The 288358-nt window shown below is 37.7% G+C and overlaps 2 protein-coding genes across 4 annotated transcripts; one reads left to right on the forward strand and one right to left on the reverse strand.

The window, feature by feature from the left end:
• Positions 1-24907: 24907 nt before the first annotated feature.
• Positions 24908-206477, reverse strand: LOC150081224 (SAM and SH3 domain-containing protein 1-like). 3 transcript variants are annotated; one of them, XM_090379440.1, is made up of 19 exons: positions 205691-206477; positions 120824-120958; positions 119188-119244; positions 116370-116461; positions 105452-105507; positions 100573-100734; positions 100133-100239; positions 98564-98620; positions 65713-65791; positions 63652-64313; positions 40382-40459; positions 39449-39589; positions 36782-36863; positions 33253-33407; positions 32931-33146; positions 32609-32759; positions 31495-32402; positions 26157-26288; positions 24908-25917 (listed from the first exon to the last, which is right to left on the reverse strand). In XM_090379440.1, the coding sequence occupies exons 1-19, from the start codon at positions 206270-206272 to the stop codon at positions 25648-25650; spliced, it is 4122 nt and encodes a 1373-aa protein (XP_090235566.1). In that variant the 5' UTR covers positions 206273-206477; the 3' UTR covers positions 24908-25647. The 3 variants fall into 3 exon arrangements, with proteins under 3 accessions (XP_090235566.1, XP_090235568.1, XP_090235567.1); XM_090379442.1 differs by lacking the exon at positions 100573-100734; XM_090379441.1 differs by lacking the exon at positions 98564-98620.
• Positions 206478-244573: 38096 nt separating this feature from the next.
• Positions 244574-287260, forward strand: LOC150081225 (all trans-polyprenyl-diphosphate synthase PDSS2-like). The gene is made up of 5 exons (XM_090379436.1): positions 244574-244827; positions 254053-254386; positions 272216-272464; positions 276656-276823; positions 287108-287260. The coding sequence occupies exons 1-5, from the start codon at positions 244574-244576 to the stop codon at positions 287258-287260; spliced, it is 1158 nt and encodes a 385-aa protein (XP_090235562.1).
• The last annotated feature ends 1098 nt before the right edge of the window (positions 287261-288358 follow it).

The following is a 288358-nucleotide window of genomic DNA, read 5'->3' on the forward strand; positions in this document are numbered from 1 at the left end:
TGCTCACATTTTCTAACACACTCAAAAAAAAAAACTCAACTCTGTGTTTTTACTAACTCATTTCCACAAACTCCGACAAAATCTCAACTGTGTCTTTTGTCTCTCCCCGTTCACTCACTTTTTGTTCAACTCAATTTCTGTACCGCCTACATATGTCAAATCTGCCTAGTTTTCAGTTTATCCAATCTTACTCATTTTATCAACTTCCACTCTCTTCTTATTCGCTAATTTTTATCTTTCTCACGCTGATTCCTTGTTGCTCGATCTAACTTCTTATTTTAAGAAATTTGTAAAATTTCTCAGGCTGTCAGTACCTTTGAAGTCAGCCGCTTATAGTTATACTTTAGCACACTAATTTCCCACGATCTAAAAACTTTCCATCACCGACAGCCAGAGCCAGACTTCCATCTAATTTCCAGCATTGTTCCGTATTTTACTGTCCAGGTGTCTTCAGGTGTCACCGATTAAAGAAATGTCCCGACAACACATGGTCCACCGCGCTATTGTTTACCAGAGTTAACACCTTCTACTAATAACAGTTGCAACCAGTTTCCATTGTTTTGGATGCTCCTGTGCGCTGGGAACCGAAGCACACCCCTTCCTTGCCATTAGCCTTTGTCAAGCTTAACGCTGACCTTCATAAACGTTGTCTAATTTAATCCCTTGGCTGTAAGGTTCGCTCCCCCATATTGCCATATTATAAGTTTTACTTTAAAAAAATCTCACTCTTCCACAAAATATTATATTTGTAAGATTTTACATCTTACACTGTCTTATTGAAGTTTATTGTCAACCCCCATATTTTATATTGTTCCAGTACCTTTCTACAGATATAGTCAGCATCCTGCGCAATCAGTACCTGGTCATCTGCAAACAAAAGATTTGAAAGGTGAATGTTTTGATCTATACCTAATCCCATTAGTCTGCATCTTTGAGACAATGCCTCCAGAGTCACTTCCAGGTACAACTTGAATAAGGTGGGGGATAAGCAATATACCTGTAGCAAGCCGTTGATGTTTTGAATTTTCTTGCTACTTCTGACCCAACTTTAATGCAGCAAGTGTTATTTTTGTACATTTTTCTAATTATATTGTTATTTTTGTACATTTTTATAATTAAATTGATATTTTCTCCGTGGCATTCCACAGCACCTCTCTTTGGACACTGTCGCAAGCTTTTTCCAAGTCAATAAACACTAATCCTATATGCTGTCCAGTAGCTTGGCATTTTATTTATTGGTCATATATTTACCGTCAAGAATCTGCTTGACGGTAAATAAATGACCAATACAAGAACAGCCAGCTGTAAATCCAAACTGCTCCTCCTAAATCCTTATTTCTTTCTCTAGTTTAGTTTATGTTTACTTTTGTTTTCGTTTTATTTGTCCTCTCATTTTCTCTAAAAACAAAAATGCCGCCTAAATATTTAATTTTTCCAGACAGTTGATATTGCAGCAATAATATGAACAATATTCATATAAGTAATACATACAAAATATTATGAACAATATAAATAATATGATTTATATTGTTCCCTACTTTCAGATCATAAAAAAATCTTCAAATGTATTTCGAAAGAAAATAGTTTCCGATACTTATAGTACAGCTGGCACAAAAGTATCACTCCATCGAGTCTCCTCTCAATGTTAGAGGAGAGGAGACTCGATGACCCGCATAGAGATTTCCTTAATTATTTATTTATTTTTATTTGTACACTACTGGTGTATTTTTAAATTTTTACTATTTTTAATAATTTTTTTTGTTTGTATACTACTGGTGCAATTTCATTTAGACCATTATTAATTGATTGAGGTGTATAAGGCCTTGAATGGTTTGAGCAAGCTCAATGCTGAAGGGATTTTTCCTTTTGCTCAGATTACGCACCTGAAGGGACATAAATTTAAATTGAGGAAAGAGAGTTGTAGAATAGATGTGCGGAAGTTTGCCTTTAACCAGCCTTTAGGGTGGTTGATTGCCGGAACAAACTTCCATCGGTCGTTGTGGAAGTTGATAGTTTAAATAAATTAAAGGAAGAACTGGACAAACTTTTGCAGCGAATAGATGAGTGAAAAGGGAAGGTTTTTTATTTTATTTATTTATTTTTTTTGGCTGCTGTTGTATAAGCTTTCTTTCCTGTAGCATATGCCTCTACTAATGTTAATTCCATTTTGAAAATATCCATTTCTTTTAATGTAGTGTGTTATTTTTTAGCTAAAATATATACGGCATGATAATATATTGTTGTTTTTTTCTGTATCCATCGGAATATATCTTTAACTATTTACCAGTGTTTATCGTATAAACAAATATTCCAATTCATTTTCTGTTTATACTCCGGAGTGGCATGATGAGTTGGAGTGGTTACAAAATAGATACTATAAGAACTTTACCGTACCTTGCGATATCGTGGATCCAAAGAGGTGAAGTGTGAAAAATACTCTACTTTTACCTTGATCCTTATGGTCGACTGTGGCTCTGCATTTATTTCATAACGCTGGACAATCTTAGTCGGAACTAAGGAAGAAAGTTATGGAGAGGACCATTGTAACTAGGTCACTCTAAAGCTGTACATCTTGGATTCTTCATGAATGTGTCTTATATCTGAGTCTATTCCATAGCTTAAACAAACTTCTTCTACCAAGACTGGAAGTATTCTTTAACTTCAGCATGCGATAGTAAAAAATTAAACAGTTTTTAAAAGTTTACGCTACTGTATTGGCATTTAGCATAGTAGCGGCACATGATGCAAGAAAGCAAGGTATACAGCATTAGCAAAAAAAAAAAACCCTTCCCATTTCACCTATCCATCTTCCCCCCCCCAAAAAAAAAAATTTTGTCCAGTTCTTCTTGAATTTATTTAAGCTATCACCTTCCACAACGACAGATGGAAGTTTGTTCCAGCAATCAACTACCCGCTGGCTAAAGGCAAATTTCCGCACATCTATTCTGCAACTGTCTTTCCTCAATTTGAATTTATGCCCCTTCAAGTGCGTAATCCGAGCAAGAGGAAGGATCCCATCAGCATTGAGCTTGCTCGAACCATTCAGTGTATCGTATATCTGAATCTATTCCATAGCTTGAACAAGCTTCTTCTGCCAAGACTGGAAGTATTCTTCAACTGCAGCATGCGATAGTTAAAAAATAAACAACGTTTTTAAAGGTTATGCTACTGTAATCAATGATGAACTGAGAAAGGTGCAACATTTTCAGGGAATTTTATTTTTTCACTTCAATGTCATTCTTCGCCTTATTATTTATCAATTCTTACATTCTCTACATTCTCAAGTTTTGTATCAAGAACAAAGTTTTGACTACATTCATATTAGTGGTTTATTATTCAAAACTAAATATTTTTGGACATTAACTTGCTTTACGTTATTTGAATTGTGATTTGCGAATGAATGAAATTTGCGATTATGAATTATAATTTTGATTTAAAATACACATTTCACTTCATAATCTCTGTCTTCCTAATTTAGATTCTCATCGCAACCCTATCACAACTTGCCTTTAACATATTAACCAGTCTGCAATCCTTCCTCAAAATCTCGGATCAGTGCCATATCATCTGCAAATTTAAGACCCTTAATAACCTTTTCCACCATTTTCATCCCATACAATTTTCTTTCATCCATATTTAACCCCAGGAACTCACATCTGGTGAGTATGGACTTGGCACACCCAGGGTCCTGAACTGGATATCATCATTCTTCTATTTTTTGGTGATTCCATTCTACTTCTCTCTCTCTCTCTCTCTCTCTCTCTCTCAGGGTAATTCAGAAAAAATTTTTTGACTGGTGTAGCATAAGCCACAGACTTCCTTGCACCATGTAACTAATAGTAATAATAATAATAATAATAATAATAATAATAATAATAATAATAATATTTCCTTCATTAAATGCCTCTTTAACCATCTCTTTAGCATGCCAGGTGCGACTATTAAACAAAGAAACTAAACTGAAAAGCGTACTTCAGGGCACTCATTTTCAGTCTATGAGTCTACAAAAAAAAAAAAAATGACCGAAGTGTTAAAAGGGCTTACAGACGATAACTTCCAGAAGTGTTTCTGTAAGAGGTTTCAAAGAAATATTTTTATGCTTAGAAGAAACGTATGGAACAGTGTGTGCAAGCCCGAGGCAATTATTTTGGGGGAAATAACTTGTAAGATATGAAATATTTCATTATACAGTATTTATTTTATTGCAACAGTCTCTTTATATATTAAGTACCTTGTATATATGATATAAAGTCAGGTACAGAAAACACGCCTGTCTGGACATAATTTTTTGTGTAAATTTTCCAATCCTATTAGTTTTTTTTTTTTTTTTTTTTTTTTGTCTCCGATATAACATAGTAACCATTCTTCTGTCCTTCCAATCTACTCTTTCCAATATATTCAATAATTTAGCCCACTCTACCCGATCAAAAGCCTTCTCCAAGTCTCACATATACATCTTTGTTCACTTCCAGATGCCTTTCTGTTAGCATTCTCATCCCTCTACTGCGTCCCTTGTTCCTTTTATCCTTCCCGAGACCAAACTGCCCTCCCACGTTTTCGACAATCTTTCTTATCATCCTTTAATTTATTATTCTCAGCATTATCTTTGCTTCATGCATTACCAAACTTATAATTCTAAAATATTTATATTTCACTGCTTTTTTTTCACCAATCATAATTGCTCTTCTTTTCTATTGATATCATCACTATGGTCTTAAAAACTTCGGGCTCTTCCCGTTACTCTCATACCAACATAATTCCCCTAATTGCCTTTATTCCATTTCCCCTAATAACCTTATAAAATCTGTCTTTCTCCACTAAATTGTATTTTTACTAACCTTTTTTAATACTTCTAATTCCCTACAGAAATCTATCCCATCATCAAGCCTATTGTTAATCTCTCTATACGTCCTCCTACCACCTTGGATATTAGTATATTTCCATTTCCTTCCTTCTATCATTTCTTTAATCATAACCTCTGTCACCCATGGTTGTCTAGGTCTTAATCCCTGCCTATATTCTATTTTCTCTTCAATTAATTTCTTTATATTGTTTCTTAAATTTACTCATTTACCATTTATGCTTTGATTATCCATTTATTATTGCAAGGCAATTATTTTAAAGGGATGATCAAATGGATAATCAAAGCTTCTTATCATCTTCATATCGTTTGTAAGTAGTTGGAACACGAATGATAAGTCGTATAAATACTGACTACTGAGCATAAATAGATGAAGGTCAAAGCCAACCAATAAACTCTTTTTTTTTTTAATACAGCCAACCATTTCCACATTAGAAATTACTCATATATCATGTCTGGAAATTATATGCATTCTGTGGTCGTTTTCTTTGCTTGCTGTATGAAACAACTCAGTTCTCAGTTTCCATGAGCTGAAACCATGATCAAAGCCCACTAATATAGCGACAGTGTAAAAAAAAAAAAAAAAAAAAAAAAAGAAGAGAGAGAGAAACTGTGTGTGAGAATAATTCAACTCAGGCCTAGTGATTATTACCACTGTGCTACCCACGAAGTTCATGACAGACTACTGGAGAAGCTGATGGTTGTGTAAAACTCATAACAAGGTCAAAATAGTATGAAGGAAACACTTATGAGCGATGCTGGTTTATGTAATAAATTTATTATGAACTAAATTATCAAAATACAGATATATTTATATATCCCAACACTTACTAGAATTCTTTAAACCAATTGACAGTCTTGATACTTTTAAGCTTTTAAGAATTCTCTTTGGAAATCTAGTTTGCATTGCTAGAAAGGGAACAAAGAATAAAGTCGAACTACGGTTCACCCTTCATCTAGACCTTGGACTCACTTCGGATGAAGGTCTTAGTTTCCTCTACCATTTTAAAAACACTGTAACAAAAATGTGTAGCGATGGGGACTAGACAGCAGGAACTGACAGGGATACGCTTTTCATAGTGCCATATATCCAAAGGTTCCTCATACCAATTCCACTTTATGCTTCGCAAGCATAAAGTGTAATTTCACTTTATGCCCTGCAACTTATCAAAGAAATTTTATTGGAATGGATTACTGAAACAGAAATCATGGAGATGCCGTTTTACTATCACCAGAACCACACAAACCTCGTCCTTCACACAAATCTCAATACATCCCATGGAAGCACCAAATTCAGGTTGACTACCAAAAGAATTGACTCGCCTGATATATATAAGATAATTCGCCTGCCGACCCAAAGGCTAAGAAATAATGCTAATTCACTACTTCATTATTACCCAATTTATTTAAATCTATCAAGCCAGGAATACATGTTTCCTGTTAACACTCTCGTCACATACAACTTGTCTGGATTCAATTTTGAGGAGTATTGCGCAGGAAACGAACTCTAACTGAAAATTACACACTCATTGAAATATAGAGCTGCTGTTTCTCCCTCTAGGCATTTCCACCTCTGATTAACTGCCTACTCAAATGTCTGACTCGCTTAATTTGAAATGTTATTTATTGATTAACATTAACTAAACTATGTTGCGCTAATTTTCCCTTTTTATATATATTTTTAATTAACTACTTTGCAACATGACATTCAAAATAATCAACCAATGTATACTCTCCACCATGACTTATGAAGTGAAACTTGGGCACTCACCAAAAGAATGGAAGAAAAGCTGAAAACTATACAGCGAAGAATGGAACGAATTGTATTAGGAATCAGACTGTTGGATAACAAGAGAAACACATGAATGGCAGAAAAGCCAAGTAAAAGATATTCTTATCAAAACTAAAGAACTGAAATAGATTTGGGCAGGACACAGGTCGATGACAGATGGACTAAGAATATAACGGAATGTTACCCAAGAGGAGCTAAAAGAAAACCTGGAAGACAACAACCGAGATGGAAGGATAAAATTCATGGGTTCGCGGGTATTAAATGAATGGCTATTGCACAAAACAGAAGGAACCGAAAAGTTGCTGGACAGGTCTTCATCCTGCAGTGGATTGAAAATGGCTGATAATGATAATGAACATGCCAGTCACGAGCTGTGCAAATTTTGTGAACAATTTTATGAAATCTGTAAATAATTTTGTAATTATTTATTTATTTCTGTAATTTATTTGTATTTCGGTAATTCACAGAGCTCATTTTAGGGGAGAGGACTAGGAGAATTATAGTCCCATCATCCAATGCGGTAGGGAGACGGATCAAAATTTTCTTATATTACAGTTTACCTATATTCGGGCAATCTAGAGCTCTAGTGGGTAGCACAGTTGATAGAATTGCTGTTCTCTCCACACCGGACGAGAAAGACCTGAGTTCGGGTCTCGTCGATAACGTGAGGAATTTCTATGGGCCTTTTTCCCAATGTGGCTGAGTTGGTGTGAAAAAACTGTGCTACCGAGTGTAGCATAGTTTTTTCTACGGGAAATCCGAGTTTTTCTTCCAGCAAGAGAAAATCAACCACACAACACACAATTTACAGACAGTATACACGGTGCAATATGGCCTTAATAGCTGATGTTCCTAAAACAAAAAACGAGTAATCTAAGGCCACACACTGTGGCTCAAGATCTTGAAAAGTGTAAAACAAACAATTTGAGGAATATTTTCGTATATATTTATTTATTCATTCTCTTTTCCACCCCCTAATCTTTTGTTGCCCACTGACAGGCCAGTCCTTCAGTATGTTGCCAGATTGGATTTGATCTCTCAAATAATTATCGGTATATTGACTGCCTTAAGCAATGATAATGAAATTAAACTCTTCTGGCTGAAATAAAAAATAAGAGAAATCATATATATAAAAAATAGAGAAGTTATATAATAAAAAAAGGAATTAAATTAATTTATTAGGAAATATTTTGAATGTAATAAATTTAAAGGTAGTTGCCAGCACACGGAGCGCTACAGGCAACTCATTAAATATTACGTAACTGCTTGCCTTGATCGTCTGCTAATATTTCAGAACATGGTCGCGTTTGCCTTTCAACGCCTGAAGAAAGATCTGAAATCATGATTCTACCACAGTTTCTTAGTTTGCCCTTGGAATATTAATAGGGTATGTTGCAACCTTCCTCATTATCATTCGAGTCATGTAATATTTTTCAAGTCATCGAACTACTACAACCTGAATATTAATTGCGAATTATTTCAACGTAAATCAATTTTGCATGAACATTGAGAAGTCTTATTTTTTACTTTAAAAATTGAAAAGAAAATTATTTTACTGGAACTTTTGAAAATTAATATATTCAAAATTGTTAATTAACACATTCGTACGTAATTTATGGATGCATATCAGCTTGTAAGAGTAAATTCAACGCCCTCATAAAAATATTGATCCTCTCTCTTTCAACAAAAGTGGACGCTGCACATGTATAGCGGGGTAAGGGGCGGCAAAATTACATAATGGCACACACGTCCTGCAGCAGCAAATACAACGGAAATGTTCCATTGAAACTCATCCAGACGAGAACCCTGCTAGTGCAATGGCCCGAATTTAGTCATTTATGGCTTTACTTGAAGAATGAAGCATCAGATTAAATGAAACAAAAGTGCGAGAGCACATACAAAGTCCATGCTCTATCAAGTTCATAAAAAATAAAATGAAATGCATTAAGCGAAAACAGTGAATTGGTTGACCGCTTCTTTGGTCACTCAAAGCAGCTGTTAGTCGACAGAACCTCAAAAAAAAAAAGTAGTGACTCATTCACGTGACATGATATCTGTGAATTCCATCTTGAAAACCATTTACTGATGATGATGATATTTTTGTGTTGTGTGCAAAAATACATTGAATATTGCCATCGGATGATTTTTTGCTGTTTTCGTGACGCGTGGAGGGCAGCTGGTCTTGTTTATTTAATTATGGGAGAGAGAGAGAGATCACGTGGGTCTGCGGGTCGAGCGATTCGTTACGGCCGACTAATTTAGCTGGAAGTGGCTAATTTAGATGGGATCTATTACGAGAAAGCCACTACATTAGTCATTAAGCTTGCGTGTTATCCTCAGTTGGTTGGTGTTAATAATGGCAGAAACCTTTGCTATGTGAACAGTCTTAGTGATCTATAATATTTAATCTACACTACACAAATCTACACAAGAATAGTAACGCCAACCCCTCCCCGCCCCCGATGTACTATAACCACATGCGCTGATGCGCCGGTAAACCCTTTGTTCGTGGTCAGCTTTTTCCAGAAACAGCGGGTTTCCAATAAAATGAATGTTGCACGGAGTCCAAAGAGGTGTTAATTTGAGTCTTGGACAATATTTTTTAACACTGGTACTTTGATCCACCTTCAAGTGGTTGAGCACCTTAACTTTTGATGTCAATAGCACATTTACCGCAAAGGCCTTGTCCAGGGAATTCATTAACACTACTTCAACATCCCACTGGCTTAGATGATCGATGAACAAACCAAAAAAATAAATAATAATAATAATAAAATTGTAAAATTGTAAAAATATCAAATGCGTTGCCTATAAAATGTAAGAAAAAGGTATAATAGAAAATGTAAGAAAAAAAACTATAAAAAGTAAAATTGTGTGAATTTTGAGTGAATGAAAGTTATTATTAATTGCATGTTCTATCTTAGCCTCTTCATCGGACAGATTGATGGCCATGCAGGGCCTCATGGTTATCCAAGCTGACACCATGCTCTAGTTTTTCCTAGCCGGAATGGTGTGGAATACTGACACTGGCCATTAGGGTATTCCCAAGGCAGTGTGGGACAGAGCTGCAAAAAGCACGCTCACCATAGGGATCTCTTCCCCCTATCTTCTTTTATTCCAACCACTTGCGGTGGTTGAGTCTCTTTCACCCAATTCCCTTCTTCCCTCCCTGGGGGGCTCCTACGACCTTTCGCCTGGTGGCTCACCCGACCACTCACTTTCGCCTCCCACCCTCTGGGTCAGGATGTGTACTAGGGATCCCCTTACTGTCTCTCCCCCTTTCAAATCAGGCTGCTACCTCAACTACTGCCCCTTCTCTGTTCTCTACCCCTTTTATCCCACCCTCTTCCCATCTCCCCCATTATCTCCTCTCAAACCCGTTTCTGTCTGTCTCCCTCCCTTATTTCCTTTCCAATATATATATATATATATATATATATATTTATTTTATTTATTTTTTTCCCCCACTCTGGACTCTCCTTGGACGGCTAGGATACCATAGGTCCCCAGGCAAAGCGACCAGAAAAACAACACAATCCCTACTAATACCTCGCAAAATACACACTAACGTACATCCTGGCCTTATACAGAGTATTGTATTCAAAGTAAAAGCGCAGAGTTAGGGAAAACCACGGTACCGCCAGAGAGAAAAAAACAAACTATGTCACTATGCATATTAGCTTTCACAACCCTGAGTTAATACCCTGTTGAGCTCCAGCCCCCCCCCCTTCCCCTTCGGGGATGGTATCAAAAACCCATTTCATTTCCATATCTTTTCTCTCAGGCTCAGAATTCTCTCTGACCAACGAATTAGAAGAAACTTGCCTGTCTGCGCGTGTAGCACTGTGGTATCGTCACCGTCCTCCCCACACCATGTGGAAAAGGCACGAGTTTGAATCCGTCGATGACGCGAGGAACTTTAATGGGCTTTTTTCACTCTGCGGCTGAGTTAGTCGGTCTCAGGCACAGAGAGCAAAGTTTTTCGCCCAGAAACTGGGCGTTTTCGTTCACCAAAACAGGTAAATCGACCAGAGAACACACGCAATTTACAGACACAATACATATATGGATATATGAAATAACTTTCCGGGTGACCTTTTTTTTTTTTTTTTTTTTTTGTACGCTTTCCTGCAGTCGTTCCAGTCATGGAGAAGACCAGAGATCTTTCGAATTTTCAGAAAGTTGTTATTATTGGAGCGCATTTAAGCAGGAACCACAATTGAGAAAACAAATGAAGCCCCTCATTGTTGTGTGTCGAAGGCAACCATCTCCAAAGTATATAATGAGTGCATGATGAAAGGAGAATGCTGCTTAAAAGAAGAAATGCGACAGAAAGTCGGTAATCCAATAATGAGACCGCTGGAATTTAAAGCGAATTGTGCGTCAGAATAGAAGCCCATCTTGCAGTAAATGGCTGAAATATTCAATTTAGATGAGGAAATCAAATAAAGATTTCTAATTTTTTTGACGATCATCTATTTTGTTGGTTTGCCTTTTATGGATAAAAACGACGTTTCTTGGAGATAAAACCATGCACCCTATTCCATACTGATCGATTCAGCTACGGTGTGAACAAAGCCCATAAAATTTCCTCCGGTCTCGATGGAGCCAGGACTGAGACACAGCTTCTTTTCTGAAGAATTCTTCACCCCACTCTTAGAAGTCGTTCATCGTTACCCTCTTCATTGCCATTGATATTTTGAACAAGAATCTACTGCGCCGATCTGCAGATCTTTGAATCCAAAATGAAATGTAATTATTTGCCAGTTTTGATCCACTTTTATTTTAATTTATTATATTTTACTTTTTATTTTGTTTATTGCATGAAACTCCTTGTATTGAGATATTTGTAAAACTTGAATCAGTTGATATATACAGTACTGTATATCGATTTGACCAGTAGATGTGTTTAATCTCCTCTGCGTACATTCCAGTGTCTTCACAGCTAGCCTAGTAGTTTTAATTTTTTACCGCGTAGAAAGGATCTGAGATTGAATCTCGTCTCGACAGCAAGGACTTTGATGGATTTTTTTACTGTGGCCCTGTTAGTCGGTCTCAGATAAGGAGTGCGTGAAAACAGGCAGAATGACCATTGAATTCAGTATAGTGGCTCCTCGTTGTTTAATTACCTATATATAAATCCAAACCAAACAAATCCAAGGGCCCAATTCGATTATTGCACACGATGGAAGATAATTTTTTTTTTTAAATTATTGTCATTTATCTTCAAGCGAAGTATACTGTTTTTCCACCCTTCGTAAGTAGCTACTTTGTAATTTTAAACAGGATCTAAATAAAATCCAAAAAAAAAAAAAACATCTTTTCTCTCAGAAATTAGTACTTTGAAATAATCATTTCTTTTATGTGTTTGTTGCTCTCCTACTTTTGGACTGCAATGTGCTACAGGACCAAGGTGAGATGTGACCATGAAATTGTTGAATGTGAATTGGGTTTTTTTTTGTTTAATCCATATTTATTAATAAAGTTCCACAAATGCTTTGTGTTGATACTTACCCAAACCCAAATATCAGCATAAGATAGGAGTGAATTTTTTTTTGCTTTTATTGCTATCCTGCATAAATGAATAGAGAATATTTCGTAATCTAATATCGAGTAGATAAATCTATGTACAGTATGGCACTCAAACCTAAATGTTAAATATTAAAAATAAGTTTATTTTTTATTCTTATTTTCTTGCTTAGTTAAGAGCTTTAATTCTCTTTGGCTAAGCATTGTGTTGCACGTGATGTAATTATTATTTATTTATTTATTTTTTGTTTGTAAGTGAAATGCAAATTAGCCCACTGATCCAGCTAAAAACCCCAAAACCCCCTTACTCTACCGCGTTCCTCAATCCTCACTAGCGTATTTAGCGTGATGGCTAATCGAATCATAGTCATGAAAGACGCGTAAGGCTGTATTGTCCATGGTTCTGGTAGTGAGGTTAGGCAACGATATATGCAATGAAAGCATGCTCCAACAACACTATTCCTCCACCAGCCTGGTGAAGGAATATTGATGTTTACTGCAGTACACAGCAGGCTGGGTCCATTGCTTCCTGTGGAAGCAATGGACCCAGCCTGCTGTAATCTAGGAATATTACTTGCATCAACTAGTTAACATCTGTAAGATGTAAAATCTTACAAATATAATATTTTGTGGAGGAGTGAGATTTATTTAAAGTAAAACTTATAATATGGCAATATGGGGGAGCGAACCTTACAGCCAAGGGATTAAATTAGACAACGTTATGAAGGTCAGCGTTAAGCTTGACAAAGGCTAAGGGCAAGGAAGGGGTGTACTTCGGTTCCCAGCGCATAGGAGCATCCAAAACAATGGAAACTGGTTGCAACTGTTATTAGTAGAAGGTGTTATCTCTGGAAAACAATGGCGCGAAGGACCATGGTGCTGTCGGGACATTTCTTTAATCGGTTACACCTGGACAGTAAAATACGGAACAATGCTGGGAATTAGATGGAAGTCTGGCTCTGGCTGTCGGTGATGGCAAGTTTTTAGATCGTGGGAAATTAGTCTGCTACAGTATAACTATTAGCGGCTGACTTCAAAGGTACTGACAGCCTGAGAAATTTTACAAATTTCTTAAAATAAGAAGTTAGATCGAGCAACAAGGAATCAGCGTGAGAAAGATAAAAATTAGCGAATAAGAAGAGAGTGGAAGTTGATAAAATAAATAAGATTGGTTGAACAGAAAGCTAGGGCGGAATTTGACATATGTAGGCGGTACAGAATTTGAGTTGAACAAAAAAGTGAGTGAACGGGGAGAGAAAAAAGACACAGTTGAGATTTTGTCGGAGTTTGTGGAAATGGGTCAGTAAAAACACAGAGTTGATGTTTTTTGAGTGTGTTAGAAAATGTGAGGAGTCATACCCCAAGTTGAGATTCATGTGGGTGTTTATGTAAATGAGTTAGGGGGCACACTGTTGAGAATTTGGGAGTGTTTTGCGAAGATGAGTTAGGCACACAGTTGAGATTTTGTTAGTGTTTGGTGAAAATGGGTTAAAAAGAACACACAGTTGAGTTTATGTGGGTTTTATGAAAATGGGTTAGTAGGATTCTAAGTTGAGTTTTGTTGGTGATAGGGAAATGAAATAGTCAGCGGACACAGCAGTCGAGATTTTCGTCGAGATAAGTAAAATGAGTTAGCAACATGGACAGTTGAGGGTTTCGTCGTTGTAGAAAATATGTGTTAGTAACAGTTGAGTTTTTAGGCATGTTAGAAAGTGAAAGGAGAATAAGTCTGTCCGTCATTGGAAGGCAAGAGCAGTGGCCGTTTTTGCGAGTCTAACCGTCATGGAGGAAGGCAAAGGTAGTGACCCGCATGCTAACGAGCGCTGTGAAATATTTCTTATTTTAATAAGAAGTTTGTATAAGGTGGAGCAAAGAGAGGGGTAGCGCCCTGAGAAATTTTCTTCTTGAAAAAGTTCTTAATAGGTGGAGCGGAAAAACGAGGGTAGCACCCCATGAGTTTTTCCTTGTGATAAGTTTTAATAAAGTGGAGAGGAGTAGGAGTTAGTGTGAGATGCCCTATGAGTTTTCCTTGTGATAAGTCATTTATTTATTTATTTATTTATTTATTTAAGTTTTAATAAAGTGGAGAGGAGAAGGAGTTAGTGTGAGATGCCCTATGAGTTTTCCTTGTGATAGGTTTTAATAAGGTGGAGAAAGAACGCCAGTCCCAGTGCAGCAAAGAGTTCCAAAAAAAAAAAATCATCTGTAGCAAATTCAGGTGTAACTGATGAAAGAGATCCCCAGAAAGTACCCTGAGAGCCAGGAAAGCTTGGAACCGCCCCGGAAAGCAAAGGATAATAGTAAGTACTGTAAGTGAAACAGTATAGTGATTAATTAATGAAAAATGGATAGCACTAGAAGTAAATTGATTGATAAATTATCTCTTAAGTAAATTATATATATACTAACAGAGTTTAATTAATTCAAAAAGGTTATTGTAAAATGCAAGAGAAACGAAAGATAAGTAATAGATTAAATAGTTGTTCAAATGATTATAATATGTTAGAAGGATAATAAAGTTTATAGTGAGAATAATTGAATGTTCTAAGGATAGATAATTGAATATAGTGTTTGTATTGATGAAGAATTGTTGATCTAACTGAAAGACTAATAACAAATAGAGACTTTAGGAAAGTTAAGATTAGTCTTCAGTGTATTGTAACAGAATGGCGAGAACACAGATTATAATGATCAAACACAGATTATAATGATTATAATGATGAAAATAGCATATTGATGGTTAATATAAGAATAATATATGCAAGGTATCCTTGACTTAACCTTGTATGCATATTACATGTTTTTCATTCAATTGTATATTATGTTGTATATACATATGTAAATAAACTTTGTTGTTTGTTAATTTTTATGTGCCTTTGTCATTCATGAACCACAGTCTTTCCGAAGGGATTATATACTAATTTGTAGTCCCCCCCATCATCATCCTTGTTTTCGACCCCCCACACATCCATTCGCTATCTAGCTGAAGTCTCGTTTTTCATTTATTCCTGGCATATATGATCTCTGAAACAACCTTCCAAACTTTCCTCTCCATGTGTTTCCTGAAAATTACAATCTACAGAAGTTCAAGTCCATGTCAAGAAATTTCTTTTATGTAGTGTAAACTTGTCAAGACATGTTGAAATGAGTAGCCAACCCGAAGACGGTAAGGTATATTGCAATAATGTAGTAACAAACAAACTACATTACTGCCATATTCCTTACCGCCTTCAGATTATCTTCGGTTTGATACCATAACAAAAACCCACTGAATAAATATTATCTAATCTATATAATCGGCAAATTCTTAATAAGACAATGTGAAATCGTGATTTGAATTAGTCTTCAGATAGTGAACAATATTCGGGTAATTCCCCTTTATTTTCAATTAAAAAGATAAATAACTTTAAAATTTATCTGCTCTGTTGTCCAAATACAGTATTTCCTTCCCGAACGGTCGTTTGCCATCCCACCAGTGGAATGGTAATAACCATCTAAATAGTGGCGAGGGATTCGTGTTTCTTCTCCCACCTGGAACTGAAGTTTTTCATCCAGCAAATGTACAAATTAGTCAAACAATAAATGAACTTTTACAGACAAAATATACCCCTCATAGCCTTAATTATTCCAGCGAAAATTTTAAATTACTGTTATGGGAAGTGATATTTATTTATAGTGTGGCACTGAGGGAAGTCGCGTTTCCTTCACAAAATAAGAGTTAATGCCATTACGAAAAGACTTGTTTTTCCTACCTTTTCATAAATTAAATATAAATTCTGTTATATAAATTAAAATATAGTCTGCTTCATTTAGTAACCAAAATTTATAATTTACAGTATTTAACTTACAAGAAGTAACCAAAATTTCTTAACATGAAACCTGGAAACATTAGTGGGTACATGATATTTCTAGGTTCTGAAGTTAGGTTTCTCGAGTTATGTGTAATAATAGTTTGAAATCTTTTATTCAGTTCAATTGCTGCTGTTAATTAGCGCATGGATTATTAGTTTTTGTGAGGCGAGTTCCAATAATTGCATAAACATCTATTGTATTCAACATGCATGTCTCCACATGTACAACTCGATTGCAAATAAACGGATTTTTTATAAAATTTAAGATTAGGCTTCTTTTATTTTGAATATCGAGTTATTCAAAATTTCATCAAAATCAGACAGATATAAATCGAGAAATTTTTTAAAGTATTTTATTTATTTAAATCAATTTCAAATATGCACTTCTGGATATGATAGAAATCATCATCAGCCATTTTCAATCCACTGCAGGATGAAGGCCTCTCCAGCAACTTTCCAGTTCCTTCTGTTTTGAGCACTGGCCATCCATTTACTACCAACAAACTCATGAATTTCATCTATCCATCTTCGCCTTTGTCTTCCAGGTTTTCTTCTAGCTCCTCTTGGATACCATTCTGTTATTTTCTTAGTCCATCTGTCATGTCTTCGAGCTATGTGTCCTGCCCAAAACTATTTTAGTTCTTTAGTTTTGATAAGAATGTCCTTTACTTGAGTTTGCTGCCTAATCCATGTGTTTCTCTTCTTATCTAACAGTCTGATTCCCAATATAATTCGTTCCATTCTTCGCTGTGTAGTTCTCAGCTTCTCTTCCATTCTTTTGGTGAGTGCCCAAGTTTCACTTCCATAAGTCATGGTGGGAGTATACATTGGTTCATTATTTTACATTTCAGACAAACTGGGATATTACTGGGAGGTAAACATCAATACCATCGTATTTATAGAGAGTGGTGGTAAAGGCTAACCGATAGATCTTGACATAAAACATTTAACTCGAATTATAATTTGTAGTAAGGACCCTAAGAGTATTCCAAATAAGTCTGTATATTTTGAAAAGGATTAGAGCTGTTGCTCCAAATGTATAGCAACGTGTCTCTAGTGATTTGGTGGTGCTATGTAATCGGAATTGGGCATAAAGCATTCCCAACGACCCACGAAACATACTCTGAAAATTTGGTGTCGATCAGCTTTTCCTTCTCTAGTAATGCCAGGATATCCGAACTGCGGAGGCCATGGAATTAGAACGTGGCCTAGAACCTTTCCAACGTATTCCAACATATTGGGATACGTTGGAAATGCTGATTGTGTTGCCAATTCGGTTTTTCCTTTTCTGATAATGTCCAAATATCCTAACTGGACATACACTGAAAGTTAGATGAAAATCTTTTCTTATCGGGTAATGTCCAAACATCAGAAAACATACTCTCATTTAATGGATACCGTAAGCATGCAAAGAAACAAGAAAGAAGAAAAAAAAGAAGCTGATTCTTTAAATTTCGTTTTATTATTCAAGGCCAGCAAGAAAGAAAGAAAGAAAAGAAAATAAACGCATCCTTTGCAGATTCAAAGCATACCGGTATGTTGTTGTAATGTTTTAGGTGCATCAGCTTCTTGAACCATATCGCGCCATATATAATATGTCTGCGAATTGCGTTATTCTCTGATTTGCTATTTTCTGGAAAAAATCCGAGCTTCCGGGAGAAGAAACGATGCTTCCCTTGCCTGAGACCGACTAACTCAGCTACGTTTTGATAAAGGCCCATAAAAATTTCTCGCATCATTGACAAGATTCAAACTCGGATCATCCGCTCCTTGGTATAATCACCGGCTTTCCTGTTGTGGGGACGGTAACTATACTAACTGTGTTACCCATGAGGGAAAGGCATACGAAGCAACCATTGTGCACAATATGTAAATTATTCGTTTCATTCAAAGGAGTCGGTGTTTTGTTGTCTGGGACTATTTTGTCCTACTTTGATTAGGAATAATTATCTCCGGTTTCCCAAAAATTCCGGCATCAAATCTAATTTTAATTCACTTTAATTTAGAAAAAAAAATAAAAAAAAAAAAATATATATATATATATATATATATATATATATATATACACACAGGTGTTTGTACATATGTAATGTCTCTTTGGCCATAAAAGTACAAAGACAACAGATACAAAGTTGAGTTTATATCACTTATTGTGCAAATAAATACATGGAAACTTTATTGTTGAAGCCACCCTGTCACTGTTTCTTCTCAGCTCCTTATCACTCAAAGTGTCCAAATGGACAGTTTTTGAGTGATATATTCGGAATTAAAATCAGACGGAACCAAGAGCGAGCTACATTCAGGATGAGGCAAAATTCCCCAACCTAGATGTGCAATTTTCATCTGGGCAGTTTGTGGCCTGATATCAATTACCAAAACTGTGCTTTTTCTGTCCCAAAACACTGGTTTTTTGTGATGATTTGGCAATTCGAGAGTTTTTTTTTCTGAAATGGAGATAACGGTTGTGTCTGTTTAATAGGCTTACACATTTAGAATAAGGGCCAAAATGGAAGATCCAGGTCTCATCGTCTGTTATCAGGCCTTTAAAGAAATTTTGAAAGTTACTTCACTCCTTCAACGGACTCACCAAGGTATAACCCAGGTATAACCTAAGTCTCCTTCACGGCCTGCACGCAACTTTCATGTAATAAGACACGAATCCATCAGAGCCAAGTTCTCAAATCTTGGAATTATTGATGATCCCTTCTGCCAATGTGGAGAGTTGGAGTCACCTAATGTATAACTGCCCTTTTTATGAGGACTTTCGTGCACCCTGATTACCAGTATTAACTTCAATCCAAAACACCAGGAGCACTACTTGTTGGACAGCGACAGAGAGTACAAGGCCTCGCAATACTGCCAGCGCTTAACAAGAAGATCCGGCGCCTCCGTAGCCAGGTGGCGTGTGCTCCGTAATCAGGAAGCGTGTGTTACGCACTGCTGCAGGAGCAGCAGTAACACACGTTTCTTGATTATACCGGGGTTCGAGCCCGTGACCACCAAATACGGAGGATGCGGAAAGGTTAGGGAATGACCACCGCATATCCCCGGAGCAATATGGCCTTAGTTGCTAATGCTCCTAAAAAGCAAATAACAAACAAACAAAAAAAAACCAAAAATAACAAGAAGATAGATCCCTATCACTGGAACGACAAAAACACCTAACTTGTCTTGTCCAAATTCAAGCAGAACGGTCAACCTAACTACAATCAATATTTGGATGGACTTATGTCCCATGAATTACTTAACACCGTTTTGAACCTTCCTGATTTAGAGTCTTCACTAACTCTGATAATATGCAGCGCTGTTGACTCAGCAACTAAATGGACGGGACCCCTGAAACCGCTCCCAAGTCAGACTGCACTGAACATACCAGACGGGAACAGAATCCCAGGAGAGACCCCTACTAGTGACACAGTCCAGTTAAAACCACACACCTAACGACCTGACCTGAAAGCTCTGAACTCGAAGTGACCGGTATACATCGGACGGGACACACGATGTACAGTCCCAAGTGTGACCACAAGAACTGACATATCAGACTCATGAGACTATGGCAAAGACGACAGGATGGGACCTTCGTCCCAGGTGACACTCCACCAGCACAGCTCAGCTGCTGCCATTAGGCCTTCCTAGCCACGCTACCTTGCATGGTCCTTTGCCTCCACTCCCGGGCGGGAGGGGGAGATGACCACTGGTCTCCTCCCTCCCTCGCCACCCCTCTTTTCCCTCTGGTGGGGCATGGACCTGCGCCAGTGATTTGGGGCATGGACCTGCTCTATGGACGCTGTGTCGCTGTCTTTTCTCACCAGCCTTCAATCTTCTCCCCCCCCTCTAACTTACAACTAGTGTCCGGATCATCTCTAAATTGCTTGAGCCCTACACCCCAAAACTTAATAACATTTTTTTTTTGGTCCTTGCCACTGAAATCTCAGGAAATTAAGTGGCAAGACCTGCCAGAATAAATAACTATAACATTGGTGCACCTGGTCTGCCTCCATGGGGCAGAGTGTGGGCAACGTTGGGCCCAGCTGCTAAATGACCAGAGGAATAACGGTACACGACACTACACATATACAAAATCCATACACCTTTAAACTTCTGGCATTGACAGCGTTCTGTTTCACATCCACAATGTATACTACGCGAAGATGGGGGGAACCCCTGGTGACATTTGACTAAACACACACTACACTCCTGAAACTGGTCATGGCATATCTCCTTCCTGAACACCCTAATGCTTGCATCACTACATGCGATTATTGCATGGGCTTTTTGGAATCATTTCATCCAAAATGTTGTTTTCAATTCACACAGACTTTGGTCTTTTACTCCTTGGCAGGTCACAAATTCATGTCCCAAAACACTGTGGCCATAACTTTTTGTGATGATTTGGCAAACCCTTGAAACGTGCTTTCTTCAGTTTTTCATGAATCCAGACAGCTGAGTTTTATCCTGTCTTGAAGACGAATTCTATCATCGAACGTTGGTAGAAAGACATCAGTTTGACTGTTCATAACTTCGTATCTGTAACAGACAGAAACTTTCATTTTAGCATGTTTATGCCTTAACATGTATACTAGCAATTTATAAAGCTTCATGATGCAAAGTCAATTACAAAATATTTTGTTGCCAAGGGGCATTACTTATGGATCTACCCTTGTATTTATGTTCCCCAATTTCATATTGAAATGATTTTTCGTGTTTCTGAAGCGCAATATTAATTAAATTGACAGAATTAAACATTCTGTTTATATTCTGTCATGATCATACAGATAAGAATAGTTTACAATCATTGATTTGACAAGAATATTAACATCGAAGATTAGTGACCCTAATCTAGAAAAAAAAAAAGGTTCTGCAAGTGTCTGAACCACCATTGAAAAATTTTCAATTTAAAAAGAAACATTTAATACTAATGAAATGAATCTACTCTTTGCAACATTTGATCACGAAATGTTTTAAGAAATTAAATTTGCATAGAAGGCAAAGTGCATACGATAAGAATGATATAAACTATCCCAATTGCACAAAGTAAATATTGAAGATTGCAATTAATTTTTTTGAAGTCTCGAAAAGAGTGGAGTAAAAGCAAAACACTTACTAACCCTTTACGGTCGAACCGTTGAATGGACTTCTACAGTTATCGAAGATTAGATGAAATAACTACGCGAGTAGATGAAGCAGAAAACTGAGAGATATTTTCTATTGGTAAAGCAACATTGGCATTAAATTCGTCTTTCTTAACCTAACAGCAGTGGTCTAACCTCGTCATCAGAAGATAATCAATACCGTTAAGATGCACTACCGTAAACTCATGCTAGACTGCCTTGCTACAAAGGGTGACTGCATGCTGTTGGATAAGTTCCAACTATCTTTCTTTGTTAAATGCAATTAGGTGGCTAAATGCCACTTTTTGGAACCTGTAAAGCATAATAATTGTTAAATACATTCTACTAAGAGTCTTCAGAAACTTTAAAAAATATATAGCAACACAAATTACAAACCACGAACATGGCATCTCATTCAGTATTCGTAATTGCAGGGACAATTGTATTAGATTTGAACTCAAGCTCAGTTTTTGATTAGGATATGCACTACTCGCCAACATGAATTGGGACATTAAACGACAAAAAATCTTGTAGCAACATCTCTCTTAAAAAACATAATTGGGACATTTTTGTTTAATTCCCTATTCTTGTTGGCTGTTAGTGGACATGACCCTCTGTAACATTCTTTTATCGCATTTCTTGTGAAAGGATCTAGTTCCTTTTCTCGTCCCTTTCTTAGCTATCACTGATCGTGTATCCCTTTTATGCAATTGCACTTCTACTTTTAACAGGTACTGCTATGTACTTACCTGTCATGTACCTACCTGACTTCTGGAATAAACCATTACTTCCAATGAGCGTTTTCTTAGTCTTATGGGGGATTAAAATGTAATTTTAATGTGATAGTTTTTACCCTGGAAAGCCATGATCCGGAAACATATTATGTTACTTAATGTTGTTCAGCAAATAGGGCATAACCTCATTCTGTCCATAGCAGTAAGCGAACTAGATTGGCTGCTTAGTGCATGGATCTCTTATTGTGGAGGCATGTTTCCATTAATTGCATCAGTATTGCAATAATCTAAACAAAAAGCACTGTTCCAATGGAGGATTCGATTCTGCCATTCATTTGAATTGTATGCAATTCCTATTACATAGTTCGTTCGCTTTTGCGGTCTCATCGGTGGGTAAGTGGGCACTCTGAAGACCTAAAGAACACTGGTGTACAAGCAAGACATTTTCATTCTGCACATAGCAATGGGCAACCTAATTTACTGCTTGGCGCTGTTATTTAGTTCCTCACAATGCCCACTTACTGATCCCGGTGTTTCAACTGCTCCCTTTTACTGTCTATCAGGGGCTTTTTTTGATTTTAGATTTTGTTTTCATCCCAAAATTAAAACCTTATTATTAGCAATGACTTTAAATAAATAGTAATAGTATTAATGAGACATGTCGGATTCATAATGTTTTATTGAAAACACTACACGACCATATCCACTACTACAGTACATTACAAAAAGTCATCCATCTTTACAGTGAAAGCAGTGACACAACACTGCTAGTACTTACAATAACTCCTGTTCAAAGTACAAACAAGAGACAAATGATCAGGGATTTATTTTTCAGAGAAGAGTTTTGAGCGTAGGGTCTTCATTAGGAATTATTATTACAGTTTATGATTGTTCGTGAATTAGAAATAACATTCCAATTCTTTTACATAAATTTGCTTCTAATGCTTCCATCATTGCAGGCCAACTGGCTTGGGCGTTTACATTGCAAATGCGATGTTTAATTTCCAGACAGAATAGGATGTTCAAGTAGACCATTTTAAAGCGCGAAACTAATGTAACCTTTAATTTTGTTTTATACATAAAAAGTAATGTCTAACGACTGCTGATATTCATTTATATTTTGTTAACTGATGGAATTACCTCACCCTTCTATTTAAATATCACAGAAATGCACTTAGTTCTTACATTGCTGTCACCAGAAAAACAGCAAATATTTAATTGGAGCATGGTTTCATGAAAAGAAAAGCAGATAGCATGCAGAACATTTGAATTACTTTGATTTATTTCTGTCATGTAAACGATGTCAGAGTTTCTTTAAATTATATTGTGATTAGAATTACAAAAATTTCAATGCATATATTAAATTTGGATTCGTGTCCAGTCGATAACTGGAAGAAATTTCAAAAGACCAGTCGGGGACCTAGTTTTTTCAGAAGCTGTAACTTTCCCCTGACTGATACTGGGGCTTATATGCCCTGTTTTATGCTTAATAAATAAATAAATATCTTTTTTAGCTTTTATTTTCCGTTTTAGGAAAAGAATTATTATTTCCTTATAGTGTTAAATTCAACTTCCTTGGTGGTACCTTTGAAAATTCAAAATGGCGGTTTTGATTCGTTAAAAACTTGATTCGTTATACCACTTTGGTTTAAGTTATTGCAATACATAACTGTATATTATATAATTAACGCGAGTTATTTTACAATTATTTCATAAAAAGTAATATCTAAACATATGCAGCAAAAAATTTCCCAACTTCCTATTCTCAATTTTCTTCAACTTCAACAGCTAAATTGAAAGACAGTGACGAAACTACTATACCACCAGATCGGCCACTGAGAGAAAGAAGAGTACAAATTCTGTACTCTCTGATCCCTTTTGTAGATTTTTTGCAGAATTTGTAGTTATGCCTCTGTTCAAGAACCTATTATTTTGACATGGCATAGTACAAAAATTATCAGTAAGAATTATAGTGATTAGCATACAGTTCCCTTTTGATATGGTTTCGAAGTATTTTGTTTAATGTGAATAAGGGCAAAAAATAAATCATTTTAACAAATAATAATTTATATTTTAAAAATTACAATTCATTTTAATTAATCGGAATTCTAATGTTTAATTAAATTCAAATGAATTCGAATTAAATTCAAATAAAATTCAAATCAATTTAATTAATTGAAATTCAAATGAATTCGAATTAAATTCAAATAAGTTTAATTAATTCAAATAAAATTCAAATCAATTTAATTAATTGAAATAAATTTAATTAATTCAAATCAATTCAAATTAAATTCGAATGGATTCATATGAATTCAAATCAATTTAATTAATTGAAATTCAAACGAATTCGAATTAAATTCAAATAAATTTAATTAATTCAAATAAAATTCAAATCAATTTAATTAATTGAAATTCAAATCAATTTAATTCGTCTTCTCAACCTCCAACCAAAGCATGGTACTAAGTACTATAGGTTCTAATACCTCTCGTGTTTGGGGTTCATATAAAAAAAAAATAATAATAATTGAAATTCAAATGAATTCGAATTAAATTCAAATAAATTTTAATTAATTCAAATCATTCAAATTAAATTCGAATGGATTCATATGAATTCAAATCAATTCAAATTAAATTCATATGAATTCGAATTAAATTCAAATCAATTTAATTTATTCAAATAAAATTCAAATCATCCAAATTAAATTCAAATTAATTCGAATTAAATTCAAATCAATTTAATTTATTCAAATAAAATTCAAATCATCCAAATTAAATTCAAATGAATTCAAATTAAATTTAATATTTAATATCTAATTAATTCTAATTTAATGGTTATTGTCTAATTATTTTTTTTAACTGAATAATTCTATTTTTTCTAAATTGAATTGTATTAAATATTCGCAATTTTTAAATGCGTTATTTCGAGTCTTATAAAAAGTAACTTTTTATTACTAATATCTAATCGATTTATTTTTAAAAAAAGCCATTTTACAGCTGATTTGAATTACTATTGTTTGTTCTGCTGAGCATTTACAAAAAAAAAGGTCTTTATCGAATTTCTTAGAGCTGCAAGAGTGCACTTTTTTCCTCATAAAAGCGAACCCTGCATGAGCAGAATTATACAGGGGCGAGCCATCCAGAGAGTGCCAGGGGTGCACTGCACCCGGACGCCAACGTCCAAAGGCGCCTGAAACTTACATATATGAAGAAAATTTTAAAGGAGGCTCCAAATTGCGATTTGCACCCGGGCGCCACATTCCCTAGGAACTCCACTGGAATTATATATAACTATTAGCATAAGTTGTGTAAAATTCACGGTATTTTGAATAGTTTGAAATATAATATTACTCAAATCTTTAAAAGCAGGATAGGCATCTTAAATTAAAGCAAGGTATAAAAAGGTTTTATATCCATTAATCAATTTAGAAAATATTTTGCACGTATTACCCGCTTTGCAGAGTAAAAAAAGTTTCTTACTAAAAGAAAATTATATTTTCATCATTTATTTTATATTATTAAAAATGAGGCACTTGTATAATTGTGGATGGTAATTTGGTCAATTAAGAGAGGAAAGATATTCGAGTTAAGAGATATGTTGGAACGGCAATGATTAACGACTTTAATTTTCTCTGGCTTCGAGAGGTCCAGATGACAAAGAGGCAAGGGAATAATAATCACAGTCCAATTCCAGCTCGTTTCAGTGTCTCAAAGATTATTGAGAGTAACATATACACATATTCACAGATGTAGGTCGGGGGTTGACATCAATTCAGTGACTGCTTGGAAATGTTGTAAATCCCGCATGGAGGGAAGTTATGGCTGTATGTAGGAAACGAAGATGACGAGGATTGTGTATCCCACAGTTCCTCAAAAAGGTTGAATCTAGTTCTGATATTTGTACGAGTTCTGTAAGTCCAGCTTCATGGAATTTGTCTTCGTACATTGGTAAACCAAGGGACACTAGCCAGGAATGTAAAGAATTGTAGTTAGCCTCGACAACAGGAACCAAACAGGAATCAGCAAGGAAATCATTAGGAACCTGGGGAGAAACGAAATATGATGTCCTGCAGTTAAATATCATTTCAAATATTTTGATCCCAACAATTACGAATTAACAAAAGAAATTTTACAAATATTTTAAAAAACATTAGCAATTTTAGGATCTTTAAAGCCAACAATTTGCATAAATGTGCTTAATTATTAGGGTTCCTATAATTTTGCTAACATAGTGTAGATTTTGACTTTTACAATAGTGAGTAGTCTTGAATTTCAACTTACACCTCGGCGACCTGCTTGTTGTAAAAAGTTGATCCTGGTCTGGTCCAGGGCATCAGCTACATCACAGATATCTCTTTGAAGTTCCTCAGCATAGCGCTGCACCAATGCTGGAGGAATGCCGCAAAAACCTGTCTGAAATTATATATAGGTCGATTTTCATTAATTTTTAATTTACATACCAAAGCACGTTTTTATCATTAAGATTCTCTCTTTCTTTCTCTCTCTCTCTCTCTCAACACAAGTACCTCAAGTTCATTTAAACATTTTATGCATTTTAAATGTTTATTTCTTAAATTAATTGATTTTTCCTGCTTTGTGATTAATGGAAGCAAAAAGTAAATACTTACTAATTACCTTGTTTACAATTAATTACTAATCGATTTATTAAAGTGTATATAAAAGTAATTGTTTTAACTTTACTTCACATACTTCCCAATTTATAATGGACAGCACGTGAAATGCATTACTTATTTTAGGCTCTGTGATACAATAAACAATCGTAGTATATATTGTCAACGCTTTCGTAATGCCCTTTACTTATTTCCTCCTGGATTTTAATTGCAATTGATATGTAACATTTAACGTTTATAGTGTGATCAAGGTAATAAGCAAATAATATTCATGATTTAGTAAACTGAACAAAAGAAAAAACAAAAACCAATGATTTTATGCGCGAACCAAGAACATTTCGTTTCTGCTCCCCCTCCCCCATATTCATTCCTCTAATTAACCCATGACAACATGGAAAGCTCATGTTATCTATACATTAAAAAGTTTTCCTCCTAGTGATATTTGTTCGATCCAATGGGAGAAGAGGATGGGCAATTACGTCACTACAAATGCGCAGGTAAATAATTACATTGTTGTCTTCCATTTAAAGACAACTGCCTCCATAACGTTCACTAACCTCCTGCACGTGTTTCACTCTGTAATGCGTGACCACGCATGGAATCATTTGTTCTTTGTAATGTCAGCTGATGAAGGGACCAGATATAGTTTGCATATTTGTAAATAGTTTAGTATTTTGTAAATATTTGTATAGTTGTAAATATTTTAGTACTGCTCTTTCCGACACAACAATATTCCTGATGTATTATGGAACCCAAAGCAAAAGGCCTTTTCTTAAGTGACCTATGTAAACGCAGGTAAATAATTACATAGTGATATTTATTCCACCTTGAGAATGCCGCATGGTGGGAAGTGGGGTAGTCAACGGGAGAAGAGGGATGCAGGTCACACGGTACAAGTGGACGGGGCAATTATGTCACTACAAATGCACAGCTAAATAATTACATAAGTAATTTCCTGATTAGATATCGATCACAGTGGCATTGTGTTTGGGTAAGGTGCCACCTGTGGTTTCCCACATCTGTGCCATCAGTACTCTTGTGATGAATACAGAATCTCTGTAAAAGCCAGAAAAATGTTGTGTGCTGGATGTGTAGTTTAGTGTTGGTTCTGTTGTTTGTGCTGGCTGCAGGGCCCCCCCCCCCCTAGTGGGACTCCACATTGCTGGCCACCACCACTGGGAGGTGAGCCAGGCTGGATACAGTACTCTGGTTGCTCTCCATCAGGGGTCGCCTGAGGTTCCTGATGGAGAACAAAAGAAAAAAAGCATGAGTGAGGGAGATAGTGGAAGGATGGGAGTAAACAGGGGGAGGAAGAACATCAGTGCGTTTCGACAAGTGTCTTTTCCGTAGAAAAGATTTGACTTACTCCATCATACCTCTATATTTTACTTAGAAAAGTGTGCGCGGGGGTTGGCGAGCAAAGCCTCCCCTATGAAAATAATAAATAATAGTAATTGCCGCATTTCTATTAGCCAAATTTAATGATAGCTAAAAATATTTCTAAAAGAGCCAAACATAAAGTTTCATTAAAAGCTGTCCATTGGGAGTCGAGTTATTATTATATGTGAATGGACGGGCAAAAAAGTAATAATTACCAGATTTCTGTTGGTTTGATTTTAAAACTTTGGGATGGCTCGACAAATCTTTCGAAAATGGCGAACTATAAACGTTTATGAAAACTCATATACTAAGAGTCGATTTATTACGTGAGGACGGATGGACAGACATGGTGAAAACAATAGACACTTTACGCATATATGCTAAAGCGCTTTAAAAAGACTTAATTGCAAATATTTCAAAACTTCTATTGCTCTTTATGCACTTTTCCTTCCTGAGATTTTGACCTCAATGCGTGGCCGATCTTGATGTTTTTTAAAATTTCAACACATTGAACAAGTACTTTCATAAGCACTCTTTCTAAATTAAAAAAAAAAAAAATAAGTAAATAAACAAAAAAGAAAATGGATTTCCTTCCCGTTCGGCTACCATGAAAGGACAGAACACTTAAAAGAAATGCCTCCATTAAGTGCAAAATGGTGCCCGCGTTTTTGCCCCTTTAACGCACTAGCTTTAATGACAATCATTTTATATTAGTCGTGTCAGCCAACTGAAAGACGCGCAACGCTCTCACGCGGCGAAATGACAAAGCAAAAAGCAGACGCCTGCTAGTAGGTTAAACTATAATTTTGATTACACAAACCAGTTATATTAGCGTAACGCTGCATGAGATAGGCTTAATGTGGATTGAGTACAAGGCTAAAAGTGTCATTTAGGAGAATATAATTCCTAAAATGGTTTATAATATGCGTTGTAAGTTTTACAATAAATTTTAAATCGTAATCCTTAAAACGTTTGCTTGTAGAATAATATTTATTTAATGAAAAATGTTATGGGCTATAATAATGTGAAATGTTTCTAGCCACGCACTTTAAAAGTTCTGAGATGAAGTTAATTAAATATTTTAATGTCAGAATCGAATCAACAGCAACATTATAATAATTATTACAGTGTACAAATGAAAATAAAACAAATACTTTTATTAGTCTTGCATGAAAGTAATTTTTTTTAACGCGATCTCCATTGCTTTTCTTGCTTAACTGATAACGTCTTAAGTACCCTGCGTAGGAGAAGTAAGAAAACAACGTTCATGAGGGGACGTTTGCTTTTTTTTTAAATATTCTTTCATGTTTAATCCATTCATGGAAGATAAATATAGCTATAAAAGCAAGAGGTGTTATTTTTATTTTAATTTAAGAAAGACATCTTTCAAAATGAACTGTTTCGCATAAGGGGATTTGGAAAAGAAATGAAAAATATCTTCCTGTGACGAATGACACTTTCGTTTCCGATACGTCTTCTCCTATATACTTCTTTTAAGTATCTTTTTCTTCTTCCCCATATCTATCTTTACAAAGGCAACAAAATGATGCAAGCACATACAGTGAAACTTGAAGAAGGATGTTATACGTTTTAGGAGCTGTAAGTGGGCACCAAAAGATTTTTTTTTTACCATAAAAGTTTTGATTTATTGACGACAATCAACTCCTTCAGAAATTTTGCTGTGCCTTTACAGTTTTTAGCCTCCCACGCCTTCTTACTATTTGAAAATTATAAATTATGTAACCTCATGATGTGTGTTGAAGGTGAACAGTGAATCTCCCACAAAAGTGCTTTCATTACCTCTTCTAGCTAACTGTCAGTAACCATGGAAACGAAGTGGTTAGCGGAATTCTAGTTTATCATGAATACTTGTAAGGATAACTGAAAGAGTTTGGTAGGGCTATAGCTTCAAATACGTAAAGATTCAATTAACGAAAAGGTTAGTGCAATTGCATCATTTTTTTTTTCGTAAGTGAATTACCAAATTGGTAAAATGGCATCGTTTTTATCATATCTCATATTGTGAATACCTTCACGGGTTGCCTGATATTGCACTACCTCGAATAAGTAACGCTTCACCAGTGGAGGAGACTGTTGATACTTATTCTCTGTGGATACCACCATCCAGACGGCCGTTTCAAGGCTATTTGGCCTATCATAGGTACCCTGGTGTTGCAATACTGACAACCCAGTTATGAAGTATAACTCCACAATATGAGAGACGTCAGGTGGTGTATAATAGTTTAAACTGAAAGAGTTTGGCAGGGCTATAGTGAAGTCTTCTTCTATCAGGTAACTCGTTAAAGTATTCACAATAAAAACGATGCCATTTTGCCAATTTGGTAATTCACTAACCTAAAAATATGATAAAATTGCACTAGCCTTTTCGTTGTAAGGATAACGCATTTAATTGATCGAAAAAAGACCAATGCAGAAATATAAAAAGTAACCGTAAGTTGCTAATGAATAAGCCTGGACTGACAGACCTTTTCGGGCCGTAATATTCGATTACTGCTGGTAACAATGGCCCTTCAAAGAGCAGCCCCAGGCAGCTGCCTATTGAATAAACCAGCATCGTACTGTTTGCCTACTGGATGTGGACTATGGAATCGTGGTTTCAGACAAAATTACCAGAGAATAGGATGGAAAATTGTTATTCATCATAATCGACTTTTCCATAGCGAGTTCAAGAATTATTAATTCCAGGATATCCTTAACTTAGTCTTATTTTATTTTTATATATAGTTAGCTCGAGATACGAATTAAAATAATGGTAGAGTTATGACATATGAATAGGTAGATTGATGTTAAGACAACAGGTGCTTTACGCATTTACAAATGTGCATAAAATTAGGTTAAAAAATATTGTTTCCTTTTCGTAAAAATTGATAGGTGATACAAAATTTTAAACTCAAATTGAAATCAGAATAATTTCGGATTTACTAGACTCACCATTTCTTTTCAAAGAAGATGCAAACCCTGACTCCTATTTGGTGTAGTGAGAATCTAAGATGAGGAATCAACCAACAGCTTTGCCATATTTATTTTTGATTGCTCTCACAAGTTTTTAATAGTAAACAGATTATTCACTTGCATACTATATTGTACTGCAATTCTAAGAGTCAGTTTTGGCCTTCTTTCACCAAGATTTTGATTGCACATCGCTGTTGCACCGTCTTGCTACTGACCTAGCACCGTCAGACTTCTTCTTGTTTCGAGAAATGAAGAAACCATTCCGTAGACTCCGCTTTGATTCGTCTCAGGAAGTCATCAATGATATGGAATCGTGGTTTCAGACAAAAAGTGTGGACTTCTATGATCAAGGCATTAAACAACTGGTCCATATGGGAGAAATGTTACTATACATGGAGAGCACACAGAAAAGGATTAAAGTTCCTGTGAAGTTTCACCTTTCTAGGGCTATTATTTCTAGGTAAGGGTACGAACTTTTTGATACCCCCTTCGTATATATGTTTATTACTATGACTAAGAAGATATTTAAATACAGTATATAATATCTATGAGTTAGAATAGGAAATTTTAAAAATAGGAAAATTACCAATTTGGAAAAGTCAGTATATTAATTGTTATTTGTATTATTAAAGTACCTTGTCTGTATACGGTTCTTGACAAAGATCGATATCATCCTCATCAAGTCTATCCACCAACGCTTCTAGCAAGTTAGGAGAAGGTGGCCTTGGATTCCTGTTTAAAGGTTGAAGACTGCCTTTTCTTTGCTTAGTTTTCTTAAAGTTTTTCTTTCCTGGAGACATTTCGGGTTTGATGAAGTAATCACTAAGTACATCTTCATATTCCTGGACTTTTTTCTTGCTTGAGCGCCCCTTGCTTGTAACGGCAGACAAACCACTCGAGCAGGACGATTTGATATGTAACTGATGGGGAGATGGTGGGGGTAAATCTCTGTGATCGTAGAAGGGATCATCAAGGGGAGCATTCGAAAAAAGATATGACCTATCTTGATGCTTCTTGCTTTTCTTTCTTGAACTGTTCATTAGCAAGTCCTCAACATTAGCTGATGAAGTAGCATAGTGGCTCTGAAGGGAATTTTGATAGGAGTCCATTGATTGGGGAGCATGGTGCACACACGTAGGATATTGTTGAACGGGGCTATCGACCACAGAAGGCTGTGTTTCTGTATTGTCTACAATTTCATTCGCTGTTGGATCTCCAGACGGTGGTATGTTATATTTCATATAACCGTCCTCAGGGATTTCTGGTACGTTTGTTTGCGCTTCTTCAGTGGAATCAAGAGAAACATGAGACTTTGTTGAGGCTGCAGCGGCGTCCAAGTTGTTGATGGTATTGTTCGAATCGGGACCCTCACTTGACTGAATTCCGCTTTCTGACTGGCTAACGTCTGGATCTTCTTGATCACCTGATATCTGACCATTCGGTAGCAATCTGTGGGCTGCTTCTCTTGGACCTAAATTTTCATGACTCGCATAACAGCCAGAATCTCTGGGTGAATGATTCCTTAGAATAACGTCATCAACCTCTGAGTAAAAGAAAAAGAAAAACGTTATCTTAGTCGCTGTTGAATGAATATATAAATATTTATTTAAACACTGGGGACAGTCTTAGGGGTGTACACAGAAATTTGGTTGGAACGGGGTGGGTAATTTATAAATACTGTACGATATATATTTTTAAAAATATCACTTAACTAATTTCTCAGAAATTAAGGAAAATATGTAAACTCACCTTCACAACCAAGCAACATTTCTGCCGCCCTTAACAATTTGATTCTATGATCAGGATTTACAATGCCTAAATTATCTAAATCTTCTTGTTCAATTTCTTTAAATGTGTCCAATTCTTCATAGCCATTCAGAATCAACACGTTCATATATTCCTGAAAAGAATGATAGAAACATTATTTATCCTGAAGAATATTCCTCCTAAAGTAGTGAATCTTATAAATTGTTATTTCGTTGTAAATGAAGTGAACTTTTTTGGTAAGAATAGTTTAAAGAAATATCTTGTTTTTTATGATTTAGTTAATGAAACGCCAATTATGAATTACCTGCAAGTCCAGTTGTTTCAATAGATCCTCTAATGTATCTGGCTTGTTGGGAGTAAGGGTCCATTCAACTGGCACCCGATACCTTCGCTGCCTTGGTTTATTTTCTTCAGTTAGCTCTTCTACATTGATGAATTTAAAATGACCTACCTTACCGTGAACCATGCCTACCCAAATACCAGTTTTATGTTTGGCAATAATATCGATGGTGTCCCCTTTCTGCAAGTAAACAAAAAAATACAAGTTGTAGACTATAAAAGTTTTGAGCAATAAAAATTTCAAGAACACACCTAATCTCCATATTCTCTTTCCAATCACGATTTACCTTAAAGGCCAAGCCATCTCTGTCATAGGGACTAGGAGTGCAGTCAACTAGGGCATGGGCGCGCCCTAGAATAGTACCCACAAATGGAGCGTTGTCATCCTCTCCTGCAGAGGTGGAACTACGGTTGCTACTAGTGGGTGTAGGTGGTTGGAGACCTGTTTGGATAACATAACGACTTTTATGAAGCAATGCTTTTCGTTGTAGATTTTAACAAAACAATGTAAGATAATAAACGGCATTTAACTCATTAATTTTGTAGAATAAATATCATAAATTATTAAATTACATTATTGAATAAATTTAATGACTGTAAAGTTTATCGTTAAACCAGTTTAGCTGGATTCATCACAATTAGGTTGTGCCGTTTACAAGCCAAAATTTTATTATTATTTATTTATTTTTGGCCAATGCTGTAAGACAATACCTCTGTTGTTTATGTTATGAATTAATACTGAGGTAGCTAAAGCCGTGAGGAGTATGTATAAGATATATGTCTATAAACTCACTTTTTTCGTGTTGCTTATCTCCAACACCCATTAACCCAGAAAGAATCCCCTCCAAGCAGATCCCAGTTGTTGTTGTTGTTGTTGTAGGGTTTTAGGAGCATCAGAGACTAAGGCCACATTGCTCCGTGTATATTGTCTGTAAATTGCTTGTGTTCTAAAGTAGATTTTCTGTTTGCTGGATGAAAAACTAGAGTTTCCGGGTGAAAAAAACCACACAGCCCTCGCCTGAGACTAACTAACTCAACCACGTTGTGAAAAAGACCAATAAAAATTCCTCTCATCATTGAGGGGACTCGAACTCGCGTGTTTTCGTGTTTTCCACTCAGTGTGGGGAGGCGATCCTACCAACTGCTACAACCTCACAAATGCAGTTTATGAATCTATCAAGTTTCAAGTCTAATAGATGGGAAATAAAATTAAATGGCATTAAAATTATACGAGAAATTGAAAGATATTTAATAAAACAATCTGAAATTATAAGTAAAAGAATTAAAAAAAACTGTTTAAATCAAAATTTATATTAATATATTCCACGTAAAGCATTGGGTTGCAGAACGGAGTGAGTGATAAAATTTCATGTACTCATTATCACATAACTTTCTCCGTGCTCATCTACCCTACACTATTTCCTGGATGTGTATTCAAGTAGTGAGGCTTAAATATTTACGTCCACACTTACATACTCTGATAACACGAATATCTGACGCGTGTATGTGCACAACCGACAGCTTGAACTTTGTTTCCCTTTTAGATAAGAATGACGTTGCCATGACAACCAGAGTTTTGAACTTGGAGATTCCTATCCGTTGACAATAGATAAAACATTTCCTTAGATATACTCATCTTTCGGCCATATTTGTGAGATAAGACAAAATCATGACTATCACACACTCAGAGATTTTGTTTACCTATCAAACAGGACTTCAACAACTTCAAAGGATTAATTATAAAACTCTATAAGACCTGCAAACCAAAGGGCTGATTGAATATTTGCGGGGCTGATTATCATTTACATTCTTAAGAAACTCATTTAAGAACAATGGGACATTTTGATTAACAAATATTTATCAGGAAATTCATAAAGGAACTTTTAAAAAGATCAAAAGTTATTGTTATAGGGTTTTAGGAGCATGAGCGATTGAGGCCATATTACTGTCTGCAAATTGCATGTGTTCTGTGGTCAATTTTCTGTCTACTGAATGAAAACCATTACACCCTCGCCTGAGACCAACTGACTCAACCACGTTGTGAAAAAGGCCCATAAAAATTCCTCATAGACTCGAAATCTGGTCTTTTCCATCCGGTGTAGGGAGGACGGCAATTCTGCCAACTCTGCAACTCACAAGGGCCAAGAATAAAAGATTATCACAAAAAAATGTTTTCCCCCCCCAAGAGAATTTTAATTAAGATTAAAATACATCCAACCAATGTGCAGTTTTTTTTTATTTGATGGAATAAAGTTTCTTTTGTATTTGGTAGAAAATGAACTTCTCTTAAAGTAAAATATTTCACTCGAGACTGCGGACCTTGCACAGCTGCACCTAAAACCGACCCAGAACCCTCAGCATGAATCACAGAAACGGATGCTCATTTTCTCTATTGGTGCAGACCTAACTCTAGTAACCATAGTAACGTTTATATCCATGGGTTACTTATCATTAAAAGCATCTCTGTGTTATTGATAGCCATGGCAACTCATGTTGTCATAGTTACCAATTCCTTATTACAGTGAAAATGAGTTCAGTGAATTTTTGAAATTCATTTTTGCTTTTTCGACTACTATTTTTTCCTTTTTCTCAAACTGTAAAGTAATTAAGACTACCGAAAACCTGGTGAGGTAATCAAGCCGTCCACTTTAATATAAGAGAGTAGCAGTCTTCATTACAGCATCGTAACCCTGTCTAACCTCACACTTCCCACTTTCCCCCGTCTTATGTCATGGGTCACGCACTTGTATTCACGAGGGTCTGTTTAATCACTCTTCGTGATGAGAGTTCCTCTGAATATGTACGAAGCAGATTTAATTAGACGCTTCCACTTTCTCTCCCCGTTTCTCGTTGGTAATGTGCAGCATGGGTATTCTCTTGTCTGTCTTTTCATGCAAATTATGCTCATTATTTTTACAACATATCCTTTTTTCAAGCTTGGCCATATTACACAGTGTCACTGCTTACAAATATCCCTGTGGCTAGTTTAATCATCCTCCTTCCATGTTCAATACACGATACATTCACTGAAGAGAAGGGCCGGCCATTTATCAGGTTGATTGGATCGCTTATATACAGCTTCGCTCATGGAGCAACTAAACTGTATTTTATTCTATCAGAGAGAGAGAGAAGAAATAAATCATTATTTACTTACAGTAAACTCAGTGTATACATCAGCCAATCTCGGAAGATAAAATAAGTAATTAATGTTTTAATACATTTAGCAAATTTTAACTCTCCATTAAATTTAATATTTAATGAATCATTTATTTATTATTATTTATTATATCTATTATATAATTTTTTCAAAATAAAGCTATATTTTTATTATTTATAAATAATTATATAATTATTAATGTATTTTATTATTTTACAGTTGTTATGGATTGTAAATAATTTCCACTTTCGGGGAGTGACAAATGCTTTTCCGGTTGTGGCGCCTTCAAATCATGATTCATGATTAAATTACAGTCAGAAAAGCATGATGAAACCAACTGTGCACACGCGCTATTTGAATTAATGATCTGTGACATCACGCACACTACCGGAAGTGTTTAAAGTTAGATATTCGTGTTCATAAACGTGAAAAATTGAATGTTACAAATTGAATTAAAATTTATTCAGGGGCACGTCCGATAATTATACATTGATAGTTTAATAAGCTTAAAAAGGAATACATTCTGGCATTAAATGCGTAAAAGTTAAGCATATGAATCAGAAATTATTAATACCATATATATTCCTCACAGTTATATATTAATCCAAGAAACATATACACTATTATGCAATAATTCAGGATAAAGAAGTGTAACATACTAGAACCTGATCCACTTGGTATGCTTTCCACTGAACTACCAGGTTGAATCACTGACTCTTGGTTGTCAGCGCCATCTCGTTGCTGAAATTAAAAGCATATTTTAATTCAGTATTTCAAATTATATTTTAATTCAGCATTTTTATAGAAAATTATTATAAATTATTTTATAAATAAATAAATTTAATTTATTGAAAAATAAAGAAATGCAGTTGAGATTAATAATGTTAATTAAAAACACTGTTTTTTTAAAAAAAACAATTTACAGCACTTGTTTAAGTGCTGTAAATTGGTGAGGGTAGCATGGTTTTTTCTCCCGGAAACTCTGGTTTTCGTTCAGCAAACAGAAAACCAACCAAAGAACACACTTAATTTACACGGAGCAATATGGCCTTAGTTGCTGATGCTCCTAAAATCCCTATTACAATAACAAATTGTTTAATATGCATTGCAAAAGGATCAAAGATCTTTAAAGAAAAATCCGAATTATTAATATAAATTAATATATATGCAAATTGTTGTGTAGGCTCATTTAGTCATTGAGCATCAGTGACTAAGACCACATTGCTCTGTGTATATTGTCTGTATATCGCTTGTGTTCTGAGGTCGATTTTCTGTTTGCTGGATGAAAAATCCCAGTTTTCGGGAGAAAAAACAAAGCCACTTAAGACCGACTAACTCAGCCACGTTGTGAAAAAGACCCATAATTTTTTTCGTCATCGACGGGACTCGAACTGAAGTCTTTTCCACCCGATGTGGGGAGGACGCCAATCCTACCAACAATATATGCAAAGATAAACAAAATAATCAAATTATGTTAAATGATTGATGTTTATTTTTCAAAATTTCAATTTCAACTGCAATATTTTCCTGGAATTTTGAAAGCAGACATGCGTACAATTTTTTAAATTTAAAAAATGTATATTAAGGTCATTTTCCAGAGAAGTTGAACTGCATATTCATCAATATGTTAAGCTCTGCGTGCGCTGCAGGAAAATTACACTGAAAGGAAAAGTTGTGTATGTATATAAAACAAATGCATTGAAGTACCAGAAGTAGCGAGCAGAATTTCCTATCCTAACATAGCGAATGGCTGTATTTCCTTCAGTTAAAGGAAGTCCTTTGGGACACCATTATGCTTTCGCTTTCCAAGCAGAGAAAAAGAAATGCAAAAGGCAAAGAAGTGAGCCTCAAGATCTTATGATTTATGTACGCATTTATAGTTTGAATGCAGATGCAAGAGAGCAAGCAAAAGGCAGTGGCTCAGTTATCGCATACCAAAAAAATAAAAAAACAGAAAACTGAGAGAAAGAAGCAGTCCAGAAGACAGCGTGGTATAAAAGAATTTAATGGTAAAATAAAACTTGGATTAAGATAGTTCACTAAAATATTTTTTTATTAAAAATAATCACAGAGTATTATCTTTTCTAACACATATTTAGGATTTTTCTAAGGTTTGAATAGGTACTAGAAAAATCTACAAAAAAAAAAATCACGCTAAATGTGATTCTATTCTATTGACACACTTAAGATTAAATAGTTGTCTACCAATGTCGACAGATTATGTCTATTAGACATTGTTCAGTAATACAAACCCATACATTCCTTTGATGGCACGTCCATTATGTACAGGAAGCGCTTAAGGTCATGTGCTCATAACATCCGTTTCGTTTAAATTCGAGTTTCCTGGATTATTTTAAACATATCATCCAGCTGAAATGGCACATACAGGTGGACGTAAAAGAACTAGATATGAACCCTGGATGGTGAAGTATTTAATGGAAGAATTCATGTTAAATTGTATTGAGTTAAGAATGTCCAATGATTATATATCTAGAGAGAGAGAGAGGGTATTTCTCTGGTTTATTCGTATTTAAGATTGTACGAATGGACCAGGTGGTAATTCATGAGCTCCATTTCTGTAATATAACTATCTCCTGCTGATAAACAACAGCGTAAAGCTGACACGCATTCATTATAAGGTGCAACAGCCATAATAGGCTTATTCACTCATCATCATAATTCAAAGTCAACTTCAAAGAGATAAGATCGTTCTAAGCGAACGAGAATATGGCTCTAGGGCCAGCTGGTGCTGCTACGCGTAGCGTTCTAAAATCGGTTTTCGTTAAGAGATGTTTCCGGTTATTCATCTCGACTCGAACGTGCTTTTCATTTCTCTGCACTTTTGAATTACTTTTCTAAATAGGCATATATTTCTGATGCCATCTTATTTCGTTGCAAGGATTCTTTTAAGGTTGACAAATCGCGAACATTCCTCAATGGAGACATTTGTAGAAGCACGGATAAATGCAGATATTGGTTTCCTATAATTACTGCACTTCAGCCATTCTCATATTTTGTAATGCAGGAGAGAAAAAACAAATAAAAAAATACACATTCGTTATTTCTGAAAGGCTGACGTAGAATTGTTAGCGATAGAATGAAGGCTGTTCTTGAAACGTTTCTTTTGAATAATCCAAAAATATTACATTTAATTTAGAACCACGCTGTTGAAAAAAATGTTGAAAAACCTTGGGGGAGAGGGGTGGGAGTAGCCTTAATGCTATTTCTGACACTACAACTTGTTTGTAAATTCGGCCAATAGATGGCGCCTGCTCGAGACTATCTTAAATTTCTTCCTTATGATGTATTAAAGTTTGTTTACTTACATCTCCATCAGGTGGCGTTCCTCTTGAGTTGCGCAGTCGGGAGATTCTCCTTTTAACATCTCGATGGAGATCTCTCATTCTTCCAGTCCAAGAAGAAGATGATTTTCCAGCATTTTCGTGAGGCACTCGGCATTCCATTTTCTAAAGATTTTTTTCGAAAGAAAGAAAGAAAAGAAAAACAGTACATTGAAAGATGAAATCCTCTTTACACTTTAAGTTACTGAAATGAGACGCGTCCCCGAAACATTATTAAGAATGACAAATCTTAAGATCATTAGAATAGGCAATGGAGAACATAACAGCTTAATTCATAAGGAGAAGTCTCTTCCATCTAAAGAGTGGTTATAAAATCTCTTTTTAGACTATCGACTGCATCAGAGGGGTTCAGATGCTGACCGTGCAACCAAACTGTGTTCCCGCCTCCTTATCTGCTTTATCCAAATCCTTTTCTAGACATGACGTCAATTGTCCGCAAGTGATCGATACTTCTCGTTACGATGGCAGAGGTCCTCTGGTAGCTGTAGGAGAGGATGGTGGATAACGCGCAAATATAGAGATAAACGAGAAGAGGAAAAGGCGTGCAGGTAAGAAAGAAAGAAGTAAAATAGTGCAGTGACAAAAATATTTCAGTGTATGGCATTCGAACGTTGGGACCAGGAGGGAGGTTCAGTAGTGGAGCTGTCAAAGAAACGGATTCTTTTCTAGTAAGATTTTATCAGGAAATGTTGCATTGAACAGAACTAAATATTAAAATTAACTTTCGTTGGGATTGATTATTGGATTATGGATTTTTTAACTGAAGGGACGTCACACTCCATAACAGAGGTACTGTTTATTTTAACAATACAGGAGGGAGATGTATTAATGTTTGAAAATTGCTAAAAATACTGAAATTATTCCACCTACAAATTGCATATGACTAAAAAGACTCACCTTTTCAACTTCTTCTTGTTCTTCGTAATCTGAGGAATGGGAATGGCCGTCTTCGCTGGTGCTGTAGCTTGTTCTTGCCTGGAAAATGCACGAAGCGCAAAATATGCAGACATTAGGCAAATTAAACTACTCCATTAATTTTGTATGTACGCATCGTGCCTCTGTTTCCATGGTAACGTACAATTTTTTCATTCGTTTTAAATGAAACATATATCGGTAACTGTTACCATGGTAACATTGCATTTTATTGCAAAAATAACAAATGAATTTAAAAATTGAGTGAAGGATTTGAGGAAGCAAAAAGTTGCATTTTTATTGGCAATTAACTTTATTGAGAAACGTTCGATATGTAGTCTATTAAAACGAGAACCACCCTTACTGTAAAGCACCAGACCATGTTGACTTCATTGAGATAGCAGGGGCAAACTCACGTTCAAATGATAACTTTCGTTTGTTTTTCATATCACCAACCTGTATTTCACGGCCCACTATAGAAAGCAGGTGACCTACTGACCTTCGACAACTAATTATAGTTGGCGGTTTATCCACATAGCCCCACCCTTTTCTAAATATACTGAGAGTTTATAGGTTGGAGATTGAAGGTTGCTGTAGTCCCCGATTTCTGCAAACACCCCTACAAAGCAGGGTTATCATACAAGCATGAACGAGTTTTCCATTTGAAAAGACACGTTGGTCCTTCCCTGGGTGATTGCTGTACTCAAATGACCTTTAACCCCTAAAGATAATTGGAAACAGCAAGAGTTTATTTCTATCAACACAGTATTTGGTTTTAATAAAATATAATAAACACTAAGAGAACATTAAGTAAAATGTTTTATGATGAAAAATTGCTTTAATAATTCTAAGAAATTAAATATTAATCTTACCATTCTTCCGATTGTAATCATAGTAACGTACATATCCATCTTTGCAACTAAAATATGGCGTCGTGGCTACATAATTATATATTAATCGTATTCAGCGTTTTAACAGTTAAACTTTTATAGATTTAGTCTTAAGAAAATGGATTATTTTGAATGAGGCGTGGTAGTATTGATATCTTCTTGTCAAAGGTAACAGAAATCACACTTTGGTGACAACGCCTGTTAAGCCAGTCAGCAATAACTGCACGATTATTATGTGCGTAATCAATGTAGCCTGGGGGTGTTGTGGTCATGGTTCACAGCTGCCCTCTCCGTGTGAGCATAAACCCAAGGGCAGATGACATTGACTAATGTTGCCTTGTTACAGTGGGAATGACATCCTCATACGAACAACCAAGTGATCGATTACTGCATTTCCTATTGAAACAAGGGAGGAAAGGCAGTATTATTCGAGCACGACACCCTGCTTTGTATGCAGATTTTAAACGAAATACAATCCGATACAACAGTAAGGTCTGCAGTATGGAAACCAAAGGGTAAATATTCGGGAAAATACTTTTTAAATCAAATAGTTCCATCTTCTTTGGCGAATTTACTGCACAGATAAGAGCGATTGTTAAACTGCCTTAGGGAGGTAACAGCTGTGACATTAGGCTAAAATAATTGCTCAACATTCGCTCCGATACATCGCAGCTGTACCCATGCATCATGTATAGGGAACATTTCACCAGGAGATTGCTGACTGCTGTTATGTACAGCGTACAATTTCCTGATGACTCATCAGACACAAATAACTTCAATTAACATTCTATTTATCTTGTTCTACGTTTACAGCCACTTTTATGTATGTATGTGCAATTATTCTTGCTGTTTCATCATGTAAAATCTATGTAAGGCTACTACGAAAACAAATATCTACACCTCAGTTCGGTGTTGCCACAGTAACAAAATCAGCAACCATGCACAGTGTATCTCTGGGCACATTTCTTGATACTATTACTGTGGTAATATACCCATCTGTTTATCGACAAAAGTACGATGACAATTGGCAAACATACACGTTGGTTGTCATGGTTATATTTTTATTTTGACATATGGAAGCATTTCGGACTTTTCCATTCTACCCCTGAAAATAGTGACAAAATACGCTTATAGGAATGCTCTTAGCTGTGATTTATTGCGATCTTTATGTTCCATTCGATGCATTCTCAGCTTTTCAGTGTTAAGGTACGCAGAATAGGGGCTGAATATTGTCAACTCAGATGCCTCATCTATATGATAAAGTGGACCAAGAATTACCGTGGAAACAGTAGCAGATACTCTTCATAAACGCAAAAGGAAAGAAGCTTCACCATTATTCTCTCTGTGGATTACCGTATTGTATTTTCTGAATATATATTTTTGCCATACTGCTTGTAATCCTAATTACCAAACTCAAATTTTGTACAAATCTCCAGTTATGCGCAAAATATTACGCAAAATATATGTCATTGAAATAATTACAAGTGCTCGTTGATGACTGTGGCCACACTACATTATGTGGAAGAGAACTCAGCAACTCAGATTCAGTTCAACGAGCTGCCACCCTTCCATTGTAATAACTGATTAATCTGAACATTTAACATCACCCAGGACGCAGATGTTACGCATTAGAAATGCGACACTCGATCGATTCTGTGACCAGCATCAACTGGAACAGTAAATTAAGTAACAGCGTTTACATTTCTCCCGTCATCCATTGTAACATTTCCGTGTTAGGGTAAAATGTCATGTCATTTAGACCTTATTGGAAACGAAGGTGAAAATCTAGAAGCAAAGAAAACCAAAGTTGAAATAATATCATAACTATTAAATCGTAAATATGAATAATACTTTGTCTTCCTTTCCCTCACAATTAAAATGGATTTCTTTGGTCCTCCTCTTCCCCTTGTACTATTGAGTATGATTATTTTTAATCAAACACCAATGGATGGAAACTTGTTCCTTGGCTGATTAATCTTTCATTGAATCCATGTCCCCTTGTTTGAACAGCTGTAGGAAGAAGAAGAAGAAGAAAATATAGTCCATCATTAGGTTTGAGCCTCTTTGCATCCGGAACTAATTCTGTTGACCTTCATATCCTTCCGAGTAAGGCAATATCTTTCTATAATATATATAAAAATAACTTCTTTCGCATCACTGCACTTACTTCATAATGTACTGTTCACTCGACATTTGGCAATACTTTATTTTTTCCATCCTGGATTTTAACAAGATGTATTTCACATCTGAAGTTCACGATCTCACTGAAAGTTTCATTACTCGGCAACCACAATTTCACCTTCTCTCCGATTTAATTGCTTTACTGCAGAACTGGCACCAGCAGTACTCTTCCATCCACATACCCTCAATCAGAACACGGTGCAGTAATTGCAATTTCCGATGAAGCAAATTAGACTTCCAGCAAATTAGCTTCTACTGTTCTTTTTTTCAGTAACCAGCCAAAGAATTGCTGACACAGAAGCGTGTTTTCTCCTTCGCACTTTTATGGTTGCATTGAAGTCTGATCAAAGTAGGGTAATCAGTTACATTGGATCCCCAGCATTTAGGAACACTAAATTATTACATCTAGGAACAACCTCAAGAGTTAATACTTTGGATATGGGATATTTATTTGAAATATATAACAAAAAATATTAATTTTTGTCTGAATAGCAACATCTAGGTAATTTCTCTGTCGGATTCGTCTGTGATGTACAGAATTTCTGTAGTAGAGACAAAGAACTTAGCTATGAATAATTAAATCTAAGAACAGACTGAAACAGAAAAAAAGATAAGTTAAACTCTTTTTAAAGCCTCTCATGGATAAATCCATTTAATTTCACCTTCATCTAAACCCGGACTTTAAAAAAACTTCCTCATTTATTTAATTACTTAATCCTAGATTAATTTAGATGCATTATTGTCCTTTGAACTGTCAACTCTTTGGGGACTAATTACTGTTAAAATGTTACTGAAATAAAGAAAGAAAACCCATCTCACTTGGAGTTAAATATTGTTCCTGGTTGCTTGGTAACCAGTGATGTACTGTACATTCGTACGGGAGTCACATGATGGTCAAAAAACATCGTTCTGCTCACTCTCTCTTCGACCCCCATGCGAGTTCATGGTTCCTCGCGTTAACGTCTTCAACTTCACTTTTAAAAGACACCAAAAGAGAGAACTTGATTATCACCCTAGCGGTGGAAATTGCTGGGGGCGTTCTGTTAGAAGTTGAGACTAGTCCCTTGTGTCCATGCGCCATGTTTCCAACACCAAATCCTCACCCTAAGAAGGGAAGTGACTCGCAGCTGTCAAAGATGATGGATTACTTTTTACAAAATGGTCTTTTTACTCTTCCCGAATTGGGAAAAGGGAAGCTGTCGAAATGGAACTCAAGAACTGATCGATACCACTGATAGAAGGCACCTTTCAAAATCAAAAAGGTCTGTTAAGCCAAAATATTTACTCGTACCATTTCATTCGATTTTTCACGAAGTTTTATAAAACTCCTGCTCCAAAATTAGAAAAATTTAAATGATTACTTATAATTAAAAAACTTCGCAGAACTTTATCGTAAACAGATAAACACAGCGCTAACATACCGCACGAAGTCAATCAATATCTCTCCATGTCACTCCATGTCACGCTCAGCACCTTTTTTATTAATAACTCATATCACGGTGAAGTGGTAATCGACCCACACATTCTTTGAACCCCAAAATGATCGGATATAAAGTGTTTCCAACAGAAACACTTTATATCCGATAATGGGACTTCCATCTTGTTTATAAGAAAAGAAATCCAGAAGAAGAAGAATTACAGAATGTGTTAAATAGAAAACAAACGTTAACTAAGACAAGAAAACTTACCGGGTTGTGTTTTTGATAAAATACCAGTTCCTTGTACCGCGTAGGGAAATATTTTGCTGTTGGTCTTTTATTTATCTACCGGACACGGTAGCTGTAATTCCTGCTTCCTCCCATATTCGAAACAGAGTGAGGAAGTTTCCCATCCCTTTGTATGCCTACGTGTGTTTGTAATTTATGCCACCAGGATATTGCCTATAGGAATTAATCCGTCATAAAATGATGCCCGCAAACGCGAGAATCATTTTATGATTTTTAACGATAGCCAGCATGTTGAGCATTTCGTTGACAACCAAATTTACTCCAATAATATCCAAGCATTAAACATACTGGAAAATACAAACACAGCTGATCTAAACTGAATTATGCTTTATATAATGGCATCGCTCACAAAGCTATCTATGTGTAAACATTGGCGCTTCCAGCAGACGATAATGACATCCTAGAACGAACTGGAGAAGATTTAATAGCGTAAGAGATTTATTAAATTCGGCTTAAGTTAATCCGATGTCATCTGTTTATTTTCAATTTCTCAGATAATAACTTTCTCATGAAGTACAAAGTGGAAATAGGCTTAGCGATCATCTATTTTGTTGTAAAATACTTTTAGCATTTTATTTTTATCTAACTAAAGTTTGGATGTTGCGTGAATATAAATAAAACACGCTTTATTTCTTTTGAAAAAAAATTCATTTTTAAATCCCGATTGGCAGCAAAAAAAACAAAGAGAAAAGGCGAATATCCTAATGAAGGCAAGGTAGAAATAAAATAACTTCAAGTAATAATAAACCTCGGAGAAACTAATGAGGCTTATTAAAATATATTTCGAAGGCTTTAATCTTTTTAAATTCTTTAGTACAACTTTCTTCGGTGAAGGTCTTTTAAGGACAGTGATTTTCTTTTAGAGTGGCTTAAGCCAAACATGTAGAATGATACTTTTTAAATATATATATTTTTTCACTTACTTCTCATTATTAAGAATGGATATACAGTATGTGCCAAAATAAAGTATACTTGATTTTCTGAAAGGGAAATGGTTTGTGGTTATTAGAGGTTACCTGAAAATAAAGGGCACCGTTATGTAAGAATTTAGTTTTAGGTGTTTATTGATGAGTTATCACATCAATCTGAACTTAATACGGGTTGGCTGCTTTTCAAGGTTTTGTCGAACCACATCTTTATACTTTTAAATTATACAAATAATTTTCAACAAAAAGGAAAGATTATGCAACGTTTAGCTGAGACCGGTTAACTCGGCCAAGGTGTGAAAAGAACCCAATAAACGTAGCCAACCTGTATTAAACGTACATTGATGTGATAACACTTCACTTAAATGTTGTAAGGTGTATTTTACTTTCATCTACTTGTAAAATATACTTAAAGCGAATTATATTCTTAAGAAAATTCTGCCTCCTCCATCTCAGATAGTCAAGATATAGATAACAAGTGGTCGAGAACTATTTTGAAAGAAGTAAGGCCCTGGCCAGTTGCCCTGACCTTATTATTAAATAAACAAAGCTTATTAAATTTATATATAATAAATTTTTAAATGTTGTGACTGGAGATTTCACGGACAGACCTTAAGTTGACCTTAATTATCTCCAAGTAGCAACGTGCGCACGTAAATTATAATTAATTATCGAAAATTGTTTTGGGACAATGAAAGTAGAGCCTGCAGACAGTCATTGGGATAAACTGATGCAAGAACGTATTTCTTCTTATTGAGAAATAAAATCTGATTTTAACTTAAGGTGATCCAGTTCAATTTTAAGGCTAGTGTTGCCCATGGTTTCCAGATATTGGTCGCTCCAAAAGAAATCTAACACGGACAGGTGAGTGAAGTATTTTATGCGCCATTTAAATTTTTGGAGGTAAGATATAATTTATTAAAAATAATTAAAATAGTTAAGAATTGTACGTCTTGTCAGCCCTCGTTGGCTGGCACAGTTGGTAGAATCGCCGTCCTCCCCACACCAGGAGGAAAAGACCTGGGTTCGAGTCTCATCTATAACCAGAGGAATTTTTATGGGCCTTTTTCACAACGTGGCCGAGTTAGTCAGTCTCAGGAGCAGTTTTTCTCCAGGAAACTCGGGTTTTTCATCCAGCAAAACAGAAAATCGACCACAAAACGCATCCAATTTACAGACAGTATATACGAAATAATATGGCCTAAGTTGCTGATGCTACTAAAACCCAATATAATAATAATAATAATAATAATAAACGTCTTGTTACATAGTTGGTATCAAAAACTCCTGAGTTCACTCTAGAAATGTCTGTTACTTGAGCTACAGTTTCTTAATTGATACTCTTGAAGCAATTCATGTTTCTTGATTCATTTTTTTAAACGGTATAGGGGTTTTTCTGTAAATGGTATTTCTTGAAAAGACCCGAAGACATCCCACCGTTTCAGATCTGAAGATTGCAGTGGCCTCCTACTTCTACACCCGAAACGGGCAGGAAATCGATTAGACAAAACTAGGTCGTGAAAATGCTCACTGAGAACATCCAACACAGTATTTTCTATACGTGGTCGAGTTCCATCCTGTTGATAAAAAATGTTTAGTCGAAAATTACATCCGTACCTTGAAGGAATGGAATAAATTGTTCAAGAAGATATCGGTCACAGCATTGTCGAGAATATTGGTCCAGCTACTACGAATCGAAACTGCACAGCAGAGTGCACTTCTGCGGATAACGTAGCTTCTCCAATTTGATACCAGTTTTCTGTGACCTATATATACATATTTTGTTTTTCAACGAAGCCTGGTAAAAATTCTCAGACCTGCCACTTCTAATATATTTTTTGAAAAATAGATGTCAATTTATAAAAGAGCATACCTTTTTATGCTAAACAGTTCGTTTGCTTCAAAACACCTAATATCCGTTTTTATTTTTTACAAGTTGTTGTTGTCTGCAAGTTGCGTGTTCTGTGATCGATTTTTTGTTTGCTGGAAGAAAAACCCTAGTTTTCGGGAAAAAAAACCATGCTACTCTGGCTTGAGCCCGACTAACTCAGCCACGTTATGAAAAATGCCCATAAAATTCTTCACGCCATCGACGGGACTCGAACTCAGGTCTTTTCCACCCAATGTGGGGAAGACGGCGATTCTATCAACTGTATTACCCATGAGGGCCATGTGCTGTGCATAGACTGAAGGTTGAGAAGATGAAAGAAGATACTTGTTGATAGATTTGAATTTCTATAGATTGTAATTTTTGGGAAATACGTATGAAGGAAGGCTGTTCCAGGAAACGGAAGTTGAAGGAATAAATAAGGAAGAAGAAAGTTAGTTCTCTGATTTGGAAGTTGATCAATAAAAGGATATTGCCTGGTTGTTGCGCGTGTTCGGAATGCTTTGAAAGAGAGAGAGAGAGAGAGAGAGAGAGAGAGAGAGAGAGAGAGAGAGAGAGAGAGAGAGAGAGAGAGAGAGAGAGAGAAATGAACGAGGAAGTGTTTGGGAGGTTTAGATCTTTTCGCAGATACGTTTATTCTATTAGTTTGACCACTCATGGTGCATTCGGTAATAAGGAAAGGTGGGGAGGACATGCTGTTGAAGTAATGAAATTTTTGGATATGCTGTACACATGGCAAGTATATACCCAGCTCCTTGACATAACTTGGCCTCGGCTTTGCTCTGGAAACTTAACCCTACTCGAACTCTCCCCAGTCACTATCTGGCAGAGTAGAGCTAGCGAGATTACGCACTAGCTGAGCCAAAAGCCTCCTAGAGAGTTACCAATTGGTTCGGTCCGGTCTACTAACTAGCGGCCAGCCTGCGAACACCGATTTAGAGCTGTACCCTTGAATTTAAGGAAGATTGGATCCATGATATCCATCATAACCCCAAAAGACAACATGTTTGGTCTCCGGAGCTTTGCTCTGGAGACTGATCTAGTTTTGCTCTCGAGACTTATCTACCTTTGCTCTGAAAGTTATCTACCACCCACGTAGTATTGCCTGGTAACGCATGGGCAGCATTCCTCTGTTTAGTATGGGCGCTACACCTCAACCTCTGCTTACAATGATTCGCATCTGGTTGGTCACCTCCAGTATGATAGTGCTGTAATTTCAGGAATTGCGCATGGGGATTATACCAAGGGTTACAAACAGTCCCACCATTGTGAAGGTGCTAGCAGAGGATTTGGCTGTCTTAGACGAACCGAACTTCGCCGAAATTAGGTCACCTTGACTTGGGATCCACCCGAATACTAGTTCCACCAGCGTTTTAGACTCCATCTCCTTAGGCATACCTGACTAACTCGACCACGATGTGATAGTACTCGACAAAAATTCCAAAACTTCTTTGGACTTTGTGAACGAGTGTTGTTTATTTTGAGTCTTGAACATCTATTGTTCAAGTTTAAAGAATGGCTTAGGATATGTCCAAGGAGCCGATGACCAAATAATTATGTTTTCTCCATTGATATTATCATTGTAAGTGTCTAATACAAATACAGAGAATATGTTATCCGAAAAGTTATATTTTTAGTTATAATTTTTATTGAAGTGAATGAAGGAAGAAATATTTCATGTCCCAACAGTTCTAGAAGTCCTAACATAAGTCAAAATTAGATGGAGACACTTTGAGAAAGGATCCTCTTACTATTTTAATCAAAGTAGTTGAAAGATTACGAATCTGTGGTGTCTACCCTTTTGTACCGGTGTGCAAAATAAAAACATTTTCCTGAGCAGCAAACGACAGAATTATCACCAAGGTTACATGCATGACACTAAAAATAAAACAATACAGAGAGTTTATCGTCTGGTTCATAATTCATGATGTTGCCACTGGGACCGCTGTTAGATTTCTGTACACTATCTGTTGTAGCTAAAGCTTTTTCCTGAGATAAAAGATGGCAGAATTTTACAAATAAGCCATTAAAAATAATCGCAGCTGCGAAGATCTTTCTAAGACGTCATGACGTCTTAGAAAGGAAGATTTTTTTTTATAAATCGAGAAGAGAGAAAGAACTCGCCAACTTTCTTTCAATTTCGAGTTACTTTCAATTTTAATAAACTACGCCTTTTTTCCCCCAAGCCTGCGCACGCGATGCATTCTGATGGGTAGCAGACGTTACTGAGACAGACGCTAACGGATTACGAATTAAATATCCTCGAAGCAGAGCAATTTCTCTCTCGCAAAGAATAAAAATTTCGAAAATTTAAAAATTATCCAATGAAAATAAAAACGAGCAGACGCATTTATTTATGAAACAGAGCTGGAAATTTGCATACTATTTATTTCTGTTCCCAAACTTGTTTCTAAATTAAAGAAAATTTAAATTAGTTGGGGAGTAATCGAAATAGCTATATTAGCCTCATATCTTGTTAATCGGGTTTTCTAATGATAAACAAGTTTTTTTAAATTAAGTTGAAGAAAACTTGCATTTTCTTAAATGTAAGTTTTAATTGTAGGCAGCCTTTTTGGGAAGGTAGATTGAGGAATGGTGAAGTCTTATTTGTAATCTTTGGACACTACGATAATTGAAAATTATGATGAGTCTCGTTTCTCTGAGAAGACCCTCTATGATTCTCCTCACAGACACAACTCTGGCGCGTTGTGAGATTATAGGAGGAGGAGCGGCTTAAATAAAGGGATTGATGAACATTCTCAGTTTATTAAAATTAATGGCGCTTGCAAGTTCCTAGAGGAAAGTTATTTTCCACAAAAGAACGTTCGCTTTTAACATTTATCACAAGAGTTGAACACTCAGAGAATACATTGACGAAGGTAATGCATCATTTGTGAAATACTTGATGATAAACGAGGTCTTCGGGGAAATTCTTAATAGAGTGGCTATAGTTGGAAAGTTGGTTTGAGTCATAATTTCGTATGCTAGCGAGATTACAGAAGTCAACAGAATGTTTGATGAACTATAAATACAACTTATTACTCGAATAATACGCACAGATGGATTGATCTGTGCGTAATCTGCAATATTGACTTACCTAAATTCACTGGATATCGCTTGCGCTTGAAATGGATACATCTAACTGTGCCACAGTTACCAGTTCGATCTCTTCTCCCTTCTCTTGTTTACTAGGGCACTGATTGCGATTTTGTCTGCCTGCTCCATCTCCGTCTTTGAGTTCAAAGTTTGTCCCCTCTGCATTTGGAAGTTGCGCGTGCGAGAAAAACACGCGTTCCTAGAGGAACGGAAGTGGCGAGTTCACAGAAGGAAGCGGACGGATATCGTCTGAATTAGAATTTGAACTAGGGGAAGTGTCGTTCCCCTCGCTCCGAAAAAGACGACCGAGGCTTAGTAACGAGAAATGAAATTTGATTTTAACGCTTTCATCCAGTCACTGGGGTCGCCTTTCTCTTGTTTACACAAAGCGTGCAAGTAACTGAGTGGCACACGTTCTTGCAAAACAAGCGCAAGTCCAGAGGGCTGTGATCTTATTGTCCTTAGCGCATTTGTATTCATTGCTGCTACCGTAAGCCGAGATATCTATTTACAAGGCATTGAGACCGTTCCTTCGAAATAAAATATTCAATACAGCCAACCTGGTAGGATTTAATAGTAAAATACCTCGGCGCATAAATCAGGACACAAGTCACGTGATATTGCCACTTTCCATAATCGAGAACAATGGTGGTGCTGTTGTTGTTGCGTGTATGTTTAACTGTGCAGAGGACGCACCAAAAATGTTACCATACTTTGATACACTCCCTGGAAGGAAATTTTTCCGTTATTCAACCTATTAAATCCCAACGTTGCACGATGCTCCACGCCAGTGATCAGAATGGTAGTAATCTGAAATGTACCACAATCAAAATCTACGAAGAGGCTCACATCCCAGGCACTCCCCTCCCTGGCGTACAGTCCTGGTCTGTAGAAAAGACTGTTAAGCTCGTCGGTGATTAGAAAAATCAGATTACTCTAATTAATAGGTAAAAGATGAAGTGATTTCTGTGCTCTTAAACGTTTGTGAGAAACTTTGTAAGAAATGTAAGGAAACAGTTCGTTATTTGAAATGGTATTATTTAAAACGGCATATATGAATCTTAACAGGGATAGACTGGTCCAGGGGAACGAGAGTTGGGACCCTAGCCCTCGCCCGGGTAAACAGCAAATCTGGGTCATCGAGTAATATTATGATATTATAAATGATTCAGATGGGACTAAAATTGTTTTCAGTCGCCGGGATCAAAACCCACCAGTCTGGCCCTCAATCTTAAAACCATAGATTATGATGGGTTTAAGATTCAGGTAACTTTCTGATATTCTGACGTATTATCGTTTAGCGTACTTAAATTTTTAAAGCTATCCCTTTAAAAATCTCCAATTAAGAATCGGATGTATCCAATATTGCTTTTTTGTGTCGGACGTTCCTCATCCTAAGAAGAAAAGCACAGCAACTAATATATTGGTTCTCTGCATTTTATGTTGCTAATGGTTTCAAAGTAAACTGACTTCCGTTTATAAATCTTTCTGTCGAAGGACACACCTACATTACTGTGAGAAGAGGCTGCCACACCCAGAAAAATGTAATTTGAAGAAAAACTGTACATTTGGTGGCTGTCTATAATCGAGGTCAGAGGAAACAGAAGAACGAATTAGCGAGTTTCAGAAAATCATTAACTTTCTTCCCTTCACGACAGTTGTAATATGTTGTGTAGTATTCTGCAAGTTTAGCCATTCTTTGAAACTTTTACATTGAGTACTGAGTTTTATATGAATGCGTTAAATGGAAATCCACGTTTAAAATAACTAAATTGTTGAGGTCAAATATTATGCAGTTTCTCAAAAGCTTCCAATTGAATTTGTTATCATTACCCTCGCAGTCAGTTCCATGTAGTATCCATAGTTCGGTTCTTAATGATGCCATTTTTTAGCAGGACAATGCCAGAACGCATACCGCAGAGGTTTCCTCCGAATGTCTTCGCTGTGTGGATGTAACGTTTTGGCCAGCCAGATCCACAAATTTCCCCCTCCACCATCGAGTACGTGTGGGCCATCATTGGACGCCATCTATAGAGTCACCTGCAGCCCTGCACAGACCACGAATGTTCTGCTGGACCAGGAGCAAGATACATTGTGGGATATACTGCAGAAGGCTATTAGACACCTGTACCCAATGCCTAGACGTTTTTGTCAATGTATCCACAATTGTGGTGGATGTACATGATATTGATCTGTCCATTGTAAGCAGCGTTTTATGTCATTAAATGTATTCATGGACGTTACGTCTGCAACTTTTATCCTGAGTTCCTTAACTCTTTGGCTATCTAAGTATCCTTTCTGTATTCCTGTTCCTTCAGGGTTCTGCGATTTCAATGTCACAGAGTGTATATCTTATTCTTCTGAAAATCGCCTCATTGTAAACTGCAAACAGTTTGCTTTTTGCGGATAGGTTAGCTGTTTTATTAGGATGTTCATCAATATATCTTGTTATAATCCTGAGGAGTTATAACGGGGGCCCTCCTACCAAATCCATTTGAACTGTAGATCTGCTCACCTTAAATGCGGTGGAAAATGGAAAGTGGTTGTACGGAGTGTTAGAAGGCTGGTGAGTTTGGGTAATAGGCCAGTTATGGTGATTTCCAACCTTGGATAAGTAAATCTTTATGCCAGGATTGAAAATCAGGTTATCTGCAGTAAAGATACAGTGTTCTAGAAAGCTGAGCATTGCAGAGAGTTTCAAAGCAGCAGGTTTCTTCTAAGGCTCAGTCTGTCTTATTTATTTATTTATTTAAAAAATAAGGCAGGACTGGGTCTTAAAAGAAATCATTTAACTGTTCCCTCTGCAAAATTATCCGAAGATCAGCATTTAAGATACTGGTGGCAGTTATTCGAGATGTTGTAGCTGGTTATGCAAGGTGGGGTAGGGTTTGTTACCCTCAAAAGAAGAATGCGGTGTGAATCATCAGAAAAACTACAAGCAGAATTTTCCACTCATCAGGAGATCGTTAATATCTAATAGGTAAAAGAGTGAGCGAAAGAACAGAACCGTGGGGGACATCAGATTGGTTGAGAAGTTACACGTTAGAAGGCCATCTACTATCACCCACAGGGAGCGGTCGGAGAAAAAACTGGCTGCCCAAATGGAAAAACCAGACTGCAATCCATAAGATAGAACGCCTTTATGCCAATTTCGACAGAACTCAAAAGTTCAACAACTTCTTTAGCTTCTACAATCTTTTACATGGATGAATATTGAATGTTCTTGATCAGCGCCTTGTACTTTTGTGGACACCAATTTGAACTATTTCAAAACAATCCTAACATATGCATCCAAAACTACACAAGCCAAACAAATTAATAAAAATGGAAAGACAAGTTCAGGATATCAAGCTTTAGCGAGCACTACGTTACCGAACATTAAAAAAAACAAAACTGAATTGGAATGAATCCACTGCAGTAAGCGCAAGATCTAAGGCAAAAGAGAGAAATGTGGATGTATATCTTGATTTTAAGAGTTGACAGTTCTTTAATTCCTTTTTCTGAATTGGAATGTCCTAAATAATGGAGAATATCAGTCATCATATTAGTTCAATCAACTTATATCCCACCGTAGAAGTTCTCCAATCAGCAAAACTACAGCTTGCATTCACAATGTTACTCTTTCTTATGTTGAAGAAAACAAGGTGAGTGCTGAGGGCGAAGTAAAGGGAAAGGCGGGCTTTGTGATTGATTTCTTTGAGGTTGTTAACTGTCTTACTGACAACCAGAAGCCTTCTGTAGGAAATGATTAGGGTTTCGGACGTGGAGAATCGAAAATAGCTCCGCTCTTTGCCCTCCTGCTTAGAAAACAGCTTTTCTAAGATTGTGTAGTCATTCCACGTAGCTAGAAGATTCTTCTAGCTTTCGTCTGTCCCCCTCCCACCCGCTCCCGGTTCTCCCTGCAAATGATTACAGTGCTTTATAGGGTTTGAAGTCGAAGAATCAGTGAAAGAACTCAGAATACTGATAAACAGTGAAGTTTGCTTAGACTTTTGAAATATGTCACTCCGTGTCTGCTTGTATCAATGATGTCATCATTCCTTTGCTCCATTCCATGTAAAATATGCAGATAACAAGTCTTTGGAATAGCAGAAGTCAAGATTACAGGAATGCCTGTCTAGTTTTGAAATTTCTCGCGTATCATTCTGTTATTTATGCCTTCCCGGGTTGCCTAACCTCTGTTTCTCTTTGTAGTATCGAATCTTTAAAAATATCCCTATATCTTTTGGTGCTCCATCTAGCAGTAAACTACCCTTAGTTTCTAGAAACTGCTTAACAATAACAAATCCAAAGTTTCTTATATCTCTTCCAAGCCCCGTGAGTATCACAGTTGGTATAATCAACGTGCTCCTTACACCAGGTGGAAAAGACCTGGTTGGTTGTTGTAGAGTTTTAGACGCATCGGCAACTTAGGTCATATTGCGTCGAAAAAATATGTCCATAAAATTGCATGTGTTTTGTGGCCGATTTGTTGTTTGCTGGACCAAAAACCTGAATTTCCGTGGAAATAAACCGACTAACTAAGACATGGTGTGAAAAGGTCACAAACATTCTTCGCCTTATTCATGGGATTCGAACTCAGCCATTACCAACTGTGCTACCCACGAGGGCAATAAAAAGCCTGAGTTCGAATCCCGCCAATCAGGCAAAAAAAATTATGGGGATTTTTCATAACTTGGATGAGTTAGTTGGTTTTTCAAAAAGAAAACAGAAAACTGACCACAGGACACACACGCAATTTACAAACGCATTACATACGGAGCAATGGTCAAGATACTGTTTCACATAAAAGACTTCTGGTACAAATTGGAGCAGTGTGGCATTAAAGGCAATTAGCTACTGTGGATAAAGGGATGGTAGAGTGAGAGAAGACAGAGAGTGGTAATCAATGGACACTGCTCTTCGTGGTCTAATGTTATTAGTGGAGTCTTCTGTTGAGCCCATTGTTGTTTTGCATATTTATCAATTCTATTATCGAAGGCATATAAGGCATTAAGCCTTATATGCCTTCGATAATAGAATTGATAAATATGCAAAACAACAATGGGCTCAACAGAAGACTCCACTAATAACATTAGACCACGAAGAGCAGTGTCCATTGATTACCACTCTCTGTCTTCTCTCACTCTACCATCCCTTTATCCACAGTAGCTAATTGTCCAAGTTTGCAGATGATACAAAGGTCAACAGGGTGGTTAATGACAGTAATGATAGTGTGCTACTGCAACGGGATCTGGAAAAGTTGAGCAGATGGGCTAAGAGGTGGCAATTGAAGTTTAACATTGGATCTTGCTAGCAGGGAAAAGGAAGTGATTATACCAATGTATAAGGCAATGGTCAGGCCACGTCTTGAGTACTGCGTTCAGGTCTGGAGGCCTCATTTTAGGAAGGATGTAGATTTGCTAGAACGAGTACAGAGAAGGGCAGCGAGATTGGTGATTGCAACAAAAGGGTGTTGGCTTCATTTCTGCAAATTGCAGTATCTGGAGACTAGGCATCGGCGAGGTTATCTGATTGAGGTGTTTAAGCAAGCTCAATGCTGATAGGATTCTTCCTCTCTCTTATATTACTCATCTGAGGGGCCAAATTAAGGAAAGAAAATTGTAGTAGAATAGATGTGCGAAAGTTTGCCTTTAACCAGCAAGTGGTTGATTGCTGGAACAAACTTTCATCTGTTATTGTGCAAGTTGAAAGCTTAAATAAATTGAAGGAAGAATTAAACAAATTATTGGAGGGAATGGATGGGTGAAATTGGAGGTGTTTTTTTTTTTTTTTTGTTGATGCTATGTACGCTTAATTTCTTGAACCATATGCCACTATTAATGGTCGTTGATGTGCCTAAAATACACCAGCAACATCTCTTCCAGTAAGCTCACTAACTGACCGTAGACTTTACTGAAACATGCGATCTCTATCTTCTAAATTTCAGCAGCATTCTCTGAACTACTAAGACAACGAACAATAACTTTTTAATTAATTATAATCAAACCAATTTCACGTTCAACGCGAGCTATTTTATCCGAAACAAACCTGTAATTAAATTCGGACTCGATATAACTTAAGATACGATTCACATTGGGTTTAATCTAATGAGTGCTCATTATTAGAACTCATAAACTGAGGAGTGTCTTCCTCTGGAAGCATCGAATTTCTCGAATAGGCTTGGCACATATTGGGAATGATTTAGTGGTCGTGATGGCAACCCCGTCTGCTCCTCCATACTCCCTGCTCGAAATTATAAGCCTCTGTAAATGAACTTTGCCCAGGGTGCACGCTACCTAACCAATTATAAAGTGACTTCCTAATCCGTGCTCCTAACAGTCTCCTTGGCAGAAAACTTCATGTGAGAAATGAAAGCGAGGTCTGAATTTTTACTTCAATTGTGCTTCAGCTAATAATTGAAATCATAACGAAAATGAACTGGATTATCAATTTTTAATTAGCGCTTTTCAATTGTGATTCATTACACCTTTGTTGTAATTAAGTATATCAATATGTGCTGATATTTTAATTTCATTAATTCCTTCACATATTCCAGTTATTGGGCAGATGAGTTCGTTTTCGGGTGGCCCTAATGTTATGACAGTTATTTTATGTTCCAATGGAATAAAATAAATGAAATGAAACGTATCTGGTGAAATTCCAGTAGAAATAATAAATTTACCTAAAATTAAATAATAAAATTGTTATAAATCTTATTATTAATCATTTATAATTTATAGTTCAACAGATTACGTTTAAAAATATTTTAAGAAATTAAAATAAATAATTTCTTAAAATATATATTTTAATTAGAATGACAAATACAAAGAAAACAGAAAAATATTCGTTAAAATCATGAAAAAATAATAGAAATAGCAAGAGTCGTGGAAAATACAATCATAAAAATAGCAAAAGCAAATCACGAATATAGAAAAAGTCATGGAAAAATAGGTCATGGAGAAAGCAAATCATGTAAATTGCAAAGGGGTCATGAAAAGAAAAATCATGAAAACAGCAAAAGAGTCATGAAAAGGCAAATAACAAAAATAGCAGAGTAATTATTGAAAAGACAAATCATGAAAAAAAACAAACAAGAAAATAAAGACTCATCACAGAGTCATGGAAAAGACAAATCAAGAAAATAGCAAAAGGGTGATGAAACACAAATCAAGAAGAAAAAATCATGAAAATAGCAGAAGAGTCATAAAGAAAACAAATAATAAAAATAGCAAAAGAATCATGAAAAGAAAAATCAAAAAGAAAATAAGTCAAGAAGCTGGCAAAAGAGTCATGTAAAAGAGAAATCACGAAAAAAACAAATCATGAAAATAGCAAAAGAGTCATGAAAAGACAAATAACAAAAATAGCAGAGTAGTTATTGAAAAGAAAAATCGTGAAAAAAACAAACAAGAAAATAAAGAGTCATCACAGAGTCATGGAAAAGACAAATCTCAAGAAAATAGCAAAAGGGTGATGAAACACAAATGATGAAAATAGCAAAAGAGTTATGAAACACAAATCAAGAAGGAAAAAATCATGAAAAAAGCAGACGAGTCATGAAAAGACAGAATAGCAATAGGAAAAATATCACAAAGAAAACAAATAATGAAAATAGTAAAAGAATCATGAAATGACAAATAAAAAAGAAAATAAGTCAAGAAGCTGGCCAAAGAGTCATGGAAAAAAGAAATCACGAAAATAAAATCACGAAAAAACAAATCATGAAAATAGCAAAAGAGTCATGAAAAGACAAATAACAAAAATAGCAGAGTAGTTATTTAAAAGACAAATTGTGAAAAAAACAAACAAGAAAATAAAGAGTCATCACAGAGTCATGGAAAAGACAAATCTCAAGAAAATAGCAAAAGGGTGATGAAACACAAATGATGAAAATAGCAAAAGAGTTATGAAAGACAAATCAAGCAGGAAAAAATCATGAAAATAGCAGAGGAGTCATGAAAAGACAGAATAGCAATAGGAAAAATATCATAAAGAAAACAAATAATGAAAATAGCAAAAGAATCATGAAAAGACAAATCAAAAAGAAAAGAAATGAAGAAACTGGCAAAAGAGTCATGGAAAAAAGAAATCATGAAAAAAAAATCACGAAAATAAAATCACGAAAAAACAAATCATGAAAATAGCAAAAGAGACATGGAAAAACAAATCATGAAAATATAAGTCACAAAAATAGCAGACTCACAAAAAGACAAATAATGAAAATAGCAGTGAAGTGAAAGACAAATCAAGAAAATAGCAAAGGAATTATAGAAAAAAATATCAATCCCGAAACAACAAATAATGAAAATTGCAAAAAATCATGAAAATAGCAAATAATCATGGAAATACAAATCAAGAAAACAGCAGAAGAGTCACGAAAACACAAATGATGTAAATAGCAAAGGAGTCATGAAAAGATAAATCAAGAAAATAGCAAAGGAGTTATGAAAAAATAACAAATAAAGAAAAAAAAATAAATCATGGAAATAGCAAAATAGCCATGAAAAACAATTGAAAATAGCAAAAGAATCATGGAAAAAACAAATCATGAAAATAGAAAAAGAATCATGAAAGGATAAATCGTGAAAAGAGAAATCATGAAAACATCAAAATTCATGAAGACAGTGAAAGAACTCATGAAAGAATCACGAAAAAGCCAAAATCTGCTTTAAATGTTTATTAAATTAAACATTTTAAATAATTCCGTTGTCCAGCTTTTCTTTTTTTTCCCCTATTTGTCATTTAATTATGTTTTCCGAAATGTAATGAAGCCTATAATTATTTTTTTAAATCCTAAACGCGCTTTCTTAATGACCTCGACAATTTGAAGGGCGATTTAATTCAAAGTTAAGTGCGGCACGAAGTCCAACCATTTCTTAATGGACCGGAGTATTAAAGTGTCAAAATTTACATAAAAATGTAGATCGCGAATCACCGGAGTGCAATTTGCTTAAATTTAAATAATTCCACTTTGCCCAAAGTCATTTCTAGAGGCGAGTGCAGCATCTCAGTTAATGGCTGGGGGGATTGGCTGTGAGAGGGTCTATTTAAAACACAATTTAAAAACTGGCTCTACCCACATCTGACTTGTAAATCACTTCAGAAGGTTGATAAAGGCTAATTACTTTTAGTGAGGTCCAGAGGTAGAATCAAAAGTCATAAAAAGGTACGAAATGAGGACACCAATTCTGCCCACGAACTCTGCAAGTAATATAGTAAGAAAATGATAACGAGATATTCTGTTATTCCATGATAAAATATGGCTCTGTAATAGCCACTAACTTAAACGTTTAATTAATTTCTTCTATTATTATAAAAACTTTTTCTCCATATGGAGTTTTATCAGTCCCGTGACGGGTATTCGTATCAAGTGCATGGGGTGGTTGGTTGTGTCTGGTTAGTATTATTATTACCGTTGATTGAGGAACTCGCTTACTGTCCCACAGGTGTTCAGGATCGGGGCTTTCTTGAGTTCCACTAAAACGTTCTCTGGGTGGCAAGCATTGGAAGCCATCTTATCTATGTAGTCTTGATGGAGGTCATTGTAGTGAGTGTGCTCCCCTTGTCGAGGTTGGGTGTTGTGAGTCGTTTGTCTCTTTCTTATGACTTGGTAGATTGTGCTTTCATAGACGTAATCCTGCAGGTACTTAATCGCCTTCTTCTTTTGTTCAATATGGTCAGACGATCCCCTCTCTCCTTCTTTAAGGGTTATGGTCAGTCTCTTGATGGTCGACTTCATGTGGCGTTGGCCATCATTATCTTGGTCGATATCATAATCTCCTCCAGTTCAGTGTTGGTCAAATCTATGATTTCCGAAGGAGTACGTTAGTAATAAGTGTTTATGGCTATGACCATGTTCCAACCATACAGTTTTGATTTTAGCAGGCTTCTCAGCCTCTGATGGTATTACTCAGTCGGCAGGCCTTGATCTGCTTGTGTTCTAACAAGTGGGACTGCATCATCCCGGGATATTTCTATGTCTCTTCTTCTGTCGTGGCTTCAATTTCATCACTGTTCTTTAGTTGGTAGTTTCGTTCGACTGGATGTCCTCGATGCAATCCATGGGTCTTTTAGATTTTTTGTCTAGGCCAAGTTGCATCCTCATATCAGCGCTGAACTCTTCAGTGATCCAGAGTACCTCTTGGATTTGATTCTCGGTTGCAGCATAGAATTTGCTGTCATTCATCTACATCAGGTGAGAGAAGGTGCACAGGTTCTTCCTCCCTTCTTTTAGGGTATATCCGTACTTGCTGTTGAGCATGGTGGACAGTGGGTTGAGTGCTAGACAGAACCATATTGGGCTTAGAGCATCTCCCTAGCTGATTATTCTTCTGATGGATATCGGTCTGGTCATGATGTTCTCGGCATTAATGGTGCTCTTCTATTTTGTCACAGATGCTTCTAGGAAGTATGTCAGGTCCGGTTGACTTTGCAAATCTTCAGTGTCTCTATCCGCCGGCTATGGGGCACGGAGTCGAAGACCTTGCGGTAGGCGATGTAGGCTATGTACAGGTTGTGGTGTACGCGTTGAAGGGTGCAAGAGGTTATCACCCGAAGGGCGGCCAAACACACTATTAGGTAGGTAGGTTGTCGTAATATTTTGTCTCATTAGTGTATATACGCACACGCAAACACACACCCATGAAAACCAATAGACTGTGAAGCGTTTAACGCTCCTAATATCGCTACTTGATGAGACACATCGCAAAAAAAACAACAAAACATATATATATATAATAATAAATAAATGAAAATCAGTTCTTATGTTCCATGAAAATACAGAATCGTACATAGGAACAAAATGCATTTAGACTCGATTATCCGAAAAAGTTGACTATCCGAACCGTTGGTCTCAACTATTTCGGATAACAGAGATTCTACCGCATTAAAGCTAATTATTTAGTTATTATGCAGTTTTATTGAGATTAGAAATATTTAAGGGCCTAAAAATTACACAGCATTTGGTACACTAACATACCATTCGGTACATTTGGAATATTAACGTTTTATTCTTAAGAAATTCTCATACAAACAGCGTAGTTTAAGAAAATGTAATAATGAGTTTCGTTATCTACTTTATAATAATAAATCTGCAGCCATTGTCAATCCACTGCAGGATGGAGGCCTCCTCAATAAGTCACGCTGAGGGATTGAACCATAATCTGTCAAGCTGTTCCAGTATGAGTTGGCAGATCGACCGTATTTAGCATTCAGGGGCTTGAACTCTGGTCTACTCAAAGAGCGTGTGCTACTGCAATCCTACTCCTGACCCCTCGGCTACAGAGGTCTTATGTACAGTATATTATCCATAAAAAGTAGATATAACGCACCCTGGTGCACTCTGGATCCACGACACCGGCATTTAGAAGCTCCTACGTCCCCAGTTAAGCATCAGTTAAATTTAAAGTGTAGTCTTAATCTAAATTATGGATTAGATTTAAACCCGAAGCAAGAAACTGTGCTCTTTTCATTTGAGATCGGTTACTTACAACCTTCACTGGACAGGACTTCAGTTACTGCAACTAACAAGAAATTCTCAAGAACCAAACGTTTCCTCGATGACAGAATTTGATAAAGAATTTAGAAATATCGCTTTTAATTTAAATTTTAAGACTGATTTGGTTAAATGTTAAAAATAATATTCTAATTTAGCAATAATTTAAAACTTATCAGGGAAGTGTATTTTAATTTAAACTAATTTTGTATTTACGCACATTGGCCAAAAAATACGACCCACTGTAATAAGACAGTCACAGACAGAAGAAATACAAATAAATCAATACATTTCCTTTTCTGTTGAATGTCGTCCATGGAAGTATCTGAATTCGAATCAGTTCCACTGCACCCTGCAATGTTACACTTTTATCCCGAAGGTGATGGCCACTTTAGATGACAATACAAGAGCGCATCGTGCCAGAATTATTCAGTCCTATTGAGAATGGTGGATATGCTGAGCTATTCGGCAACGAAGTCCTCTTCCTTCAGCTTTGTCGCAGTATGCGATATTTTCCAGGAAAAATGGTTACAATTAGACCAAAAGGCACCAAAACACCTTAGAGAAACCATGCCATGCTGCACACCTGCTGTTGTTGTTGTTGTTGTTGGGCTTTAGGAGCATCCGGGACTAAAGCTGTTTCCTCCTTGTGTATTGTCTGTAAATTGGGTGTGTTCTGTGGTCGATTTTCTGTTTTCTGGACAAAAACCCGAGTTTCCGGGAGAAAAAATCATACCACCCTCGTCTGGGACCGACTAAGTCAGCCACCGACTTGAACTCAGTTTTTTTCCCACCCGGTGAGGAGAAGACGGCAATCCTACCAACTGTGCCACCCACGACGAGGCACTTGCTGTTATTAGTAACATAGGGGACCCGATCCGATACTGAATAAGGGTTCGTATTATTTTGGCCAGATTGTGTATTTATCTCTAGAAATGTGTCCGGAAGTTTGCTAACTTTGTAAGCTTTTCTATATTCTGCAGCCGAGAGACACCTAGGGTGTAGCAAAGCGCCATCTATCGACATAATTACGAATTTTAGCGTAATTACAAAAGTTGATTTTGTACCTACCGCTAGGTTTTTTAATCTTCCGAGCATTCCTCCCTTGCTTCTTCTCTCAGATACCGGGGAAGACGCATAATCCTCCCCACCATCGAACTTGTTGGAGTCAAGGCTATCTCTGGCGTGGTCGCAGCATTCTGCACTGCGATGGGCTGTGGATTCGCTGAACTCTGATCCCACTTCTCTGGGGTCGCACGGGTCTAGATCGGCGAGAGAGTCTCCATCTTTAAGGTTACACTGGGCACAACGGGCACCGCTGCTGCACGAAACACCAGGAGGGGTGGCCCTACAACAAAAGGGAGCAGTTCCGCACAAAGACGAGGAAGTTGCGTATGTCACTTCGGCCGGGTCTCGTTCTCCTTTCAGAGCAGGATGTTGCGTGTTTGATAGTGTTTCTGTTGCACTTCCGGTTTGAGTCCTTGCCAAAATGGCAGAAGTGAATTCTTCCTGCGTGTAGGCTTTTCCACCTTCTAATCTAGATGGCGTAGCAGACCGCTTCGAGGAAAAAGGCGACCTGCAAGTGGAACGAGTCGGGGTGCCTGAACAAACTGTACAGGTTTCTCGTGAGTGAACACTTTCTCGCTCGCCAGACGGAGCTGTATCGGAATCCCACTCTAAGTCTTCGGGTGGTTCGTAGTAGATATGTTTGGGTGATGACGCAGCTTGCGTGCCTAGAGGAAGAAAAGAAAAGAAAGAAAGAAAAGATCATTTCCCCGCAAAATATTAACGTTCGTTTGAACCTAAATATTTCAAGCTCTTCCAGTCACTTTCTGAAACTGGTTGTTCTGCCCAGCGAACTCTAATATAAAGATTCACCTCATCGCAATCAGTTGGAAGAGTCGTAAACTTTGTTCGCCAACTAATGAAAGTTATGACACGACAGGAATTACTCCAGCGGTCCTTTTCTATGGTCTTTCGTCTCCGGTTATATTAAGCTCAGGTGCAGATACGAGAAGACGGAGGTAGGGGCATCTAGCGACTGCTCTCTTACATTCGTGGCATTCCAGTAATTCGTTTTAATTAAAAGCTAAAGCCATTCTTTCAGGAACACTAAAGATAAGGGAAGGCTGGAGCCAGGTGTAAACAACCGAGTTTTAAACATAAAAGATATTCTGTGTAGGTAGAATTAGAATTAAAACTTCGGAACACTTCTAATTTGCATAACCAAATTAACTGAATGTATACTTCTTAATATTTGGCGTGTCCAATTGGAAAGGTGAATGTTTCCCTGCCACTTACACCCCTTCGAAGATTAAATAACACAACTGCATTTGGTTGGTAGCAATCGATGCAGATCGCGGGAGGAGAAGACGATATTCTTAGATGTTTATTAATTGCTATGGTGGTCGTTTCAGTAGAAGAATCATTGTGGAACTTGCGATCGATAGCTTTGTCTTTTATCTGAAAGAGATGAACTGAAAGTCGGTTGTTATTATTAGCGATACGTGAACTCAAAAGGTGGATCTGTGGAATATTTTAGCAGAATCTGTACTTTAAGACAAAGGTCTGAAACTTTTAAAAAATGGAGTTGAAAATATTCTTAACGATTACATTATTATCATGGACTTGAGCACAGATCTCTGACTCCTAATTATGCTGGGGTAAGAAATTTCTAAGAACCTTTTCTTCGTCTTTATTCAGAAGGATTATCACCTGTCATAAAGTCGAGAATTATTTCGTTTTTTAGACGTGGCATAGGATGATACCCCCACAGAGAGGTAATGGCTAATTAAGTTACCATAATTAGCTTCTTTCTGTTGAAGCCCCAAAGAGTATTTTAATTAAAAGCCACGCACCGTATGAATATTAAAATATGCCAATGATAACGTAGCACTAAGTTTCCACTAAGTCACAGCAGATGTCGCGTTTTTAGCCATTGAAGTTACTGTTCCATTTGCAAGTCCATAAAAAATATAATTTGTATTTAATCTCGTAGAGGAGAATAGAACATTAATAAAGTTTGAAATTAAGTTGGAAATTCAAAATACAATTAGGTTTTTTCTTTTTAAAAATTAATTTACTCTTCTCAGATTTAATATAATTTATTTTCGATTAAGTTTGCAAACATACCTTGACAATGGCCAGTGACATTTCGATTTTTCTTTCCACTTGTTGGGGACCAGACCCCCTTTCCCAAGTCGACTAGTACCTGGATTAGAACAAAGAAACAAACGTGATGAGTCTTAAATATGTCTTATGATATACATAATCCTTATTACTTGTTTACCATATTTAACAATATGTATTAAGAATTGAATTTGGTGATGTTTGCTTGAGCAACTCTCTCGTTTATTACTCAATGAAATGTTTCCAAACGAGAAGAGAGTCTGTCAGAGATGACCAAAGGTTCCGGCTGGTTGCAAATTAACCGTCCGAGAAATTGCTGATGGGCTTGAAATTTCCTGTGAATTAATTTCCTAAACAACTTGTACTGGAAAATCACTGGACAAAGGCGCGGTCCAGTGTTAACAAAATTTATTCCGAGATTGTTGAACGATGACCAAGAGGTTCACAGTCAAGCTTCCTAATTTCATCAGTTGCAGTGTTACTTGGTAATGAAACATGTTTATACTGCCATGACTCTCAAGGACATCCAAGTCATCCCAATGGAAACCACCAAACTCGGCCCATGTTGGATGGCTTCTCAATAATGACAATCCATCTGCACATACTGCATTCTTTATCGCTGAATCTAAATGAATATTATGCCAACATCTGTGGTGATGCTTCTAGACTTTGCGTAAAACTCCATCATGGCTGTATTCAAAAGACGGTGACCAATTAATTTAATGTTCCCTGTCTTTCAAACTTCCTCCTTCCTATTATGAATATCTTTCTTCTAAACTAATACAATTACTCTCAGGAAATTCCCAATTTCCTGAGAAGTAAACTCTACAGAAATAAAAGCCCAACGTCAACCATTATCTTTTGCCTTCTCAATCCACAAACGTTACCAGATTAAAGAAAGGAACTGCAGTTTCAAGTTTCTTAATATAAGGATAAATAATTAACAACTTGAAATATGTTTTGTCCAACTTAACAGATCAGAATAAGAAGACATTCCCTTAAATAGCAGTCTCTTGCACGTGATGTTTTGTAGGTTGGTTCTTTGGGAGTTCCTTAGCGAAAGACTACTTTGGTCCATGTGATATTAGGAGTGATCTTTTATCATGTCTCATATCTGTAGAGAGAGAGACACGGAGAGAAAGAAGCAGATTTCCTTCTGGCACCAGCAATCATTTATCTTTGTGGATATAATAAATCATAGCGTCTACAGTAATCTCTAAAGCTTATTTCTTTAATGTAGATTGAAATTCAATAAAGTTCCATCAAGAATTAACCTAAGCAATCAAACACTCCTAGAACTTTAATTCTCTAGAGGAAAACGAGCATGTGCAAAAACTGTTATTCAAAAAGAAAATGAGATTGTATTTTGGAGTGATTCTCACCTATTTTATTATAAGAAAGCAAAAAAAAAAGAGTTCTAATCTAAGGCGAAGAATTAAGAGGTGGATAAGGAGTTGGATGGATGTTAATGAAGTCCTTTTAGAAGAAGGCCGCAGAATCGTGACAGGGTGAATGAAGATCACCTTGCGAGAGCTTCTTGAAGGTCAGCTCGAGATGTGAATGGATGCAATTCTAGCTCATTCATCATCTTTGTTCTATCTCTTCTCTCTCTATCCTGAGCAGGTCCATTTTCCCAAGCAATCTAAACAGTTTTTTGTGTGTTTTCGTTTGGTCTCGCTGATTTACATATCTCCCTCACGTCATATCCATCATAGTTACGTCGAGGCTGAGAAAGTCAAACTTCCCAAGTTTTCTCATTAATAATAACTTGAGGTAAAAAGAAAAAAAAAACAGCAGCCCCATCTCGGAAGGACGAGGGCCCTTTAGTTTCTGTTTACTGAGTCACTCGATCTTCAGTTAATCGTATTCAATAAGGGAACAATAGCTTTTCACGAAGGTGTGGGGGGCGGTATCGATTTTCGCACGTGGATGAAGGAAGCGGACTTTATTACAGATCTACAACACCGGTTCTCATATGACAGAGAGGTAATGAAGACACGACTAATTACTCCTGGAAACATTAGAATATCGACCGTGGAGGGATTCTTGTTGACAGTGGGGGACAGTGATTTGTGAACATCTGCGACTGCTTGGGACTAAAGAACTCCACCCTCCCCAGGTATGATATTAATGGGATTTCTCTGAGTTCAAGAACCACCCTTCTTATTTGGTAATGTACGCCACCTGGCGTTCAATTTAAATATCGCAATAATGGACTTGAATAGGAATTACCTGCCCCTATTCTCCCACTGCATCCAGACACAAGGGTTGATCAAATATTAGCGCCATATGTAAATGATTCTATCCGTTGCTATATACCGCATGCGTTTATACGCAGAATAATAAAAAGCTCAAGTCAATGGACGCAGCATGCAGGTAAAGAAGTTAAATATTTAAATATATTCCTCATTTATGCGCAGCGTGAAAAGTAGGCTTAAGAGATGGGACATTTTGCAACATACATCAATAATTTACTACAGCTGTTGAAGTCCTAATACCAGGAGAGAGAAAGGAATACGAGCTGACATCGATTGGTGACTCCAGGGATCAATTTAATATTCTGTACCCATTCTTCCATGCCCTATTTAATGAACACGATCGGCTGTAAATAATTGTGCAGACTACAACTTTCCTTCTCCCTTGGACATCGGTCTACATGCTCAACAGTTCTAATGGAAAAGTCATGTTGCAGTCCCAGGGAAACATTGAAAAATTCCCTTTCGACAAATCCACTTTTATCTGCAGGAAATCCAGTTCTACTTTCTCCTTCGTTAAATCATAAACAAACATACCCAAAAGAAAACTCTTCCCAAACACATTGAACATTTTTATCAAGTGCTTAGCTTTGAAAGAAAAACACACCCACACAATTTTGTCTTATGAAAGACAGAAGGCTATTTCTGGAGATGTCAGATCGATGGTTCCCGTGTCTGTCCAAGTGTTTTTCCTTTGTCTACTCTGTTGTTTTCAGATAACAGGGTTGTTATCACTATTAACAAAACAGTACTTGTATTGCCTAGAGGCAGGAACTGAGGTTTGCACATTGGAAGATCCGTTTCTGTTTTTTTTAATAGGTCACCGAAGAGAAAAATTTTATTTTAAGCTCTTTCTTGGGTTAACACAGAAGAATTTAAGGACGTTGTAAAATGGACTTGAACCTCTCTCTCACCTTCTCGTTAACCTTTATTTAAATTTCTTCTTTATGTAGAGGAAGGGCTAAAATTCAGTTCACATTTAAATCGAAAATCTTGAAAATATTACACAGGATGTTTTTAAAGGTATCCTCAAATGTAATTAAATCTCGTCTTGTAATTACAATCCTGGAAGAAGTTCCTTTGGAAACAAGAGGCCTAATTGTGGTTCAAACATAAATTTTCATCCCTTGCTCAGTAGAACACGTTCCTAAAGTTTGATGAGACTTTTCAAAATCAGTGGACATGCTAATAAACAGAGTTCTGCTTTATGAGCTATTGAGAAACTTAATTTAGAAAGCTATTTTTTTGTTTTTTTTTTTTGGAGGAAGAGGTAGAGTTTTGTATGCATCGTAGCTGAAACAGCAACCCAAGATAGAACTCTTGTAGTAAATCTTTATTACACACCATCAATTGTGAGGGCCATCTGAAGAGAATGGCTGTTCAGATGGTTCCTCAATCGTTGTCTCCAACTGGTTGTCTATTAAATAACTGAGGTCATAGGAAGTTATTAATATCCCCAGAAACGATAGAACCTGGCCGTTCCCTCGAACAGAGCACTGTGCTACACATGTTAAGCTAGGCTCTGGATCAGACCCCTCAAAAATCCACAAGAAACTTTAAAATTGAGTTAAAAATACTCAAACTTTATTAAGATTTTAAAAAATTCCAAGGTTGCTTCACGCACTTAAAGAAGATGATCCAGATAGGAAAGCTAAATTTGTATAAAAGTTTTTCCATGGTGTGCGACAAAAGGAAATTTGCCCAATGAAATCTTGATGAGGCAGTTTTCAAAATCAGTGGACATGGTAATAGACACAATTAACTGTTACCCCTTATGGGCTATTGAGAAACTTAATATACAAATTGAAAAAAAAGAATCCTTTTCAGTTTGGCATTCCTTTTCAAAGGAATTAAGCAGCTCTCCAGGTTTTGATGTTTGAGGCTAGATTTGCTCTGAGGGAGATTATTGAACCATTGTTTTCCAATGGAATGTTCAGACAGATATTTCAATGTAGTTTAATGGAATCTTGTTTGAAGATTGTTCTTATTCTGAAATTGAAGAGAAAGACATCTTTTTCGTTCAGCATGGTGCTCCTATATATCCCTTGAAGCTGGAAAATTCCTAAATAAAAAATTACCAAACAAGTGGATCTGTGTCACGGCCATGTGTAATCCCCCATCCTCCCAGATTTTTTTCTGTGTGTAACTATTTAAAAGATCAGGAAGAATCCTGATTGTTCGGCTGACTCAGTATATGTTAGTTATGTTCTTTAGGGGTAGAGGGACAGCTGAATATTTATAGTTTAGATTTTATTTAAAAATATTGTTATTATTTCTCCTTGATTGGGGGGTTCCACCCTGTGACGGGTACTGGTTTCAAGTACACAAGGTAATTTTTATGTCTGGTTGTCGAGGAACTCTCTGACTATCCTACAGGTGTTCAGGATTGAGTCTTCTGGAGTTTCTTGTATGTGTCCTCTGGGTGACCTATTGCTGCTAAGCTCTTATGTAGGGTGTTTGGCACCATACCGGGGATTGACGCAATGATCGGGATGGTTGTTACTTGTTGCACATGCCACATCTCTTTGGTCCTGTCTTAGGTCCGTGTACATCCTGGACTTTTCCTCGTGGGTTTCTGGAGGTTGCCAGTGTTGGACATCGCTGTGTCAATCTGATAGGTGTCCATTTCCTTCTTGTCGACAAGGGCTATGTCCGGTCTGTTGTGCAGAAATGTCTCGTCCGTTATTATGACGTGGTCCCAGTACAACTTGTGGCTTGGGGTTTCTAGTATGACCTGGGATTTCCTCGCTGTCTTCTGATGTATTATCCTGGCTACCTGGTCCTGTCTAAGAGTGTACTCTGTCTGGGTGATCACCTTGCATCCCGCGGTGATGTGTTCGATCGTTTCCGAGGGCAGATGTCACCTTTGACATATATCATCTGACACTCCGAGCTCCTTAGTTGTATTTTCTATAGTTTCTGGTGTTGATTACCTGGCCTTGGATGGCAAGCATGAATTATTAACAGTTTCTCCTTTTTAAAAACATTTATTTTATTTAAAATTTCTTTTTGTAGATAAGCAGTCTTTTAGTTTTCTTGCTAACCACAGACTATGTACTGCATCCCAAAACCAGATCAATTTTAAAAGGGCCCTTTTAGAATTCCAGTTCCCTCCTATCATTTAACATTTTCTGTCTGTACCGCTTAGACTCATTTTGGAAAAACCTAAGAAGGTATTTATCATAAATTTATCATTTGGTGTGCTTCGATATGGGCAGGATGCTCAAATGAACAAACTCTAACTACCTTACATTTGTTTCTTGAAGACATTTGTATGGAATTCTGGATCAGACCATGTGTTGTTTCTCACGTACAAAGAAACAGGATACTAACGTACTCTGGTAGCGTCCTCTTGCGTTAAGTACATGCTCATCAGTCACCTACAGCTGGTTCGGTTTTAATAGAGAAGCTGTCTTTGATATTTTAAAAGAATCTGCAGAATTCTTCTCTCTGTATCGAGCCCAATATGGGTTTTTCTCTTTCTTTGGTGGATTTTTTTTTCTTTTCCAGAGAGAGTGTCTTTAATTAAGAGTTCATTCAAAAATACTTAGAACAACGTAAACTATTTCTCTCTGTTTCTGTGGAATTTTACAGTACATATAAAAACAAGCGTGTTAATTAAATTTCTTGAACATTAAGAAAAGGTTATGGTGTGAATAATACTATCAGAAGAGTTGCCATTTTTAATTCACTTAAAAACAAAGTTGGCGCACGTTCCATCTCTTGAAATAATCGGATTACCTTCCACGTGACAGCACCAAGGTGTAATCAGATTAAAGACATGCAACAGTCTCAATTAACGCTAATACAATTACCTGAAGGAAGAAACGAAAGTAAAAGGAAAAACATGGTTGAACGAATTATTTGAAGGACAGCAAGTTCCAGCAAGAGCTGGCGACCACAGAAAATTAAGTCAGTCTGCCATAGTGGAATATTTTTCATCCCCTGATGATGGCACACATTGGTGAAGGTACCGAAGAGTGAACTTTTATCTTGGAGCCGTTCGAGAGGCGCTTGGAGCTGTGTGTACACGTCTGATACTCCGTTTGAAGGCAATGCGGTGTCTACACCCTCTCGCTCTCTCTCTCTCTCTCTCTATCCGTGGGCTGATGAGCCGGGTTAGGATGTGAGCGGCATATATTTCAGTGCTAATGATACGGCACGCGACAGTTATTGGTCCACACTAAGAACGATAAACCCTTCCATTTGGAACTGTGCCAGACTTTATCGGACAGCTGGTTATCGGCAAGAAAGAGAGGGACATTTGCTGGCAGCGTTTCTTTGGGGTGAAATGGTTAAGGCTGGTCTTTTGTTTGACAAAAGAGAAACACAAGAAAAATTAAAAGACAAACTTTGTATCTTAAGGCTTTTTGAGTGTTTCCTTGATTTTCTTTTGGACTTTGGACCAATGGACTTCTATCGACCGCAATTGCAGTCCGAAAAACCATTGAGGTGTATTACATTTTCTAATTCACTTAATACTATCTCACATGAAAGCCTTCTGATAATATGGCAATTCAAATGTTTCTTGATTGCAGACAAAAATTTGTTCAGAGCAATTAATATTTCATTATACGTTAAAAAAATCACCATTTACCCTTCCCGGTCTTCCTAATAAGATGGAGACTTCACCTTTGAGGACCTTAACATCCGGTGCAGTACACAATACTCTCTGAACTAAGAAGCATGGAGCTTACCGCGTCTGCTCCTGACAGGTAACGCACCCTACCTACAAGAATGCTTTGTGGAGAACTCAGATGAGGGAGGGGTGACACTTGCGCCCGTGTTCACATTAGTACAGAAGGCTAGTAGCTTGCGTGTCTAAGGTGACGGACAGAGAGAGAGAGAGAGAGAGAGAGAGAGAGAGAGAGAGAGAGAGAGAATATCTTTTGAACTTTCACGGCTGCTGTTCTATTAAGAAAAGCGCCATCTGGGTTCATGAAATGGAACATATCAGCTAATTGGCTGTGTTTGCATGAGGTTGAACCTCCTAGATTTGTTTCTCTTTTGTACCTGGTGGCGCTTTTCTTGTGATTGGTGCAATGCCATGCTAAAATTTCCTTGGTCTTCATTAAGGTGAGATTAAAATCCAACTCAGTAATGAAGTTTTTTTTTTATGCAATGCCACGCCAACTCACAAAAATAGTACACCAGATAGAGTCATTGTGAAGAATACAGGTACAAAGAATTTTTTATACCACTCCCTGTGGTTCTGCCACGAAATGAATTCGCAGCTTTCTTAAGAGACTATCAACTGACTCTCTAAACGCTACTATTTTCTTAGCGTCTCCTCATTTTTTTAGAGAGTATTCTGAAGGTTGCCTTAGCTAGCGAGAGCCTATCTTGGGTGACGTGTTCGTCACCATGCAGTCTGGAAGCGCGAGCTGCAGGCGCAGTCAATACATTGATTGCTTGGTGAGCTGGGGTTGCCTGTGTCGTGTTGATCTCTAGCTGTATCAGCGGTAGAGTAAACATGGGGATGTTTGTGTATGCGAGTGTCGGGTCTGTGTGGCTCTGCCTCCTATTTTTTCCATCTCGACGAATAGCATGGGGTCACTGGCCTCCAAAAAAACTGTTTTCACCAAGGGATTTTTCATCTTCCTTTCGATTGCTAGCGACAGGCGAGATATGGGGTATGTTGTGGGATTAATATTAATCCTCTGAAGGGTTAGCGTCGATATTTATTGGGCTATCATATATCGGTTGTAGTTTGCAGTCAATAGATATCTTTTTTCGGTACTTGCGTTTAAAGTAAGCTCAAAGTGTACTGACACGCCACACGTCAGCAATGAATAGAAGAAAAAAAAATTGACACACACACTCCCTTTTGATGTATTGCGTGTCTGAATCCATCAAATACAATCTTCGAGAGTGTTCGCGTATATTTACTGAAGGCAATGCATAAAGATAAAAGCAAATCAATATTCCTACAAACATCCTTCCAGTTCATCCCGTATTGTTCAATGGGATTGAGATCTGAAGACTGGAGTGACCAGGAGCTTGCGTCCTCCTCCAACCACTTTTTCACACGTTTTAGCACGGTGGATGGTTGCACTGGCATCTTGAAAATGTCCTGTCCAAAGGGTTAAAAACGTGCACCATTGCGGGGTGTACTTGATCCGCATAGATTGGGACTCGCTGGACCACGACTTGTCCGTTCTTCATTGCTGGTGAATTGATTTGGACACTAGTCGGCTTTATAGCTCATATTGCGCACGTAACACCCCTCTTCAATATAACATATTTTTTCATAGATTGTTTCTTAATAATACAAACATCATAGTCCTAATAAAGTGGCCAGGAAGTGTAGATATTCTTAAGCCTTGAGCGTCAGGAATCATATTAAAAAGAAGTTCTTGCTTCCACTGAGTAAACACAGAAGTAAATAAATAAAATTAAATAAAATATTTAATAAACTAAACAAAATAAATGAAGAATGGTAAGTATAATTAAAAGCTAGATAAAATCCAGTTCAGATTTGATAAAAATAAAAGGCTCCATACTTAGTCAGGATGAGGCGACTCAAAACCACAGGTATTAATAACATTATAGAGAGCTTGCCAACGTTCGTTGTTCTGCAGATTGCATGATGGGATGGCAAAATCTCCTTTATTGCGACTGATATCGTAGCTAGAAGTAAACATATGCAGTGACTATTGAATAAATGGTCAAATCATTATGGGGAGAAAGATTGCCCTCCATAGCCCCGCTCAGGTTTGAAATACAGTCTTCTTAATCTCCTGCCCGATTCGCCCACACACCCACATCCAGACATTCGCCCCACATTCAGATATTTTATATGATAAACAAAGAAACTTTGCATAAATAAAGGTAAATAACTTTAGATTCGGAATGATGGATCTGACCTCATCTAGAAATCTCAATATCCTTGCAAATAGCATGGGGATTCCAAATTGGGTGACAGCACTTCAATATGTATCAGATTTCTTCTTCTTCAAGTCTGTGCTTGCTGATGGCTCGATTACGTTCAACGGTTCTCTGTCCCTAAACATTAAAGCACCTCTATGGATGCTCCTGTCGGTTGTATCATAGCTAATGTTGCTGTGAAGGAACTGGAAATAAAATCTTTCTGAATTGGCCGATACCACTCCGATTCTGGTTACGTTATATTGAAGATGTGCTCGCGGCCATTCATTATCATAATTATCCTTTTCCTGCATATAATTTTAGTTGGAGGTAAACAGTGTTCTTCCATCTTTGGACAGTATGATTTGCCGTGTGGGATCGCCCTCGTGGGTAGCATGATAGGATCGCCGTCCTCCCACACCGGGTGGAAAAGACCTGAGTTCGAGTTCCGTCGATGACAGGAAGAATTTTTATGGGCCTTTTTCACAACGCGACTGAGTTAGTCGGTCTCCGTTGAGTCAGCATGGTTCCCCCTCTGCGAAACTTGGGTTTTTCATCCAGCAAACAAAAAATCGACCTCAAAACACACTCAATTTACAGACAATATACACGCAGCAATATGGCCTTAGTCGCTGATGCTCCTAAACCCCTACTACAACAACAACAACTGTTGTTGTTGTTGTTGTTGTAGTAGGGGTTTAGGACCAAAGAATTCATTGACCAATGAATCCAAAATTAAGTTTGAATTATTTAAGGAGAAAGTTTATTATCATAACAGAACTTAAAAGGCAAAAGGCAGTATTTTAAATCAAATTACAAGGCTTTAGATGAATGAATAATGCGCACGTTGATTTTATCTATACATAATATTCTCTGTCATGCTAGGATTTCTTTTCGTTTCGACAAAAAAGATTCCTTTTTTCTCCTGTAAGCCAAACGAAACGCGAAAATGATCCTTCAATCGAAGTCTCTGTGGACAAATAGAGAAGAGGATTTTCGAGCAGACCAAAGTTGCGATAACCAAGAAGCTTTCTTATCGCTACAGATGGAAGAAGAGCAGCTTCTCTCAATCAGTCTTGTGTGTGTCTCTCTCTCTCTTGCTGCGCAGAAAAGGGAATGCGTATCAAAAAAAGCCTAACCTGTTACATTGCGTGGAAGATTAAGTGGAATGAGGATGGCACATTCTTTGCCCTAAAAACACTTCGCACAAATTAACACTGGAGGTTTTATCTATCGCGAGGGGAGAAAATGTTGCAACTACCTATGATTAATAGCATTCTCTTCCAGTGAGAAAAGGCTGTACTTTAAAGTTGAGGGTGGATATGGATTCAATACGCCGATCGAGATATTCCTCGGTAGATGAGGCCAAGAAAATGAGTAATGTCTCTTGGGAAAATTCTGGGTGGAAAAATGACTTTTATTGCGATCGGTACAAACTGGATTCAAAAGCAGAGGGAAAGTAATGGTGTAGTGATACTTCAAAGTGAGAAACTATGCATGTAGTTCGGAATAAATCGATAAGTTGGGTTTAAGTGCCACTTCATTATCCTGTGGCAGGGGGAAGAAAACATTTTTGTGCATTCGAAGAATGGCCTTGTTCACTTGAGCGATGTGAGTGGAGTGTTCCATCAGGAGCGTTCTTGGAGTTCATACAACCATGTAGAAACTAAATGGGTTTGTAAGATAACCCAATTTTTAACCCCTCGGGGAAGGAAGGGCAAGTTCCCTAGGAGTCGCACGAAGAAAGTAACTTTAAACTGAAAAGTCTTTCCGATTCAGAAAAAAGAGTACTCTATTCCCCTGTTAAAAATAGCTTTCGGACCATCCCATTACCCCCAAGATTAATTTACCTCAAGTTACGCTAGACTCCAAAGGTAAAAAAAAAAAAAAGGATTAATTTTTTTAAGAGAACATCGGAAATATTTTGCAGCCCACCTGAGAGTGACGTGATCGTTAATCAACAGATAGTCCCCACTAGTAATGGGTGGGACGTTAATGGCTCATAAATCTCCACTGCACCATTCTTGGTCTGCTTTTCCAGCTTAGTTTCTGCCCGGAATTGATTGTATGAAACTAATGAACCAGACTTTCATGTGACCGCACAGAGAGAGTCAAAGGACGCTCTGCTTAAAGCACTGAGACCAATTTTATGACTGCACGTTTATTGGAATACATCAATGAAGTTTATACTTGGGACATTCCTCTTTAATACCACCGAAGCTGAAAATGTTTTTCCGTTCCGTTGAGTTTTATATTTTTTTAATTTGGAAAAAAGAGAAAGAAGGTCGCTCTGGAACATAGATTGAATAACGCTCTGATGAGATTGCCCCGTAGTAACCAATGATGGTTTTGTTAAAATAAGGTTCAGGTTATTCTTTATCTGAATGAACTGAATAAGCCCATGTGGAGAACAGCTTAGAAGGAGCGGATTACAAAGCTTGGAAATTAGATGCCTTAGGGGAAGAAAAGGACCCGGTATATAAAGCCCTGAAGAGGATCAGTAAAATGAAGGAGGAAGGTATATTTTTACTGGTGGGAGAGATAACAACCAGGAGGCACAAATGTGAAACTTTAGAAGGTAACAGAAGGTTGGATCTCATGATGTTTAGCTTTGGGCAGCGTGTTGTATATCAATGAAATGAATTGCCTACTACAGTGGCAGAGGCAGCCAGTTTGGTTAAGTTCAAAGCGAAATTGGATAATTATTTTTTGGTGATGGGGAAATTATGGGTAGCTGGAATTTTTCCTTACAGACACAGAAAAAGTCCTCTTCCTTGCATCATTTATATATTGAGAAATTCTCCGGAAAACCAGGAGAGGAGGTTATGAGACCTCTTAAATCACTTCCTAATAAGATTCAAAAGACGTCGAAGAGATCTGTTGTTCACAACGGAGAATGTGCAATCGTTATTCACAGCAAATCCCATATGGTAGCACGACGGACTGGCTGGACATTTCAGAGTTAATGTTTTCGCTGCAAAAGTCATTCCTCGCGTGACACCTCCACACTGCATTGTAGCAAACGTGACAGATACACAGTCATCCATTCTTTCTGCAAATGCCTCCGTTAGCCTGTTTAGTGCAGTTCTTGTATGTCCTGTGGGAGAAAAGGAGGGGAAAGAAAGGGGCGAGACCCTTAAGCCCCCAGGATCATTATGTCGTGTGGAGGATTACACCTTGTGTCAAGGGACGAAGCTACTCGCCCTCTCTCTCTCTGGCAATGCATCATCGCCACTGAAAGAATCCAATTAACGCGAACATTCTTGCTTCGCGTGACTTCAAACAACCCTTTTGAAATCTGTACTCACAAAAGTATTCTCTGACGAATGTTACACCTCTCGCACACCATACCTTCCAGCGCACTGCCACCAATCCATAACACTCCATCATCCTTCCTCTGCAATGATTGTGACAGAAGGAATCCTACTTCTCCGTTCTAATTATTCACCAGAACCGAATATCATTCTCTTTTTTCGATTTGAGTTTGCTACAACATTAATCCATCTCTCAGAATTTCATTTCCACTTCTCAGTTCTCACCTGTACAGATTTTTATCTTAATAACTCTGCTGAATTGGACATATCTGAATATGAGCTCGTTGGGTGAAACATTTAAATGAAGTCCTAGTAATCTAATCGATGGACACACGCTGCCATTCTCATCTATCAGCAGGTTTCGTAGAAATTCTGTATGAGCAGCTCAGACTTCCGATATGAATTAATTTTGACACGAAAAAAACGTCAGAGAAATGTTAAATGGAGGCCAACTTGTGTTTCTGACTACAAAGATGGTAGAAGAGTCAAATCCTGATTATTTCTAAGCGAGATATTGATCTACCATCTGTTCATTATCATTAGGATCACTATCAGTTCGTCTATCTGCAATCTGTTTAACCACTCTCTTTCTCTTTCCATGACTCCATCTATCTATTATACCAACTTTCTGCCAAAGTATTCCAGACATCTGTCTTTCGCAGTTGAACATTTTCCATCTATCAACATCAATTTTCCATTCAGTTATGCACACCTTTATCAACGCTTAAAAAATGACATCACTTTTTTGACTCTTCTCCATTCAGCTATCTGCTTGATCATTCTGCTCATCTATCTTTCCATCGATGACGTCGCCAAAGATAACCTTTCGCACTTTATGAAACTAACTCCATTGCGAATATTTCTGGGGATCTCTGCAAACGCTGTACAACGCGTTTAAAAGAAACAAAAAGAGAAAGAGTATTTCTGTTTGCAAAAAAGGGGGGCCGGACATCAAGAAAGCGCACAGACTCACCTTCTTCAAAGGCATCCTTCGGCTGACTTCTCCATTCGTGTGCAGGGTCGGTCGTAACTCCGTCGTCGGATCATCCGCTGCCTTCACTAAAACGCCAGCGCATCGGCCGTGCAACGCATGTCGCGCGTGCAACATACGGTACGGACGTCATCAGGAGCTGCAGTTCTGCCCTCTGCCGAGGATCCGGGACGCATTGAAAGGTAAGGTAGGTGTAATTCGCGCTCGTGCAGCTTTAGCGTTCACAGAACTCCGCAGAAAAAGAAATAAAAGAAAGATGTGCGCAGCGAAGGCACCAAATGATCCACCGAATACAAACTCTTCCCGGTTCCAAATGATTTGTTTTCTTTGCAGCTGCTCGCTCAGAGAGGTGTGAAAAAATCATTCAAGGCCATACTCCTCCCCCCTGTATGAGAGCTTCTCCGCATATCGGTAACGTAAGCAACAGGTAGAGCAGCTCCCAAACATCCCCGGCAAAAGATAACAACGGGATTATGGCGGATCAGTGGTACCACGATACGGTAGCCCACACCACCCCTCCTTTTCCTGTTTCGTCGACCTTCTACAGAGACAGTCATTAAGACTTCATGCGACATTCGCGAAATAAGAAATTGGCTGAGACAGACAGATGGAGAAACCGAGAGAGAGAGAGAAAGAATAATTTCAAAATCAGCTGTGCCACACCCCACTCATTGCGCAAGATATTTAATGAGCCATTTTCAACCATCAATGGAGGAAATATATTTAAAAGTGTACCATTTCTCGATAGTTAACAAAATAAATGTAGATTTTACTTTGTGAGCTCCTCCAAAATGTTCATATTATTAATTCTCGCCTAAAATTATTTTATAAACAATTTTGTGTCATGTAAAGGGCAAGCAGGCCCTTTTCTTAATCCCTCGATGGTCTTCCTGCATTAAATTCCTCTGTCACTTTGGAGAATTGATAAGGGGTAACGTTGTGCGTCTTAGATTGAGATAAATTCTTCCATCTCCTCCTTTAATGATAAGAATTCCTAAGGCACACATCTCGTAATTATTTGGTTTGTCTTTTTCTTAATCTCTAGATGGTCGTCCTGTACTAAGAAATTATAACTTTGTACCGTAATGTGTGACGCGCACAAAGAAATGCGCTTGAGAAATGAGATTAAGTTGGAAACTGGCTTCGTGTTTGGGAAGATGAGAAATCAGAAAGAAAATGAATGTTGGGATGAATGAAATGTAGCAAAAACAGAACTAATTATTGCAGGCAGCAGTACTAAAGCGTGTCTTTCAGGAGCAAAATAGGAATAAATTTATTTTAAAAAATGCACAATATTAAAACAAGAATTGGACGTAAACGATCCGTTATTTGCAAATATCTAATCGAAAGAGAGTCGAAAATTGAAAGAGAGTCGTAATTTGGTAGAAAATGTCAATTTGATCGAGAAATACAGTATTAAAGCTTTAATATTCATTATTATTACTATTAAACTTTCATATTCGTTCCTGTTGCTATGAAATCTTTCACATTTGTTTCCCTTACTAAGAAATCCTTCATATTAAATTCTGTTGCCATGAAATCCTTAGATCCACTTCCTTTGCCATGAAATCCTTCATATTCACTTTCGTTCTTATGAAATCCTTTAAATTAACTTCAGCTGGTAGAAATCCTTTATATTAACTTCAGTTGCTCAAAATCCTTCATGTTCACATCACTAACTATGAAATTATTCACAATTTTTTGTTTTTATGGAAGTCTTCACATTTTTCTGTTGCTATGAAATCCCTCATATTAACTTCCGTTGCTATGAAATCCATTATATTAACTTCAGTTGCTATGAAATTCTTCATATTAACTTCCGTTGCTATGCATTATACTAATTTCAGTTGCTATGAAATCCCTCATATTAACTTCCGTTGCTATGAAATCCCTCATATTAAATTCTGTTGCTATGAAATCCCTCATATTAACTTCCGTTGCTATGAAATCCATTATATTGACTTCAGTTGTTATGAAATTCTTCATATTAACTTTCGTTGCTATGTAACCCTTTATGTTAACTTCAGTTGCTATGAAATCCTTCATATTAACTTCCGTTGCTATGAAATCCTTTATATTAACTTCTCTTGCTATGAAAATCTTCATATTTTTCTGTTGCTATGGAAGTCTTGACATTTTTCTATTGCTGTGAAATTCTTCATACTCACTTCGATTGTTATGAAATCCTTCCTATTCATTTTTGTTGTTGTGAAATCCTTCATTGAAATAAAACTAATCGTTGTGTAGTTGTGCAAAGACGTAATGTGCAATATCATCCTCATTCAAACATTTCTGAATTGGCCTGATAGTACTTTAATAAATATATTTTATGAAAATACGAATAAAACAGGTTTCATCGATACCAAAAATCCAAAAGATCATTTCATTAAATCAGTTTAATAAATAACACCTTAAGGTGTTATTTATTAAACTGGCAAAGGCTACTCTCCCATCTACCAACCTTGAAATGATTTATTGTTGGATAAAGACAGATGTTTTGCTATTTACACAAACAGGATTTAATAAATGATCTTTCACTGACTGCAAATCCTATCCATTTTTTTGCAATGATGGCACACCGCAATCCACCATCTACTTTGAGAAACCTTTCCATGCACAATCAGCTTCGAGCTCTCAAACATACACTGCCATTTCCTTAAGTGCTGATCTTCAAGTAATTTTCCAATGGGGCAAAGATAATTTCAGTCCTCCTCGAGCTCAGTCCTGTGTTATTGCTTGCAAAAATCTTTCTTGTTCTCGCTTTAGATAACCCTAAGCTTTCTGGACTTCACCTTTCAGGTAGTGTCACCAAAAGCTTCCAGACTCTGACCACTGACCAAACAGAACTTAATTAATGACTCCTTTTCTTATGAACTCCCTGTCTAATTTCTGTCATATAAACTTTCTGGTGCATGTCTTTTCTATACACTGAATAGCCACTTTATAAGGAACACCTACCCTTTCAATGAAATAGAGCAATCAATGAAATGGCCGCGCATTCTGGATATTTACATGGACACTGTTCTTCCAAATTTCCAAATAATGATCATCCATTCTTAATCAGGCTCATAGATTGATCAGAGTTCGAAGTATATTTATTGAAAAATCGTGTTACCACAAATAAATCTCACTCTCTGACCTTGTCTGAGTGTCGACACAAAGTTCAGGTGTTGTACAATTGCGATATCGCTCTACGACTGTCACCATTAACGTTCTATATCTTTCCGATCTGCATGAGGTCACCCATATCCTGTTGCATTGTTTACAACCGAGTTCCAAATCAAACACGCTGGAATGAGGATGTCAACGCCACTGTATGGACCTCCTTTGAAGGCATTGTTATAGGATTAACAAATAGAACACATTTCCTTTGTCATAGTGGGAAAATCGACCACCAGGCTCTTAATAACTTTCTGGGGTGAACGCGTGTGCCACCGGAAGTATCCCATTACAGGAAATGAAGAGGAACGCTAACCAACTGAGAAATCCAGCGGATTTGTGAAAATGACAGAACAACTGATTGCAAAACACCTACAATCGGATGATGGATGCGTCGTTGTGGTCGATGCAACTGGCTTCATTCTCCTCGAGATTCCACGCAGAAATCTTGTGGAACACAAGTCTTGAGGCATACTACCCGCGCAAGCGCAGTATTGTGGCCTCAGAGAATAAAGAATTTCTAACGGAAAACAATTAGATCGTCTTCGAGTGATTACAATTCTCCCGAAGTTTTATCAGCCACCCAAACGATCCTAATTAGGCTGAATGCACAAGGTGGCCGGGCCATTGACATCATTTGTGTTTCGTTGCCTTTAATTATCGTCATCAGTGGTCGTCGGTCATTTGTAGCAACCCTCTTTCTCTCTCTCTCTGATAATGGCTCATTGAAAACGCTTTTGTCAGAAGCTTAAACAACCTTCCAATTACGAAGGATTTTATTTTTTAAATGTCACATTTTTAAGCTTACGTTTAAATAATTTTTAAGACAGCTTCTTCAATGAACTGTTTCTCGGCTCTGTAGGCAAATTGCTTTTCCAACAGAGGCTCACTTGGCCACTTTGCTTATTAAGACATTGCAACGATAATTCGGCAAATTTTTGGTTATCATTATTATACTTGAGTTATCATTTCTCCCTGATGGGGCTTCCACCCTGTGATGGTACAGGTACAGGTACCAAGTGCACAGGGTGGTTGTTATGTCCGGCTGTAAGTGCTATTGGTCGAGGAACCCTCTGACTGTCCCAGAGGTGTTCAGGATTGCGACTTTCTAGTTTCTTGTAGATGTTCTCTGGTGGACCTTATGTATGATCTTTGCCACCATACTGTTGGTCGATACGGTGATCAGGATTGCCATTACTTGTTCCTTATGCCCTTCGTGACAATGGTCCTTCTCTGGTCTGCGGTTGGCTGTTCGGTGAGCTGAACGTCCAGGAATCGTTCCAACAACTTGGTATGTAGTCTCGACCTGTGCATTGTCATTCGGTGTCTAGCTTGGTTACTTGGTACTATGTTCGCATGATGACCGTATTCATTTCGATGCTCTACTTCTTGCGTTGGTGTTTTCTTCCTTTCTGGGTGGTCACTAGTGCAAGACCATCCAGCCTAACCATCCGTAAGGATGGTTAGGCTGGATGGTCTTGCCCTTCCCCTGTTGTAGCTGTACGCGAGACAACGCTACTTGCTCCACTGTCTTCCTCACGAGACTGTCTCCGACTTTTAGAACTGATCCCTCTACTTAAGGCCTGAACGCGAGTGACTTTATCCTGTGCCAAACTCGATGCAGTATGGTCGTGACTTCTCTTCGACATCATCATCATCATACAGAGGTGGACCTGTTTAGCTTTGGCATGCGTCAGTGGTGGTTACTTCTTATCGTCGACACCAGATGGCGCCACCGTACACCCAGCCATCACTTCTACATTCAGGGAAGCAGGTCTACTGAAACGACTTTCGCGAAATTTTTATTATTATTATTACTATATAAAACATATCCGATTCTTAAGCGTGATGGACACGCTCTTGCTCCTGCCAAGGCGAGACTCGAACCCAGGTCATTAAGGCTGGTAGTCCAGCCTGATGGATCCAGCTTTTTGACTAACATTTAATCAAGCAATTAATTAAATGGGAGTATTTACAGATAAATACCAGAAATTAGGTCACGTGTGAATAGAATGCAAATCACTAGGCTACTCAATATTAGAGATCCATAAACACAAATGCGTTCTTGGGATGGTTAGATTGCAATTGCACCTTTTGAGAATTTATTTGAAGTCAACATCAGATAATTTGATACTTTTCTTTGAGGTTGTTGGTCCTGTAAGATTTTTCGATGACGATGGACTCTGTCAATTCCAAGACTGTCTAAAAGCAGATGGTGTTGCAGGAAACGTTCTCTGCAGACTTCGCAGCTGAAGTTTGAGTGGTAGATGTAATATTCTTCTTTTGCTATTTGGAAGGACGACGATTGGTGACATGTCTGGCGAGTGGTAGATGTAAATTAGTCTGTAATCAGGTCACAAAGAAAGTTAGGCAAGCTAAGGCAGATTAGAATTAGGCAAGCATGGATAAGAATGCCAAGAAAAGTACCAAAGACAGATACAGATAACAAAAAGTATTTTTGGTATCTATAACCCTGGGGGACTCCATTAATGTTATTAGTGGAGTCCCCCAGGGTTCGGTACTGAGGCGGTTGTTGCTTTCAGTGTTATCAATGATGTTAATGAAAGCATATCAGGCTTAATGTCTTAATGTCAGGAATGAATGGATACTGTGGCGGATGCGCAGAAACGAAATTCTCCCTTTCTGCTATTTTTATGTGGTTAAAATCTGCCAACTGTTTCTGTTTACCAATGTGCATGAAATATAACGATCTGTGTACATTAACTAACTTATTTTTTAATACTGTAATTACAGAATGGATTTGTTGAGGGGCTTTTAATTGCTGTTGCAAAAGGTCTACCAGAATTGATCTACGCCAGTCCATCGATCAGTGGGTTACGGTGTATATTTTAAAAAGATGCACCCGAAATTACAAATACACAATTCTTAAGAAACAGAAAGTGATTGCAGCTACTTGGTGTTCACGTGGACGAGATCACACCTCAGCGAGCAAAGAATTTCCTCGGAGAGTTGGCAAATACCTTGAAGATCTCAGCACCATTAGTTTAATGAGTCACAAACTAGTGCGAAAGTGACAATAACAGTGATCAGTTAAGCGACCCGAAATGCGCAAGTTCCGTGCTCCAAGCACATCTGTTCCGAGGACCTTTCATCTAACAATGGATTGATCGATGGTGACCTCAATAGCAACGAATGACTCCATCAAACTGCACTACTGAAGCAAGAGGTAGCGGGGTTCGTGGAGAGAATACTGCCAAGAAGAGGGGATGTTCTGGACACTCTTTTTATGTCCCACTTTCGAACACAGATCGCTTTCTTTCGTGGGGAATTAATTTGAAGAGTTTCCCCTGGACCAAACGAACTTTATTGTTTGTATTTATTTTGCGATGTGTCTGAACATAATTGCGATAATTCAATCGAAACGTAAGCTGTACATTGCAAAATTGCGTGGGGGTTTCTTTCCTTTCAAATGTCATCGCGAATCAATAAACCCCAAAACACTAAACCATCTTTTATGGTTGCTTACCGAATGCTACGGCGCACGTGTCGTAATGCAGTCCACTCCCCGTTGGTGCAGCGTTCGTCTTGGCTCGCATCGCGAGACCTGACGCTGGTGAAGCAGTACGGATATCGATCATGACCTTTTCAATGTCGCCGCAGCCTCTGACGCCAATATTGCGTTCTATGGAGGAATGTGGGATACCTTTGGAGGTGGGGGAGGGGGTGAAAGCGATGCCCGAGGTCACAGAATAAAAGGGGTGGGAACATGTGCTATGGAAGAAGGTGAAACGGGAGCACGCTCTTGTCGCCAACTGGTACTGGGGGGGACGACAGGGGTTAGTAAACATCTGTGGGTGGTTATCGGGGTTTGGCGATGAAATAACTCGTGGGGAAATGATTGGAGTGCAAAGCCATGCGGTCTCATTCCTTGCGCTCCCCTACACTCCTACAGCTCTTTATTTAGCTGCATAATTCAACGCCTTTTTGCATTAATTCCTCTGCACATACACTGCCTTTCCAAAAGAGAGAGATGCGAATAATAAGAATGTTGGTAAAGTAGCTGCGGTTTTTTAGAGATACAGACAGAGAGAGAGAGAGAGAGAGAGAGAGAGAGAGAGAGAGAGAGAGAGAGAGAGAGCGTTTTATTTAGAAAAGAAGAGGAAAAGGAGAGATGGGAATTACTGCACGGGCTACTTGGGTACAGAAAAAGACAAAACAAAGAAAAGTGAAAACGAAGGAAGAAAGACTGATAGAGGTAAAAGTAGAAAGGGAAGGAAAAGTGAAGGAATAAAGAATAAAGGTGTAGAAAATAATGAAGGGATAAAAAAGTGAAGAGATGGGATGGACAGAAGAGAAAAAAAGAAAGGAAAAAAAATCTGAAAGACGATTTTCGATGAGAAAAGAAATAAAGACAGAATAAACAGAGGAGAGCAAAAGTGAGAGATGAGAAATAAAAGAAAGGGAGTGAAGCAGAAATTAGAAAGAAAGAAAAGAAGACATTTGAAAAAAATTATAGAAATAAAGAAAGAGCGATGAAGGGACGAGAGAGAGAGAGGAGAAATTTAAAAAAGACAGAGCGAAGGAAGAAATTCGCAAAACAGGAGGAATGGAAGACAAGAAGAAATTAGAGAAACAAAGAAAGAAGAAATTTGATAAACATGAAAAGAAAGAAAGAAAGAAAGAAAGAAAGAAAGAAAAGAGAGAAAAAATAGAAACAAACAAAGAGAGAGAAAGAAAGAAAATATAAATTAAAAAATAGAGAACGAAAGAAAAGAAGAAATTAAAAAAAGGAAGAAAGAGGAGAGAGAGAGAGAGAGAGAGAGAGAGAGAGAGAGAGAGAGAGAGAGAGAGAGAGAGAGAGAGAGAGAGAGCGTTTTATTTAGAAAAGAAGAGGAAACGAGAGATGGGAATTACTGCACGGGCTACTTGGGTACAGAAAAAGACAAAACAAGAGAAAACGAAGGAAGAAAAAGAAACACTGAAGGAGGTAGAAGAAGAAAGGGGAGGAAAAGTGAAGGAATAAAGGAGTAGAAATAATGAAGGGATAAAAAGTGAAGAGATGGGACGGAGAGAGAAGGAAAAAAAGGAGGAGAAAACAGAAAAGACAGAGAAGAAATAAGATAAAAAAAGAAAGACAGGATGAATAGAAGAAAGTGAGAGATGAGAAATAAAAGAGAAGGAAAGAAGAAATTAGAAAAACAGAAGGAAAGAAGAAATTAAAAAAAAAAAACAGAAGGAAAGAAAGAAAACAAGATATTAAACACCAGAGAGAAAGGAAGAAAAGAAGACATTAGAAAAATATAAAAATAAAGAAAGATAGAGAGATCAAAAGGAGAGAGAGAGAGAGAGAGAGAGAGAGAGGAGGAAAAGAACACAAAGGCTACAGAGAAGAGAAGGAGAGACAGAAAGCATTTGTTGCTGCTAAAAGCGAGATGCTTCCACTGCCCTCTCTTGATGCATCTCTTCAGAAGACTTATTGAGTCATAAAGCGAACTGCGCTGCTGGTTGCAGTTCACATACGCCGGGGCAAGCCCCCCCAACCCCTACCCCACAAAGCACAGATCATCGTGAGCTGTTGCTGCAGCCACGCTGTGCTCCCTCTTTTATTCACTAACACGGGAGGCCAACACAACACCAGTTTACATGAATTATGTGCGCGTGTTTGCAAACTGCACGAGGCTGTTCTTCGCTAATCCGCGCTTCACGAGATATTTCGTCTGCTCGCATAAACCGGGCCGGGCATTAGCTCGGCACTTTTGTATCGCCATCTCACCTTATTAAGGAAGTCCGACCGAGGAGGGTGTTATGGAAATTGTCGTCGAGAGGACGCACTACCTTAGTTCTTGATGTTCTTAAACAGATCGCCTTAAAGCGAGTGCAGTCGTCTCTCCATTATCAGATGGCGGATTACCCACCCAGTTGACGAATTAACTGCGCAGCAGTCCCTCAAATCTTATACGCCCTCCCTTTCATAGGACTTTAGTGACATTCTTTGATGACACCACAGTAATATCACTTTTCTACTTAGACGACTCCAAAGTCTGCGCCGTCCAACTGACTCATCCAAATCTCTCTGGACATGAACATATTACCTAAAAGATCCATCGATTCTTGTGTACAAAACCATTCGTTTTCTCCATGGTCATTGAATTCTGGTGACTGAGCAATGATCTAAATGTCACCTGCTCTTCCATCTACTCCACAATTACTGATGAGGCGAATCTCTCCTTTGGCACTTGAAAAGTTAATCGATTGCTTGAGCAGGAACAATCTGGACGAATTCCAACTCCTCTGAAGTCTACTTTGAATTAAAAATGGTGGGAATCATAAAATTCCTAATGATTGTATTAAAACTGTCTTAAAATATCAAAACACTTCCGGAACCAGGTTTGTTAACTTATCAAAGAGCCTTAGACTATCTAAACAGTAACATCAGTTCTCTACTTAGATGAATCCAAAGTCTGCAGTGTAGTCCATGAGGAAACCTAAAACTTACCCAAAATGTCCACCTGACACCCAAATCTGTCTGGTCACCAATTATAATAAATATAACATCTTGCCTCAAAGATCCACTGATCCTTGTATATAAAACCATCCGTTTTCTCCATGGTCATTGAATCCCGGTGATTGATCAATGACCTAAATATTATCTGCTCTCTCTTCCATTCATTCTACTGATGAGGCTAATCTGTCCATTGGTGCTTGAAAAGTTAATCAATTGTTTGAGCAAAATGGTGGAAATCATAAAATTGCTACTAATAATTATATTAAATCAATGTCTTGAAATATCTAAACGCTTCGGGAATCAGGTTTGTTAACTTATCAGAAAGAGTCTCAGACTATCTAAACAGCAAGTACAAAATGAAAGAAGTGGAAGTGCAGGTACTCCATCCGTGCAACACTTACAATCCAATGAATTTAACTTGCAACATGCGAAAAGCCATAAGGCATTATGGGTGATTTTAAACAATGGGTCGGAAGAGGAACATATCCCTCCATCACCTCTCCAGAAGATGGACCCAAAATAAAATTACTCTGAAAAGTTTATGAAATAATATGACGTATGTACTAATGTTAAAAATAATAAACTCCAGTTACAAAAAGAAAGTCTTGGTTATTGAAACGTTTAACAGGTATTTGCATGCTCTCTTCTTCAGATTCCCATGGATAATAGCAGCTATTCGCCTAAGCATTGACTATACTATCTGAAGACTTCCGTAGGGACCTGCTACCACGCTACCTGCAAGGCTTTCCACAGTCAAGAAACAGATGACGGTTGCGTGTCCAAGCACCTCACTTCCTCTTTCAAAACATCCCACAAGTATTCAATTCGATCGAGGTCAGGCGTCCCTGAAACTACTTGTGACAGCGCGGGCCCGATGACAAGGCCCATTATCGTCTTGGAAGTTCCCTTTTCTGTTCAGCAAGAAATGCAACATGGCAGGATGCACATTGTCTCCTAGGAGCTGCCGGTTGCCCTCACCAGTAAAAGTTTGGTCCTTATGCACCGGGGGTCTTAGTTCTTGGCAATAATACGTGTTCCATATTAAGCAACTACCGCTACCCGACTGGATTGTGGGATGGATCCATGGACTCGTATTGCACAAGATACTTGGATTCTTCAAACCAGCACACTAGTTTCCAGTCTGTTAAATCTGCGTTTTGTTGACGCTAGTTTCAAGTGTTAAATCTGCGTTTTGTTGACATCGCAGCATTCGCCATCCACGATGATCAGCAGTGAGGAGAGGGCGTGTCTTGGGTTGTCTGCTGTGGAACCCCATAGGCCTGAGTGTGCAGCGCATCATCATTTGGGACATTGTTCTTCCATTCCCCATATTGTATTGCAATGTTAACAGTTGCACAGTGGCCTGCCTTTGAGCCCGTTCAACGCGCTGCACCCTTTGCTCACCACGAACATCCACCTTGCCTAATCCTTTACAATTCTGCCTGCTGGAGCTGGTTTGACTCGTTCGACTCCATTCTTTGTACACCTTAACCATGGTGAGTGTTTCCGATATGGAAGTGCCCCATGCACGAGCTCCCAAAATCATGCTGTTTTGAAACTCCGTGACATCTTGACCACATCCCATAACTGCTACTTTATCACTTTGACTTGCGCAACCACATGCAAATTACCACTGCTCAAGTTTACCAAGCTGTTGAGCTTTTTATACCGCGATCTATGCGGTATAGTCCATTAAGGATGGGCGTGGTTATAATCGACGTTCAATGAGTGTAATTTGGAGTACGACTTGAAATACAGTTGGACAAAGGTTGCGGTTTCGATCTCTGTACTTACGAAACCTTAACTTTTGTCCAACGGTGTACTCTCTATAATGGAACAAATACAAAGACACCAGTTTTATTATTTTCAACCAATTCATAATAATGCAATGGCAGCAGAATTTATGGTTTGCGCTTTAAGAAAACCTTTAGTTCGAGTTTTCTGAAATACCCGAAGCGTGTGCGCACCATGGACGTAAACATTTCTGAAACCAAACGACTGATGGGGTCTTTTCGGAGAGCGAGCATCAGGTGTTTGCGTTACTACATAAATCCTTTCTTTTCAGCTTCTACCATTTCTTCCATCTGACTGCTGTCAGTGAACCTCAAACTACAACCTCAGACCGGCGAATTTCCTCCATCGATCAACCTTCGCTCTTTTAAACGCCCCAAATGGATGATGGTTCCATATCCAACATCGCAGCTGTTCCTCGTCTTCTCCAGCCCTGGACATAAATCAGACAGCGAACCCCTTTATGGAAAATGCGCTGTATCGAATATGTTGAAATTGGAATTGGTAGCAACTGTGAATAATAGATGGCAGCACGATTGCACTTTTACAGACGGATCCTGCTCTTTTATCTCACATTTTGCAGCGCGTTGGTTTCTATAAAAAATCATTTGCTTTTAAGGTTAAGTTAGTGCTGCCATCTACCATCGTAAAACATTACTAAAATTATTTTAAGCTGAAATCGCAGCGCCCCGTTTGTCAACAGCTCGCAACTTTAATTTCCTTCTTTCTGAAATAAACTGCATTATTTGCAACTGGTCAAGGTGAAGAGTGCACTGACATTTACTCAGAATTTCCTGTAACTTTCCCTTTATGGCCTCTCCTCCTCCCTGACCGGGCTTTCTGTGAAACCGGAAGATGATACCAACACATCCGTTTATGTCAAATAACATCTGCATGTAGGTAGAGGCGCCCTCTCTCGGTAGTAATAGTCACTATTGATTTTTGTATTCTGTTTCAAATTGGATCAATTTCCTTCATTTTTATTTAATTAAAATTACGTTTTAATAAAAAAATAATACATTTTAAATAATTTTACAAAGTTAAAATTTTAATTTTTTAACAATCACGTTATAAGGAAATTAAAATGTCGCGAGGTAGGACAAAATATTCTCCCCAGACAAAATAGGAGGGATTTTATGATGAAAGGCCTGTAGATCAACTCTAGGGACTCTACAAGACTTAGGGGGTTTTTTCTGAGCATGGCCAGCCTTAACGGAATTTATTTTGTCAAGCGGTATTCGCTTAAACCAAGAAGGTGAAAGGGTTTTTGCTAATGTCATTCAGGTGACTTTAAGGATTAAGCTAGTTAGAGGGACAGGGATGTAAGTACACTTTTGAAAGCACTGAGGTCAAGTAACTATGAGGGACACACCAGGATTTCCAAAAGCCATGAAGTACAAAACTTAATTTGTCTATTGAGTAAGTTTGAATTTGTGCTTCCAGTCAGGTCAACCAGGGATTATGTAGTCGAAATTACTGAGGCATGGTGCCACTCAAGATTTCAAATGAAAAAAATTTAATTTTGGTGAATATTGTGCATTCAGAAGAGACAGCGAGTGACAGAGGAGTGGAAGAGTGTTGCTTCCGATTCAAAACTGTCTCTAGGTGGTAAGGTTCCCTGAGTCAGATCAAGATAAGATTAAGTGTGGTATGAAATAACTTGCAGGGAAGATGATGATGGGAGTTACTTACAGATCAAACGACTTTGAAGGGTATGACAAAAACGCCTTTAAGCAAAATGGGCTAGTAAGGTTTTCTCATTATGGGTGTTTTCAACTTCCATCTTATAGAGTGGAACATTTGGCTCAGAAATACGCTATACGATAACAGGTTTTTGAAAAACTATCTATTTAACACACACACATACACCCAACAAACTAAACTAGTTTATTTAGTCCAGGTGGAAGAAACCTGAGCTCGAGTCCCATCGATGACTTGAGGAATTTTTATGGGCTTTTTCACAACGTGGCTGAATTAGCCAGTCTCAGGCGCGGGTAGCATGGTTTTTCTTTTGGAAACTCGGGTCTTTCGTCCAGCAAACAGAAATTCGACTACAGAACACACGCAATTTACAGACAGTATCCCCAGAGCAATATGACCTTTGCGCTGATGCTCCTAAACCCAACAACAACAACTCAAATTTCAACCGAATATCTCACATAGGGCGGTTATAATTAAAGTTTCTAATCTCATGGAGTTAAATTTAGAATGGGAAAATAGTCATTCAATGTGATTGTAGAGAGTCATCAACTTAGGCCATATTGCACCATATACAATATTTGTAAATTGTGTGTTCTCTTGTCGATTTGCAGTTTGTTGGGCGAAAAACCCGAGTTGCTGGAAAAAAACAGCCATGCAGCCCTCTCCTGAGACCGACTAATTCAGTTACTTTGTGAAAAAACCCATAAAAACTCTTCCCCTCATTGACACGATTCGGACTCATGTCTTTTCCACCCGGTGTCGGGACAGTGGCAATTCTACCAACTGTGCCACCCACGAGGGTAAGCAATGTGGAAAGCACGGCAAGGTTAGTTTGCGCTATTGAGTATTACATCTGAGAAGCGAGCGTTGGTTATTTTTCACGTTGTGCGAGCTGGAACCCTAGGAAGAACTCACGGGAAACTCTACTCCTTCTGAGATTGATCCTACTACTTCAGCCTGAGATTAGCTAACTACGTTCGCAATAGAACACGACTTAAGAAATCCATCTAATCTACGAACAGACCTTTCTAAATGAGTGAAATGTGGTGAAACCGCTATACTCTCACTGAGGACACAAAATTATTAACAGAAATTGCCACCAGGGGAAAATGATCATTTCCATTCTTGGACACAGTGTTCCAAATATGGTCTTACAATTGCCTTATACAATGGAGGTTACAATGGGACTCTGGCCTCCCTATCTCTACAGGATATTGTTCAATAAATCACCGATAGAACACCATGGGCTTTCTTTGCTGCCTGTTCACACTGCTCAACAAAATTTATATCTGCCCGTGTCGTAACTCCAAGAGTCTTTTCTTCCTCTACTGTTTTTTAATTCCAACCCGCTAAGTTATAATTTATTTTGGGTATGCTGTTCCCAAAGTGTTCCCCAACCTTCCGTTTTGCTGCATTCAAACATAGTTGTCATTTTTCAGGTCATTCCTGAAGCCTGTTGAAGTCATCTTGAAGTCCTCCTGCTTGACAGTCATCATTAATTAACGACTCTCCAAATCTTTACAATACGATGTAAACGTCGTTTATGAAAATCAGAAACAATAGTTTTTAAAGAATCGATCCTTGGAGGACCCCATGCATGACCTTACACCATTCTGAAGAATATTTATTCACAGGCCTTCTGCCCCTCACACGCCTTGAAATCCAACTTAGAACATTTCCAGTAATCCCAGCATGTTCCAGCTTATACAATAATCTCTCATGAGGGATTGAGTCAAAGGCCTTGCTGAAATCCAAATAAACTCTGTCGAAATTATTGACTGCATCCATCTCACTATTAATTGTGGCAAAATAGCTTACCAGGTTAGTTAAACATGATTTTTCCCTTAACAAAACATGTGCCATTCCGAATTCCATTTATATCTAAATGTTCCAGGCTGCACTCTTAATCGTTGCCTCCAAGGTTTCCCCTACTACTGAAGTCAGACTAGCCGGTCTGTAGTTACGACTTCTCTCTTAGAACCACCCTTATGTATTGGCGATACGTTGGCACTTGTCCAACCCAAAGAAATTTCCTCCGAGTCCAATGATGCCCTCTAATTATTAACTTCAATGGTTTAATACACTCCCTGGGCCATTTTCAAAATTACTGAGTATATCCTATCAACTCAATGAACCTTATTGCCCTTAGGCTCGAACGTTTTTCTAAGAAACAATCATCTGTAATTTCGAAATCACTAATTTCGTATGTCTTAGCCTTACTCACACAGACCCCCTGCTCAACATGAAGGTTCGTTCTTCAGTAAAGACCGATGCGAAGTATCTATTCAATTCGTCAGCAACATCAGCTGGGTTATCTAATACTCTCCCACAGACAATAAAAAAGGGTACGATTTGATTCGTGTTCTTCTTGTTTGTCCCCAATCATTGCTCTTTTAGCCAGTTCTTTCTCATACTCAGCCTTGGCGCTCCTAACCTTACCTGTGGTACTATTACAGAATAACTTGCAACTGTTGAAGGCTTCAATACTTTTCATTGCTCTGGTACTTTCCCATGCTATGATTTCTTGCTCTACTAGACTGGTCAGCTTCGTATTCATCCATCTCGGTACCTTGTATTCATCCATCTTGTGCTATATTTTCTTAGTGGTATGTATTCATCCATCTTGTGAATGGCTTCTGTGATTATTGCTTTAAACGTATTCGATAATTCTAATGAATTCGCCTTCCCTCTGCAATGCGCCCAATTAATAGATGCCACGTACGCTTTAAACTACCATAGTCCCCTTTTATGAAATTAAAACTCGTTCCTTAATCTTTAACTATTGCAACATCTTTCTTCATCTTCCAACTGAAGACCAGGTGATCACTGCTTGCCAATGGTTCCTGTACTGTAAACCTTGTGATATCATTTGATTCATGAGTAATGATGAGGTCAAGAATATTCTTACCACGAGTATTTCTAACCCCTAGTATTCTAGTATCTCTAACATGCTGGTGCAAATAATAATTCAACTAACTCAAAACCATACAGATTCTCTGTTGGCAGACGCAGCTTCTGACTGAGTAAAAGCGCTTTTCGCGCTCAGGCTGCTTTTGATAAGAAACATGACCCCGATCATGGCTTCTATCTCCCCTACCCTTCCTAAATACACTATTCTTAACATAGTGGAACTCGTCATTCTCAATTTCCTGAGAGCACCACGTTTCTGTTAGCCCTGTTACGTCAGTGTTAGTTTTCCGATGGGCAAATTGGAAATTAGCAGTTCAAATTCTCCCATTTTATCGACAGCTCTCCAAACAATACTGTAGAGTAGTAAAGCCTAAGTATAAGGATGGATGATAACAGAAAGTATGCAGGTATTCACCATAAAACTTATATTCGATTTCAGAAAGCACGCAATTTACAGAAAATATACGCAGAGAAATATGCCTTAATCGCTGATGATCATTAAACCCAGGATTTTTGGTCAATGAAGAAGGCAACTTTTCTTCAAACCTGAACAGTCCCAGCAGTAAAGGGGAATAACTCAATCACTCTCCACGTACAGTCCCTGGAACCACAATAATACTACAGATTCACAGGTCATCCATCGAGAAAGTAACCACAATGCAATCCAATAGGCTCATCGTGATGGTCTAACTCTACCCCTAATTTCTCTGACACAAGCCTGCTCGAAAAGCGTCAATGGTCTCCTCAATAACTGCTCCGAATCATCTGCTAGCGGAAGAGGCATCTGGAGGTTGTATCATGAGGGTCCTTAGAAGCCGCAGTGTTCACTCCCACCTATAATCAGAACGGTGCCACTCATCCTGAATCCACCCCATCTACCATAATAATATTTTATTCTAATGTAGCACGTAGTGACCTTTTCAAGTCCTTTTTAACTGTCATTCAATATCTGGCTGATTCTTGTCCAACTAAATTAAGATCTGTCTTCTGAATAGTCGGGCTGCAAAATTTCGAAGTGCGTAAAAAGTTTCTTTTGTTCTAATTAACAGTTGTTTACATCCAGGAGTAAGAGAGTGAAGATTAGGAGCTTCTTCAGTTAATTGTCCACTCAAGTCACAATACTTAATACATTCATAGAAAATAAGGTTTCAATCTTCCGGGACTCCGCAAGTACATAGAGTACGCTCAGTGATTTCAAATTCCTTTAACCTTGCTAAAGAGGAACCATGTCCAGTCAAAAGATAAGTTGCATGGAGAGTGGAATTAAACCTGTTGCCCACTGTTACCATCGGAAAATTATTTTTCTTTATCATTCCTTTCACATAATTGCCCCACATTCTTGCCACTGCGTTACAAATTCTGTCCATAGACGCTTCCTTTCCTCTTTGTAACTCGCATTGCAATCTATTTCAAGTGACAAACAGTTATATAGCAGCTCCTTTAATCCCTTTCCAATACACCTTTGAAATGAGTTCTAAAACTGATTCCCGATTTCCTTTATATGCAAAATACATTCGCAACATAAACAATTATCTGCAATTTAGGGGATAGGTCGTCCTATGGCTTTTGGTAAGTTGTGTAGCCGTGTTCATGTTAATGAAGCTGTAATTTTCCTGAATCTCTTGACCACAATGGGAGAAAACTCCGTGATAAGATTTATAGACGAATCCATCACTTCAAAAATTAAACCAAATGTTTCCATTTAAAAGACCACAACTACAAGACCATAATTCAAAGGAATAAAACAATATTTTAATAAAGCTGAAATTTTGCAGATGGTTACGTTTCTTCTTAGCCAGATACTCCTTATCCGGATTCTTCTGAAGATCCGAGAAAAAACCGTGATTGACCCATGTTGTTATAATAATCGTTATTCCATCTTCGAAGAAATACGAGTCAGTAACGCAATGGGCGGATACTTACATCAAATGTCACATGAACGGGATACAAACTGTCTTTCATGAATAATGTGAGTGCATTCGCTGCTCCCTCAGACCACAGCTTTATTTATGGAGTTGACCGTAAAGATCAAAGTGGGCATCATCTGTCATGAAGGGAGAATGTCACGTTGTTCGTTTCTCCCAGATGTTCCATCAAACAAAATGTAACCAGCTCTGATGATCTTCGGGTTGTAACCTCTGTGTTAGACGCTTTTTGTACGGAATAAATCGAGGTTATCATGCGAAATGCGCATTACACCCCAACAGCTAACGAAAACCGTCCTCCTAACGCATTAATGGTACATTTACTCAGGGCTTTTATCGGTTTGGTTTTCATTTCTAAATTTCGCCCTTACCTATACAATTCATTGTGGGCGACAGCTGTAAATGAGTTCCACCATTTTGATTTAGGATTAAATGCTTTATTACGCAAACAATCGTGAATATTTTGGACAGTAACATCTCAATGACTTGGCAAAAAATACAACCAGAACCTAGATTTTCGAAAAGTTGTACCAAACAGGGTGAGTCAGGAAAACGGGAGATTTTATAAATTCAGTAATTAAATACAGAATTTGTATTTGCATCTTAAAGCATGCCATTTATTTTTTGAAGATGATATCAGGGAGGTGGCCATCGTCTCTGCCCAAGCATTCTTCAAATCTTCCATGCGTGTTTCCCCAAGGCGTGGCTTAGCATCTCCAAAGGAATTCTTGAAATTTCTGTGAGAATTCTTTCTTTTAGCTCTTCAGTACTGTGTAGGAAATGAGAGTATATATTTCTTTTAAATGCGCTTAGAAAAGAAAAGTCATGGTGACAGATATAGGGACTGTGGAGACCAAGAAATGCCACCATTTCTGGAAATGATATGGTTAGGTCTGACAGCCATTCTTCATCAAGATCCATTGAAGTTAGCATTTCTTGAAAAATGATTTTATGGGTAACAAAATCGCGAGGTTTTAATTCGTTCAGTTCCTTGTAAGGATGGAAATTTAAGTCCTGGTGCAAGATTCGTCTTGCATTTCTATTGGATAAATGCAACGAGAGTGCATGGTCGCGTGCAGAAATAGCACAACGGTGGACAAGAGTGGCGCAATTTTCCTACCACACTGGTGCCCAGAAAATCATTTTTTTAAAATCCCCAGTTACCTTGCTGTACCTTGCATAAACACGTTCATATAATTAATATCTTTTTAAATGATTTTTAAATCCCTGACATCATTTTTACCGGCAGAGGGCGGTATAATAGTGGCTGAGATAAACTTAAGTTAAAATGCACATATTAAAGTTCAATTATTATCTGTTTCTGTCCTTTGAGAGGTATAAAAGGAAATATTTTTATTTCTATATGTATTTATCAACATAAATGAATATATATCGTCTAATAAATATATAAATGATACAAAGATACCAATTTTTACTGCTTTTATTTATTTATTCCAATATAAAATGCACCATACCTCATTTCTCTCTTGTAGCCTGGACATCTTACATTTCTCTGATTCCCTCTGCCGTATCTAGAAATAAAATAAAAATACCCACGCAAAAATAATACTTACAGAAGTAAATAGAAGAACATTGAAGAAGGAAAATAAAAAAAGCTACAAAAATGTGAACAGATTTGTTTTCATTTCTATTTCAATGCTGCCATCTACCGGCTGTGTTTTACATTATATGAATAATGTAAAACACAACCGGTAGATGGCAGCATATTATTTTTGCAACTTTTTTTTTCTACAAGTTTTTTTTGCTAACAGTTTTTGGAAATATGAATAATTCCACGTTTAGATGCACAAGTTTATTCACGTGTACATAAATATCAAAATACAGAGTAACAATTTTTATTCGTTATTAAATATAAATGCATGTACGTCACGTGAATATTTTAAATTTGAGAAATGGCACCTTTTAGTATGAAATTTTGATTCGCAAGGAAGGAATGTTTTTTGGCACATAATGTGAAAATTAATAATAATAGAAAATATAAAAAATCATGGAATAAATAAAAAATAAAGTTTTTTCACTGAATAACCTTTTAGATCATTCATGTAACTTTGGTGATTTTGCTAAATCGACTGCCTGTCAGCGATCCGTGCTGCCATCTACTGAGAATGTTTAATATCAGCACAATTATTTTAGAATAAACTTTTATTAGAATCAATTTTTTTTTTGGAATTAAAGGTTTTAGAAAAATCAGTATTAATAGATTTATTGATATATATATAAAATAATGAATTTTATTAATGTACTGTGTGAACGAAAATGTTAGAATATATCGTTTATAGATCAGTTTAAAGACTTAAAAATATTTATTTATAAAATAATAATATACATTTATAAATAATGGTTGTTTAACTGTTCTAACGATGCCATTTTTAGCAGTGCTGGTCCATAAGAAGGAGTGTAACGAGGGAAACGCATCCAACATGCCAACAAAAGAGGACCCCTTCCCACTCCTCCCTCAATCAAAGAAAGGACAATTCTTTTGCCAAACATTCATTCTGGCACTCAGGCTCTCAACTGTACCGCCGGCCCTGAATGTAAGAAATAAAATTCACATTCCAAGTTTATAATAGGACAATTCTGTAATTTCTCAAGGGAAAGGATAATAAAATTCATGTTACTACAAGAACGAATAAAATTTTTATTTTATTATCCATAAGCTAAATATGTTTTATTCTCTATTAAATAAAAATGTATGTGCATCACGTGAATATTTTAAATTGGAATCAACTCGTCTCTGTTGCAAAAGCATAAATCTTTTATTAAAAATAAAGTAGTACAACATGGAAAGAAATCAGTACAAAATATTGATTTTAGATGGAATGGATAAGATTTATGAGGGCTGCGATCGGTAGATGGCAGCACTTAACGCTCCCAATGCAGCTTTGCATTATTTATTTATTTCTTATCTTTTTGTCAAGAGCTAAGTACTTGCTACGTACTATAGGATGTTTTGAGAGAGAGAGAGAGAGAGAGAGAGAGCTGGTGGTATCTAAAATTTATTTAAGGTAGATATTTTTACTCACCCTGTTGATTGCCTGCTCCATTGTCATAAAACCATCTCGGACTAGTAACATTAATTGGACTTGTTCTTCATCAGCTAGGAGAACATCTCCAAAATGAAGGCGAGGTACTGAAACAGACACTGTTATAAGATAAAAACAATCAGACCCAATTACTGACATTTATTTTAAAATAAAATAAAAACAACAAACAAAAACTCCACTTAAAATCCATGCTTTACACTATGGATGATGCTAAGAAAACAGAAAAAGAGCACATCACATAATATCATACCGTGGCGCCATCTATGAATTACTACAAGAATTATTTATTCCAAGATATTTTGGCTCGCTAATCTTTTGATCTTCTCGTAAAATCAATAGAGATTTATCTTAAAAAATAAAATAAAATTAAGGAAATCTGTCTATTTGTAATACGAATCAGGAAGTGGCTGCCTACTAACTTTCTATATGTTTCTGGATCGTTTGAACTCTCGATGGCTTCTGTCCATGCCTTGGGGATATTTTATCCCTGTCTTTTCTACTCCCTAAACTGCGAAATAAGCGACCGAGTCCACCCCGTTTCTTTGATTGGTCGTTTACATTTTCGGCACACTCCTTTCCATCTGAAAAACAGAAAGAAAAAGAAGCGACATTAAGTTTTAGTAAAACTCGAATGTATCGTTAGCTGCCAACGTAGAATATTAAATAAATTAATATCACGAAATCTGCCCTAGTGAAGTAACCGTCTGGATGATTTTAATTCTATCTCTCTATTCGTTGAATGATTTATGACCGAGGCAAAGGAAATATATCGGTTACAGCCATCTGCGCCATTTATAATACTAAAACCATCCATTATTGCAGAGTACCTGGACGGGAAGTATCCGTGGCGCCATCTATCTAATCATTTCCTTTTTTTTAAAATTTAACATAAAATTCTACTTTAATGTCCACCCACACTCGCACATAAAATATGATCTTTTATTTGAGTATTTGGAAGGCTGATGGGTTTTCATTCGGTATATATCGGTGGCGCCATCTACCGAGTCATTTGATTTTAATTTTCTACAAATTCCTCCTTTTATTCCAAGAAAAAAAACAATTGTAATATTTTTGTTCTCTTGGATTCTTTAACGACCTGGGAAAATGTAAAAGACAGGTCTGGAATAAGCTATCGTTGATGCAGCTGCATTCTTTCTATCCTTGGAGTTTTTTTTTATTGCCTCTCATCACGGCCACGATATGATACTTAGACCTAAAGATGAAATCTTTGCGGGGAAAGGGATTTGCAGAACGAGCACGCTCAATGGATCGTTAAAGGAAAACATAAGGACCGAGATGACATGGATATGAGGGGGAAAAAAGCAAGCCACCTCTTCTAATAAATAGTTTGAACCGCGATTCAATTGAATGGTTTGCAAAATACGTGTGGCACATCTAGGAGTTCCCAGACCCTGAAAATGGGCGCACCCTTAGCAAAATTTCTTAAAAGGTAGTTCCAGTGAAAGCAGAGCACGTCTAAACATGTCCCAACTCCTTATTATTTCCAGATAAGCATTTCAAACATGATGTGTCCATGGACATCCATCATGGACACTTCATATTTAACATCGAAGAAGAGAGGATGTTATACAGGTGCAGGCTGTACCTGGACTCATCTGTGAACAGCACATGACGCCGTTCCTCCTCATTCTACATACGGTTAGAGTGCTGAAATTCTTCTGGTCTTTTTTTTTTTTTTGTTTTCGCGCTTTACTCAATGCCTTTTAGAGGCACTGAGTACAGTGAGAAGACCTTTGATGAACACATACCACATATCTCGCATGAAGTCAATGTCTGTGCAAACAATTTTGGATGGGTTGGGTTTATGCCCGTACTCCTAATGCTGCAATCGATTAAACGGATCAGGAGAGCTACAGCTGGGTTGTTAAATGTGAGGATACTAGAATGTCATCTTTAATGATTAGAATATGTTTATCTTGAGTAATTTGCTGATCGCTTAACTCAAGTTCGTCTTCTGAGAAATTCATGAGATCCCATTAAGTAACAGCACCTTTCGAGCTGTTGAGAGTCGTGTCTTTTACGTCTACAATTTCTAGGAAGAAGGATGTTTGGTATCGAAATTAACTGTGACATTATCGGAAAGTGGACTGTTGGATCTACCTGCGATTGGGAATTGGGAGAGGGATTATAGGTCATTGAACAGCGTAGATAGGCTAGAACAGCGGATGGGGTTTTGCCAATGATGTCTAGGAAGTTTCAAGACAGAGACAAAGAGGTGTTTTATCCATTGTGCATCGCAATTACCTTATTGGAACCGGGAGAGTTTTGTATACAACAATCTCTCATTGTCACAAATAAAGCAGCCGGACAATGGTTGGGCTGCATTTCGAATATTGAATTCAGGCTTGCTTTGCATAGAAGATCGAAAACATTGCACAAACTTATTTTTCTTTGGCATTCTTAGCGATAGAGTATTTCGTTTTCTGTAGGTTATGTTTGGAAACCAGACATGTATCGGTGATCTGTAAAGGTGTGTAAGGTCTTAAAACGTTTGGGCAAACTGAATGGCCAGGGCATCGTTATAATTAGTCACGTGCCGTACACAAGGGGGGTGCATTTAAACTGGGGGATAATTAAAGGAAATTTTCTTTTTGTCAAACAGCTATTGTCTTATTAGATTAAAGGCCAATTTATTCTTGTGGAGGTTGGATTTTTATCATGTGGGGAATGTGGAGAATTTGATATTGGTTACTTTCAGATTTTGCCTAGTGTCCAGTGCCTTGTCAAGTTGGCTCATCATAATACGAAAATGGTAAATCGTAATGATAAAAATCAGTGAAAACGTTGTACAGATGGATTCCAGTTGTACAATCGCAGATTACTTTTAGGGAATATAGCCATCAAATGCGAGGGGCGTCCAGTAAGTTTTCAATCTTGACTGAAAGCTTTATACGTATATAAAAACTGTGCTTTCATCATACTGACATAAATATTTGTATCTTATTTGCTCAGGTCCAGAAGAGATTTAAATTAGCCAATCCATAGGAAAACATGGATGCCAAACCCGGATCATCGGGACATTATAAAATTTTGACAAAAGTAAGGAACAAACCAAAAGTTATTCATGAATCCATGAAAGCCGTATATAGTGATGCTGCCCATTCCGAATATAAGATAAAATTTTGGCCTATGCAGCTTAAATGGGGAAGGGGAAGTCAGAGAATCCACAAAGATGACCTCGCTAGGAACAACCGAAGGAAGTGACAACTCCAGAAATGTGGCAAAAAATTAAAAACCTGGTTATGCAAGTGAGATGTATTAAAGTGTTTATGATTGCCATAGAATGAAATATTTCTGAGGGGTTCGTACTGACTACCCTTCATGAAAGATGGTCAGTACGTGGCCCCATTCAAAGGTCAGTTCTCACTGGGTTAAGAATTCTCACAACTCGAAACAGTGCAGGACACAAATTTGTGAGAAAAATTTACACGTGCATGATGCAGATCCACAACGCTTTCTCTTAAGAATTGTAACTGATGGATTCATCTGGTTGTGCATTAACTGGTGAATTCAACTGGTTGTGACTGGTGGATTCGCCATTTGGATGGGGAAAGAAAACAGGAGTCCATGCAGTGGTAACATCGTTGGTCACCACCACCACCCAACAAATTCGGGACTCAACATTTCACTGATAAGATCGTGGAAAGTTTTAAAAAATTTAGACTATGTTGTTTCTTTATTACAAAGGCAGATAACTTTTTGAGAAAACCTTGTACACTTAAAAGTTTTTTCTTATTTTGGTAACGCCTGTCTACGCTATATTCTCTAACAAGAATATACTGTAGACCTTGGAATCTGTTAATTATTTCTTGATTATGTTCTAACTACAAACGAATACCCATCGCTTAATTAGAATCGCTATGGACTCTAGTGATTGGTTCTTGAGTGAGCACGTTGATGGCAAAACTGGCACACGCACAAAACTTTGGCAATTATATGCCGTTATTGATTATGCAAGATGAAGAATGACTTCTCAAGAAACGCAACGGTCTTCTTGTCTCTTCAGAACTCATATTATTCAACATCTTCATAATGTCCCCCGCACAATTTCTCTCCACCTAGAATATCAAACACAAGGGAGAGAAAAAAAAATCTTTATCCATCTCACATCTCAATTTGAATATCTGATGAATCGGAAAAAACTTGCAAGGACCGGGAAGTTGAAGATGATTACCGAGTAACGAGGAAGAACGGGTCATTTATCAAAAATTTCGCTGCGTGTGAGTGCGGAGGATAGCTGTGTCATGTCCTGCATCTAAACGTGTACGGCCATGATTATCTGTTGAAAGTCTGATCAACACTTTGACAGCCCCTTCTCCGAGCGCACTTTTTACGAAAATAAAAAGAGAAAAAATCGAGCTGTTCCTAAACTAGTCATCGATGAAGGAGGATGTTTCCAACTCTGTCTTGATAAGCGACACCTATTATTTCAGTGCCGCTTTTTCGTCAGTAAACATGTGGCTCCTTCTCACGCGAGATGTGTCTGCTTCGAGGGGAAAAATCAGGGGCTGATTTTACAACGAAATGAGGGCGTTATGACGGACACTCTGATAATGGCCACTATGAATGCCACATTAATGGAAGGGCATAGGAAAAGAAATTTGCATAAATTATCTGGCTGAAATTTCTTCCGATAGGTGGGGACACCCGAGCAAAGTTTTCTTTGATGTCGAAGGAGTGTTGTCACATTGTTTCCATAATTCGCATTCTCAAATGAGAAAAAATACTTTTTATGAATATCTTTAGTGTCTTTCCTCCCAATCTTAAATTAGCCCATCCTTGCCTCTGTTTAGACTGATTTGTGTTTATTCCAGATTCGATTTTAATGAAAAATTAAAGGAAATTTCCATTTCTTTATCATCAAATATATGTAAGGACTTCAACCCCATTAAACTTTATTATTTTCGTTGATTATCTCACAATAATTCTTCGAGGAAAAAAATTCTTATCAACTCTAAAACATGCCAGCATTAAATAGTTTTAAAATTAATGAGAGAAATTGCTCGAAATAAAGCAATTTATATTAAACAAGAAGAGAAAAATAGTTACATTAGCGCTGGAAAATAATTATAAACACACACACACAGCACTTTTAATTGAAAACAGAATATTAAAAAACCAATCAATTTTAAATTTCTCATTAAAACAAATGTTATATCTAAATATCGTTAGTAGATGGCGCCACTGGAAATACTCAAGTATAGTGGACAGAATTTTCACGAAATAATTAAAATATTACTTAAATCTTTAAGAATTTATAGGAAATTGTAAAATTACCTTTTGTAGAAAACGGACAGGGCTCATAGAAATACCTGGATCGCGGACTGAGGCACCTGTAACACAAAATAAATTTTGTTTTGAAAACTGAAAAATATAAATTGGCTTGTTTTCATTTATTTTCTATAAGACAAAGTACTCCCAAAATTGGGCCAAAAGGTGAAAAAGGGAACAATCTTAAACCATGGACATTTAGATATTTAGAGAGTGGGTAGATGTCGCTGTGTTCCATCTAATAAAACTTAAGTCTTGTGGATTCATTCCCTCAAGCGAAAAGCGAAACTGAGTTGGATTAAGATGGAGAACACTCCACAAAGTTTTTAGATAAATTCGTATTTATATCTTGTCCTGGAGGTACGAAAACAGCTTTACGTGTCGATATTTTTTATCCAGATGACAACACTTGTTGATCCCCTGAAGCAATCTACCGAATCTTAAATCTTAGGTGTCACACACCAGGGAGAGATAGACAAAAAAAGTCAGCATAAACTGCACCAAATTTAGTTGGTTTTACGATACTTTAAAAGTGTGAAATGTGTGGTGTGTGTACAGTTATATGGATGTCTAAGCCAGTCTGCATACGCCCTGATAAGAGGTCAAGTAGCTGGAGGTTCTATGGCATTAAACCCTCTTGACAGTGTTCTACACTGACGGGAGCATCTTCAGAGATAAAGTGAATTCTTTAGAGCTTCACCAGCAAGTTTATGACATCTCGAAAGACACTTCGCTGGTTTTATGGGACTCGTAAAAGTAGGCCTAGTTATAAAATGAATGTAATAAACAACTCCCCCCATCCCCAAAAGATATCGCTTTCGCCGATTCTCATTACAATGTCACCATGACGTCACAGCGGGGAAGGTCATTCATATGGATGAGTCGAATCTTGTGGAGAGGTCCCTAGGATGACCTGCCACCAGATTTCAAGACGGATTTGCAACTGGTCTTCAGCTAGTCGCGAAGCGACAAGGTCAGGGCTAACAAGAGTCATTAAGCACTACCTTGCGGTAGTCCGTCAACTTGTGAGGTTGCTATGGTAACGCTGGCAGGTAACAATCGTCGGTGACTGATTAATGCAGTTTGGTTCAGGGGTGCAGCGAAATAAGGGCTATTTTCAGAGAGGATGTTCGGTTGTGTCTGGGGAAACTCGGGTCCTGTATTAAGTAGACATACTAGATATGTATACATGGCTTTGTTCATCTGTTTCTTGGAACAAATCCAATACAGAAAAACCAAAACGGAATAAGAGTTTCCTTTGAATCTCAATTTTTTTTATTAAATTTATTATCCTTCCATATTTGAGTATTTTTACTGATACCTTATTTAAAATTCCGTCTGTCCTGCTATAATTTCTGAACTATTTTTTGTCTCTCCCGTTCTCTTTCCTGTCCCATACTCTGTTTCTCCTGAGAAACCGAGTTGCGAATCTTTACTTCAAATTGAGCTATGAGGCTTCTCCTGGAGAGTTTAGATAGTTTATTCGAATCTCCCAACGGATGTTGATCTAAACTGAACCACAGGCCAACTACATTGTAAAGTTAAACCATCATGACTACCACCATTCTTTAACAATCGGCCGTTCCTCCCTCCTGGTGATAAAAGTGTCGCAGTGGCAACTGAAAAATGTGATACTGCAGGCATGTGGTCCAAACAAAGGAGTTAATCGATATAGGCAAGGGACGTGATCTGACGGACTTCGAAAAAAAAGGAAGATTGTCGGGTACTGGGTAAGGGGTAGCAGTATTACGGAAACTGAGAATCTTATGGGCTGTTGGTGGAGTGCTGTTTTAAGGTGTTCCAAGAGTGGCTGGCACAGCAGTCACTAGACTGTGTGACTGGATCAGCTGCTCATGGACATTGACTTGGGAGGGGAATACTAGAAATGTTTACAAGACCACAATCCAACGAAACCTCCTCGTATGAGTCCTCCGGAGAAGGAGCCCGGTTAAAATACCCATACTTACGGCCACCCATCGCTAATGACGCCAAAAATTTTCTGAATGGCTTCGTTGGACCATTGACGATTGGGGGAAAAAAAAAAGTTGTCTTTGGCGATGAATCACGTTTCCTGCAATGCTATGTGGACGATAGATGGAGGGTACTGCAAAAACCTGCGGACAGGGATCACTCCGATGTCTTGGTCCAAGAGAAACAGGCAGAAGAGGCAGTGTTTGATATGGGGAATGCCTTAATGGGAATCGCTTGGAACCCCTCGTCCCCTACCCCGCACTTTTAATGCTAAAATCTACCTAACAATTGTGGCTGATTCGGAACGCATCCTTCATGGTGACTGTTTTTCTGAAATGGCACAGGTGTGGTCCAGCAGGATAATGTACCCGACCACGCTGCCGATACTGTTCGAGAGTAGTTTACCAAACATGAAAGTGACTTCCATGTACATCCTTGGCTGCCGAATGCAATCTTGCCGACTTGGTACAGTACAACATATTTCCTGCAACTTTCTGAAGGCTTATAGAGTCCACTCCTTGATATATGGCAACAAGAGGACGTACCCACTATTAGGTAGGTGGTCATAATTCTTTCATTGGACAGTGTATCGGCCACCACCCACGTCTTGGGTCTCATCTTATTCCCTCGTAATCTCCAAGAGATGCACTCTATTATCAGCTTTGTCAACAGGCAATTAAACAAATTTCCTGCAACAGAAACCACTGGATTTTTACCTGCAAGTTTTCCCTACCTAAATCAAGAGGGCTCTTTCGTTCATTCACGTCTCCTTCAGAGACAGAATGACAAGCAGCAAAACCTAACATAAAAGAATGAATCCCTGGGAGATGTCAGTCTCAATTCTGACCAAAAGGCAAACCCTTTTGTCAAAAGTGGCAAAAATTTCCCTAATTTATCTGATTTATCCATTAAGCAAAACCATACACGCATACCCAGTTTCAGACAGGCGCGAAGACTGAATAATTACCCCCACTTAAGAAAATGGCCTTTTTTAACCAAAAAATGAAATTTGAGTTGGCTCCATAATGAAATCTCATTATGAAAGTCAATGTGAATTTAATTAATCTTTTTCTTATTTGTAACTCGATTTTGACGTTGAACAGATGTTCTACATCGACACACGAATCTAATGTGCCATGTTAATAAAAAGGATCTTTCTTTGGTAATCTATTTATCCTTCGAGTACATCCCCTAATAAATCTAACGCTCAAGTCCATTAACCAGGTTTTAACTCTGGTTTTGCATTATTTCTCTGTGAGCTGCCAAAGCATCCACGACGCTGCTGAATTACTTGATCCAGGAAATTAGCTTTTCCCTTAGTATACCTAATTGTGTTTTTTATACTCATCTCAGCCTTTAATCTCTTATTAATTAATCCAGCGAAAGCTATTTGATAGGTCGGATTAGCTCTGAGAGCTGAAGAATCTATGAAGACGACTTAAAAATTCTTATGCGTGACCTAAGGAGAGAAACGCACGTTAATTAAGTTATCTCAAGTTAATTTTTCTAGCTAACTTAAGTTAGCTAAAAAAAATTATTTTTACACTCACCAACCCAAGCTTGAAGAGTTCCCCAACACTCCAGAGTTTTCCAGTTGAAAGAATTATGATGCAAACGCCCCTTAAAAGATGGTTTCTTTGTGCTACAGATAAGTTCAACGGAGAATCCATTTTATTGTCATTTTAATTTCTCTTTGATTTGGTTTGGTTTGGTTTTGGTTTTATTGGCGCATTAGCTACTAAGGCTATAATGCGCCAAGACCATAACCATTCTCTTTGAACTCTCCCCGAAGATAGCCCTTCTAGAAGCGTCCTCTAGCAACATCCCCTTGTAACTTATTGGAATTCTACATCAGTCGTAAACAGAATTAACCGTGTTGGGAAAATTTCATCCGCTGTTCGTTATTGATTCAAACTAATCCGCACATAAATTACTACCATTAGGTGAGCCAACCTCTTCACCGCTGAGTTACTTAATTACCTGAAACAATCTTAAGGTCTGGGATTCGTACGTTGATCTGAGAGCGGGACACGCCATACTTTGATGACTTCATCATTTGGGGAACATTCCCTGATGCGTTCGTCTCTGCTGTGCCAACCATCTGCGTTGACCACAATCACTGAGCCAATAACAATGCAAATAGCCACATCCCAGGATGTGAACGGTCCGATGCATAATCCCAACTGCTTCACCCGACTGGCCAAGAGCGGTTTGGCTTGTTCGGCCGAGCGTTAATATTAAGTTTCACACTTCAGCGCCTTTAAAGGGAAGCAGGCGTTCTTTACGGCGAGGACTTTGAATAGATAGTAGCCTCTTCGAGGTTCGAGTGTAACAAGTAGGAAGGCACCGATAAACCTGACCCCCTCTAGTATGCTCCGTGGCTAAAAGATAATACCCAACTCGCTCTCTTTCCAGATGCATAATAAAGGCATTATTTTCACTGGTCTCCCTCCGTTTTATTACATTTTTGTTTTTCATTTCTCTGGCGTGGATCTGAAAGAAATCGAGGACAAGAAATTTAAAAGAGTGGCAGAAAAGGTTGATTCTTGAACTCACAGTTTTGACGATAAAACTAATCGATAATCGCATGTCTGTACCCTATTTTTAAATCAAGATAAAGGCAGAATTTTCGCTATTTTAATTTCCAAGACCATCATCAGGTATGATGATTGTCTGTTAAGATGGCAAGAGCAGTCAAAACAGTCACTTATTCTTCGTAGAAGGAAAGAACTGTTTATATTTTGCACGGCACTGAGGAAGTCATTTCAGCAGGCTTCAAATATTGGTCTGCAGTCTTCCTACAATGTATAATAACGTCATCTCACATTTGGTCTTAATTACACGTCGTATCCTTGTTGGTAGACTGAGAACCAATATTTGATGATAGGAAGACGCTATTTTTGGTCCATTCCCCATCAACACAGCGGTCATTTCAGTTCCTTTTAGGTGCATATTGGCCTGGGCAGAAGCCAATGTTGCATTTCATCCCAAGGACGTTCAATGGAATTATGGTGGGAACTGTGTGGGCATGCCAACGAAGCTTTTTTACGCCCATATCTCCAAAAAAAAAAGTCACTACAGATTGTGCATTTTCATGCTGAAACAGGAAATGCCGCTACCCTGATTGTTAGCACCTGAAGAAGGTGGAATTATCCACAATGTCAACATATCATATGGCGTTCCGGAAATGACTACCCATGGTCTATGTTCAATTGACGAGAAACAACCCTACAAGGTGACAACTCCTTCAAATTTCAAGGTGACGGCGACAAAATCTGGTGAAAAGCGTTCTCCAAAAACCCATCAGACCTAAACACTGCCATCTGAGGCCAACCGTCTGCCGTGATTCGTTACTCCATAACAGTAGTAACAAGTCTCCCTTAACTTGTGATTGACAGTATTCGAAGTGGACTAATGGGATCCACGTACCAGTGTTTCTCCCAATTTCTTTGGTTTGGTTATCTAAACAACCCCCCCCCCCCATCCCTCAAATTTCTAAGAAATAGAAGTATTCAACTAGGGCTTGTGACCGAATAACTCGGCCACATAATGGCAGTGGCACGAATATATTACCGGAGTAATCATAAGATTGTATTTTGTGATGATCCCGCTAAGTTCAACACCTTGACCCATCTGCAGTATTTCATTCATTAAATTTCCAACATGAACTCAGAATTTCATGGTATTTGGTTAGCGAGTATGGCTCATTTTTGCAAAATTCTAGTGATGTCCAGATACTTTTGGCAATTTAGTGTAAAATATATGAAATTGTTTGATGTAAATAAATTAACCATTAAACACGTTCAAATATTTATTAAACAGTAAACGGATTGACGAATAAATTTCCAGTGAGAAAAGACCGAATCTCTTGGGAACTATATTTCAAACAATTCCTCTCCATCCTATTCAATTTGAAAATATCCTTACAATACATTTCCTTTGTACTCTCTTCCTTACTCTCTTTATCTTCGGGAGTTTTTCCATTCAGTTCTCTTGCAATATCTTCCTGCTTCGAATGACGAATGGTAATTACCGTTATCTGCATTTGTTGGTATATGGTCTCTCGGTGTATCTTGTGATGCTGCATGTGTCATAGCCATATTTTACTTCCCACATAAATAAAGACGAAGCATCTTTGGACTCTTTTCTTTTCCTCTAACATCTATCGCATCTAGAAAAAAATAAATAAAAAATCCTAGCGAAAGGCATTTAAATGAAAAGAAGCTTCAAATTCTCTAGCTGCCATTAATCTCGGAGGCAATAGTTTGGGAAGAAACTTCGCCACGTGACCTAAATTGTTTGTTCCTACAATGGGTTTGCTGTTCGCCTGAATTCGTGGTTGGTGACTTGTGACTTCTCGCTCAGGAACCAATATAATGCGAATACTTTGCAAGGAAATCTCTAAGAGAAACTTCTTTTTCAATTCTAAAAGGAAATGTTGCATTCAAATTGCAAACAAACAGGTTGCACCTAAGATTTAGTTGTTACAAATGTTCTTCACCTTAGTTGTCACAAATGATTTGTATCAAAGAATAATTAAGTTTCAAATGTTTGTAATTGAAATTAGTTCTTAGAAATGTTTTGTACTTCAGAAGAGTTCTTACAAATGTTCTGAACCTAAGATTTAGTTGTTACAAATGTTTTGTATCAAAGAATAATTAAGTTACAAATTCTTAAGTATTAAGTTCTTACAAATGTTTTGCAGTTAAGAAGCATTCTTACAAATATTCTGCTCCTAAGATTTAGTTTTTACAAATGTTCTGCACCTAAGATTTAGTTGTTAAAAATGTTCTGTACCCAAGATTTAATTGTTACAAATGTTCTGTACCTAAGATTTAGTTGTTACAAATGTTCTGCACCTAAGATTTAGTTGTTACAAATGTTCTGTACCTAAGATTTAGTTGTTACCAATGTTGTGAACCTAAGATTTAGTTGCTACAAATGTTCTGTACCTAAGATTTAATTGTTACAAATGTTCTGTATCTAAGATTTAGTTGTTACAAATGTTCTGCATCTAAGATTTAGTTGTTACAAATGTTCTGTACCTAAGATTTAGTTGTTACAAATGTTCTGTACCTAAGATTTAGTTGTTACAAATGTTTAGTGTCAAAGAATAATTAAGTTACAAATGTTCTGTAGTTAAGAATAATTATTAGAAATGTTCTGCACTTAACATAAATTGTTACAAATATTTTTGTTTATCAAAGAACAGTTAAGTTACAAATATTTTGTACCTAAGATTTAGTTGTTAGAAATGTTCTGTACCTAAGATAAATGTTTTATAAATGTTTTGTACCAAAGAGATAAGAGATGCTGAAATGTTATCTGGTACAATATGGAACTTAGAAAATTGTATTCAGTGATTAAGGATCGATAGTAAAAACTAATTTCCATGAGGAACTCATCATTAGCAGCGTATAATTCTTTCTAACGTCTTTGCAAGAGGGAGGGTCATCAGCGTAATTTGAGCTGGAAACTCCGATAGGAAAAATATGGTCTTCGGAAGGGCAGTGGAAGAGGGGTTGCTCCTGACTTCAGGCATGCGTGAATGGCCGTCAGCCAATGACCACAGAAGCTTTCCATAAACCATTCAACTGTCTCTTTCTCCCTCCCTCCCCTTACCTAATTTAGCCTCGATGGCGCTCTATTATTTCATCCCAAGCAGTCTTCTTCGGCTTTGGCTTGTGGGTGAATAGCATTGGCTTTCCACAGTAGCGGACGTCAAATTGAATCGCGGTATGCAGGGAGATGTGGCAGAACAGGCCCCGGCGTTCGTAACAACATTTGTTCAGTTCGCCGAAGCGAAGAGCACTGGGGGAGACTGCTGATGGAAGGTCCCCCTGTAAATATTCAGTTTTCTTGTCCAAGTCGTGCAGAGAGCGAGAGATGTCGACTGCTTCATTAAGTCAGTAGTTTGCACCTAACGTCTGCATCAGCCTGACTGTGTGATGAGTTCCTCCTCCTCGGGGAACCCCGTCTTGAGCGCACTTCGAAGAAATTTGCAAAGAGAAAGAAGTTTCATTCCAAGTATTTTCAGTATTTCTCCACTTCGAAAAACAGGAATAAATAAATGCGAGTGGTAGTTTGGGGTCGTCAGGCATGTAAACAGAAGTAGAAGGGATGGTAGGGGGGATTTGCGAGCAAAAACACCCTCGATGTACGCTTCAAGATGTCAACAACTTTCACTGCGATGAACTGTTAAAGACAGAAAAGTTTTTTAGCACGCGATCAAAAGAAATGAAACATTACGACACACTCAGGCTTTGTTTCTTTTCATCCCAACTTTGACGTTCGTCATGAAGAATTCTTTTTTTAATATTTTGTTGGGAAAGGTCCATTTACATGTCCTTGATCGATACAGCAACTGCCCTAGATGGAAGTTTTTCCTGCTCGTGAATATTAAAGTTTATGAATTATTTCTATGTGAAAAGATAGAGATTACGTGTTGGATCGACAAGTTTTTTTCTGAGTTCATCTCGACTTTTCAATCAGAATCCACACAGGAAATTCAATTTCATCTTCTTGTATTTACTCAAATAATTTAAAAGTTTTCCAAAGTGTTTATTCATTTTTTTTTTTTCGGAATGAAATTTTGATCAATTCTAGCCGAGATTAGAACGTGGGTTTTCAATATAATCTGCCGATGTCACAACAGACATGGCCAATCGATGAAAAGGATTCCTCTAACCAGAAAAAGATAGTAATAAAGGAATCAATAATTGATTTTAGGATCAATCTCAAAAATACACCTTTTTTTTTGTATGTTTGAAGTTTGGAGAGGTCTAGTCAGTTGTACAGTATAAGAATTTTCAAGGTCTGAGAGTTGTTTATAGGGTGGGTTTTAGGCGCATCAGCAACTTAGGCCATATAGCGCTGTATATAATATATAAACTGGGTGTATTTCTGTGGTGGGTTTGCTGTTCTGGTGAAAGAAAAACCTTGCTGTCCTCTCCTGAGACCCACTAACTTGGCCACGTTGTTAAAAAGTCCATAAAAATTCCTAGCGTCATTAATGGGATTTGAACTGAAGTCTTTTCCACTGATTTTAGGAAAGAGACAGTGATTATACCAACTGTACTACCTAAGAGGGCGATATCTTAGAGAGAGAGAGAGAGAGAGAGAGACTGACTGCAAAAAGTTTTTCTGTATTGTTTTCGGAAGGTTTGCTTTTAGGAATAATAGTGTACAGAAAGATAGAGTAGAGGAGAGAGCGAATTAAATGGAGGAAGGACAACAAAAACAGAAAGGGAAATCAGAAAACGCAAAGAGTGAAAAGAGAAAAAAGTTGGAGAGAAAAAATTTAAGAAGATTGAAGGAAAGAAAAACAAATCAAGAAAGCGAGAAATTTAAAACTCAAGAGAGAGAGGAAAGAAAAGTGAGAATGAGAAAGAAAATAAGGAAGAGGGTAATAAAAAGAAAGAGGCACAGAAAGAGAAAGAAGAAGGAAAGATGTGACCAGGAAAATGGGAATGAGGGAAAAAACAGTGTAAAGGAGAGAAATAGGGAGAAAGAAAGATAGAATAGAGAGAAAGAAAGAGATGACATGAAGTGGGAGAGACGAAAATAAAAGTAGAAAGAGGGGAGGGTAAAAGAAAGAAAACGAGAAGAAAGAGAGAAAATAACTAAAGAAAAGAAATTAAAGAAAAAAGACTGATAGGAAAAAAAGACAAAGAAAGAAATAAAGAGAGTGGAACAAAAAAAGATAGACAAAATGAAAGAGAAAGAAAGATGAATAAAGGAAATGAGAGAGAGAGAGAGAGAGAGAGAGAGAGAGAGAGAGAGAGAGAGAGAGAGAAGATAAAGAAAACGCGAGATAGAAAAAACAAAGAAAAGAAATGGAGGGCGGGAAAGAAAGAAAAAAAATTAAGAAATAACAATAATAGAAAAAGAAAGAGACAGAGAGAGAAATAGAGAGAGGATGACGAAATTAAGAATGGGAAAATAGTGAGAAAGATAGAAAAGAAAAGAAAGAGAAATGAAATTAAGTAAATGCCAAAGATAGATAAGATAGGCATAAAGAAAACGAGAGAAAAGAAATAATAGAAAAAGGGACAGAGGAAGGAAGCAAATGGAGAGAGAAAGAGAAAAGTAAAGGAAAATAAAGAAGTAAAAGACACCCGAAAAAAATAGGTGAGGGAGAGAGAGAAATAAAAAAGAGAGTGAGAAAGAAAAGAGAATGATAGACAAAGAGACAGAGAAAGGATATAAAGGGAAAGAAGCAATAATGATAGAGAAAATGAAATGGAAAGAAAGGTCAAGTAAGGGAATGTGAGAGAGGGAGAGAAAGAGAATAGGAAAGATGAAATAAAGAAAATGAGAGACAGAAAAACGGAGAGAGAGATAGAAGAAAAATGAGACTGAGAAAGAAAAGAAAGAAAGAAGACCAATAGAAAAAAGAAATTGACAGAGAAAAAGAACAAGAGAGAAATATGAAATCAAAAAAATTCGAATGACAAAGAACAGTGTCAGAGAGGGAAAACAAGGGGGAGGGAGAACGAAAGATAGAAAACAGAGAAGAGTAAAGAGGGGGGGGAGAGAAAGATGAAAAAGGAACAGGAGAGAAAGATGAAAAAGGAACAGGAGAGAATGAAGGGTAACGAAATTATTAAACCCGAGAATGCGATTAAATAAAAAAGGCAATAAAAGTACCCGGTGTGCTAGCGTTACCATGGCAACAAATGATCCAATCCGCTTAAAGAGACAACAACACTAACTTGATTCTAAAAGTTATTGGGAAGAAACTCCATTTTGTAAAGCAACCGGAGAATTACGTTTCCCAAAAAGTAATTCCACGCACAAATCGAATCGATAATTTAATTTTACATCCTCCAAATAATCGCAAATGCGCCAGTTTTTTCGGGAGTGCGCACGACAGGGAATGGATGGCCGCTCATAAGGGGGCTCGCTAATGGGCAGCGCACAAACAAACACACTGGAAACAAACGAACGTTACCTTTCGGCAGGACGTCTGGGAGCAGGCAAGGTGGGACCTTGGTAGAGGCTATAAATAGTCTCTTCCTCCTGGTCGCTTAGGCAGCTGGACGGCTGGAAGAAAAAGAAAGCAAAGTTAACCCACGATGAAAATCTCGTGCATCCACAGAATGCCAAATGTGATTGGCTCTACAAAGACAAACATTATGTATGGACGATGGTTGAAGTACAGTTGGCTCGACTCGTATTGAACCCTCGAAAGCCGTGTGTGGAGTGTTTGGCTTTCTGCGGATTGAGATTATTAAAGAATTCCCCTCCGATAGAACGAGGAAGAAATAAATGGCGCAACATTGTCGACAATGTGCAAGAAAATGGCGTTCATTCAGATTCAATAAGAATAACGAACTTGGACTTTTTGAGGTAATCATAATATTTTGATTTAATTTCACTTATTTAACAAGCAGTAATCGAGGTTGAATTCCAAATTTATTGCAGACAGAATCACCTTAGTTTTCTTCGATCTCTTTATTGAACTGGAAAAGTATCAGACAAAGAAACAACAGTTAACATCGGTGGATAAATGTATGGCTAGACACCGACGAATTTTAGTAAGTTTGGAATCATAATTTCCAACGCTCCCTCCTGTTGTTTAGTGTCTGGAAAATCCCTGCTCAGAACTATACTTGGGGTCATTGTCTTTTTGTAATATAAAATTTCTTCTACAGAGTCGAAGTCCAGAGGATATTGCATTGTGTTCTGGAATGATTTTATAGCCATCTACATTCTGACGATGTTCCTACCTCCAGAAAAACAGAAGCAACCCCAGATCATGATGGAACCACCGCCTTGCTTGACTGTAGGCACTTGGCAATGTGGCACCATCATTTCTTCAGTAGATCTTCTCCCAAGGTCGATTGCCTTTTAGAAATCAGTGTTATTGTTTTAATTTGTGATTCCGTTGTTACTGCAGTACCCCTTATTGTGGTTTGTTCTTTGAACGGAGTCCTTTTTTCTTGCCATGTTTATCACGAAACACGCCAAACCCTCTTTCTGAATGAGGGGCATTCGATTTTATAAGTTACATCTCTTACTCCTCAATTTATATTATTGCAAACGCTCTAGAATCACTTGCAATCTTCTGTTATATTGAAACAATACACCCACTTTCTAAAATATTCCAGACTCATCTGCAACGTTCAAGAATCTTCTACAATGTTGTGCCACATTCAGGCGTCTTCCACAGATATTCTAGAATTATCTACAAAAAATTCTAGGATCATCTACAAAAATTCTAGAATCATCTACAAAGTATTCTAGAGTCATGTACAAAATATTTCAGAATCATCTACAACTTTCAGAATCTTCTACACTATTCTACCACATTCAGGAGTGTTCTACAAATAGAACACTCCTGAAACCTAGAACCATGTACAAAATATACTAGAATCATCTACAACCTTCAAGGATCTTCTACAATGTTCTACCACATTCTGTAGTCTACTACAAATATTCTAGAATCATCTACAACCTGCAAGAATCTTCTACAATGTTCTACTACATTCAGGAGTCCTCTACAAAATATTCTAGGATCATCTACTACCTTCAAGAATATGCTACAATGTTCTACCACATTCAGGAGACTTCTACAAACATTCTAGAATCATCTGCAAAATATTCTAGACTCATATACAAAATATTCTAAAATCATGTACAAAAAATTCTAGAATCATCTATAACCTTGAAGAATCTTCTACAATGTTCTACCGGATTCAGGAGTATTTTACAAATACCGTATTCTGGAATCATCTACAACTTTCGAAAATCTTCTACAATATTCTACGACATTCAGGAGTGTTCTAAAAATATTCTAGAACCATGTTCAGAAGTCAACTACAAATATTCTAGAATTATCTACAACCACAAGAATCTTCTATAATGTTCTACCACATTCGGGAGACTTCTACAAATATTCTAGAATCATGTACAAAATATTTTAAATTCATGTACAAAATATTCTAGAATCATCTACAACCTTGAAGAGTCTTCTACAATATTCTACCGCATTCAGGAGTCTTCTACAAATATTCTAGAATTATCTACAACTTTCAAAAATCTTCTACAATATTCTACCACATTCAGGAGTGTTCTACAAATATTCTAGAACCATGTACAAATATTCTAGAATCATGTACAAATATTCTAGAATCATGTTCAGGAGTCTACTATAAATATTATAGAATCATCTACAACCCCAAGAATCTTCTATAATGTTCTACTACATTTAGGAGTCCTCTACAAAATATTCTAGAATCATCTACCACCTTCAAGAATCTGCTACAATGTTCTACCACATTCAGGAGACTTCTACAAATATTGTAGAATCATATACAACCTTGAAGAATCTTCTACAATGTTCTACCGCAATCAGGAGTCTTCTACAAATATTCTGGAATCACCTACAAAATATTCTAGAATCACCTACAAACTTCAAGAATCTTCTACAATATTCTACAACAATCAGGAGTCTTCCACACCGTTTTTGGAATATTTTCGAATATTCTCCAATCATCTACAATCTTGTATAGTAGATTGTAGATGATAACTTTGAAAATCAAGAAAAATTAAAGGTGATTCCAAACTTTTAGGTGGGAGTGTATGATCGCAGGAAAGGTTGCTTCATAATTTAATTTAAAGAGAGATTTAATTTAAATAACCTGCTATGGTGGCTTTTAGAGTTATTAATTATTCGATTTATTGAAGTAATTTTTTAAAAATTAATCTCACAGGGGCAAATTATTTTAAAAATAAGAAATATAAGTAGATTAGAAGGTGATACTTACCGAATATTTCCCAGGTTTCAAGTTATGGGGCGGCTTCAAGCAAAGTGTTTTTTGGAGCTGTGAAAAGATAAAGAAAAAAATGAAAAATTTGAATTCTTTATTATCCAAAAGTGACACTAAATCATATTTAAGATAAGGCAACCAGTTTTCAATTTCCTCATGAACATCAAATTTCAAATTGTCTCCAGAGGAGAAAAGAATTGGCCGGCCCTTATGCGCCTTAAACAGATTATAAACAGGTTCTTTTTTATACTCCCGAGTTTTGGTGTTTTTTTAGGAACGGAACTGATTATATTATGCCCGGGACACTGTTTATTATGTCATGGGGATAATAGGAGTGTAAATTACGCTTTACATCGCCTACAGGAGGAACTGAATTTTAAAAAGGGATAATGTCTTTATGATATGCTAGGCAATCAGGTTTGTTCTCTCATGCTCTTCTCGTTAAGGAACTAATACATTACCCAAAAAACTATTCGGTACTGTCACATCCATTGTATGTATATGTTCCAAGGCAGCTGTGGTCCTAACCTGGGTTCAACTCAGTTCGAACTTAAGCTTTTCTATTCTTCGAAGAACACCTTTGTATGACCATTCTTTCTTCAGTACAGTCTCCAGTTCATCTGTACAAGAGGGATGTATTCGTACGAATTGCGTTCAGTCGAATTTGGGTATGGGATTACTGTGGTCGATGATATTCCTCAAAAATTCTCACACCCAGGCACTCACCTCAACTGAAGATTCAACAGTTTACACCTCTAAGGGCGTTGCTTGGTTCAATTACTGTCTTCGAACCTCGTGGGTAGCACAGTTGGTAGGATCGCCATCCTCCCCACACCGGATGGAAATGACCTGGGCTCGAGTCCCGTCAATGATAGGAGGAATTTTTATGGGCCTTTTTCACAACTTGGCTGAGTTAGTCGGTCTCAAGAGAGGTTAGAAGGTTTTTCCTCCAGAAAACTCTTGTTTTTCATCCAGCAAACAGAAACTCTACTACAGAACACACCCATTTTTTACAGACAGTAAAAATGGAGCAATGTGGCCTTAGTTGCCGATGCTCCTAAAACTCTACAACAACAACAACTGTCTTCCGGGATGAGATTCATATCCGTCAGGTTTTTTGGACTAACTGAGCGTCTGCGCATGCTTATATCGGATTTGTTCTTCCAAGTTTTCACTACATCTGCTACTATTGTATTTTCGTGGTTCAACGTGTTGTAGTCACGCAAAATGTTTTTTTTTGAGAATCATTGATATCTGTTGAAGTAATAAATATGAACCTACTGAGCAACTTCCAGTGGAGAGTCATCATAGATTTGCAGCCCTAGGGGATAGAACAGTGGAAATAATCACCATCCTCCCACACTGCATGGAAAAGGCATGGGTTAGAATCTCTTCAATGATCCGATTGACTTTTAAGGGTTTTTTCTACAACGTGGCTGAGTTAGTGGATGGTAGCCTGGTTGTTTCTTTCATCCAGCAAACAAAAATAGACCACAGAACACGCATTTACAGACACAGTATTCCAGATGCCTGAGCTGTAGTCGCTTTGGCGCTTAACTCAAGCTTTTTGTAATACTCCAAAGGAGCAATACTCCATTATTTTATAAACTTTGACTATAATTTATATTCTCACCGGCAGGGGGGGAAAGTCGATGGCCACTCGACGCCTTCGAAGTTCTTCCAGTCTGTCTAACACATCTCGATAATGTGTCCGAAGTTCTTCTGCATATCGGGCAGCCAGAGTTTCCAGGTGACCACGGGATCCATCCTGAAGGGAAAAAAAATATATATAACAATCAAATCATCAGAATCGCTTGCAAATTTAAGTTTCGGAGATATTACTGAATTTTCTTAACTAAGAAAAAATATTAGGTTTTTAGTTTGGTACTGTCTGGTACAGATCAAAATGAAGGTTTTGGTCAGTACCAATTTCCAATATGTAGTGAAAAATATTTCACTACGCATCCAGTGACGTTGTATGATCTGTTGCCATAGTTACCTCGGTGCATACCATTAAAATACCAGTGGGTTGAATGATAAATCGATAACACAAATATAATTATGTCCACAGGAATCACTATTGAGGAGATTGCTCAACATCGCATCTGTTGAATCATCTCTTTAATAGTCATTGTATTCTCAAGAATCATGCTTTCAGAACTTTGGTAACTACAATAGAATGCTTTCCTGGTCACTCTTTGTCCTTATGCTTGTCTTCCCCTTTAAATTTCTTCATCCATCCATCTATTCTCGGACTATCACTTGTCTCTTCGCAGTTATCATTGGTCATCCTGTTAGAGATATCAAGAGTGGCATCCATTTCAGATATTTTCCTTGGACAGCAGTTCACTAATACCTGCAGCCTATATGCGAATGCTGTATTTTGGTCCATTACTCCATCACCAAATCATCAATCCAGATACTGATATTGGGATCAATGAATGGAGTTAAGAGTCCGAGCTCTGATGCAACAAATTCTCGTATTTGTGCAGAATGACGTTGCTTGAACCATAATGGCACTTCCATTTGTTGATTATCCAGTTCTTTCAATGAGACGAACAGATTGATTACTAACATGGCGTCCTATGATGATCCTCCGTTGGAAGCTAGCTAAATATCTTCATCCATCCACTGTACATCTTTGATCTTTGTGAAATTAGTGTGATTGCACTTCCTTTTATACCTCTTCACGTGTGGGTATTGTTAATATTTTCGAAATTCCACGGAGGCCGGATACTTTTGGTAATATAGTGCACATAGTTAATGTCTACAAACCTAGAAAGTGTAAGGATTACCTTTGGTACACTCTTAAAAAAATAAATTTCCTTTCAACTCGTAATAACGATGCTGGACGTCTTATTTTAATTCCCAACTTCCATCCAAGCACTTTCTCCAGCGTTCGCAAAGAGGAGCACGCATGCTTACTCCTGACACATCAACGCCGAGCAGGAACATCCCACTCTCCATGAATAACATCTCGAGACATTAGCCTGGTGGCACATTCATGCGCTCATCTATACCCCAGCATGCGTTGTTCGCTGAACATAACAAACGAATATTTGTTGCATTCTTAAGATGCCGTTACTATGGTACCCTAGTTTTCCGCGTTGCTTCACAAGATCGGTAATGGAGTTTTACATTACTCCATCACACCTCCCCCCCTCCCCATCCTTAATACCCAGGGGGCTAGCAGAATATCCGAAACGACTATAACGTCCATTAAACAAGCCTGGAGGTGCTTCAGAATAGAACTCCTTGGAGAGGGTTCTCTTGATGGCTTGGTTTTCTGCTCAACATATTTTCTCGCTGTCCACAAAAATTGTCCATTTTTTTTTGGAATGCTAGTAAGAGGGGAGGGGTCGTGGCTTCTAGCGCGCGCTCCCTCCAGGTCTACGCACTTTTATAGTGATTTACCACCTGAGTTCTGCGAGATATTAGAGAACCACACGGTCCATGCATACAACGTTGCCATAGTGACCGAAAAAAGTTTGCGTTTCTCATCTCCCCGGGGCAAACATTTCACCCGCTTATTACAGACGTGCAGGGACGCCAAGGAGGTATGCGCGTTGAGTGACAACAAAAATCTCCAACATATTGGAGAAGGAAATGTAACTTTTGAGACTTTGTGCCAAGTTGACACAGAAATTTCTTCCCAGTTCTATCAAATAAAAACTCTAAAACGAGTTCAAACTACGCGCGTAATGGTGAAATAAATATTTCGGTTTTAAGCTGACGAGCTCCAATAAGGTGAAACAGCTTTCTTGGAAATCTTAATTGATCCTTCGAGATTCATATACTAAGACTTTGAAAAGGAAGTGGCAAAGTAACCGGTAAGAAACAAAGAGTTTTATCAATAACTTTTAGTGTGTATAGATATTCTGAATGTATAATATAGACAAAAAGTTAGGGTAACTCCAAAAACGGTGATGGACAGACTTAAGGAGCAATAAAGCTACTCCATGCAACTCATTTTTGGAGATGAATCCCGTTAGGCAGCCCACACATTGTGCTTATGGACATTGGCCAGAAGATAGGATGTAGTGTAATAAAGTAGATAGGAAGACCTGTCGGTTGATAAGAGATTTTTATCAATAACTTTTATTGTGGATAGATATTCTGAATGTATAGTATAAACAAAAAATTAGGGAAACTCAAAGCCAAGAAAAATCAATGATGGACAGACATAAGGAGCAATGAGTTACTCCAAGAAACTCATTTTTGGAGATGGATCCCGTTAAGTAGCCCCCACATTGTGCTTATGAACATTGGCGAAAAGATAAGACGAGCTGTAATAAAGCAGACAGGAAGACCCAGGGGTTGATAAATAAGGTTATATGAAGTGTCAGAAAAAAAATCACTTTTTATCCCGTGTATCGATAAAAGGAACATAACCCGCCTGAGGACACTTCTTCCTCTCAGTTTCTAATAATCTCTAGAGTGACTTCGATGATTTCCAGCGTTCTAAGCAACCAATGATTTATTCTTCAGCTAGCAGGTCTTGTTGCTGCTATCTCAAAGACATATTATTACCTTTTTTTTGTTGGGCCTCAGGAACAGCGAGGAGAAATTCTATCTTATGGTGGTTGCTTTAATGCCTGCCGCACTTCCGATGTTTTGTGACGGAAATCTTTCCGGCAGTGCCGCCAAACGATACTCTGTCACCATTAACCCCATGACTAATGGCCAAAAAGCGGTGATTTGCAGTGGACGCATGTTTCGGGACACGACAGCGCTGGCGCGTGCTGTATTAGGAACGCAGGTGGCGATAACCGATACACCAAAATCTGTACATGAATGAAAGCAAAAGTCTTTTGTGAATCTCCATGGCAACGTGCAGAAATAATACCCCAAAAAAGAAAAAGAATGAAAAACCGGATGGGGTGGGGGGGTGGGATGGGCTGGTATTCTTCGTAATAAACTTTCTGCAGTCACATTTCAACTGTATATGGTTATCTTAGTAGCTATTTATTAACAGACTCTGAAGAAAGTTTACAAAATAAAATCGGAACGTCTCTAGAGTTTTGGTTAAATGAACCGAGGTGCTTTAATAATTGATAGGGGCAAGCGTAAAGAAATAATCATGGCCGAATGAGAAACATCTATAGTTTATTACTCCACCTTTATTTATCTTCTAAATGTTCGTACACTGAGTTGTCAAAAGAATAGTATCTCATCAAACTTGAAGTGCGTTCACTTGTCTCCCCCCCCCCTCTCTCTCTCTCTCTGAAGGAGATTTCTGCTGAAACGTCTCAAGGGCAATTTCACAGACCACTTAGGGTTTTTTGAAAGTTATTTTCGTACTATTACACGATTTGTTTTATCTTTCAGCCCTTTTCCAGTGTTGGCTGGTTTCCCAAGTCCTATTTATCGGAATATTTCGTATCAACCTGCATGCTAATCATCTCTTCATTACTTCCTTTTAGCAAAACGTATCCCTTATCAGAGATGGGCGGTTGGATGAGGGAGAAGTGTGTTCAACGGGGAGGAACTGCGTTGACTTCCAACATTAACACGTGCCGTTGGTATTTCCCCCCAAGAACACGCCTTGGGACTTTTTTTTTTTACAACTACCACAACAAACAGCATTTAAGTGAGCAGATGCAGGATTTTCCTTACACTCCATGTCTCGTAAGTTCCACTTAGCAACCATTAGCGCTTCTTCGCCGTCAGGTTGCAAACGCCAAGGAGGTGCTATCTGATCACACGTCCGCAGCTTGCCTCTGGGTGCTCGGGGGATCGTTACACAGCGACAGAACGACACAGCGCGTTTCATTGTACCTCGCAAGTTCTCTCTGCAGTGATAAAGGACGAAGCTTCGTTTCTCAATTACTTTTTGGACCGCGTTTAATATCATTAAACACCAAAGGCGAGGACTCTGATAGAAAGAGGAATGGAATCAAGATTTAAGCAGCATTAGTGTTAAGCTTGATGTTAATATCTAATCTTTTATAATTATTTTCATTGAGTTCTTGTAAGATCTGCATCCAACGATCTAATTCTCGAATCAGATATTCAAATCCTTTCTATCAAGACGTTAATTCCAAAGAATCTTCTCGAAATGCGAGTCATCGAGCATCTTTGATACTCAGCTGACAGGAGTTGATTTTGACATCAGCACTGCTGAGGTATTTTTCTTTTTTTTTTTTTCGTAAGTTCTCATCAAGCGAAGGGTGTAGTCCCATTATTGCTTGTTGGATCTCCCTCTCGCAGTAGGGGGATGGATAACGTAACATTCAATGGAGATTTAAATCCCATTATGTCAGCAGCCATTCTCTGCGGAGATTGCAAGTTCATTTCGAAGGGCTTAAGGTAATCTACTGTACTTGTGATAAGACCAGCATGTATACTTGGAAAACAGGAGAGGGGAGTACCAGCAATGGAAGGAGCCTGAGGGTAAGGAATGCAAAAGTAGCGAAATATATTATTAGACCTAGAATCTCCACTATTCGCTTCTGTCATTGAATAATCATTGAAATATTCACGAAAGTAGCATTTTATGCATCCAAGGAACTATCCTCAGCTCACCAATTACCCATACCCTTTGACAACTTTGATTCATTAAGATTACTGTGGAATAAGAGGAGTAATTTTTCTTTTTTTTTGATATTAGGCTTAGCACTCTATCGTAAAAACAAACTTTATCCTGTTTACCAGACAGGCCAGCTTTATTACCTTTATGCCTCCATAAAGAGGTGCATTGATGAGCTACGTTATGTGCTCTTTACTGCTTTTCATTAGGAGCAAGCGGTCCTTAAACGCATAAAATCTCCTTCGCACTGCTAACGAAGCTGAACGCCACTAAGCCTAAATCACCATCCAACTATTGTTTACTCGCGTGATATTTGCAACACTTTAAATATATTTTTAGCGCACCTCTGTCTTAAATGACGAATTTTGTTCTTCTCTAACCATTTTCCAGAATACCCCCTAAGAAACGGAACGAATAGCAAAGGACATGAGGTTAGCCCCAAACAAACCTTTTGTTAGCCAAACACTCCTTCGATATTTAAACCACCAGTGATTTATCTTTGCGCGTGTATTAAGCTTTGGTTTCCTGGATGAGCTATTTAAAGTAGAGGGCCGGCGAACTTGGAGTATAGCGAACCCATAAACCACAGCAACACAGCAATAAATTTAATACTTTCACGCTATTAAATCAGGAAACGCTGCACGCCAGAGGGCGTCACTAAAGGAACATTTGCCCGTTATTCTCTCGGCTAGCCGTCAAAGGGGGAGGGAACATTAATGTGTCTAAAGTGGGATCATAAAGGGGAGAATTCGTAGCGTCAAAACACGACACACGAGGAAAGACAGAGTAATAACACGTTGTCATAGCAACGGGGGCCGGAGCTCGTGCCTCTGTTCGGCTGGCGACGGATGTTGGAGTTGCGATCGGGATGAGAGAGAGAGAGAGAGAAGTAATTACCGGAGTGATAGAAACAGGTATTTAAGCGCAAGATGGAAGAACCCGTTGGTGCTTGCCTCATCATCTCCTTACTTAAACATTGTCTTAGAGGACAAGCCTGCAATCTTGAGATTAATGTAAGAAACTTGCACGGTTCGGTAATCTGCAGAGAGATCTACTCACTGAGTAATGTCACAACGCATCTCCTACAAGGGTTTTAATGTGCGGGGTAGCGTGCGAGTCATTTAGACAGGTGGCGCTCTCTTCATTCACATCTGGATCTGATGGTTCGGCTAAGTGTGCTGGAATCGCGATGGCCGCGTAAAATTCAAAGAGATCCGCTGATGTCAGACACCCGTTCTGTTTATAATTCTGTGCTGCCATCTTACGGGCCCAATGAGAATGATTATTCCCAACAATTTTTGCGCCATTTCTGTTATTAGAAGAATTCGTCTTTGAGACATCGAGGGCTTCTTTCCAATGGCTTTCGACCGGTTCTTGCCCACTTTTAGGGGATCAATCGTCCCATTTATTGAAATCCTGAATATTTTACTATATCGTGCTTTTAATTAAGATGGAGCCACCGAAATTTTTGTTTTTTTTCGAAATCATGTGGGATGAATCAAAACTGTTCCAACTTATGATACTTTCCTCCAGGAAAAATGTAATCAAAGAAATGGAGCGAGTGGCCCTCGCGCGCGCGCGCGCCAAACCACACGAATCGAGCGAAGTATATCTTAGGAGCGACTTCCTTTATCGTTTTCCTGTTGAGACCTACAAAGTGGTGTGTAGTGGCAATCGATGGAACCCTGCGAGGCAAATAGCGTCTAATGATTATTACACATTCGCAACCTCTCGCTGTACGCACTCCTTGGGTTGAAGGGGAGGCGGGCAGAGCACATCCATCATCCGGGCAGTAGCCATCCAATTCTCTCACTTTTGCATTTATTTTCGCGTTTGCTAAGTTATGGTTTCTTCCGTAATTCTCCCCCGCTGCGAGGTCCCGTTACCATAGCAACTACGACACTTCTCATCTCGGCATCAAAAGTGGCAATAAGAGTCGAAATCCGCCTAAATTCATTCATCTATCAGTGTCATATACCGCGGCAGGTGACGCAAATGTCACACCACCAAATATCATCGAGGGCGTCGCTGCGACACCTTGCGGTAGACGCCTGAACCGTGGCTACCGACTGTCCAAAAGAAAAATATCGAAAACGGCAAACGACTATTGTTAATCTTCCATCAGTGCCACCTTTTATGTCAGACGATTAGCGGACGAACTTTATTGAGATACTTCTGCCACGCGCCAGATGTGAATCCACGTGGAACCATTTGACGAAGATGGTAAGCCCATCATAAACACTAATTCCTGTTATCACCCTTCAGCGAGACCAGCAAACAACGCATTTATCGCGATCTCTTAACACCACGACCGAAAAAGACATTGCAATATCTTTATTCCCACCCCCACCACCACCCTTTCTCCATTTGGCCTTCTTTTCATGCCGAAAGGGTTGCCATGACAACGGGATGGGCGACAGAATAGGAGCGCGTGAAGTAAAACGGAATAAGATGACGGCATTACTGCACCGGTGAGATCCCTCCCCCTCCCCCCGATCACCTTGTAACCAGTATCGGATTTTTTGCCTTCGGCTGTGCACCATCCAGAGGAATTTGATTTGCAGCTGATAACGTAGTTGGTGGCAGCACAATGAGTGCGATGTGTTCGCTACTGGCAAATTTGTGTCAGATTCGGGCGGATACATTCCTAGAGGCGGCGATGTGGGTTAGTGAGGGAAAACCAGAAGAACACATTAAGACTATTGATGCGAAAAAGGTGACGATATTACTCACCCAAATTGTGGAGTTCCACCGTTCTTTCAGCCGAATTGTTCCAAAAATACTGCCAGGAAAGGGAAACGAGGTTCGAAAAGGGATCAACCCCAAATTTATGGCTTTTTGGACTATTGTATTCGTCATACATTTTGAAAAAATCTCCCTTCATATATTCAAAGACCTTCAAAGGAATGTCCAACCAGAGCTCTACCTGAATCCAGTTGAATACGCCTGGGATGCTTTAGGAAGGCGAAGATTCCCCTTCATACACCAATATACCTGTGGCAAGTTGAATTTATTACAGCAAGGCCTGATTACCAAGTACCAGAACTGGCCACTCTGTTTTCAGCAGCACGTTCTTATTACTGTGATTCATAAAAAAAGAATATTTCTTTTTAATCTGAAGAGAATTTGAGTCTTATATAATTCTCTTCCGGAAGAGTTTTATAGAATTTCTCAGGTACATCCATTATGTTTTTGATATCTTCGATACGACGGGTGAAACATAACTTTTAGCCGATAGTGTAGATTTATTAATCGCCAGGTTGTAAAAAGCAATGATTGTACATTTGTAGTCCTGTCCGTGTGTCACCAAATAATTATATTTTATTTTTCTGACGTTGTAGTTCTGAATTCCATTTTCTTATACTTAATATATAGTGCTAGACAAAAAATTGGAACACCTATTACTATTTATGTTACTCGTATTTGGAAACACGCGATGATAAAATCTGGTGAAGCTCATTTCTTTCTCCCACTCTTTTTCCCTTGTATATTAATGACCTTTTTCCAGTGACCGGAAATTCTATCCATAGTTTTACTGATGATAGCACATTGTATTCCACCTTCCAGAGTGAGAAACCTTACCCTGCACAAAGAGCTTAAACTTCTCGAATATCTACTACCAATTCCTTAAATGCTGATCTTGAGGTGATTCTCCAATGGGGCAAAGATAAGATAACCCAATTAATTTCAATTCTTTTAGAACTCAGTCCAATCTTATATTTCAAAAGAGGACTCTTCTGCTCCTATGCTTATCTTCGGTGACACTCCGATTTCTAGAAAAAATCATATTTCTCGATTACCCCTGACTTCAAATCTCTCTTGGCACAACCACATTGCAAATATTGCTTCCTCCGAATCTAAAAAACTTGGTTTTCGCTTTCGCACTAGGCGTTACTTTTCTTACAAACAACTGCTCCCTCTGTACAAATCTCGAATTCGCCCTACCATGGAACATTGTTCCCACATTTGGGGTGGTGCCCCCATAATCTCTCTCTCTCTCTCAGGCTTCTAGACTCCATTCAAAAGAAGGCAGTTAGGTTACCATAAGATATGGCCCATGTCTTACAATCTCTCCACTTCTACACTCTGTGGAAATTGTAATGATATCAATTGTATTTCTGGACATCCATAAAGCAAGTGGGTTATCTCCTAGGATGCCCAGAACAGTGTAATGCAGAATTTTCCATTGAAATACTTACCCGATGGCTGAATTTAATTAGCCTCACCTCAGAATCAAGGATTATAATAATCCCAAACTTCATTTGGAAATCAACCGTAATTGAATTTTCAAAATTCTTGCACCCCGTCCCTGTAGAAGTAGTCTGTCCTGTTAACCAGCTTGATCAAGCGCTTCCAGTACTTCACCCTCCATAAAACAAATACAGTGGAATCCACTGCATAAGAAACTGAAGGGCTGCTGTTCCGTTGCAGGGGATTTTTAATGTTCATCCTGTCGACTGCGCCAACTAAACACCCCCCTCTCAAATCCTTCCTTGTCACAATCTGTGAATGACTAAATATTCCCAGGTCCACAAAATAAAATAGAAGAAAGCTTTATTTTTCTTACCTTGTGGTTGATCTCCCTATTGACATTAAACAGAAACCGAATTTGTCCTTAAAAAACCATTGCCAATCAGGAACCTCCCACAGCGGAAAACATGCATCCTTCAAGAATGTATATTTGTCATTTATCACGTGTTCTCTCTGGTGTCCATCGTCTCCCTGCTCTTGTTTTATTTCCTCTGAAAGCAACTTCTTTTCATCCATCGATCGTTTATTTTATTAAATTTGCATACAGAGATGTATTTCTCCATTGCCTCGAGAAGAATGACATTCAGATAGATTCGTGGAGGATTTTCAGCGGTGCCAACACATCAGATATAAAGTAATCCTCCAAATACAAAATCCTTTTGCCAATTTTCTGTTCACTCTAATCGGATTAGGAACCACATCTCGACTGGTTTTACAGTTCGGAAGGGAATGAATCTTACAAAGAGAAACTGGTAGAGAACAAAATTTGAAGAAAGAAAAATTTTCACAGATAAGTGCAGTTACTTGGGCCTTGCCCACTTTTCCATTTAGTGCACGTTGATTAAGATTCAGAAAAGAAGTAGGAAAAAAAGAGAGAAAATGTTTATTATTGACAAGAAAAAAGAGAGTTTGCATGCATGACTTGAGGACAGTTCTTATTTCTAAGAATATTTATTTCTTTTTTGTAAGAAATGGAGAAACAGAGTTTCTGATAAATACTTCCTCTGAGAATCTTCAGCTCTTTCCTTGCACTTAAGCGATCGGCTCAGAATTCAGTACTTTTAACCACACTGCATCGATGTCAGCTATCTGATAGAAAATGTGGAGAAGAAGAAGAAAAAAATTGCTGAAACCTCCTGGGAAGTGAGGAGTCTTGTGAAGAAAGATTCATCATCCGGGATATCAACACGGGTGAAGTTACTCGGTGTGCTTTCAAATCCCCCGAAGGTGTTTTAAAAGAGATGTTTTCTTTTCCTGGAGAGCTTACAAATGGAAATCCACTCACAAAAAAGAAAGAAAAAAGGAGAAATATATAAATAAATAAAAATGAAGCAGAGGTACAGCCCTCAAGAAGATGAAACCGATATTTGTTTGCTGGTGGAAAAAGAAATTTTGAAAAGAAATTTATGCAATGCGGTTGATGGATCGACAGCCCTCTTCCACGCAAAGTGTTAACGCAACAAGTCATTGGTATCATTCCTAATATTTTGCTAACTCAGTGCGAAAAAAAGTTGCATATGCGTTGTGCATTACGTCTGTGTGTTCAGGGTTGATCTGCATGTTGTGCGGGTTGAAAAATCTGCTCTCTCTCGGCCTGAGATTGGTTAATTATATATAATATCTTGATTGCAATCAAATTGCAAAATGAGAAAACAGTCCTCCCCACACAATGGCAACATATCGATCAAGGGAAAACAATGCCAGCACTCAGCTGGAGATGGATGCTGCTCCTTGATGATTCTTCTTCTTTAGGATTTGTCCTCAATGGATTTTTTGTAGACAACATCCATCTCCTGGACGTTGTGGAACATCTCCATGGGAAAGAATCTGTCGATTTCTGAGCCACAGACTGTTAAGAAGGGAGGGCTCTTAAGGGTTTCGGGGGGAGGGATTCTCCAATTACACATCTGCCAAAAAAGTTGGCTTATTGATATCACCCGCTATCATTTTAATTGAGTCGAGTAAGCGGAGGGTGAAGATCCGTTCTGAGACTCTTCTGTAGTTTAGAAGTTTGGTAATATCTGAAGTGTGTGTGAGGGGTGGAGGTTTCTGCTTGAAGAGGACCGAGCGAAGAAGCCAGTACTCATCAGATGAGATGGTTGTAGTTGAAGAGGCCTTTAGAAATTCCTTCAGTCTATGATGGAAGTCGAACCCATACACTGCCACATATTTTTCAAAGCCAGTGTAAACAAAATAGCGCAATATTTTTATAAATGGCACGATAACTAGACTTTTGCCAAGTCAGTGTATATAGTGTCGCGAACAGTGTCATTAAATTCGATGAAAATGTAACCATCATTAGGGTGATCACTAATGTTTTGTTAGTCATTGTGCTGATTGCTAATATTTTGCCAAGTACGTATACACATAATTGTACAGGAGCATTTTGAAATGCGACTAACATGTACACACAATAAGCCATTGACACGATTACTAATATTTTGCCAAGCTAGCGTATACGATGTCATAAAAGAAATCATCCGCGCCTTTCGCGCACACAGCCGAATTTCTGATGAAAAAAAATATCAATTGCGCGTGCTGAGAAGAACGCTTTTCCGTCTCTTTACTCCCCCACCCCTTCCCCACATCCCACAAATGTTCGATGACAGGGGAAACTCGACACACGCGCTGAAAGCGAAGGTAATTTTTATACTGCGCGCAGAAGAGTTCCTTATTCTGCCTGCCGGGGCCTATTAGTGAACATGAGTTTATCAAAGGGTAATTTGCAGCAGGCGGTTCACCACATTAGTGTGGCCACGCTGGTGTTACGACCATGAATTATGCACCAAACCCATTGCAACTGTGGCAGAAGCCCACACAGCTCTTCCCAGACAGACAATATCTCGAGTCCCGTCCCTGGAGTTGCCACTGAAGACGCGCAGAGTCAATGAAGCCATAAGTAGCAAATATGCGCTTATATCTCAGAGCCCATCAGCCCAAGTGTACGTTCTGTGCAGTTATGGCGCAGGGGCCGGTCCTTATCAAAAATCACCATAATCTATTTGCATTAATTTTAGAAGGATTACGTGCCTGGAATGTTGGCGAGATCACCGCACATGCGCAGTTGCTTCAACACTGTTCGGATGCTCGTCTGCCGGTTAGTGACATTCGCGCCAAGGCAACTCGGGACATTAGGCCTTCAGTGGTAAGTTGCCAACTTAGTTTGTCTTAGGCTTTTCTCTTAATTTAATTAGATTGCTGATAAAAAACAATAATGAATGACTGAACGATGAGAAGGCAAACATTTGCCAGCGTGGATTTAAATAAAGAGCTTTAAAGAAAAACATTTTTTTAAATTTTATTCTAGAGAACACCAGAGGCGCACATCGACAGGTCACACGCGTGCGCAGTACTTAAAGTGCTGCGTACAGACATTAGGAAACTTAAAGTTACATCGGGTAGCGAAACTTGCGTTCCTAAACACCCCCTCCCCCTAACACACGCATTCTCCCCACCCATCTTTTTCTTCTTTCTGCGAAACCAAATCATTTCCGGTTCTTTTCCTCATTTTAGCCCCATCAGTGGCAGCTGTACCCGGGCATTTTCCAGCTCTGCATAATCTACGGTGCTCAGTCGGTCCAAATCCGCCTCACTTTTCAAGATAAGGGGACGCAACACGGCAGCTCGGTGTGGTGTTAAAGCTGACGCAAGCTCTACCCGAAGATAATATGTCTACCCTACTCAGAGTCTGCTACATTAGGTTTAATTGAAAGCAGGAGGCTTCCTAGAGGCTATTCTCCACCCCTCCTCCTCCTCCCCCTTCCCACTTCCAACCATCCCTATTTCTTCCTACCGATGGTATCGAGTGATCCCTAGCACTCTCGGCACCTGTGCATTCAGCTGTGTTGCGTCCATTAAAAATGCCAAAAACAGCTCTGCTCTTTTGTTTCTAGGAAACACGAACAGATCGGGGTGGGGGGTCCAGCTTAGATAAGGCAAAAATATTCTAGGGTCGTTATTTATTTATTTTGTGGCGTTCTGTTATTTTTTATTTAAATAAACAAACAATGCTGTTTGTCAGAACTGCAGAAAATAAACTTGGAGAAAAGTTTCTCGGTTTCTTAGATAACCCGATTTGTTCTTTAAATAATTTAAAAGAGTGCGGGCAAGAAATTTTTTAAATCCAAGTTTCTTCCAAAAAAAAAAAGGAGAATTTTACAGTACAGAGTACAAATTCTGGGGATGATGATTAAAATTCCAACATTCTTGAGGCCTCTGTTAATCTAGGCAGAAAATCAATTCCAAAACTCACCACCAGAGGGACTTAGTAATTCCAAAACTCACCACCAGAGGGACATATAAATTCTGAACTCTGCCACAAGGGGAATAGATTAATTCCGAACCATACCACCAGAGGGACATATAAATTCCAAAACTCAACACCAGAGGGACTTAGTAATTCCAGAACTCACTACCAATGGGATTTATTAACTACAAAAATCGTCACAAAAGGGACATATTGATTTAAAACTCACCACCAGAGGGAGAAATTCAAAAGCTCTCTACTGGAGGTACTTATTAATTTCAAATATCATCACTAAAGGGATATATTGATTCTAAAACTCACCACTAGAGAAACATATTAATTCCAAAACTCACCACCAAAGGGAATAGGCAGATTTAAGGGTGGAGCCCAGAGGAACGTGCCTTCTAAATTTGAATTAGAAAAAAAATTGGAATTAGTAAAAAAAATATTTAAGCTTAAAGGATTCTGAATTTGGTTTACTGCAATTTCCTGAACTTTGTTATTAGCATGATAAGAAAAAAAATAATAACACGCCTAGACCTGTACCCCATCCCCCAAGAATATTTCTGGGTCCACTTATGCAAAGGGACATATTAATTCCGAAACACACTATTGGAGGGGCATTTTTATTCTAAAACTCGAAACCAAAGGAACATATTAATTCCAGAGTTCACCACCAGGGACATTAATTCCGAAAAAGACCACCAGAGGAGCACATTAATTCCGAAAAAGACCACCAAAGGAGCATATTAATTCTAATAGTCACCACGGAGGATATTAGCCATAGAAATACACAATGGAAGCAGAGAAGGCATGAAGTTGAATTATTCTGTGATATGAGTGGACTCGCCTCCAGCTGATTGGAGCTCTTAATGACCACAACAGGATGATTAGGACAACAACCAATCCACAAAAGCCAGGATCAGTCCCTCCCACGCCCTCTTTTGAGAGGAAGGGACATTACAAATGAATCTGTAATGTTCTCTCTCACTATAAGAAATCTTTGTTCCCACGATTGGAACAGAAATCCAGTCATTGAGTGTTGGTTATTCGAAGGACTGTGTCCATCGCAATGATATTCAAGCAGAGAATGTGTGCAGGCGACCACGTATTTTAGAATATCTTCTTTGGACATATTGAAGAAAGATTTTCGTGCAGCCAGGGGATACAAATCTTTTTACGCCATTGCAAACTTTAGAAGCAACATGGAACCATTCAGAGACCCTAGTGGAGAGTTTAGGAACTTTGATTTTTACCGAAAGACTCTTCTGCATCACAGAGATCGCATACACAAAACATACAAACGAAAGGTGCAGATTTCGAATTTGGATGCAACCAGGTCATTCCTTAGATGGCAGAGGCCTCTGCCATCTAAGGAATAGCCATGACTCATTAAAAATTGGTGTACAAATACACGAGCTTGGAATTGCAAAGGCATAAATTGTTTGCGTGAATCTGACGAGTCCCAACATTTTTGAAACATCTTATTTCAGAAAAATGCCGAAGATTTCAAGAATTCCTCTTTCCATCTGTGCCCCTTAATTATTTACTAAACAAACCACGTAACTTACTTAAGAAATGGGAAAACTTTGGTACATCTTTCTTTATTTTCAGTAGCACGAAGGAGCATCTGACATTAATCCATTTCCGCTTTGCCTTCGTTCGAGCACAATGAGGAGAGTACAGACCGAGATGAAGTGTCTGTGAGAAGAAGGGGCAGGGGGAGGGTAGATTGTGTCACCGAGAGATGCAGCGAAGAGATAACAAGAGACCAGAGAGGCATGATAAGAGAGAGCTTCATTAATTAAACCTGTCAAATATTTTTTTTAATTTTCTTAAATTCCAAATGGAGTGTCAGTAACGAAAGGCAAGCCCATCTATAAAGACACCGCTACGACCCCCCAAAATAAGAATAGCCAGCCGGCTTTCCCACGTTTGACACCGAGGCCAGTCTTGAAGCGTGTCTGCGTCTGTTTTTAATTTTTAACCGCTCCCGAGCGCGTGCGTCTGGATCACACACACGACCAAGAAAGAACTCACCACGTGAGAACCGAGACAGGAAATTAACAAGATTTTCGACGCGATTGGGAAAAGGGTTGCTTCTCTGTAAGGGGAAAGACGAAAAGGGGGGTGGGTGAAGACCCCACTACGCGTCTGTTTTTACGGTGACAGTTCAATTTGGTATGCATCACGAGGAGCCCGCTTTCGGTCGCCAGCTGTCCCCAACGGTGGGCAACAGCTGACAACAATGTTCCTCCCCCCCGGTGGAGGGACATGAGGAGAGAAACCTGACCTCCCTCCCTCCACTGCTTCGATGTCCTTCGGTGCGATAAACAAGTCACTGACTTCGCTGTCCTCCCATCTCTCCCCCGTTTTTTTTTTCTTTTTTACCCTGTCGCTAGCAACTGTCACAGCTCCGGGGGTCGTAGAGAGATAACAGGGGCCGTGACTTGCTCCCTGACGTTCATCCCTCCAGTGGTATATAGGGATAATTCACCGGCACCACATTTTTACCGACAGTTGCGTGACGGTTTACCTAAAGCAGATTAACCCCAGTTCTTCGGCACCTGACGGGTCCTATAAGACGGGTCATGGCAGTCTTAGTTGCCATAGTTTCACTGAGGTAGCATGACCTGAGTCATTGAAAGTCCCTATTAACATGCTATGTGTTTTTGGGCAACAGCAGTTACCTGTTAGGGATAAAAAGTTCATTCTTTCTAATTGGTATTATTAAACAATTCATTATATCCTCTCCTTTCCATACTATCCATTCTTCTATCGCTTAATCTGTTCTCAGACAACAGCGTGAAAATTCACGCAACCCAAAATGAAAAAGGTAATCTCTGATTTACTCATTTCTTAAGAAAACCACATTGGTACACCTCCTCATGAAAAACAGTGATTTTTTAGGTTACATTTACACAAAGTAATCCATACCGGTTTATTCGTGATACTGAGCCAGCCAGCTTTCCCATGTTTGACACTGAGGCTAGCCTTGAAGCTTTATCTGCATATATTTTTAATTTTTATCCGCTCTGAAGCGCGTGCGTCTGGATCCCCTGTTTGAAGTACTATATTGTGATCACCGAGAGGTTCTGGTTACGCATGCGTGTTTTACCATTATACCATCCATCCAGTTGGCATCTTTATACACCTCCTGAAATAATTCCGCGTACAATGCCAAAGGTGTGAACACGTCTTTGGCAGCACCTACTGAATTTTTCGGACTGAAGTAAAACCAAGTGGTAACGAAAATGCGAGACGGAAATTACGTCACTTATTAAATTACGCTATCTCAGTCACTAACGTTGATTCGGTATAGTAAGTAACGGGCGTGAGCATAAAATGTTACATCGCTCATAACTTCTGTTCTAGCTGTTCGAAGTTAAAAATTTCAACGATTTTGATTTTCAATTGCGTCATTTAGCAAGTGACGTCATTTTCGTCATTTCCGTCTCGCGTTTTCGTTACTAATCGGTGATAATTCCTTTCATTCCCAATATTCTTTAACCTCGACTAAGCGAAGGATGTTTTCGCATAAAATAAAACATATTTCGGGCGTACAGGGTACACGCGCTGATTTTTTGATTCTTAAATCATGCACTCGTAATCATAAATTTATTTCTCCCAAATTCTACCAGCGTCACTCCTCCTTCTTGATCTCCTATATATATATTTGAAAAATAAAAAGAAATGGTAAAAATATGGTGATTTTCCCAAGGTGCAATCAAGAGCCAGCAATTCTTTCCAACTGTTCTCAAACATGAATTTGCAAAATTAAGTCCACTCTTGAAAATTAAGTTTTTATTCGCTACCTAAACCAACACACTTCGGTTCCCCAATGTCAAACAGACCCGGAGAGTAAATATCTAAGAAAATGGGAAAAAAAACCTTTTGAGGACAAAAAAATCTCAGAATCAGAGGCATTTACCAAAGGAAGTAAACAAATAGCTGGCAATGGGAACTCTCTAAGTCTACCTCCTGGAGGCAATCGAATCAGGCTTTAATCCTATTAAAAGCACATTGTAATTCTGCAAAGGTATCGAGAAGTGAACACGGTGGGAAAGAGGGGTGGTGCGCATCTGGGATAGACAACTTTATCGCAATCCATTGGTTTCTTCTGAAGAGAATCGCGAGATTTCAGCCTGCCACCGAAGAGAGAGCTTTTCTATGTACGCCACACTTAATTAAGGGAAAATTTAATTAGTATTCATTAGTGCTGTTCGGTAAGACATCGAGGAATTTGCTAGTGAGAAGGAAGTCCACTCGGCGTCGGGACATGTCACTATTAAGCTATCACGGGAGATGCGATGTTCATAAGGCTGGTTTTGAATGTCGGTAAAAGGGGCTTTTATTTTAAAGGGTCGTTTATTTTAGAAGCCGTTTTTCAACAGTTGGAAATGAAGAGATCCGCAAGATCTTCCCATTTGTTTTGAGCTTACCTGTGGATTGTTCGATATTTTCCAGAAAAGGGGAGATCTGGTTTCTGAACCTTCAGCTCAGTACAAAATTGTTTCGCTTCGTTCTTTAGCATAGGCCAAAAGAGGTTACCTTTTTGTTCCATCAACCACCAACAAAAAGCCTTATTTGTCTGTACAAACTGCATCCCTCGTATTATAACCTTCCACTGCTCGCCTAACTTGCATCGTTAACCACCCTTCTGATCTTTATACCGTCAGCAAATTCCCACATAGCATCTTTATTCCAGTGTCAAAATCGCACAAAACAAATTAGAAACAAGAGTGGTCCTAGCATGGAACCTTGAAGGACCTGCATATAACCCTGGCACACGAACAACTTTCTTTAAATCCACCTCACGATCTTTCCCGTAAATTCCAATAAATTCCAAATGATTTTCCATAATCAAATGTATGTATCTGAATAATATGAGTAAAAACTATATGATCGAATCATTTTCCACAATCCATTGAATCGTTCGAATGATGTGAGTATAATACAAAGAGATCATTCCGATGATATAAGTATAAGAGAAATAATCGAATGATTTTCATAATAGAATGATATTACTAAAAGCGAAATAACAGAATAATTTTCCATAATTGAATCAATTCATTTGAATGATATGGGTATAATCGAAATATTTTAATGATATTATATAAGTGAAATAATCGAATGATTTTCCATAGTCGAATGATTGCGTTCTGATAATAAGAGTACAAAAGAAACGATTGCATGATTTTCCATAATGGAATGAATGGTTCTAATGATATAGACATAAACGAAATAATCAAATGATTTTCCAAAACGAATGAATTAATTTGAATGATATAAGTACAAACGAAATGATCGAATGATTTTTCATAATCCATTGAATTAATTTGAATTATACCCAAATCATTAAATTATTCGAATGATGAGTATAATCAAAATAATGAAATATGATTTTCTGTAATTTAATGATCATTCGAATGATATGTGTACGAACGAAATGACCGAATGATTTTCCATAATCAAATGACTCATTCGAGTAATATTGTATATGCAAAGTAATCAAATGATTTTCCAAAATCGAATCAATGCATTTGAATGAGTACAAACTAAATGATCTAATGATTATTCATAATGATACAGGTTTCATAATGAAATCTAAATAAACCATTAGAATAATATGAGTATATTCGAAATAATCGAATAATTTCCATAATCGATTGATTCATTCTAATGATATTAGTATAAGCGAAATAATCAAATGATTTCCACAATAGAATTAATTCATTTGAATGATATCAGGAAAAATTAAATGATGGAATGATTTTCCATAATCGAATAAATTATTCGAATGATATGAGCAGAACGAAATAATCGAATGATTTTGCATAACCGAATGAATTCATTCGAATGATATGTGTACGAAGGATGGTTCGAATGATTTTCCATAACCAAATGACTCATTGGAATGATTTTCCATAACCAAACGACTCATTCGAATGATTTTCCATAACCATATGACTCATTTGAATGATGTTGTACAAGCGAAGTAATCAAACGATTTTCTAAAGTAGAATGAATGCATTCGAATAATGAATACAGACTAAATGATCCAATGATTTGTCATAATGATGTGGGTATAATCCAAAGAAACCATCGAATGATATGAGTATAAGCGAAATAATCAATGATTTCCATAATCGAATGAATTCATTCGGATGATATGAGGACAAAAGAAATGATGGAATGATTTTCCATAATCGAATAAATCATTTGGATGATATGGGTGTAATAGAAATAATCGAATAAATTTCAATTATCGCATGATTTGGAATAATCGAAATAATGGAAAGATTTGGAACAATCGAATAATTTAGAACAATCGAAATAATTGATTATTGCAAGCTCATTACAATCGCGTATCGAAATAATCAAAGATTTGCAGCATTTGAATTTTTAAATGTTAAACTTTACAATCAGATGCATGCTGTAGATGTACAAATTTTGTACATTAAATTTAAAAAATTAAATAACCGAAAGTGGTACTGGAAGATGGGTGATTACAGATATTAATGAAGTTAATAAGAAAAGGAAAATGATTACCACCCGTTGAACATTAGAGTTAACGTAAGTGTAGGGGGGAAAGGTTAATGAATTAGTTTGATTTGGTTCTGACGTCCATTAAAGATATCAGTTTTGAGATAGGTGGGCAGAGCGGATGATTAATGGTAATTTAGCTCGCACGATTTTGTCTAAAACGAGAAGCCTTAAAAGTGCGCAGATATCGTATTTAACAGAAGGATCGTAGATGGTGGAATCATCCAAAATAGGTGTTAATGATGAGACATTAATTCGTGCGGTATACACCTATCAATCGACCACTGCAAGCCGAATTTCGAGCAAAATGAAGGCTAATCACAGTTGCCATAACTTAATTAGCTGCGGAAGCAAAAGGTCTTAATGAACCCATTCGGCGGTGCTTTCAAATGAGATAAGGTCGTGAAAGATTCCAAATTAAGTCTGCGTATTCTAATTGAGGGAGAACAAGCATATTATATAGCCCAGTGGGCACTTTGTTACTTTTAAAAGTTCTTAGAGTGTCTCGTTACGAATCCAGACTTCCTAGAAGCCCTGCAGATTACGTGAGCAGTGTGACCATTGAAAGAGCCGGAGGGAGAGAAAGACAGAGTGATGGCTGTGAGCAATTCCATCTTTGATACAATTGTTCCCGCTAATAACTTCCTTGTTAAGATCGAAAATGAGACGGAGTTAGCTGAGATTATCAGCAATGGCATCGATGCTGCAGTTTCTGTCGATGCTAATTTCAGGCCAGTTGGAATTCATTGTCATCCGTCTATCATTAAAGTTCATCACTTCAAAATCACAAAGAAAAATTGACTTTTACAGATAACTTTATGAATAAATAGAGTCCTGGAGAGGAACCCCGTGGGACTTCATTATTAAGGATACATTCTGTAGGATAGGCCAGTAATTACTTGTAATAACCTTACAGGATCTGTTACTCATTTTAAACAGTGTAGCCTTTTTTATGGGCAGTCATAATATACGCAGACATGATCACCTCTGAAAAAATTCATACTTGGATTATTGCTGTTATCCATATGCAGAAAGAAACAGTATTAAAGATTCCAAATTTAATACAAAACAACTTAATAAAGAATCATCCAAAGAGAATTCTTTCAACAAAAAACACCTCAAAAATTCATCCAAAAAAAAACGAAAAATCATCCACAATCATTCAAAATTAATCCAAAAAATAATAAAAAATCATCCAAAACCATTCATAAAATCATCCAAATCATAAAAAAATAATAAAAAATCATCCGAAATTCATATTCAGAAAGCAACAGTATTAATGAATCTAAATTGAATACAAAAGGACTTAATAGAGAATCAGCCAAAGTGAATTCTTTCATCAAAATCATCCAAAAATATTCCAAAATCGTCCAAACTTTTTTAAATAAAAAAAACATTCAAAAGCATCCAATTCGTCCAGAAAAATTTTTAAAAAATCCAAAAGCCACATTCAGAAAGCAGGAATATTAAAGATTCTAAATTTAATACAAACGTAATAGAGAATCATCCAAAGAGAATTCTTTCATCAAAACATCCAAAAAATATTAAAAAAATCATCCAAAATCCATATTCAGAAAAGCAACAATATTAAACATTCTGAACTTAATACAAAACGACTAAATAGATAATCACCCAAAACAAATTCTTTCATCAAAATCGTCCAAAAAACATCCAAAATCATTCTAAAAATCATCCAAAAATAATAAAAAAATCATCCAAATTCGATATTCAGAAAGCAACAGTATTAAAGATTCTAAATTTACTACAAAACGACTTTAATAGAGAATCATCCAAAGAGAATTCTTTTATCAAAATCATAAAAAAACTCAAAAATTCATCCATACCATCCAAAAAAACTCAAAAATTCATCCATACCATCCAAAAAAACTCAAAAATTCATCCATACCATCCAAAAAAAATCAACCAAATCATCCAAAAAAATCATCCAAAAAATCATTCAAAATCCATATTTAAAAAGCAAACAGTATTAAAGATTCTAATTCCAAAGAGTGTTTTTTCATCCAAAGAGAGTTTCTCTTCTAATTTTAGATTACGTTCCATCCGTATTTTACAACTTAAAATATTTTCTTGAACAACCTATTTTCTATTTCTGTGGAGATAAAAGCGTGTAAGATTGTCTCTAAGATTTACTGATTCATTCTTAAGACAGAAATTGCGACTCTCTTTGTACATCATTGTTAATACATCGGAATGTTTCTCTCTGCGAGAGCCAAATTTAGAATACGATTCTCCCCAGTCGAAGTTCAGATGTAGCAGGCACATGCGCCAGTGTATCCATCTTGGTCGCGAAGTTATTCCCGGGAGTGAAAACGATCTTCGAAACTCCTTTTTTTCTTTCGAAAACGCATTTAATCTCCTGTGTCCCTCTTGAAATTCTAAAGCAATTGCTTCGGAAAAGTTATAAACTCTGCTAAGCGATCGAGATGTTACCATGACTGACGCGTGATGCAGGCGGAACTAAGAATGAAATTGATGCTGACATTAATCAACTGATGCAAGGGAAGAACAAACCCCATTTCCTCCATCCTATCCATAGGAAGATGGATGTAGATAAAGTCTGTACATCACATTGGCACCATCCCTTATCGGAGCGATCAATAGTTTTAAATATCCCAAGATTCTCTTGAAGTGTCGCCTTTTCTCATTCCAACGTGCGTTGCCAAGTTTCTTTAATGTATCAAAGATTTCTCCTCTCTCTCTTTGGTAAGTTTTGCTTCATAAGTACCAGCATAAAGAAACATTTATTGATTTCCGATACTCCTTAATATTATGACGCTACCGTAAAGTGCAATATGCCGAAGGTTTCTTTAAACCTTCCTGTCTTCATTTGGAGGGGGTGGGGGAAGTTATTGCAAATTTTAAGAGGTCACGTATTTCTTTCTTTTTTTTTACGAGGCCTTTAGAAGATCATTAAATTAGACCTAAGGCTGGAAGATGATCAGCTAGTGTCACACAGACAGGACCATGATTCTCCAATATTTTCGGTGGTGGAATGTCGGGGGAAGGGAGAGAGGGTCGATGACCTTTGAACAGCGCGATGGAATCATCGAAAAAGAAAATTATATAAGGAACTGTAAATAGACCAACTGCACAATATGACTTAAATGTATACATCGCGAGGAGAAATTTTAAGCGATTTCAGTTTAGAGGTGAGTACATTCGTCGCTGAGTGAAAGGGGGTGGGGGAAGACACTCCGAGGTCTTCGTACGTGCATCCTAACGTTCGAAGCTAACATCAATTTCCGTACGTATGCCCTGGAGACCAGGAGCATGCCGCCTTACCGCTGTGATTATCTGTACTAACTGGGGAAGCAGACACCGGTCAAATTGAGGTAGACAGAGTTGGAGCACGCTACACACGGAGTAGGGGATGGCGAAGGAAAAAGGACCGACTGTTTGCTCGCCAAATTGGCTTCTCCTTTTTTTTTATTTTATTTTCTCCTTTTCTTTCTTTCTTCAGCAACGAATGGAAGGCTGCGAACGTAAGTTTGGATTTCTGAAAAAAAAAATAGTAATCATGTAGTACGAGTTGGTTGCTCCGAGAATGGATAGAGTGATGTAATTCACTTAGGGAGCTTACAGACATGCCCCGACATCACTGGGGGTGATAACCTACAAGTGAGCGAAATCGGAAAGGCGAATGTATCAACAAAGAGGTGGATCTTAGCACAATCTTCCCTGTAATTTACAGATTCACTGGGAAAAAAAAGGGAAAACAAAATTAGTCGCTCAAAGGGTTATTTTAATCCATTTACCACACTAGAGTACCCTAAGTTAAGGCAACGTTTATGTAGATGATTATTGCACCCATTTATATATTTTTCATCGAGTGCTACTCCCTCTTACGACAGTTTTTGGTGGTACTCGCCGAATTTGAAAAATTTATGTATCTATCTCTGCTTCAGCAACAGATAAATCGATTGGAGGACCCCATTCTTACTGCGAGCTCATAACTGGATGATGGGCTACGTGATATCTTGAAGAAAGTGAATCTCTTACGAGTAAGTCATTTATGGTTAAAGATTTCTAGAGGTAAGACCGAAGAGATAGTTTTCTTTGAAATCTAGCTGCGTTCGAAGACTGCCTAGTGCACTTTTAAACTTTTATGTTTCTTTAAAAATACAGCATCCATTTATACCTCGTGTACTTTTTACTTCAATTCGGAAGATCTCTTTTGAAAAATAGTCTTTAGTTTTACTGTACACCCAGTGGAAACATTATTAGGTACACCTATCTTTATATGAAATAAGCGGTCCATTGGCAACACCATCGCTAGTTGCCAATGACGTTTTGAATTCGGATAGCTCTTTAATGGGTACGTAGTTGAGGTCAAAGAAACTTTCGTTTTAGGGATTTGTTGGGTGGCATTCAGTTGTGGCATTAGTCCATCTGATTAACCAGTATCGTTTAGCAAAGATGTTCTTTAAATGACATTTAGCAAACAGACAAAACATAAGGGATCACCGGATGGGGATCTTTATGATGTTTTCCGATCATCTTCCTGAGTCAGCTACTAAACAAGATATTATGAAAAGAGCAGGCTGGAAATACTCATCATCAACCAAGGAGGACATGTTCTCAGGAAAACAAAACAAAGTCAAAGACTTTTTCTTCCTCGTGGGTAGCACAGTTGGTATAATCACCGACCATGCCACTTCGAGTGAAATATTCCTGAGTTGGAATCCCATCAAAGACGCAGAAGTTTTATGGGCTTTTTCATAATGTGGCTGAGTTAATCGGTCTCAGAAGAGGGTAGCGTGGGCTTCCTTCCGGAAACTTGGGTTTTTCGTCAGCAAACACCAAGCGAAACACAGAACAAACTCAATTTATAGACATATTATATACGGCACAATATGGCATGAAATTGCTGATGCACTAGAACCTACTACAACCAACCATCAAAGAATCGTTCAAGAGATACCAGAATCGGAGCCCATCATCGAAGTACAGGATGCTCGTTTGAGTTGACCATGATTTGAATCCATATGACTTCAAAATAGAGGAATTTTCTATGTTCTATTGTAAATTCCTTGGAAACCATTTTTCACAAATGTTAATGAAAGATTGGACACCGACTATTTCTCAATTTGACACATAGTGCGACTCGGTGGTGAGAACATTCTTGTTTTTGATTTTCTTAAAAGACATCGACGAAGGGACAGTGAGCGTGATATCAAAATTTGTAGATAATATAAAGATTGGTAAAGTGATTAATGATCAATTCCAAGCAAGTCTATCTAAGTCGTCTTCATCAAGACGACTTAGATAGACTTCAGAGATGGTCAGAAAAGTGGCAACCATCCTTTAATACAACATAATGCAAGTTCTTACACTTGGTAGGGGAATTAAAAACAGTAGAGGACGAAAGAGATTGGGAGTTACAGTGTCCCAAAAATGATTTATCGAACATTTTCTTATAGAAATGGCAATTGTGAAACCGCAACTGGAATTCTGTTTTACTGAATGGATCCAGAGAAGGACAACGCGCCTAGTGAGATGAAAATGAAGGAGATAGACATCGATTATGTGGGCTACAGAGCTTTTTCTCTGTATATAAACAATTCCAGAACTGAGGCCATAAATTGAAATTATTGGGGGAATGGGGGAGATTTAGACTGGATTGCAGGAAGTCTTTTAGGTAGCGAGTTGTTAATCATTTCAATAAGTTTCCTGGGTGGTCGAGGCTCACAGTTTGTGGAAATTCTTTTTAATTATATTTTCTCTTTTTGGCTAGTGCAGCAAAATCCTGGAGTTTTCTTGGCAAAAACGTTCCCTGACTATGTATCGGGCAAGGAGACACTCCATCATATTTAAATGTAAATCATGTTTGTCTTTTCTCGTGGTATCCCTTGTGTCACAGCGTAGGTTTCTCTTTGCCATATTCTGAAAAATGAAGAGATTGAAGTTATTGCTGGCCGATATTATTCGATAGTTTTGGATGCCTTGGATTTTGAATTAATGACATTTTCCAGTCCTCTCCTCATACTCAACAGTCGTAGAAGAAATTGTGGTTGACGCCCTGCGCATACTTGAACTGTGTTTTGACACGCAACTTGAGCATAGCAGTTTGTAATTGTAGAAAGCACGGAATAAGAAAATCTCTACCAATGACTGCTCGCAAATATTCCAAGCAGGTGTCCTTGAAAGCATTAAACGGATATTGAAGCTCCCCAGAACGTTCCAATCATCCCTGAAATGAATGTAACCAAAGTTTTCACGCGTGGACAATCACCAATATCAAAGGAGCATCTTCTCTACTGAAGTAGCATCGCTCGTTACGACCGGTGGAGGAAGTTCGTCTCTGAACGCGAACTCAACGCACAGTTAAAGCACACGCGCACTTTCATCCCATCAGGAGTAACTTGTACGAGAGTTGGAGTGTTGATGGTTCATTGCTAATGTAGCTCCTTCGTAGGATTAGCATTGAAGCGAGAGACTAAATCAGCTTTGCACAGACACATGTAGACTGCGATTGTAATCCTATTCTGCAGATGCAACCACGCACCATAGAACTGGCAATAAGTATTTGTTCGATAATCCGACGCAGCAGGGGTGTACCCGCTTAAAACTTGTGCCCGATAAACAAACTATCGTACAATTATTAGAGAGCGTGGAAATAGAAACCGACTGGTTATTTGATTTTTGCTTATGGTTATTAAGCATCCCCTCAAATGGAACAGATATTTCGACAGAGTCATTTCCAATTCAAACTGAGCTCATGAATGCCATCAGCAATATGAACAAAGATTTTTCACTAATTAAAGCTGTGCGCAATTGGACAGTCTTGCCAGCTTACTGGAAAATGACAAGATCGTCAGAACAAATCAATAAATCGAAATTCAATCAATTACTACGATGCATTTGTATTTGTGTGAACATGAAGGTTGTTCTTAACTTTTCTGTAACACTTTATGCTTTACTAAGATAATTTATGACTACACTCATCTGTCACTTTATTGGGCACCCCTAACATTTGCTAATTTTCCGGTATACTTATAAGTAATTAGTCAAATAACCCAGACCAACAGTGGTAACCTCCTGCCATCAAAGAACAAGAAGATACAATTACAGTGGGCTGGAAAACCGTTGTCTGGTGTAATGAATCCTGGTTCCTGTTGTTTTACTCCGAGAAGAGTAAAATATGTTTCTGACTACTCTGCTACCAGAAGAGCTGCTTCCCAGTACCGTCCTAGCCACAAGGAGGTGGGCCTTGCTTCTCGTGCAGTCTTATTCGAAGATAAGACGAAATTCAACGTCCATCGGAAATAGTGCAAAATCTATGGATACCAAAAATTATTATTATTATTATCTTTATTTTCTCCTAAGATCATAGCATCGGTCACATTTGGTCAAATCAGTAGATCCACTTAGGATCAGAGAACAAAATGAGGTGTCTCCAGTCAGAATCAGTGGTAAAATGAGTAGTCAAGTCAGGATCAGTGATCGACATGCGTAGTCCAATCAGATTATTAATTAAAGATACAATTAATGGTACAAGAACATATCAAGGATATAAGAAAAGTACAGAAAGTTCAGTCAAAAGTTCAGCAGATTATCTGGAAATTGTTTTCGTGCATCCCTTTATGGGGTCTTCCAACAGAATATTGTTACAAGGTTCTACGAACATGAAAGTGGATTCAAACCACTGTGATGGCCTCTCCAGTCATTATAACTCAATCTAATTGAGTACCTGTAAAATAAGGTGGAACGAGTTCTTCCCGGTATAGATTCGCAACAATCCAATTTTCCACAACCGTTGAAAACACTTGCGTCGATATGAAACAGTATCTCTGTGGCACGGTTTCGACACCGCTTGAGTCCTCGAACCCACGATGTTTTGATGGCTAAAGGGGAGTCTACTCGCTAGATGTAGCTAAACAAGTGGCCACTTACTGACCTTCGACGCATTACAATACATTTGGAGCCTTTGCTAATTACTTTCCTGAACTATAAAATTACAGCGTATCGATATTATGCAAAATTAAACTATAGTCACTAGATGTCTTCAGACATATAGTGGATTGCGTGTCCATACGCCTCAGTTATTTCTGAAATGTCCCTCTGGGGTTCAATTCGATTGAGTCAAGGCGAATTTGGAGACCAATCAAGAAGGGTGATATCTTCAGTGTTCCTCGAACAACTCGTGCACAGTGAGGGGCCAATGACAGCGCATTATCGTTTTGGAAGAACCCGTTTCTGTTCGAGAAAAAATGCAACATGGCAGGGTGCTCATGGTCTCCTAAAAGCTGCTAGTAGCCTCACCATTGAAACGTTGATCCATTACTCATCAGGGATGCCAGCAAAATATGCCCCATATGAAGCAACCAACCACCCCCACTTGCCCGGACAGTGGGCACCATGTACGATGGTTCCATTGATTGGTGTTGCTTGCGCCACACACGAAGGCATCCGTCGGCGTCCACAAGGTAATTAGACCAATCCGAATCTTATGTTCAAGTATCTGTCCAGATACTTGAACAAGTCCAATTCGTAATCGTCAGTTCCCTAAATAGTAACATTATGATGAATGATGAACAACAGAACATTTTGGTTACCACTGGTATATTCGTGGTACACTTCAGTTTAAAGATGATCAAGAGGGTAGCTAAGAAGAAAAATGTTCCTTGCGTGCCACCAGTCAGTACAATTCCAGCCGAAGTATGGCACCAATTTTCAATGAACTCATAATGCGCAGTTTCTCCAAATTCGTTTCGATTTGCGCATCGCTGCGTTCCATCGAACTCACTTCCGAAGAAATAAAAACGAAGCTATGCGAGATCGTTTTAGCACGAGCTGGTTATTGGATCATACTTCTCGTCTTAACAGCTAAAAGAGGATCGCTAAGTCGCTCTCCACGTGACGCTGATCGCCGTTTTGAAATAAGAAAAGAGCAATTAAGTTTATATCGACTGGAAACCTTGGTACGCCTGAAAGGTTATTTGTAGCTGGTACAAAAAACAGGGACGGCTTATTTCATTACTGGCAGCACGGCAAGAAAACCCAAGGGTCTAACAGAATGGATCGCAAGAAAGTAAACGGATCGCTCGCAACAGACTGGCTAAGAAAGCATTTTGCATTGCAGTTTACTGTACTGAAGAAGGATTTAAGTAAAGCAAGTCGAAACGTTTGCTGTAATCTGTACTAGTAGAGAATTCACGGTTTACTGAATTAGGTTAAATGATTAATGTCTGTTCTTTTATATTAGAAACAAAATGGCAATTTTTTTAACTCTGTACCCCGCGACCAGATGGCGCTATCTGCCGCGACTGATGCAAAGCATGAAATAAGCGGACGTTAAAAACAAGACGGATGTAGATTCTAACGCAGCCACCCCCGTAAGCATGTTAATCGATAATCCAGCGAAGCAGCTGGACTTTTGTAATCACCGCGCACTTACCTCCACCCTGCGACCTCCTGTTGTTGCGATACGGAAAGGGCGTAGTTACCTGCCTTCTCGAGCTAGCCTCCCACATGCAGTTCGACATATACCTCCTTGGGGAGTCATAAAAATAACTTTAAACCTTCATACGTAACCTTTTTTCTTTTTCGAGACTCGAAGCCCATCTTGAAATCCATTTTTGTTGGCGGTGCTGATGTTCTCCAAGAAAGAAACAGTCGTCGAGCTACATTTCCTCCCCTTTCTTTCTTCCCTCCCCTCGTCTTTACATCATATGTCATCCCCGATGTTCCCTTATCGCCACAGGCATTCGATGAAGAAACAGGGAGGAACGAGAGAATAAAAAAAAGTGCATTATCGGTGCCACGCTGTGTATCCACTGCACTCATCCAACACGCGTTCTGTGGCATCCATTTCTATTTGATGCATGGATTTCAAAACATACAAATAACTTTAATGTACACATCTGGCAACTTTCCAAGGCAACTTTATCAGTTGGATGACCCGGTACTTGGAAACATTTCACTGGGAATATATATTTCTAAGGTGACTTTCGCTGGTTTCGCAACAAGAACTCCCCGGTGGTGTATTAAACATGGGTCGAATACATTTTGTATGAATAAGAGGATTCATGAGTCCACCTTTGGCTACAATCATAACCGCACACTTTTTGAACCACTTATTAACCGCATGCATCTCATTCTCAACGTTCAATACACTGGGAGGGTGTCCGAATATTTTGATAGGGGAATGTATATATGTTTTAAACAACTTTTATATATTAATTTGAAAATGAATATGTTCTCATTGAACTCCGTATGTACATGTACTCACTAGCCAAAAAATTAGAAACCTTTTGCAATTGGTCTTCAACTGATGAAGTTCTTAAGTTCTTTGGAATACTGTATGCTTTTCTGGGCTTCGCAATCGATCCCATCATGGGGAAGATTTTTCAGAAAGGTGTTATTGTTGGAGCATATTTGGAAGAATAGTCAAATCTGGAGCTAGACTCTCTCAAGTTGTTTTACTCGCTGTCTCTTGAGAGACATCACAGCATGGATTGAACTAGGTTTCTGAGAAGAAATGGTCAAATCTAGAGCTAGACTCCCTCAAGGACTCTGGCTCCAGATTTGACGATTCCTTTGACCATAAAGTCTACGCGCTGTCTCTTTTAAAAGACACCACTAGGTGTCTGAGGAGAAAGGGTCAAATCGAGAGCTGACTCCCTCAAGGAGTCTAGCTCCAGGTTTGACCATTATTTTGAACATAAAGTTGCTTTACACGCTGTCTCTCTTAAGACAGATCTGGAGTTAGACTCCAGATCTATCTTAAGAGAGAGCTAAACTCCAAATCTCAATTCTGGAGTCTAGCTCCAGATTTGACCATTTCTCCTCAGACACCTATTGTAATCCATGCTGTGATGTCACTTAAGAGAGACAGTGTGTAAAACAACTTTTTAAAAAATTATTGACTTTTAGTCATGATAAATATTAATATTAATTTATATGTGGACATGCATATATGTAGGTATATATTGGTTGAATTCCATAATCAGTTTTTTAATGATTAATTTAAATTATGTATAATAAATTATTAACATTTTACCATGGAGTAAGAGGAAGACATAAAGCAATTGGCACGATGTGTGGTTGGTATGGTAACGGACAATAATTCATTTAGAATGATGAGAATGGCATTCCCTAGTTAAGATCAAAGATAACACTAAATAAGTGTAAATACTTCTTAGGTACAGCAGATAGCGATGCATCTTCACGCGATGTTGGAACTCAGGAGGGACAAATCCAACCGAGCAAATCAGGATTGACAAAGAAAAGAGTACGCGCATGTGCTAATCACAAGAGAAAATTCAGAGAAAGTGCTGGTAATTAAGTAATTAAGATAGTGTGTTCGGTAATTGGATCATTAAATTGCTGTGGGAAAACAAAGGCACCTTTCTCTGTCGAAGGTAAAAATTGGGGATAAACAGCAGACGCTGCAATTCAAATTGACGTAAGATAGAATTAAGATCAGTACCGCCTGGCTTGACATAAATGCGTCTCCTTCCAAGGTATTTAAAAGTCTGTGTGGAGAAAGGAATGCAGATAAACACTTAAAGAATTGCATCGGTCGAATAATTCCTCCGAATGATGGTTGTTAATTTGGTATCCCAAGAATATCGGTTTGACTTGAATTTAACTTAAAACAGATTTTATAAGTTAACTTTTCTTCGACGTACAAATGTAAACGCATCACTCGATCTAGAGAAATAACAATAATAATGGCTGAAGTCCCAAATACATCATGCATGCATTTGCATCATCATCATCATCGGCCATTTTCAATCCACTGCAGGATGAAGGCCTCTCAAGCAACTTTCCAGTTCCTTCTGTTTTGAGCACTGGCCATCCATTTACTACCCACAAACTCATGAATTTCATCTGTCCATCTCCGCCTTTGTCTTCCAGGTTTTCTTCTAGCTCCTCTTGGATACCATTTGCATCATGCATCATCAAATGTCTTAAATGCATCATGGATCTTCTCAAGTTGACAATTGCTAACGTGCTGAAATAAAGAAAGTCCAGAGAAAGACACCAAGCTCAAGAAACGACCATGTAAGCGATAAATATTAAGAGACATGATCCTAGAGATGGCTGGTTACCGGAACTCGCCATCAGACCAAGAGTATCGAAGTTTGGAGTTGTGAGTATCCACGGGTAAACTGGAAGGTATTTCCACAACAAGCAGATTGGCTCGGTGGAAGGCACACCAAACTTGGATGGCGAATTGATGTAAATCTGTTCTGTGGAACAACAAGTCATGGTACACGCCTTTCCAGTCTGATAGACATGTTTGGGTGTGGATAATTCTCGGAACCTGTGGTCTCCCTATTGTAAAAGTTATGGTTGTAGAGATATCGTGGTCTTCGGGTGTTTTTGCATAGTACAGACTAAAGCCCCAGTTAGTGGAACCATGAATTCTGCATCCAACGGTAATCTTCTGGAAAATTCTGTGAGTTGGCCTACACTATGGCTATTTTATGGATTGTGAACGCCTGGAAAAGAATCATATCGAAATATTGAAGCAAGGGGCATAGATTTTAACCGAACTGAATATTTTTGGGATGAAATGGAAGGTAGATGAAAGATCTCCTCTTTGTTATTGAAGTAACAATGCTTTAAAAGAGAAGCGAAGCATCATTTTTCTATCAGATATTAGTCTTCCGCAATATGTTGAAGTAGTCATATGGCCAAAGCTCCATGCCTACATAACTACAAATATCCCACGACTTTTGGTAGGATAGTGTAGATAGCAAGAGAGAGAGAGAGAAAGAGAATGAACCTTTGGTTAGGGCACTTATTCATCTAATAAAATACGAACTGTCTGTTGCTTCCACTGGACCATAAGAAGATCCACCCACTAAAGCGTTCATACAACGGTCAGAAGCGCGGGGAGATATAAAAGGAACGAAAATTGCATTACCGATTTCATTGTTAGAGAATGAGGGCCGGGCTTTAGTACAGCATTAAATGTGTGTTTATACAGCAGTAACCCGAAGGGATTTTTATGTTTGGGCATTAAAAGAAATTGGTGTTCGCGTATGAGGACCAATTTCTGCGTGCTGCCATCGGCCTTATACATAAACATTGGAGGCAGCGTGCTCTTCCGATGTAATTTGTGTCATGTGCCCGCGCTGGGCGTGAAATAGAATCTGTACTGTTGATGACTTTTGTCACCAGAATTGGCTTTGCAGATCGTATCCACCGGTAAAATGCTTTTCGCTTCCTCACAGACGAAAAGAGAGAGAGAGAGAGAGAGAGAGAGAGAGAGAGAGAGAGAGAGAGAGAGAGAGAGAGAGAGAGAGAAAATGCTGACGAGGCAACCACTGTGGTGTTCCTTAGATACCGCTGAGACAAGTCGACCTTATCTAGTGCGTTTCTCTAGCTCACGAGCAAACGACTAGCTCCCACAAGAAAGAACTGGCGTGTCCACAAAGGATAAAGCTGGCAGTATTGGTAGACACCCCCCTCAGTCGGCTTCTTTCTCTCTTTGTTGAACTGCGATAAGTTTCGTATTGACTTTTGACATTGCAGTCGGGAAGGATATCCCAGACCTGCTGACTAAGAAAGATAGCTTCTAGCTGTTCTAGCACTATTTGAGAATGCTCTCCTTGTCTGCTTCTTCTTCTATTAAATTTACAATGAATAAAACAATATTTTTTTTTGTTTGTGTCACAATGCGCTGTTTGAAAGTGCGATGGTACAGGAGAAGCATTGCACACTTGGTGACAACAACAGAATATAAAAATTTGGAAGTATTTCTTGTTTTCTGTCACTTTCTGAGTTCACCCAGTAAGTTCTGATTGCGATTGCAGGATATCAAAGACACTTGTTTTAATAAATCGGAATATTTTTGTTAATTCGTACATCAATCACCAGGGGACCTTATTCCAAAGTGTAATATATATTACATACAATACCTCAATACGAGTCTTAAATTTTTTTATTGATGTTTTAATGATGGACAATTTGTTACATGGTTAGTACAACTTCTCATCAACAGATGGTTCCGACAACACCTTTAAAAACAATTTGTTGATGAGAACAATGGATAGAAAAGGACCAAGGATAGAGCCCTGTGGGACACCTACCTGTAAAAGAGGTCTTAGAGGAACAACCAGCAATAAAAACTTTTAAAGATACGTATAATTTTTTATCGATTTATACTGAAGGTCAACAATTTCCGGTTGATAATATTTGTTATGGTAATTTTAGCCATATTGAAGCTATTCTCTGACAATACAAGGAGAGAACAGAAGCTTCCATCTTTGACATTTCAGGTACTTGGATCCTGCAATTAGCAGAATCCGCCTTTACATATTAGTATTAGTATTATTAATGGCAAAGATGGAAGAAAGCAAGATTAGCAAAAACAAAGCTAACACTTCTCATATCATCTGTCCATCACTTCTAATAGTTCTTGTAGTTCATTAAATTTATTCAAGCTACCCACCTCTACAACCCCAGATGAGAGTTCGTTTTTATAGTCGACAACCCATGCTGAAGCCAAACTTCGCACATTTATCCTGTAACTATCCTTCCTCGTCTTTTAACTTATGGCCCTTTACGTGTGTAGTTTGAGCAAAAGGAAGATTTCCATTAGCATTGAGCTTTCTCAATCCATTCAAAGGCTTAAACACCTCAATCAGATCGCTTCACATGTAGCTAGGCTCCAGGAACTGCAGTTTGCAGAACTGAAGCCTTTTCTGGTAAGAGTACCGTTTTTTTCCCCTCTCTAATTTGCTCTTCTCTGCACCCATTCCAACAGATCCACGCCCAACCTAAAATGAGGCCTCCAGGTCTGTATGCGGTACTCAAGATGCTGCTATTGTTGTAGGAGCATCGGCAACTAAGGTCATATTGCTCTGCATATACTGTCTGTAAATTGCGTGTTCTGAGGTCGATTTTCTGTTTTCTGGATGAAGAATCAGATATTTCAGGAGGAAAAACCATGCCATCTTCGCCTGAGCGCGACTAACTCAGCCACTTTGTGAAAAAGGCCCATAAAAACTGCTCGCATCATCGACGGGACTCGAACCTTTCCCATCCAGTGTGGAGAGGACCGCAATCCTACCAACTGTGCTACCCACGAGGGCACTCAAGATGCGGCCTTATACAATGGTATAATCACTTCCTTGTCCCAGCTACCAAAGTTCCTGTGGATCATTCACAAAGCCTCATCTTGGATGGCACAATTACCTCCACGTTAATTTCATTCTCCACTGCCCTGAGTGTAGTACCAGAGTTGCGCATTAATCTGGGATTGCTGCTACCTATATGAAGTACCTTTCACTAGCCAATGTTTGATCCACGAAGATCAGTGGGCATTGATAACCACTCTCTGTCTTCTCTTTGTTTTTCAGTTAGTAGTCTGCATAACTGTCTAATGTTCTCTAATATCTTGTTGTATAATGACTACATTTCCCAATATTGAACACCTTTGATGTTAATAAGAACATTTGTTGTAGTTGAGCCTTCTGAAGGATACTAGACTGATTTATCGTTCATTTCAAAATAATCAATGCCCTTTAGCATTTGTACTTAGTGAGGGCGCCTTAGATTGAAACGGAATGTTTTTCCTTTAAAATAAAAAAGAAAGAAAAAAAAAAAAGAAAGAAACAATGTCAGCTCACACCTTCTGAAATCACTGAGCTGGTCTTTCAAACATGGGAGCGTTTGAAAAGGTTCCCGAAAAGGTTCCATTCCAATTCCTTTGATGTAAAAAAAAAAAAAAAAAAAAAAGCTCTTTTTTTCTTTCCTTTAAATTATCACTGCAATCTCAGGGTTTCGCTCTATCGATTGCTCATTCTGAGAGATTATTTTCGCCAAACACGTCAATGGGACTATCTCGGAAATACTGGGAGAGACTTCTAAAACCTTGGCCAATAAACGTTCTGTGAGAAACATCTTTAAGTGCTCCTTTTTTGCGAAAGAATCAAAATAAAGAAGAAATTGAAAGTCTAACAGAATGGGTAGCGATAGTCAAAAGTTTCTGGGACTGGCACAGAAAAAAGCAATTTCTTAAGCAATTTGATTTCAATCTTTTGTCTGCTCAGAAGCCAAGTTTCTCTTAATTGAGTCTGAGAGAAGATATTTATCGTCGCTAACCCCGACTTTGGTATAAGCTGTGTATCCCAACACCGACTTTGCTTAGTCTTTACAAACTGGTCAAAGGTCTTAAGGGTGGTTGGGACGAGGATTATGTACGTCTGACGTCAATTTGTTCGGAAAATACAAAAATCCCGGCTAATTGAGACGTCCTTTGGTCAGGAGACCAGAAATACACAGAAATCGAGAGCTTGATTGCTTGAAAATCGATATTTTCCAGCAATAGAACAAAAGAAACCTTCCCTTAAATTATTTCTATTATTGTATTCACGTAAGTGATCATCGCTACCTTTCCATAATTAAAAAAATTATTATTACTCGAAAGTTATTATAATAAAAGAATACATTTATTATTATTGTTATTTCTTGGCATTTAATCATGATTGTACGTACGATAATTAAAATTTTTCTGTTGTTTCATGATTTGTTTCATTATATTAAATTTATGATCGCGAATCATTCTCTCTGTTCATGATTGTAGTATATTATTTTATTTGTTTCATTCTTATAATGGACAATTTCTATTGTTGCATAATTATTTTAATTTTTTTTAGTGGTTCAATGCTTATAATTGATTGTTTATATGATCACTATTTTTGCGATTATTATTATCTATTGTTTTATGAACGTGAGGTATTTTTATTTTGATTTCTGCTAATTTTTATTTTATATTCTAATTAATGGTTGCATGATCACAACAAAAATGTATTGTTTCATGACTGTTGCAATCATAAAATAAACTACGTTTATTTTTTGAGTGAAACTAATTTTTATTTTATATTCCGAATTTAGTCTTTCTATTTCTTTGGTTTCATTATTGTGATTCATAGCTGTTTGATGGCAAAAATATTCTATTGTTTCATGATTGTGAATTATGTTTATTTTATGAGAATAACTAATTTTTATTTTGTATTCTGGATAAATTTCTTTAAATATTTTATGCCTGCATGATTGCATAAAAAAATTCTATTGTTTTATAATTGTTGGCTATTTTTATTTTATGATTGTGACTAATTTTTATTTTATACTTTGATTCTATTTCCTTGGTTTCATGATTGTGATTCGTGGTTGAATGATTACAAAAAAAAAAAAAAAAAAAAATTTGCTTCACGATTGTGAGCTATTTTTATTTTATGATTTAGACTAATTTTTGTTTTATATTCTGATTTATTCTTTATATTTCTTTGATTTAATGATTCTGATTCATGGCCGCATGATTACAAAAAATTCTGTTGCTGCTAAATAAAATAAAAAAATAAAAATAATAAAAAATAAACTATATTTATTTTATGACTGAAACTAAATTTTATTTTATATTCTGATTTACTCTTTCTATTTCTTTGGGTTCATAATTGTTATTCAAAGCTGTATGATTGCAAAACTATTCTATTGTTTCATGAGTGTCAAATATGTTTATGAGTACAACTAATTTTTATTTTGTGTTCTGGATTCTTTCTTTAAACCTTCTTTTGTTCTTTTGGTTTCATGATTGTGATTTATGCCTGCATGATTGCAAAAAAATTCTATTGTTTCGTGATTGCAATTTTATTTTATGATTGTAACTAATTTTTATTTTATACTCTGATTCATTCTTTCTATTTCTTTGGGTTGATGATTGTGATTCATGGTTGCATGAGTACAAAAAATTTCTGTTTCTTCATGATTGTGAGCAATTTTTACTTTATGATTACGACTAAATTTTATTTTATTCATTCTTTCTATTTTTTGGTTTCACGATTGTGATTCATTGTTGCATGATTGTAAATATATTCTATTGTTTAGTGATTGTGAACTATGTTTATCATACGACTGCCACTAAACTTTTATTTTACATTCTGATTCATTCTTTCTGTTTCTTTGGTTTCGTGACCATGATTCAGGTATGCATGATTGCGACATATTATTTTTATTGTTTCGTGATTTCAATTGTTTATTTCCATTATTTCATGATCTTAATGGATTTCAAGTTTCTGTTGCATGATCATTTTAAATTCCATTGTTAGTTCTTGAACGTTTACAATTGATAACTTCTATTGTTAAATGAGTATCTATTGTCCAGCACGTATATACTATACTATAATTGTTTAAAGTTATCAACAATCATTCCAACAATAATCGTGATTGACTGGTTGGCGCATGCTCGCGACTAATCTTATGCCATGGCTGCTAATGCAGATGTATAAATTACAATATATTAGGTCATTTTTCCAAGTCAAAAGAGGCCCATTTGAAATGCATCATTTCTTCCATCCTGTGTGTAGCTGTTCTCTTCATACTCTCAAGATAGTATCGAGATACTGGTTGCTAGGGTAGCCTGCAAACCTCGCACATCTTTTCTGACAGCGTACACTTATCTCTTGTTTGGTTGTTAAAATATTTACTGTCTTCGCATGTATTCTGAAGTTTTTTCTTGCTTTTTGTTTCGTGTAGAATAATCATGACAAATGGCTCAGAAATGCCAAGCACGAAATCACAAGACATCCAAGTGCGTCAACTTGCTAGATCCATGAAAGACTTAGGAGCTTCTCCGTCCCCACCCCCTCGAAGGCGTTATGATTGATGTGGCAGTCCGGACGTAGAGACTGAGACAAGCAAAAAGCCCATTGTGAAATCTGTAGTTCAGTGAATGAAAAAGCATCTGACCGTCCTGGTCATGCGTCAGTGGAAAGCGAACGACGACAAAAAAATCTGACATTACACGGGATGAAAATTGTAATGCGCCTCTAAGTAACCACTCCAGCACTCGCTCTGGATGTGGACTATAAAAGGAGATGAAAAAAGTATTAGGATATATCTATGTGCTGAGCTTTTCTTTATATGTCTCTGAAACGGAATTTTTCTTTACCTGATGAAGAGCAAAAAATATATCACTCGAAACGTCATTATTAATACATAAAATAATTTGGAGAAAAGAAATCAAGGGCAGTCTTTCTCTCTAGCTAGATTTACGTATTTCTCTTTTGGACATTTCCAAAACATGGAATTTTTAAAAGAGTGGATCCGGTCCTATGAAATATTTGATCCTCTACTAAATTCATGAAATATTTATCGCATCGAGTCCCTTTTCCGATTAAGAAGGGTGAAAAAATGTGGCGGAAGAAAATTTTCCTGTTTTATCGACCTTACTAAAAATGATTGATGGATTTCGTATTTTTCCTGGAGATTAGAGTCGAATGTAGAGAAAGAAGTAAGAAAGCAGTATAGGAGTGTTGGCTGTTCCATTATCTTATGGCATAATACACGCAAGACAGCTGGTTGCTGATAAGGAGGATTTCACAAAGAGTAGCTACACTTTAAAAGTTCAATTTTTCATTCATCCCCGTAGGAGATTGGGGGTTGAAGAGCGAGGTGGGATAAGACACAGCAAAGTCACTTTGGAAACTACACTGATTTTGATCTCAGCGTGAGCAGGAGAGAGGAAGATCGTGAAATGTATTTCCAGCTTCTTCTTCTTGTGTTTCGAGAGAATGAAGTAAAAACTAGCTCTGCCCCTATTCGATTGGAGGGAATACCTGAAGAAATGAGTGCTTAGATTTCTGGAGGGATAGAGGAGATTATAAATAACATACGGGTCTTTATAAGTGGTGTTTAATAATAAATTCCGGTGCAATACATCCAGAAATACAGAATTCATAGCAGCGTGATGTTTATCCCATTCTGTATACATCGAATCAAATGTACTACTTCGTGATCACTGCAACTAAAAAATTCTATTACAGAGGTTGAATTTTGGAACATTTCCAGTCGAATGACATCGGATTTTTTTCAGTATAAGGATTACTAGAAATAGCTACAAACATTCTTAACGTTACCAGAAATAGTCATGAAAAGAAAAATGTTTGAAGTTGTTCGAAATAGTTATGAGATATAGTTACTCTGAAGAAAGGAAATTGCTTCTTTGGAACCTTTCAAGAAGCTCAATGCCTTTTTTTAAAATGTGGTCTCCATATCTGGACACAGTATCACAAGTACGGTCTTACAATTGCCTTATACAGTGGGATGATGATGACCTCTCTATCTCTAAAGGATATTGTTTGATCAGTCATCGATCGGTCACCATGAGTTTTTCTGGTCGCCTATATACAGAGCTCAGAACACTTCATATCTCCCTGTATCATAACTCCCAGATCCTTTCTTCCTCTACTGTTTTCAATTCAACCCCATCAGTTGTACAAGTTATTCAGGGGTTGCTTTCCCCAACTGTAATACCTTGTATTTTGCTTTCATTCCTCTGACCATTCTTGAAGCCGGTTTCAAGTCATTCTGAGGGGGGACTGCTTGGCACTGATCATTCATGCTCTCCCAATCTTTATATCGTCCACAAAATTTGACATCATGCCCTTTGTCGGTGTTGTTTGTGAAAATGAGAAACAATAGCTCCTTGGTGACCACACTTCTGAACTACACCAAATTAAAGAATATCCATCAATCAAATCCTTCTGTCCTGCAGCCACTCCGGGATCCATCTTAGAATCTTTCCAACAATGCGAACATATTCCAACTTATACAGTATAATAACCTCTCATTAGGGACTGATTAAAATGCCTTGCTAAGATCCAAATAAATCGTCTAACTTGTTCCCTAGATCCAGTTCATTAGCAACTACGTCGAAATCGTTTACATGGTCAGTTAAATGTGGTTTTTCTCTTAACAAAATCATGTTGTGTGTCCTTCAGAATGCCATTTCTATCTAAATGTCCCTGGATTGCAATCTTAATCATTGCCGCCAAGATTTTCTCTCCCATCCAAGAGAGACTAACCTGTCTGCAGTTCTCTCTTTGTACCGCCTTTTTGTTTTGGCAACACCTTGGCACTTGTCCAATCCAAAGGAATTTCTCCCTAGTCCAAAGACTCCTTCATAATTAATCTCAATGGTTCGATATACTCTCTGGAAGCCTACCTCAAAATTACTTGGTATGTGCCATCAACTCCAGGAGCGTTACTTGCCTTTAGGCCCGGAAGTTTTCTGATAAACAGTCATCTATAATTTCGAAATCACTAATTTGTCTCAGCCTCACTCGCACAGCCTCTTCTAAGCACGAAGGATCTTTCTTCAGTAAATACAGATGCAAAGTATCCGTTCAATTCGTCAGCAATACTAGTTGGGTTATTTAAGACTTTCCCATGACCAGTGCACAAAGGTCCGATCTGATTCGCTTTCTTCTCGGTATTCACATGCATGAAAAACTCTTGTCTCCATTCTTTGCCCTCTTAGTCAGTGCTTTCTCATGCTCAGCCTTGGCCTCCCTAACCTTATTTGTGGTGCTATTACAGATCATGTTGTAGGCTTCATGGTTTCTGTGATTATTGCCTTAAAGGTATTCCATTGTTCTGGTGTATTCGCTCTCTCTCTCCTTCTGCAAACTGCCCAATTACTAGATGCCATTTAGCACCTTAAACTGTCATAGTTCCCTTTTCTTCAATTGCAAAATTAATTATAAAACAATTATGAATATCGAGTACAAAGAATAATTAAAAAGTATCCGAAATATTACAAATTAACCGGTAGCCAAGGATTAAGTTTTCAATTAAGCTAATTAGTTCGAATATGGAGGAGAAATATCAGATTTTCAACCACACTTTCAACTTATGTGACGTGTACTGTTGCATCATTAGCTCCTGCGAGCTGGAATGCCCCTGTAGCATCCAGAAACGGCTATCTTCTCCAAAATCTGTCAGTTGAGGACGATAACTCACCGATCTCTGCTCAGTCTCCCGCCGTGTCAAAGCAGGGCCGCTAATTCCGCAGCCAAAATGGCAGAAAACATGCCACAATTAATTGGCCGGCTTTCAGGAGACGGCTTTAAGAACAGCTGTCGACAATGAAGTAGTGGATGAAGTCTCTGATCATTATCGCTGATCTATTTTTGTCGACAGGGGCGACTTTTTCTGCTTGCATTTTTTTTTTTGCCCTACACGATTTCGACCGGCGTTCAACATCACGCCGGCTAATTTCATATTGATTACAACGTTTAATGAAAAGTGCGCAACCCAAAAAGGTCTCCGATTATCCACCAAAATCGTGACTGGAAAAAATCCTCACAACGAAGAGCATCCGCATCAGAGAGTCTAATAGTTGCCCCTGGAAGCGTGACGCTGGTTTGTCACTAGGCAACAGATCCCGGAGCGGTAATTTAAGAGAGGATACCTTGTATTCGACATCGGATTTCATTTCAATTGCTTCTCTAAAGAGCAGCCACGGAAGTGTATCTGGCCGGATTCTTGTTCGATGGGGATTCTGTTTCTCTCATCTGTTCTTCATTAATCAGCTATCAGCGTCACTGGTATCATTTATCACTGCAAACGAAACGTGGGTAATTCGTTCTTAGGTGTAGGTTTTGTAGGGGTGGAAGAGAGGGGTTGGAAACGGCAGAGACTCGAGTGCTGGTCCCACTCTAATATTGCAGAACAATTGAAGATTAATTACCGATGCATTATTCATGACGAGTGCTTCGGATATCATTTCAGCCAATTTAAATAAACTAAAATGTGTTTTTCTTTTCTTAGTTTTGTTCTTACAACGAAACCGATAAAAGGGAGGCTGGGTGGAGGGGGGTGACAGCTATAACACGAAATCTAGAGGAGGAAAGGAATGTTAAGTTGCAGTTCTGTTTACCCAGACGAGAATTAAATTAGAATTTCCGGCATGTTCCCTTGCATTTGTTTCCAATTACAGTTCGCAACATCCTTAGTGTCTGCGCATCTCTTAACTTCGGAGTGTAATTATACTTAACTGCGTGTGGATGGTGTCGGGTACATTGATGAGTGAGTGAAGAAAGCAAACACGTAAAAGTACTTTTCTTTCCTTGACTTCAATAGGAAGTTTTTATCGCATTCTTAATTCCGGGTTGTGTAAGAAGGTTCTCAATGTAGAATTCCACTTAAAGTTGCCGACTGCTTTATCCACGCGACATCCATCATTATTTCATTCACCCGAAATAAATATTCCAGGTATCTATCCAACCTTTAGCAAGATTAGCAGCAAGTTGTTCTACATTCATTGGCCAAAAAATTAGAAACTTTTATTCAATATCTAGTAGAACCAGCTTTTTCGCGATTTACAGCCGGCGTGGCACGGTTCCACTAGGTGTTTGAAGGAATCTAGCTCTATTTTACCGCTCTTCTATAAGGATATTTGTCAGCTGCTGTGGTCAGTAGAGAACTGCGAAGCTGAACCACTCTTACCAACGTATCATAGATATTTTTAATTGGATTCAGATCTGGAGAATTTTGTGGAAATCTTGGGAAAGTTCCTCGCACCATTTAGGTACCATTTTTGAAAGTTGCATTGTCGTCTTGAAAGAATCGAAAGCAATCTTTGTAACGGTATGAGCAGATCGAGCAGGTACTAAGAGAACATACCCATGATGCCACCTCCAGCCTCTTGAGTAGTGGTCACGAGATAGATGGCTTCATGGATACATGGCTTCGTGAGGTTCACGCCAAACTTTCGCCCTAGCATTGGTGCAAAAAGTGTAAATCGAGACTCGTTATGCCACATGATCCGAGGCTTGGAGTTGGCCCCACTCTAATTGGATCTTCTGATTTTTCAACTTCCACCGAATAATTCCGTTGAAAATGGGTCTTTCTTTGTCAAAATTAAATATTTCATCCATTTGCTGCACACTGGACTGTTGTACTGACGCACGATCCGCATAACATCCTTTGTATACCTTTGAGATGGCTATTTCGACACACAAGTGATTTCTCAGTTGTGGCTTCTGCTAAATGTTACCAAAAACACTTTTCTGAAAATCGGAAAGAACAAAAGATTCCAACTGGAGTCATTAATTTTTTGGCCAGTGAGTCCAACAGCTTTTTAATTAGAAAACTTTTATAAACACGTGTCCTCTAGTTTGTAAAATATTCATATTATTTAATTTATATCTTTCAAAACCTTAAATACCACGATTTGTGAGTTGCAGAGAATCATTGATTCGTTATTTTTTCCAGTTGCCACTTATGGATGTGAAGGATGGAATCAGAAAAGAGTTGACAGGAAGAAAATTGAGACATTTGAAATGTGGAGTTAAAGGAGAATACTGCGTATTATCTTACTTGGACAGAAGAACAAATGAGTGGGTATTGAATAAAATTGGTACACCTAAAATAGCATCAACAAAAGAAAACTCGAGTTTTTTGGTCATATAGTAAGAAGGGAAAACTTTCTGTTGAAGAATATAATGGAAGGACAAACCGAGGGGAACAGGAAGACCTGCAACTAGGTGGAAGGATGGGATCAGTGAACTTCTGGGCATGACACTTTGCGATGCTGCTCGTATAGCACACGATCGATACAGTTGGAAGAACTTGTTGGTGGCCACAATAGCTCCTCAGGTAGCTATGTGAGTGGAAGAAGAAGAGTTTGAAGACTGAATATTTGATGTGGTGTTCTTGAGGACAATTTTATTGGTCCTTATTTTTGCCACCAATAGCATATCTGTTTTCTGCGAATCAATCTATGAGAACTGTTGGAATATGTATCCCTTGAAAATTGGCAAAGGATGTGGTTTATGCATTATAGAAAAAAATGGTACATCAGAGGACTTTTGAGACATATGTTCACAGTAACTTCCAATTAGAACAAACTTTATAAACCGGAGAGAAATCCGTACATTTCCAATCCTCTAAAACTTCACCTGAGTCCGGAAATACACCAATAATGGACAAAGTTCTAGCTAAATACTATCACGGCCCTAATAGAATGGGTTATTGATTTTGAATCTGTAGAGAAATTGAAGAAGAAAAAAAAAAAAAGCATTCGCTTACAAAAGAGTTTTTATTTCTAAATCAACAACCTTTATTACGTAAACAACACCACTAGCTGTCTTAGGAATGTATAGACTTGTTAACCCAATGTTATTAAAATATGGTGCTGTTGGCATGAATTCTGGAGGGACATTCCTTTTATCGAATTTAATTAATTCTATAAAAGGAATGTCCCTCCTTAAAACATAGCTGCCACTTTTTGTGACCATCTTTGAAGTCTGTTGAAGTGATCCTGAAGGAGCTCTGCTCGGCACTGATCATTAATAACTTTGCCATTTTAACGTCATCTGCAAATTTTGACATCACTCCTATCTCTTCGTCGATATCATTTCTGAAAATGAGAAACAGTGGTCTGAGAACCGATCCTCGATGGACTCCCACTCCTGACGTTACACCAATCTGAAGAATTATCCATTAATCACAACCCTCTGCTTTCTGCCCTGCATCCATCCACCAATCCATCTTAGAATCTTACCACTGATCCCAATCTGTTCAAGCTTATACAATAACCTCTCATGAGGGACCGAGTCAAATGCTTTGCTGAAATCCAAATAAACTATGTCGGAATTGTTCCTTAAATACAGCTCATGAGTTACTGTATCAAAGTGGTGTACTAAGTTAGTTAAGCATGATTTACCCTTAAGAAACCCATGCTGCGCGTTATTCTGAATGCCATATCTATTAAATGTCCGTGGATTGCACTCTTCATCATTGCCTCAAAGATTTTTCCTACCACTGAAGTCAGACTAATTGGTCTGTAGTTATCAACTTCACTCCTACAATCGCTTTTATGTATTGGCGATACACAGAATTCTAGGAGGGAATATTAATTATCCCCCATGCGTGAATAAGGGCATTAAGCTATTGCTAGTTGTGTTTACCAAACTTTTTGAAGAACCAACCAAAGATTTGAGTATAATTTACTCGACAAGACAAATATTTTAGTTTCTTAAGCACGCTCGATAGTGAACCCAGCAGATGCAGTGACTTTCTGGTGTTAATGTACACCAGGTCACGTAGAATTTGTCTGGAATTCAAGAAATTAAAAAAAATCGCGGAGTTAATTTCACCATTGAAGGCTCTCCAAACAGTTGACTTATTTTAATTAACTTCCTCGAGATTCGGAAACTTTTGAGGGAGCGCTTCTTTGGGCCCAGATGTCACCTGGAAGCGTCCGTGTCATTGACCTGCACAGCGCGCTTTGTCACGTGTCGCGAGAACTTTTCGCGGAGGAAAAGGCACGTGCTACAGAAATCGAAACCAGGTGGAACAGCGAGAGTCAATTAACTGAGCGCGTCTGCTAAAAGTCCCGCTTCATTACCGTGCGGCAGGTCCCCGGACTCATTACCCGCCCGTTCGCTTCTGTCACCATGGAAACGGAGGTCCCGGTGGAAATGCACGCTCCAGTACGCTCGACGGGGGTCCGAGTCCCAAAGGAGCGCGATGCTCGATGGTGTTTTGGGGGAGGTCGAATTCGCAGGGATGGTGATAAGTCGACAAGGGGTACGGTGGGATGTTCGGAGGATGTTGTATTAGGTAACACAATGGTGTAAACATCGGTGTTGTGCGCGTGGACCTCGGAGATTGTCTCGTATAGGGCTATCGATATTGAGCGCCGACAGGTAGCGCTGCCTTTTGGATCGCCATTTCTTTGGCCTTCTTTAAAAACAAAAGAACTTGTGATTTAACAGCGCCGCTTTAAAGGTTAAAAATGTTGGAGTGTTTTTTTTTTAAATGTTATTTATTTATATTCAAATATTTGTCACATTTGAAACTAAAAAAAAAAATTAAATATTGTTTCGATTATAAAAAAAAGCAAATAAAAAAGCATGGTGTACATTCGATAAAAGGTCATTCTTTATTATTATTTAATAAATAAATATTGCGAAGTAAATTTTGCCACGAGAGGGCGTGTTGGATTAAACAATGAACAGGTCTTGTTTCTATGACAACCAATTTATCAGCGGACGGCGATATAGCGACGGAATTCGTACTTGACACGTCGGTCCGAAGCCGATAATCGGAGCGTAAAAAGTGTTTTTGTTGGGTGGCTGACGGGGGCCGGCGTAAGTCACAAAGGGGTCAATGACGCTTGCCTCGAAAATGTGCTGTCGCGCACTTTGGCCAGGGTGCTCTTTTACGTAATTGGTTGGCAGACGGCTGCTACTAATTGTGCGCGAGGCGATGTCAGAGGCGAGTGACTCCTTCCTTGCCACGGAAGCCCAGTAATTCGTTAAGAAGGAGCCCATTTGAAGAAGCCCCTTCTTTGGGCTTCTCCGAGATTCAAAAAGTGTTTCTTCCTGCGACCCACGCGCTTCTCAGTATTAACGAGGAACTGCAATTCAGCGCACACAGTCCACTTTTCTTTTCAATTTTTCCCTCTTACTGAATATCCCTCTTTTTCTCTTCTCTCTCTTTAATCTAACTCTTTCTCTCCTACTTTATCTCCGTCTTTTCTATTCTTTCTCTCTCTCTCTCCCTCTCTTTGTCTCCTATTGTATCTATCTCTTTTTCTCTTCTCTCTCTTTATTTTAATTCTTTCTCTCCCACTGTATCTCCCTCTGTTTTGCTTTCTCTCTCCCCCCCCCCTCTCTCTCTCTCTCTCTCTGTGTTTTTTCTAATTCTTTCTCTCCTACTGTATCTCACGTTTTCTCTTCTCTCTCTTTCTCTGTGTTTCTTCCCCTTCTCTTTCTGTTCCTCATTTTTTTGCATTATCTCTTGCTCTTGTTTTCTCTCTATTTCTCTCTCTCTCTGTTTCTGTGTATTTTTCTGTCTGTCTGTCTCTCTCTATCTCTTTTTACTTCCCTCTCTGTCTCTCTATTTCTTCTCCCTGTCTGTCTCTTCTCTTTTTCGATTTTTCTGTCTTCCTGTCTGCCTGTCGGAAGAAATAAAGAGACTATTTCTTCTTTCTCTTTGTTCTCTCTCTCTCTACTTCCTCTCTTTTTCTTCGCCCTCTCTCTATTTCTTTTTCTTTCTCTTTTTGTCTTTTTTTCTCTGTACTTCTCTATCTCTTTCTATTTTTCTATCTATTTCGATTATTCTGTTTATCTCTCACTCTATTTCTTCTCCTTCTCTTTCTCTCTCTCTCTCTCTCTCTCTCTCTCTCTCTCTCTCTCCTTTTGTTTCTTATTTTTCTGCTCTTTCTCTCTATTTTTCTGTCTGTCTATCTCTCTGTCCATTTTTTTCTTTTTTTTTTTGCTATTTTATTTTTTCTGTCTAATTCCTGGCTCTTTCTCTCTCATTCTGTCTATATTTCCTCTTTTTCTAGTTTTCTTTTTTCTGTCTATTTTCTATCTCTCTATCTATTTTTCCTCTTTTTTTCGCCAATTTTTCTTTTTTATATCTATTTTCTACCCTTCTCTCTCTCTCTCTCTCTGTCTATTTTCACTCCTTTTTCTATTTTTTCTGCTTTCTTTTTTCTCTTTATTTTCTCCTCTCTCTCTCTGTTTATTTTTCCTGTTTCTCTATTTTTTTTTGTCTATTTTTTACCTTTCTCTCTCTCTCTCTCTCTCTCTCTCTCTCTCTCTCTCTCTCTCTCTCTCTGTCTATTCTTTCTGTTATTTTTCTTTTTTCAGTCTGTTTTCTACCTCTTTCTATCTCTCTGTTAAATTTTATTTTTTCCTGTCTATTTTCTACCTTTCTCTCTTTCTCTCTCTCTCTCTCTCTCTTTGTCTGTTTTTTTCTCTTATTTATTTTTCTGTTATTTTTATTTTTTCTGTGTAATTTCTACCTCTTTCTCTCTCTTTTTGTCTATTTTATACCTCTCTGTCTATTTTTCTTTTTTCTCATCTTGTTGCTTTTCCCCCTCTCACATTTATTAAAAACTATATTTCCTTTCTTTTTATCTTAAAAATTCTTTAATTCTTTAATTAGAATTAAAGAATTAAAGAATTTTGAGTTAACTCCAAAGATTTTTTTCCAATAAATAAGCAAAATAAAAATTTTCTCCTTAAGAAAGCCGATCTATGCTTTCTCCTTAAGAAAATTAACTTATTCACCTTAAGAAAACCAGCCTACACTTTCTTCTTATCAGTGATCGTATTTTGCGGTCACATGACTTCGACGCACGGTAAACTCATATTGTGCGATTCCTTTATGATTGAATTTTAATGATTTCGGCTTGGGTTGTTTTGGATGAGCCCAAAGAAAGCTGAGGGCCACGACACGTCAATATACAGAGCCTGTGCATTGCGTGTGTTCTGAAGGTCGGTTTGTTATCTCCTAACATCAGATCGCAAGACGACTGCGCTTCTGAGCAGCCAAACTTACCGCCATAATTCTTCCGGGCCAACTGACTAATGAAAAGGCAAAAAGGAAGTGGGGTTTCAGTCTGTACAAGGCGTAGCCGACAGGGCCAATATCTGGCACGCGCAGTCTAATGGTACATTAATTGACGTCAGCTTTTCGAGACGTTTAGTGCGAAAGATCGATGCTGGCTTTATGAGAAGAAGAGATTGGTTGGTGGGGTGGGTTGGGGTGGGGTGGGGACTTTCTGGACCAAAGACTAACGATCGCTACAATATTACGAACCAGAATTAACGCTCAAATTTCATTAAAGCGATCGACTGCCTTCTCCAGTACCTTCCGTTGTTTTCGTCTAGTTAGTGGAGATGGGGATGACGGACTGTTTCTCTCGTAGTGCAAAGTTAAAGGGTAACGAGCCGGAAACAGTTCAACTGGAGCAGAAGACACACCACGTTGGTCCTTTCTGTCTATCCCGCAATAAAAACAAACAATAAATTATGTTTACTCTTTCCACTTTCACATCGACGTTAATAACAAAACAAAAAAAAGCCTGAAGAGTCTGTTGGTACAGTGAAAGACTAAAACTGCCCATTGATTGGCCAAAGTTATCTGGCAGCGCCCTCTAGCGTTAGTTACGCCAGTATATGACTCAGTTTTATTTAGTTTTTGATTATTTTTACTACGTCAACAAAGGCTGAATCACTGGAAGAAAAGTGCTTGACAGCGACCTCTGGTGTTGATTATCACAGTCTATTTTTACCAAAAGTTGTTGTGATTCGGTAGCGCCCTCTAGTGTTGATCATGTTAGTCTATGACTCAAATCTTGTTCTTTCATTATTTTTACTACAACAAAGGTTGAATCACTGCGAGAAAATTCTACTTGACAGCGACCTCTGGTGTTGATTTTAACAGTCTCTGATGAAAAGTTTTATATTATTTTTACCAAAGTTATGATTGATGGCGCCCTCTAGTGTCCGTTATGTCAGTCTATCTCGTTCTTTGATTATTTCTTACTGAGGCAGCAAAGGTTGAATCATTTGGGGGAAGATTTTTCTTGTTTACATTTTGACGCGAGACATTTCTTTAAATAGAGACCGATAAATCTGACTGAAAATTCGATTTTCTTTTTTTCCTTCAAGTACTTGTCATAAACTGAAGAACGCAACTTGTAAGAAGAAAAAAATATTCCCGTAGGGAAGGTTTGATGCTCTTTAATCTTATTCTAAACATCATCTGCAGCATCATCATACGATAACCACTTAGAAGCGAAGAGTAAAAAAAGAAATCCATTCTTCTTAGATTTTAAAATTCTTTTCTTCGAGATCCCCCTTCAGACTTCAAAGAGATAAGTATCTTATCGATAACCATCCGTACGTTCAGTCGGCTTTCTTTGCACACAAACCAACCGCTAAAGATTTTTAAGCACGCAAATATCAGTTGGGTGTTTCTCCCACTTCGAACGTCAATAACTGATTGTGGTTTGGGCTTTGGCAGCATCCCTTTGTTGGGGTGTCTTCGCGGAATAAAAATTCTGCGTCTGTTTGTTTGTCTCTTCGGTGGAGATCCAAAGATTCAGCACCGAGCGGTGTACTCCCCGAATGAAATTATTACGTACCACAGCGATAAAGAGGGATCCATTAATAAAAGAAGATTGTGTCGAGCTGAGCTGTCTAGATGGGAGAGATTGGTCACGAAACGGAGTGAGTGAAAAGGGGTGGGAAAATGTTCTTTCTCTTATAATTGATGTCATTACGCTTTCATTTTCATCGGACTCGCTGACAATTCCGAAGGGGCTTATAACTCTTTATTTATATTTTTGACATTCAGGAGGGGCTATCTGTCAAGAGAATTGGACTTAATCAACAAACTGCCATACCTTAAAGTACGAAAAACGAATAGCACGAAAGAAACAAATCCGAATCTTAATCTTGGACAGAGTTTCTTCATCGTAGGATTCATGGACAGTTGTAAAGTTTTATTTCGATGGTTGAAGACACCAGTATTTGACGTTATTACAAAATTGAAGATGGAATAAGCAGGGGGATGATGCATGGACCGCGAAAAATGCTGGCTGTTGTATTTTGGGATTAATTAAACCCTCCGATAAGAGTTCCCACATCGTTTCCAGAAAAGGTTAACGGTACACGGAAATTGGGGGGAAAATGAAGAAATCCCGGGTTACCATGGTAACCGCATCACCTATGTCGATCTAATGATGCAACGTCGCAGCTTTTGGTAGCGAAGTTCTTTTAATTAACCCTTTTCGCCACTTCACGGAACAGCAAATCTACCAACCCGTAATTATTGGTTCATGTTTGGGAGAGTTGAAGGGGAAATGTGTGGTTAAGAACCGAGGCAGGCCAGCTAATGATTTACGCTCGACAGAAGGGAGTAAAGTGCTAACGGAATTCATTCACCACATCAGCTGCTCATTGGCTACGTTTATTCAGCCGCTCAAGCGGAACCTTAATACTTTGGGAAGCCGCGATTTTCAGAAAGCGGTTTAGCCGAGAAGGTGGATGCTGCGATGTAATTTGTTCCAAAGACCAGTGTCTTTATCATCAACTACATCAGGAGGCGCCACCTTCGATTCATGCCTTCTCCAAAGTCGAGTGAAACCAATAATTTTAGCACTTAGTGCAGCTATTCGCTTTTGTGACGTCACATCTGTTGGTGGGTCTGCGATAAGACGGAACGTGTTACAGATTGGGTCCGATATTTCTTTACGAAGAACCGACTCCTTGCCAAACAGCTGATTGCAATCTCCAAATATAATTACTTTCGACTTAATGATGCAAAACCATTGATTTGCATGTTATCGGTGAATATCGCGTTGATCTTTCTTTAATTAGAATGTCATCATTGATTAGCAAAGCCTTGCAAATGCGAAAGTTATGGAAATCCTTTAAATTATTAGAAGTTCAACCAAACATTATGAGCTAATGATAGAAATCGCAGTAATTAATGGGATTTGTTAGATCCACCTTGGAAGGATCTTTGATGGATGGCTTTTTAGTTATTAGTAACGTAAATGGTAGGTTGGGAAAGCAAAGAAATTAGTCTGGTGGGGAATAAAAAGATAATTTTGTAACGTATTTGTTATCTCGGTTGATTTTTATGCGCGAAGGTTTATTTACTATCTTTCCCGCTCGCCACTTTAAGGAGTCAAATTCCTCATCGGATTCTTGCCGTATTCAAACCCAAAATGCATTTAAAAATCCGCGGAACATTTCTCTTTGAATTCGAAACACACACACATCCGAACCTCGGGGTCACATAATTCTTTGTCTTTGCGCACAACACCCTACCCCCAAGAGGCGTATGGAGGCAGAGGCTGATGCTGCGAACCGCATCTTCTATACTTGGTGATGGATTGAATCGATACAAATGAAGAAGAAATGCTTCTTTGATACCACTTTATCACCAGCCTGCAGTCGCATGGCCTTTGGCCCTAGGGAGACTTCTTTCACTGTAAGGTCATTGATGTCACGCATTGCAGAACGCGCATTATTTCTGACTTCAGCTGGGGAGTAATCAAAACTTGCCCTATACCACTTTCCATTATCGATTGTACTATGCAAACTGAATATCGATACATTTTACTGTCTTCTTTTGTTTTAAAAACGGTTCACCTAACCACACTGAAACTTGGAACATTTTGGGATGAAATAGAAGCATTAAAATCAAATGTTTGACATTTGCTTTCGCTTTCATAAACAGGGCGTCACAATTTATTTAGCCGGCCAATCGCAGAGAAGGATTTTTTCATAAAAATATCACTTAGTGAACACAGAGACACATAATACAGCCATAAACAGTTACATTTTTTTATAATTATCTTAAAAGAAATGTAACTTTATAAGATTTATTTATTTATTGATATATTATTAAAAGACTTTGGTAATGCCATTCGAAATTATCACTATTAGCCATAACCTTAAAATTGCACCTTAACCCTTAATCTTAATCTTAAAATTACTAAAAAAACTCAAGCTGCAATCCAGTTTTTATCTTTATCTAATCACTGATTATCTAATTGCTCAAGGAGCAGCTAACGCCAATATTCATTTAAAATTCATCTAGGAGCATTTAAGGATTCATCAAAGATTCATGTAGGCGCATCTAAGGGTTTATCTAGGAGCATCTAAGGATTCATCTAGAAACATCTAAAATTCATCTAGCAGCTAACACTAAGATCCATTTAAGATTCGTCTAGAAGCAGCTAAAGCTAAGTGGAGTGCATTCTGTGGTTGTATAGTCTATTCTGCGAGACAATAAATAAGAAAAATTCCAGTTTCTGAGGTGTCTGAGGGTGGGTAGAATAAGCCATAAACCAGAGTTCCTTCCACCTCAACGGAAAGTATTCCTCAACTTCAGTCGACGAAAATATTGAACTTGGGCTAGAACTCGTGCCAGAATCTTTACCAGAAAGTGAAATACAAACAAGATTTTCCGTGTGATCAAAGATCAGCAGACTTGTTGTTAAATATTGTATCAGTAATAGGTTCTTTGAAACATGACATTATTTACTCAATAAAAATTGAAAATAGTAAAATGTGGAATTAATAACTGAACTTATCCTCTGTAGTATTAATTATTTTCATCCCAAAAAGCATATAATAAATAAATATTGATGGTTGGTTGGTTGATGTGTCGTTTAATGGCACAAGGGCTGCTATGGCCATATTGTGCCTAATAAATATTGAGTTTAACTTTTCATGGCTCACATTAGGTAAGTGTTTATGGTAGTCCTGTGTAATATTGTAGAGGAAACTGAGTGCCCATGACTCCTGGGAGTTGTCGAAAACAAAGAACTATATACATAAGAACCCGGCCATAAATATACCCTTGAGATTTTCTAGGTAAGTGCATCCGTGCTGAGCTTCGCTAACATTTTCTTCCAGCGCTGACAGCAAATAACCAATTCTCTTGTACCACACATAAAAGTTATCGTCTTAAAGAGACGAATTCTTCGTAGGTAACCTTAAAAGAAAAGTATCAGACAGGGCGTCAGACTACAGATTTGCCGAAGGCTGAAAAAATAAGTCAACAGTAGGCAGGGGCGTTGGTGAAAAAAGAGCAGAATAGTAGAGACGACCAGCACGATCTCAGGAAGCAGTGAGCTGTGCCCTATTCCGATCAATGGGGAAAGATTGTAATAGCGAGGAGGGAGCTACGTGAGGATTTTGTCAACACACCAACGAGGAACGGACATCGACGGGGAGAAAAATTCTCGGCAAGTAAATCAAATCTTCGACCATCACACTTGAGCTGTATCAGTTTCTTTGATGTTTCACTCCCACACAGATATCGGGGGGCTAATGACACCTACGTGATCGCACATCTTGGGAAAGGAACGAATGTAAGAAATAGACGAAGATTAAATAAAGGGGCACATGATGGCCAGTTCGTGCGCGAAATGTCAAGATCTGCATCCACAACTCAACATTAAGGAGGGGCATTCAACGGGAGGGATTTTCTCGAAGGAATCCCACGCCCCCGCTTCGTGTAGAATCTCTAAAACTGGTAAGACAGAATTCAGATAACGTGCGCATTATCTGAAGTACTCCTAAGATTGGTAGGAGGACTACAAATCCTTAAGATTTTTTTCTTTCTACACTGCGAACTGCTCATGGTCTGCCATTATCTCTCCTAAATTCCTATTCTGTCTTCTTTGCCGAGAAGAAAGAGAAATCCGTTATGTCGAATTAAAAATATTGAAAAATCCCTGCCTTAACAGCTCAACCGCATTTATTGATGAAGTTACTGGGATTCTGTATTTTTATCATTTTCACTGGCGTTCACATTCGTCTGATCTCAATTCTATTGAGAATGTGTAGGATATGCTGGTGGGAGCTATTCGGCAACGAAGTCCACATCTTTCAACTCTCTCAGAGTACTCGATATTTTGCTGGAAGAAAGGTTACGATTAGACCAAAACGCCCTGAAACACCTTATAGAGCCTATACTCTGGAGGGAACGACGGTTGTTGGACCTATTTAGTTCCGTTCTCTGATATCATACGTTAATTATTCTCAGTTTTATTGGCTTATGTCTGGTGAGAGCTCAATTTAGGTTAATCAGATTGGATGCAGGAATTGAGGCTGATCGTCGTGAATTTTTAATTTCTCTGTGGCCAAGGACATGCTGATGAATCTTGAGAGTTTTCTATGATGGTCTCGTTATATGGTTGGCTTCTAGTATGGAAAATTTTTTGGGTTCCTGTGGAGGATTAGACCTCCAAGACGAGCCTGCCGTGTGCCGATTTGGATTGATTGTTTGTGCAAGGATGTGTTTCAAGTCTGCTGATGTGTTTCATGGCTGTTATTTATTCATGAATCGATGGACGGTTTCTATGAACTATACAAATCTGGGAAAGGTAACAAGCTGCTTCATGTTGTTCCACTAGGACTGCAAAAGCTTCGCATTTATGGACGTTTGAAAGCTTCCCTGGAGTCTTTCTGTGCAAGTTTACGTTGTACTCAATTTAGAGGGCTTCAAATGTACTCGTACATCTCGGATTGTTTGATTTGGAACTCATTTGACTCCTTGGAATGCTGTTAGAGAATATTTCATCTGCTCTATCCTTGCAGGTACGTGGTCGACTGTTGTTGGCCTGTTCTTATTCGGACTTTAAATGCTACGGTCATTTGTGTGTTGGGGATTTTCGTCATCTTCATTGGAGAGCATCTAAAAGCGGTTTATACTCTAAAAGATAATGTGATAAAAGTGTGGAATCCTTCATTTCGATCCTGGACTGACTAGACTTAGGACTTACTTTAGACACTGCAACTGACATGATCTTCACGTGCCAGTAGCAGTTTCTTCTACTGATTGGGTTAAGCATTCAGTCACTCAACACTTACAACATAACCACGACACTACACAACAGTACACAGGCACCACTGCACAGGGGTAGTCTTAATGTGTTGACAGGAGAGTGTAAATTCATAAAAAAAAAATAATAATAAATAGGCTGCTTCTGTATTATTGAGGTAGAACTCGATTTAGAAGGTAAAGTACTCTGTTTATTTCAGATTCCCTTTCAGAAGAGAAACTGCAATGCTTCCATTGGAATATTTGAAGCTCTAATTAATTTTGTAAGGATGTATACTCCCTTCCCCAAAGCAAACTCTGAGGGCAACCACGGAGCGCCCTCTCTATCAATATTTATTCGCAAACAAAGCATTTTAATGGACACGACATCACCTAATTGGGAGTGTCCATTTCGATCGATTATATGCCTGCATTTAGGGCTAAATATAAAACTCGAAAGCTCTTGATGAATTCCAGGCACTGCTTAATAAGCATTTATCTTTACTTCAACTTTATAAACCTTGGAGCTGTTTACTTCAAAACACGAGATAGTTAATAATCCTCCTGGTGGCTGTTAACAGTCCATTGGAGAATATTACCAAGATCTTCGGCTTTCTCCACCTCACCGCCTAAGTTCACAACTTTAATTACTTTTCTTGAAATTAACCCGCTAATTAACAATAACCGGGGGTGAGGGGGTACATCGGGAGGAGGGTTAAGACTTTCGTCTTTTGATTCCACTTCGTCTCTCAACACAGCATCGAATAATAAATTAATGTGAGAAGATAATACAGGACAGTAAGCAGATAATCTACTGAAAGGGGGAGTTCGATATTCAAGAAGGCAATCCTCCAATCAATATATTCGTACGGGAAACCAGCTGAGATGAGTTTATATCTATTATTAATTTATTCGTATTGGGTGCGCAGTTACCCAATTGAAAATTACGTCTCCAAATAAAGGAAGTTAAGTTTATCATAGTCAAATAGCAAAGATACAAAATATATGAAATGATTATATGCACACACTGGCCAAAATAATATGAACTTTTATGGAATCGGACAGCCCTTGTTTCCTAAAACGTCTGTGTGGAGTGGCATGGATTCTGTAAGGTGTTTCTGTGCGTTTTGGTTTGATTGTAACCATTCCTCCAGAAAAATATCGCGCAGATGCGACACAGTTGAAGGAAGAGGACTTTGTTGCCGAATAGCTAGCTCCAGCATGTCCCACACATTGTCAATAGGCTTGAGCTGAATGCGAAGGCCAGGGAAGATGGTGGAAATCCGTGTCGTGTTCTCCAAACCATTCTTGCGCCATTCAGCCACCATGTCCTGTTTGTCTTCTATAAAGTAGGCATCACCTTGAAAATAAAATTGTAGCATTACAAGGTGTGCAGTTGATCTGATACAAAATTCAGGTATTCCCTGGATGACATTCAACCTTTCACCGGTATCAATGAACCCAATCCGTGCCACAAAAGAACATTTCTCATACCGTGATACCATATCCTGACGCTTGGCTTGTCTTGACCAGGCAAGCAGGGTCCATTGCTTCTTGAGGTTCTCGCCACACTCTGCCTACCATCAGTGCAAAACACATCGTGATTCGTCTGACCACAGTCATCTGGTCAGAAGAATCACGATACACTTTGTTTCCATTGTTTTTTATTTCTTCCATTGTTCCACTGCCCAATCACGACGTTCTCTGCACCACTGCAAACCGAGTTTTCTGTTTATCTCTGAAACAAGTGGATTCCAAATAAGCATTGGGTTCTAACGACTGCCAATACCCAATTTCTTCGATTCCCTGCGCATGTACCAGTTAAAATTCGGCAGATCTGGGTTTGATTCAAATATGGGGAAGAACTCCTTGCGTTCCAGTCATTAGAACCCTTTGGGCTTGCTTTCCAGTCATTAGAAACCAAAGGTGCTTCCTTTTTTTGATCGGTCAATATCAATTACAGTGTCTAAAATAACCAGACACCATTATGTTTGAATCAGCACATTATTGATACAATTTAATAATCCACTTGTATCTACGCTGTATCCTCATTGGCCGAGTAAGAACCAATTTTTAAAAAGAGAAGGCATTTTGCGCCATTTCTCCTTCAACACATTGGCCATGTTTGCTGCTCCAAAGTTGACATTCTAGTTCATCGTAAAATTGTTCAATGTGGGCTATGCAGAACTTCTACCAGCCCACGGTATTGCAATGGCCCCAGCCGGCTGATTGCTAACATGGTATTCTATGATGACTCTTTCTGTAAGCTACTAAGCTCAGCGTATCGACCCATTTGGTAAATCTGCTGTTTCTAACGGGAATGCAGTTTGCTTTTACACCCATTTCAGAGTCGTAGATGGCGTGTAGGATTCATTTTCCCCGAATTCCAAGGGATGTCGCATACCTTTGGTAATATAGTGTACATTTAGCTGGGAATCTTATTCGATCTACAGCGACTAGCCTTTTTAATAAGTTCAAAATTAAGGAAAGTAAATATGTATAATTTCACAGATATCTGAAGAAGACTGGTTAATATTTTATCGAAACGTTAATAGGAGACTCTCTAGAGAAACACTATTTGCCTTCGAGTGAAGAATTGCTTCTGACATACCACCGAACGAAGACTACCCCGAACACTTTAAATTCCTTACATATAATGGAGAGTGTTCAGGAATTCTTAAGAAAAATTTCTCTAGATGCAACTCTTGCGGAACTTTAATCAGCATTGTACGTGTGTAGATTTGTCTCCTTCTCTCTCTCTCTCATTCCGACTAAATGGAGCGTACTGTCTTCGGCAGTATGTATAAATCACAAATCTCCTTCTAGGGAACGATCTGAGCGCCACGTGGCAGCGAATGTAGAAGTTAGATAAGAGATATATCTTGGCTGCTAGCACGAATCAGACCTACCAGCCTAAGAGAGTAACTCTTTTTCTTTTTTTTTTCCTTGTTGAGTTCACACTTTCGTACATGGAAATGTGAACTCAAAGGCCTTCACTAATTTGATAATACTCGGTTTTGGTAATTTATTTTTAAAAGTCAACAGATCGTGCGACCTATTTAAGGGCCACACAATGGGGTATGGGTAAATTGTTGGAGAAAGGTAGCTATTTAAATCACGGGGATGGAGTTAACTAGGTCAGCAAAGAAATTAAACATCTTGGAATGATTTTCAAGCACACAAATTGGCACAGTCACGACTACAAAGTCAAACATCGAAATACCAGTTTAGCAAATTATGGTATAGGCTTATAGAATGCATAAAGTAACACCAATCACTACTATTGAGAGTATTTCGTATTTAAATTTAACTATATCATATTTTAAGTACATCTGTGTCTTGTCTTTCAACCCCTATATTAAGGTCTCCCTAACTTTCTAGACTGTATCCTGGCAATATAAATAAATAAAAGGGATATCAAAGAAACGTTATACAACACGGATCGAGGACTTCTTCAATCCAGGTTGTAGTTAGCCTATCTCAGGTGCAAAACAGGTTTTTCCCTATGGATTATATCAGCTTTTCAGCCCGCACAACATGCACATTGGTGTAGGAGGTTACTGTCAAAAATTCCGAGAATAAACTCATCTAACCCTGTGCTCTTAAATTACATTGTCCACTGATCGCTTTGTCTCTTTTCCTGGATGAAAAACTATAGTTTCTAGAAAAAGAAAACTTTACTGTTCTCGCTTGAGATCGACTCAACCCATAAAAGTTCCTGGAGTCATTGACGGAATTCGAACCCACGCCTTTTCCACCCAGTGTGAGGAGCATGTGATTATATCCACTGTGTGTCCCACGAGGGCTTCTTAGGTAGGAGTCATACCTCTACATTAATAACGACATATTATGAATCTACACTCCCAATAGACTGTTAAATAATATTTAAATTTTAATTTTGTACACAGAGTAGGTAAAGCTGTAGACGTAGTATTTTAGGATGAATTTTAACCATAGTTTCTGCTCTAGCAAGAGGAGAAACTTTGAAATCAATCCTTTATCTCCAAATTTGCTTCCCTAAGCATTTCCTTGATTACAGATTCTATCAGCCCGTACTCCCCTTAATAGAGTTTGCGACCGGCGGGGTGATCTTCGGCTTATTTTCCCTGTCCACTAACCATCCTTCCACATTAACTGCGAATGATTCATTTATCTCAGTACCCAGCCTTGCTTGCAGCGAGGGAAGCGGATGTGTCAGTTTTCTACAGACCTTGGCGAAGATACGAAGTGAGCAGAACTGGGAAAGCCATTTGTTATGTAATTTTAAAGCCACCAAACCCATCTATTGAGATAAATGTATTGTAAAGCTAACAGAACCTTCCCCAAGCTACGCCAAGACAAGTTTATGCGAATTCGCACAAATATGCGTTTTATTGTATTTTTAGCTTTCTTTCTACCACCAATGATAATTTGTTTCATTGAGTTCAACATTAAAAAGATTACAAATTGGAGAACAGATTGCAAATTATCTAAGAATTTAACAGGTCTGCCTCAAAATAAATATGCTCACAATCTTATATATGTGGAGGCTGTTGTTGTTGTTGTTCTAGGGCTTTAGGAGCATCAGTGACTAAAGCCATATTTCTCTATGTCTGTAAATTGCGTGTGCTCTGTGGTTGTCTTCTGTTTTGTTGGACGGAAAACCAGAGTTTCCGGGAGAAAAAACCATGCTGCCATCGCCTGAGACCAATTAACTCAGACGCGTTGCGAAAAGGCCCATAAACATTCCTGACTTCATCGACGGGACTCGAATCGAACTCAGGTCTTTTCCATATAGTGTGGGAAGGATAGCAATCCTACCAACTGTGCTACCCATGAGGGCTTGGAGGCTGCTAATTAGCCAATTTTGAATTGTCTCCAATTCTGAAACTATACATTCTCATGAGTAGTTAAATTTACGCCGTGGTTGATGGTAGGAGCTAAGAAAATGAAAAGAAAATCAGATTTCATCTAAAGTTGGCAGAGCTCATTTAAAATTACTCTGATCAGTTGGGAGAATGCAGATAAAATCCTAAAATCAATTTAAAAACAAAATATGCTGAAGTCTCAGCTTACAATTAAAACTTACTCTTTTATTTTAGAGATTTTAGAATTTATTTTAGAGAATGAATTAGGACATCTGGCCATCTCCATAGCTCTCTTTCTTGAAATAACTATCTGAAGTTGAATTATCCAATCCCTATCTGGTTTAAAATGAAGCAATTATCTTTTGAAATTGTTTGTACTTCAATTGTGCTATTGTTTGTACTTCAATTGTGCTATTGTTTGTACTACAGTACAAAATTGTACTACTGTTTGAAATTTAATTGGTGCTCACAGTGGTCTTGTGCGTGGAACACCAAATAAAATGGACCCAACTAGGATATTTCTCAACTTAAGTAGTTCGGAAGTAATGCGAAAGCACGCGTTACATCGAATTAATGTGAAAGATATTATAAATATCGCTTTCCCATATGAAAGTTTGCTTCCAGGTGTAACTCAGGAATGCAATGATGGCTCTGTGGCATTAATGGAGTAACTGGATCCGAGTCAATCTAAGACTCAGATCAAGTTACTGTTCTCGCTGTCTGAAGAAATTTCGGACTAGAATTGATCTGTTTGTCGAACTTAGTTGATCTCGTAGACCAGATGGGCGTGGCCCTCAAAATAGTTCTACCAACCACATAAAATCGCTTTGGGGTTCTGCTAGAAGTGAATGGTACATTCCAAAGTATAACGCGTGTAACCTTTCCTCAGCAAAGCACTGCAAATAACATGCTAATTTTCTGCTCTAGCGATTATATAAAGTTAGGCCACAACTTTAATATTACATACAGGTTTGGGGGAAGTTGGTCTAATGGAAGGAGTGCAGAGGAAACCATGAAATTAGTTAGGGGTAATAATTATAGGTTATTACCAACACGGAAAGAGATTCCAGTTTCTTAAATTACAGTCTACAATCAGGTATCAGCTGGTGACCTGATTGAAGTTTATAAGGTTATAAAAATATTAAGTAAACATTCACCAGAGATCTTCTCTTTCTCGGGTGACACCCACCAACCAAACAGAGAGACATTTAAATTAAGCAATGGTAATTACAGATTAGTTGAAAGGAAATTTTCCTTTAGACAAACTTCCGTGTAATAATTTGAGATGGAAAGCTTTTGAAATTTAAAGAGTTGTTAGTTTAACTGTAGTGAAGAACGAATATACTTTGGATATTTGTATAATCTTTTGTCCTGGTCACGAAAAGGATGTCGAATTATATGAAGAGATCTATCTCAGAAGATGTAGTAGATTTTGCACTAAGGAAACTAATTCCATGAGGTATCTGCTGTTAAGTGTATTCTGTGATCTGTTTAATGTTCGTGGGATGAAAAACCGAGGTTTTTCGGGAGGAAAAAATAAATAAATACATAAAATAAAAAGATTTTATAGATGAAATACGAAAATAAAATGATTTTGTTTTTCATCCAGACAGATAGTCCGACAAAAAGCGCACATGAGCAAATAAAACCTGTCGTGTAGGTGGGCCATTGGAGGAAAGGATTCAGACACGATAAAAATAGAAATCGTGGGTTGAAACAGACCCTCGAAGTTCATTCGATTAACATTCATGCCAGATCTTCTTACGTTAGGTTGACAAGTCCCGTAGACTGGCTTTACGGTCCCCGCTCCACGTGCCACGCGTAGTAATGGCTTCGATGTTATGATGTTGAAGAATGCACGCTTTAATGAAGAGGGGTCTGCCGAATATACCTGAGTCGAGAGAGAGAGAGAGAGAGACAGAACACAAGAAAGGCCTTTGTCCACTAGCTTGGGGACTGTTTGTCTACATCTTTCACTCTCTTTCTCTCTCTCTTTCGCTCGCGCTGACCTGCAGTCTGCGTTCGTTCAGAATATTTGTAGGCCATTCAGGTAATGATCTCTAGAGGGGTGAATTACCGGTAATGCTTTCGGCAGAGCCAAGCGAGCGCATGAACGTTGTGCCATAATTCTCTGCAATAGGACATAAAAATTGCAGCCACTCTAAGGTGGAAGGAGAAAACGCAACAAAAAAAAGGGTCTAATTCACTGCAAAAGCGCCGGCCCTTATTTTACAGCAAGAACTGCGTTAGGAAGTATCTTTATGTCAAATTATTGACATAAAGGAAAATTTTTATAGATTTTTGTAGAAGGGTGGTTTGAATTTCGCGCATGATTATTATCTGATACAAGAAAAGGACCACGAGGACTCCGTGACATAAGTTGTGAAGATTTATCACTATTTTTTATTACTATAACGAATGAGGATTTAGTAGAGACAATAAGAAGGGATTTTTTCATTCCATGGCTGAATTACTGAGCACTGATTTGTAAAGGGAAGATGGACAATCACAGCTCTAAATTGACAAAAACAAACAAGCGCATTTAAGATGATCCTGCATGCGGTTTATCTTACAGTCCTATTGGATTGCATGTGAAAGCGAGTGTTTGTTAATAAAATAGTCATCTCTGTGGCTGTTTCCGATTGCCTAAACCGGATCTGTGGACACACTGCGATTTTTTCTCCTCCTCTATCGTTGGCACTGAAATATGAGTTAGCGTTTGCATTCTACCGACCACATCATCATTCATCAGCATGTTAATTAAAATGAAACAGCATTCCAGTTTTACTGCATGCCAATTTACTTACAGAAAGTTAGGAATGATTTATTCAAAGCTGTCTTGGGCAATTTCCCGTGCAATCGATTTAAAGATAAAAACAGAAAAGACTTTTAAGATTAGCAGGAAGCCGACACTCATATGATTTGACATTGTTACTAATGGGTTTGCCAGGATGTTTTCACGAGATGCCGCTGCAAGCTGTCCCCCTTTCATAAGTTCCATACGAGCCAGTAATAACAGAACACATCTTATCTTTCCTTTTAGATATTGCAAACGATTCCACTTATTAATCGTGTGGAAAGACGAAGTTATTAAAAAATCTCCGTTTTATGTTTAGCAAACTATGGAAGTTGACTCATAAAACTTCGGTTTGGTCGTTAATGATTTTGTACGTAAAACTCGAATGTATGGAGTTACATACCACGCCTCATGGCCTTGGATATTGTGTAAAACCCCCTTGCATTCTTTCCGTTCATCGAGGGTTAAAATATAGTCTTAAAACTAATATCACCTGTGTAAATCAATAAGAAAAAAAATCTCAAAAGGGTGACAAACAGAACCCTTGCGGGATTCCTCAGTTCACAGAAAATTATTTCCTCTAGCTACCCTTGTGTCAAAATATAGTCTTCAAAAAAAAAAAACGCATGGGTCCAAAGAGAATTTTATTGGACATCACCTATTCCTAATAGGAGGAGTTTCAAAAAAGATTTGTATTCACCCAGAAGTAGTTATGAAAGAAGGTTGGCCAGCACTTGGTTGCACCTTTGCCTTTTTTTTGGGATGGTGATTCTTTATGCTTCCATTATTCTGACATTTGTTTAATTCTGGGAGGATAATGGTGAAGCCAAATTTCATCCGTGGTGACTATCCATGAAAAAAAATCTCCTCTTGCTTTTCCTGGGGCATCGACAACATTTCATGTGCCCTTTCCTTCTTCTGGTAAGAGGGCAGAAGTCTGGGAACCCATCTAGCAAACACTTTAAAGGTAAATTGCAGTCCTTATCGATCCACTGCAAGATGGAAGCCTCCTCAACGATTCATGTTGAGGGATAGACCGCAACCTACCACACTGGTCCAGTGCGGGTTGGCAGATGGACCATATTTAGCAGGGGCCTGAACCCCGGTCTACTCAAAGAGCGCGTCTACTCCCGCTTTGACTACTCGGCTACGGAAGCATTTTACTCATATGCAACTATTGATGGATGATGCTCTCCACAGACCTTACATTAATTTGAAGCTCTACAGCTAGTTCTTTGATGGTGATCTTCCAGGATTAATGCCTCAAAATTGCAACACTCTCTTCTGTTATAGCAGTTTTTGGACATCCTGGGATCTCTTCATCGGTCACTGAGATTCTTCCACATTTGAATGGTTTATACCAATGCGCAACAAAACTCTAACCTGGGCAGTCTTATTCATAAACAGCGACCATTTCTTCGTGGATTGTTTGAGTTTTAGTCTGGTTGCTATAGAGAGTTCAAGGTATCAAACAAAAAACATCATCTTTCTATCACAACTACCTGTGGGTGAATATTAGTGTAAGTGTTCTTTTTTGAACACTTTTCGTAGATGAACAGTGGGTATTGTTCCTTTTTCCCAAATCCCAGGAGTGGCTGGATATTTTTGACAATATAGTATATGTATGTAGCTTCAGGAAGCAGGTGACATTTAGAATGGTCATCTGTAAGTTGATTTGTTAAATTTTCATTTAACATATCCATCTTCTAAGATGGCGGTTTTGAAAAGTAAATGCAAACAATATTATTAATTTCGGTCTCATCAGTACTTGGGATGAAATTCCACGCATTAGCATCCCTCTCCATTGTGTGTAAAACGAAAATAGCAAGAGCAAAAAATCAATTCTAATCAATGAATATTTGCCCTTCTTAATAGCTAAAAGATATCTAATTACGAGGTTAATCCAATTTAAAATTAATTAGTGAGAAACCCAGCAATTTATACAAAGGAAATTGAAGATTATCGGAAGTGCATTCTCATTAGATGATCGCATTATAGGAGACGAACCTCAGGTATTTCCATTTTGATGCATGTTTCGCCCACAAGAGCCAATTACCTTGGAACACTCACCTATAAATGTTCATTAGAGATTTTTTCTCCATTTTTGTTTTTCCTACCACAGATGCGTACCGTTTAAGCCAGTATAGGATTAATTAAGAATAGAAGTGTAATATGAGGCAATTTAAGAACTAATAAGATGCGGTTTACTTCTTCTAGACTTCAGATGGCGCTGACTGCATGACTTATTAATCTTTAGTACGCGTTCTTCAGCCTAATGAAAGGCCAAATCTCGGGGAATCTATGCGTAATTAAGAGACGAATTCTTTAATGAAATGCTGGATTTTTTTCTTCTTCTTCTTTGCCATTAAAACTCTTCGGTCTCCTGCTGTATTTAAAACGCAAGGACAATTATGGAAAGCAAAGTAATTAGCTTATTTTTGTATTTGCTTCTTTTCATAAAGAATGCAATACGTTCCTTAGTTACAAATCGTTGAAAATTGATGTAGATCGCCCGGATAGCACAAATTAGTCTTTCTGTTCGATAAAAAAAAAAAAAAAAAAATACACAAATAGCGAGATGTACAGGCTGAATAAGCGTTTCTTTATAGCTAGTGCAGTACGAAGGCAACCCGCGACAAGGGAATCAATGCTTTTATGGAAAAAGTCCATTCAGTATTTTCTCCCCTAAACTTGGGTTTTTCTTCCATGTATTCGCTGGATGAAAAACAGCCCTTGACTGACTAACTCTGCCATGCTTGAATGTGATTTATGGGACTTTTCACAACGTGGCTGAGTTAGTCGTTCTCAGGCGAGGGTAGCATAGCTTTTTCTCCCGGAAACTCCGGTTTTCGTTCAGCAAACAGAAAATAAACCTCAGAACACACGCAATTTACAGACAATATATATGGAGCAATACAGCCTTAGTTGCTGACGCGCCTAAAACTCAAAATCAACAACAATAGCAGATTAGATAGCACAGACCAGTCATTGCACAACAATTCAGGAAATCGCCAGCAAGCTTAACAGAAGTGCTCATACCACATTGAGGATAGATTTACCACTAGGGGTCAGAAGCGAAACACATGGAGTAACAATCGGAGAATCCTGACTTCCTCCCACTAGAAAGATTCGTTCCATACCCAGAGCAGGGAAGATATGAGGCACTACTGTTTACTCCATAGTGCCACAATTAATGCCTATGGCAAGCAGGCACTGTTGGTAGGATCGTCGTTATCCCCACACTGGCTGGAAAAGACCTGAGTTCGAATCTCGTAGATGACGGGAAGAATTTTTATGGGCATTTTTTCACAACGTGGCCGAGTTAATCGGTCTCAGGCATGGGTCGTATAGTTCTGGAAATTTTGGTTTTTCATCCAAAAACAGAAGACTGACCTCAGAACACCCAATTTACAGACAATATACAAGAAGCAATGTGACCTTAGTCAATAATGCCCGTAAAACTCAAGAACAACAACAGACCAGCTATTGCATAGCAGTTCAGAAAATTGCCAGCAAGCTTAACAGAAGTGCCAACAGTGTCCATCATATTGAGGACAGATTTACCACTACGAACTAGAAGCGAAACACATCAGGTAACACTCGGAGAATCCTGACTTCTTCCCACTAAAGAGATTCGCTCCATACCCAGCACAGGAAAGGTATGGATATGAGGCACAATTGTTTACTCCATATGCCACACTTAATGCCTATAGGCAGGCACGCCCTCGTGGGTAACACAGTTAGCATAATCACCATTCTTCAAACACTGGGTGGAAATGACCTGAGTTTGAATTCTGCCTGTGACGAGAGGAATTTTTACAGATCTTTTTCAATAGATGGCTGAGTTAGGTGACTGGGCAAGGTTAGCATGGTTTTTTCTCCCCTAAACTTGGGTTTTTCTTCCAGCAAAACAGAAAATCGATCACAGAACACACGCAATTTACGGTCATATTATATACAGCGCAATATGGCCTAAGTTTCTGATGCTCCTAAAACCCAACAACAGCCTCATGGCAGGTAGAAAAGAAGTGCTGCAACATACACCCTACATTCCTAACCTGTCCTCCGAGTACCACACTTTGGCCACCTAATAAGGTGATCAAAGTTCATCACTTTCGCTTATACCAGCAGAGTACTCCGTCCAGGGTAAGCTTCGCTTGCTGACACGATGGCATCGAGGTTTGAACACTGCGAGTGTTATTTTTAACGTGCTCCTCTGAGCTTTATTAAAAATCCAATGTCTGATTTAAATAAACCCATTAATTGATGTTAGTGAAAGTAAAGTAAAATAAAATTATTTAATATTTTCAGAACCCATTTTAGAAGATTTAGGAAAATTCATCGGCGGGCCAGAGTTTTTAAAAGATCGATGAATGTTTCTGAATGGAAGACGGACATTTTAGATTCTCTCTCTCTCTCTCTCTCTCTCTCTCTCTCTCTCTCTCTCTCTCTCTCTCCAAACGATATTCTGAGATTTGAAACTATTCTGTATTCATGGTCCATCCTGCTGTATCTCTATCCCCCCATCCTACCGTTTGGACGTTGGAGTTGAATTTCAAATCACTGGAAACCTTTTATATAACACTTAGCGATACATGGACTTCAGCTTCTTAAAGTTTCGTCAATCTTAGAAAATCTAATTCTCTTCCATTCCTGGCAGACATGCCTGATACATAAATTCAAAGCCCGATTTCTCTTCTGTATACGATTTTATGGTATAGTTGTGTTTTTCTAAATAAAAAAAAAAAGTTAAATTCCCTGAAGAACACTCTCTTTTCGAAACATCTTTAGAAATTTTCAAATATAAAAGATTTTATGGTTAAACATGAAAATAAATCCAAATTTATCCGCTTTGATCTTGGGATAATTAAAATTTATTAAAAATTGATTCTCTTAAGAACAAAGTTTGTCCTTTTGGGTAGTTTTCTGAATTTAAGTTGAGATTCTCCGAATTACAATTTGGAACAAAGGTATTCACCGACTTAACCATTTTCTTTGAGCATGGTGAACTCTCTCCATTGGATGGGATTTAAATTCGAATTTTTCCGATGATGTCAAATGGATGCTGCATTTAGTGTGGCGCTTGCAACCAAAGAAATCAGAACAGCGAGGAATTTTTAGTAAAATCAAAAAGAAAAGAAAAGAAAAAATCTTTCAAAGTAGCGTTGGGTTTCTGATAATTTCTATTTTGCGTGATGTTGCTGTCCATAAATGAAGTTCAGTCGCGAGTTTGTTTTAATGTATAAAATGGCTGCAGTCGTTTGAAAGCGTGTGCTGTTCGTTCTGAAGAAATTCTTTTTATCCATAAACAGAAAAAAAAAAAAAAGAAATCAGCAGACGATTGCTAACAATCGTCTTCTGGTTTCTATACAACAACTGAGAATAAGCAATTTCTTTTTATGACGTAATAATTATTAAATAAGCAAATAGCAAAAGTTCGAAAAAAATTGGGGACCAGAATAACTGGAAAGGTTTTTTTTTTTTTTTTAAAGCACAATTTTAGCTCGACAGTCGACTGATACCCCAATAAGTCTGCTGTTCTGTGCAGTAACAAGGATATTTCTTCAGCGTCACGCGTTCGATGGTAGTAGTGGAGAATAAGCTATGTGGTTCAGTAGACCATAGAGAGGGCTGTCACGGACAGAATTGCTGAGGACGGCAGCATTCTGTCAGAATCTAAGGTGTGACAGTCTGTAAATGCGGCAACAGTGCTCTGGGAGTCGACTGATATTCTCATTAGCAACCCCAGAGGCTCAGAAACATTAGGGAAAATCTGATGTCACGCTCTGTATCACATAAATGAATAGCACTTTCTCCAGAGTTGCCTCAATATTCTCTATAACGAAATGCAAGACAGAGAGAGAGAGAGAGAGAGAGAGAGAGAGAGAGAGAGAGAGAGAGAGAGAAGAGAAGAGAAGAGAAGAGATAAAAAAAAAAAAAAAAAAAAAAACAGTTGTTTGCATCAAAAGAAAGTCAGAGATAAAGTTTTTTTAGGTGTTTTTCTACAGTTGAATTCTGCTTATAAAGTTCCTTTTTTTAATCCGAATTGGTTTTCAATTTTTAATATTGAAAGCCAATTCTAAAAAAACTTCTTTCTGATGCAACAAATTTTACAGAGAAATCATCAAACGTTTGGTCTTATTTACACAAAGATACACATTTAAAAAGGAACAATTAAAATTCCAATGGGTTTATGTAACAAAACAACTTTTCCTTTGTTTATGCTACAATCGCTCAACAATTAGAATAAAAAAACAAAAAGTCCGTTTATTTTTGAGTTGGCTCAGCAACTGGGATAAAAAAACAAAATCGGTTTATTGTTGAGAATACTCAACAACTGGGATAAAAAACTGAACAATTAAAATAAAAAACAAATCCATTTATTGTTGACAACGCTTAACAATTAGGTTAAAAAACAAATCCGTTGTTATTGTTGAAAATGCTCAACAACTGCGATAAAAAAACAAAATCCATTTATTGTTGAGAACACTTGGCAATTAGAATAAAAAACAAAATCGATTTATTGTTGAGAATGCTCAACAATTGCGATAGAAATTCAACATATCATTTATTGTTGAAATAAAAAATGAGTTTATTGTTGAAAACGCTCAATAACTGGGATAAAAAAAAATCTATTTATTGTTGGGAACGCTCAACAATTGGGATAAAAACAAAATCGGTTTATTGTTGAGAATGTTTAATAATTGGGATAAAAAATTGAACAATTGGAATAAAAAAATAAATCCATCTATTGTTGGCAACATTCAACAATTGGGATAAAAAAACAAAATAGGTTTATGGTTTAAAAGGCTGAACAACTGGGATAAAAAAACGAAATCGATTTATTGTTGATAACACTCAACAACTTGGATAAAAAAATAAAATCGGTTTATTATTGAGAATGCTCAACAACTGGGATAAAAAATTCAACAATTGGAATAAAAAACAAATCCATTTAATGTTATTTTGCTCAAAAATTGGGATAAACAACAAAATGGGCTTATTGTTGAAAACGCTCAAAAACTGGGTTAAAAAAAACAAAATCTATTTATTGTTGAAAATGCTCGACAATTGGGATAAAAATTAAACATATTATTTATTGTTTAAATTAAAAAAATGGGTTTGTGGTTGAAAACGTCCAACAATTGGGATTAAAAACAAAGTGGGTTTATTGTTGAAAGCGCTGAACAACTGGGTTAAAAATACAAAAAATCTATTTATTGTTGAAAATGCTCGACAATTGGGATAAAAATTAAACATATTTATTGTTGAAATAAAAAAAAAAATGGGTTTGTGGTTGAAAACGCTCAACAACTGGGATAAAAAACAAAGTAGGTTTATTGTTGAAAGCGCTCAACAAGTTGGATAAAAAAACAAAATCTATTTATTGTTGAGAACGGTCGACAGTTGGGATTAAAAACAAAATCGGTTTATTGTTGAGAATGTTTAACAATTGGAATAAAAAAATTCAACAGTTGGAATAAAAAACAAATCCATCTATTGTTGACAACGCTCAACAATTGGGATAAAAAAACAAAATAGGTTATGGTTGAAAAGGCTCAACAACTGGGATAAAAAAAATGAAATCAGTTTATTGTTGAGAACGCTCAGCAACTAAGATAAAAAGACAAAATTCGTTTATTGTTGACAACGCTCAACAATTGCGATAAAAAAAAAACCCGTTTATTGTTCAGAACGCTAAACAACTGGAATGAAAATCGAACTTTTGTTGAGAACGCTCATCAACTGGGATAGAAAACAAAATCCATTGGATAAACCATTTATTGTTGAGAACGTTAAACAATAAACGGATATTATTCAGAGCACTCAACAATTGGGATTTAAAAAAATCTGCTTATTGTGGAGAACGCTCACAATTGAAATAAAAAACACAATCCGTTTATCGTTGAGAAGGCTCAACAAGTGGGATAAAAAAAAAACAAAATCCGTTTATTGTTTAGAACGCTCAACAATTGAGTTATGTAACAAACAAGGCGTTCCATTGTTAAATATTACTTTCGAAATTACCAATAGTGTCCATTGTTGTACATATAATTACCTTTTTTTCTTTTTTCTTAAATTCCCAGGATGCCAGAGATACCAAGAAGTCTCCATAAATAGTGAGCACAAATCAGAGGTAATGCGATCTTTTTATACACTTAGAAATACTGAGACATTTTCGCTTCTCTGGTGCCAACTCCTTCTAAAAAAATAATAATTTTTGCCTTATCTGTGGGCGCCATCCACAAAGAGTTTCCCTCTCGGCTGGAACATAAATACAACATAGCTGCCACGCCATTATCTTCTCCGTTTAAATTTAAAAGCTTTCCTGCATTAAATTCTGCTTCTTCCTGTTTTATGTAACGCCAACGGCCTTCTAATAGGCAGAAAAAATTTTCTAAGGTCCTTGCCACAGTAGTTCTTGGAGAGTGGTTTTTTCTGTTTATAAAAAGATTATTTTTCTTCTACCCTCAGACATTCTTATGTGATTTCGATTACGAAACTTTGTTGAAGCCAATGGCATTATTGCAGTACTGAATTTCAATTTCCGTTTAAGGTAGGCTCACTAGAAACCGGTTTGGATCTTACAATTCGAGAAAATTGTCATTCCAAGCCATATATCAGTCAGAAGGGTAGACCACGGTGTCAGTTAGTTTTGTGACGCGTTTGACAAGAGCTGTCACAAAATACACGAGCTGGTTTGTTTCAGATAATGGAAGTAGAAGAAATAAATGAAGAAATGGAAAAGTTTGTTCAATGACTCTTGGAGTTGGGTTGTAAATGGAGGCTCTGATTGGTCTAGATTGGTCTAGGCTGTGTAGTTATGTGTATTAAGCGTCAAAGCAACTGAGGCCGCGAAGTTGTATGTATTTTTTGGTCGGGTTGCTGAACAAAATAAATCGAGTTTCCAAGAGAAAAAAATAATCATTGTGTCATTGACATGATATCGTCTTGAATGTCCATCGATTGCAGAGGGCCTTGGGCATTGAATTGGTTAAATTCACAAAAAAAAAAAAAAAAAGAAAAAGAAAAAAGTAGTTCATGAAATTTCGAGGATTGGACAAATGCCTATCAATACTATTCAGGATTATTCTAATCTTTTTAGTTTGGAAACGAAGGAAAGCATTCAGCGGGATGCTTATGGTATGATAGGAGGGAATCGGCCAATGCCATCAATGCTGGAGTTAATGACTGGGAAAGTAAAATGCTAATAATTTAAATTTAGATGAAGGTTAAAAAGAACTATTAGGATGTTACTGAGATTACCTTGACGTTCCAGTGATTTAGGCCTGACGTAGCCGAGTGGTCAGGAGCATTAGCACACGTTTCTTGAATAGACCGGGGTTCAAGCCCGTGACTATTAAATACGATAAATATTTGTATTGATGATTTATTATAAACTCTACTGACTTGGTTGTCGTGCCGGAGTATAACCAGAAAAAAAATGGAAGTATGGATAGGCAGAAGTTGTGGCCAATGCTGGCAAGAAATCAGAATACCCGACTACCATTCGGACAAGTTTTTGCTCTTAATCTTTTCGATATTGAGTTTGGATTTATTAAAAACTTCTTTACAATTGCTTAAAATAATAATTCAACCAGTAAAATGAAGAAATCAGGTGATTCGTTGGAAAAGAGACCATCATCAGTTTGCGATCTGAGATGTCTAGAAGACCAATAACATCGACTGTGCACTTTTAAGTGTTGGTAAGGAAAAGATCAAGAATGTTGGATGTATGGTTTTGATTGTCTGGTATTCTGGTAAGGCGAATTGATTTGTGAGGGTCTTTAGTAACTACAAAATCTTTGGTATCTTTATCAGCTGGGTCTATGTTTCCATGGGTTTACACTTGAAATCGGAAACAGAATTTTCGATTTCAGCTCCATCTGGCAAGCAATGTGTACGTTTGGCATTCTATATTTATATATCAATATTTCCCCCTACTCATGGCCTCCACGAAGACCCACTAACCTTAAATTTCTTTACTGCCTATACGGGGATATTAAGTCCCAATTTGTCTTAAATAGAATTCATTTATTGATTATTGTTGGGCGCTGCATTTTTCAGTTTTTCTCGTGACCTGTCTTTCCCTTTCACTTTGTTTCTCTGTCTTTGTTATTGATTTAGCCCTTTCCTGCCATCCAACTGCGCCATGTCCTTTAATTATTCCACACTCCCAGATTTCACCCCATCAAGTACGAAATTCTCCCCCGCTGCGAGCCCATCTCGTGTGCTACACGAACTGTCAACAAGTCTGCCCTCACCCATCGTGTCTAATTACGGGGGTCGCCTTGTGACGAAGAGGACACTCCTATGAAGCGCGTACTTCACACACACAATAAACAGCTTTTATTTCTAATTAAAGGTGTGTGGCCTAGAGGTCGCCACTAGCATTTATACACCGGTTTTCATTGTATGTCTTCTTTCGATCTCGCGACCTTTAAATATCAATTGTTCAGTATCCAAGGACACATCCAGATTGCGCGAATGTTTTAGGCAGCGTCCATAAAGTTGCTAGAGAACGCGTTCTAGCTCTTAGTAGTCTGGTTCCAGATTAAGTGACTTGCACAGTAATAAAATATTGACTTTTTTTATTTATTTCATCAAAATATTTTATTATATACATTCTGTATAAATTATAAACTTAAATGTACGAAAACAAATGTGTTATAAAACCAACATACAATATTAACCTTGTACAGCTAGAGTGCTGCAACAGCTGGCCTACAGTCCTGACCTCTCGCCAACCACCACCTTAATACCCCTTCACCTAAAGAAGTTGGTTCTCGTTCGGACTGAGCTCCAAAAACCATCAGTGTCCAGTCATACATTGACATGGTGGACAGTTCTACTAGTTGTATGGAAATTGGCCCTCCCTCTTTCATTAAAACGAACGAAGGTGGTATATTCTTACTTGTAGGAGAGCCGAGAACGAAAAATATAAATCTAGAGGGAGGGCCAAGAGTGCGCATTTACGCCATATAAATATGACCATTGAAACCAGAGCTTTTCAAATTGAAGAGATCCAAATACTTCTGTTGGAGTAGCCCAAGGCCACGTGCATGTAATGTAGTTTTTTTTAAGGACAAAATGAATGGAATCTTTAACGTTTTTTTTTTTTTAAACACAAATGGAGTCTTTCCATGCAGAGTAATTATTAACAAAAGACCGAATGGAGAGAAAAGTTTGGTGGTTTTTTTCTGACTATACCATAAACATAATGTGTTGAGGTTGCTGTTCCTTTTTTTACTCAAATCAAGATTTAATGCAATGTTTAGTCCTAGGAACCCATTTCGAACTTCAGAGTAAAGATAAGGCAATAATTCTACCCTTCTTTGCGCATACCCTTGAGCATAAGCTCGGGTGGGGGAGGATTCTCTTAAGTAGTACGTGGGAAGGGGGAAAAATAACGAACGAACCCTCCCTTATTATCACAAATTTGTCTGGGGATGTTTGAATAATTACCTTGTTTAACAAAATTGTCCCGCTTGGGAATTAATGCCTCGTGACACGCGCGTCGAGTCGGCACCTGCTTGGAATCTGGGTCTGGCCTTAAGTGGAGTGGATAATTAGAGTGTGTGGAGCGGTGAGCGGTAATTATGTGTCATCAGTTTAAACGGCCCTTCTTGCCGACTGTAATCCCTGACACCTTAAGAAGTGTTAAAATGGGGATGTGCACAAAAATGGATGTCATTAACGAGTTCCCTCATTCCCCTCTCCCCTTGGCTGGTACTCTATGAGAGCTTGGGAAGATCCGCCATCTTGGACGAAAACGAAAACTCCGAGAAAATGTCTGCGAACAAATCCCCATCTCAGTGCAAGCTCGCTACTCGAGTCACGTGATGGTGTTTTATGTTGTTCCTGACAGTCACTTATCTTGGAGCAGTGCGGTACATTCCTGCCAAGTCTTGTAGCGGGTTTAATTTACAACAGCCGAAGAAACTCCCTTTAGGAACAAAGCAAGCATCTATCGAAGCACACGAAACACATTAAATCAAGTCGGAATGTGCTCGCGCTCTGCGAATACAGAAACAGACTGATCATCTTCAAGTAGAGCAACTGAGACACCACGAATCTGCTTTCTTTTCAAAAGGATGAAAAATCTCTTTCTGTTCTCCTTAAAACAGCATAAAGACCGATGACCTCTCAACCCGTTCTCTCCACTATATTTGTTAATTGGCTGGCCACGATTTCCTCTTCAACGTGCCAAAATTTTCCCTCCGGACATTTCCCAAAATCCTTTCGCTACTGGAAATTACGGTGGCAACGCAATGCTGGGAAACTTACGTCGAGGATAAATTACTTACAGGCAGTTTTCGGATGGACCCCTATTGTGTACATTGATTACCAAACCACCATCGTGTCAGACAGCCACTAAATCAGCTAGGTCCCCCCCCCCCGGCGGTTAATAGCTCCACAGACATTAGCAACGAAAAGTGTCGTTAGATGGAATGTTTCATAAGCACTCGCTAGGTGGCACGAGAGCAGTGTTTACATAATTTCCAAAGTTCTGTTTTTAATTCACTGTAGACAAAATCTTGGACGTTGAGAACACCACGATCCACTTTGAAAACTGTTTATATGCGTTTTAAAATTGCGTGGAAATATTTTCGATAAAAACTTTCTTTATTCCTTCGTGTATATCTCGCTTGTCATATTTATTTATACCCAAATGCCTATTTTTATATCTATGAAAATCCAAAAACATCTCGGATCTTACAAGAGAAGAAGAAAAACTACAAAAGATGGGTTTCTCAAGTGTGCGAGCAAATCGCAAAGATAACTTCGACTGCATGAAGAAAAAAGAAAGAGAGCCCAGCGCCAGTTGTCCTTTGACCGGCTTCCATTATGATATAATCCTGGAAGATCCGCTTCTTCACTTCGCTTTCAATAACTGCACTTAGGTTTACAACCGCTACCTCGAGGAAAACACCAACGCCCCCTCGTGGGCAATTCCCATAATATACAGCCCTACCTCACTTTATTCCGAATTACTACGGCTCGCATTACAGCTAACAAGAGACCTTTTCCATTGCTCAGTCTGGCCAGCTGCCAAGCCAACTCATAGAATGGTTGTCGCATGGGGTAGGATTTTCGCGAGAGCCCAGCAAACGAAGGGCACACGCTGTGTTGGCCATGAACGTGAGTGGAAACCTAACAAGACTGGAAGACATCACAGTGATTGACCGTACGCCAGAAGCACTCAAGGGAGGCTCAGACGCTAACTGAGACAATAATTCTCTAGTTTCGGGAGCAATTCTCATTTTTCCACGTGTACCACCGCCTCCAATTCTGGGGGACGGGATCGTTTATAATGGGGACGTGTTTGTTTAGAAGTGTATGCGCTCGCGAAATATTACGTAGATGGGCCATCTTTCTGCGTGTCGAATTTTGGTGTTAAAAATGCGGGGCCCATAACAACACCTCCACATGGATCACATTAGAGAAGAGTGACTTCCCCAGCATTGTGTAAGTAAATATATTATTTATCCCTAAATATGCGGTTGGATAAACTTTAGGGGGGAAAAAAGACGCTGTACAGTTTTCAGTGGAGTGGAATATTCATCCAACAAAAATGGAATTACTGTTTCGTATTCAATATCACCCCTGGATGCATTATTAAGGGATGGGGGAACTGTAAAAAATGCATATTGGCCATTTATGATGTGGAATTGATAAATAAAAGATCAATCTCCTTGCATTATTAATATCATTTATTTGCACAAACGAACCATTGCTGGACGGTTATGTACCAGAAGGGTGCTATTGACACTCTGGAGTACCTCGTTTTCAGCATATAGCCATGTGATTTTTATGACGTTTATATATAGTACTTTGCACATCACACAGTTTATAGTACTTTGCACATCATACATCATACACTAAGTGGCCATTTTATTAGGTAGATTAAGTGGTTATTGTAATTAGTCACTTAACTTCCTAGGACATGGACCACATCTACTAGCACTGCTCTCTCTCCTGAGCACCAAGGTGAATAGGTAAGAACAAAAAACTCCGCACCAATGGAAGGAGCGAAGAAGATGCTCAGTTCAAGTTAAGGGCATATAAATCCCACCTCCTAGGAGGCCAAACATACACACAGACACTCTCATATTCATGCTAGGATAATGAGAAACAGAAGGAAGTTTAAAATAAAAAGAAAAGCGAAACAAGAACACATAAAGGACAAAACTGGAAAGACATATAAATGGAGCTCTTCATCTTGCTGCGTCAGAGTTCTGTCTGTTGTAGCAAGATGTAGAATGCCAAAAGATCAAAGGTTCATGGCAAGCAAGAAGCATTAAATCCGTAGGTAGTTGAAGATTCAGTCAGATGGAAAGTCACAGCTTGAAATCCAACCAATCAGGAAGGTAGAGTTGAAGGTGAGTTATAGAGCAGCATCGTTCAATGACTTCCTTGGAGTAGTTCTCAAATCCTGTAAAAATATCGTTAAATGAGTATTCTCAACTGCTTATGCAGAAAAACCAAAGGAAAAACTTCCCCTGTAAATCAATAACAGGTTGTCTCCTATAGCTAAGCTATCCTTTGAAAACTACCTTCCCTTGATGGCTGAGATTGTAAGCTTATTTACAGAGCCAATTCCATTCAGCAATCTAAGAATAGTATTAGCGTGAATTTCCAAAGACATAGAAGTGCCGCGAACAAGAGGATGGTAACGGCTAGATATTTGGAAGATCAACGTTGGGGAAAAGTATTTCGTCTAAAACTGAATTAGACTAAGCTGGATACACCCTGGACACAGTCGTATATGAAAATCCCCAACAGGGTTGCAGTTTCCGAGGTAATCATGCCAGTAAGTCTGGCACTGGCTACCATGCAGTTTCAAGTCTTTTGTCTTGCCCGTTCACGCACTGAATTTCATATGTATGGTATCCCTAAGTATCTAGTCTACCTCCCCTTTTATATCGCATGGTCCAAACACATGCTGTCACTGAGGAACGCTCCATTTTATGAAAAGAGTAGGCGTAATATTCAGGAAATACATGCGAAGGAAGGTATGACCTACCTTTTTTTTTTTTCTAAAAGGTGGGTCATTGATTGATCTGACTGTCCTCTTTTGGACAATCTAAGAGATTAAGAGACGTTTGTGTGCACAACCCCAGAAAGGCATCTGTTTAGAAAAATAACCGGACAGTGAAAAAGAAAACTAATTTGATGCAGAGGATAGATCAAATTAAAGATTTTGGAAATCAGTGTTATTCTTGTCTATAATCTAAGTTTTGTTGAAGATGAGAATGGAAAAAGCACAGTTTTCATGATCCGAGAAAAATGTCAGAATAAAACGGTAGTCGAACCAAGGAAAACAGAAACATAAATCAAGAAGTTAGAAAGCCGATTGAACCATCCAAAGTGCTATTAATTCCACCTTACATAAAACTGAGGTTGATGAAACAATTTTTTACTTCAAGTACATTTATTGCAAATTTCCAACTCTATCTACAGAAAATTAAAGAGGAATTCTTTGTGTAACCTCAAATTAGGCAGCTAATGCTGAATGATTCATGGCTGGATTCAAAAATGTTATTTAGAACTTCTTGTGGGAGAAGGAGGATTCAAATTACAGAAGGATTGTTGAAAAAAATGTTGATTTAGTTTCAAAAGTTGGGATGAAATACGAGCGTGAAGATCCAATTCTTATATATCGGACTATTATCAGAAAATTCTTGTTGTGTTTTTGATAAACAAGAAGAAATATTTCACTCACACATGAAAGCAATGAAGAAGAGGTACCAAAGAAGCTGGAATGTCATACACAATTATGAAAAATACTTGCGTGAATACCAGTACTAGCTTTATTCCTTTATTTCAAAAACGGAAATAATTAAAATAAACTTGTAATTATAGCTAGAAACTTAATGGAACAAAATATGTTTCTTAAACCGGCAATTAATGATTATGGAGAGTAACATTCTGGAATGAAAACAATTATTTTTTCGGATTTGCAGAATGGAATTTTTTAAATGTTTCTTTGTATATAAAGTGCTTAGCATCATAATACACAGCCATTTCTGAATAAACAGAAAATTTTTAAGGTGGCATCGTTTTAGGTTATATCTCATATTGTGAATACCTTCACAACGAGTTGCCATGATATTGCACTACTTCGAATAAGTAACGCTTCACCTAAGGAGAAGACTAGTGTTACTTATTCTCAGATAGGTACCACCACCCAGACAGCACTGTTTCAGGGCTATTTGGCCCTTCGTCAGTGAGTGGGTAGGTACCCAAGTGATGCAATGATGGCAAAAACAGTTATGAAGTATTGTGGAGTTATACTTCATAACTGTTTTTGCCATCATTGCATCACTTGGGTACCTACCCACTCACTGACGAAGGGCCAAATAGCCCTGAAACAGTGCTGTCTGGGTGGTGGTACCTATCTGAGAATAAGTAACACTAGTCTTCTCCTTAGGTGAAGCGTTACTTATTCGAAGTAGTGCAATATCATGGCAACTCGTTGTGAAGGTATTCACAATATGAGATATAACCTAAAACGATGCCACCTTAAAAATTTTCTGTTTATTCAGAAATGGCTGTGTATTATGATGCTAAGCACTTTATATACATAGTCTAAATTTGTTCGCAGCTTGAGGCTCTAGCCCAAAATGCGCATTAGTCTAAATACATGTTTCTTTGTATAAATTTTGAAACATGAACGACAGTATGTGTAGTTACATTTTTAAAGTCAGGGTTTTTATCGTCGTCCTAGACATGTCAATTATCTTAAGCCAATAATTATACAGCATCCAAAAGAACGCACATTAGCATAAAAAAGCAGTTATAAACTGTAAAGCTCTTGAGAATACATAGTTGAATATTTCCACTGCTTGTTCGTGAAGGTTAATGAACCTGTGAATGCAGACACACGAGATGCCACCCACATAACGGTAAGAAAGAAGCAAGAGAGCGGAAAAACGAAAGAGAAAAAATAATTAGAGAGAAAGGCATCCCAACAGTTGCTAAGAGAAAAGAATTTGAGTGACAGAAATCCAGTTGGGCATGTTGTATCTCCACCTAGAAACACAAAAAATTGATTGAGAAAATGATAAAGGGATTATGATGTGGCAACACAAGAACGTGGACAGAGAATTAACGTAACGCTCGTTGCATTCCAGAAATAATAATTAAAATTACTTAAATTGAAATGAGTGTATTAAAAAATATATTTTGGCTTGACTACAGTGACGAATATACATTGATTTTTGTTGCTACAGCAAATCCATTATTAATTTTGCAACTTTATGTTGTTGTACAGTGAGTTAGATCATGTTGCGCAGTATATTGCGTGCTCTGTGATTGATCTGCCTGTTTGCTGGATGAAAAACCAGAGTTTCTGGAAGAAAAATCCATCCAAACCTCTCATGAACCCACTAACTCAACCACATTTTGAAAAGTGTCCATAAAAATTCTCCGCATCATTGATGGGATTCGAACTCAGGTCTTTTCTACCCGAGGGCCATAGGGAGAACCACTGTGCTACCCACAAGGGCAACGTCAACTCACTCCAAAACTTAAATCAACAATACGTCGTACTTTTCAAAATGATTGTCAAGGGATGGAGGAATTGCTCAAAGTCAAAGCACACATTTCAAAAAATTCTTAAAAATATATTATATTTAGAAAACTAAGTATTTTGTTTGTAGCTGGAAGAATTTTTGTTATAAATAAAAATTACAAATGCGTAAATGTTTTTGAGTTTCTTAAATAATAAAAGTTTCTGTAATTTTCCAGAGACGTTAAAATAAAAGTGTGCTTTGACTTTTAAATAATTTTGTACACTGATTTTCAAAACTTAAGTAACAGCCATAAAATGGAGCATACTATAGGAAACATTCCACTGAAACTTGTAAGGTGGATGACCTATAATGAATACTATAGATTTGTAAACAAAAAAAAAAAAATGTATAGAAAATTTTTGGACCCTCTGATTAAGTAGCAAGCAGACCTCTAGACTATGGCGCTTTTTCAGTGATATAGAGGAACTATGCTAGTCGAGACAAGGAGGTGATTATAAAGGAACGGTTAGTCCTCAACTTGAGTAATGCATACAGGTTTTGAAACCTCATTTTAAGGACGAGTAGACTTTCTAGAAAGGGTACAGAGACGATGACTGTAGTTCTTTAAATTACAACTTTTAGAAACCAGTTATTACGTAGTGACCTGATTGTCGTATTTGAAGATTTAAAAGGGTCAAGTAAGCTAAGCATTAAGGGTGTCTTTGCTCTTTCTTGGACAACACTCGAACAAGGAGACATGGATTAAATTAAGAATGGATAATCGGGAAATTATCCTTCAGATCATTGAAATACATTTCTATATAACCCTTTGTACATACATTTTGGCCTCTGTTGCCCTTGTGCCCTAAAACATCGATACCAATCTAATTCTTTGGTAGTGGAAAGATTATGCAAATTTAAAGAAAGGCTGGATAGATAGATTAAAAGAAATGAAAAGAATAGACGAGTCTGTTTTGTGGTTAAAAGGATAATATTGGTTTTTTATCATTTTTCAAAATGGTGAAAAGGATTGAATTAAAGCTGGTGTAGCGTCAGCATTAATTTAGGTTTAAAAGTATATGTGAAGAAAATCCTCAAGTGTAGATAAATAGAAGTATTATGAAGTATCAATACAAGTATACAGTAATCTCGACTCATTTTTATTTAGAGTGAGAAAAAACTTATCGCTAATAATATAACCGAAGTTCTTAAATATGTCAGCTGTTGATCCCATACACGTAAAAGTGGTATGTAACCTTCGATTTAAATATATTTATCTAATTTAGTAAATATATTTTAGGAAAGTTTACCTTTTTAAAATTTATAATTTTTAATGAATATTAACGGTCATCTACCGGGTCTCAAGTTTTTAATTCTGATCATTGCTATTAAAAAAAAAAAAAAAAAAAAAATAGCACAAAACCGCTTTGCAGGAATACTGAAGAGGAAACTATTTCTCGTAAGTAATTGGCGACGCGTTCCTAAGCCTGAATTCTTAGATGGCCAGACACTGAAGAACAGCTTAGAGGAAAATCCAGTTGCTGTTATCTATTTTGATATAAACAGCTGTGTAGTTAAAAAAAGCTTCCCCACAGGCGAGTTTACCTCCCAGTGTCTGACATTCTCTACTAGGTCAGCGAAAACCCATCCTCGATGGCAAGTAATTGGGGCACTGATCCATTCTGTAGCCTGCAAAACAAACCCCTGGGAGAGGCGAACACCAGTCAGACTAATTACGGAACTCTGATAGAGGCAACATCGATTTTGTACCAAGTCAATAAACATAATAATCTTTGCTATAAGCTTCGTGCACTCACGCTAATAATGGAAGTAATAACTCGATAATATATTAATAATGTTTAGGGTAATGTTTCTTTTTTTTGATCAGGTGCTATACTTAAGATGACGAAATAGGTTACCCTGAACTTCATTTCAATGAAGAACTACATTTGGTGCAAAAGGTACCAACTATGTAGAAAATGCATTGTTAGTGCTGAACGTTTCGAGTGCTTAACCTCGCCTGTCATCAGATAAAGTTACATTTATTCTATAATTCTGATCACACACTGACGTTGCTGAGGCACACAGGTACTGTGTCTATCTGATTTTTCCAACTTGTCGCTAGGCATCGTTTTCTAATTACACATTAGGCAAGTCACTCGGGGGTGGAGGAGGGGGGGGGGTATTAGCAAACGAGGAGGAACCCATCGATTTTCGGCCCTTTTGTGTAAGAATTCTGGGTACATAATTTGCACTACTTTGACGCTGATGGGTTCCTTGCCTGTGTCTTTATCTCCTTCCATCTAACGCGAGCCTGGTAGGGAGACGAAGTTAAAGCATCCAGAGGTGAATGCGAATGTACACAGGAAGTTACACGGGCAGATCACCATATGATTAGGCCGCTATGCATTTGAGCAACGAATATTTATGTAGAACTTCTCGTGTCTTCGAATACTATTTTTTTTTTTTTTTTCAAAGGGTTTCACCGCATGTTTTTGCATGAGGAATGCATTCGTGGAGACGAATACAGATCAGAACAGGTTTTGCCAAGAGTTCTTTCACTGTCTGTTAAGTGACCGATTTCTTAGTCACTGATTTTTTAATTTATTTATTTCAATATGTTCGTGTTACTATACTAAAGTTCAGAACTTTTTAACGCGATTGTTTGTGGCTCCATCTTTTGTGGTCATTTGCAATTAATTATCCTTTGACGCAGCCTTAAAATATTTCCGATGTTAAAAAAAAACCGCGTTAGGTCATAGAAAGGTTTCACACTCAGTTTGCGTGCCAACTCCTCCAGTAGCCTGCACTATTACAAAATTTAATAACCCAATTTACATATGAACGGCGAGACAAAAACTCAAAAATTACATTCAACACGCTACGAAATTATTGAAGGTTATGAAAATTACAGAGAAGTAGAATATTAATTTGCATTAATTTATGCAACGTCGAGAGAAGGATAGTTAAACTTTAATTTTATATGACTGTATAAAAGAAGGCCTAATTTGTTTACATCATTTTCACACGAGTGAGTATTTTTTTAATTATTTATTCTGCATACTTTATAAGCTCCAGATCATAAAACTGCTGTTGTGACATCACGAATAATTAACATACGTGACGTAACAATGTAATTACGTAGTTGCACGGACTGGATTTGAAATTAACAGTTTTTTTTTTGTGAAATGAGAAAATTATTTTTATTGGTAAATTACTTTTTTTTTTGAAACTTACAAATCATTATCTTGGTTGCTAAGTGACGTTTTTTTTTTTTTTTTTGAAACTGACAACATTTTCTGGATTGGTAAGTGACATTTTTTGAAACTAACAAATCATTATCTTGGTTGCTAAGTTACGTTTTTTTTTTTTTTTTTTTTGAAACTGACAACATTTTCTGGATTGGTAAGTGACATTTTTTGAAACTACAAATCATTATCTTGGTTGCTAAGTTACGTTTTTTTTTTTTTTTTTGAAACTGACAACATTTTCTGGATTGGTAAGTGACATTTTTTTGAAACTAATAAATCATTATCTTGGTTGCTAAGACATGTTTTTTTTGAAACTAACAAATCATTATCTTGATTGGGAAATAGCATTTTATTTTATTTATTTATTTTTTGAAGCTAACAAATCAATGTCTAGATTGATAATTAAAATTCTTTTTATTCATTTTTGAAACTCACAGAATATTAGTGGGATATAGAAACTAAAATTTAATGTCAAATATTTAAATTTGATTTATCTTACGCCTATTATTCGGATTCGTAACCTAATTTTTAATTCAAAATCTTTAAAAAAATATTTTTTAAATGCTCAGAATAATAAATGTCAAATTCTTCTAATACTCACCGAATTGGTGTATGGTTGAGCACTAAGCCTTATCCCATCTCTGATTAATTTGTCTCTTACCAAAGATTTTAGCTGCATCTTGGGATACCTTCCCAGTTCTGCCTTACCTTCTTCGTATTCGTCCAAATACCTCCTAGTTGCTGACAAGGGCGTTTCAACAGGGGTGCCGGTGTTCGCGAGGTCATACTCATAGCCAGCGGCTATTCCTATAGTTTCTTTAGGCTTCGGCAGCTTCCTTAGATGGTGATAAGAATTTAGGGTAGACGTAGCCCCAGATCCGAGTACTGGAGGTTTAGCTGGTATTGTATCATCCCCGCTGTTAACTTTCGGCTCACTCAAATGTCGCGCGTTCTCCTCCAACGTAAAATACACCGAAGTACCGCCTTGCTGAAGCAGGGTCGACACTGCCTGTAATATCCTATGCCGGTGAGCTTCGTGCGTTACTCCAATCGCGTCCAGGTCTGGTTCTCCGATCTGTTTACAGATCTCCAGGTCGTCGTACCCATTGTCAATGAAGCCCTCTGCGTACTGCACTAACTGGAGTGAATTCAGCCAGTCTTTCACTATACTCTGTTCGCCCATGGTTCACCGGCGTGTTCCCGTGCCAACCCTAAGCCAGCGTCCGTCACACACCGCCACACCACTATCCGCACAGCCGTCGGCGCCCATTGCCACTGCAAAGCTGTAATGGAACTGTCGTCTTCAATAGGTCTCCGGAGAACGAGAAGTGCGCATGCGTGGAATGGGCTCTGGTCTCCACCCCTCCTGTTGTAGGTTCCCGTGGGGATGTACGTTGTTGTCCGGTGTTCAACTGTTGATCTTGGCCCACTATAAGCTTGCTTTATTTGGACAGAAAGTAGTATCGGGACAAGACTGCGGAGACACCTGGTGTCAGATATCTGCCACGTTGCACGAATATTATAATGCCGATTTAGTGAATAATGCAATATGAAATAGGGCGTTTGATTTTAGGAAATAAAAATAAAATAAGTGGAATAGCTGTGTGAATGCCATTAAAAAAAAAAAAAAACGTAGGATTTTAAATTTCGTTTTAAACGAAGGATGAAAATCTATCGGATCTTAAATTAGTCGATTCTGTTTAAGTAAAGGTAGAGATCATTTGCGTATTGATTACTTGGCTTTGAATTACGTTCACTTAGCTCTATTAAATATGCAAATTACTTGCCGCTAATACTCTCCTTAAATTAAACAAATAAAAATTAAATTAAAAATGTACGTTAAACGAACGTACAATCCTTGCCGTGACCCACTTGTACTTTCTCCTCCGACGGATTGAAGTAACCAAGTCCACACTGCATTCTTTCAAAAGAATGTGGAGGTGTTCGCCCATTTTGTGTCTGGGACTTAGACGCAGTATGGCGGCAAGTGATGCAACGCAGAAGTTTAACTGAGTAAGGAAGGAGGGTTGGTTCTTAAACATTGAACTCTCGCCATTTATCAGATAAATATAAGACCCCTGACTTCTTTGCATACGTGGCTTCTCGAAGGCACAGCCATGAGCAGTGCGTTCTTCGAGCACGCTTGGGGTTGACATCTGAGCATTCCGTTAGAAGAAGGTCACAGACGGAACAAGAAACTCTCAAGGTCGGATGTAAAGGTCATTGTTGTCTGAGAAAGAAAGGCGCTCGCAATCTAAAAGCGTGTTTGTATTTGCAAAGTTTTTTTACAGAAACATAAAATAAACAGACTGCGCGAATGGAGTCTGGTTTCGAGGGGGTGTAGAGAAGCGCGAGGCGGGTGTGCTCCCTTAGCGAGACAAGATTTACAGCCAAGACAGGACAATAAGGTTGCAGGAACACGTTTTTCTAGTTAGAGTGGGTTTAGTACAAATATTGAAGGCTTCGCAACCGGATCCTACACACAGCTGCAGAATGAGTAAAATACGAGGCATGCTTGGGTTTAGCCGGTCCGAATTCCTGCTAATTGGCATTAATGGGCCGGGACTCGTTCATTAAGAGAAACGGCACAGCCAGCGTGTCTCATCGAACTTGGACACAAATGGTTCACGTGGTTCCATTCAGCTAGAGGGGATGCGGCGGTAATCCTCCATTATAGGAGAGGGATTGTTTAAGGAGATCATCAATTTTCGGGTAAAGAAATGTCTGGAGTTGGCTGGAATGTCCTTGTGACATACACAGGAAACGGCAAGAAACACAAATTTGCCAGATAGACAGAAAGCGATAGAGAGAGAGATTACCTGGGCAAAAATAACAAACAATTCGTTTTCAGAAGAGGTTGTTAACGATGCCATTTGTATTGTGATATGACCGTTCGTTTAATTTGTTTTTAAAATACAATTGTGGCGACGTTTACACAATTTAAGGAGGTTGTTTACCAAGTACGGGTAAAAAGAAACGAGAAATATATTTTTAAAATCATTTATTATTTTAAATACAATAATTTATCCCCTTCAAAGTACATTGCCGATTTCCAGGATATAAAACAGCAGTAGAAGTCCTCGGAAGATACCTCCTTTAATGGGGTTCTTCTGAATGTCTGCTAAATCCTGTTGTTTAAGGACCCATTATCTCGGGACCTAAGAAGACATGGGAATTCCAACAGGGGAAACACCAGAGTGGTGAGTAAAGTTTAAGTTGAATGAGTATTGCCAGAAGAGGAAGAATAACTCTTAATGAAACCTGGTCTCTCAGTGTTTTACACTGTAACCAAACCGTCTTACGAGGATCTTTGTAAGAAACCACTTGGTATTTATACTTAGATTGTTGCGTTTGGTCCAACGATAAAACAATTTAACAAAGGTCTGATGGTTAATACAGGCACTAAGTGAGTTATAAGATTTACAACGTTTGATGTCATCAGTATATAACGAAAGATTTACACCATCTGGTGAAAATCTTTTATTATATGCTGATGATAGCAAACATTAAATTTTCTTTAATTAAATGTACAAATGTGTGTGTGTGTGTTTTCTGTTTATATATTTATGTTCTGGATAGTCTGGGATTAGGAGTTTTTGAGATATAATTACAATATTTTGATACCAATCAAAATAATCCACGATTGAGCTCCATATCCATTCTGTTGTAAACAGAATACAAATGCAACTTACAATATGCTCTCACTCTGTCTATTCATATATATAGACTGGCGAGCAAGATAGTGAGAGAAAAGAGAAACTAAGAGAAAGTGAGAGAGACAAAAGGAGAGAGAAAGGGGAAAAAAGTAGAAAAGTTAGATGGAAAAAGGAGAAAGAGAGAGAAAAGGAGAACGTAAGAGAGAGAGAGAGGGAGAGAGAGAAAAGGAGAAAAAAGAGAGACAGAAAAAAAGGAGAAAGGAAGAGAGAGAGGGAGAAAAAAGGGGCAGGTAAAAGAGAGAGAAAAGGAAAATGGAGACAGAGAAGGAGAAAAAGAAAAAAAAACTTAGGGAGTGAGAAAAAAAAGAGAGAGAAGCGATAGCAAGATATAGAGAGTAATGTAAGGTAAAGACAGAAAGAAAGAAAGAGTAAGAGCGAGTATAGTAGGAAAAGTAAGAAAAATAACGAGAGAGAAAGATGGAGAATAAGATTTATGGTAAAGCAAGAAAGAAAGAAAGAAAGGAAGGAAGGGTGTAGGAGAGAACAAGAAAAAGAGAGAGTAAGTGGAGTGAGAGAGAATAGGGAGGGAAAGAGAAGGAGAGAGAGAGAGAAAGGCAGGAGAATGAAAGGAGAGAACGAAAAATAGGAAAAAGGGGAAATAGAGGAGGATAAGGAAAGAGAATGGGAGAGAGGAAAAGAAAAAAGAGAGGGAAAAAAGAAGAGAAATAGAGAGCAGGAGATGGAAAGAGAAGGGGAGAGAGGAGAAAATAAGAGAAGGAGAGAGAGAGAGAAAGGAAAGGAGAAAAGGCGAGAGAGAGACACACACACACAGAAGGGAAGAAATAAGAGAGAGAGAAAGGAGAGAGATATGAAGAATAAGAGAGGGAAAAAGAAGGAGAAATAGGAGAGTAGGGTAAAGAAGTAGAGAGTAAGGTAGTAAAGATGGAGGAAAAAAGCAAAGAGAATGGAATAGCTTAAATAAAAAGAGATAGTGAGAGAATGGAGAAGAGAGAGAGCCAGAAGAGAAAGAATCATTTAAAATGTGTTGTAAGCACATCGCGTGCCGAGCTGTTTTGTTGATGGCGCTGTTGGAGGAGCGCTTTGTCGAGTGGATTTGTTGAGCGGCTGTTTGTGAGGTCCGAGGAGACTCGAGTGTGAGCTAGCAACGCGTGAAGGGCAAGAAAGGGGTGCCATTTACTGAGCGTTACGGATGAGGACTTCGATTGACAAACGGCTGCCTGCAACCGTATATTTCGCATCCCCAAGGCGGATGCGACGCACTTAATGGCGTATCCGGCTCATTAGAGAAGACAAATTGCCCAAACAGTTGAGCAAAAGAACAACGAGAGAACTAAGGCACCAGCAATTGCGCGACACGTGCACCTAACCATTCCCTGTAGTGAGAAAACGGTTCGGAAACACGGCGCAAAAAAACCCCGTCGAAATACCTTTAACAGACTCGCTTCCCCTTTTACTCCTTCTATTCTCTCCCTACTTTTATTTTGCCCATTTAAAGTTAACTTAATCACCAGAGGCCGCTGTAGCAAAGCCTTAATTCGAAGAAGAAATTAACACTTCCGAAATTCGAATCTCCAACGAATTAATGCAATAAATTCCTTTTTATTATCGAGTTTAAGAGAAATCGCTCGAAGGTTGCCATGACAACAGTAACGCCAATTTTAGCACGCCCGCCCCATTAAAAAAAAAAATTAAAAAAATAGAAAAAAAAAAAAATTGCCCGATGTAATATCGCTATATATTAGTGACGTAATGCCTTTTTTTTTTTTCTTTCTATTTTTCGTGTATGTTTTTTAAGTCCCTTAATTTGTTTTCGCCATATGTTTAAAGCTAATGCATCTATTACTTTTTTTCTTTCGGTTTTTCAGCAAAACTTGGCCGATTTCTTCCAAGGCTTTCTTAACCCAAAATGGTGCAGCTGTTTAGGCGTTAGCAAAAAGAGTATTAACTGTACTATCGAGATCAGTTTTGAACAGTAAAAAAAAATCTTTCTCTTATCAAGTACAGAAAAGCTGTTGCTACAGTTTAGCTCTCAGCCACAACCAAAAAAAAAATCTACAGGTTTCTTTCGCACAGAAAAGAATTCTCCGATTTTTCTTTGACTGATTCAGCCGTTTTTTTTCTTCCCTGTTCAGTTTTATTGGGGTTTTTCACACCCTTTGCTGTTTCTCTTTTGTATCGATTCGTTCCTGCCTGATGCTTCCAGACAGACTTGATTTATTAGGTTTGGTTTACGCACTTTTTGTATTTTTTTGCAATACTCCGCTTAATTTATCTTCCGGCCATAAAACTAAATTCTAGTTTCGGATTGCACACCCCTGATGATAAATCATAACCGCTGCCTTCTCATTTCGTTGTATTTTTAATGCCAAAGAATGTTTAGAAATAATACCGAAATACAATTTGAGTAAGAGGTAACTCCCCATCTCAGGAATGCCAACGCAGTTAATGAATTATTTTAATCTAGTTATTCAATTAACAAACTTTTAATTTCCCATGAGGATGAGACAGTAATTTCAACATAAGTAACGTCGACTTGATGATTTTCAGCGGTCATAAAATTCGTAATTTTTTAGCGTATTTTGAACATGAGGCAGCCATGATGTTTCTCCTGACTATATTTAGCTGGAGTTTAATTTCTGTAAATCCTTCTATCCTTGGCTTTTTCATGGTGGAAATAGTAGTCTCAGCAATCCAGTTTCTAGCAAAATAGTTTGGCGAGAACTTTATGACGCTGAAATTTATGGCAGAGTCATTATTGCCAACCCAATCATCATTGATGATAATATACAAAGAGGATGCGATGGTGTAAGGACAACTGGACACTTGATAATGGAAACATTCCATGTTTTCCGAGGAGTTCACACTTTTTGCAACATCAGGGAGAGTTTAAATTCGGCAAATGCCAAAGGAAGCTCATCATCCTGTTTTGTGCCAACCTTCAAACACAGAGGAGGATCAAAAATGGTTTCGGCAGCAGTATCTTGGCATTCTTTAGGTCCTGTCAGCACCCTGAAAGGACGAATTACTGCCACTAATTACATTGGTATTCTGAGTGACCAGGTTTATCTCATAGTGCAAACATTGTTTCCCAGAAGCAATGCCATATTCCAAGATGGAAATGCTTCAATACACAGAGCCAGATATGTCCAATCTTGGTTTGAGGAGCTTTAAAATGAGGCTAGGCATTTTCCATCGCCTACATAATCACCAAACTTAAACGTTATTGAGCCACTGTGGGAATATGTGAAGAGGAGAGATTTGTTTGAATCTATCCTACGTAGAATAGGAGCTATTTTCAAAGCAAAGGGTGGCCCAACACCATATTAATGTATAACTGTAACTCTATCACAAGTGTTTCCATTATTTTGTCCACATCCTATACCAGAACGCGCACAAAATAATGAAGACCGCATGAACCCATAATGTCCTACAGATAATATAGGACCACGACACTAAGGTTTTGCTCCCTCTCGCGAACCTTGTACCTAGAAAGAAAAATGTCATCAGCCACTAGATCAACATGTATATTTGGACGGTGGTAAAATATGTGTAAATATATGGGGTTAATGAAGAATTTCGTATAAGATATTGAAATTAACTCAATATCTTTGAGGTCAATATTTAAAATTAGTTTCTACGCATTTATAATGTCAAACATCAAACGTGTACCTATCCACTGGCAGATTAGAGTGCTTCCTGAAAGATAAGGATTTTGAAAGAATATTAAATCCTTTGGAATTCATGCTCGTAAATCCTGTACGAAAGTCTGTGAACATTTTTTGGGCAACAACAGACCAGACAACCATAAAATATTGATTGAGAATTTATTGCAAGTCCACCACACAGTGCATGTCTTCATCAAGATATTGCTACCATGGAAAAATTTACAGGGAAAGTGGAAGCTCAGTTTGCTGGAAGATTATTGTCAGGCATTGATCAGAGGCTCTTGATTATTATAAAATTAAAAGCAAGCGAATAGAAATTAATTGACTCATTTAAAAATTCATTAAGCGTAACGCGAGTGCTAAGCATATCTAATTCAAATTTGGAATCAGCTCATCAAAATCCAGGAGATGTACCATATTTCAGAAAGGAAAAAGATCAAAGACTTAAAATATAAAGAAAATTCATCGCTAATGAGTCCATTATTATCCCAAAATACGTGGATGATTACCTAATTTCGCATTAGAACGTTTAGAAAGATATTTTGTTAAAGAGCGTTTCGTAAAATTTTCCGTTTCGATCCCTGCTGTGATCCAAGTTTTCTCCAGTTTAAACAATAACCTCAAGCGAGTACATTGAAATGTTTTATGAACTCGTCACAGTAGATAATTACGTTGGTAAAGACCTCCCCTTCACGAACCCATATCGTGATGCTCTTAGCATCACGATATGGGTTCGTGAAGAACGTTCTTGTCGAGGTGTTCCTGCATTTTGTCCTTAACCTTACCCACAGACTTTATGGCATTACCAACTACTGAAGTCAAGCTCACCGTCTGTACTTTCCCAATACTTCTTTAGGTCATCCCTTGTGGATTGAGGAATATTAGGTCTTTTACAGTCCAAGGGGGATGATCCCAGAGTCTAATGATGATCTCATTAATAATACTAAAAAGAGAGAGATTGGTAAGGGACTTGAATATGCAATGCATCTCAGAACTTGTGTTCATGTGCGTTAATTGCCAAAGAAACTAAGACTACGAGACGTCAGTACCTTGTGTCGGTAAATTGTATGCATTCTGCGGTCAATTTACCTATTCTGTTTTCTGAATGAAAAATCCGAGTTTCTGGGAGAAGAAAAACATGCGCTCTCGTCTGAGACCGATTAACTCAACCACATTGTGAAAACGCCCATAAAAATTCCCCAAATCATTGACAGGATTTGAGCTCAATTCCTTTTCTGCTCAGTGTGGGGAAGACGGTGATAATATCCGTTTTCTACCTATGAGGGCTTCTAGGATATACAGATATCGCTAATTTTATAGCAAGTTGAGTCATTTATGTTTCTTCCTGGTTCAAACGCACTTTGAAAGAAAATAAGTCATATGTAATTGACAAGATGGAGCAAATTGTAGCACACATCCCTGCATTTCATGTAGCTCCAAAGACAAAACTCCACAGGCTTCAAGTCTAGTGATTCAGATGGTCATAGCAGCAAAATAAGGCCCAGTTCTGTTGTGCGAAGTTCTTTCATGTATTGAATGCTCCTATTGTAGGCGAATGTTCTCCAACTTTCAGCTAACATTTTGAGCTGTCATATTTACGAAGTTTCTCTTATTTAACAAAATGCCTTACCTTGGAACTTTCAACATAACTTATCGAACAGCTCATACGACTTCTCCTATTTACACCTGCAATGTTATCGAGTTCCAGAGATTTATTTTTCTGCAGTCATCAGCATCATGTAGTTGGTCGACGGATCTTGGCATTCACCAATGAGTCCGTTAATAGTAATCATCTTATTCATAGCTTCACGCCTTCATGGGTTGGGTAGCACAGTTAGTAGGATTGCTACCGATCCACTTGAGTTCGAGTTCCGTTGACGACTGGAGGAACTTTTATGGGCCTTTTTCACGAAGTGGCTGAGTTAATCGGTCTCAGGCGAGAGTGGCATCGGTTTTTTTTCTCCCGGAAACTCTGGCTTTTCATCCAGGATAGAAAATCGACTTCAGAACACACACAATTTACAGACAATATACACTGAGAAATATGGCCTTAGTCGTTGATGCCCCTAAAACCCAACAACAACAAGTACTCTTACAGCCTTAGTTACCAGGTGATATCCTAGAACACACACAATTTACAGACAATATACACTGAGAAATATGGCCTTAGTCGTTGATGCCCCTAAAACCCAACAACAACAAGTACTCTTACAGCCTTAGTTACCAGGTGATATCCTACAATATCCAGCTCAACTTACTCGCAAAGAATTTTATTCTTTGCGAATAAGTTGAGCTGGATGTTGTAGGATTATGAACCTTTTCGATTTTGTAGGATTATGAATCTTATTTAATAATTAATAATATACTTACTATTTGAGTAATTTTAAATATTGCTTTTAACGCTATCGATCCACTTGGGACCTGGTTACATTTCAGTATCGTTCGATGATGCGAAAAATGTCAGCAGTTCTAGCTGATACAAATTCATTATAGCAAACGGAACTTTGCCTCTTTCATCTCATGGTGGAAGTATCTTGTCTAGCTTCTCCTCAGACTCTTTTCTCTTGTTAAAGATATTTTTTCCTTCTTTTTTACTTACAGGTAAACTGGCAGACTTTTCTCCTTTGGAAGAGAAAAATACGAGGTTTCAGATGAATGACTACGGAACATGCATCAAAGAGAGATATTTAATCCAATTAACTTTTTCCAGTTGCGTTGATTTAATCAACTGTTCATTTCCTTCACGTAGCATTTAAAAAAAAAAAAAAAAAGAAAATAAACAAGATCCAGCTACTTAACTTTTTTTATTTTTCTCCTTTATTTCACAGCTGGTTCATATTTGCCGTCTCCATAGCAACAGAACGAAAGAGTGGCTCGTCCATCCATCATTATGAGGAGATATTCAAGAAGTCACAAGAACATGCAATTTTTACTTTAGTATTCAAAGAGAAATCTTTTCGAAACTTTGCCGATAACTGTTTTCACATGATTTGGTTCGTTCTATCAGAAAAATGAATATTCGAATGGCAGTTGCCAGGATAGCATTTTTCCATTTTACCAATTTCAAATGACTACTTGTTAAAAACATTTGCATGTATTACTTATATGAATAGGCGTTTTATCTTGTTTCCAACTTTGATGTTTAGTCACAAAGTTTTCAATAACATCGAAAGGTAACTGATGGTCAAAGAAAAGCATGGAAAATATAAATATAACATCTGTGAAGTTATAAACAGTAAAATGATGAATCATTCCAAAGACTCTGCAACTTCTGGAAGCATATCGGTTACGCTTCTTTTGGAACTGCTAATATTTTGTGTCGTGTGCTGAATAATTTCAAATCGTAGAAAATTCGTGATCATTCAATGGAACTTTAAGCTTGGAAACAAAAATCACAAAGAGTTAAATTCGATGAATATGGCGGATGGGTAGTAGTAGTAGTTAATAAGGTTCTGGAGCATCGGCGACTAAAGCCATATTGCTCCTGTATATTGTCTGTGTGTTCTGAGGTTGATCTTCTGTTTTATGGACGAAAAACCCGAGTTTCTGGGAGAAAAACCAAGCTACCCTCTCCTCAGACCAACTAACTCAGCCACGTTGTGATTAAGGGCAATAAACATCTCGTCCCATCATCGCGGGACTACTCGAATTCAGCTCTTTTCCATTTAGTGTGGGGAGGACCCCAATCCTACCAACTGTGCTACCATGAGTATGGCGGATATGAAACCAGAAAACCGAGTTTCCCGTAGATAAAACCTTGCTACGCTTACCTCAGGCCAAATAACTTAGACATATTGTAACAATGATCCATAAATATTCCTCGCATTATTGACTGGATACGAACTGAGGTCTTTTCTGTTCTAGCCACGAAGGCATCTTGAGTACCGTGTACAGTTCCTGGAGTCTCATATTACGAAAAACTGGTGATTCATACTATGCGTACCGACTGTCTACGAGTCACCAAGCATGTTTTAACTTGTTGGAACGAATTTGGTGACACAACTTCAAGATTCTAACCTGTTCTGTTCTCTTCTCTTCTCTTCTGCCAATTCGTGACCTTTTTTTTTTTTTTTATTTAATCGGACCTCGCAACTAGGAAATGCTCCAGATGTCTAAATATATTTGTGGGATCCCTCAGGTTTCTGGGTTAGGACCCATGGTTTTGATTTTCATTGTTGATAACGGCGATTGTATTACAAGTTTCATATGAAAATTTGTTAGTAGTAATAATAAAGTGAATACAGTTGATAAAAAAAGAATCAGAGCATGCAAAACTTAAAGCAGTTATTCAGCCATTCCAAAAAAGGCAGTTAAACTTTAATTTTGGTAAATTCAAGAATGTACATCTGAGTTAGTAAGGCAGCTGGGAGATTGTGGGACTGGGAGATCATGGGCTTCTGTCAATGACATAAAGGAATTCTTCCAATACAAATAAAGAGGTAATTCTCTTACTAAGCAACACGATGGTCAAACCACATCTTGAATTTTAGAAAGATTTCTTGAAAAAGCACCTTTAGGTGTTGATATGAGATTTTTGTAGGAGGAGATTTTAGTTCTGTAAAGTTGTAAAATTTGGCCAGTAGACATTTTCTTTGCAATTTAATTGAGGTCTTTGAGGCCTTCCGGTTAAAATTTAATGAGGAGAAAAAGTCTGACGTAGTGAGGGTAGGGTGCAGTAGCAGACGCATTGGAATTGGCTGTAGTTCGAGCCCACGTAAGTGTTAATACGGTAATAATTGTAGTCTTGTCAAAACGAGTAGTTGTAAACTTCTCTGACTTATATGATCGTGCCTATGTGGCCTTCTCAGAGTATAAATGGAAAATTTATTTGATTTCACTCTATCATGGAAACAAGGATACAGGTTCAAATTAAAGAAAGATAATTGTAAACTGGAGGGAGGTAAGGAAATTTTCCTGTAATCAAAAGATAATCAGCCATTGGAGCCAGCAGTCGTATTAGAAGCAAAGCTATTTCATATTGCTGTTCCTAAATTGGATGTTCAGAAATTTTCCTTCATTAACTGAATTTCGTTAACTGGTTAATTAATATCTCATTTATCTTTTACTTTTGATCTGTTTTTTGCTTGTTCGGTACACCATCTAATTTTCTTTTTATTCCAAATTCATTTGTAATTTGGCGTACGTATACGGAATAGTAAAATGGCCCTTTTGTTATGCACGTGAACATATTGGGTACTTACAGAGAAATCTTGTTCTATTTGCCTAAAAATGTACGCACGATGCTGAAACGGTTGCACAATCAACAACCAGACACTTTTGATCTATCTATGTACTCTCCAGTGGCGTCTACTTATAAATTATTGAAATGCATCATGTGGCATGTTTCTCCCCACTCGTTTTATAGAAAAGGATATAACTCATATTATGACAGAGCAAAAAGAGAAGTGTAGATAAAGTAGATGCAAATGGATAGTTATCAGACATGGTGTATTCACACCTGGAGCAGAAGTTTTTTTGTTCATTTTTGTCTACTCATCGAAACCATAAAGCACACCACACGATTCTTTCATTATGCAACTGGTCTTTCTAGTTTTCCATCTTGAAATTCCACTTGTGGGTTCAATAAATTTTCAATTATTCCCTCCAGTTCAGCTGATAAGTTGGAGACTGAGATTCTGGAGTTGTTATTGGGCTTTAGGAGCATTAGCAACTAAGGCCATCTTGCTCCGTTTATACTATCTGTAAATTGAGTGTTTTCTGTGGTCGATTTTCTGTTTGCTGGAGGAAAAACCAGATTTTCCTGGAGAAAATACCATGCTACCATTTACTGAGACCGACTGACTCAGCCACGTTGTGAAAAAAGTCCCATAAAGTTTCCTATCGTCATCAAAGGGACTCGAACCCAAGTCTTTTCCATCCGGTGTGGGGAAGACGGCAATTGTACCAACTGTGGTACCCACAAGGGCAAGTTGGAGACAACAGGCTTCATATCAAATCTGTTTGTAATCATAATCACATACCAGTTTCAGCCTTATTTTTGGAGAAAATTAAACCTTTTTTTATCAGTGATTTCTTCCTGAATAGCCAAAATTTAAATTTTTACAGAAATACGTTTAAATCTGTTTTTCCATCGAAACATTTAGCATTATTAGAAATGATTAATTAGCTATAATTGGAAATTCGAAGCATCCAGTTGACTCATATAGCCAAAGGGATTGCTATTGAAATAATTTTTATTCTGTAGATCTATTTTTATAATGGATGTATATGTGCTGCCATCTATTGACATGAATTTTTATCCGTTAAGCCTTGTGTGGTTGTGCATATTATAGGACAATACCACAGAAATAACATTAATAAATAAATAAATATTTATATATATATATATATATATATATATATATATATATATATATATATATATATATAAATATTTATTTAAATAAATAAATAAATAATATGTAATTATATATTATTACATCAATTTTGGATTGATTTCATTTAGAAATAACTATAGATACTGAAACAGATAACGTACTGTGAAAAAAAATAAAAATAAAATAAAATGAAACACTATATAAAAAGGAAAAAAATAATAAAATTAAAATTCTTGGCATACCACAAATAACCAGAAATGTTTAATAATATATAAGTAAACATTTTTATGTCATAACAATTAAAACTAATAAATTGTGAATTAAATCAAATTATAAGTCATTGGTTGCTAAAATGAAAATGAGAAAACACAACACAGAATTGATTAATTCTCTTTATATACGGTAGATGGCACCACATGCTTACATCTAAAATCTTTATTTTGCATTTGGCAGCTAAATTGGTCAAATAAAAGTAGGGGAAGGGAGCTTTCAAGTAATGCTAAATTCAGGAAATGCTAAATTTCGCTATATTTGGAACACATTTGCAACCCTAAGTTCGTTCACCTTAAAGGTGGAAGGAAGAGAATCATTCCAATGCTTTTTTCCACATTAAAAGGAAGAAAATGCCAAATATTATTAATAAATGGAGAGAACAGATCCTCGAACACTATGTGCAACTGTCTAGGGGTGCACTTGGTTCACATTTTCTTGAATAAATAAGCTTTTACCACTTGGTCTGGTACAATCTTTATTTTTCAACATATGATAGTTTTAAGTATTTTTTTGATATTATTCTTTTTAATGTTTGAATATGTTATTACTTTTTAGGTGTACGTTTAATCTAATTGCTAAATGGATTTATTAGAAAAAAAATACTACAAGGACTTCATTTGTACGCTCCCTAATTTTCAATTCAGGACCTTATCAAAGCAATAGTTTAAACTATTTTTTTAAGCGATATAAATATAAAATAGTTTAAGTTACCAGAAAATATATTCTAAAAACGAATAGAATAACAACAATATCAAAAATGGATAGAATGGAAATTTTAGTTTATTTTTTCTGTACTGTCCTGTGATCTGGAGAAATCATAACAAAAGCCCGAACATGGCATGTTTAAACCCTTCATATTTAACGACCCCGATGAGCAGGAAGAGATGGCAAGTGCACTATGAAGATTTCAATAGATACTACTATGGTGATCCAAGCTGAATATAGAGCTAGATACAGCATTATACTTTCTTCCTAGTTCATTTAACAAATGTATGCCTCAGTTCCAATCACGATGCTCATTTCTATTTGCAATCTGCCAAGTCCACTTACTTTTTCTGATAGAATCTCTGTTATCTCCTGCTTCAACCTTCACCCATCTCAGTTGTCCCAGTTGGGACAACTGAGATGGGTGAAGGTTGAAATCAGGAACATCAGGACCGACAGACAGATATCTGTCCTGATGTTCCTTGTCAGAAATTTACTAATCTGGAATTTCTTCTTTTTCATATCCTCTGACTCATTATCGTTGTTTCTTCCAAAACTACAAATAGCTCAGCACTTTTTTGACTCTCTTTATTAAAAAGTTAACTTTCTCCAGTTTAACTTTCCTAACAGCGAAATTAGTTGCCTTGGTGTTTTTAATAACTCGTAACTTGAGGTTGCTTCAATTTTCAAATAGAAAAGACCCAATCAGTAGAGGTTCTAGGGATTACATCATCATTTAAACGATCTTTAATGCATGTAAACATTATTTATGTATATAAAATACTATTACGGCATTCGTAATGAACCAAAATAAGATAACTGCTGTGATTTGATAAACATCGTAATAAGAATTTACTTTAAATTTTCAAAAGTGAAACTTTGCCTCCTATCACAGAAAATATGGTTAAAACTTGTCAGGTTTGTGGAATTTAATAATACCAAATATTCTTGGGATCTAATCGAATGTTCCAGTAAATCAGCATAGTATTGCTATCTCTCTTTCTAGGGCCGGATTTACATATAAGCTAAACAAGCTACAGCATAGGGCCTCACTTTACAATGACATCGTTCTATCTTAAAAAATTCTTTTTTTAATATTGTCACCAGTGAACTGTAAGAGAAGAAGGGTCTCATACGTGTTATAGCTTAGGACCACAACAAGTTTAAATCCGGCCTTGTGCCTTTTCTCTATGTTTTTATGATTTGTTTTTATGTTTTGTCCTTAATGTTTTTATGATTTGTTTTTATGTTTTGTCCTAAATGTTTTTATGATTTGTTTTTATGTTTTGTCCTTAATGTTTTTTCTTCGAATAGTTTTATGTTTCAGGATACTTTACCTTAAAGATGTTTAAAACAGCTTTATAAAAGTTCTGCATATATTGCATTTGATCTTGTTTTGCATGCAGCTGCTGGTTTGCAGCCCATTTGCTTTTGAAGAAAATTGTGCAAAATAATTTAAATGTAATGTATTTTCTACTTAAAATATTGGACAATTTTGTCTTGATATACTATTAATTCTCATACAGTAGGAGTCAAAAAAATTCAAACTTTATTTGGTCATTCCTTCTAATAATTTGTCTAATACATATTTAGATGTATTCACATTATCTACTTGCACAACATTAGGTGTGAGTTTATTAACCAAATATTCTCTGGTTGAATGCCTCGTGGCTAATACAGTGGTAGGAACGCTGTCCTCTCCACACCGGTTCGATGACGGGAGGAATTTTTATGAGCCTTTTTCACAGCGTGGCTGAGTCAGTCGGTGTGAGGTGAGGGTTCTTGGTTTTTTTCTCCCGGAAACTCAGGTTTTTCGTCCAGCGAACAGAAAATCGATATTAACACAGGCAATTTACAGACAGTACATATGGAGCATTTGAACACGACTAAAGTTGCCTACCGAAGAATATATGCAATTATAGGCGCAATATAATATTCTGAAACCTTATAGCTATAGTTGTTTTCACACTTAATACACACTGAACTAGTGGTTGCCCTTGTTTTTTATCAATTAACCATCCTTTAATCCACAGCAGTAAGTGGTCCGTAATGTAACCTAGCTCCAATTTATTCAACAATCATATATATACGGTATGGTGCCAATGGTTTTACTGAAATCCAAGTATGTGATATCAAAATTACTCTTTATATGCACGTCCTTTGTATTCTTTTATTTATTTATTTTTTTTAATGTAAACCCCAAACACGAAAGGTATTAGAACCTATAGAATTTAGTACCGTGCTTGGGTTGGAGGTTGAGAAGACGAGAGAACATATTTGTTGACATTACACTTGAACTTCTGTAAACTGCAATTTTCAGGAAATACGTATGAAGGAAGGTTGTTCCAGAAAATGGCAGTTGAATGAATAAACGGGGAAGATAAAGTTCTGTGAGTTTGAAGTTGGACAGTAAATGAATGTTAGCTGGTGACGGCACGTGTTCGGACTGTTTTGAAAGAGAGAGCGGGCATTACAGAAGCCAATTCAGAAGAACAGCGCCCATGGAAATATCTGTAGAAGAGGCATGCAGCAGAAACAGTACGTCTCAGACAGCGAATGGAGAGAGAGAGAGAGACTCTGTTAGAGACGAATCATTAATTAACCTAACTGCCCTCTTCTGAACGGAATCAAGAAGCCTGAGAGAGGTTTTGGGGGCACCACCCCAGATGTGGGAACCATATTCCATAGTAGGGCGAATTTGCGATTTGTACGCAGTGAACAGCTGCTTGGAAGAAAAGTAACGCCGAGAGCGAAAAAAGAAACCAAGTTTTTTAGATACAGAGGAAGCAATATTTGTAATGTGCTTGTGCCAAGAGAGATTAGAAGTCAGGGTAATCCCAAAAGAGATATATCATTTTTCCTAGAAATCGCAGTGTCACCAAAGATAAGCATAGGAGCAGAAGAATCATTTTTGCGATATATAAGACAAGACTGAATTTTAGAAGGGTTGAAATCAACTAAGTTGTCTTTGCCCCAATGGAGAATTACCTGAAGAATTTACGGAATTGGTAGCAGATTTTCGAGAAATTGAAGCTGATTGAGCAGGACAAGGTTTCTCAAAATGGAAAGTTGAATGCAATGTGCTATCATCGGCAAAACTATGGATTGGATTTCCAGTCAATGGAAGAAGGTCATTGATATACAAGAGGGAAAGAGTGGGGGAAAGAACTGAACCTTGGGGGAAACCGGCATTAGTGGAGAAGTTAGAAGACAGAGAGCCATCTACCATCACCCTCAGTGAGCGATTAGAGTGAAAACTGGATAACCAATTACAAAAGACAGTTGGCAAACCATAAGATGGAAGTTTGTTTAGAAGACCTTTATGCCAAACACGATCGAAAGCCTTTGAGATGTCAAGAGAAACTGCTTGCGTTTCACCTAACTTTTCCATTGAATTAGTCCATAAATGGGTAACATAAGCCAGAATATCACCAGTGGATCGACACTGACGGAATCCATACTGGCGATCGTTGATCAGACGGAAGGTTTCTAGGTAGTTTAAGAGTTGGCGGTTAATTCATTTCTCTGTTACTTTAGAAAGAGTGGAATTAATTGCAATGGGACGATAGTTGGATGGGAGGATTTGTCATCCTTTTTTAGGAAATGGCCGGATATGAGCAAATTTCCAAGCAGAAGGAAAAACACCTTTGGAATAAGAAAGTGAAAAAAGGCGGCAAAGAATAGGAGTAAGTTCAGGAGCACAGGTTTTGAGAACAAGTGGAGAAATACCATCGGGACATGGAGCTTTCTTAGCATCAAGATTCCTCAAAATACTTCTGATATCTTTTTGACGGAAGACCACAGGAGGCATTGAATGGAGTGTGTTGGGAATGGTGGGAGGTGTTTTACCAAGATCATAAATACATGAGCTGGAAGAAAAATGGGATGCTAGCAGGTCAGCTTTATCCTTGGCTGAAGTGACAACAGAACCATCTGGTTTGGACAGAGGTGGGAGCAAAGGTGGGCAAAAGTTGTGGCCAATCGCTTTGGCAAGAGACTAGAATGCTGGGCTACCATTAGGGCAAGAAGCAAGTTTTCTACTCTTAACCTGTTCAAACTCTGGTTAGGACTGATTAATAACTGCTTTATAATTGTTGCGAGCTTTGGTGTAGGCAGAAAATGAAACCGAAGAATTAGAAATACTGTAAGCCAATTACGATATGCAACATTCTTCTCTTGAACAGCCTTAGCACATTTATTGGAAAACCAAGGTTTAGATAAAGGACGAGATTTTAAAGTGGAGTGTGGGACAAAGGATTCCATTCCTGCAAGAATAATTTCACTGACACTGTAATGATCACGTAATATCTAATCATATTGGTCAGGCATGCTCGCCGTTTAACAAATATATGCTGCGATTGCCCTATATTACCACTCCAATCAAGGATTATCTCATATTGTTTCTTTAACCTTTGATTCCGTTATTTTCCCTAACACAGAAGCCTAGATTACAGGTATGCGTTTGATCAACTCACCCTTTGAACTGTCCTTGTGAATAAAAGATATCTTTATATTTCTACTCGTACTGGGACCTCATTATCATGGCCGAAAGTTAAACTACCTCTTTGGCAGCTTCTTTTTAAAAACCTTTTAATAGGCTAGAATTCTTCAGCCCTAGATGCTTTGTTCCCTTTTAGCTACAACAGTTTCTCTTCCATCTTCCTTTCAGCTTTCATAAAGTCATTTAACTCCCAACCAGTAACAGATAATCTACAAACTCGGTCTCTAAAACTTCTTCATCTGTGAATGTAAATGTAAAATATTTATTTAGTTTGTCGGCAATCTATACAACAGTTATACCGTTTTTATCAAGTGGACAATGTAGTTCATCCATTTTCTTTGTGTTCGTAGCCAAGGACGTTTCGTAATCTACCTTTGCCTGCTTAACTTCCTGAGCGACTTCAGTGCGACTAATTTAAATTTATTCTAGGATTCTGTAATCAATTTATAATCATTCTCTGCTACTAAACTCATCAGTTCATCTAACGTCCATTTTGGTTTAAACTTTAAAATGTGTAACTTGATTGGTATTAAGGCTAAGGAGCCTCTAAGATTACTGCCCCGAAAAATTCCTTTTGGCATTTATATTCCACTGAAAATTATTTAAAAATTGTCTTGAAAGTAATTATTACCTTTCTAAAACAAAATGCATTCCTTTTACCTTTGTTGGCATCATTTAGATCGAAATTATTATTATTATTATTATTATCCATATGGTGCAAAGAAGCCTGAGGCTTATGCTGCACCAGCCGAAAAAAAATTTCTGAATTACCCTGAGAGAGAGAGAGAGAGAGAGAGAGAGAGAGAGTCAGAAGTAATAGGGAATCACTAAGAAAGAGAAAAATGATGATATCCAGCTCAGGACCCTGGGTGTGCCAAGCCTATGCTCACCAGTAATGAGTTTTATGATTATTAATAAGTTTTATGATTAGTGAATATTTAATAATTTTCTCATTTTATCCCTCTAATCAACAACGAATTATTATTGGTTAATCAGAAACTTTCATGATTAATGAATATTATTGGTGCAACGTTAGAAATGGGGTTGCCAAGGATCGGTTCTTGGCCCACTGTTGTTGTTGTTTGTTTTCATAAATGCTATCAACGAAAGCATCGACGGTGTGTTGTCAAAATTTGTGGACAAAGGTCTTTGAGATAACAGAAGAGGAGAAAAAGCAGTATGTACTGGAACTTAAGAACAAGTTTGATCTTCTACAGACTGTTTAGGACCAAGATATCGACGAGGAATACGACAACTTTCTAAGCGTGAAAATTTTCTTCTTTTTCCAAAGAAGAAAAAAATAGTTAAGAAACACTTTTCATGATGAACAGAAAACGACAAATGAACAGCAAAATAAACACTGACAAGGACAAAATTGGGTATACGTGTACTGAGTTATGAAAGCCATTAGAAAGAGACTCAGAGACGACATAACAAGATGTAACAGAAGAAAAGTAGAACGAGCAATAAGGGAAAACAAAGGACATGTCAGCAGTCATGAGCAGTAACACAGAAAGACAAATGATACTGAAACTGAAGAATAATGATGGTATACTTAAAAATAACAGAGAAGGCATAATTCAAATAGCGATGACTACTAAAAATAATTCTATAAGGAGCGAGGAAATGATGCCAGCAATGGGGAAAATGGATCACAAATTAGTAACACATATGACATATCCGATATTCTTCCTGATGAGGTAGAACATGCATTGTAGAAAATGAAGAATCAAAAAGCCCCCAGGCGAAGATGAAGTTCTTCAAATTGGGAGCAACTGACACAGAAACTGGTAATCCTCGTCACAAAATGCATTAGGAAAGGCGTGACACTTAAGGAGTGGGATAATGCACTCATAATTTTACTGCATAAGAAAGGAGATAAATCAGAAATTGGAAATTATAGACCAATTAGCTTGTTGTCCCACGTCTACAGGTTGTTCACCAGGGCAGGAGCGGACGGTTCTGAGGGTGGAAAAGGTGCACTCCACCCGAGCGCCAACGTTCAGGGGCGCCTGAAAACCCATAACTTACATAAACATATGAAGAAAATTTTAAAGGGGAGGCCAAATTTCAATTGCCACCCGGGCACCACCCTGGGTGTGCCAAGCACATACTCACCAGATGTGAGATCCTGGGGATTTGCCTGGAATTTGTGGATTATGAAAAGGCATTTGATTCCATACAGCATAAGGACACTGGAAAGACAAGGCATAGACACCGAATACATTATGATTTCGAAGAAAATATATGTGAATGCGACCTCCTTTATTAGACTAGACAAAGAGAGTAGGAAATTTAAAATTGAGGAGTTCGACGAGGAGACACTATCTCCGATGTTGTTTACTGCTGCCTTTGAGGAAGCTTTCTGAAGGTTGGACTGGTCACAGCAAGGAGTCAATACTCCCCACCATGACTTATAGAAGTGAAACTTGGGCACTCACCAAAAGAATTGAAGAGAAGCTGGGAACTACATAGCGAAGAATGAAACGAAATATATTGGGAATCAGACTGTAAGATGAGAAGAGAAACACATGGATTAGACAACAAACTCAAGTAAAGGACATTCTTATCAAAACTAAAGAACTAAAATGGTCTTGGGCAGGACACATAGCTCGAAGACATGATGACAGATGGACTAATAAAATAACAGATTGGTACCCAAGAGGAGCAAGAAGAAAACCTGGAAGACAACAACAGAGGTGGACAGATGAAATTCATGAGTTTGTGGGTAGTAAATGGATGGCCGTGGCACAAAACAGAAGGAACTGGAAAGTTGGAATGGCCTGCATCCTGCAGTGGATTTAAAATGGCGGATGATAATGATGACTCCCAGCAGTCCTAGAAATGTCCAACACATTAGCATTAGTAGAGGCATTTGATGCAAGAAAGCAAGCTTATGCAGCATCAGCCAAAAAAAAAAAAAAAAAAAACCCACTTCCACTTCACCCCTCTGTTCGTTCAAAATACCTGTCCAGCTGAGCCTTAAACTTATTTAGGCTATCAACTTCCACGACAAGGGATGGAAGTCTGTTCCACCAACCAACCACCCGCTGGCTAAAGGCAAATTTCCGCACGTCTATCCTACATCTGTCTTTCCTCAATTTCAATTTATGCCCTCTCAGGTGATTTTTCTGAGCTAGAGGAAGAATCCCATCAGCATTGAGCATGCTTAAACCATTCAAGGCTTTATACACTTCTATCAGATCACCTCGCTGGTGCCTAGTCTCCAGACACTGTAATTTGCAAAACTTAAGCCTTTCTTCGTAAGAGCACCCCTTTGTTCCATTCACTAATCTTGTTGCCCGTCTCTGTACTCGTTCCAGCAGCTCTACATCCTTCTTGAAATGAGGCCTCCAGACCTGTATACAGTACTCTAGGTGTGGCCTGACCATCGTCTTATACAATGGAATAATCACCTCCTTATCCCTGCTGGAAAAATTCCTGTATATCATTGACAATACACCATGAGCTACTCTTGCAGCCCGTCTGCACTGCTCAGAGAACTTCATATCTGCCTGCACAACCACCCCCAAGTCCCTTTCATTCTCTACCACTATCAGTGTAGTACCACAGAGTTGATACGTTGCTCTGGGGTTGCTGTTTCCCATGTGTAGTACTTTACATTTGTCAATGTTAAACTTCATTTGCCACCTCTCAGCCCATCTGCTCAACCTTTCCAGATCCTGTTGCAGCAGCATAGTGTCAGTAGTGTCCTTGACAACAATGCCAACCTTTGTATCGTCTGCAAACTTGGACATTAAGCCCGATATACCATCATCAATATCATTTATAAATACAGAAAACAATAATGGACCCAACACTGAGCCCTGAGGGACTCCACTAATAACATCAGTCCACGATGAGCAGTGTTCATTGATTACCACTCTCTGTCTTCTCCCCCTCAACCACCCCTTCATCCATAGCAGCAATTTGCCTCCAATGTCACACTGCTCCAATTTGTGTAGCAGTCTTCCATGTGCAACAGTATATCAAAGCCTTTCTAAGATCCAAGTATATAATATCAAAGTTATTCCCTGCATCCAGTTCTTTTGTGACTGCATCATAGTATCCAATCAAGTTGGTCAGGCAAGACTTCCCCTTAACAAAACCATGCTGTGTCTGAGCTATAACTGAAGTCTTGTCTAAATGATCCTGCAGTGCTTCTTTAACCAGTGCCTCCATTAATTTTCCTGGAACAGAAGTAAAGCTCACAGGTCTATAATTACTTGTGTCAGCCTTTGATCCTCCTTTGTGAATTGGGGTCACATTTGCACATTTCCAGTCTATGGGTACCTCCCCTGAGTCCAAGGAAGCTCTCATAATTATGGCTAAGGGTTTGCTTACTTCCTTTGCTGCCTCCTTTAATATAACTGGATAGATCCCATCCACCCCGGGTGCCTTTCTTGTGTTTATCTTCAACAGTTTCTCCTCCACTTTACTCCCAGTTATTTCAAGATTCTGTAGCTTACTGCTAGAGTTGAATACACCTCTGGCATTCCCCTCGCTGAATAACTCCTCATGTGTGAATGTCGATGCAAAATATTCATTTAGTTTGTTAGCTACCTGAGCAGGATCATCAACACTTGACCCATCAATATCAAGTGGACCAATCTGATTCATCCCCTTCCTTCTAGAGTTTACATAAGTAAAGAACTCTTTGCTGTTTTTCTTTGCATCCCTTGCCAAGGATTTCTCGTAATCTGCCTTCGCCTGCCTAACCTCCTTTGTAACTTGGTTGCATATCAACTTGTATCTATCATAGGCTTCTGTGTCATGTGTTAATTTGTATGTATCCCATGCATTTTTCTTCTCTGCCATATGCCTCATTAGTTCATCTGACATCCATTTTGGCCTAAACGTTGAACAATATTTCTTAGTTGGTATGTAAAGCCTAGTAGCTTCCAAGATATGTTCTTTGAATGCTTCCCATTTTGAATTTGCCGTTGGTAACATCATCAGTTGGTCCCACTGTATAGAATTTAAATACTGTCTCAGTCCATCGTAGTCGCCTTTACGGAAGCAATAACCCTTCCCTTTACCCCTAATGGTAGTTACCTCTTTGAGTAAATCCCACTTCAGCACACTGTGATCACTGCCGCCTAGTGGTTCATTTATCTGCAGATTCTTAATGCATGAAGAATCACTACTGATAATCAAATCAAGAGTATTACTCCCTCTAGTTGCTTCCCGAACATGCTGATGTAGAAAACAATCATCCAATAAATCCACAAAAGCCCTGCTAGTGTGTGAGTAACCAGCCCCCAAATTCCAGTCAATATCTGGGAAATTAAAATCTCCCATTATAAGACTCTCTGATTTACTGGCCCACTCTATTTCCCTGTACAGTTCCTTATTATACTCATCAGAGTCATTAGGCCTATAGCACACTCCTACTCTCAATTTTGATCTCCCAATGTTTATGTCACACCAAACTGACTCAACACTGCACTGTCCAGCGATGTCGACTGGCTTCACTTCCTTGGTTTTTATGTGTTTCTTAACTAATAGCATAACCCCTCCCCCCTTCCTATCCTGTCTATCCTTTCTGTAGACGTTGTACTCCCCAAATTGCAGTTCTGCATCCCTTATATCTGTGTGACACCACGTCTCTGATATCCCAACAATATCTGCCTTCGATGTTTTGAGCAATACCTCAAATTCATCAAATTTATTTACTAAACTCCTAGCATTGGTGTACACGCAAGTATACCTGCACCTGTTTCTATTCTTCGCTACCCTAACACAACCCATGTGTTTACTTGTACCGCAATGACTACCAGCAGTCTCTGAAATACCATGCATCTTGTTTTTCAGGCTTCTGCTCATTCTAATAGAAGCAGTGCAAGAATCTCTTTCACCTCTGCCAGTGGCTACTGTCAATCTATTGGTCTTTGTCTCCCCCCAAGCTAGCAGTTTTCCGACCCACCTAACACTGCCTCGATAGCATCAGCAAATATTCTTGCACCCTTTCTATTTAAGTGTATCCCATCCCTGTAGAAGCAATCTGTCCTTTTAACAAGTACAGTCCAGGCTGAAAAAAATTCTACCCCTTGAGCCTTGCACAATCCCTCCAGGGCCGAATTCATCGACAAGGCTCTCATCATATACTCCCTCCTATCGTGTCTGGGCAGAATTGCAGACACTTTCAAATTCAACCCTAATTCTCGGCTTTTGTTCATTGCCTTCAAGGCTGCTGCTACTCGTCCCATTAGAAGCAGTGCAAGAATCACTTTCAGGTCTGTATATGGCTATTGTTAATCTATTAGTCTTGCGTATCTCCACAGGTTAGTATGTTTCTAACCCACATAATACTGTCTCGATAGCATCAGCAAATGATCTTTGCAGCTTTTCTGTTTGTTTAAGTGTATCCCATCCTGTAGAATCAGTATCTCCTGTTAATTAGCACATACCACGCTCGGAAAAATCCTACCTGTGAGCTTTGCACAATCTCTCCAGGGGCAAATTGATTTACAAGGGTCTCATCATGCACTCTTTTCTATTGTGCCTGGGCAGAATTGTAGGCACTTTCAAATTTAACCTTTAACTGGAGACTTTTTTAAACACTGGCCTGTACTTGTAAACTGAGTCTTCAGCTCTCCTACTCTTAATGTCTTTAGTGCCAACGTGTACAATAGTATCACCTTTCGTGCCCTTAAAAGATGATATCTGCTCTACGACATTATCAATGTTTGCGGCTGACACTCACATTCCACCCATCCTTTTTGCACAACATATTTATCATTTCGCTGACATTAAATGTACTGACCACAATTAGCTCCTGTGGGACAATTAGCACCAATAGTACTTACCGTGTGGCCTGACCACAGTCTTATTCAACGATAATAAACTCCATATCCTTGTTACACTGCTCAACAACAAAACAACAGAACAAATGTTTTTCATGATTATTTTATTGTGAACAGAGCCGAGGAAGGCGAATATTTGACATAACAGCCATCCTTGAATGCAAATTCCAATTATTCAATTGAAATCGACCTACCACCTTATAGAGCCGCACGCTATGCAAATAAATCAGCAAATCCCTATAAAAATACAGGTTGCGATCACATCAGTTCATTCCCATTTCTTGGCCTGCTTAGTGGGGTAGACACATTTCCAATACTCAGGATGGCAAGTTATCATAGTTTAGATGATTCTTTAAGATTTAATCCTTCCCCATCTCTTCCATCATGCAGTATGATTGATGACTTTTGAGGTTACGATGAACATCGTGGGGAGATCCAATCTTCCTTACATTTCGAGGTTACAGCTCTAAAACGGTGTTCGCAGGCTTGCCGCTAGTTACTACACCGGACCGAACCTACTGGTAACTCTCTAGGAGGCTTCCGGATCAGCTAGTGTATAATCTTGCTACCTCTACTCTGCTAGATAGTGAGTGGAGGGAGTCCGAGTAGTGAGTATGCGGGGGGCATTGTCGAGGCCACGTTATGTCAAGGATCTGGGTATATTCTTGCCATGTGTACGCAATATCCAAAAATTGCATTACTTCATACAACATGTCCCACCCTCTTTTTCTTAATATTGAATACACCACGAATTGTCAAACTAATAGAGCAAGCTTATCTGCGAAAAGATCTAAACCTCCCAAGGACTTCCTAATTCATTTCACTAATATACGTGGTCTTAATTCTAATCTCAACGATGTCCATTTCCACTTGCAGTCTGCCAAACCCCATGTACTTTTTCTGACAGAATCTCAGTTATCGGTTGATTCAACTACTGCTCATCTCAGATGCCCAAATTATTCGCTGTATGATTCCTTTCGCCTCAAAGGTGGTACTTGTGCATATGTCCGTTCCGATATTCCCTGACGGAGACTTGTTAATTTGGAATGTCCTCTTTTCGATCTTCTTTGGTTTAAAATCTCTATACCTCATTGTGTCAAATTCATCTGTTGTCTCTACCTTTCTCCCAAGTCCACTAATCACTTGGAGCTCTTTGACTTTCTCCAGTCCAATTTTCTTACAGTGAGGTAATTTTCCTTGGTGATTTTAATGTTCACAACTCCAGCTGGCTTCTGTTCTCTAGTTACACTGACCCAGCTGGTCGAGATGCTGAGGCTTTTGCAATTGAGCTTGCAAAGATTGTTCATTTACCTACGAGAATACCTGACAATCCTAACAATACAGCCAACACGCTTGATCTTTTTCTCACAAACAACCCTTCTAAATACACGTTAGAAGTGAGAGATCTTTTAGGCACTTCAGATCGCAACTTGGTGATTGTCTCTTCTTCAATGGAGCCTTTATCTCATGGCTATTTGCAAACGAAACTCGTGTTGTTCGGCATTACAAGAATGCAAAATGGGATGACCTGCGAAATTTCTTTTCTTTTCCTTGGTCGGAATACTGTTTCAAAATGGCTGATGTCAAAGTTTGCTCAGATCGTGTCAGTGAAATTATTATCATTGCAGAAATGGAATCCTTTATTCCACACTCCACTTTAAAATCTCGTTCTTTATCTAAACGTTGGTTTTCCAATAAATGTGCTAAGGCTGTTCAAGAGAAGAACGTTGCATGTCGTAATTGGCTTGTTTCTAATTCTTCAGTTTCATTTTCTGCCTACACCAAACCTCACAACAATTGTAAAGTAGTTATTAATCAGTCCAAACCAGAGTTTGAACAGGCTAAGAGTAGAAAACTTTCTTCTTGCCCTAATGGTTGCCGACATTCTGGTCTCTTGCCAAAGCTATTGGCCGCAACCTTTGCCCACCTCTGTCCAAACCAGATGGTTCTATTTTCACTTTAGCCAAGGATAAAGCTAACCTGCTAGCATCCCATTTTTCTTCCAACTCATGTATTAATGATCTTGTAAAACACCTCCTACCATTCCCAACACGCTACATTCAATGCCTCCTGTGGCTTTCAGTCAAAGGAATGTCAAAAGATTTTGAAGAATCTTGATGCTAAGAAAGCTCCAGGTGCCGATGGTATTTCTCTACTTGTTCTCAAAACCTGTGCTCCTGAACTTACTCCAGTTTGCCGCCTTTATTCACTTTCTTATTCCGAAGGTATTTTCCTTCTGCTTGAAGATTTGCTTATATATAGCCAGTTCCTAAAAAGGGTGACAAATCCTTCCCATCCAATTATCGCCTCATTGCAATTAATTCTACTCTTTCTAAAATACGGGAGAAATAAATTAACCACCAACTCTTAAACTACCTACAAACCTTCCGTCTGATGAACCATCGCCAGTATGGATTCCGTCAGTGGCGATCCACTTGTGATATTCTTGCTTATGTTACCCATTTATGGACTAATTCAATGGAAAAGTTCGGTGATACCCAAGCAGTTGTTGGTGACTCTATTGTCAGGGAAACGGGAAACATGCTTTGTAAAAAGGATAGGTGGAACAGAACCAGGGTATGTCTACCAGGGGCAAGGGTTGATGACGTTGTAGAGCGGATATCATCTTTCAAGGGCACAAAAGGTGACATAGTTGTACACGTTGGCACTAATGATATTAAGAGTTGGAGACCAGCGGAATTACTTAATAAGTACAGGTCATTGATGAAAAAAAGCCGTGAATTAGCGTTGAATTTGAAAGTGTCTGCAATCCTGCCCAGACACGATAGGAGGGAGTATATGATGAGAGCCCTGTCGATCAGTTCCGCCCTGGAAAGATTGTGCAGGGCTCAAGGGGTAGAATTTTTTTCAGCCTGGACTGTACTTGTTAACAGGACAGACTGCTTCTACAGGGATGGGATACACTTAAATAGAAAGGGTGCAAGAATGTTTGCTGATGCTATCGAGGCAGTGTTAGGTGGGTCGGAAAACTGCTAGATTGGGGGGATACAAGGACTAATAGATTAACAGTAGCCACTGGCAGAGGAGAAAGAGATTCTTGTACTGCTTCTATTGGAATGAGCAGCAGCATGGAAAATAAGATGCAGGATATTTCAGAGACTGCTGGGAATCATGGGGGTACAAGTAAACACATGGGTTGTGTTAGGGTGGCTAAGAGGAAGAGCAGGTGCATGTATACTTGCGTGTACACCAATGCTAGGAGTTTAGCATTAGCATTAGCATTAGCATTAGTAGAGGCATTTGATGCAAGAAAGCAAGCTTATGCAGCATCAGCCAAAAAAAAAAAAAAAAAAAACCCACTTCCACTTCACCCCTCTGTTCGTTCAAAATACCTGTCCAGCTGAGCCTTAAACTTATTTAGGCTATCAACTTCCACGACAAGGGATGGAAGTCTGTTCCACCCACCAACCACCCGCTGGCTAAAGGCAAATTTCCGCACATCTATCCTACATCTGTCTTTCCTCAATTTGAATTTATGCCCTCTCAGGTGATTTTTCTGAGCTAGAGGAAGAATCCCATCAGCATTGAGCATGCTCAAACCATTCAAGGCTTTGTACACCTCTATCAGATCACCCCGCTGGTACCTAGTTTCCAGACACTGTAATTTGCAAAACTTAAGCCTTTCTTCGTAAGAGAACCCCTTTGTCCCATTCACCAATCTAGTTGCCCTTCTCTGTACTCGTTCCAGCAGCTCTACATCCTTCCTGAAATGAGGCCTCCAGGCCTGTATACAGTACTCTAGGTGTGGCCTGACCATTGCCTTATACAAGGGAATAATCACCTCCTTATCCCTGCTAGAAAAATTCCTATATATCATTGACAATACACCATGAGCTACTCTTGCAGCTCGTCTGCACTGCTCAGAGAACTTCATATCTGCCTGCACCACCACCCCCAGGTCCCTTTCATTCTCTACCACTGTCAGTGTAGTACCACAGAGTTGATACGTTGCTCTGGGGTTGCTGTTTCCCATATGTAGTACTTTACATTTGTCAATGTTAAACTTCATTTGCCACCTCGAAGCCCATCTGCTCAACCTTTCCAAATCCTGTTGCAGCAGCATAGTGTCAGTAGTGTCCTTGACAACCCTGCCAACCTTCGTATCGTCTGCAAACTTGGACATTAAGCCTGATATACCATCATCAATATCATTTATAAATACAGAAAACAATAAAGGCCCCAATACTGAACCCTGAGGGACTCCACTAATAACATTAGTCCACGATGAGCAGTGTCCATTGATTACCACTCTCTGTCTTCTCCCCCTCAACCACCCCTTTATCCATAGCAGCAACGTGCCTCCAATGCCACACTGCTCCAATTTGTGCAGCAGTCTTCCATGTGCAACAGTATCAAAAGCCTTTCTAAGATCCAAGTATATAATATCAAAGTTATTCCCTGCATCCAGTTCTTTTGTGACTGCATCATAGTATCCAATCAAATTGGTCAGGCAAGACTTCCCCTTAACAAAACCATGCTGTGTCCTAGCTATAACTGAAGTCTTGTCTAGATGATCCTGCAGTGCTTCTTTCACCAGTGCCTCCATTAATTTTCCGGGAACAGAAGTTAAACTCACAGGTCTATAATTACTTGTGTCAGCCTTTGATCCCCCTTTGTGAATTGGGGTCACATTTGCACATCTCCAGTCAATGGGTACCTCCCCTGAGTCCAAGGAAGCTCTCATAATTATGGCTAAGGGTTTGCTTACCTCCTTTGCTGCCTCCTTTAATATAACTGGATAGATCCCATCCACCCCAGGTGCCTTTCTTGTGTTTATCTTCAACATTTTCTCCTCCACTTTGCTCTCAGTTATTACAAGATTCTCTAGCTTACTGCTAGAGTTGAATACACCTCTGGCATTCCCCTCGCTGAATAACTCCTCATGTGTGAATGTCGATGCAAAATATTCATTTAGTTTGTTAGCTACCCGAGCAGGGTCATCAACAGTTGACCCATCGATCTCAAGTGGACCAATCTGATTCATCCCCTTCCTTCTAGAGTTTACATAAGTAAAGAACTCTTTGCTGTTTTTCTTCGCATCCCTTGCCAAGGATCTCTCGTAATCTGCCTTCGCCTGCCTAACCTCCTTTGTAACTTGGTTACAGATCAACTTGTATCTATCATAGGCTTCCATGTCACCCATTAATTTATATGTATCCCATGCATTTTTCTTCTCTGCCACATGTCTCATTAGTTCAGTAATTTTAAATCAAATTTTAAATATCAAATTAATCAAATTAATCAAATTTCTCAAAAAAATTAATCAAATTAATCAAATTAATCAAATTAATCAAATAATCAAATTAATTTTAAATCAAAGTTTAGTAAATAAATTTGATGAATTTGAGGTATTGCTCAAAACATCAAAGGCAGATATTGTTGGGATTTCAGAGACGTGGTGTCACACAGATATAAGTGATGCAAAACTGCAATTTGGGGAGTACAACGTCTACAGAAAGGATAGACAGGATAGGAAGGGAAGAGGGGTTATGCTATTAGTTAAGAAACACATAAAATCCAAGGAAGTGGAGCCAGTCGACATTACTGGACAATGCAGTGTCGAGTCAATTTGGTGTGACATAAGCATTGGGAGATCAAAATTGAGAGTAGGAGTGCGCTATAGGCCTAATCAATCTGATAAGTATAATAAGAAACTGTACAGGGAATTAGAGTGGGCCAGTAAATCAGAGTCTTATAATGGGGGATTTTAATTTCCCAGATATTGACTGGAATTTGGGGGCTGGTCACCCACACACTAGCAAAGTTTTTGTGGATTTATTGGATGATTGTTTTCTACATCAGCATGTTCGGGAGGCAACTAGAGGGAGTAATACTTTTGATTTGATTATCAGTAGTGATTCTTCATGCATTAAGAATCTGCAGATAAATAAACTACTAGGTGGCAGTGATCACAGTGTTCTGAAGTGGGAGTTACTCAAAGAGGTAACTACCATTAGGGGTAAATGGAAGGTGTATTGCTTTCGTAAAGGCGACTAGGATGGACTGAGACAGTATTTAAATTCTATACAGTGGGATCAACTGGTGATGTTACCAACAGCAAATTCAAAATGGGAAGCATTCAAAGAACTTATCTTGGAAGCTACTAGGCTTTACCTACGAACTAAGAAATATTGTTCAAGGTTTAGGCCTAAATGGATGTCAGATGAACTAATGAGGCATATGGCAGAGAAGAAAAATGCATGGGATACATACAAATTAACACGTGACACAGGAGCCTATGATAGACACAAGTTGATCTGTAACCAAGTTACAAAGGAGGTTAGGCAGGCGAAGGCAGATTACGAGAGATCCTTGGCAAGGGATGCGAAGAAAAACAGCAAAGAGTTCTTTACTTATGTAAACTCAAGAAGGAAGGGGATGAATCAGATTGGTCCACTTGATATCGATGAGTCAACTGTTGATGATCCTGCTCAGGTAGCTATTCAGCGTTATTCAGAAGCTATTCAGAAGTTATTCAGCGAGGCGAATGCCAGAGGTGCATTCAACTCTGGCAGTAAGCTAGAGAACCTTGTAATAACTGAGAGTAAAGTGGAGGAGAAATTGTTGAAGATAAACACAAGAAAGGCACCTGGGAGGGATGGGATCTATCCAGTTATATTAAAGGAGGCAGCAAAGGAAGTAAGCAAACCCTTAGCCATAATTATGAGAGCTTCCTTGGACTCAGGGGAGGTACCCATGGACTGGAAAAGTGCAAATGTGACCCCAATTCACAAAGGAGGATCAAAGGCTGACACAAGTAATTATAGACCTGTGAGTTTAACTTCTGATCCCGGAAAATTAATGGAGGTACTGGTTAAAGAAGCACTGCAGGATCATCTAGACAAGACTTCAGTTATAGCTCAGACACAGCATGGTTTTGTTAAGGGGAAGACTTGTCTGACCAATTTGATTGGATACTATGATGCAGTCACAAAAGAACTGGATGCAGGGAATAACTTTGATATTATATATTTGGATCTTCGAAAGGCTTTTGATACTGTTGCACATGGAAGACTGCTGCACAAATTGGAGCAGTGTGGCATTGGAGGCAAATTGCTGCTATGGATAAAGGGGTGGTTGAGGGGGAGAAGACAGAGAGTGGTAATCAATGGACACTGCTCATAGTGAACTAATGTTATTAGTGGGGTCCCTCAAGGTTCAGTATTGGGTTCTTTATTGTTTTCTGTATTCATAAATGATATTGATGATGGTATATCAAGTTTAGTGTCGAAATTTGCAGACGATACAAAGGTAGGCAGGGTTGTTGAGGACACTACTGACACTATGCTGCTGCAACAGGATCTGGAAAGGTTGAGCAGATGGACTGAGAGGTGGCAAATGAAGTTTAACATTGACAAATGTAAAGTACTACATATGGGAAATAGCAACCCAAGAGAAAAGTATCAACTCTGTGGTACTACACTAACAGTGGTAGAGAATGAAAGGGACCTGGGGGTGGTTGTGCAGGCAGATTGAAGTTCTCTGAGCAGTGCAGACGGGCTGCAAGAGTAGCTCATGGTGTATTGTCAATGATATATAGAAATTTTTCTAGCAGGGATAAGGAGGTGATTATTCCCTTGTATAAGGCAATGGTCAGGCCACACCTAGAGTACTGTATACAGGCCTGGAGGCGTCATTTCAAGAAGGATGTAGAGCTGCTGGAACAAGTACAGAGAAGGGCAACAAGATTAGTTAATGGAACAAAGGGGTGCTCTTACGAAGAAAGGCTTACGTTTTGCGAATTACAGTGTCTGGAGACTAGGCACCAGCGAGGCGATGTGATAGAGGTGTACAAGGCCTTGAATGGTTTGAGCATGCTCAATGCTGATGGGATTCTTCCTCTTGCTCAGAATAATCACCTGCGAGGGCATAAATTCAAATTGAAGAAAGACAGATGTAGGATAGATGTGCGGAAATTTTCCTTTAGCCAGCGGGTGGTTGTTTGGTGGAACAGACTTCCATCCCTTGTCGTGGAAGTTGATAGCCTAAATAAGTTTAAGGCTCAGCTGGACAGGTATTTCAAACGAACAGAGGGGTGAAGTGGAAGTGGTTATTTTTTATTTATTTATTTTACTTTATTTTTTTTTTTTTTTTTGGCTGATGCTGCATAAGCTTGCTTTCTTGCATCAAATGCCTCCACTAATGCTAATGCTAATGCTAATGCTAGTTGCTCTTGATATCTCAAAGGCTTTCGATCGTGTTTGACATAAAGGTCTTCTAAACAAGCTTCCATATTACGGTTTGCCAACTGTTTTTTGTAATTGGCTGTCCAATTTTCTCTCTGATCGCTCACTGAGGAAGATGGCTCTCTGTCTTCTACCTTCTCCACTAATGCCGGTGTCCTCCAAGGTTTCGTTCTTTCCCTCCACTCTTTTCCTCTTGTATATTAATGACTTTCTTCCATTGACTGAAAATCCTATCCATAGTTTTGCCGATGATAGCACATTGCATTCCACTTTCCATTTTTCCCTGCTCAATCAGCTTCAACTTCTCGAAAATTTCCTACCAATTCCTTAAATGCCGATCTTCAGGTAATTCTCCAGTGGGGCAAAGACAATTTAGTTGATTTCAATCCTTGTAAAACTCAGTCTTGTCTTATATCTCACAAAAATGATTCTTCTGCTCATATGCTTTGGTGACACTCCGATTTCTAGACAAAATTATATATCTCTTTTGCGGATTACCCTCACTTCTAATCTCTCTTGGCAAGCACATTACAAATATTGCTGCCTCTGCATCTAAAAAATGTGGTTTTCTTTTTCGTTCTCGGCGTTATTTTTCTTCGAAACAGCTGTTCACACTGTACAAATCGCAAATCCGCCCTACCATGGAATTGTGTTCCCACATCTTGGGTAGTGTCCCCAAAACAACTCTCAGCCTTCTTGATTCCGTTCAAAAGAGGGCAGTTAGGTTAATTAATGATTCAACTCTAACAGAGTGTCTTCATTGGCTGTCTCATAGACGCACTGTTTCTGCTGCATGCCTCTTCTACAGATATTTCCATGGCACTGTTCTTCTGAATTGGGTTCTATAATTCCCGCTCTCTCTTTCAAAACAGTCCGAACCGGTGCCACCACCAGCCAACATCCATTTACTGTCCAACTTCAAACTTACAGAACCAACTTTTCATCTTCCTCGTTTATTGATTCATCTGCCATTTTCTGGAACAACCTTCCTTCACACGTATTTCCTGAAAATTACAGTCTACAGAAGTTCAAGTCCAATGTCAACAAATATCTTCTTTCGTCTTCTCAACCTCCAACCCAAGCACAGTACTAAGTACTATAGGTTCTAAAGCCTCTCGTGTTTGGGATTTACATAAAAAGAAAAAAAAATATATGGCGGGCCGTTGGACGACATGAAGCAGTGCAGTGGCAAGCGGAGGTGGCACGTTGGGTTAATGTGTCATGCACTGCAGTCTCGCACTGCGTGGCATGTGTAAGTCATTCCTTGAGATAGGAAACATTACAAGAAGAGCTAACCAAGGTCGCCCGAGAGCTGTGTCCACCAGAACAGACCGCTATGTGGCTCTGGCAGCATGACGGAATCCTATGATGTCTTGTCATCAATGGTTGAATTTCTGCGGCCACAGGTGACAACGTTTTCAACTGGACTGTGTTAAAAAGGCCCAATTCAAGAGGACTCTACGCAAAGAAGCCACTGGTTTGTATCTCATTAACCACAGTCTGCGTGGTAGCACAGTGGTATCATCACCCTTCTCCTCACACTGGGCGGAAAAGGTCCGGTTTCGAATCACGACGACGATGCCAGGAACTTTAATGGACTTTTTTCACTCAGTGGCTGAGTTAGTCAGTCTCAGGCATAGATAGCAAGGTTTTGCTACCAGAAACTGTTGTTTTTTGCCCAGAAAAACAGGCAAATCGACCAGAGAATACACGTAATTTACACACATAATACATGTAAGAAATTACAGGTGGCCGTAATATAATAATTTGAATTTTTTTGAATCCAATTAATCCCAATGCAACGCAGAGCTTGTCGAAACTAATTCCATGAACGTGTGACTTGGAGCCTTGATTCTGTTCTTTGATGAGTCCCACTTTAGTGTACAAACGGATTCGGATTCTAGACGTTATTTTGTATGGAGACAATGAGGACTGTGGTACTATACCTCGAACATTAGAGAAAGGGATACTTATAATGGAGGCGGTATTCTCGTGTGAGGCGGAATAATGATCAAAAACTGCAGCTCTCTGCATGTTTTTTTTATAGGGGTACCAAACTGCCCAGAGATTCCAAGACCAGAAACTCGAACCTTATGTGCTACTTATTAGCGGTATGGGTGGCCCAGATTTTCTTTTCATCAAGACAATGCCATTGCATATATCGCTCAAGTAGCGGAGGAATATCTTGAAACAGAAAATATGCAACGACTGCTGTGCCCAGCACTATCACTGGTTTAAATCCCATGGAACATGTGTGGATCCCCTAGGATAGCCAATTGCACACAAACAGCAAACAGTTCTGTCACTTGGTGAGTTAATGTATGTGCTGGTGAAAGAATGGGATTTAGTGGCATAGAATCTTATAGACATCGTTATATCTAGCATGTTTCACCACTGTCTGGCCTGTTAGTCGTTGGAGGGGATCATACATCTTATTGATGTCATGTAACCATTTTTTCGAGCATCTTTTATCGACTTCTGTAATATCAATTTTTGGCAATACAGTACTAACAAAACTACTATAAATGTCCCTTATGCCTGACCGAAGGTTCTCACTGCCTCATTTCATTGATATCCTATGGTACACCACCATACCAAATTTTGTCCCACTTCATCGCATGCTGCACGCGTTACACCACGCTTTCTAGGTGTTCTGTTAATTTAGTCGAGCAGTATAGCAAAATTCATGTGTATCGTTGATAAAACTCCTTGAGCTGTCCCGGCAGCCAGTGTGCAATGTTCAGAGAATTTAATATCTGACTGCACAGTTACTCCCAGTTCTTTTTCGTTTGCTACTACCTTGAATGTAGTTCTCCACAATTGGTATGTTAGTGTGGGGTTATTGTTACCTATACAGTATTACTTCGCATTTATCAATGTTAAACTTCATTTGACATTTGCCCATTTGCCTAAATTTTCTAGTTACTGTTGCAGTAGCATACAGTCATTACTGTTCTTAATCACCTTGGCAACTGTTGTACCATCTACAGACTTGGTCATTAAGCCTGATATATCTTTGATAAATATAGAAAGCAAAAATGGGTCCAACTCCGTTGCCTGGTGTACTCCAGCAATAACATTAGCCCAAGAAGAGCAATGTCCATTGATTTCCACTATCTGTTAATTAAGTAGTGAACGACAAAATATCTAGCTAACTTAAAATATAAACTAACAAGCGTGACTAGGACTATAAATCTACTTATAAGTACGATTTAATATATCAAATTAGTTCCATAAAAGGCAAATTTTTTTAAAAACTTATCCGTTTCTTGGAGCTGACAATTCATCGACTAGCACATGGATACGTTAGCATTAGCATTAGTAGAGGCATACGATTAAGAAAGAAAGCTTATACAGCATCAGCAAAAAAAAAAAAAAATATCCCTTCCCATTTCACCCAATCATTCATTTCAAATGCTTGTCTAGGTCTGCAGTGGATTTATTTAAGCCATCAACTTCCACAACGACAGATGGAAGTTTGTTCCAGCAGTCAACTACCCGCTGGCTAAAGGCAAATTTCCGCACATCTATTCGACAACCGTCTTTCCTCAATTTCAGTTTATGCCACCTGAGGTTTGTAATCTGAGTGAGAGGAAGGATCCTATCAGCATTGAGCATGCTCAATCCATTCAAGTCCTTATACTCCTCAATCAGATCGCATCGCAGGTGCCAAATCTCCAGACGCTGCAATTTGCAGATCTTAAGCCTTTCTTCATAAGTGGACCCCTTTGTTACCCTCACCAGTCTTGTTGCCATTCTCTGTAATTGTTCTAGGAACTCTACATCCTTCCTAAAATGAGGCTTCAATACCTGTAAACAGTACTCAAGGTGTGGCCTGACCATTGTCTTATACAAGGGCATAATCACATCGTTGTCTCTGCTCGCAAACGTTCTGTATATCATTGGCAAAACCCCATGATCTACTCTAGCAGCCTGTCTGCACTGCTTGGAAAACTTCACATCTGACTGCACAATTACCTCCAGGTCTCTTTCCTTCTCCACTACCCTGGGCAGTTGGAATGTTACTCTAGGGTTACTACTACCCATATGCAGTACTTTGCATTTGTCAATGTTAAACTTCCGTTGCCACTTCTCAGACCCAACTTTTTCAGATCCTGTTGCTGCGGCATACTGCCATTACTGTTATTAACAACCATGCCAACCTTTGTTTCATCTGCAAACTTTGACATTAAGCTTGATATACTGTCATCAATATCATTGATAAATATGCAAAACAACAATGGAACCAACACTGAACCCTGGGGGACACCACTAATAAAATTAGTTCATGAAGAGCCGCACTCTGATGCCAATTTAAATTTGGTATCTCTTGAAAATTTTCTTCATATGCATATGTAAGTTTCAGGTTTTCAGGCTGCCCCTGAACTTTAGCGCCCGGGTTCAGTGCACCCATTTCACCCTCGGGAAGGCCCGCCCCTGGTTATGATAACACGTCACTACATTTAAAGCTTTATATAATTCATTTATTTTTTAGTCACATTTTGAATATCTTCCGGGAAGTGTGTTTGGTGTACAACATCAATAAAAATGGCTTAATTATGATTTTTTTAATCTATCAGTGTTAATTTTAGAAATTCTTCCGTATTACGTTTACTTTCGATTGGCATTATTATTTAAGGGATACTTTTCATTAAGTGTTATTCTAATGTCATAATAAACACTATTATTTCTCCATTACACGCAATTTACCGTGCTATTAATGTATAATAAAATCGAGTAAAGAATTCAGTTTTTCCGGTATTTGTGGTGGCGCTGTTGTATCAGTACTACCGGCGACCTTCATGGGGTCGGTTAAGGCTGTAACTAAGTGTTCGTAAAAGCCATGTGGGTTAATAATTATTTTAATGTTTCGAGTGAGACTGATAGTAAACCTCATATACTACTTTTGCTTACATAAATGATGATATAACATCTCTCTCTCTCTCTCTCTCTCTCTCTTCCCCCTCACATTTTTTTTTTTTTTTTTTTGATATAGAAGAGCTTTTCCTCACACTTCCAATGGGGAGCACATGGTATGTGTGTGCTCACACTCTCAGGTGGAAGAAGTAGGTTCAAGACCGGTTACTTACCTGTTGTTTTGGTCTGTACCAGGAATTCAGAACGGTCATTCACCTGTTCTGATTACGGTTCGGTAGTCTGCTGTCGTATTCTGAGTGGGATAGGGGTCACCTCCACAATCGTGTCTAGACTTTGTTGCTGGATCTTCAGGATTATCAAGACACAAAATGCTCAGTTACTGTAGACATTTGTTGTTTCGGACGTACACCTTAATAGGAACATCAAACTTAACGATGATGAGAACATTGTTAAAGTTTTCTTTACCTATAAATGAATTTCATAATTTAAGGCACTGTGCAACTGTAGGTGCAAGAGCAACTTCAAAAACTGCTGACTGGAATCGTGCTGTTTCAGATGCAGAAAAGATTGTTGGTTATCCAACATCTTACTTTAGTTTGAGATGTCTTTTAAGTGACGAATTTTCCAATATTGCTGTACACCTTAGAAAATTAGTAGGTACAGATCATCCAGTTCTTAAAACAGCCAAGTGAGTAGATTTGTAGACTTGAATTTTGTTTCTAGAAGTGAATGAACTTTGAATATGTATTATAAAGGAAGTAGAAGTTATTTTTAGATGTGTTATATCACAATTATTTTGTCTCAATGCAGTAGGCGATTACTTGATAAATGATGAATGTATGGAAATTCTGTTCATCCTGGATATGCTATTTCTTTTAATTTTTTATTGTTATTAATTTTTTATAACAATATGTTAATATTGTTTAGTTAGAACGCTGTATAACTTAGTCTAATATATAATTTCATTTCATTACTAATTTATATGCTAATAAACACCAGACATCCTTCACTTTTTTATTAATTATTAGTTTTTTTTTGTGCCATCAAAATTTTATTCTCTTTGGTACTTTAAAATACTGACCTCTCTTGAGTGCAGTGAACTGTCATGAGTCAACCTGCCATAATATTTCAGCAGAAATTTGAATGTATTCCATGCTTCTGCAGTGCATATTTTAAATTCTAATCTGATAACAAGAATGAAATTAGTTATAATTTTAATTTTTACTAATTTCTACATACTTTTAGAGAATAACTTTTTTTGTTTTTTAATATATTTCAGTCTTGTGTTAGTTTTTGATTCCTTTAAACTAATATTGTACAATACAATATTGCAGTTATTGATCATAGTGGTTGCACCATAGGATATGCTGCAAAATAGAGTCATCACTGTATATTCCAGTGCCTGGAAAAAAATAAAAAATTGCACCTCCTAGTCTCACACAAATAAATAAATAAATAAACTTAATAAATTAACATGAATAATGAAATATACTGTAAAATACATTGTTTTCACTCATTTTGTGGTATTTCAGAATTAAAAAATAAGGTTACTCTTTAGAATATGAGGCACAATCTCACAAATCTTTGTGACTACAAATGATAGGCAGGCCTATCTCTGCCTACTGGTTTCTTACGTAGACTACTACTTACTGTGATTTTGCATTATAGAGAATGCCGTTTGTTAAATGACCACAGCCAGAATACCATGTACATACAGACTGTAAACTTAACCTATATTTTTAGTACACTTAACAGTTTCAATACTTTTCACTCCCTTACAACTTTTGTATTTGGTTAGTCCAAAAAGTTTAGGTTAGTTTATGCCACTAATTCAGGATGGATTCAAGTGAAGAATGGTGTTGTCTGTGGCCACAGTTGTTTTGCTTGAATCTGTCCCAAATTAGTGGCATAACCTATAGGCAGATTCAGGGTAGGGGCATCAGGGCATGTGTCCCCCCCACCCATTGTTTTTTGGAGAATATACACCAATCATTTAAATTCCCTTTAGCTACAAGAAAAAAAATTTTTTTTTTATTGTTAACATAGGATTTTGTCTATTTTTGCATTGTGGCACAGCTATTTTCAACTGCAGTTGGCGACACTGATGCTGATTGATCGCCATTTTAGTTCGAGGCATGACGCAGTTTGGTTGTGCATAATGTTTACTTTTGAGTTTAGCTGTGTGCCTGTGTCCACCAGTCACATTAAGTTTGAGTTTCTTATTTGTTTTGTTCTGTGCATTATTTTGTGCGTTGTTTGTGCACAAACAAGGACAAAATGGTGCCCCGCTGTCACAAATGGTGCCCCTGCTGTCATTTTTTTCTGGATCGACCACTGGCATAACCTAACATAACCTAACCTTTATTAAGTGAAAATGGAATCTATTAAATAAACCCACACTTCAGTACACAGTCTCTCACACATTCAATAAAAAAGTAGAAAATTACTCACAGGACTAGATCTTTCAATCACAGCGAACCACTGGGTGCAGCTAGACCTGCCCATAATTTATAGTCACAAAGATCCATGGGATTGTACCTTATATTTGAAAGATTAATCAAAATAACTCTGTGTGTGTGTGTGTGTGTTATTTTTAAATACAGTGTTTTGCCACTCCTGGATGGATTTGATGTTCTGGACAGGTGCCCTGTTGACCAGTCTTACTTACAACTCTACTTCAAAATGTAATTTGATAGTTCCTATCCAAGCCATCACTCTCTTCTTTACCACAAAACCAAGGAAATTATATCATGAAATTGAAATTTAAACAAGAGTTAAACGAAGCCACATACATGGAGCACTGCTTTATTTCTGTGTAGAAGTATACTTCTGATTGCTGTACATATATTTCTGATGTTTACAGTTAGTTGATGTGGTTTACACTATCTGGAAGACAGCTGTTCGTTCATTGAGACATGTTTAACTATTGTTATTGGTATATAAGCTGTATGCCATTCGTTAGCTCTTTGATTGTAAAATTTTTCTTCTGTATTTTGGTTTTACTGCATGCCTATATAGCTGGCTATGCAATAAAATCAAAAGATAGAAAACTTCGTATTCATGGTTTGTGGCTAACTTAATTGTCATATTAGGTAAATTTTTCCCTAATTCAAATTGGTATATTGCTCAGTGGCACTGGTGGCAGGGCTAGCATTGGTTCAGGGTATCTAGATGCAAGAATTAGTTTGGTCCATGAGGTGTTTTCCTTACAGGACCAAGACCTCCCCCCCCCCATCCTTGGGATTTGGGTTCTTTTCAGTTGGGAACCTGAAAAGAACCCAAATGGGTGAATTTCACTCCTCCATGCCAAGGACTGGACTGCCCTGACTTTTTTTTTTGTGATTATAATATTTATTATTTGTTGTATATTTAAGTTATATTATTAGTATTGGCAAAAGGATTCAAGGAGTCTAACTTATACAGCATCAGAGTCCTCTGATGCTGTATAAAATAAGCACTTACCCACTTCATTTGCTCATTCCTTCTAATAATTTATATAGCCTTTCTTTAAATTTATTCAGAATCCCATTTCTGCATCAGTAGGTGGATTTTTATTCTGCACAATGTTGCTCTCCAGCCAAAGGCCAACTTTTTAATATCAGTTCTGCACTCCTCCCATTTCAGTTTATGGCCCCCTTTGTGTCACTTGAGGAAGGGTAAAGATGTCATTAGCATTTAGTTTACCAACCCTCTTTAAGACCTATAGAATTAATCCATGCAATTTTTCAATCAGATCTGTTAGGAAATCTGATAGAGATGTTTTAGGCTTTGAATGGATTGAGTAAGCACAGTGTGGATAGCATCCTACACACACACGAGGGAGGAGCATAAATTCAAATTCAGAAAGGACGGTTTCAGGGTAGATGTGCAAATTTTGCCTTCAGCCTGCAGGTAGTTGATTGTTGGAACAAGCTTCCATCTGCTGTGGATGTGGTTACTCCGAAAGAATTGAAGGAAGAGCTAGACAGACTAATAGAGGGGATGGACAGATCAAATGGGTGGTTTTGTTATTATTTTATTTTTTTTTGGCTGAGATAAGCTTGCTTTCTTGCATAATTGCCGCTACTAATGCTTTTTGATTTTCTTGGCTGATGTACAAGATTGCTTCCTTGCATTATTTAGCCACTACTGACACTAATCACTTTGTTTCACTTAAATGAATTTAAGAAATATCTAAGACTACTGTAATCACCTTTACAAAAGCAAAGTCCCTTTTTGTCAAAATCCCTTTACCACAGTAACAGTAACTACTTTTTTAAATAAATTGCACGTCAGTGCACTGCAATCACTTCTTCCTTCAAAAATTTTAATTGTTAGTAAGATTAAAAATATTGTTTTCCCTTGTAGCCTTTCTACATGTTGGTACAGAATGCAGTTCCTAGCAAATCCAAAATGTTTTGCTACTGATTGAGCTGTTAACTTACAAGCTGCATTCAGCATCTGGAGAGTTTGTCTCATTAGCATCAGTAAATATTATTGCATCCCTTCTATTCAAGTGTAATTCCATCTATAAAAATAGCTGCTCTTCTTTTAACAGGTGCAGGCCATATGGCAGAAAGCTCCATGATCCTAGGAAATTTCTCTTTATGATAGACAGGCTCTCATCAGGAACTCTCTACTATGATGCCTTAGCAAAATTCCAGACACTTTCAAATTTAGCCATAATTTGTAAATTTTATTTACATCGTCTTATATCTATGAAGTGATGCCTCAGTTGCCTATGTTTAATATCATTAGTGCCAGCATATACAATATCATCTTTTGTACCCTTTAAAAGATGATAATTGTTCTGTAATATCACTTAACTTTTGCTCCTGACAGATGTACTGTGGTCTATTCCACCTATCCTTATTTGCATAATATTTTTCCCATTACCCCGAAGTTTGCCAAGGATAACCTTCATATGGGACCAGCACGTTTTGTTCTTGCTATTCTTTTTATGCCACCTGATATGTGAGGGCGACTACTGCGCAGCTCAGCAGTAACAGTACTTCTTATTGTGAGTGAATAAAGTGTGGTTGTGAAGTTAACAGTAGATAACAGGGAATCATTAGGAAGGGAGCAGTGTATTTGAAGATGTATTTATTTTAGCTGATATTATTTTGTAATATTATATAGATACATGCCGTTGATTATTTGAACGCAAATTGTTTTACTAGCCACTGTTTCAACTTGTCATGAATTCCAGAATTCTATATTATGATGATGTGGGAAAAGAATATCTACAATCTCACTTCTCTCTTGAAATGGCCACAGAATAATTTACTTCACTGCTGACATGATATTATGTGGAAAGAAAAATTTCAGGTACTTACACCTTTAGCATACAAACCTAGTTATTTGTTAACTGGTATTTGTTTAAGATTAGCAAATAGGTTATTTGTTAATCTTAAATCAGTGGTATCCAACTAGTCATTTGAAATTGGTCAGTCCTGAAGTGATTAAGTTGATCTCACTATCTTGTTAGCTTCAGTTTGTAATTTATTTATTTTTTTTTTTTTTTTGTATCTCTTCATCAAAATGGAGAGAGTATGAAATATGGTAAGGGCCTTACATTTGTATGAGATTTATCCCATAACTGGTTGTGCCAGTGTTTTTTGGTACTCACACATTCACTTGGTTAAATGGGATAAAAAATTATCCCAATTATATCCTTAAAAATCAGCAAGAAATAATTCAAGAGTTATTCACTTTTTAATGCCACCTTTATATTTAATCTATTATTAACACAATTGTGAAAAATCCATTTTTTATATTAAAAGCATATTTTTAATTTTTTTTTGAAAATAAAACCCTCTGTAGTGTCTTAGACATGCACTTTAGGCATTTCACACCCCTTATCCAACTAATTTTGAATATTATTTCCTTTGTAACTTTGACTGATAGTGAGGAAATTTCAATAAAAAAAAACTTGTGCACTTCAATGATGTATGCCAGCCAGACTTTCATGATGAAGCCTGAGAGTGTAACGATTAGAGATGCTGCCATAAAACATGAGTGTTCACTTCAATAATTGGATGCATGAAATGCTGCTACTTTTAAATTAATATTTTTCAACATGCGCATATAATTATTGAGAACAGGCTTAACACAATCCTGCATTGCATTTTTTCTGTTTGCAGTATAACTGAGAGATTTCTGGAATCTTCAATGGAAAAACCAAAGAAAATCCTTTTCTTAAAAGGTGTTTGGAGAATTATCTGTGGTTAACAAGTAGATGAAGAGCATGAAATTCGTGACTTGTGAATCTTTGCATGCATGGCTCCAGGTTAAATTGTAGTAGCATACATGTATGATTTTGCTGACCATCTTTGATGACTGCCTGCATTTTGCTCTTATTGATTATCAGAGCCAGCTTTGAGGTACTTTTATGCTGTGGTCAGTGACACACAGCACTCCTTTAATATACAGGGTGATTCAGAAAGAATAGCAAATATTTTGGGAGGCGATAGTATCAATTATTCTGAGTTAAAAAGTTCTTATAAATGTGTCCAATTCTCAATGGATACAGAGATACAGCTGTTTCAAACTGGTGTGCACAGCTCTCTGAATCAGATGTGACCAAAGAAGCAGTTATAACCTGATGCTGTTTAGTTAGAAGTGTTGTTAAGCATGCTGCACATCTTCACACATGCTGAATATGCTGATATGGCTTTTGTGGTGGAAGTGCAACTGCTGCTTTTAGAGAATACTGTCGAGGGTTTCCTAACTGCAAAATACCAGATTCAAGAGTGTTTACTAGTGTTTACACCAAACTGCGTGAAACTGGTACGGTTCCCAGTGCTCATATTTCTTTTGAACGTGCAAATGAACAAATGTGGATGAAATAGAACACATTCTTCATTCGGTAGGACGTAGTTCTACTATTAGCGCACAAAGAATTTCTAGGCATATCGGTGTTCCACAGACAAGAGTATGGCGAATATTATGTGAGCACGGCTTGTAGTATCCATTTCACATACAGCTGGTGCAACACCTTCAACTGGAGACGACACCCATTGATTGGCATTTTGTCGGTGGGTAAATGCTAATCTCCGATTAATTCCATTAATACCATTCAGCAATGAAGCTACTTTCACCCTTGACAGTATCAACAACAACTCTCATAGGTGGTCAGAAGAAAATCCACATGCTACTGTAGAAATAAATTTTGAACATCACCTCTCTGTAAATGTGTGGTGCTGTATCATCAACAGTCAGTTGATTGGGCCTGTTGTGTTACAAAATCGTCTTACAGGATCCATTTACCTGGAATTTCTGCAAAACGAACTTCCATTATTATTGGAGGATGTTCCCTTGGCTACAAGGATTGGTATGTACTTTCAACATGATGTAGCTCCTGCACATTATATCCGTCTTGTGATACAATATATCTAAATCGAACTTTCCCTGAATGATGGATTGGCTGTGGTGGTCCCTTTTCATTTGCCAGCAAGGTCTCCAGACCTCACTCCTTTAGATTTTTGTTTGTGGGGATGGATGAAAAGTGCAGTATACAAAGAAAAGGTGAATACAGTAGGTGAATTGCTCGCTCGCATTTTGGATACTGCTGCCATCATAAAGGAATGCCAAGATGACCTCAGAAGAACAACACGTCATATTACCACAAGAGTTGCAAAGTGCATTGAGGTTGGCGGTGGGATTTTTGAACATTTATTGTGAACTGTAAAAAATTTGTCAGATATTTGTCTTTTGTATCATTTAAAAAGTCAATAAATACAAACAATAAGTCATTTGTCATTCTTTAATACCTCTCATAATGGCTTTGTGCATGCCAGTTTCAAACAGCTGTATCTCCGTATCCATTGACACATGTTTATATGAAATAAAGTTTATATGAATTGGACACGTGTTTATATGAACTCAGAATATTTGATACTATAACCTCCCAAAATATTTACTATTCCTCCTGAATCACCCTGTAAATTTTTAAATATTTAACTGAAAATGTATCCTTGGGACAGTAGTTCCCAAACTGTGCCCCATGGTGCTGGAGCAAATTCACAGGGGCGCCACAGCATAATTTAAATTTTCGAGGGAAACACAGTGATACTTGACATCTGTTGGACACCGCGATGTTGACACACTGTCAACATTACCACAGTTTCAACAGCGCCTCCATAGCCAGGTGGGCAGGAGCAGCAGTGCGTAGCACATGCTTTTTTATTAGACCGGGGTTCAAGCCCATGAGCACCAAATACGGAGGATGCGGAAAGGTCAGGGAATGTCCACCGCATATCCCCGGAGCAATATGGCCTTAGTTGCTAATGCTCCTAAAAACCAACTAACAACAACAATTTCAACGTTACTTATTAAGTTGTTTGGACCTAACTACTTAATAAAAGCAACTGTTAGGTATTTCTTTTGGTCTAGGGGTAGCGTAAAAAAATTACTGGGATACTTAGGGCACTGTGAAAAAATTACTGAGACACTAAGTGCACCGTGAACCAAGAAAGTTCGGGAACCTCTGCCTTAGGACATTAGTGTTCTTGGTTATTGACTAATTTTTCAGTATTGCTGGTTAGCCTCTGAGATAGGTGGAGGTGATGTCTAGTTTTCTTATTAATATTAAGAAATTATTTTGAATATTGTTTTTTAGGGTCCGTAGTCTAATGAAGGACCCTTAAAATGTCACTTGGTTGTCTCTGGCCATCCGTCTGTCACAGCATTGTATCTCTGGAACCACTCAACCTATTGACTTGAAATTTTGCATGGGTTTGTGCATCATGTGGGCCAACATAATGCCATATTGTTGACAAAAATTTGTCTGAGAAATGGGGGGTATTTGGGGGTGACAAAAATGTTGTCTACAGCCTATAGCTTACTATACACCACTGGAAAGAGTTCAACGAGTAGGTTTAAAATTAAAAATTGCAGCACCAGACAGGAAAATGTGCGTAATTTTTGTGTTCCCCCTCTATTTCCATCTCTAATGGAGCTAAGAGTTTAAAAATCACATTAGCTCTGCATTATTTGATGCTTATCAAGGGAATATTATTCCGATTGAAATCTATCATTTACTTTTGTGTTAAAATTAAAAAAAACAACTTTTTATTGCACTTTGATGGCACGCTTCTTTGTGCTAAGTAACTCTCCTTTTGGTAAAAACAGGTTTCTAAATAGTTAGTTAATAATTCTGTAAAGGTCATTTATAAATTTTGTGATGAGAAGTATTTTTTAACAATTTTCAAAGCTGGAGTTGTCCCGGCAAGGAGGTACTAAGAGAGCCAATGTTTTCGTTAGTTCCTCAGTTTTAGGCCAAGCTTGGGTACTAGAAACTTTTTTTTTCAGTTACCATAAAGCTCTCTATTTGAGATACTACACTAACAACCAGTCGTGACTACGGACCCTTCATCCTGAGTGCCTGGCACTCAGTAGTTGACCGATTTATTTATTTTTGTTTAATTTTTCCTTGTTTTTATTATCCAAAGGAATTTTAGATTTATAATGAATTTCAATGGTAGGTCACATTTATGTGGAAACTGAAAAGTTGCGCCCATTCTTATAAATGGTGGGCACTTAAACTTAAATCACTACTTATGACAAGCTTTGGATCTGATTTTACACAAATGTCCATATTTGTTCAAACAAAATTTCTGATTTTATCACTTTTGAAATATACTTTAGAATTTGTTATTTTTTTAGGTATTCTGATTTTTGCCTTTAGATAATCATTATTTGAATTTTAACAATATTTTGATTGATTTAGTTTTGGTTCTCTTTATGACTGTTTTAGTATATTATATAATTCATTCCTGGGAACCACATTCATTATTTATATTTTTATATCCATTGTGGAATTTTGCAAAAAATTGGCATGGATGCATGTTCATTTTAACTCATAAATATAATGAATATTTATATAATACTGAAAAAATATTTAGTTATAACAGAATGTACTATATATATTTAGACGACTGGTGTATAATGGACGTACCAACATCCAGACTCGAGGCCTTATTGTGTTGTTGATATCTAAAGCAGCTGGTCATCCATCAAGTTCTGATTTGTTGGAAGGTGATAGAGCTGCTGGCATTTCTCAGCGACAGAGATCTCTGGCTGAAATAACAGAGATGATCCATACTGCTCATCTAATTCATAAGGGTATTCTTAATCTTTCTTCAAGTGTTGTACCTGATTCCACTACTTTGAGTGACTTGCAGTTTGGTAACAAGATATCTGTGCTGAGTGGAGATTATTTATTAGCAAATGCTTGCAAAGGGCTTGCTGATCTCAGGAATTGCAAGGTAATATTATTTGATATTATTTTTTCCATAATATTTTTTGTTATTCTATACCAGGGGTGGGCAACCCGCAGCCTTCTAAGATCTTATGTGCGGCCTTTGCCACACAAAGATGAAATAAAATCATTAAATAATCCTACTTTTAAACTAATATTTTTTAAAATTAAATATTCAAAACGTTTTAATAATAAAAAGCTTTATATATTTTTTTCACAATATAGAAACATTATTCAGATAATTAAAAAAGGAAAATACAATTTTTTTTATCTAAAAAGTAAAATATATCATGTTTAACTTTTTCTATTTATTTAAAAGTCGTTTTTATGTACCACAAATGATAAAAAACAAAAGCTATTTAATAAAAGAAAAATTCTAATCCTCTGTTAAGTTTGTTAAAAATAAAAAAAATATTTTAACAGAGTTAATAATTTGACGAAAATAGTTTTTTATTTTAAAATTTAAATTGTGACATCGTGATTTTTTATCTGTTGCTTTTATGTGCATATTTGTAACTGTGAATATTTTGACAACTGTATGTATTCTTGTCTTGAATTTTGTAATCCTGTAATTTCTTATGTTTCATTTCACAATTGCTTAATTTTTAGATTGCCCATCGTATCCAAAAAAGTTAAAATGAAGTTGAATGAAGAAAACAGAACATTTAAAGAAGATTGGGAGATGCAGTATTTTCTTATTTTTGTGAAAGACAAAATGGTTTTTTTGATATGTAATACAGCACTAACAACATTAAAAAAATACAATGCAAATCAACATTATCTATCTGACAAGGACCGACCGTAAATATGTAAAATTAGAAGGAGAAGCTCGTAAATCTGCACTTCAAAAAATGAAGAAAGAAAAACAGCACCAGGAAAAGGCTTTTGGTGCTTTTATTGAGCAAGGAACTTCTGCAACCGATGTTACATACAAAATAGCGCATGTATTTGGAAAAAAAGGCAAACCATTTAGTGACATCGAAATGATAAAAGAATGTATTGTTGAAGCAGTAGGATGTTTAGATCTGGAAAATGTTGACAAATACAAACAGTTACCTCTCTCGAGAAAAACTATAACTAATAGACAACATGAATTAGCTCAGAATGTAGGAGAACAACTTCAGGTAATAATTCACTCTAAAGATGTATATTTTTCAATAGCGTTAGATGAAACCACTGATAGAAATGACTCTGCTCAAATATTATATTTTATTTGTGCTATAACTGAAGATTTTCATTGTTATGAGGAACTACTGGCTTTGGGTACACTCACTGGAAGGACTCGTGGAATTGATATTTTTAACAACTTTAAAGAAATGTGTCTTGAGAGAGGACTAAACCCTGGTAACCTGGTGAGTGTATGCACGGACGGTGCACCTTCTATGAGAGGAAAGCGAGAAGGATTCGTTTCATTGTTATAAAAAGAAAAGCCCAATTTAGAAAAGTTAATTTCGTTCCACTGTATATTACACCAACAAAACCTTTGTGCTAAATCCTCCACATTGAGCAATACTTTGGACAGAATTATGGCAATTGTTAACTTTATTTGAGTAAATGCTTTAAGACATCGCCAATTTCGAAGCATGCTTATATTGGATGATGAGACATATAATGTCGACTTGCCACATTATTGTAAAGTGTGCTGGTTATCAAAAGGACAAATTTTAGTAAAAGTTTTGGCTTTGCGAGAACAAATTAAAAAATTTTACGAGGAACAAGAACAACTATGTGATTTATTAGATGAAGAATTTTGTAGAAATGCTGCATTCTTGTGTGATATTATGGAAAAGCAAAATGAATTAAATGTTTATTTGCAGGGAAAAACAAGACATATATATGACATGTGGCAAAAAATTCAGGTATTTCGAAAAAAATTAAGTTTTTACAAAACTCTTTTCTCTAAATCAGAAATATCTGGGGAACATTTCCCTCATTTAAAAAATATGTTAAAGGAGCAGAAAAATGTTGTATGTGACACTTTCAAAGACTACATAACCGTATTGGACATGCTAATTGAAGAATACAATGATAGATTTTCTGATTTCAAAGAACATACTATAGAAATGAAATTGGCGTATGAGCCACATTTAGTTGATATCCTGAAGGCACCCACCGAACTACAGACGGAATTAATTGAATTAGGAGAAGATAATATGATAGTCTCTTTTTGATACAAAAAAATCCTATTGAAATGTGGAAAAATGCAGTTGAATACCCACGTATACGTCAACATGCTTGTCGACTGCTGTCTTGCTTTGCAACTACGTATTGTTGAGAATCAACTTTTTCATGCCTTACACAAATTAAAAGTCATTTAAGGACTCAGATATCTGATATTCATTTAGAAGACCAACTCAAGTTGCATACAACTAAGATGGAGCCTAATATCTAGTTGTTATTTAATAAAAAACAAACCCAAAAATCTCATTAGTTAATTATCAAAAAAGATGTTTCTGCAAAAAAATGCATTCTGATGAGTTTAGCTCATTAAAAATGTGCAATCGAAGTGGTTTCAGCCGAGACATCTTTTTTTGGTAAACAACTCAACCACCAAAGCATCAAATCTTCAACCCATTAGTTAACTCTTATTTTAATTTTTTTTTACATTAGTACAGTTTTTTCTAATTATTCTTGTATAATACACAGAGAGAATGTTAAATAATTGCTATAAATTTTCATTTGAATAACAATTTAGAAAATAATTTATTATCTTTATAATTAGATTTTTTTAAATTTTGTGTTCATATAAAATGTACGTGGATGTATTATGATGAGAATATTGTAAATATGTATGTTTTATTGAAATTTATTTGCCTTTTCTATAGTTATATGAAATAAAATTTAACACTGATAATTAAGTATGTTTTACTTCGTGTAGTGGTTCGAAGGATCGGTACGTCCTTTCCACTATTTCCGAAAATGAATATGGCCTTTTATTCAAAAAAGGTTGCCCACCCCTGTTCTATACTATTACCAAATTTCTGAATATTTTTCTCAATTTAAAAATAACTTCCTTAATGCAATTTCAAACTGGAGTAATAAATGTTTAGCTGAAGGCTGCCAAACACAAGGTCCACAGCCTGTGGACTTTGTGTGACCCTCAAACATTTGCTGTGTTTCCTAAGCATGAGCTGTTGACTTTTACAGTTTCAAGATGATTAGACTTTCTCTTATAAGGGAATTGTAGTACATGATAGTAATTAAAGAATTTGGAAGTGAACTAATCAGCACTTCCAAGGTTTCATCAAAAAGTTCAGTGAGTGATTTTGTAATTGAATGCATATCTTTAAGAATTATAAAAGGTTGTGAATGAGAGTCTCAGTTCACATCTTTTGAACATGACCACACCAAATTTTAACTTATGTGCCAGTATAGTGTAAAGTTGCTTTTATTGAACACTTGTTTTCTTCATTTATTGTGTGTACCGAAAATAATGAAATTTGACCAGCATACCTGCACAATTATCCCCAGGTCCTTTTTGTTCTCTGTGGTATTACACTGACAGTGGTAGAGAATGAAAAGGACCTGGGGGTAATTGTGCAGGCAGATATGAAGTTTTCTGAACAGTGCAGACGGTCTGCAAGAGTTGCTCATGGTGTCTTATCAGTGATATACAGCAATTTTTTTTTGCAGGGATAAGGAAGTGATTATCCCCTTGTATAAGGCAATGGTCAGGCCACACCTTGAGTACTGTATACAGGTCTGGAGGCCTCATTTTAAGAAGGATGTAGAGCTGTTGGAAAGAGTACAGAGAAGGGCAACAAGATTAGTGAATGGAATGAAGGGTTGCTCTTATTAAGAAAGGCTTAAGTTTTACAGATTACAGTGTCTGGAGACTAGGCACCTGCGAGGTGATCTGATTCAGGTGTATAAAGCCCTGAATGGTTTAAGCATGCTCAATGCTGATGGGATTCTTCCTCTTGCTCAGAATAATCAACTGAGAGGGCATAAATTCAAATTGAGGAAAGAGAGCTGTAGGATAGATCTGTGGAAGTTTGCCTTTAGGCAGCAGGTAGTTGATTGGTGGAACAGACTTCCATCTAACGGATTTTTTTTTTTTTTTTTTTGGCTGATGCTGCATAAGTTTGCTTTCTTGCATCGTATGCCTTTACTAATGCTAATATATATATATATAAACATTCATGTGCATGAAAAACATTCCCAAAATTGTCTTGTTTTAATTTTTCATAAAATTAATAAAATTTATATTTTCAACATTCACCAAATTGTTTGATCAAACCTGATATACAGGAATTTTGCTAGGGTAAAGGAGGTGATTATCCCTTTGTATAAGGCAATGGTCAGGCCATGCCTTGAGTGCCACATACAGGTCTGTAGGCCTCATTTTAGAAAGAATGTAGAGTTGCTTGAGGAAGTAAAGAGAAGTGCAACAAGATTGGTGAGGGAAACAAAGGGGTGACTTACCAAGAAAGGCTTAAGTTCTGCAAATTGCAGCATCTGGAGACTAGGCACCTGCGAGGTGATCTGATTGAGGTGTATAAGGCCTTGAATGGGTTGAGCAGGCTGAATTCTGATGGGATTGCTCAGATTACGAACCTGAGGGGGCATAAATTGAAATTGGGGAGAGACTGTTATAGTATAGATGTGCAGAAATTTGTCTTTAGCCAGTGGGTAGTTGATTGCTGGAACAACCCTCCCTCTGTCGTTGTGGAAGTTGATACCTTTAATCTCAAATTGTGTTCCATGAGATGTGAACAAGTGTTCCACGAAAAATCGTAATTAATAATTAAAAAAAAAATAAATTTTTCTTATTTGTAGTGGACACCACTTTTGTATCATTATAATTTTTAACATTATTTTTTTTTTGTTTATTAATATACTGGCATAGACTAATCAGACTGCGGAACACTTTATTTTGGCGTGCTTTTGCATAGAGAAGTATGTGTTGAGGTAATGACATCTATGAAAAAGTAGTAATGTAGTGATCTAATATGCCATTCATATGCGATTTAGCCTGGAGTACATGGGTTGAAGGAGAGGAGGAAGCGAACCGATATCATAACTAAACTCACTTCCTTGTTTAAATTTTTTTTTGATAATTATCAGTATTTCGAAATACTATTATTAAAATAAATGACTATGGATTTGTGGTTGAAAAAAGGAACTCTAAAATGAGAAGCAAAGTACTTCTAGAGTGCAACTGTGGTCGATGAAAACAAACACAATATTGTCACACCTGAAAGTGAGGATGAACAGTCGCAGCCTTTTGTTCCCCAAAAAATCCGAAGTTAAAAAACAGGAACCAACTAATAAAAGACCAAAACGAAATTATGATGACAGTTATTTGAATTTCTGCTTTACATGTGTTGGAAATAAAGATGCTCCTGATGCACAGTGTGTCATATGTAAAAAATATTACAAACAGTTCTTTGGTTCCCACTAAACTTGTGTTTTGTAAGTGTTCCGTAAATATAGTGTGAGATGAAAAGTGTTCTGTGACTAAAAAAGTTTGGGAAACGCTGGCTTAAATAAATTCAAGAAGGAATTGGACAAACATTTAGAGGGAATGAATGTGTGAAATGAGGTTTTTTTTTTTGCCTGATGCTACATAAGCTTGCTTTCTTGCATCACATGCCACTACTACTAGGCGCCTCCGTAGCCAAGTGGGCAGGAGCAGCAGTACATCACACATGCTTCTTGATTAGACCGGGATTCGAGCCCGTGAGCCACCAAATATGGAGGATGCGGAAAGGTCAGGGAATGACCACCGCATATCCCCGGAGCAATATGGCCTTAGTTGCTAATGCTCCTAAAAACCAAATAAAATAACAGCCACTACTGCTACTACTACCTTGTATCTTTTTTTTTTTTTTTTTTTTTTTTACCAACAATTTATTTGTTCTCTATTTTTTAATCTTAAGTGTTTCTCCTCATATATTTACTGACTTCTTCCAGAATGTGATCTGTTATGATCAGTCTTGTCCTCATAAACTGTTTTGGAAAATTTTCTGATGAGATTCATTTCTTAAGTTTAACCCTTTAGGTGTGGCGCTTGATTATAGTCGGGCAGTGTTATTGAGAATAATCGAGCTAATAAAGCTTTACAGATAGTGCTGTCATCTTTTGGCTTTCAAATAAACTATCAACTACAAATATGTAATGTCAGAAATGGCAGTTTCTGTTTATAAACTGTGAAGATATCATGTGGCTCTGAAGGATATATAAACAGTTGAGAATGGTGGCAGATCAGGAAAGTTGCAATTTTATTCCTACTAAAATGTTTATTGTATGACAATATTATAAGTATATAAAAATTGTGAATCTGACCGAAGATTCCTAAAATGTTTTGCTTGATGAAATAGAGGTTAGCAGTGATTTTGTGGAGGGACATGAGGTGATGACCTTGCATTACAGCCTATTACATTTTATCAATATTTGCTTGCTTTCACTTCTAATTTTAGAAATAACAGCAGCAATTTTTTTGTCTTTTGGCAAAGTGATGCTTACTGATTCTTTATACTTATTTTATTTTCTTTATAACTAATTTAGAAAAATAAATTCTCAAAACAGATTCTATAATGTCTGGGAGCATTATAGAATCTGGAATCAATCAGTCAAATCAGTTTATTACCCACTGTTATTATTATTATTATTATTGCTCTTATATTTTTTCTCCCTGATTAGGGGGTTCCACTTCATGACGGATACTGCTATCAAGTACACAGGGTGGTTGTAATGTCTGGTGTTACTGTCTATATGGTTTTAATTTCATGAAGGAAATTACGATGCCTTAAGGTACTACATGGCCTCTATTAACTGGGGGTAAATATCGTGCAGAAAATGAATACATTTTAACTGTGGTACGTTTTTAAAACATTAATCACAGATGCCTTGAATGCGTATATACCATTAAAAAAAATACTCCACGAGGAGGGTTCCAAGTTGGATGAATAGTGAAGTTGCCACATTACTTGAGCAGAAAAAGGTAGCATGGAAAGGTTACAGAGTAATAAAAAGTACTGAAGCCTATAATAGCTACAAGGTAATGTGCAATAGAGCCACAGAAAAGGTTCGACAGGCAAAGGCAGTTTATGAGAAATCACTAGCAAACAGAGCAAAGAGGGGGGATAAAGAATTCTTCACATATATAAATGCCAAGAAGAGCAGGACAAACCAGATCGGACCTTTACGCAAGGAAAAGGGGATAGTATTAAATACACCAGCTGCCTTTGCAGATGAACTCAACAGTTATTTTGCATTGATATTTACAAATGAAAAGCCTTTTGTGGCAATGGAAAATTGTGGGAGCAAAGTTAAAAAATATGTAATTAATGATATTGAAATTTCGCATGATTATTTAATGAAAAAACTTTCGAGCCTACAGACCAGTAAGGCTCCTGGAGTTGATGGAATATACCCTATAATCTTAAGGGAGGTGGCAAGCGAGTGCATTGAACCATTGAGGCTAATTATTCCGATTGAAATCTATCATTTACTTTGTGTTAAAATTAAAAAAACAACTTTTTATTGCACTTTGATGGCATGCTTCTTTGTGCTAAGTAACTCACCTTTTGTTAAAAACAGGTTGCTAAATAGTTAGTTAATAATTCTGTAAAGGTCATTTATAAATTTTGTGATGAGAAGTATTTTTTAACAATTTTCAAAGCTGGAGTTGTCCTGGCAGGGAGGTACTAAGAGAGCCAGTGTTTTCGTTAGTTCCTCAGTTTTAGGCCAAGCTTGGGTACTACAGACCAGTAAGACTCCTGGAGTTGATGGAATATACCCTATAATCTTAAGGGAGGCGGCAAGCGAGTGCATTGAACCATTGAGGCTAATTATTCCGATTGAATAATCGGAATAATTACACCAGCTGCCATTGCAGATGAACTCAACAGTTATTTTACATCGATATTTACAAATGAAAAGCCTTTTGTGGCAATGGGAAATTGTGGGAGCGAAGTTAAAAAAATGTGTAATTAATGATATTGAAATTTCGCATGATTATTTTATGAAAAAACTTTCGAGCCTACAGACCAGTAAGGCTCCTGGAGTTGATGGAATATACCCTATAATCTTAAGGGAGGCGGCGAGCGAGTGCATTGAACCATTGAGGCTAATTATTCTGATTGAAATCTATCTTTTACTTTTTGTGTTAAAATTAAAAAAACAAATTTTTATTGCACTTTGATGGCACGCTTCTTTGTGCTAAGTTTTTTAATTTTAACACAAAAAGTAAATGATAGATTTCAATCGAAATAATTAGCCTCAATGGTTCAATGCACTCGCTTGCTGCCTCCCTTAAGATTATAGGGTATATTCCATCAACTCCAGGAGCCTTACTGGTCTGTAGGCTTGAAAGTTTTTTCATTAAATAATCATGCGAAATTTCAATATCATTAATTACATATTTTTTAACTTCGCTCCCACAATTTCCCATTGCCACAAAAGGCTTTTCATTTGTAAATATCGATGCAAAATAACTGTTTAGTTCATCTGAAACGGCAGATTCGAACCCGGGTCCATCAGGCTGGTAGTCCAGTGTCTTAACCACTGGGCCATCGTGCCCCCTTATTATTATTATTAACTTTCACAATGTTTTTTTATCATTTTAATATTATTATTATATTGGTCTCCCAGCATAATAGAGCTGCGTTCACTTCCACCTATGCGGTATTCGAACCCGGGTCCATCAGACTGTTAGTCCAGTGGTTAAGACACTGGAAGAATTCGCGCCCCCTTATTATTATCATTGCTCTTATATACTTTCTTCCTGATTGGGGGTTCCACCACGCGACGGGTATTGCTTTCAAATACATGAGGTGGTTGATGTTATGTCTGGTGTTACTGTTGGTCGAGAAACTCTCTGACTACCCTACAGGTATTCAGGATTGCAACTTTCTGGAGTTCCTTGTAGGTGTTCGCTGAGAGACCTATTGCTGCTAGACTGTTATGTAGGGTCTTTGGCACCATACTGCTAGTTGACACGATGGTCGGCATGATCGTTACTTGTTGCATATGCCACATCTCATTTATCTCCTGTCTTAGTTTTGTATACTTCCTGATTTTTTCCTCATGGGTTTTTTGCAGGTTGTCAGTGTTGGGTACGACTATGTCAATCAGACAGGTAACCTTTTCCTTGTCCACAAGGGTTACGTCTGGTCTGTTATGCGGGATTGTCTTATCTGTTAATATGGCATGGTCCCAGTACAACTTGTAGGTTCGGGTTTCTAGTACTGCCTGGGGTTCGTACTTGTAGTATGGTACACTTTCTTTGATAGCTTCTGCTAATAATAATAATAATAATAATAATTTTTATTATTGTTATTATCCATATGGTGCAAGGAAGCCTGAGACTTATGCTGTACTAGAAAAAAAAAAAAAAAAATACCTGAGTTACCCTGAGAGAGAGTGAGTGTGTGAGTGAGTCAGAAGTTGAAGGGAATCACCAAGAAAGAGAACAATGATGATATCCATCTGAGGACCCTGGGTGGGCCAAGCCCATACTCACCAGACATGAGCCCCTGGGGAGGCATCCTTTAGAGTTCATTGCTGTGCCCCAATGTTGCTCATTGGGTGAGCAACAAACTGCACCACCACAGCAGTTTGTTGCTCACCCAATAGATCCTGCACTTTTTTATTAAAATATAGTCCAGTGAATGGATGAGGTATTAACAGCAAGGGTAGGATGTTATTGCAATTTCAAGTTATATCTGTTAAGTATCTGCTCCTAAATTTCATTATTATCAAGTTTCTGTAACTGGAGAACACTACAAGAAAGAAAACACAGTTTGAGGGGAGATAAAGGTTAAGACAAGTGTGCTGTAACTAATCTAGTGGCAAGATGAATGCAAAAGCAATAAGCAGTAAGGAAGGCTTGCCCAGAAACAACTGTGATGGTTGGCAAGAACAGTTTACAGTTTCAAGGGAAACAACATAAAAATTTTGAAACATTATTGAAATTGTTCAGTACAAATGGGTGTTATAAGAAAAAAGTGGTAAGAACTATCACTTACTGAATAATATAAATAAACTCAAATTGCTGAAAAAATACACATACATGCACATTGCATCTGAAAAGTAATGAGACAAAAATTTTGAAAGTAAAGCAATATTCAGAAAAACAAAAAGAATTTATTGTGAAGATCATTCTAAATAGTCCCCATGGAACTCCATACGCTTGTTACACCTCTTTTTAAATAAATCACTGAAAGAATTGGATACTTTTGGCAGGATTCTAAAAAGGTATATGCAAAACTGTCACTCAAGTCTCTCACTTAAGACTATTCACTCAGAGAGATTCTTACTCTTTACTACAAAATAGCAAATAGATCCATGATCACCCATCTGAATTTCTTATCAGAATTTATCATGCTGTCTTAATCATTTCTACTGCATCTGATAGAGCCTTGACTTTGGCCTTAATCGTTTTATTGAAAACAAATTTTCACATCTTTGGACTATTGTTAGCTTTGTTGAAAATTATTTTGTTAAAAATTATTCACAGATTCCTACAAAGTATAGGAATCTGTGCTAAGTATATACCTGTCTAAAATGTCAGTTAGTATACCCAACGTATATGCTCTCCTCTCATTTTTTATTGCAATTTCCATTACTTTTTCAAAAATCACAACCACTGTTTCTCAATTTTATCACCTATATTGCTAAGCCTTTCTCAAAGAAACAAGCTGCATAAAATACCAGCTTAAACAATCTGTAATCTCTTTCTCTGTGAGCTACTTAAAATTCTTTTGGATGTATATTTGTTTCTCATTAATTTCTCTTTACCAAACATCTTTCTGGCTTTTCAGATTGTCATCAATAATATTCTGCTAATCTCCAAAGTGGAAACCGAATACTTAAGAGCCACCTTGTATTCAGAACTCTAATTTAGCATTAGCATTAGTAGAGGCATTTGATGCAAGAAAGCAAGCTTATGCAGCATCAGCCAAAAAAAAAAATAAAGTAAAATAAATAAATAAAAAATAACCACTTCCACTTCACCCCTCTGTTCATTCGAAATACCTGTCCAGCTGAGCCTTAAACTTATTTTGGCTATCAACTTCCACGACAAGGGATGGAAGTCTGTTCCACCTACCAACCACCTGCTGGCTAAAGGTAAATTTCCGCACATCTATCCTACATCTGTCTTTCCTCAATTTGAATTTATGCCATGCCCTCTCAGGTGATTATTCTGAGCAAGAGGAAGAATCCCATCAGCATTGAGCATGCTCAAACCATTCAAGGCTTTGTACATCTCTATCACATCGCCTCGCTGGTGCCTAGTCTCCAGACACCGTAATTCGCAAAACTTAAGCCTTTCTTCGTAAGAGCACCCCTTTGTTCCATTCACTAATCTTGTTGCCCTTCACTGTACTCGTTCCAGCAGCTCTACATCCTTCTTGAAATGAGGCCTCTAGGCCTGTATACAGTACTCTAGGTGTGGCCTGACCATTGCCTTATACAAGGGAATAATCACCTCCTTATCCCTGCTAGAAAAATTCCTATATATCATTGACAATACACCATGAGCTACTCTTGCAGCACGTCTGCACTGCTCAGAGAACTTCATATTTGCCTGCACAACCACCCCCAGGTCCCTTTCATTCTCTACCACTGTCAGTGTAGTACCACAGAGTTGATACGTTGCTCTGGGGTTGCTGTTTCCCATATGTAGTACTTTACATTTGTCAATGTTAAACTTCATTTGCCACCTCTCAGCCCATCTGCTCAACCTTTCCAGATCCTGTTGCAGCAGCATAGTGCCAGTGACAACCCTGATCTCATCCTTGACAACCCTGCCAACCTTCGTATCGTCTGCAAACTTGGACATTAAGCTTGATATACCATCGTCAATATCATTTATAAATACAGAGAACAATAAAGGACCCGATACTGAACCCTAAGGGACTCCACTAATAACATTAGTCCACGATGAGCAGTGTCCATTGATTACCACTCTCTGTCTTCTCCCCCTCAACCACCCCTTTATCCATAGCAGCAATTTGCCTCCAATGCCACACTGCTCCAATTTGTGCAGCAGTCTTCCATGTGCAACAGTATCAAAAGCCTTTCTATGACCCAAGTATATAATATCAAAGTTATTCCTTGCATCCAGTTCTTTTGTGACTGCATCATAGTATCCAATCAAATTGGTCAGGCAAGACTTCCCCTTAACAAAACCATGCTGTGTCCGAGCTATAACTGAAGTCTTGTCTAGATGATCCCGTAGTGCTTCTTTAACTAGTGCCTCTATTAATTTTCCGGGAACAGAAGTTAAACTCACAGGTCTATAATTACTTGTGTCAGCCTTTGATTCTCCCTTGTGAATTGGGGTCACATTTACACATCTCCAGTCCATGGGTACCTCCCCTGAGTCCAAGGAAGCTCTCATAATTATGGCTAAGGGTTTGCTTACTTCCTTTGCTGCCTCCTTTAATATAACTGGATAGATCCCATCCACCCCAGGTGCCTTTCTTGTGTTTATCTTCAACAATTTTTCCTCCACTTTACTCGCAGTTATTACAAGATTCTCTTGCTTACTGCTAGAGTTGAATACACCTCTGGCATTCCCCTCACTGAATAACTTCTCATGTGTGAATGTCGATGCAAAATATTCATTTAGTTTGTTAGCTACCTGAGCAGGGTCATCAACAGTTGACCCATCGATATCAAGTGGACCAATCTGATTCATCCCCTTCCTTCTAGCATTTACATAAGTAAAGAACTCTTTGCTGTTTTTTCTTCACATCCCTTGCGAAGGATCTCTCGTAATCTGCCTTCGCCTGCCTAACCTCCTTTGTAACTTGGTTACAGATCAACTTGTATCTATCATAGGCTTCTGTGTCACGTGTTAATTTGTATGTATCCCATGCATTTTTCTTCTCTGCCATATGCCTCATTAGTTCATCTGACATCCATTTAGGTCTAAACCTTGAACAATATTTCTTAGTTGGTATGTAAAGCCTAGTAGCTTCCAAGATAAGTTCTTTGAATGCTTCCCATTTTGAATTTGCTTTTGGTAACATCATCAGTTGATCCCACTGTATAGAATTTAAATACTGTCTCAGTCCATCGTAGTCGCCTTTACGAAAGCAATACCCCTTCCCTTTACCCCTAATGGTAGTTACCTCTTTGAGTAACTCCCACTTCAGAACACTGTGATCACTGCCACCTAGTGGTTCATTTATCTCCAGATCCTTAATGCATGAAGAATCACTACTGATAATCAAATCAAGAGTATTACTCCCTCTAGTTGCCTCCCGAACATGCTGATGTAGAAAACAATCATCCAATAAATCCACATAAGCCTTGCTAGTGTGTGAGTGATCAGCCCCCAAATTCCAGTCAATATCTGGGAAATTAAAATCCCCCATTATAAGACTCTCTGATTTACTGGCCCACTCTATTTCTCTGTACAGTTTCTTATTATACTCATCAGAGTCATTAGGCCTATAGCACACTCCTACTCTCAATTTTGATCTCCCAATGCTTATATCACACCAAACTGACTCGACACTGCACTGTCCAGCGATGTCGACTGGCTTCACTTCCTTGGATTTTATGTGTTTCTTAACTAATAGCATAACCCTTCCTCCCTTCCTATCCTGTCTATCCTTTCTGTAGACATTTTACTCCCCAAATTCCAGTTCTGCATTCCTTATATCTGTGTGACACCACGTCTCTGAAATCCCAACAATATCTGCCTTTGATGTTTTGAGCAATACCTCAAATTCATCAAATTTATTTACTAAACTCCTAGCATTGGTGTACACGCAAGTATACATGCACCTGCTCTTCCTCTTAGCCACCCTAACAAAACCCATGTGTTTACTTGTACCCCCATGATTCCCAGCAGTCTCTGAAATATCCTGCATCCTATTTTCCAGGCTGCTGCTCATTCCAATAGAATCAGTGCAAGAATCACTTTCTCCTCTGCCAGTGGCTACTGTTAATCTATTAGTCCCAATCTAGCAGTTTTCCGACCCACCTAACACTGCCTCGATAGCATCAGCAAACATTCTTTCACCCTTTTTATTTAAGTGTATCCCATCCCTGTAGAAGCAGTCTCTCCTGTTAACAAGTACAGACCAGGCTGAAAAAAATTCTACCCCTTGAGCCCTGCACAGTCTTTCCAGGGCTGAATTGATTGACAGGGCTCTCATTATATACTCCCTCCTGTTGTGTCTGGGCTGAATTGCAGACACTTTCAAATTCAACCCTAATTCACGGCTTTTTTTCATCAGTGACCTGTACTTGTTAAGTAATTCCGCCGGTCTCCTACTCTTAATATCATTAGTGCCAACGTGTACAACTATATCACCTTTTGTGCCCTTAAAAGATGACATCCGCTCTACAACGTCATCAATCTTTGCTCCTGGCAGACATACCCTGGTCCTGTTCCACCTATCCTTTTTACAAAGCATGTTTCCCGTTTCCCTGACAATAGAGTCACCAACAACTACTAGTTCCTTTGGGACCAGCGCATTCTGCCTTGGGGGTTGCCGCTGTGTTGCGCGATGACCAAGTGAAAGCTCTGGCATTGGTGTGGGCACTGAGAGCTTGATGGGCCCCTCACTTGTAATCCTTCAAGGGCATCCACCCTGTCCTTCAAGCTCTCATATAGGCCCATAACAACGCTGAGTTGTCACCTGATTTTCTTACACTCCTTGCATCGTGCACATACAAAGGCATCCCCCATGGCAGTATCATGTCCCATACCTGACTGCTCCGCAAACATCAAGCAAATAGTGCATCTTAAAAGGCTGTGATTCAGAGGGCAACTGCCCTCCTCAGTTCTCCCCTGAGCCACAGCATTCCCATTAGCTTGAGCCTTTTGCTTTGCTGCTCTGGTTTGAGTCATGATTTCGATTTACTTTCAATAAAATTTCAATTTCAGTATAAAATTAAATCCTAAACTTGTATCCCAACACAATTATAACGCTATATTTATGTTTCAGTAACGAGTGTTATCTACAAAATCTACGAGTGTTATCTACGAAATATTTATGTTTCAGTAACGAGTGTTATCTACGAAATATTTGTTTCAGTAACGAGTGTTATCTACGAAATATTTGTTACAGTAACGAGTGTTATCTACGAAATCCCTTTATATAACTTCTGTATCAAGTTATGTATTAATTATTTATTTTTACTAATTATTTATGTTACGTAACCTAAGTGGTTATATGTATAATTAAAAGTACAATTTAATTGCCAATGAAGTTCGACAAGATTAATAGATTTTACTGATTAATTTTCCCGTAACAATGGCGGCTATTTACGATTGGTAAACACGTGGATTTGATACTCTTTCTGATACTAAGTAATACCTACAAAATCTCTATCTAAGTTACTTTAAACTTAAGTACCGTAAATAGGAATATAAAGCTACTCTATAAAATAAGTTAATATGTCAATTTAAACTAATAAAGCAGAAAATAAATCAGAAAAAACTTCTCTGTTCCAAGAGCGGCAGAAAGGCACGTCCGCACCGGCAGCTCTCATCCTCAGACTTTTAAAAATTTAAAAATCAGACTCAAATTTAAAAATGTACACTAAGACCTTATGGAATTCCTGGCTCCACCTTGAGATTTACTGTTTTTAATAACCCGCATATATTAGATATCTTTCATTTCTCAGATCATTTTTACAAATTTGAATATGAAAATATGGTAAGTTGCCTACTTGCCATCCACAAATTCCTAATTAATTTAGAATCAGCCAAAGAGCAGGTTTCCCATTTCTTCTTTAGGGTCAACAATATCTAGTAATTTGAATCTTCATCTACGTCTAATTCCTGGGATCTTTTCATATCATTCAAACCTTGTTTCTCCTGCTGAAAAAACAAGATTAAAAAAAATCAGATTGTTGTTTTTTTCAGTCCAGTGGTTGTCTTTAGTTAGCAGTTTTTCTATTATTGTGGATAGGTTTTATGATGCTACTTACTTTTAAATGTTTAAGGTGAACACTCTTTTAGAGTCTAAATTCAGAAATTGCAGCGTATATATGGTGCAAACCATATATACGCTGCAATTTCTGAATTTAGAATTGCAATTTGAATTTCTGAATTGCAATTTCTGCAATTTCTGAATTTCCTTGCAAAATCCTCTTGTCGTCGATTCTAATTATTCTATTCTTTATATATATATACATATATATATATATATTTCATGTAAGTATACACATTTGCAAATATATGGCAATTAATATATAGTGCATTTGAGAATGGAGGTGAATGTAACTTCTAGGCTTAACGTTTGTATCCCTAGGGTGGGCAGAGTAGCTCTGCCCACCCTAGGGATACAAAGTTATTGAGCTCATCAGCTTAGCAGTGTTGTTGGCATAAGGATAATTGTTACAAATGGATGCAAATAGGTTTGTCACAGATTTTTTTAAATGTTTATTTCTTCCAAATTACTTATGTAATAAATGAATGTAGCATGAACCAATTTTGTGTAGAATGAGGATGTCTCTGTTTCACACAGCCTGGTTGCCCATTGTCTATTTTAATTTTAACATTGAATGAGAAGACAAACTTTTTAATTAATTGTAGTAATTAGCTGATTAGTAAAAAAAAAGTGGTATTCTTGAAGGATCTGAAAGATTTTCTGGATTGCTTTCTGTGAGGACATGTCATAAATAGAGGATGACACAAATAAGAGATAACTAAATAATAAGATGGCCCTTAGGCCTGGTGTAGCCATGTGGTCAGGAGCAAGAGTGCAGTAGTACATTTTCTTTGAATGGACTGTGGTTCAAATTCATGTGACTGCTAAATACAGTTAACAATTCATGATTTATTGTAAACTTCACTGACATCTATGGACATGGTAGTATTACAGTTTGTTTGGTGCATTATGGCCATAGATGCCGATGTGCCTAAAAATTCTCCCCAAAAACAAACAATTTTACAATTTGTTACATAAGTTATGAAATATGTTGAAAATTCTCTCCATTAGTTTCTGTCATTCATATTTTTTCACTAAACTTCAGATAATTTTCAAAATTTATTGAAGAATTTAGTATTGGAGATATTTCCTTCTGGTCCTTAATTGTCTGTGAGTAGTTTTGGTTACTTCCACAAGTAAAAATGACAAATTGACAGGTCAACTTGTGATTGTTACTTATGGAAGTAAAAAATTTTGAGGAACTCTGAAGTGGCACAAGAAGTATGGGTAGTAGAGTCAGGTTGTTGGAAATAACCTTGAGTTTATTGTGACTGTTGACACATTATGGCCTTGGTAGCACATGTGCCATAAAGCCCTTAAAACAATAACAGTGTGACATTGTAAAATTTGTACCACCAGAATTAAAATGATATACTATTTTGAATTTGTAGTGTCATTAAAAAATATAGGACAAGTGAAATGCTCTATATTTCTTGATGCCATCATAGATGAAATGCATGAAGCTCTCACTTTTTGATCATGAATCTGGAGAGGTCATTTGAATTTTTGGTGTTCCATGAAGAGAGTTTGGGAAATAGCATACCCTAATTATTAATTTTCATCATTGAAGAATGCTGTAGTTTCATTCATCAGGTTTTGCTTGAATCAGTAGCAAAATGCCATGATTTTTTTCAAATTTAGTTGTAATTCATGGATAACATTTATCTTATGTCTTTTAAAACAAGGCTGGCGATATACTCTTCCACAAGTCTTCCTGTAACCAGTCTGCTGTTATTTTAAGCATCTACAGAGATCTTCAGACAATGCATGGTCCACTTAACAGCTTTTAATTTCTCGTGACTTACCAGACTAATCTGACCCATCATATCGCCCTGTATATTCAATATTAGTATATTTTTTCTATAATGAGAAAGGTGTTAATAAGATAATTAGTTCACATAGTAAAAAAAAATTATTTTGTATTATAGGTAGTCGATCTCATATCAAAAGCTATTGGTGACTTCATGCAAGCAGAATTTTTAGAGGAGCAGGATAATCTAGGAAATCCCATTCCCACACCAGGAATGAAGGTTGATGATTGGGAAGAGAAACATTTCCTCTGGAATGGTAGTTTGATGGCTCGTAGCTGTCAAGCTACTTTAGAGCTTGCTGGACATAATGAAACAGTACAGAAGAAAGGTTTTGAATTTGGCAAAAATATTGGTCTTGCTTGGCAGGTAATGATTTAAGCTTTCCTTCTTAAAGAAAACAGCATTATTTTTGATTTTAGTCCATTGATGTATCTGTACCACTTTGTTTAATTGTAAAGTGCTTCAAATTTCACTGAACCCCAGTTTATATTGTTAATTTAATAATGAAACTAGATATAAAATTTGTCTGTTCGTGCTCAGCCAGATTTTCATTGTAGAATCTGAACTAAAAACAAGTTTTTAGTTATACTCAGCAATGTATTATAGTATGCTGGCTACCAATCAGTATTTTGGGATAAAAAGAGAGAAATAGTTTAAAGTGATTGCAATTTGAAATATTTTTCTTTATTCTGACACTATATGGACAAAACATATTTACACTTGAGTATTTTTGTAAGTTTGAATTTTCATGGTGCCAACAATTTTTTGATTAGGAAGATGGAAGTGACTGTTAGCTTCATGTGCATATTAAATTTATGACTGTGATGTTTTTTCATTTTCAGCAGAATTAAGCAAGTGTCAACTTTCTGAAGCCCACTTTTAGTTGTATTTTCTGAGTGGAAGCATGCAAACTGTTTTGTAGTAACTACAAATGGGTCTGTTGTACTGGGATCCATGGTACAATGAAAATAACGATAACGTATAAACCCAATAAAATATCTTTAATTATAAATACTTTGTAACTTTCGAGAAAATTGTCTCTTTCTCAACAAATTTGAAATTTGAACTTAACGGATACAGTTATGCGTGCAGTAAGGCATGTGAAGGCACATTATTCAATCATTAAACTAGCATTCATTGTTGCTGCACGGACATGTGCAGTTTTCCGCATGTGCAGTTTTCCTCCAGCGCTTGTCGAGGCATAAAACAATTGTCTCTAAGATGGGGGGCAGTCTCATGCCTTTGCAGCGGTTCATGGCTCTCGAATTGCTCAATATATTGAGTGACTCTAACCATAGGCAGTGGTGAAAGTGCCGGGAGTTGTCTATTATTTCATAGTCTCGCTTGGGATTGAGGTCGTGGTGGGTAGCCCAGAAGTGTTCTGCTATTGCGGACTGGTCGGTCTCGGCAAGGCGGATTACTCTGTCATGTTCTGTAAGGTGGCCTTGAAGATGTCTCAAAGTCTCTCCTACGTAGCAGCTGTCACAGTCTCTGCAGGTTATGTGGTATATGACACTGCTGCTTAAGAGAGTGGTGATGGGGGTCTCTACACTGGAGACCAGAGAATGTAGGCTTCTACCAGGCAACTGTATGCATTTTATGCGGTATTCCCTGAGGATTTTTGAGATCCCACGTGGCACGCCTGGATAGTAGGGAATGTAGGCGGTAGGTATATTGTCCTGGGTTGGTGGTCTTGGATGGACTGTGAGCTCTTGTGCTTGCAATAGGCACTTGTCTAGTACGTGCATTGGGTAGCCACAATTGATTAAGTCTGTCCTCACATGAGAAATCTCGCTGCACCTAGCTGCATCTGTGCTGGAATGGCTCCAAGCTCTGGAGAATAGAGTGCGGGCAGTGCTGTTGAGATGACTGGGGGCATGGCCGGATCTGTAGTTTGTGAATTGTCTGCACCACATAGGCTTATGGTATACTGAGGTTTCCATGTGTGGGCCCACATTTTTACTAGAACATCCAGGAATGGGAATGATCCGTTAATCTCTAACTTTAGAGTGAACTGGGTGAACCCAGACAGGGAATTGAGATATTCTAGTAATGTTGCTTCAGAGCCACGTGGGATGACGGTGACGATGTCATCAACATATCTGCACCATGTTGTAATAGGTACAGGTGGGTTCAGGAATATCTGTTCTTCCATGGCGATGTTGGCTACTACGGAGGTGCCCATAGCAGTGCCATGTACTTGTTGGTATACCTTCCAAACAGAACATCACTGTCTACTGACGACATCTGTACCGCCCTCAACCTGCGCTTGTCAAGCAGCAGCTTCACTTTTGAGGATTCCATATACCAACGAGTACATGGCACTGCTATGGGCGTCCCTGTTAGTTCCGTAGTAGCCAACATCGTCATGGAAGAATTGGAAGAACAGATATTCCTGAACCCACCTGTATCTATTACAACATGGTGCGGATATGTTGATGACATCTTCACCATCATCCCACATGGCTCTGAAGCAACATTAAATATCTCAATTCCCTGTCTGGGTTCATCCAGTTCACTCCAGAGTTAGAGGTTAATGGATCACTCCCATTCCTGGATGTCCTAGTAAAACGTGTGGGCCCACACCTGGAAACCTCAGTATACCGTTAGCCTATATGGTGCGGACAATTCACAAACTACAGATCCGGCCATGCTCCCAGTCATCTCAACAGCACTGCCCGCACTCTATTCTCCAGAGCTTGGAGCTATCCCAGCACAGATGCAGCTAGGCGCAGCGAGATTTCTCGTGTGAGGACAGACTTAATCAATTGTGGCTACCCAATGCACGTACTAGACAAGTGCCTATTGCAAGCACAAGAGCTCACAGTCCACCTATAGGCGCCTCTGTAGGCAGGTGGGAAGGAGCAGCAGTGCATAGCACACGCTTCTTGATTAGACCGGGGTTCAAGCCCGTCACCACCAAATACGGAGGATGCGGAAAGGTCAGGGAATGACTACCGCATATCCCGGAGCAATATGGCCTTAGTTGCTAATGCTCCTAAAAACCAAATAACAAACAAACCATATGCAGTACTTTACATTTGTCAATGTTAAACTTCAGTTGCCACCTCTCAGCCCATCTGCTCAACTTTTCTAGATCCTGTTGCAGCTGTCTACTACCATTAGTGTCATTAACAACCCTGCTGACCTTTGTATCATCTGCAAACTTGAACATTAAGCCTGGTATACCATCATCATTATCATTAATAAATACAGACAACAGCAATGGACCCAACACTGAACCCCGGGGGACTCTACTAATAACATTAGTCGGTGAAGAGCAGTGTCATTTGATTACCGCTCTCTGTCTTCTCCCACTCAACCATCCCTGTATCCATAGCAGCAGTTTGCCTCCAATGCCACACTGCTCCAATTTGTGCAGCAGTCTTCCATGGGCAACAGTATCAAAAGCCTTTCTAAGATCCAAATATATGATATCAAAATTATTCCCTGCATCCAGTTCCTTTGTGACCACATCGTAGTATCCACTCACATTGGTCAGACAAGACTTCCCCTTAACAAACTCATTCTGTGTCTGAGCTATAACTGAAGTCTAGTCTGGATGATCCTGCAGTGCTTCTTTAACTAGTGCCTCCATTAATTTCCCTGGAAGTTAAACTGACAGGTCTGTAATTACTTGTGTCACCCTTTGATCCTCCTTTGTGAATTGGGGTCACATTTGCACATCTCCAGTTGATGGGTACTTCCCCTGAATCAATGGAAGCTCTCATAATTATGGCTAAGGTTTGCTTACTTCCTTTAATATAACTGGATAGATCCTGTCCACCCCGGGTGCTTTTCTTATTTTTATTTTTAACAATTTCGCCTTCACGTTGCTCTCAGTTATTACAAAATCACCTCATTGAGTGCTAGAGTTTAATTCACCTCTGGCATTCTCCTTCCTGAATAACTTCTTCTGTGAATGTAGATGCAAAATACTCATTTAGTTTGTTAGCTACCTGAGCAGGATCATGAACAGTTGAACCATCGATATCAAGTAGACCAATCTGATTCACCCCCCTTAAACATTATTAACATTATTGAATGATTTCATTCAAATTATATCTGTCAATCTGTTCTTTCTTTTAAACCCTTAAAGCAGATGGCAGTAGCTACTGTTTTTTTTTCCAAATTCACCTAAAACCCACTGAACTAAATTTACCTTTTTATTCATACCATCTGTTTACATTTTTTTGGAATAGTAGTTCTAATTATTGACATGGCAAAAATGAAAGATATAGAAGTGATACCTGTTTAAAAAGAGGAAGTATCTTGTAACATCATTCTCCTGTTTCATAATAGCCATTGTTGCTAATACGCCAAAAAAATCTTAAAAAAATTTATTCCTGTGTCATGCCCATCTACATACCAACTATATGTAAATATAACTAACAACCATAACTAAATGAATGTTGACATTTTTGGGATTATCATAAAGAATAGAAAAAAAAAATTAAGTATTTAAAACTCCAAGTGTAATTGAGATTTAAACATACATTTTTACATCTGATTTATATGGGTAATTCCATCATTTTAAATGTTTTAATTTCATTTTAGGTTCATTCTGATCTTCAGATATTCACAGATATTTATCGTCATCCACCTGGGACTGCTTTTGACCTTACATCTGTTCCAGTTATTCTTCATCTTGAGGAAGATCCTGATTTATTACATTATATTCGCAGCAATGGTGCTGATTCAGTGGCCAAGTTGGACTTCAAAATGGTGACTACCTCATTGTTTTTGTATATAGTAATTTTTATTACTTGCATGCATCTAGTTTTTTTTTTTTTTTTTGTTTTTATAATACATATGTAAAAGCCATTAGAAAGAGACTCAGAGAGGACATAAGAAGATTTAACACAAGAAAAGTAGAACAAACGTTAAGGGAAAACAAAGGATTTAAATCAGCAGCCATGAGCAGTAATACAGAAAGACAAATGATACTGAAACTGAAGAATAGCAATGGTGTACTTATAAACAGCAGAGAAGGCATAATTCAAATAGCAGAAGACTACTGTAGAGAATTATACAAGGAGTGAGGGAATGATGCCAGCAGTGAGGAAGATGGATTGCAAAATAGCAACATATACGACATACCTGATATTCTTTCTGATGAGGTAGAACATGCATTGAAGAAAATGAAGAATCAGAAAGCCCCGGGGGAAGATGAAGTTACTGTAGAGTTGTTAAAATTGAGAGGAAGAGACATAACACAAAAACTGGCAAGGCTCTTCACAAAGTGCATTAGAAAAGGTGTGATGCCTAAGCAGTGGAATAATGCAATCATAGTTTTGCTCCATAAGAAAGGAGATAAATCAGAAATTGGAAATTATAGACCAATTAGCTTGTTATCCCACATCTACAAGTTGTTCACAAGGGTCATTACTAACAGATTAGAAAGAATACTTGATGAGAATCAACTGAAAGAGCAAGCTGGCTTTAGGACAGGATTCTCAACTATGGATCACCTTCACGTAATATCACAGCTAATGGAGAAAGCAAATGAATATAAAACACCATTATGCCTGGCATTTGTGGATTATGAAAAGGCATTTGACTCCATACAGCATAAGGCAATGTTTCGGGCACTGGAAAGACAAGGCATAGATACCCCATATATTATGATTTTGAAGAAAATATATGAGAGTGCTACCTCCTTTATTAGACTAGACAAAGACAGTAGGAAATTTAAAATTGAGAAAGGAGTTCGACAAGGAGACACATCTCCGAAGCTGTTTACTGTTGCCCTTGAGGAAGCTTTCAGATTAGACTGGTCGCAGAAAGGAGTCAATGTGAACGGAGAGTACCTAAACCATTTACGATTTGCAGATGACATTGTGGTCATAAGCCACGATCCCAAAGAATTAGAAGAAAGGATTTTGGACTAAAGATGAATATGGCTAAAACAAAAGTAATGATGAACAAGTATGCCACAGAAAGGGAAATAATGATTGAAGGAGCAGTAATTGAAAAGGTGGAGTCATATACTTATCTGGGACAAGTTATTAGCTGTAATAATGATAAATGGCTGGAAGTCAAGAGAAGAATAAATTTTGGATGGATAGCATTCAGTAAATATAGTCACATACTGAAGAGCAATATCCCAGTTTGTCTGAAACGTAAAATAATGAACCAATGTATACTCCCCACCATGACTTATGGAAGTGAAACTTGGGCACTCACCAAAAGAATGGAAGATAAGCTGAGAACTACACAGCGAAGAATGGAACGAATTATATTGGGAATCACACTGTTAGATAAGAAGAGAAACACATGGATTAGGCAGCAAACTCAAGTAAAGGATATTCTTATCAAAACTAAAGAAGTAAAATGGTCTTGGGCAGGACACATAGCTTGAAGACATGATGACAGATGGACTATGTAAATAACAGAATAGTACCCATTAGGAGCTAGAAGAAAACCTGGAAGACAAAGGCGGAGATGGATAAATGAAATTCATGAGTTTTTGGGTAGATGGATGACCAGTGCTCAAAACAGAAGGAACTGGAAAGTCGCTGGAGAGGCCTTCATCCTGCAGTGGATTGAAAATGGCTGATGATGATGATGTAATGCTTTATCTGACCATATTGTATGTCTATATATAACAGTGTTTCTGAATTTGCTAGGGCTCCCAAAATGGGAGCCCCCGGCAAATGATGCATGGATGCAAGTTTGTACAAACACAGCCAAAAATAAAAATAAAATAACTTTTCTGGCTGAAATCAAATTTTTGCACATCTATTCGTACAATAACTGTCCTTTTTCAACTTAAATTTATGTTCTCTTATGTGCTTTTGTCAATAAATCATAAGGATGCCATCAGTATATAGTTTACTCAATCCCATTAAATCTTTAAACACGTCACTCAATTCTTGCATGTACCTAGTGTCCAGTCACTGTAACTTATAGAGCTGAATTTTTTTATGATAAAAGTACCCTTTTGTTTCTTTTGAAATAATCTTGTTGCTTTACTCTGCACTCACTCTAACAGATCTGCACCCCTTAAAATGGGACTTTCAGACCTGTATGCGGTACTCAAAATGGGATAATCATCCTAACCGTGGGATAATCATCTCCTTGGGCTGAGAATTGGCAATTGCCAATTCTCAGCCCATCTGCCTAACTTTTCGAGATCTTGTTGCATTTGCACACCCTAATTACTGTCATTAACTACCCTGCCAACCTTTGTATCATCTGCAAACTTAGACATTAAGCCTGATATGCCATCATTGCTATCATTCATAAATGTTGAAAATAACGATGGACCAAGAAGAGCCTTGGGGGTGGGCTCTACTAATAGCAGCCCTAGATGAGCATTTCCCATTTATAATTATTTACTGTCTCCTACTGTGCAACAATCCCTTTAGCCATAGCAGTAACTAGGCCCCAATACCACATTATTCCAATTTGTGCAGTTGTCTTTCATCTGGAATAGTGTTAAAAGCCTTACTGATGGCAAAGTATATGATGTCAAAATTTATTTTTTGGACCAAATTCCTTTCTTACTCTGTCATATTAGTTAATCAGATTGGTCAGACAAGATATCTTAACAAATCTGTGCTGTGATTTCTCTTTAACTGCATTTCTGTCAAGTTGATCCTGCAATACTTCTTTAACCACTGGAAAGTTTGACTCTCCTATTATAAGACATTTTGATTTGCTGGCCCACTCTGTTTGTCTGTATAACTCTTCATTGTACTCATCACAGTCATTTGGCCTACAACATGCTCCTACTCTCATATTTGTTTTTCCAGTGTTTATATCATGCCAAACTGTCTCAATGTTGCATTGGCCACCTTCATCAGTTGGATGCACTGCTTTTGATTTTTAGTGCTTCTTATTGAAGCACTAAACCCCATAACTCCATTTTATCCCCTTTTGTCCTGTCTGTCTTTTCTGTACCCATTGTATTCACCATATTCAAATTGTGCATTTTTATGTTTGAGTGGGACCCATGTTTCTGATGTTTCTACGATGTCCACATTTGATGACTTCACCAGTAGTTAAAGTTAATCCATTTTTTTTTTTTTCTCTACTTCTAACATTTGTTTACAAGCAAGTGTATGTATGTCTGATTTTGCTCTTAGTAACCCTAATGTAGCCCATGTATTTAAGCAAGTCCTATGAGAACCCCAGCATGCTTATAAGATTTTGCTTTCTAGGCTGTTGCATGTGTAATAGAAACAGTGCAAGGATTACTTTCATGTCTTCTTATGGCTACTGTTAATCTATTAGTTTATATATTGCCTGATTTATGAAGTGCAACCTACTCTTATTCATAATTTGAACACTATATGGAAATATTTTGCTATTTATATCCTACCTCACTTCCTCTATGCATCACTAATCTGGTATTTCATCTTGAAATCCACTCTTTAGCCTATCATGATGACTGAATATTTTCTCTTCAGATGGTTAAATGCGAAGCTTGGCCATCCTGTTGTGTTATTTCAACATCAATTCAGTGTTTTGTAGCTCTGATTACTGGCTAAAGTAACCAAGCAATAGCTGGGACTTTCTTCAGTAGTGAATTCTGCCTGAGATTACTAGAGCTGGTCCATATTTTCAGTGTGAACTCTCCAGAACAAACAGATTTGATTCTTCATTCATCAGCAACTCCATCAAGCCAGCCACTTCCCTTGATCTTAACCCTGATCTGGAGTCACGACAAGGTGTACATCAAAAAATATTTTAGATTCATTCATATAACACTCTTAACTTTTTCAGACTTTTTATCTCCGGTTTCATTGAGCCTGTTACATTTTTTAATTTTATTTTATTCGTTTATTAAAACCATATTTACCTATTTTATATTAGTGTTAGCAATGGCAAAGGATGCAGGAAAGCAAGCATATTATAAAGCATCAGCCAAAAAAAAAAACCTGCACAGTGCATCCATCCATATTCTACAAGAATTTGTCTAGTTCTTTCTTGAATTTATTCAAACCACCCACTTTCACAACAACAGATGGAAGTTTATTCCACAATCAACCACCCGCTGGCTCAAAGCAAACTTCTGCACATCTATCCTGCAACCATCCTTCTTCAATTTCAATTATGTCCTCTCATTGTGTGCAGTCTCAGCGAGAGGAAGAATGCTGTCAACATTTAGCTTACTCAATCCACTCAGGACTTTGAACACCTCAATCAGATCTCTCTGCAGGTGCCTAGTTTCCAGATGCTGCAGTTTGCAGAACTGAAGCTTTCCTTGGTAAGCGTGCCTTATTGCCCAACCTGATTGCCCTTCTCTGCAACTATTCCAGCAGATCTACATCCGTCCTAAAGTGAGACCTTCAGACCTGTATACAGTACTGAAGATGCAGCCTGACTATTGCCTTGTACAAAAGGATAATCACCTTATCCATGCTAGCAAAGTTTCTGTATTTCATTCACAAAACCATGAGCTGTCCTGACTGGCTGTATGCACTGTTCAGTAACTTAATATATGATTTTATTATTACCCTAGGTCTTTTTCATTTTCCAACTACCCTGAGTGTAGTAGCTTACAGTTGGTATGCTAATCTGTGCTTACTGCTACCCGTATTCAGTAGCTTGCATTTGTCAATGTTAAACTTCATCTACCATTTCTTAGCCCATTGACCTAATTTTCCTATATCTTTTTGCAGTAGCTCACTTTGATTGCTGTCATTAACCACCCTGCCTACCTTTCTGTCACCTGCAAACTTAGACATTAAACCTGATATATTTTCATCTATATTATTGATAAATATCGAAAACAACAATGAGTCCAGCACCGAACCCAGTGAACTCCACTAATAACATTAATCCATGAAGGGCATTATCCATTGATAACCACTCTGTCTTCTCCCACTCAACCATCCCTTTATCCATAGCTGTAACTTGCCCTTTATCCCACATTGCTCCAGTTTGCACAGAAGAATTTTATGTGCAACAGAATCAAAACCCTTCATGAAATCCAAGTACAGTCAAACTTGGTTATAAAGAGCATGGAAATAAGATCATGACTGTAATGAGCAAAACGCTATAATGATTTTAATTTACATGCATTTCCCCTACAATTTCTCACTGTTATAATGAGTGTACTACATGGATATACCGTACAAATTTTGGTAACTATACAAACATTCTTAATTGCTTGGGTAGTCAAAAATACCCAATTCTTGGAATAGACAAAAATACCCAATTCTTGGAATAGACAAAAATGAAAGGGGTGACTTAGCTTTTATGACCCTGCATTGGATTAGGGACCAGTTTATGACCTAACCATGTCCCTTCGGGGACGGAGGCTTACAATAGCGCATTGGGGTTCTGTTTGTAATTTTTATGGCCACATTATCCTATTTGCCAATTGTTTGTATTTACTGAACCATAAATTTATTTTGGGACTTCTAAGAATTTTGGAAATGATAATTGTTTGTATGCAGATCACTTTGCTGTCATTTCAAAGTAAAATCAGTTAGAATCAGTAAAATCAGAACTCTTCCTTTGGAAACATGTTTACTAACAAAAGAAAGTCTCTCTCGATTCATGTAAAAAGTAGAAATTGTTCGTGAGTTAGAACGTGGTGCAAAATATGCTGAAGTGTGTAAAAAAAGTTTTCTTTGTCCTCTTCAACAGTATTGACATTGTGGAAGAATAAACATGTTTACATGTCGGCACTGGAAAATAACATAACCGGAAAAATTTTTTTTTAAAAGTGAGAGGTTACAAACATCGATGAAGCAGTGTTTTATTGACATTTGTAAACAAACAAAAATTTTTAGATTCATAAATAAAAAGACTAATTTTTTTTTTTTTTATGAAAATCCCAAACACGAAAGGTATCAAAACCTATAGTACTTAGTACCGTGCATGGGTTGAAGGAGAAGTATGGGGAGAGGGGGATGCCCGAAACTTTGCTCTAGAGACTAAACATGGGTTTCACCACTTCAGGCCTCCAATAAGCAAAGTGGTGGTATTTCACCGGTTGATGAAAGTCATCTACCACCTACAAATTGAAATCGCGTTTATTATTAATTAGTATTGTTTTTGATTACAGAGAAAATTTGTTTAGTATTGAGTATGCATTTTAAAATTACAGACAAATAAATTGTGTTTAATATTAAGTGTGTTGTAGTTTATACAAGTATATTAGTACAAATAACATGTAGTATATACTTATATTATTTTTTTCTTTCTAATATTTCTTTTGTTTTTTGAATCTACCTTTTTATCATTATTGAGAATTTAAAAAAAAAAATAGATTAAAAAAATAACCATTACTTACTGTATCACTGATATGGTAAGTAATGGTTATAACAAGGAAATTTTGTTGATTCCTTGGTGCTTGTTATAACCAAGTTCGACTGTATGTGATATCAAAATTATTATTATTTTTTTTTTTTTGCATTCAGTTCCTTTATTATGGCATCATAGTATCCAATCAGATTGGTTATACAAGACTACCCCTTAAATCCATGCTGCTACTGCATTATAATTATTACATTCCTGTCTAGGTGGCCCTGCATTACTTCTTTAATCGGCGACTCCATTATTTTCTCTATAGCAGACATTAAGCTAACAGGTTAATAATTAATATTATCACCTTTGATCCCTTTTATGAATTGGAAATACATTCACACATATTCGGTCCATAGATACCTACACTGAATCCCAGGATTCTGTGATAATTATGCCTAAGGGTTTACTTACCTCCTTTTTGCCTCCCTTAATATAATTGGATAGATTCCATCCACTCAGGCTCCTTTTTTATGTTTGGGTTCAATTTTTACTCTACTTTCCTTTCATTTATCACAAAATCATTTATCTCTCTCTTAAGAGTTTGATAAACTTTTGGCATCTCCTTCCCTAAAGAATTACTCATGAGTTAATGTAGATTCAGAATACTTCAGTTTATCAGCAACCTTAGCAGGGTAGTCAATGGTTAATCCATCCACATCAAGTGGCCCAATGTGATTCAACCCCTTCCTTCTACTGCTAATATAAGCATAGCAGTCTTTGCTGTTTTTCTTTGCCGGAGTAATCATAATCTGCCTTAGCTTTCTTAATCTCCTTTGTGACTCATTTGCAGACTACTTTATATCTACCACAGGTTTCTGTATCACTTGATAATTTATATGCATCAGACATTTTTCTTTTTGCCACAAGTCTCATTAGTTCATCTAACATCCATTTAGGTCTAAGCTCTGAACAGTATTCTTAGTTGGTATGAAAAGCCTCTAGTAGCTTCTGTGATTACTTCCCTGAATGCTTCCCTTTTAGCATTTGCTGTTGGTATCATCATCATTTGGTCCCACTGCATAGAATTTAAGAGCTGTCTGAGACCACTGTAGTCACATTTAAAAAAGAAAAAGCCTTTCCCTTTACCCTTGACAGTACTTATATCTTTAATTCAATTCCACATTAGTACACTGTGATCATTGCCAACCAGTAGGTCTTTTACCTGCTGGTTCTTAAAGCACAAAGAGTCTCTGCTGATAACCAGATCAAGAGTATTGCTTCCTCTTGTTGCCTCTGTAACATGCTGCTGTAGAAAACAGTCATACAATAAATCTACAAAAGTCTTGCTAGTGTGTGAGTGACCAATCCACAAATTCCAGTCAACATCTAGAAAGTTAAAATCTCCCTTTGTAAACATTCTTATTTGCTAGCCTACTCTATTCCTCTGTATAGTTGTCTATTCATCACAGTCATTAGGCTTAGAGCACACTTCTACTGTTATTTTGTTTTCCCAGTGCTTATGTCACAGCAAACTGACTCAACATCACACTGGTCATCTGTGTTGAGTGGATGCACTGCCTTAGATTTAATATGCTTCTTAACTAAGAGCATAACTTTCTACCCCTCCTGTCTTCTCTGTCCTTCCTGTATACATTGTACTGCCCATATTCAAATTCTTCATTGCTTATGTCTGACAAGCACTAAAAAACATCAAGAACATCACCCACCCAGTCGTGAAAAGAATAGTCAGCTCTTTACATACCTTATCAGAACTTGGGAAAAACATACACTTCTGCTGGGTCCCAGGACATATGGCAATTCCTGGAAATGAACTAGCGGACAATGCTGCCAAATTAGCTCACCTACCATCCGAGAACAAGTGGAAAGTGCCTCATCAAGACTATCGAACAATAATCCAGGAAAAATGCATGTGCCAATGGCAGTTATCATGGGAAAATCAAACTAACAATAAGCTTCTAAATATCAAGCCAACCCTTGAGTGATGGCCTTCCAGCTTCAGTTCAATCCGACATCAGGAGGTAATATTGGTTCGTCTGCGAATAGGTCACACAAATATCACTCATGGTTATCTTTTAAGAGGAGAGATACCCCCTCAATGTCATCACTGTAATACAATGCTCTCAGTGAAACACATTCTGGTTGAATGCACAAAATATACAAGAGAACGCCAGAATCTTTGCACTCCAGCCACAACAAAAGATCCTACACTTACCTCACTTTTAAACAATGAAACAAATGTCTCAAGCATTTATAACTTTCTCAAGATGATTAAAGTATATCACCTCCTTTAGTTAGTTAAAAAAAATTACTTTCTGGTTCCTTTTTTCCATTTTCTCTATTTGAGAAGAAATGGCATGCATAGTTACCATATGTAGGCGCACTTGCCATAGTTGCCAATGCGCCCGATAAATCCTGAAACAAACAAACAAAAAAAAAAAGCTTATGTCTGAGTGACACCATGTCTGATTTTCTGATTTTGCAGAATGTCTGCATTTGGTGACAACCAGTACTTAGGCTTTACTTAACCAGTACTTTATGGTAACTAAGAGTAAGAACATGTGCATGTATATTTTCAGTGCCTTAGTGTACATGCAAATATACATGCACATGTTCTTACTCTTAGTTACCCTAATCCTTAGTTTCTCTAATACTAGCCTATAGTAGTTACCCTATATTTTATTATTATCACTTAAATTATGTAAACCCCTCTAGTTTGGCTCTACCAGTGTATTACCCTTACTTTATGGGATGACAGTAAATGATATATATATATATTTTTTTTTTAATTTTTAATTTTTTTTTATATATTTATTTGTATTTACTTGTTTATCTCAGTGTAACAATGAAGTATGAGAAGTTTATGATTTAATATTAAAATTATTTAATTTTCACAGTGGGGAGAACTAAATATATTTATTTAGTACAAATCTTATTCTAATAAATAAATGTCAGTATATCCTTTGTATGGCTACTGTGATTGGAGGACTTTCAACTTTATTGTAACTTTTATTTTAGCAGATATACTACCACAACAGCTAACAATAAGCTATGTATTTTTTTGGGCAGCACATGGACTTGATCTCACAGTGTATGTGCCAGTGTCTGTATGTTAGGATCATATCCTATGTTGTCAAACATGTCACCAAAATCAGTGGCTCTACTGGTAATTTTCTTTATTCAGTTTCTTAGTAAGGAGTTTAAGGAATACTCTGTTTTTTTATGATAAATGTGTATCATATTTTGTGGGTTTTTTATCTTTCTTACTAAACTGCCATAAGTAACAGTGCCTGAGTAATCATTGCATCTAAGAACTATGATAACATTCATTGAATGCTGATCACAAAACACACACACACACACACACACACACACACACACACACACACACACACACACACACACACACACACACACACACACACACACACACACACACACAGAATAAACTTCCAATTTCATATCCTCTAGTTTGATGCCTTTTTGATCTTGAATGTTTTTCAAGCTGGCATGTTTTTGAACCAAACAATTAACTTTACAAGGATTGCATTTGAAATTTGTAACTATTTTGATGCATGTTTGTTTCTATATTGGTTATTTTCACTAAGATTGATTATCGATGGTAGATATGGGCAAAAGTTTGGGATATTTTTGAGTTCAATATCCCTGCACTTCTGCTGATATAAGTACAGTTGTAATTAATGGCTGTTTGGGGGGGGGGATTTCTTGTGTTAAGGTTAATTAAGTATACATATATTACATTAATATTTTCTGTTTACTTTCTAGTTGCATTCCACAATATGCCATGGCAGTGGTGTAGAAAAAGCAAAAGCTTTATTAGACTCTTACGCAGAAAGTGCAGAAGATGTTCTGAATGACTTTGGAATTTCAGATGCCACTAGAGCCCTTGCTAATATTATTCATGCTCTTAAAGAATAAAAGACTACTCCTTTTAAAGAAAAGTGAGCTTGTATTTGCATATTGAAGTGCCCAGTATTGGAGGTGCCTAGAATTTTAAAAGACATAAGGTGCCCAGGTATACTAGTAGTTGTGCATAATTTGTTATATCTTGTTATTTTACTTTGACAGTTGTTGAACCTTTGTTGATATAAATGTTGTAGAACTTTTTTATGAGATAATATCTCCCCAAAAAGAGAACAATTTAAATTGATTTTTATTGGAGTTTTAATATAATGGAGTCTCAATTATTTGAAGTGTAGAAGACTGGAGTATCTTTAATGAACATGACATTGGTTAATATGAAAATCTTACATTGTTAGTGAAAATCATGTATTTATTATATCTGCCTTTCAAAATTCAAAATTGATTGACTTTTTTTTTTTTTCTGTCAACAGTATTCTGCTCTGCCACCTTTTCATTTCTAGAAATGCTGATTAAACTAAACCATCCAGAATTACCATTTATGTATGTGTCAGTGAAGAATGTGTTGCAGGTTAAGTATCAAAAGAATTGAAAAAAAAAAAAAAAAAATTGGCTTCTTTAAGATAAACTGATGTTTCATCAGTTTATCTTAAAGATAAACTGATGACTATCAGACTGCCTGGCTTTTACCTCACAACACTAAACCAGATAAGATGCATGTACCTATCCAAGGTAACCGAGTATGTATACATATTAGGTTAGGCTCAATGAAGGTTCTTACTGTAGTAAAGCTGAGCCTCTACCATATGGCAGAGAGGTTGGTAACTGTCAATTGGTTGTTGGTACGTGTGTGTGGTCTACAGGTCCTACTTGTTTGGCGTACAGAGCATTTTAGTGATTAGCTAAAATGCTGCCTGTCTATGAGTTGATAAAAGAAAAATACAAAAACATAGAGAAACAAATTGCAAGATAGAAATTTGATTTTTTGACATAATTTAACCCATCAGTGGCAAACTAATCACATGCATTCCATGAGGATGCCCCTGATGGCATGCATGAGGGGTACACAGAGCAGAGGAAAGTATACTGGTGTATGGCCACTCATAAATAGTTAATATTAACAAAAAAAAAAAAATATATATATATATATATATA

This window comes from Mastigoproctus giganteus, chromosome 8 (genome assembly GCF_048544385.1).
Source record: "Mastigoproctus giganteus isolate SK-2022 chromosome 8, ASM4854438v1, whole genome shotgun sequence".
Taxonomy (NCBI): Eukaryota; Metazoa; Arthropoda; class Arachnida; order Uropygi; family Thelyphonidae; genus Mastigoproctus; species Mastigoproctus giganteus.

What these genes read in the sequence shown, in the direction of transcription:
- LOC150081224 (XM_090379440.1), bottom strand. Translation starts at nt 206,272, where the DNA reads ATGGGCGAACAGAGTATAGTGAAAGACTGGCTGAATTCACTCCAGTTA. An exon ending in GATCCAGAAACATATAGAAA is followed by an intron (nt 100,240 to 100,572) that starts GTTAGTAGGCAG and finishes TGTCTGTTTCAG; the next exon opens with TACCTCGCCTTCATTTTGGA. An exon ending in GAACGCCACCTGATGGAGAT is followed by an intron (nt 36,864 to 39,448) that starts GTAAGTAAACAA and finishes TTTTAATTTCAG; the next exon opens with CAACGAGATGGCGCTGACAA.
- LOC150081225 (XM_090379436.1), top strand. Translation starts at nt 244,574, where the DNA reads ATGATGAGAACATTGTTAAAGTTTTCTTTACCTATAAATGAATTTCAT. An exon ending in CTGATCTCAGGAATTGCAAG is followed by an intron (nt 254,387 to 272,215) that starts GTAATATTATTT and finishes TTTGTATTATAG; the next exon opens with GTAGTCGATCTCATATCAAA. An exon ending in ATATTGGTCTTGCTTGGCAG is followed by an intron (nt 272,465 to 276,655) that starts GTAATGATTTAA and finishes ATTTCATTTTAG; the next exon opens with GTTCATTCTGATCTTCAGAT.